At 39.5% G+C, this 288,358-nt stretch overlaps 1 protein-coding gene across 1 annotated transcript; it reads left to right on the plus strand.

Moving 5' to 3' along the window:
- The first annotated feature begins 22,517 nt into the window (after window positions 1–22,517).
- On the plus strand, window positions 22,518–145,025 carry GUCY2F (guanylate cyclase 2F, retinal). The gene is made up of 20 exons (XM_009198096.4): window positions 22,518–23,288; window positions 35,845–36,665; window positions 47,014–47,315; window positions 58,682–59,036; window positions 60,436–60,520; window positions 64,366–64,462; window positions 68,748–68,879; window positions 77,314–77,403; window positions 99,777–99,953; window positions 104,482–104,638; window positions 110,543–110,692; window positions 113,749–113,897; window positions 116,189–116,352; window positions 117,129–117,321; window positions 120,589–120,763; window positions 124,252–124,350; window positions 127,311–127,405; window positions 133,357–133,445; window positions 133,538–133,626; window positions 136,667–145,025. The coding sequence occupies exons 2-19, from the start codon at window positions 35,936–35,938 to the stop codon at window positions 133,623–133,625; spliced, it is 3,327 nt and encodes a 1,108-aa protein (XP_009196360.2). The 5' UTR covers window positions 22,518–23,288; window positions 35,845–35,935; the 3' UTR covers window position 133,626; window positions 136,667–145,025.
- The last annotated feature ends 143,333 nt before the right edge of the window (window positions 145,026–288,358 follow it).

Raw genomic sequence — 288,358 nt, forward strand, 5'->3', positions numbered from 1 at the left:
CTCTTTTTTCTTAGTCTGGGTAAGGTTTGTCAATTTTATTTAACTTTTCAAAAAAGATCTTTTTGTTTCATGTATCTTTTGTATTCTTTTTTCATTTCAATTTCACTGATTTCTACTTTGATTTTTATTATTTCTTTTCTTCTGCCAATTTTGGGTTTGCTTTGCTCTTGCTTTTCTACTTATTTAAGGTACATTGTTAGATTGTTTATTTAAAGTTTTCTCTCTTTTTTATGTAGGCACTTAAAGCTATAAACTTCCCTCTGAGTACTACTTTTGCTGTATTTCATGGGTTTTGGTGTGTTGTGTTTCCATTATCATTTGTTTCAGGAAGTTTTTCAATTTCCTTCTTAATTTCTTCATCGACTCCTGGTCATTCAGGAGCATATTGTTTAATTTACATGTATTTACATAGTTTCTAAAATTACTCTTGTTATCAATTTCCAGTTTTATTTTATTGTGATCTGAGAAGATGCTTGATATTATTTCAATGTTTTGAAATGTTCTAAGGCTTGTTTTGTGAGCTAGTATATCATCTATCCTTGAGAATGATCCATGTACTGAGGAAAGAATGTGTATTCTGTAGCTGGTGGCTGAAATGTTCTGTAAATACCTACTAGGTTCATTTGGTCTATAGTACAGATTAAATCCCATTTTTTTTGTTGATTTTCAGTCTGGAAGATCTGTCCAATGCCACTATGCCTGGGCTGATTTTTGTATTTTTAGTAAATATGGGAGTTTCACCATGTTGGCCAGGCTGATCTTGAACTCCTGGCCTCTAGTGATCCACCCGACTCAGCCTCCCAAAGTACTGGGATTACAGGCGTGAGACACCATGCCTGGCCAATATTTTTTTTTGGACAGCTAAAGAATTTTAGGTTTGTAAATTTATTTTTTTTCTTCTAGCAGTTTGATGGTGCCATACTGTTGTCTTCTGTCTACTGTCATTTCTCTAGAAAAGCTAAAAAAAAAAAAAAAAAAAAATCTATCATCGCTCCTTGGTAGGTAATGTTGGTTTTTTTTCCCCAGTCTAGCTACTTTTCAATTATTCTTTTCAATTTGAAAAGTTTGATTCTGGTGTATCTTGCAGTAGTTTTTTTTTTTTTTTTTATATTTATTTATTTATTTATTTTTTTTTTTTGAGACGGAGTCTCGCTCTGCCACCCAGGCTGGAGTGCAGTGGCCGGATCTCAGCTCACTGCAAGCTCCGCCTCCCGGGTTCACGCCATTCTCCTGCCTCAGCCTCCCGAGTAGCTGGGACTACAGGCGCCCGCCACCTCGCCCGGCTAGTTTTTTGTATTTTTTAGTAGAGACAGGGTTTCACCGTGTCAGCCAGGATGGTCTCGATCTCCTGACCTCGTGATCCGCCCGTCTCGGCCTCCCAAAGTGCTGGGATTACAGGCTTGAGCCACCGCGCCCGGCCTAGTAGTTTTATTTAGATTTATCTTATTTGGGTTTCATAATGTTTCTTGTCTGTGGTTTCATGTCTTTCCTCAGTTTTGGAAAGTTTTTGGCCAGTATTTCTTCATATATTGCTTCTACCCACTGTCATTCTTCTCGCCTCTGACCCTGATTGCACATATATAAAATATTTTTAACATCTCCAATGCCCTCTTTCTGTATTTTTCATTTTTTTCTCTCTATAGGATTCAATATAGATATTTTCTACTACAGATGACCCTTAAACAACACAGGTTTGAACTGCATGGGCCCATATATACATGGATTTTCTTCTGTCTCTGCCACCCCTGAGACCGCAAGATCCACCCTTCCTCATCCTCCTCCTCAGTCTACTTAATATGAAGACGATGGTGAGAATGACGATCTTTATGATGATCAAATTCCACTTAATAAATAGTGAATATATTTTCCTTATGGTTTTCTTAATAACATTTGCTTTTCTCTAGCTTACTTTATTGTAAGAATTAAATATATAATATATAAACATGCAAAATATGTGTTGATCGAAAGTTAATGTTACCAGTAAGGCTTCCAGTAAACAGTAGGCTATTAGCAGTTAAGTTTTGGGGGAGTCAAATTATACACATATTTTCAACTGCACGAGGAACTGGCACCCCATCCCTTGCATTGTTCAAGGTCAACTGTAATGTCTTTTAGTTCACTAATCTTCTGCTCGCTGTGCCTAATTTGTTGATAAGTCCATTTAGTTAATTTTAAATTACACTTCTAGAATTCTCATTATATCCTTTTTAAAAATTATGGCAAAAATGTAACAAAAATCTCCATCTTCCTGTAATCCCAGCCCTTTGGGAGGCCAAGGCGGTTGGATCACCTGAGGTCAGGAGTTCGAGACCAGCCTGACCAACATGGTAAAACCCCATCTCTACTAAAAATACAAAAATTAGCCAGGCGTGATGGCAGGCGCCTGTAATCCCAGCAACTTGGGAGGCAGAGGCAGGAGGCAGGAGAATCGCTTGAACCTGGGAGGCGGAGGTTGTGGTGAGCTGAGATCGCACCACTGCACTCCAATGTGGGTGACAGAGTGAGACCCTGTCTCAAAAAAAAAAAAATTAAAAAAAAATTTCCATCTTAACCATTTTGAGTGTATAGTATAGTAGTGTTAACTATTTACATTGTTGAGAAATGGGTGTCTAGATTTTTTTTTATCTTGCAAAACGTTATATTAATTGAATAACAACTCACCATTTCCATCTCCCCTCAGCGCCTGGCATCCACGATTGTATTGGAAAACAGAAATGCTTTCTGTTTCTAAGACTTTGACTATTTTGATACCACATACAAGTGGACTCATGAGGTATTTGTCCTTTTGTGACTGGCTTATTTCACTTGGAATAATGTCCTCAAGCTTCATCTACATTGTAGACTATGACAAGTTTTCCTTATTTTAAATTTTAAACTAATTTTATTTATTTTTTAAATTTCCATAGGTTTTTTGGGGGACAGGTGGTGTTTGGTTACACAAGTAAGTTCTTTAGTGGTGATTTGTGAGATTTTGTTGTGCCCATCACCCGAGCAGTATACACTGAACCCAATTTATAGCCTTTTATCCCTCACCCCCTCCCACCCTTTCCCTGAAGTCCCCAAAGTCCATTGTATCATTCTTATGCCTTTGCATCTTCATAGCTTAGCTTCCCACTTATGAGTGAGAACATATGGTGTTTAGTTTTCCATTCCTGAGTTATTTCAATTAGAATAATGGTCTCCAATTCCATCCAGGTTGCTGCAAATGCCATTATTTTTTCCCTTTCGATGGCTGAATAGTATTCCATGGTGCATATATATATATCTCACAATTTCTTTATCCACTCATTGATGGATGGGCATTTGGACTGGTTCCACATTTTTGCAATTGCGATTGTGCTACTATAAACATGCATGTGCAAGTATCTTTTTCGTATAATGACTTCTTTTCCTCTGTGTAGATACTCAGTAGTGGGATTGCCAGATCAAATGGTAGTTCTACTTTTATTTCCTTGTATGTATATACTGCATTTTCTTTATCCATTCATCTGCAGATAAACATTTAGGTTGCTTCTACCTCTTGGCCGTTGTAAATAATGCTAACATGAACATGGGTGTGCAAATATCTCTTTGGCATCCTGCTTTCAAATCTTTTGGATATGTAATCAGAAATGGGATTGCTGGGTCATGTGGTAATTCTACTATCAATTTTTTGGGAACCACTACACTGTTTTCCACAGCAACTACACCATTCTACATTCACACAAGCAGTGCACAAGGATTCCAATTTCTCCTCATCTCTGTCAACACTTCTTATTTTCTGGTTTTTAAATAATGGCCATCTTAATAGGTGTAGGACATCTCATTTTGCTTTTGATTTGCATTTCTGTAATGATTAATGCGATCGAGCATCTTTTCATTTGCTTTTTAGCCATTTGTTTATCTTCTTCGGATAAATGTCTATTCAAGTATTTTGTCCATTTTTAAATTGGATTTTTTGTTGTCGTTGCTAAGCTGTAGTTCTTTATATATTCTGGATATTAACTCCTTATCAGATATATGGTTTGCAAATATTTTCTCCAATTTTATGGATTGCCTTTCTCCGCGTTGGCTGTCTTTTCTGCTCTGTAGAAGTTTCTTAAGGTTGATGTATTCTCTTTTGTCTATTTTTGCTTTTGTTTCCTGTGCGTATGGTGTGCATATTGGAGAAATCATTGCTAATCCAATGTAATGAAGCTTTTCACCCATGTTTTCTTCTAGGAGTCTCATAGTTTCAGGTCTTATATTTATGTGTTTAATCCATTTTGAGTTAATTTTGTATATGGTTTAAGGTAAGTGTCCAGCTTTATTCTTTTGTATTTGTGATATCCAGCTGAAGAAACTATCCTCTCCCCATTTTGAAACCTTGGCACTTTTGTCAAAGATTCTTTGACCATATATGTGAAGATTTATTTCTGGGTTCTCTTTTCTGTTTCATTGGTCTATATGTCTGTCTTTATACTACTAAATACTGTTTTGATTACTGTAAACTTATAATATGTTTTGATGTCAGGAAGCGTGAGGCTGCCAGTTTTCTTTCTTTCTTTCTTTCTTTCTTTTTTTTTAGACTGCTTTGGCTGTTTATAGTTCTTTGAGATTCCATATGAATTTTAGGATTTTTATTCCATTTCTGAAGAAAAATGCCATTGGGATTTTGACAGGGATTGCATTCATCTGTAGATCACTTTGAATAATATGGACATCTTGACAATACTAAGTCTTCCAATCCATGAACATGGCATGTCTTCCCATTTATTTATGTTTTTAACATTTTTTACTTCAATATTTTGTACTTTTTGGTGTGCAAATCTTTTGCCTGTTTGGATGAGGTTATTTCTAAATAATTTATTCTTTTTGATGATACTGTAAATAACATTTTTTTCTTAATTTTCTTTTTGGATTGTTCATTTTTAATGTATAGAAATGGAACTGATTATGTGTTGATTTTGTATCCTGCAACTTTGCTGAATCTGTTTATTAGTTCTAACAATTGTTTTGTAAATGACATAGTTCCGGTTTCATACATACAAGGCCATGTCATCTGTGTACAAAGAAAATTTCACTTCCTCCTTTCCTGTTTGGATACCTTTTATTTCTTTTTATTGTCTGATTGTTGTGGTTAGGACTTCCAGTACTATATTGAATAGAAATAGCTAGAGTGGGCATCCTTGCATTGTTCCTCATCTTAGAAAAAAAAGCTTTCAGTTTTCCACCATTGAGTATGACATTAGCTGTGGGCTTTTCATATATGAGTTTTATTATGTTGAAGTAAGTTAGTTTCTTCTATTCCTAGTTTGTTAATTGTTTTTGTATTATAAAAGCGTATTCACTTTTGTCAAATACTTTATCTGAATCAATTGAGATAATCATGTAGTTTTTCCTTTATTCTGTTAATGTGGTGTGTTGCATTGATTTTTGTATGTTGAAGCATCCTTGCATTCCAGAAATAAATCCCACTTGTTCATTATGTATAATCCTTTTACTGTGCTGTTGGGTTTGGTTTGCTAGTATTTTTTGGTGAAGATTTTTGCATCAGTATTCATCAGGGATGTTGATCTGTAGTTTTTGTTTCCTATTGTATCTTTGATTTTGGTATCAGGATGATGCTGGCCTCATAGAATGAGTTTGGAAGTGTTCCCTCTTCAGTTTTTGGGAAGAATTTGAGAAGAATTGATGTGTATTGTTCGCTAAAGGTTGGTAGAATTCACCAGTGAATTCACCTCTGGGCAATTTTGTTGTTTTTGTTGGAAAGTTTTTGGTTATGATTCAATATTCTTATTAGCTATAGGTCTGTTCAGGTTTTTTATTTTTTAATTATTCAGTTTTGATAGGCTGTATATTTCTAGAAATTTATCAATTTCTTCCAGGTTACCCAATTTTGTGGTGTATAACAGTTCATCATAATCTCTTATGACCCTTTTTCATTTTGGTGACATCAGTTGTAATGTCCTTCTTTCATTTCTTGTTTTTGTTATTTGAGTCTTGTCAGTTTTTTATTAGTCTAGAGAATAGCTTATTGATTTTATTAATCTCTTCAAAAAATATCTCTTGTTTTTGATTCTTTTTTATTGGTTTTCTATTCTCTCTTTGGTTTATTTCTGCTCTAATTTTTATAAATTTCTTCTGCTAACTTTATGTTTAGTTTGTTCTTTGTTTTCTAGTGTCTTTTTTTTTTTTTTTTTTTTTTTTTTTTTTTTTTTTTTGTGAGACGGAGTCTCGCTCTGCCGCCCAGGCTGGAGTGCAGTGGCCGGATCTCAGCTCACTACAAGCTCCGCCTCCCGGGTTCACGCCATTCTCCAGCCTCAGCCTCCCGAGTAGCTGGGACTACAGGCGCCCGCCACCTCGCCCGGCTAGTTTTTTGTATTTTTTAGTAGAGACGGGGTTTCACCGTGCTAGCCAGGATGGTCTCGATCTCCTGACCTCGTGATCCGCCCGTCTCGGCCTCCCAAAGTGCTGGGATTACAGGCTTGAGCCACCGCGCCCGGCGTTTTCTAGTGTCTTAAGGTATAAAGTTATGTTGTTGATTTGAGATTTTTCTTCTGCTTTGTGTAGGTGTTTACTGCTATAAACTTTCCTCTTGGTACTGCTTTTACTGTATTCTACACGTTTTGATATATTGTGTTTCCATTTTCATTTGTCAAAAATATTTTCTAATTTCCCTTGTGATTGCTTCTTTCACCTATTGGTTGTTCAAGAGCGTATTGTTTAATTTCCACATATTTGGAATTTTCCAGTTTTCTTGTTGCTATTGGTTTCTAGTTTCATTCCATTGTGGTCACAAAGGATACTTAGTTTGATTTCAATCTTCTTACATTTGTTAAGACTTGTTTGTGACTAACATATGATCTTTCCAGGAGAATGTTGTGTGTGTGTTTGAAAAGAATATGTATTTTACTGTTGTTGAGGAGAATGTTTTGTATATGTCTATTAGGTATATTAGGTTTGTAGTGTTGTCCAAGTTCTCTATTTTCTTATTGATTTTCTGTCTAGTTAATCTATCCCTTATTGAAAGCGGGGTATTAAAATCTCCTACTATTATTATGTTACTATGTATTTCTCCCTTCAATTCTGCCAATGTTTTCTTCTTATATGTGGATGGACAGGTACATATATATTAAAATTGTTATATCTTCCTGGTGAATTGACCCTTCTGTCATTATATAATGTCCTTTTTTTTCTTGTGATGCTTTTTGAATTATAGTCTATTCTATCTGTTGTAAGTATGACCACCCCTGCTCTCTTTTGGTTACTATTTTTATGGAATACCTTTTTTTCATTCTTTCACATTCAGCCTGTGTATGTCCTTATAGTTAAAGTAAGTCTGTTGTAGAGAGAATATAGATGGATCTTTTATGTTTTTTATATTCACCCAGCCAATATATGTCTTTTGATTGGGAAGTTCAATTCCTTTACATTTAAAGTGATTACTGATAAGAAAGGACTTATTATTGCCATTTTTGTGAATTGTTTTCTGTGTGTCTTGTAGTTATATTGCCATTTTGTGAATTGTTTTTTGCGTTTCTTGTAGTTATTTTGCCTTGCATTTTCTCTCTTGCTCCATCCTTTGTGTTTTGTTGATTTTTTTATAGTGACATGCTTTGATTCCTTTCTCTTGTCTTTTCTTTGTGGTTGCCATGGGGATTGCATAAAACATAATTACGGCAATCTATTTTAAACTGATGACAACTTAATTTCAGTTCTATACAAAAAATCTATTCCTTTATATCCCCTCACACTTTATATTATCAAATTACATCTTTTTATGTTTTGTATCCATTAATATCATTTTATAGTTATTTTTATAATTTTATCTTTAAAACTTTATACCTCAATTAAAAGTGATTTATGTACCACCATTACAATATTGGGGAACTCTGTATTTGTCTATATATTTATTATACCTTTACTAGAGAGCTTCATATTTTTATATACGTTCATGTTGCTGTCTAGTGTTCTTTTGTTTCAACCTGAAAGGCTCTTTTTAGAAACTCTTGTAAGGCAGGTCTACTGGTGATGAACTCTCTTGGCCTTTTCCAAGATGAATATGTTTATCTGGGAAGGTTTTTATTTCTCCTTTATTTTTGAGGGACAGTTTCGCTGGATATAATGTTCTTGGTAGCTTTTATCTTTCAGCACTTTGAATATATCCTCCCATTCCCTTCTGCCTATAATATTTCTTCTGAAAATTTCTGAATAATCTCATGGGAGCTCCTTATACATAATGAGTTGATTTTCTCTTGCTGCTTTCAAGATTCTGTCTTTGTCTTTGAATTTTGACAGTTAGACTATAATGTGTGTTGGTGTGGGCACTCTTTTGTGTGTGTGTGTGTGTGTGTGTTTTCTGAGATGGGGTCTCACTCTGTTACCCAGGCTGGAGTGCAGTGGCATGATACTGGCTCACAGCAACCTCTGCCTCAGGCTCGAACAATCCTCCCAACCTCAGCCTCTTGAGTAGCTGGGACTACAGGTACACACCACTTTGACAGGCTAATTTTTAAATTTTTTGTAGAGATGGGGTTTTGCCATGTTGCCCAGACTGGTCTCAAACTCCTGAACTCCAGCAATCCACCCACCATGGCTTCCCAACGTGCTGGAATTACAGGCATGAGCCACCATGCCCAGCCTTGTGGGCACACTTTGGGTTCATGCTAGTTGAAGTCCATTTGATCTTTCTAATAGATTCCAGATGTCTGGTGAAAATTTCCACCTTTTTTTCTATTTTCTTGAATGTGTTAATCATATTATTTAAAAGTTTTTCTCAGCTAATTCTAAAATCTGAAATACATTTGGGTCTGTTTCTATGTTTTTCTTTTCTTTTCATATTTGGTTCTATTTTTTAGCATGATTTGTGATTATTGAATAGACAAATAGATATTGTGTATAAAAAGTTGTTGACATTTTAGAAATCTAGATGATATTGTTATTCTCCAAATAATGTTAAATTTTCTTCTGGAGGCAGATAGAATTACGAATGGATCACCAGCTGGTTTTAGGCTTTGTTGAGGTTGTTGTATTTCAGTTCTACTCTTACTTTTAGGCTTATAGCCCTTACTCCTAGAATGTGGCCTCTCTTTGTTTCAACAGAAGTCCAGGAGTGGTTATCATGTTTCCTTCTTCCACTCTGGCAAGACATGAATGTTTACTTCTTCCCACTGCTACAGAGCTGTGGAGATTAGCTTATCATTTTTGGCCTCTCAGTTGCTATTTTCTACTGGGAGGTCTTCTGGTAAGCCACCTCTTTAGGGCGGTAGAAAAAGCCATGACTTATGGTATTTGCTGATTTTCATGGTGTAAGTACTCCCATCATAAAGGATTTAAACATACCAATGTAACATCATTGAATGAGAAGTTGGGAAGAGATGTGCACAATCACCTTTAATGAGCTGTTGTGAGTTGGTTTTAAGATAGAACTGGTTTGTTGGAGTCTTGTGGACATGTGTAGCTTTGGAGTCTCCTAACAATATGAGAAAGATTTGTATGCAGATTTGGGATCAATTTCTCTGTGATTCCCTTCTTTCTATGACTTTGTCTCTCAGCCTTCAACCTTACCTCAATTCAGTAGCCTGAGATCTTACCTCTGTCTCCTCATCCCAGAAATACTCATGCTTTCTCAAATCGGAAAAATATCCTTCGGTGAATGCCTGGATGAATGTGAAACTCTCCTCATGTGCATTTCTCCTTTCAAGGAAAGTAACGTATCATGTCCTGCCTGTGTTGGTTGTTCTTCAGTATCTCCAAAGACTTTGTTTAAAAATGTATTTTGTATAATTTTTATAATTATTTTCAGAGGGAGACTTAGTCAGATAAATGCTACTCATTTGTAGTTAGAAGTAGAAGTCTTTTTTCCCGTCCAGTCTGTGACTTTAAATGAAGAGGTTAATCTATTGTATTCATTGTGGTTAGTGATATATTTGGATTTGTTTATACATTTAACATTCATATTTATCTTTTTCATTGTTGTTCTTTTGTTTTTTCTTTCTTCGCCTCATTTTTTGCTTCTTTTCAGACTGATATTTTTATGGATGTGTCTGTTTATCCCCAACTATTTTTTTCCTTTTCGACTTGAAAGTTATATGCTCTGTTTCCATTATTTTAGTTATATTCTCTTTTTCTATTTTAGAAATGTGCTGCATATTTAATAATGTTTCAATTAAATCACTATATTTGCCACCCTCCCAAACAATACAAGGACCATAGAACACTTTAATTCTGATCAGTCCACTCTGTCTTATATGTATTCATTGTCCAGCATTGTTTTACTATATTTTTGTTCCCATGAATTAGATATTGTTTCACACAGTCACTATTTTAGCTTACTCATGTATTCATCACATTATAAATGTTAGATCAAGGGGAAGAAATGTAAGATATATTGACAGAGTTTCACTCTCCCAAGATTCAGGATTGAATATGATAGTATTCAAGTACAGTCATGCTCTGCATCATGATGTTTTGTTCAATGAAGGACCGCATATATGGTGCTGGTTCTATAAGATTATAATGGAAACCAGGCATGGTGGCTCACACCTATAATCCAGCACTTTTGGAGGCTGAGGCAGGAGGATCACTTTAGCTCAGGAGTTCAAGACCAACCTGGGCAATATACTGGGACCCCATTCTCTACAAAAAGTTTTTAAAAAATTATCTAGTCATGGTGGTGTGTGTCTGTAGTCCCAGCTACTCAGAAGAATGAGGTGGAAGCATCAGTTGAGCCCAGGAGGTCGAGGCTTGAATGAGCTGTGATCACACAACCACACTCTAGCCTGGGTGATAGTGTGAGTGAGACCCTAAAATAAAATTAGCAAATGGAGAACAAAAAAAAGCAGGGGTTGCAATACTAGTCTCTGATAAAACAGACTTTGATGGTTTCATCAAAGATCAAAAGACAAAGAGCCGATACATAATGGTAGGGTGTTCAACAGGAAGAGCTAACTATCCTAAATATATATGCACCCAATACAGGAGCACCCAGATTCATAAAAGCAAGTCCTTAGAGACTTACAAAGAGCTTAGACTCCCATACAGCCAATATTAGGAGACTTCAACCTCCACTGTCAGCATTAGACAGATCAGCAGAGACAGAAAGTTAACAAGGATATCCAGGAATTGAACTCATCTCTGCAGCAAGCAGACCTAATGAACATCTATGGGGAGCACTCTCACCCCAAATCAGCAGAATATACATTCTTCTCAGCACCACATCGCACTTACTCCCAAAATTGACCACATAATTAGATAAAGCACTCCTCAGCAATCATTTAAGAATAGAAATTATAACAAACTGTCTCAGACCACAGTGCAATCAAACTAGAACTCAGGACTAAGAAACTCCAATCAAAACCACGCTCAACTACATGGAAACTGAACAACATGCTCCTGAATGACTACTGGGTACATATGCTGAAATGAGAGGCAGAAATAAGATGTTCTTTGAAACCAATGAGAACAAAGATACAACATACCAGAATCTCTGGGACACATTTAAAACGGTGTGTGAGGGAATTTATAGCACTAAATGCCCACAAGAGAAAGCGGAAGATCTAAAATTGACGCCTCTAACATCGCCCAATTAAAAGAACTAGAGAAGCAAAACAAACGTTCGAAAGCTAGCAGAAGGCAAAGAAATAACTAAGATCAGAGCAGAACTGAAGGAGATAGAAACACAAAAACCCTCAAAAATCAATGAATCCAGGAGTTGGTTTTGAAAAGATCAACTCAAGTGACAGACCGCTAGCAAGACTAATAAAGAAGAAAGAGAGAATCAAATTGATGCAATAAAGAATGATAAAAAGAGGATATCACCACGACCCACAGAAATACAAACTACCATCAGGAGAATACTATAAACACCTCTATGCAAATAAACTGGAAAATCTAGAAAGAAATGAATAGGCTGGACACTTACACTCTTCAGACTAAACAGGAAAAGTTGAATGCCCTGAATAGACCAATAGCAGGCTCTGAAATTGAGGCAATAATTAATAGCCTACCAACCAAAAAAAAGTCAGGACAGATGGATTCTGGCAATTCTACACCAGAGGTACAAGGAGGAGCTGGTACCATTCCCCTTCTGAAACTATTCCAATCAATGAAAAGAGAGTCCTCCCTAACTCATTTATGCAGAGGCCAACTTATCATCCTGATACCAAAGCCTGTAGAGACACAACAAAAGAGAATTTTTGAATAATGTCTGATGAACATCGTGCAAAAATCCTCAATAAAATACTGGCAAGCTGGATTCAGCAACACATCAAAAAGCTTATCCACACTATGATCAAAGTGGGCTTCATCCCTGGGATGCAAGGCTGGTTCAACATTCGCAAATCAATAAACATAATCCAGCATATAAACAGAACCAAAGACAAAAGAACCACATGATTATCTCAATAGATGCAGAAAAGGCTTTTGACAAATTCAACAGCCCTTCATGCTAAGCAGCTAATAAAATTTGAGTAGTGGCGGGCGTACCTCAAAATAATAAGAGCTGTTATGACAAACCCACAGCCAATATCATACTGAATGGGCAAAAAACTGGAAAAATTTCCTTTGAAAACTGGCACAAGACAGGGATGCCCTCTCACCACTCCTATTCAACATAGTGTTTGGGAAGTTCTGGCTAGAGACAATCAGGCAAGAAAGAAATCAAGAGAATTCAGTTAGGAAAGAAAGAATCAAATTGTCCCTCTTTGCAGATGACATGATTGTATATTTAGAAAATCCCATTGTCTCAGCCAAAATCTCCTTAAGCTGATAAGCAACTTCAATGAGATCTCAGGGATACAAATTAATGTGCAAAAAATCACAAACATTCTTATACACCAGTAACAGACAAAGAGAGCCAAATCAGAATGAACTTCGTCTAATTGCTTCAAAGGCAAAGCCACCTAGAGAATCCAACTTACAAGGGATGTAGCGGAGGACCTCTTCAAGGGAAAACTACAAACCACTGCTCAGTGAAATAAAGGACACAAACAATTGGAAGAACATACCATGCTCATGGATAGGAAGAAGAATCAATAATATCGTGAAAATGGCCATACTGCCCAAGGTTTGCCATAAGTTCAATGCCTCCATCCCATCAAGCTACCAATGAGTTTTCTTCTAGAATTGGAAAAAACTGCTTTAAAAGTTCATATGGAACCAAAAAAAGAGCCGCATCTCCAAAGACCATTCCTAAGTCAAAAGAACAAAGCTGGAGGCATCCACGCTACCTGACCAGAAAACTATACTACAAGGCTACAGTAACAAGCATGGTACTGGTACCAAAACAGAGATATAGAACCAATGGAACAGAACAGAGTCCTCAGAAATAATGCCACACATCTACAGCCATCTGATCTTTGACAAACCTGAGAGAAACAAGAAATGAGAGAGATTCCCTATTTAATAAATGGTGCTGAGAGAAATTGGCTAGCCATAAGTAGAAAGCTGAAACTGGATCCTTTCCTTACTCTCATATGCAATTAATTCAAGATGGATTAGAGACTTAAATGTTAGACCTAATACCATAAAAATCCTAGAGGAAAACCTAGGTAGTACCATTCAGGACATAGGCATGGGCAAAGACTTCATGTCTAAAACACAAAAGCAACGGCAGCAAAGCCAAAATTGACAAATGGAATCTAATTAAACTAAAGAACTTCTGCACAGCAAAAGAAACTACCATCAAGTGAACAGGCAACCTAGAATGGGAGAAAATTTTGCAATCTACTCATCTGACAAGGGATACAATATCCAGAACCACCACAAAGAACCAAACAAATTTACAAGAAAAAACAAACAACCCCATCAAAAGTGGGCAAGGATATGAACAGACATTTCTCAAAAGAAACATTCATACAGCCAACAGACATTTTATGAAAAATGCTCAGCATCACTGGCCATCAGAGAAATGCAAATCAAAACCACAATGAGATACCATCTCACACCAGTTAGAATGGCAATCATTCAAAGTCAGGAAACAACAGGTGCTGGAGAGGATGTGGAGAAATAAGGAACACTTTTACACCATTTGGTGGGATTGTAAACTAGTTCAGCCATTATGGGAAAACAGTATGGTGATTCCTCAAGGATCTAGAACTAGATGTACCATATCACTAGCCATCCCATTACTGGGTATATACCCCAAGGATTATAAATCATGCTGCTATAAAAGACACATACCGCGATATGTTTATTGCGGCACTATTCACAATAGCAAAAGACTTGGAATCAACTTAAATGTCCATCAGTGACAGACTGGATTAAGAAAATGTAGCACGTATACACCATGGAATGCTATGCAGCCATAAAAAGGATGAGTTTGTGTGTCCTTTTGTAGGGACATGGATGCAGCTGGAAACCATCATTCTTAGCAAACTATCACAAGAACAGAAAACCAAACACACGCTGTATTTCTCACTCATAGGTGGGAACTGAACAATGAGATCACTTGGACTGCGGGAAGGGAACATCACACACTGGGGCCTATCATGGGGGAGGGGAGGGGGAGGTTATTGGGAGTTATACCTGATGTAAATGTGAGTTGATGGGTGCTGGCGAGTTGATGGGTGCAGGAATACAACAACATGGCACAAGTATACATATGTAACAAACCTGCACGTTATGCATATTGCCCTAGAACTCAAAGTATAATAATAAAATAAAAATAAAAAAAAATTATAATGGAACCAAAAATTCCTACCACCTAGTGATGTTATAGCCATTGTAACATCATGATGTAGTTATCTTACTTATTTATTTATTTTTTTACACATTTAGTGTAGCCTAAGTGTACAGTGTTTATAAAATCTACAGTAGTATACAGTAATGTCTTAGGCTGTCACATTCACTCAACACTCACTCACTGACTCACCCAGAACAACTTCCTTTCCTGCAAACTCCATTCATGATAAGTGCCCTATACAGGTTTACCATATTTTATATTTTATATTGGACTTTTGCTGATCCTTTTCTAGGTTTAGATATGTTTTGGTACACAAATACTTACTATTATGTGTTACAGTTGACTATAGTAATCAGTACTGTAATATGCAGAACAAGCATGTAGCCTAAACAGTAGGCTGTCCCATATACCCTAGGTGTGTAGTAGGCTATACATCTAGGTTTAAATACGTGCACTCTATAATGCTTGCACAATGATGAAATTGCCTAATAATGCATTTCTCAGAACATATCCCTGTCATTATGTGATATATGACTGCAATTGGGATTGTCATTAGGGGTCCACTAGGATGACTAATCAAAGCTTAATCTCAGTATATCAATCATGGCCTAGTTAATAAAGCAAAAATATTTGAACATCCTGAATGCACTGTAGAAGGAGTCCATGATGTAGTGGAATTGGATTCTCTGATCACTTTGTGAATAATGGATTTTTGAAATTATAGAACACATATAGTAACACCTAACCATTAGAAATAAGGGAATACAATTATCACAGTAAGCCACAGTGGCATAATGGCAACTAGAGTATTTTGGAATGGAGAGAACTGTGGTAGCTAATTGGTAACAGAATCCCTCAAATGAAATATATGGGCAGCCTATTAAAATGCTGCTTGTTTGATACATGTGGAAAAATTTTAGGTCTATTGGACAAAAATCTAACTTGAGTCAAAACAGTGGCAATTGATAGCCTCTTACCTAGTTCTTAGACTTAAGCTTGTTAATAGACTTGGAGCTTCTCAAATGGAGAGGTGGTTGGATCCTTTTGAAGAAGCACTCTATTATATGGCCATACGTATATACTGTCAATCTTTCCCTAAACTTTTCCCAAAGTGGCCTTTAGCCATGTACTAAGGGGACTGTGCAGTGGGGAAAAAAAATACCAGAATTTTAAAATGATCTATCATACACTGGCTCTGATCCATTGGAACAAGAGATCCATTCAGTGGTTATTTCTATAGACATTGAACATATAATATGAACATATATACTTAGTAACTGGCAGAATCCCTACCTTGTTCCCACCTGAAGGATGAGGTATCTTATGGTAGGAGGTGGCCAAGTAAAAGCCCTTGGAAATTCCCTTCATCCCACTCAAAGACAATAAACCAAAAGCAATACCATATCTCTGGAGGAACTGCAGAGATAAGACTAGAGAGATGCAGGGGTGATAACTTCTACCTCATCCCCATTTAACTCATCTGATTAACTGGTACAAAAGTGAGATAGGTTGTGGATAATGACTGCAAATTGTTACAGACTTATTCTGGTGATGATGCCAGCCACAGCTCCAGTTCTGGATATGGTATTTTTACTAAGGCAAATCAACACAGATTCTGGTCCGTTGTATGCAGCTGTTGACTTGGAAAATGCTTCCTCTTCCCATTCCTCTCAGTAGTGAAAATCAGAAGTGGGGATGACTGTTATGTTTTTCCTTGTTCCCAGAGCTATTCTAATTTTCCTATTCTGTATCATAATATAGTTGAGAGGGATCTTGACCATCTTGATATCTCACACTTCATTATTGTTCTATTAAATTGACAATATTATGCTAATTAGATTTGATGATCAGGAAGTAGAAATAAAACTAGATACCTTAGTAAGATATGTTCATATATATATGGTGGGACATAGTTCAACATCCTGTCATGTAGATGAAGTTTCTAGTGGTCCCATTTGAAGCATCTTGAGATATCCTTCTAAAAGGAAAGTTGCTGCACTTTGCACTGCTCATCGTAAAGAAAAAGGCTTAACGTTTGGTGGGCCTTTTTGGATTTTGAAGGCAATGTACACTATATTTGAGCATGTTTAATTAGGTACTGAAGAAAGGCCCAGTGCAGAAAATGGTCCAGACTGTGGGGCAAGTTGTGCTGCCACTTCGGCCTCATGACTAGAAAATAATAATAAGGATGAGTCTACAGAAGACAAAGTTTCTGAAAGATGTCTCTGGAAATCTCCAATAAAAATATCACATTGCAGACCAAATGCTTGGAATAAGTTCCTGCTCTCCTTGACTGACAACAATTCTCTGTTTGAAAGTCATCTCTTAGCTTGCTATTAGACCCTGGCAGGAACTGAATTCCTGACTATGGGACATAAGGAAACTATATGACCTGAACTTCTCCTTATAAATTGGGTGTGTTAACTGATTAACTGAATCATGAAATGAATATATTCATCAGTATTCTGCTATAAAATTGAAGTGGTATATACAAGACTGGGCACAGGCAGGTCTGAAAGGCATCCACTTGAGCAGGTTATTTAACACTCCTATGGTTACTTGCTCCTGGTACTTTACCAATTTCTCCTGAAACATACTCCTATGGCCTCATGAAGATTTTCCTATAAAGAATTGCTGTGGTTTAAATGTTTTTGTCTCCTCCAAAACACATGTGTTGGAAACTTAATTCCTACTGTAACAATATTGAGAGGTAGGACCTAATAGAAGGTGTTTACCTTATGAGGGCTCTGACTTTGTGGATGAATTAATGCTGCTATAAAAAGGGTTGGTGGGACTGGGTTCTCTCTCCTGCTTTTCTGCTAGGTCAGGACATAATGTTCCTACCTTCCAGAGGATGCAGCATTTAAGTTGCTGTCTTGGAGGCAGATAGAACAGGCTCAATCCTGCTGGCACCTTGATCTTGGACTTCTCTGTGCCTAGAACTGTGAGTGATTAAATTTCTGCTCTTTATAAATTACCCAGTCTGTGGTATTCTGTTATAGCAGCACAAAACAGACTGAGACAGAAATTGGCACCAGGGAAGTAGAGTGTTGCTATAACAAATACCTAAAGATGTGAAAGTGGCTTTGGAACTGGGTAATGGGTAGAAGGTGAAACAGTTTTGAAGTGAATTCTGGGAAAAGTCTATATTGCTATGAAGGAAGCATTAAGGGTGACCCTGATGATGGCTCAGAAGAAGAAGAGAGCTATAGAGGGAAACTCAGTCTTAGAGATTATCTAAGTTGTTGTGAACTGAATATTGGTAGAAATATGGGCAGTAAAGGAAGGTCATTCTGATGAGGTCTTTGATAGAAATGAGGATTATTTTACTGGAAACTAGAGGAAGGGCCATTCTTATTATAAAGTGGCAAAAAATTTGGTTGAATTGTATCCATGTCTGAGGGCTTTGTGGAAAGCAGGATTTAAGAGTGATGAACTAGGATATCTGGCAAAAGAAATCTTTTAGCAGGAAAATGTTGAAGCGGCTGCATGGCTTCTTGTAATTGTTTATAGTAGGAAGTGAGTACAGAGAAACAATTTAAAGATGAAATTTTTAATTAAAATGGAAGCAGAACATAAAGATTTGAAAAGTTTTCAGCCTGACCTTGTAAACAATAAAAAAGTGTGTTTAGAAGAGAAAACCAAGAGTGTTGCCAAGCTACTGTTTGGTAAGGTTAGTATAGATAGAGGGAATCCAGATGATATTCATCAAGACAATGGGAGAATGACCCCAAAGGCATTTCAGAGACCTTGGAAGATGCCATGTCCATTACAGGCCTAGAATGCCAGGGCCTCGAGGGCATTTTACTAGGATTTCAACTATTATCTCTAAGCTAATTAACCCCTAATCAATAGCTCTAGCCTGGATTTCTCTTCTCAGCTTCAACTCTGCCTTTGCATCTCCCTACTATACCACCTAAAAGTTAACATTTCCCAAAATGAAATTTGTCCCTGTCTGCCCAAGACTGTGTACCTCTTACTGTGTTCCTAACTCAGTTCTAAGATATTTCAGGGATAAGGGTCCTCTTCTGATGAGTAAAAGTCAATTACACTCAGAGAAAAGATATTTTAAAACACCACTATCACTGTCATCCAGGTCTAAATCTCAAGATCATATTTGACTCGCAGTCCTCCTCCACTCCCACCTCCACTGTCATCAAACCAGTTACTGTTACTTCAATTCTACCTCTTAAATGATTCTCGAATCCACCCTTCTTGTTTTTATGGTTACTATACTATATAGTATGGTGATGAAGGGCATAGGTATTGGCCTTGGTTAGACCTGGGTTTCAATTCTATATCTGCCAGTTGGCTAAGTTCATTTTATCATTCAATGAATACTTATTGGGCATTAACAGCACCAGGTACTATTCTAGGCCCTAAGGATTCAGCAATAAACAACAATAAGTCTCTGTCTTCATGAAGCTTACATTCAAGTGGGGGAGATAGATTATAAATATGTTAACAAAATAATAAATAAGATATTTTTAGATTGTGCCCCAGTGAAAACAAAACAGAGTAGTGGGAAACTAAATGTCATGGGAGATGGAAACCTTAGACAAAGTCATGATGGAAGTGTGGCTAGAGAAGAAAAGAGGGTCCTGGACCAATTCCTGGAATATGCTAAGATTCAGAGGTTGGGAAAAATAATAGCAAATGTGTTATATGCCTTACTAAGTGCCAGGCACTGTCCTAAGTGCATGACATAGAGTAATTCATTGAATCCTTTACCAGAACCCTAGGAAGTATCATTTTGATCTTTACCACCATTATACTAATAAGGAAACTGAGGCACAAAGAGGTTAAGTAACTTCCCAAGGTTACATAGAAAGCGAGTGGTAAAACTGAGGCTTGGACAAAGGCAGTCTTGTTTTGGAATCCATGTTCTTAACTACCATGCAGAATGCTGCCCTCCCAACAGGAGGGGGAGGAAGAAGAGCCAGCAAAAGAGAGTAAGAAGTAATGTAATCTCTATGATTTTCAGTTTTCTCATCTGTAAAGTGGAAATAAAAAGTATGTGGTTCATAGGGTTCTTGTGAAGATAAAATTTTATAATGCTTGCAAAATACATATCACAGTGCTTGTCAAGTAGTAGCCACCCAACTAACGGTAACTACTACTGTTACTTCTTAGACTGTTGTAGTAGTTCCCTGAGTAATTTATGTGACCCTTCTCTCTGATCCCTTACCCCAAACCAAACAACTGGTTCACACATTCCAGTTTACCTCTATGCAGTGGTGCCATTGTAATATTACATACCACTCATCTAGTCAATTAATTTCCTTCAGTGGTTCCCAATTGCCTGCAGTAGAGGTTGGCAAACTTTTTACGTAAAAGTCTAGATAGTAAGTATTCTTAGGCTTTGTGGGCCATATGTTTTCTGTTGCAACTACTCAGTCCTGCCATTGTATAAGAAAATAATCTATGGACAATACATAATTAAATGAGTGTGAATGTGTTCCCACAAAACCTTACTTGCAAAAACAAGGATCAGGCTAGGTTTGCCCTGCAGACCATAGTGTGTCAACTCCTGGCCTACGGAATTCAGTTTGGCATTCAAGACCCTGTCTACCTCTTCCACTGGCCTCCCACTGCTCCCAATCATGCATTCAACATTCCAGCCAAACCACGTGATGCTCTATTCTCTTTGGTTACACCAGTTCCTCTCTCTGAGTTGCTCTCCTCTTTAAGCTCTGTTAAAATCCTATCTATCTGTATTGATCATGGTCCTTTGTTAGCAAGTAACAGAACTGACCTTGGCTGTGGTATGTAGACTGCAGATGCTCATACATAATAATATTCTCCTCTTTTGTTTGGACACCCATCTAGATTACATTTCCCTGTCTACCTTGCACCAAGGTATGGTCATCTATCTAAGTTCTGGGCAATGGAATGTGAGCAGAAGTGCTATGTGCCATTTTCCATAAAAATCTCCCACATTTTATCCTGCCAGTTGAATGCAGAGGACTTCTAAGACCTGGAAGAGAGGAGAGCCAAAGAATGGAAAGAGCCTGGGTCCCTGAGTAGACCCACTCTGGGTAGGACATGAATGGGAAATAGACTTTATATATATATATATATATATTTTTTTTTTTTTGAGACATAGTCTTGCTCTGTTGCCCAGGCTGGAGTGCAGTGGCCGGATCTCAGCTCACTGCAAGCTTCGCCTCCTGGGTTTACGCGATTCTCCTGCCTCAGCCTCCTGAGTAGCTGGGACTACAGGCGCCCACCACCTCGCCCGGCTAGTTTTTGTATTTTTTAGTAGAGACGGGGTTTCACCGCGTTAGCCAGGATGGTCTCGATCTCCTGACCTCGTGATCCGCCCGTCTCGGCCTCCCAAAGTGCTGGGATTACAGGCTTGAGCCACCGCGCCCGGCCTGAGACTTATATTTTAAAGCCACTGCAATTTGGCAGTTGATGTATTATTTACCCGAATTAATACACTGGCTAGTCAAGGAATTTATCTGGAAGACAATGAGTTAGCTTGCAGAAGGAATAATTAAACTAGCAGGTCTCAAAAAAGATGGAAATCATGACATCATCCAGGATCTATATGGAGGGACTTAATGAGCTACTTTTCCAGGTGCATTAGATCCTTATCACATTGCTAATGAAGACATGCCCAAGACTGGGTAATTTATTAAGAAAAGAGGTTAAATTAAGTCACAGTTCCACATGGCTGGGGAGGCCTCAGGTAACTTACAATCATGGCAGAAGCCACCTCTTCAGAGGGTGGCAGGAGAGAGAATGAGTGCCAGCAGGGGAAATACCAGATGCTTATAAAACCATCAGCTCTCATGAGACTCACTCAGTATTGTTGGAACCGAACTGTCGATTCCTTCCTGGGCAGGGGTCGCTGCGAAGGATCACCTGACACGAGATTCACAGCAGAGAGCTATTTATTACTAGCACGCTAGGGTCCCAAGCTCTAAGTTGGCCCTGGGACCCCGAGTGCTTGTTACAGGTTGTTTATATATGCAAACATAAGTTCAAACACAGCTTAGGCCGCGAAATTCAAACAAAGCTTTAGGCGCGTGATGATTGGGTCTAGCTATAGCCTGAGCAAGGTGTCTTGTTCTGATTGGTTGGGGCGGGACCTTAGGAGGTTCTTTCCTGGAATTGCTGATTCCGGGAATATTGAGTCAGGGTGGGACCCTATGAGGTTATCAGGGTGGGACCCCATGAGTCAGGGTTGGACCCCATGAGGTTATCAGGGTGAGACCTCATGAGGCTATTTCCCGGAATTTTTGTTTGAGTTCCGGGAACATCGGGGGGGGCTATTCATGGCCATCTGGGGTTATTAATTTAAGTTTCATGAGGCCGAGTTTTTTAAGTTTTATGAGGCCTAGGAATTATGAGGCCTAGTTTCAGTATCATGAGAACAGCATGGGGAAAACAACCCCCATGATCCAATTACTTCCACCTGGTCCTGCTCTTGACATGAAGAAATTATTACAATTCAAGGTTGGAATTTGGGTGGGGACACAGAGGCAAACCATATCACCAGGGCACCATTGGCACTATGAATCAGCTCTGTTTTTCATCTTTGCATTGCTTAGCTCAAGATTCAAATTCTTAGGCAAATCCAATTGACTTGGTTTGGACCTAGTGCCCACCACTTTCTTGGTCAGAGGAGGGCAGGGCATATTGATTGGCAGTCCCCGAATGCTACACACCATGGGAGAAGGGAGTCTTCCAGAGGGAATAACATAACTGGTACTCAGAATATCATACAAAGTAGTGGTGAACCTTAGACTTTATGTGGCCCACTATTGAATTATTAATTTCATTTATTGTATTTTTCATTTTCAGAATTTCCATTTGATTCTTTTTATAGATTCTAGTTTTCTGGTGAAATTCTCCACATTGTTTTTCATTTTCTTGAATATTTATAGTCCATGTCATATAACTGCAATAACTTGGTCATTAAGTCTGTTCCTGTTGCCTACTTTTTTTTTTTTTCTTCTTGGTGCTGTTTCTTGGTACATTAGTTAGGTTTTCACTGAGTGCCAGACTTTGTGCCTAAAAAAGTATATAGACTCTAGATGATCTTATGTGCTCCAGAGAGGATTCACCCTATATTTTGCCAGGCAGCGGAAGGGCAAATTATCTTAATCTTTTCAGCCACTGAGCTGACCTGAGGCTGGTTTGCAGTGTTTGCTAGACTCAACCTATTTCTAGTTTACTCCATTGCTAGGATGTAGCTCTCCAGGGATCCCAAATGAAAACCCGGGATAGATGTTTCCCAGGGACACTCCTCCTTGAGAAGTTCTGAACTTCAATTTTTGTATCTTCAGCTCTGTGAATCTTCCCGAAACTCCGCTCTACTTTTTAGCCGACTCTGCAGGGCTTACAATCTTTTGCCCTGCGCAACTTAATTGGCAATTTCCGGGAGTGGAAAAGTTGTGCTAAGTGTCAGGGTCACTTTCCTGTGCTGCTTCTCTCTGCAGTTTCATGGCCGTTCAAATCCTGGCTGGCCTTGGCAGACCTTAAACTTCAATTTTGTACTCCGTGTCCTGTGATATTATCTAAAGCTCTGTTGACTTCTCTGCCTCATAGGAGCCACCCTCTACCCAGTTTCTGGACCAAGAATTGAGAAATACCCTAAGGAAAAAACAACATGCAGAAAGTTGAGCTGATTTTGGTGAGCTTCCCTTCTTTCTCGGTTCTTACCTCTCAAGGCCTGGCTCTCTGGCGCTTTCAAAGAGGAACTTTTTGGGGAGTATTTCACCTGATTTTTTTCTAGTTGTTCTCAGCAACAGCATTAGTTTGCTACAAGTTGCTGTATCTTAAAACAGAAGTCCCTTGTGTGATAAAATATTTTAATAAGTATTGGGCCTCCAAGAATTTTCTTGTATATTTATTTTATTTATGAGATTCATAACTGGGATGAGAAACCAGCTGTTTGCATCACCTCAGATATATAATGTTTAATGGTGATAATGATGACAGTGTGTGTACCAGTCAGGGTTCAGGGCAGAAAACAGAAACCACTGTAAGTTTCTTAAGCAGAAAGGAATGTGCTTGCCTCTTTAATTACAAAAATGGAATCATACAGACCATTTCCTTAAATGTATCATGGCATACTTTCAGATCAATAAATGGACAATCTTTTCTTTTTAAAAAAATTTTTTAAATTTTTTAGTTTGATTTATAGTATTCTGCAGCATGGATGTTCTGTAATGAATGTAACCACTCCCTCGTTGGTGGGCATTCAGGGTTTCCTGAGGTTGTTCTCTGCCACTAAAATAACACTGCAATAAATATCTTTGTGACAATGCATGCTAATGCTTTTATTTCCGTGCAAGAGAATTTTCCAAGTACAATTGCTAGGTCAAAGTGTATATATATTTTTATATTGTAATATATACGGTTAGATCATGTTCCAAAAAGTTCCTAACAATTTACAGGAAGGAATTTAAAACAGGGTACTGAGTACTTATAAGATTGCTGGAAGGTCTACAGGTCTATTTCACAAGCGTAGTTCCAGAAAAATATGGAACTGAAACTTTAAGGGAATTACTACCTTTGATGTCACCCGTAGAGCTCTGCCAGAATCAAGAACCTGCTATTTTCTCGTTTGCAGCAGCTGCAGCTGTTTCCGAATACTTAGGGAGCTAGACGAAGAGCATCCAATAGCTGTGACCCCGTGATTAGAAACCAGATCAGGATGCTGCTATTGTTGACTTTGGTGGGGATAGCACATCACTTCCTCTTGATACCTAGGAAGGTGGAAAATGAACACTGCAGAAAACCTCATGTATACAGATAGTTTTTCAGCCCACTTTTAACTGCCGAACTTCATATAAGTGCATCTACTTGGTGACATCTAATACACATGCAAAATCTTAGGTACAGAAGATTCTGCGGTGGAATGGAAGTGAAGCAAGCCAATCCATAGTATTAGCACAGTTTATAAGCACTATATAGCATTATTAACTACCTGCTTCTGCATAAGACTGTGCAAAAACACTAATTTTGGGGGATCCTCTGTCTACCACTGGACCTTAGAAACAGGGAAAGAGACAAAGAGAAGATTCACAAAGCAGAAAATGTGTATGACTTATAAAATTATGAGAAAATAATTTTAAAATAACCCAATAGTAATAGAAAAATAGATGTTAATACCAAACATCTGTTTCTGGCCTATACAATTGACAAATATAAATTTGAGACAACCTGCAGCTGGTGACAGGGCAATAAAATGGACACTTTTATTTTATTGACCATTGGTGAGAGCATAAATTGGTCCAAATATTTTGGAAAGTAATTGGACAATACATGTTAAGCACCGTTACTGATATTCATACACTCTGACTCAGCAATTTTACTTCTGGGAATCTATCCTAAATTAATAATCCTAATACACTGAAAAGAGGTTTATATTTAACGATATGCATTGTAGCATCATTTATAAGAGGGAAAATTTGGAAACTACCTAAATATATAATACTAGAGGAATAATTGAGTACATTTTGGAACATATACAAAATTTAATATTCTGTAGCCATAAAATAATGCACAAGTGAAATGATAATAATGTTAACCAGATTCTTTTATTTTAATCCATTGAGCACTACAAGGACAATACCTAAGGCCTACGAACTTCCCAAGGATCTGCCAAAGGGGTTTGAAGCTTGACAAAAAGCTATTGGCTTCAAAATATGAAGATAACTGCAAAATCAAAGTCTATAAATGTTTAAGTAAATGTCAAAAAATGTAACTCATCATTTTTATAGATTATTACATTTTGTGTTCAGAACAATTTTGACACATTGGGAAAATGGTTGGTTAGATTGTATCAGTTTGTAAGAATTCTTTAGTATATATAATCTCTGCTAAGAAGCATAACATAATAAATTTCAAAGGCAAAATTTTAAAATCGTCTCAAATTTTTAGCAAAAAATATACTTATTTAACATAGGATACGGGGTGTGTACATGTCAAAGTATATGTGATAAAAATGTAGAGTGGAGCTTCTAAAAACAAGAGTGCCATGGGATTAGCATGGTCTAAAGAAATGCCATGTTTTGAGCACTCACTGTGTGCGACACTTAATATGCATCATTCTTTTTAATCCCCACAACAGTGCTGGGAAATAGTTCTGTTTATCATAATTTCTTTCATTTGAGGAAACCTAAGGCTTTAGGGAAATTAAGTAATTAACCTCAGGTCACACAGCTAGGGAATATGGAGCTGGGGTTTGAAGGCAAGTCAGTTTGACTCCAAATCCTGTGCCCTTAGTGAGAACATAGGTACGTTTTAATGTCAAATTAAAAAAAAAAGTTTACAAAATTGTATACCTGGTTTGAGTTTAACCTTGGAAAAATACAGGATTCAATACAAACAAAAAATTTTTTCTGGTTTTTACTGTTCCGAATTTTCTAACATATTTTTACAACAATCAGGCAACTTGTATTAATTTCTAAAAAAATTGATCTTAGAGGAGTTTGATAATAGTGGTAAAATATTGACATCTTGCGGCTTTATGGTGTCATTACAACCTTGGCTTTACTTTCAGTGTGGGAACTGACTACTAGAGGGCAGCACTGAGATCTATTCGGGTCACGTTTTCTGGGCTGAATGTGGCAGAAAGCTGGGTCACCTCTCCACTCAAAACTGAAGAAAAGCAAACTCATTTATAATGCCACAAACACACACACATATATGTAAACAAAATAACGTATACTGTAAATATGCAAGCGTAATACACTTCAATAACTTCTTTGCATCCTGAAGCAGTATAGCAGTTATTCAGCGTCAGGCCCTGGAACCATGCTACCTGAATTTGCATCATGGTTCCACCATTTATTAGCTGTGTGACTTTGGCCAAAGCACATAAACTTCCTGTGCTTTATTTATTTATTTTTTCCTCTATCTCTAAAGTGAGAATAAGAATTTTCCCTACCTCTTAGGGATGGTGTGAGAAATAAATGAAGTAATGCTAACAGTGCCAGTTGAAAGGAGACACTCAAAAACCGGAAATTATCATTTTGCTTGTTGCCCAAAGCTATTCTACTTTTATGAAACAATATATGTCTTGCTGAGTGCTATAAGTATTTGTTGAGTACTATAAGCAGACAGAGAATTTTGTTATTACTACTGAATTAGAAAAATAACTTTCTGTCAAGTAGGGTTAGGTGAAAAATCTAAAGGAAGGTCAAGAACCACATTTCAGAGCCCTCACTGGAATGAAGCAAAATGTGTAAGTTTGCCTAACATCCTTTCTTGTAGTTTCCCTCTCTAATTCTAATTTGTCTTCGTCCATCACCTCCCTTGTTCCCCAGGTTCTCACTTTCCCCAGGACAAGGAGCTACTTGTCCAAGCCTTATTCTGGATGATTAACTAGAAGCACACCATTCTGAATCATTTTTATACCTCATGCCCCAGCCCTGCATCTTAGTCTCCAAAGGAATACAAGGATCCTAGGCTAATATTATGTAAGGCCATTTCCCATGGTGTATGTAATTAGGAGTTCCCTGTAGTGTTTAGTAGTAATATATATTAAATGTAAAAGGGCTACATTTTTTTTTCCTTGCGGCTAATGTTAAGAGGAAAGCTAAAGTGATGTGACTGGCTTCATAGTTTTGTGGAGGGAGAGGGTGCTATTTTGGATTCTTTCATTCCATGGCACCTGAGGAAGTAAAGATCATCCAGAGAAGATGAAAATTTTGTAAATTGTTAGGCTTTGATATTGGAAACATAGAGAGGAACGGATATGAGTTCCAACAACATCTAGTAGAATCCATGAACATTCTGGTGCTGTGAGTCTGTGAGAACACTAAGGTCAATACTTAATCATACAGTGTGCTGATGTTTCTGATAGCAGTTCTAAAAGGTGTGTAGGAATAATTCTTAAGTTTGTACTCGCAAATGGATTTGAAGTATCTGTATAATTTTAGATTCATGAGGACCCCAAATGGTTTTAGATTTCTGTTCTAAAATCATCTTTAATTATACTGTAACTAAAACTTAGAGATCCAATGGGAATTTTTGAGTTTATGGATAAATCCAGTGAGCCCCATACTGTGATTAAGAGGCAGTGGTTAAGAGCTCTGACTCTAAAGTTAGATGACTTATTTTAACAGGTGGCTTCACCACAAACTAACTGTATGCCCTTGGGCAAGTTACTTAATCTCTTTGTGCCTCAGTTTTTCATCTACAAAATGTGGATGATGATAATACCTACCCCATAGGACAGTTGTGATGATCCATTGAGTCAGTATATGTAAAGCCCATAAAGCAACAAGTGTTTGTGGAACTCTTAATCAAAAGAAGCAAATTCACTTTAGAAATTTTATTTATGTACCAATTCCCAGCTATTTCTACCTATAAATTTAGAATCTTATGTCTATTCAGGATTTTGGAACATTCCTTGAATGATGGTCCCTTGAACATCCTAGTCCTCATCAGAACCTTCTCATAAAATCCATGCTGGAGTTGCTCATGGCACCATGCAGCAGTAGATACAGAATGCTAACTGGGGCCCTCACTTGCACCAGTATTCCCATCAGGTCACCTGAAATTCTACAATTAGGGATTGTTTCCTTTGGGTAGTCATGGTGTGTTTCTGGAGACCCTGTTAGAGTGCAAGCAGTCTTTGGAGGGATAGCACAAAGGTGCATTAGTGGAATACATCAAGGATAAACGTGAGCTTTCTTGGAGCCAAATAGTTTAAATTTTCTGGCTCTATTACCTACTAGAATTAGAGTGTCTGAGTTCAAATTCTGTCTTTACTGACCAGTGGCTGTGTGATTTTTGGTAAGTTACTTTAACCTCTCTGGGCATCTGGGAATTCAAATAGTATCTATCTCATGGGGTCACTGTGGAGATCCAAGGAGACAGGGCTTCCAAAAATGCCTGTCACATCATCGGCACTCAGTAAGTATGATTATTGCCTAATTTATCTCAGTCTTGGCATCCTCATTTATAAAATGGAAAGAATGGGTAATATCTACCTTCATGGTTGTTGTGAATATAATGTAAGATAATGTACATATAAAATACCTGTCATACTTAAATAAAAATATTGATGGATAATAACAAGTGTTGGTAAGAATGTAGGTAAAAAACCCTCATATATTGCTGGTTGGAATGAAAAATGGTGCATACACTTTGGAAAACAGTTTGCTAATTCAAAAAATGTTAAACATAGAGTTATTATATGACCCAGCAATTCCCTGGGTATATGCCAAAGAGAAATAAAAACAATATGTCCATATAAAAACTTTTACACAAAGGTAATAAAAGCAGTATTCACAATAGCCCAAGGTGAAAACAACCCAAATTTCCACCAACTGATAGTGTGGTATATCCAAAGAAGTAGAGTATTATTTGGCCACAAAAGAAGTGAAGTACTGATACATGCTAGAACATGCATGAACCTTGAAAACGGTATGCTAAGTGAAAGAAGCCACTCACAAAAGATCACATGTTGCATGATTCCATTTATATGAAATGTTCAGAGTAGGAAAATCCATAGAGAAAGTAAATTAGTGGCAGCCTGGGGCTAGGAGGAGGAGAGAAATGGGGAGTGACTTTTAAACAAGAATAGAATTTCTTTGTGGGGATAATGAAAATGTTGCACAAGTGTTTGAATATACTTAAAAGACCCCTACATTGTATACTTTTGTGGTAGATAAATTATATCTCAATACAACTATTATTAAAAAACATTACTCATTTAATAGAAGTCATTTTTGGCCCTTAACATCTCAGTTCGCACATTGGGAATCCAGAACAGGGCCCTGAGTGAATGGTGCCCAGGACAGAGAGGAACTTATTAAGGAAAAGGAATACATCTAAAGTATGGGAGAAACCATGTCTCTGTACAAAGGTGTAGAGGGAAGTAGGGAATCTCTCTTGGAAGGAAAGGCAGTGAAGGCACTTAAGGGGAATAGGAGAAGGAGACAAAATTCACCTGCTTTGAATTTTGCAGGGAGCCAGCCTGGATCACCTTTTATATGCTAGGCTGACTCACAGCTGATGAATGTTTTGGCATTTAGAACTGTCCTGGAGAAAGGGCGATTGGTGGTTATTAGACAGAATGGAAAAAGGAAGAACACAGAGGCAAAATCTGAGAGTTTGTGTCTGACTTTGAAAGGTAAAAGAAGGCAGTAGTCTGTGGAGGACGTATTTATCCAGAGGACTTTAATTGTTAATCTCTGGGTCATTGCATTTAGGTCAGCACTAACTCTGCTACAGGTGGGATCAATTTAAAGGATTAGAAGTGTCACTCTAAATCCTAATCCAAGTCTTGGTCTGCGGATGCTGAAGAGTGATTTTCAAAACGTTTACTAATGCCTTCAATTATTTACCCCATTAATGGAATTTATCAACAGACTGGAGTCCTTGACAGGATTGTGAATGCATAGAGGATGCAAAGAAATGGGCACACTGAGGTAGCTATGCCAGTGGTCTGCATGCGCAGGCAGTAAACTGAAGACATTTGAGTGGTGAATTACTTGGTGAGTAGTTGACAGTCCTTGTTTATAAGAAAGATTGTAATGGGGGAAATAAAACACAGCCCACCTGGGAGCTGAGACTCTGATCGAGATATATTAGTTTTACTGCAATATGTAGTTAAAAAAAAAAATTAAAGAGTGAAGGAAAGACGGGTTAAAGAGAGCCTTCGAGATACTTTAAGTCAAGATTTGAGCTCAAAGGCTCTCATCCAAGCTTTCGTTTAGTTTGTCTCATGATTCCTTTTTATTTCTTCCTGATGTTGTCTTATACAAGCTGTTAACTTGATTCAGGCTGTAACTAGAAAGACAAATCAATCTTTCATAGAAGTCCTCGGCTTGACAAGCTAGTATGAGGAACCATTTCCCTCAGAGCTATTTGTCATAGTCTTTCTTTGTACATGTTTAAAGAACAGTGGTTTTCTGTGTGAAGCCAGGCTTCCCACCAGATTGTGAAAACTACCTGAAATGAAATTACACATCCCTATGCTCTAGCCGCTTTCCATAGAAGCCTGATCCCATGCAGGTGTTCATACCTGAGTAACCTAGGCAATGGCCCCAGAACAACTGTGGGTCACTAGTATTCTATTTCCAAAATTTCATACCTTCAAACTTTGTTTTAGTTATATCCACATTTCCCATTAACCCCAGGAAAGCCTTTAGTGAGCTAGTTTTTTTCCTTAAACCGAAATCAGCAGGTGGAAGTTCAAGGCATCCTCCCCCTATCTTGCCCCTTTGTTTCCCTCCCTCCCTTCCTTCCCTCCCTCCCTCCCTCCATTCCTCCCTCCTCTTCTTTCCTTCCTTCTTTCTCTTCTTCCCTCCTTCCCTCTCCCTTCCTCCCCCTTCCTCTTTTCCTTCCTTCTCTCTCCCTCCTCCCTCCTCCCTCCCTCCCTCCCTCCCTCCCTTCCTTCCTTCCTTCCTTCCTTCCTTCCTTCCTTCCTTCCTTCCTTCCTTCCTTCCTTCCTTCCTTTTTTCTTTTTTAAAGAATAAGTTTCCTTCTGTGAAATCTTAAGTTGGGGGATCAAGACTAAATCCTATAGCAACATGGCTAAAACTTTCTGGTTGTCAAGGGAGTCCTAACAGAGCTAGAAATATCACCAAATACATCACACCGGTACCAGAAAAAATGTAAGGGCAGACCTTCAGCTTGGGGAATGTTTATCTTGCAGTTAACAAAGGGAAAAGAGCAACAACTGAGAGTGAATGTCAAGGGGCACTTTGTGGCATGTGGCCTGAGGAGGGACCCACGTCGTACGAATTTGAGAAATGGTATAAAAAAGCCAACTTTTCAGAATTTGGGGTGGGCATTGTGCTTAGGAGTGACCTGGATTATAACACAAAAATGCCAGCCTTAGACCTAGAATGGACAGTTAATCACTTTGATCTGAGGGGCACCAAAAGTTTCTTCAGTTTTTTACTCAAAAAGTAGTCCATCCTCCTCTGCCTACCTGCAACTGATGCTTGAAATAGACATTATATTATTAGAGATTAATTATTTCGGCATAAACTTCTCCCCACCCCTTATGAGAAAACAAACATCACTGGTTGGGGAGCAATAGAGGAAAGTGTCAAATATTATCATTCATTTACATATTAGTGCAAATCATTTAAAGAGTTTCTTTAGAGTTGTTTTTCTCTCCATTAACGAGAGGGCAGAGAGAGCTGTACTAGAATTTTGAAGACGAACTTTATCCCTTGATAGTTTTGCCAAAGGTGGGTCCTGATTAAGGCTTAAAATAGAGCATTTTAAATAACATGGTAACACAAAACATTTTATTTGTGCTCCATATCTCCTCTTCAGTATTAATTCAACAAATATTTTTGGGGTACCTACTATGTGTCAGGCACTGCGAAGGGCACTGGAGATTTAATGTTAAGCAAAAGCAAGCAGGGAACTTACTAACTTGGTTTTCTCCCTCCTGAGGTACGTGCTTGCTTTTCTTGTTTAGATTTCTTGGCCAGACCTTTATACTCTCCCCCCCCCTTTTTTTTTTTTAGTTAGTCTTAGCACGGACCAGCTTCTCAACATGTGTTTGTTATTAATGATAATAAGATAACCAGTGATTTTAGGAGCCCAGGTTTTCAGTGTAGCATAACTCCAGCATTGTGGGGGAGTGGGGTCTTCACATCACAGATGCTTGACAGAGGATTCTAGGCCAAAATTTAAAATGATCAGGAACTGGATCTACCAGATAGAAGCAAGAGCAAACTACTTTGGGGGAATCCAACTCCAGTGAGAAGCTAATTCGAGCAGCAAATGTTAGAAAATGTTGAATGAACTCAGCAGTTTCAAAGTGCAGAGGTTTAGAAAAGTAACTGCCTAGACAAAGTACACAATCCCAGGATGGATGGAGGTCAGAGAAGAAAGGGACTTGCTGATCTGCTAGTCCAGCTAAAGGGGAAAAAGGAGAGACCTAGAGTAGGCAACAATCTGTTCGGGTCACACAATGAGTCGGTGCAGAACTGGGTCCAGGACCCTGGCCTTCTGATTCCCAGTGGAGTCCTCTTTCCAAATAGCAAGGAAGAAGCAGTGTTTATTGAAAGACAACTGTGTGCTTAGTATTCTAACTTATTTAATTCTTTATCTCAAAATGATTAAATTTACCCCCATTTTGCAGATGAGGAAGTTGAAAATTGGGGCTAATATGCTGAAGGGTGTACCCTCAAGATTTCCATTCTCAAAGATTAGGATTAGCTTTATATAGAATGCAGTGGAACTGGTGTTCACCACCCCCAGCTGTGCAGCACTGTGCACTGAGTGAGGAGTAAGTGGGCAGTCCCAGGGCTAGGCTTGAACACTAGTAGCAAATTACTTCTGGTTGGATAATGAATTTCTGGTGGCTCCTCCCAATTTACTCTGCCCCTCCCCAACTCTACCTAATTTATTCTTTCATGGGTGACTGGGGGAACTTCTTTAAACTGTAAATGAGTGATTCAAACTCAGTTTGATTAATATAGCAGGTATAATAATGGTGGTCTCATTGACTTCATAGATGAGGGGCTATCTGCAGAACTTCTATCTAGTACAGTGCTCAATCAACTGGGGTGAAAATCTCCATTCTACCATGGTTTGCCCTTAGGCAAGTTACTTACCCTTTCTGAGCCTCAGTTTCATCATCTGTAAATAGTGATGATAATAACACATACTTCAAAGGACTGTGATGAGTTTTTTAAATTCAGTTTTTAAAATGAGACAATACATGGAAAGAGTGTAGCCCAGCGTTTGACACACAGCAAGAATTCGGTATGTATCTTAGACTTTGTTATTCTAAGTGCTAATTTCTGGATTAAATGCACAGATACTGGGAAAGAACCCAGGAAACTAGTGTGTTTGGGGAAGAAGACGCATTACGTCAGCCTTCTGGCCCTGTTGCCCTGAATAGGGCTGTTTCCCATATAGAGCTGTCCTCACTGTTGCCCATTCCTAGTGGTCAATAGAGTGAGGCCTATAAGGACAGAAATATCATGTAGTTCAAGATCCTTGTCACAATACAGACCAGAAATAGAGACCCTTCCTATATTACTCCAGATAATGAGTGGCTCCTACAGTGTCCTGGCTCCCAAATTTTGCCACGGCAGAGAAAAGAGGGAAGCCGAAAGAAGCTGGGAGGAGAAGCATGTGGCTCTTGACTAAAGCTCAGCCTGGGTTGGGAGCTCTTTGAAGCCTGAGTTAACACCTCAGACCTCTACCATCCTGTATCTCACTCTTATGCATTCAACACAGTGCAGAGAATAGATTTAAAGTTTTGGAAGCAGGTTAGACTAGATTATCTTTGAGGGCCTAGGAATAAATTTGAGGCTTTTATGCATATAATCAGCCCAGAATCATCTTTCCACTGTCCCCAAAGCAAAGTTAGAAGTCCTCCGCCATCCCACACACCCCTCAGCCATTGGCTTATGTTGTTTTGTGAACTGTTTGCTCCCCCAAGACTTTCTTGACTCTCGTTCAAATCAGCTTTCACCAATATATGAATGTTGGGGCATACTATTTGTGGTAGGTCTTTAAGATTCACTAGATATGCCTCAGATTGGTCTCTTCAGGAGTCAAGGTTTCTCATAAAATTAGGACTGAGAGTCAAGATAATAACCAACAGGGCTGGCACAGACAGAATTGTTGCTGCCCATAAACAACCAGTTTGACCTGACTGGTGCACACCAGCACTGATGATCAGCCCTGAAGAAAGCTATGCCATTATTTTGATCTTTGATTAGAATTAAGGATTTACTAAGGATTCTCCTTATTAACATCTCCCTGACCTATCTTTAAGTGTTGTGGGGTCTCGGGGTTTTGTCCTTTGTCTTCTTTCTTTACTCCACAAAAGGCATGTTTTAAATTACCCTCTGTCAATTGATTACACTCAAATTTATAACTCTTGTTCAGCTTTCTATTGAGAATTTATAACTCTTGTTCAGCTTTCTATTTTTTCCTAGGCCTTCCAGTATGTGATATTATCTACTGGATATTGCCACCTGTTGACCAATTCAAGATCTCTATCAAAATGCATCATCTCTCCCACCTCCTTCCTCCAATGTTTCCTATCTCAGAGACTTGTGCCATTTTCCAATCAGTTTCCTAGGTCTGAAAAGCTCAAAATCATCCTAGAGTCCTGCTTTCTTTTCACTTACCTTCTATATCTTGTCAGTCACCAAGTTCTTGTTATTTCTATTTTCTTAATCTCCTTGATATTTGTAATCTTGGAGGAAATGATCCCATTCCTCTAGGTCTTCACTACCACTCTCTTGGTCTGTCATATTTTCTCATATGGATTATTATGACGCACTCCAAACTGGTCTCTCTGCTCCAGTCTTGCTTTCTTCCAACTCATTCTCCACATTGTTGCTAGAGAAATCCTTTAAAATGCAAATCTGATAATACCATTTCTCTGCTTAAAGCCATTGGGTACACTATTAAATCATGGCATATCTAGGTGATCTGGCCCTTGCCTTGTCTGACATCACAGACTCAAGCAGAACAAATGCTTTAGAATTCTAAGATCCATATATATATAATGTCTCTTCTCTCTCTCTCTCTCTCTCTCTCTATCTTTACCTCTGGGTCTTTCTGCATGTTGTTCCTTCTGTTTGGAAGGCTCTTAGCATCTTAGCACCAAACTACTCCTGCAACCTCATTCACCTGGCTAACTTTTTTTCCGTACTCAATCCAGAGAGACTGTTCTTCCTCCCTCCTCTCCTCCCCTGAAATCTGGGTTTAGGTGATCCTCTCTGTCTCTCTGTTTGGGCTACCTCAATCAAAGCACTTTTTACTCTGCATTGTCATTATCTGTTTACATCTGTTTCTCTCCAAGAGAACTGTATGGGACAGAAAAATAGACATATTTAAAACTATAATAATGATACTATGTCTAATATAATGCCAATGACTTGCCAGGCTCTGTTATAAGCACTTGCTGTGTGTTAACTCATGTGCTTTTCACAACACTGTAAGGTGGGCAGCTATTACTGAAGTTGAGTAAACAGGAATTGGTGATAAATTGAATATGGGGGAAGAGAAGGAGTCTCAGTGATTTCCAGTTTTCTGAAAGAAGCAAGTGGGCAAACAGTGGATGGATGTGCCATGTACTGAGATAAGGGGTACAGGAAGAGGAGGAGTTTTGTCAGGATGGGGGAAAGAAACTTTTAGTTTGGGCACTACCATTTCTTCGCCATTCTTTCACAACCGATTGTTTCCAGAAGCTTCAGAAATAATGTGAGTAACAAACCTTTTCCTCTGATTGACAGGCATTTGGAAACACCACTGTCCGTGTCGGGAAAACAGAGTAACTCTCCAGTATCTCGTCATTAGCTTGCTGGAAGCAGCTAGAACAGGGCTATGTTCCTGGGACTCTGGCGTTTTTCTCGCCTTGTGCTCTGGTTTGCGGCTTTCAGGAAACTGCTGGGACACCATGGCCTTGCGTCCTCCAAGTTCCTGTGGTGCTTGTGCCTCCTGGTTGTCATGTACCTTCCGCAGCAGGTGTGGACACTCCCCTACAAGATAGGGGTGGTGGGCCCTTGGGCTTGTGATTCGCTGTTTTCAAAGGCCCTGCCTGAGGTTGCTGCGCGATTAGCCATTGAGCGAATCAACCGGGACCCATCTTTTGACCTGAGTTACTCTTTTGAATATGTGATTCTCAATGAAGATTGCCAGACTTCGAGGGCCCTCTCCAGTTTCATTTCCCACCACCAGATGGCCTCAGGATTTATTGGACCTACCAACCCTGGCTACTGCGAGGCAGCCTCGCTCCTGGGAAACAGCTGGGACAAAGGGATTTTCTCTTGGGCTTGTGTGAATTATGAATTAGACAATAAAAATAGCTACCCGACCTTTTCTCGGACACTCCCTTCTCCCATCCGGGTGCTTGTAACTGTCATGAAATATTTCCAGTGGGCTCATGCTGGAGTCATTTCCTCAGATGAAGACATTTGGGTGCATACAGCCAATCGAGTCGCAAGTGCTCTGCGGAGCCACGGCTTACCTGTAGGGGTCGTCCTGACCACAGGACAAGACAGCCAAAGCATTCGGAAAGCTCTCCAGAGGATTCACCAGGCAGACCGAATTCGCAGTGAGTGCTTTCTCCGGTTGAAATTTAAACGTGACTTCAGGGAAAGAGATTACAATCTCCAAAAGGTTTCCTACCCTCACACCCTAGGGTAGCACATCCCTTCCCATTTCTTCACACATTTGCCCTTTTTCACTCACACTCAGGTCCCAAGACTGCCCTGCTTCAACAGAGCCTATTTTATGAACTGAATAAAAGTACAAAGAACTCTGTGCTTCATATGCCTGTGGACGCTAGTGCCTGCTCTTAGCGCCTGAGTGAAGGATGGTGTCAAGAGCACTGTAGCCATACATCCTTTCTTTCTGCCCTTAGGACCCTGGTAGCTTCAAAAGTGCCAAAATGGTATGGGGAGGTGAGGGTTTTCTTATGGCTTCATTTTTGTTTGTTCTAGTCACTGAGGAGAGATTTACTTTTGACTCCTTTCTGGATACTTTCCTTCAAAGGTACCCAGTGTCCTTGTGGGACACTTACTTAGAATCTGTCTTCTCTGGACTCCAAAATGTCCATACCTTCTGCCTCTTCTCAAAGCAGGGCTTTTCTTTTTGCAGCACACAGCTAGTTGATATGGAGGGAACCTAGCTGATGAATGAAAGCATATTAAAATGAGAAGACTGTCTAAATTTTAACAGTTTCCCCTTCCAATGGAAGCTTAATGTTCAATCTTCTTGCAGAGACAATAGACCAAATGTGAAGCAAAGGACTTGACCCACTAAAGCTATCATTCTCAAAGTTTGTTGGGTGGATTTTGGCAAAAGGGGGCCCTTCCTGGTCCTCTTGAATCAGATCTCTTTTACTTACACTTATGGCAAGCCCTTGTGACGCCTGGTTTTGATTTTTTTCTATTCCAATTTTTTAACCTCCATTTTACCTTCCTCTGGAGATGGCTATGATTCATAGAAACACTGCTCATTCCCCCACTGCAGCCACTCCACCACTTTAGGACAGATACCTCAGAAACTATTTGACAAACTGATTCCTTCAAGGATTAGTCCTGGTCCCAGTAATTTCCTTAACAATGAGTTTGTTAGAGAATGGTGCAGCTTTGGCCTGGCCTATAACCAGAAGCCTGTTTTAAGTTTCAAGTGGCTTCAGTATTGGACCTTAATTATGATGATTACAAGAGGATGAGGGCAAGAGGAGTTTTTAGTTCCAGAACTACCGTAATCTGCCTCCAGCTCCAGTCGACCAGATTCCGTGATGTTTAGTAATCAGTGTGGCTCTGATTACTTCATAATAGAGCTTGATACTTTCAAAGCAGAGCATAGAATTATTTTGAAAGATATAAAATCATTTGCAGGGAGGAGCCATGCCAGAAACAGGCTAATATATTTAGTATCATAACTTTATAATATGTTACAAATCTTCTTGAAGCCCAATGTCTCCTGCAAGTTTATATTCCATGAATGTTTCACATCCCACCCATTTGTATACTTTGAAATGACATTTTGGCCTCTACCATAAAATGTTAAATAAATACAGGCCCTGAAGCTCTTTGGGCTGCCAGACTGAGAAGAATTAGGATTGAGTGCTAACCACCCACAACCCCTTTGAGGCAGGGAGGAAGCAAATGCACATATTATTGTCCTACCATTAGAGATTGCTTTAGGTCAAGGGTTCTCAGTCTGGCTGCACGCTAGAATTACCTGGACATCTTTTCAAGACTACTGGTGCCACAGTGCCACCTCTAGAAATTCTACTAGAATTGGTCTGTGGTGGCTCCCAGCAAAAGTACTTTAAATAGCTTCCCAGGCGCTTGTAATGTGCAGCCAGAGTTGAGAAACACTGCTTTAACTTAATAATAATGCAAATAAATATTTCTCACTTTAAGTTCCCATTGTTTTAATATGACTTCGCTTAGTCAGATTGTTTTCTTTATTACAGTACAGATCTGCTCACTTAGGGAATGGAAATTTTGAGGATGTGGAGAAAAAAACTAGAGAGGATGGTTATGGAGCAAAGGAAGACCTTGAATAGCAAGTACAGCAACAGGAAGTGGAGGAGGGATTCAGAAAGAGAGATAAAAGGGAGTGAAGACAAAAGCTCTGCACTGCAGGATTTTCCTTTGTTTTTTGACAAAACATAGGCAGATTCAGATGAGGCATGCTGGGACCTCAGTGACATGAGTCAGAATGTGGGTGGGGTGGGGGTAGGGGAACTGAGCCATAGGTTGGGCTGTGGCCTGAGTACAACCTCAGGCAGCTCATTGTGCTTTGTTCAAAGGAGTGTGTAATACCCATACCTGGTACAGGCACATGTCTGTATCTGAGGGCATGCCAACTGGTGGGTGAGGTGTAACAGAGGGAATGGTGGAAGGGGAGTGAGTGTTAAAGTAAGATAGACATTGCCCTTGTTGTCCACTTGATCATTTGTTGAAAACAATGCCCCAGCCCATGGAAACATGTAAAGCAGGATCCAGAGAATGAACAAAAATCGATTATCAGAGCTTTAATTAAGTGGCCTAAAGTTCAGGGCACATCTTTGGTCCCATTAGAAAACTGGAGATTTGGTGAGAAACTGCGCCAGAAGCCAATGAGTACAGATTGGGTCAACATAGCAGTGAGGAAGACTGCAACACACCATGCATGGCACATACTAGATCACAGCTTTAGCTAATTTTCCAGCTCTTCTCAACTGCTGGGACTGAGAAGAACTAAACAGACGATAAACTTTTTGTGTGACCTCATCTGAGAAGGGCTGAAGAAGGCAGAGCCTGACTTCTTCCCTATTTTGCTGGATATGAGGCTGCTTTTTAACACTGTGGACCCCCAAGCAAACCTTCAGAGAGGAGCTTTTGTGACGTGCAAAACACAGTGGAAAGGGACCCCTTCCTTTGGAGGGGCCTAGAAATATTTGGAAGTAGTAGAAATAATTGAAAGGTTTTTTTAATTTTTCATTTTTAAAAAACTTATTATTGTACTTTAAGTTCTAGGGTACATGTGCATAGCGTGCAGGTTTGTTACACATGTATACTTGTGCCATGTTGCTGTGCTGCACCCATCAACTCGTCAGCACCCATCAACTCGTCATTTACATCAGGTATAACTCCCAATGCAGTCCCTCCCCCCTCCCCCATCCCCATGATAGGCCCCGGTGTGTGATGTTCCCCTTCCCGAGTCCAGGTGATCTCATTGTTCAGTTCCCACCTATGAGTGAGAACATGCGGTGTTTGGTTTTCTGTTCTTGTGATAGTTTGCTAAGAATGATGGTTTCTAGCTGCATCCATGTCCCTACAAAGGACACAAACTCATCCTTTTTTATGGCTGCATAGTATTCCATGGTGTATATGTGCCACATTTTCTTAATCCAGTCTGTCACTGATGGACATTTGGGTTGATTCCAAGTCTTTGCTATTGTGAATAGTGCTGCAATAAACATACGTGTGCATGTGTCTTTATAGCAGCATGATTTATAATCCTTTGGGTATATACCCAGTAATGGGATGGCTGGGTGATATGGTACATCTAGTTCTAGATCCTTGAGGAATCGCCATACTGTTTTCCATAATGGTTGAACTAGTTATTTTTCATTTATTTATTTATTTTTCTGATCTGTTCGCAAAAGTAGTGATGGCATTGCCATGTGGCAGTGGCAGTGATGGTTGTAGTGATGGTGGTAGTGGTGTGGGAGGGGAGAGAAGAGCAGCCTATTACTGGCTGGTATGACACTTCTGATTCTTATAAATTAATATTTCCAATTAGGAACTCTCATTGGCACCTTACTGGAGTTAGAGGAAGTGTCTTTCTCAGAGACAGGTCTAAGTTACACTTACATAATATCAATGCAATGATATATTTAATAGTAGGTAATAATAGCAATAATAATAGCCATGGGCTCTTGGGTGGGGAAACAGCAGAGGTGTTACTATATGCTGCCATAGAGACATTAAGAGCAACCATACTATTACTTTACGTGTAAACAGCTCTCTACATTTTACAAGACATTTGCACATAGATCTCATTTAATTCTCAGGATTATCCAGGAGACAGGCATTTTCTTTCAAGTTTTACAATATCTGCGAGTCTCACAGTAATAAGTACATAGGTGTAAGCACTATCAACACCAAAGAAAGAATAAATAAATTCTCAGAATAGGGGGATTCAGTCTCTCCCAGATTCTCAACTCAACTCTCTTAAGCCTTGGGAGCAACTACCAATTTTCTTTGCTTCTGACAAAGTCAAATAGGAGAGATATTAATCAAAGACGAAGGCCTTAATTTATAGTCAGGGCTGCTGTATGTGGCTATGTAGGTTGTGCCCTGCACAAGGAAACCTAGCTGATTAGACTTGAGGGCCAAAATCCAGTCCACTCTCTGCTCCTCAAACCATGAGCCCTGTTGGAAGTTTTTGTCCAGTGGCACAAAAGGGCATTTACTCACCAAGCAGGGCACCTGTAGGGTTGCATTCATTCAGAAGGGGTTCCTCTTCTAATTCCTGCAAAGGTTAGCAGGAGGCCCTACCTGCAGCTCTTTAGAGAACTTTTCAAATGGCTATTCTAAGCCCTCTTTTCTCCTCATCTTCTTGCTGATCAGCCCTGTGCTTGGCTGATTGTGTAATCCTTTCAATTTGGGCTTACCAGGATGTTGGACCATTTGGGATTTCCTTTCAATCCTTCCAAATTGGGAATGCTTCATTACAACATGATGTTAAGTAAATATGACACCATTGGAATAGCTTTCTCTTGTTCTTCCAAAATTGGATACCTGATTGCTATCTTATTGTCTGGGACAGAATGGCTTCTTCTCATTTATTGAAGATTCTTGTGTATAAGAAAAAGATAGCAATAGAAATAATGATAACAGTTAATATTTATTGAGAGTTTACTATGTGCTAGTAATTTTTCAAGGGCTTTGTATGGACTATGTCATCCAATAATTGCATCACCCCTATTAAGTAAGGGCAATTATTGTTTACCTATTTTATGAATAAGACTTCTGAAGCTAAAAGCGGTTAAATAACTTACCCAATGTCACACAACTGGTGAATGAGAAAGCCAGGATATATATTCGGAGTAGTCTAAAGCAGTGGCTCTCAAATCTCAGTGGGCATCAGAATCCCCTGGAGGACTTATTAAAACACAGATTGTTGGGTTCCTCCTCCAGAGTTTCTGGTTCAGGAATGCTGGGTGGGGCCCCGGAATTTGCATTTCTAATACTGCACATTCTCAGGTGGCACTGATGCTGTTGGTCCACGGACCACACTGAGAACCACTGGTCTAATGCTAGACCAATACTATACTACCTCCCGTCCACTTGTGGTATGCTCCTGAAGCATATTCACTTGAGATCCTGTGTTCTATATGTGGCATATAATTCAGCCCTTCCACCTTTCTTTCGTAACGTTTGGACCCATAGATAAAATTCTTTCATGTGCCTCAATGTACAGGTGTCATCCCTGTTTTCCTATGCTAATAACAACAGTGATACTGATAATACTATGATTAGGAGTCTTTGCACCAATAGGGAATTTGGTATAGGATTTGCTATAATGTAACACCAAATGTAAGTAAATATAAATGGCAAGAGGACCACTTGCTTTCATGAATGGCAAATGAACACTAATGATCAAATTATTGAAGACTTGACACAAGAGGAAATCTCTAAACATCTAGACTTCTTGCATTTGAGAGGCCTTATGTATATAGCTGTTTAGGAAAAACAGGAGAAAACATATGTTTCAAGGTATGGAGAAATATAAAACCTTATCTCAAGCTGGACAGCAATGTTAAGGCAACAAATGCAATTGCAATACAAGTTTGAGTATGGAAAAAGCATAGTCTGATGTAGATGGAATAGTCTTTGAATGTTATATTTGTGTGCCATCATGCTGAGCTACTTGGACCAGTTCAACACCAGTGGTAGTTAAGTAAGTGGTAGCTTCAGGACTTATGGCCAAAAATGCGTGGGGTGTCCTTAGCTGATAGAGATACCCACACATCCCCTAGTGTAGTGTTCTAAAAGTCTACTTTGAGGGCCTCCTGCACTGAGTCACACTTGGGGATAGGGCCTGGGAAACATGCATGTTCCAGAGCCTCCCACCTTCTTCTTACACAGCCATTTATTAGGCTGGGTGGGAGAAAACTGAGAGGGAGAGGGTAGGAATGTATTCTTTCACAGTATAACCAGATAGGAAAGAATCCTGAGAGAAGATGAGACTTGGGATAAATCTGCATGCTGCCCTCCTCCTCTGGTCTGCCTCCCCTCCCCGCCCTCTTAGCAACTGTTAAAATGAATGACAGTGATAGGAAATATCACAAAGGGGTTACAATAAAGAGCAAAGACAGTACAATGGGGGGTGTCTCTGTGGTTTGTGAGCAATATCGATGGCTCACAAATATGAATATGGCTCCTAAGGACTTCTATAGCAGCAGCAAGTGGAATCATTTCTATCTTGCAAGGTGTGAAACTGGGCCCAGTTTCCTCCATAATCTGAGAGAAATAAAGTGACCTTTGCCTTTTCAGAAACACAGTTACTCTCTCTCAAGAAAATATTTGATAGAATATTTTAATTTAGGAAGAGAAATAGGAATTGAGTGACATGGAAATTGACTTCTCCCGGAGTTTCATGACATTTCCTGCTGCTAGTGAAAGAAAGGGTCCTAGACAGCCTGCTATGGTTGGTGCCACAATATGAAGACATAGACGCTAGACAGCTCAAGTAGCTCAGAGAAAGTGCTGATGTCATATCCTGGTGAGATGCGATCTCAGAAGGGTGTATTTCCTGGTCCTTGTTTTGACTATAAAGTAGCTTGACAGGATGGAAACTTACCAATTAGTATTATTCAATGACCACCTGTTGACCCAGGCCTTGTTTAGGATTTAAGGTTTCTGTACACTAATCCTTTCCTGACAACAACTTACAGGTCAAATCCCATTTTAATGAATGTAATTTTAACATAATAAAACTATTTAGTAAAATTATCTTGTAGAACAGATGTATCTACAAATCCCTGTTCACGAAGCACTCAATCTATTAAATTAAGATGCTTTTGTTTGAATTCAGTATTTATGCTTTCTACTTTAATCATGTTCAATGGCAAAATCTTGCTAGGCAAAAAATAGAGAAGCCTGTGATTATTCCCTCTTGAGTTTCCTATTTCTTCTTCTATAAAATGATGGGGACAGGTTGGTCTACTTGGTCTTAAAGGGTCTTTTCAGTCATAAAACTTTCGACCCTTTGAAATATGGTCAGTGTGGGTCAATGAAAGAAAAATAAAGCGGAGAGATTCAGGGTTGAGGGTAAGGTACTGGGCATAGTTAATGATAGTAGGCATGAACAACAGGTATGGCAGTATCTACCTGCCCAGCAAATATCACTTCCAATTGTTCCTCCATCCTAACAATCAATATATGCTCATATCTCATATCTCAAGGAACGCACAAAAAATACCCAAGTGTACAAGCTCTCCTCCTGAAGAGGCTGTTAGTTTACAAACATTCATCTAAACAACATTCATTGTGTGCATAATATGTACAAGGATATGGAAATAAATAAGACACAGTTCCTGACCTCAAGGAGCTCACAGTTTGGTAGTAGAAGCTGATATAGGTAAATAAGAGCAACAAATCTTGTAAGTGCCAGGGTCGAAATCATCTCAGGGTAAGGTGGGGGCTCTAATCCAGTGTCACAAGTCAGTTTCCCTGGAAAGCAGCCTGTTAGATGGAGCTTTGAGTGCAGGAAGCTTATTTAATGAGTATTTTCAAGGAGAACACCTGTGAGGAAGAGAAGACAGTAGGATTGGGCAGAGAGAATTGAACTGCGGTGCAGCCACAACAAAGGCCTCAGCCGGTCTTAGGGGGCGCTCTAGAATTGGTATGACCCTTCAGAGTTGTCCAGAATTGAGATGAGGAGTCTGGGCTCTTCTACCTCCATGTGGAATAGTCATTAGGTTCAGTTGCACCCACAGAAAGGGGCACAGTGTGTAATAATAATTGTTTAACAGTCAGATCTTCAGAGTGAAAAAAGTTCTGATTTGTAGTGTTTGCTGATTTCCATAGTGTAGTCACTCCCACAATGGTCAATTTCAAGCTAATAACATGATGTTAACTAGCTCACAAAATCTCTGGAAGTTGAACCAGCAAAAGTGAGCCCCAACACACTATTGAGATCATGTAACCTTGAGAGAGGTACTTTTCCTTAGCTGAGGCCAACTCTCAGAGAAAAATCACCTATCAGCTGCTAACACACCCAGCAGCTAGTGGAATGAGTGCTTCAGTGCTGAAGTGTGTATCTTGATGGCACATCATAATAGCACCTACTACATGTAATGTATGGTAAAGTATTTGCTGTATTGCAATCAGCATCAAACACTAGTTCTATTTAACATTTTCCAGGCAGTAAAGTCATTTAAATATCCCTTTAAGTAAATTAAATCAAATTGTATCACTGTTGAGTAACCTTGAACAAATCACTCAATCTCTGATTTGCAGAAGAAAGATGCTAATACTGATCTACTTGCTGAGGATACTGTTGGACAAACTGGCCAACTGAAGCCTCTGACTAAACTCCCTGTGACTACACTAATTTGACCAAACTAATTTATTTTTAATGGTTCAGCCAAATGGAGAGAGTGAGAAGTCTTCAGTTCTACTTTCTCTTTCTAAATCCAACTCTTGCATTGTCAAACATCTCTGGCACTCCATTTTCCCATTATACAATGTGTGATTATAAACAAGTAAGGCTGAATTCCTTGTGTGGCTCATGCACTAGCTCCAAAGATATCCTTTGAGAATTCTAAGGAAGGTCTGAGCATCAGAATACATGAAGAACCTCTTAGTGTAATTATTTTGAAGGAGTTAATGGTCATTTGAAAACTCATGTCATGCTGTGGTATGTGCATATGTGTGTGGTATGTTTAAATCAACTTCATAACTTATTAGTTACATTTTACAAAATAAAAGGTACCAGCTCTAGCTCAAAGGGAAACTTTCTAGGGGTGCTTAACAAGTGTAAAAAGGTGTTTGAAAATAGATGAAACAATATGTAAATGCCAAAGACAAGTCATTGAATGTAGTTAAGCACCCTTAGTTCTTGAGATTAAAGTTTCCGTGTAAACATGTATAATTAATATTTACCAGTAGCAATAGAGTCTTTGCCTTTCTTCAAGGAGCTCAGAATACTTGCCAGGCACTATCTAATTAAACTACTCAGTGTACCTGTAAAATGCATTGGAATCTGCGTTTTAAAGATGTGGGCACTGAAGCACAAGTGGGCTTAAACTAAACTTATTTAGCATGCCAAGGGCAAAATTGGATATAAGACTTTCAGTCTCATGATCTAGCTGTCATTTTTCAACCGTGGCCCCCTTGAATCCACTCTATTCTAGCATAACCTTGCCAAACAACATAGTTTCATAAGTCTAGGAAGAATTAAATTGAGTGCATAGTAATTCCAATTACAGGGAAGTTAGGTTTTAAAAAGTTGAACAGCTCACCCATAATATTATAGAGAGTACATCCTTAATCTGAGAATCTGAAATCCGAAATGCTCCAAAATTGAAAACTTTTGAGCACCAACATGATACTTAAAGGAAATACTCATTAAAGTATTTCAGATTTCAGATTTTTGGATTAGGGATGCTCAGCAGGTAAGTATAATGCAAATATTATACTTAATATCCTAAATCCAAAATATATCTGAAGTCTGAAGCACTTCTGGTCCTCGATAGTTTGTATAAGGAGTACTCAACCTGTGGTAACATTTATAGGTGAGGGAGTTAGTGCTTTTCATTGTCTATAATAACCTTGGTAAGGATGAGAACACTTGGTCAAAATGTATTAGAGTGCATGTTTGTAGGAGATGGACAATAAAAAGCAATAGTGGCTGTGGTAACATCTCCCATCCTCTCTTACTATTCTCTCTTCTAATTCTTATGTATACAGTAGCTACTATTTATTGGGTGCTATGTACTAAGTAAATGACTTGTCTCCTTTCTTCAATCATCACTACCACCCCGTAAGTACATATTGTTATCTCCATTTTATGGGCGAGACAGAGAGAGGTTAAGTAATTTTAAAAAGGGTACACAGTTAAAACTGGTGGTGTTGCGATGTAAAGCTGATTTTTCCAACCTTAAAGCCTCTTTTTTATGTTACTCCCCATTTATTATACTAGTTCTTGTTCCTGTCTAGGTATTAGGCTCTGCAGCCTGTAGGCATCTCTCTTGTCACTGTCCCCAATCCAGAGTCCATGAACATACCTCAGCCTCAGCTCAGGACAACATCTTGCTTATCTTGGAGGCATAAGAAACCACTTACAAATTGGTTAGAACACATTTATTTTTCCTCTCTGTAGTTTTTGGTACTGTGCTTTACTAGCAGATTGCTTCCATAACCTCCTTGCTTTGTTGGTTTCAGTAATCATCATGTGTATGCATTCAGCTTTGATTGGGGGAGAGACTCAGACGCATCTCTTGGAATGGGCTCATGATCTGAAAATGACTGATGGAACCTACGTCTTTGTTCCCTATGATGCCCTGCTCTACAGTTTACCTTATAAGCACACCCCCTACCAGGTCCTAAGGAACAACCCAAAGCTCCGGGAAGCCTATGATGCAGTGTTGACCATTACAGTGGAGTCCCAAGAAAAGACCTTCTATCAAGCCTTTACAGAGGCAGCAGCAAGAGGTGAAATTCCTGAGAAGCTGGAGTTTGATCAAGTAAGTAAACATTCATAAGTTATCATGAGCTGAGAACCTAAAACATCAGCATGGTAAATTATTTTCATACCAACAGTCTCAATTCCATAGGAGATCCAATCAATGGCAGGCAACCACAGACAAATTAAAAACATCTTTAGTTTGCTGAAAACATTTGTGAAACAAAGGCATATTATTTGAGATTTTTTTCTTTTATCTTTAAGCAGCCCATGATGACATTATATAGTCAGGAAAAATAAATATATTTAAGAACAGAGCAACAAAACTTTAATATATACTAGTGCTGTTTGAGGGAGCCTAATAAAAAGAACTCCTGTTTGTGGTGTAAGTTCTGAATTAATTTAACAATAAGGCAAAAGAGCTAGTATATAATAAACTATTACCTTTATTTTTGATAACTCTGGTATTGGAGGATATAGCTTATACCTGTAGGCATTTGAGCTTCCCAATACTGAACCCAAGGATTAAACAAACTTCTCCATCTGGTCAATGGCATTGCTGGACCACTGCAGTCCTGCCCCATGAGGGCAGGCCTTTTGTAAAATGTGTAGTCTGGAGAGGAACAGCAGAGCATTTGCTTCTTGTAGGTAGTCTGCTCCCAAGAGAAAGAAGACAGGAGGGGCTGAGCTACACATACTTAGTTCTCCTTCCAAACTAACCAGTCAGATTAATTCGTTTCTCCTTTGTGGGGAGGAACGAGTAAGTGGATGAAGACAGGCCACTTGGAATGGGGAAGAAGTCCTCCCTTCTGATATACAAGAAATAGTATTTATATATGTGTAGATAAATGTATGTATAGGCATATTTCAGATTCCAATCATAGCCACTGAAGGCTTAGAGAAAAAAAAAGGAGTGAGGAGGGGAAGAAAATAGAAAAAACAACGGAGAGCAAAGACAAAAACAAAGAGGACGAATACAAAGAAGACGAGGAATACAAGAGGAAGATGGGGAGACAAAAGAAGCCATTTAGATGGGAAAAAGTACAGAGGGACATTTCTGTACACTGGAGGCCAGATGTAGAAAGTAGGCATTTTCAAAAGTACTTAGAACAACATACATGTAAGTTTAACAGCGCTGGCATTTGCTAGAATACTGTATTAGTCATATTGCTTCCAGCTGTAAGTAATAGCTCAATACAAAATGGTTTAAGTAATAATTCTTTTTCGAAATTTGAAGATAGGAGGGCCCCAGGGTTGGTTAATTCAGCAGTCAATGATGTCATCAATGAAACATGTTCTTTTCATCTTTCCACTTTACAAGCCGTAGCATGCTAAACTTGCCCTCATGAGCTTGTTCCTCTTATGGTCCCAAGGTGGCTGCCACAGTTCCAGACATCACATACAGGCGGAAATGTCCAGAGGTGAAAGTGGAGGTTGTCTTTCCCTTGTGTCTCTTTTTAAGAGTGAGGAAATCTTTCCCAGAATCTCCCAAGCAGACTTTTTCCCATACCTTCTTTGTCACAATTGTGTCCTATGCCCATGCCTAAACCAATAATCTGGAAGGAGGAATGTGACAACTGTGATTGAAAAGTGTGAACAAAATATATAGCTGCTGGAAAAATGTGAACAAAATTGAGATTCTGTTAGCAAGAAAGAGGCTGTTAGGTAGGCAGCTGATTGTGTCTGATATTCATATTCTTTTTTATCTGTCCTTTATTTCATCATCCTGTGGGCTGCTTCTCTGTCTGAATAGTGATTCAAATGAAATTTAGGTTTATGTATGTCTTTCTGCTTGGAGGATTTATATCAAATATTTTTCTGATTCTTGTTCTAATAAACAAATTAATAACAGAGATATTAACAGTGCTGGATTTGGACTTTATTATTACTGATAAGTTTATAGTAAGTATTACTCTCTTTTAGGAGACACACACATGCGCACACACACATAGCTGAAAACAACTGGTCAGTTTAGTAAAGAATTGCAAAACTCCTCAAATTGCTAAGAATGGTTGGTCAAACCTGTTGTTTGATGTGTTTATAGGCAAGCAACTAGATGGTGAATTTTTGTACTTTTTAGCCAATGGTATGGCATCACATAGATAAAATTAAAGTCATCTTTCTATTTTAATCAAAGAATCAAAGGAAGGAGAGGGTGTATGTGTGTGTGTGTGCGCACATGTATGTGTATGTGTATTGTTCGTATATATATGAACAGGTATTTTGATATAAAAACTCAGACCTTCTCCTCTTGATATTTGCGTCAATCCTTTTGAGCTTGTGGAAAACATAAGGTAATTAAGGCAAAAAAAAGATGCCATTAGCTTGGTTGCTAGGCAGCCTGCACTCTGCTTTACACAAGGAAATAGAATAGCTACAACAAAGAATCCAGAGCTTATGAAAAAGCCTGTTTGGATGCATTTGTACCCCTCAGTTTGCAGGTGCCCAGTCTGGACCTTCATAACTGAAGAATGATAAAAGGGTGAGATAATTATCTTCATGTCTCTAATAAACAAAACCCCCACTTTCCCTAAATTATCTTGCTCAAAGGTGCTTTAGAAGGCAGCCAGTATAGCAGAAACTGCAAATGTTAAGGTTTTAGACAAACTTGGGTTTACATTCTAGCTCTCACTTTTACTAGCTGGGTGCCCTTGGGCAAGTTACTTAGACATTTGAGCCTCAGTTTCTCCATGTGTAAAATGGATTTGTGAGCTATATTTTCTAGGACTACTGTGAAAATTAAACAAAGTAACATGTAAAAAGTGACTATCAGAGTACCTGGCTCACAGCTACCTTTTTTTCCACTTTTTCTCCTTTGAGGCTAGGATGACCTTATTGATTGGTGGTGACCTAGCATCTAAGTTACAATCTGACTTTAGCTTCCTACTCTCTTGAAGTTTTCTGATTACTGGCAGAGAGTCTCTCAGTATTTCCAGCTTTCAAAATTATAAATGGCATATTCTCAGATCAAATTATGTAGTTTGATATTTGCCTATCCCTGGGCTTCTGTTTTTTGTTCCCTATTTGGTCAACAGGTCAACAACTATTTATGGAGCACCTGTGATGTGCTAGGCACTACGCTGAACCCTAGGTAGAACACTAAACAAGACAGACGGGTTTCTAGCAATGGTATATTAGAACCAGTCCAGAAAAGCTGATTTTGTGCATCTTTTCCCAGCTCTGCATTCAGTGACATCAATTGGTAGCTTGAAATCAGGCATGATAGTAGTAGTTACACCACAGAAACGGTCAAATGCTACAAATAAGAGATTTTTTCCCTCTCCATATGGCTGTTGTCAAACACTTATTAGCACATCACTCATTGCCACCCTTATAGACCTTAAATTTTAGTGAGAGAGACAGATAATAAATGGTTAGGCAAATGCATTAACAGGATCACTGTATTTCTCCCTTGCCCAATAACTTTCAATGAAATGGAGATTTCTATATACAAGGAGCATTGCCTACAGCAGTTGTCTGCAACATCTCTTAATTTATACCCTTGCTTCTTTAACAAGTAAAAAATGAAATGAAGAAAAAGCTATCAAAGTGATACATACACACAGTTTTAAAAGTCAAGAAATGCTAAAAGGTTTATATAAATAACAAAGCAGTCTATAAGGCCTTCTTTCTTCTCTTCATCAGAAGCAACCACTTTCATATTTTTTTAGCTCTTTATTCTGGTATTTACTTCTATGTTTCTAAATGCTATGCTGCTACTGGTGACTCTTGATTAATCAATTTTGAGCGTTATTTGTTGCATTACTATTATAGTTGAGGAGCACTCTTAGTTTTTTTGTAGTTCCTTACGCTCCTTTAAACCTTAAATATGGTTATGTCATGATTTATAGTTAAATCCACATTTAGTATTTTTAACATAGTACCTAGGTAAATATCATTTATTGCTGATCCACATGATATACTATGGTTATAATTCTTGTCACATGTAACTTTTCATTTTTACCAGGGTTAATAATTGCTTTATTTTTTAATTTGCTTACCTTAATTTGAATGTCTAAGTCTTTCCATACTTTCTGATAAGGCTGTAAAATCCTCTCAAAACAATTTTATACATAGTAAAGCCTATTAAATCTCTTATCAATTTCATTTGTTTTTGCTGGGGCTCTCTGTTTTCCTATTCCAATCTAAACATGTTGCTCCCTAAGGCTGCTGCACAACTATTAATATTATGCTAGTTTTCTATTTTCATAATTCTTAAATGTCTCTTTCTCTTCTCTGCAGGATCTACTGTTTTATGAATCTCATGTCCTATTTTCTTGGTTTAATCTGTCATTTTTGTGGAGCACACCCTGTGGTAGCTTTTTACAGGAGGTAAATTTTTGAGATTTTGCATGTCCGAAAAGTCATTATTTCATCTTCACTATAGATTAATAGTTTGAATGAGTATATAAATCTAGGATAGAAATCATTTTCCGTCAGTACTTTGAAGACACGTCACGTTGTCTTCCAATTTCCACTGTTGGTATTGAGAACACTGATGTTATTCTTATTCCTAATCTTTTGATACAACCTATTTTCATTCCTCTTTATCCCCTCAGAAACCTTTAAAATGTTCTCCTTATTTCTGATGCTATGAAATTTCATGATGACGTATGAGTCTTTGACACATAATATGCTGTATTGGTGGAGGCTTTCAATCTAGAAGCTGATCCCTTATGAGAAATTTTCTTCTCTTGTTTATTTGTTAATTTCTTGAAGAACATTGTCTTTCTTCTCTCTGGAAATACTATGAGATATGTAAGATATAAGATGTCCTTGGTTGATCTTTTAATTGTCTTATTATTTATCTTATATGGTCCATATTTTTGTTTTTAGTTTTCCTTCCTGGGAGAGTTTCTCATCTTTGTGTTCCAACACTTTTACTAATTCTTAAGAATGATTTAATTATGTTTTTAATTTCCAAGAGTTCATTCTTGTTGTTTGATTATTTTAATAGCATTCTGCTTTTGTTTTATCAATACAGTATTTTTCCTATTTCACTGAGGTACTCATTATAGTTCTTTTGACATTTTCTTCTGCTCTCTATTTTATCTGTTTTTTCCTCAGTTCCTATTTTTTCATGTTTTTATTTCATGTTGAAAGTTTTCCTTAGATGTCCGCAGATTTGAAGGTTTATGTGCATGATGGATATATTGACAAGTGGGCTTCAGTACAGGGCAATTGGCTAACCAGTTGCTTTTTGTTTGCTTCTTTTGGTCAATATCTGTATGCCTTGGCTTTTGAGGTAGTCTTTTTCTTCAGAGAAGAGTCTTCTAATCTTCTCGGGAGTCATAATCATAGCTGTCAGTATTCCAGAAGCAATGTTGGGAGGAGACTGGGATTCTCACCATTAAGAATGAAAACTTTGGCCGGGCACGGTGGCTCAAGCCTGTAATCCCAGCACTTTGGGAGGCCGAAACGGGCGGATCACGAGGTCAGGAGATTGAGACCATCCTGGCTAACACGGTGAAACCCCGTCTCTACTAAAAAATACAAAAAAAAAACCAAAAAAAACAAAAAAAAAAAAAAAACAAACAAAAAAAACCTAGCCGGGCGAGGTGGTGGGCCCTGTAGTTCCAGCTACTCGGGAGGCTGAGGCAGGAGAATCGCGTAAACCCAGGAGGCGGAGCTTGCAGTGAGCTGAGATCTGGGCACTGCACCCCAGCCTGGGCGACAGAGCCAGACTCTGTCTCAAAAAAAAAAAAAAAAAAACTTTAACTCCATCACTGTTTTTTTTGTGCTCCACCTCATTTCCAACTTCTTTTTTGTCTAGTGCCCCAGCTCTGGAGCTACTCTGAATCAATTTAATCTGTTTCCTGTAGACGTCTGCACCTCCCAGTAGAGGCGGGTATGGGGGATGTCTACATGTTTATTACACAGACATTCAAAGAGCTCTCCCTCTTTTAGTGTTTGGCCTCACCTTCACTTCTACAGTACTTGGTGGTTGTAATTACTAAGTCTTTCCAGGATTCTTACGGGGCAGATCTGCTTGTTGCTTATCAATAATTCCCCTCTGCAGGCACTTAGGTTTGACTGTTCTCCACTTTGCTAAATCAGTTGCCATGTTTGTAGCAAATTTTTATTTTCAGATTCTGTGGTACAGGGTTACAGATGTTTCCTGATACCATTAGATATGGAGATTTAGTGTTTCTGTTCCTTGTTCTCTTTGAGAGTGATGTTTGAGAGGAGAAAGAGAGTGAAGTAAAAAAAAAATCTTGATTTCATTACGTTTAATCAGGAAGAATGTGGAAAGTCATAAAGGAAAAAATAAGTCACAAAAGGGTGCATGTGATATTATTTTACTGTTGAGTTCACCAAAGCCTATTAATTAAGTTAGTAAGTATTTATTAAGCTCAGACTTAATATGAAGGTTAAGATCATGGGTTTTGAAGGCAGACTGCCTCAAGTTTATTTAAGCTCTCTCTGTCTTCTTTTCCTCATTTTAAAAATTGAAAACAACAATAGTACCTACCTAACAGGGTTCTTGTGATGATTAAATGAATGAACACACTACATAGTTTGCCTGGCACCTGATAACCCCTCAATTAATGTTAGCCATTATTATTATTATTAAAGTTATTATTATTATTATTATTGTGGGTCAGGCACTCTGCAGGGGATATAATAGAGATCAAAGTAGAAATGAGATCTTTCCCCCAATGAAGGAGAACAGTTTTTCCATTCAGGTGCTAAGGAAATTGGATCTAAAATTGGAACTCTAGTACTTCTTGGTCACCAGTTCAAAACTAGGACAAGGGACTTGAACACTATACTTCCAGGATGATGTTACCAGAGCCCTATGCTCCTCTTCTGAAATGCAAACAATAGCAGCTGTTGTATATTCAGTGTTTACTCTGTACCAGGTCATTTACATAAATGATCCAATGGAATCCTCAGATAATGCCTACAAATTAGATATATTAACATCTACATTTTGTGGTTGAGGAAACTAAGGCTCAAGGTAACTTGCTCAAGGTCATACGGCTGGCAAGTGGCAGAGCTGGGATTCCAACCCAAGGCTGCTACCAGATCCTGATCATTTAACCACACATTAGGCTTGTGTTTTATTCCACTGTGCTAATAATATCTAATGCCAATGCTTTACTCAGGCAAAGTAACATTGCTAAGTGACTAATACTTTGATTTGAATAGATTTATTGAATTGTTTTCCTGTAATGTAGGTGGTACTAGGACCTTATGAGGACCTGTGAAAAGAGAACAATAAATCAGAATAGAGAGATTTGAGGGGTGGGCACACCAGTGATGAACTTCCTAATTTGGTCTCAGGATGATTGGGCAAGGATTATAACTTTGTACCTTTAAATTTTGGCACAAATTAGACTTCTGAATTAGGGTTTGATGCTTGCATTCTTCCTTTTCATTGTATTCCCAATGCTTGTTTTCAGTTAAATTCTATTGGCCACAAATATATATGGCTGGAACACACATTTTGGATATTTTTTCAAATGTACAGTTATTTGATTAAGCAAAGGAAATCCTTAGGATTTCTTAGCAAACTTGGGGACCTTATGCTCGTTATTGCTATTGTTTTCCATTACCCTAAATATGGGTGCCTGGCAGGGGGATGCTAGGCTGCAGCAGATGTGTTTAGGACTGGAACATTCCAGAATGGGGCACACCAAACAAGGTTGTCAGAAAAGGTTGCCTGCAGCTCACAGTGGCTAAGATTGTCTTTCTACCCCATTCTATACAAAATAAGGGTTTTGTGTTGATGTGCATCACATCAAACACATTGGTCTTTTATCCATCTCTTGGCTATGCCCAAGGGTTGAGATCATGCATTATTGGAGGTACTGCCTTTAATAATAAGAATTCAATTATCATTTGGTTTCTTGATCTGTGCATGTGCCTGACTTTTTGTTCATAATTGATGTGCCATTTTGTCCTTCAAGTGATGGCTTTTCAAGCTAGGCATGTTTTAATGTACACTTCTGAGGACAAAATTCTTGGGAAGCCGGTTTTGTGTCTTCTCAGACACAGTAAATCTGAACTGATGGTAGTCAACTTAACAACAGCACAAACCATTATACTGAACAAATTCAGATATTACTGTTCCTGATCCAAACCTTATTCTCTTGGATAAAAACTTTAAAAGCCTAGGGTAGAGCTATCTAAAGTAACAGAATAAAAACCAGTGATACGTTTTAATTATCATTCATAATTAATTCTTTCAGGTTCAGGTCTATAGAGTAGGCAAAAACAATAGGCTTAGTCATCAGTGGTCTCACCATTTTGGACTGCGATGTCAACAAGATCATCTCTCTGACAGAAGTTCCCACTAATTCTGTCTTACTTTTTTGGAGCTTCAGTGAGAAGCTGGATAGAGGCCTGTAGAGAATGCTTCTTCTTCCCGTGTTCCACCTTTTACCTTTTCTCTTTCTCATTATTTGTGGCAAGTGCAACTAGAGACCTTTTGTGAATGATGCCAACAGAGTATGCCCTTGATGTATGGGAAGAGGCAATTCCCTTTGCTGAAGGGCACAATGGGTGAAACAGGAACTCAAACCAACTACAGCACAACTCCAAGGCCTCGAAGTGACAGTGGACCATTGTGACAGCCCCTCTTTTGCAAGTGAATGCTGTTACTATAGCTATGCTATAAGTCTCTCTACCATAGTGTTGTGGCTGTGAGTACATGTGTTGTCTAGGCTAGAGAATCCTGAAGAACAGGCTTCAGTTTCAGTCATCTTGGGGAGTTTCTGTCAGTCAGCTCCAATAGGTCAATCAGAGCACAAAAGCCAGCACAGCCTGGCCAGCTGAAAACCCAGTGTGTTGGAGAAACTCAGAGTTGGGAATGTTGTTTTTGAGTTTTAATCTTCACTTTTGGCTGTAGGTAGATGCAGTTTTCTTTCCCAGAAGGCTCTGTGCCTTTCAAAACAGAACACTAGCATTCTGTTTGCTTTCAGGAGCTTGCTGCCCTGTTTTTTTTTTTTTTTTTCACTTATTTGTTTTACTAGTATTGATTTTATACTCCACTTTCCATCCTTCACTTATTGTCATAACCTACCAAAGCCCCCAGAAAACAGTCAGGGTTTTGCAGAAATTCCAAAGACAATCAAATAGAGCATCCAAGAATGTCAGGAGGGGGAATTAGTGGAAACCTCTTAAGGGAGCTCAGCGTGTGCTAGGCAACTAAGTGTGGATACCTTGGTGGCAGCACATGCCATCCATTCATGATCTATTTCTACAGAGTACATCTTGAGACAGAGTGATGAAGGAAGATCATTGGAATAAAACCCTCTGGAGACTGAGGTATTGATTTCTGCTCTGCTGGTAGTTAGCTCTGTTATGTGCGGCAAGGTTTTGGCCTGAACAACTAGAAGAATGGAGTAGTTATTAACATAGATTGACAAGACTAGTTGTAGATGGATCAGGAGGATTTGGGGTGAATATCATGAGTTCAACATTGGGTGTGTTGATTTTTAACATCCAAGTGGAGATATAAAAGTAGGCAATTGAGTATATGAATCTGGAATTTAGGCTATAGGTCTGAATTGGAAGTATAAATCTGAGAGTTATGGCATAGATCTAGTACTTAAGGCCACGAGAACAAAAGAGATCACCAAGGAAGTTAGTGTGGACAGAGAAGAAGACCAAAGACTGAGTTTTGGGGCACTCCAACGTGAAGAGAGAGGTCAGCGAGATGAAGAAGAACCCTTAAACAGGCTATAAAAATGTCTACAAGCTAAATTTTGTCCCTGAACTATACCAAGTATTAGGAATTTTCACAGGAGTTCAGAGCCAGAAGGGACCACAGGGGACATATATTCCAATAAAGAATGCTAAACTGAGAAACAGGAGACCTGATTTTACTCCTTATTTTATGCTCAGGTATGTGACCTTGACAGATCATGTAACTTCTCTGTGTCTCCCTTTCTTACCTATAATGTAAGATAGTTAGACAAGATGACTTCTAAAGTTTAGACATTCATGATTCTGTGTTCTCTTTTCACAGAGGAAGAAACGGAAGCACAGAGAAAGCTGATAAATGACTTTCTCAAACATTCTGGCATTAGGCACTGATCACAGGACAGGGTATCATCTTCTATACTGATGTCTTAAAATCCTGCATGCATATTAGAATATTTGAGGAGCTTTCAATAATGCTGATTACTGGGGTATCAAACTAAAAGCATCTCTTTGGTTGGGTTTGGCACTGCTATTTTTGACGCTCTTCAGGTAATTCTAACGTGCAGCTGGTGTTGAAAACCCCCACTCTACATTAACAGGACATGGCAGTGTCTTGCTATCTGCTACACCTCTCTGCATCTTGACTTTTATTTCTAATAAAAAATGATTCACTCAATTTTAAGCCCTTTTTTTCCACATGAAGGTTGTTACAGGAGCTTAGCTTTCTAGACCTTGTGAAACCAAAGTAGCAAGTATCAGCTTTCCCTGATGCTCAGAAAAATGGCATGACCATAGCTTTCTTGAACTCCATCCTAGAAATGAAGTGACATGGAAAACCATGAAGCCATGGCCGCGTGTGTGAGGGGCCATGTGGGGGGAGGTACAGAGAAGGGAGGAATTGTTTTCTCATCCTCTACCTTTTTGGAAAAAAGATACAAGATTTTATACAAAAACAAACTTACAAGGTTAATGGGCAGTGCATCTGGGCATAGTATACAAAAACATTGTTGCTTTTACCATATTTATTTAGCAGGCATAGTTATGCTATCCACCCTAGCAGTCCTACTGTTTTAAGTCGAAGCTTTGCCACTTTGCACACCAATAGGTTTTCTGACTAAAATTCATATTCTCTATACTCTGCAAACTTTGGTTCTAGATAGCTGGGTGCGTATGTGTCAGGGTGGATGTTTGTGTGTGCATACATGTGAGTGTGTATGTGTAGGTATGTGTTTAAAACTGAATTCTAATGTTCACTTTCTCTGGGGAGCATGTGTCCAGAAAAATAGCCGTTTTGAACTAAGACAGGATACAGACATGGACTGTGGAGACACATTATTTACAGTCTTTCCACACACACCTACCACTCCAGTAGTGCCAGCAAAATGATTTTACCATGCACAGTGCACCAGTAATTAACCTGGCATATTTCCTTTGAATTCCCCTTGTCTATTCTATAGTTGTTTTTCTAAAGTGCCCTTTATAATTCTAAATCATTTTCTTAGTTTAGAAGCATAAAAATATATTGTGTATGACTTGGTTTGCTCATAAAATTGTCATATTTGATATATTTAAAGATGTGACGGCCTGGGGGAGAAAAACAGGAAAATTCAGGGGAGAAACTGAGCAAGTCCTTAGAAACAATTTTTTTCCTCTGGGTCTTCATAGCTCTACTTCACTCAGACGTGCAGACCATAATAATGAACACAGGCTTAGAATATACTCTGAGATCGCTCTAGGGTGACCAGGGCTCAAGATAATTGTAATTTTTAAAAATAGGTTTCACCGTTGTTTGGAACCATCTACAATTCAATTTACTTTATCGCACAAGCCATGAATAATGCTATGAAAGAAAATGGACAGGCTGGTGCTGCCAGCCTGGTTCAGCATTCCAGAAACATGCAGTTCTATGGATTCAACCAGTTAATAAGGACAGATTCAAATGGAAATGGAATTTCAGAATATGTAATCCTGGACACCAACTGGAAAGAATGGGAACTCCATAGCACCTACACTGTGGACATGGAAATGGAGCTGCTACGTTTCGGAGGGATCCCTATTCACTTCCCTGGTGGCAGGCCCCCTAGAGCAGATGCAAAATGCTGGTTTGCAGAAGGGAAGATCTGCCATGGAGGTAAGGAATGGAAAATCGCTAGTAGTCAATTTGGCTCAGCTTGGGTTACAAGGAAACCTCTTTAGGAGAAGGCGTATTTTAATATTGAAGCATGCATAAAATCAGTCATTTGCATTCGAGTGACGTACACCTCTTGGCACTCTATCTAGTTAATTTAAAATAATAAGAACAATGAGAGGTACTTTGCAGCCCTGAATAATCATCCACAATTTAAAAGCCTCCCCACCACTCTTTTTAAAAAGAATCCCACTCTTTCCCAAAGAGTTTACTCTAAAAAGAGGAAGACATTAGCCTTCTTCTTGCTCTTTTGTAGGCTATGACCTATGATTGTTTCTCCTGCTTTCAAGGTCCCCTATCCATCCCTTGATGTTTCCAAATCCTGCCAATCAGGTCCCACCACAGAAATACCATGTCTATACTCTCTCCTCTCTGAACTTCCATTGAAATAAAAGTTTGTGCCTCACAGCTTAGCACAAAATTGCTTTTCAATTGTTTCTTGTGTACTGATTTTGTCTCCACCCCCACTCCCAAATATATTGCTTTTTGAGGATAGGGACCATAGCTAATAATTTTTATGGTGTCCAACTGCCCAACACAGTAGGTATCCAGTAAATACTTGCAGTTTGATTGACTGGTGGAACTCCTCTAGCTTGTGGAAGAGGGGAAACTTGGTCAAATCTCTGAGAGCCAGAGGGGATCATTGGAAGGACCCATATTATTATGCAACTGTATACCATACTCTTAAAACCAAATGCATCTATTTGAAAGGGGCTTTGATTTCTACTTTGCTTTAGCATGATATACCCAGCTACATCTTCACTCACATCATATTTCCCTCAAAAATCTTACTAATCTATCCAAATATTTAGATATTATGGAGGCTAATTTACATTCTGATGAAAACACTAATTATCAAAACCAGACTTACCCTCACCCTTGAAGGAGAAGTTCTGTGTTTTTCATCTATAACTTGCAAGGTCTATGGGCTCAGGTGAGTTAAAAAGGCCTTTTATTTTATGAAGGCAAGGTAATACTTACCCTTCACAGGTGAGATAACATATTTATTCTCAAGAACTCTATTGCTGTCCAACTTAAATTAAGGTACTCAAAGTTTTCCATTCGTGGACTTTTTCCTCCAAAGAAACACTCTGGTAAGCCTTAATTCATGTGATTTGTTATTGTCAGAGTGGTGAGTGGTTTTGCTTCAGAACAGTGAAATTGCTTTCTGTGTCCATAAAGTCAACAAGACAGACTGTGCTGAGAAAAAATGGAATTAGGTTAGGTAGATGTGGCTTGATTTTAGAGTCACCAGAAAGCATGAGGAGTCACTCTGCGGTGCCCTTTATTTACTGCCTCTCTCTGATAATGCCATTCTTCCTCTTCCTCTCACTCTCTGCAGGCATCGATGCTGCCTTTGCCATGATGGTCTGCCTTACTTTGCTTATAGCCCTGCTGTTTATTAATGGATTTGCTTACTTTATAAGGTACATTTTTTGTTCTTTTTGTATATAAAAAAATACAAGCCCATAATAGCCTTGTTAATATTGATTTCCAGGAAGTCCTGTTTCATTACAATTGCCTCATTACATGACCCACTGATTTTCTTTTTTCCACAGTGGTTTACCATTCCTACAGGCCCCATTTAGAGTGAAGTGTTTTCATGATGCCAAGAATAACTTCCTCAGCTGTGTTGTCAGTGTTGTTGCCTGTGAATAGATCTGGCTCTCAACACAATGGTGAAATAAGAGAACTAGTACTTTAGGGCCTGTGTACTCCCTATCTTTGTTCTCCTTTCTCCTAGCAGAGTCTCCTGTAACCATCTCCTTGCCCAAATGATATGTGATGATAGGGAATGGAATTGAGATATTTTAATGAATTTCAAGAATTAGGCAGACTTTGCTAAAATCCAAGCTCTAGGAATAATGGTATGAACTCATAGGACTATAATGGGGATTAAGTAAACTAAAATAAGTAAAGCACCTAGAACAGTATGTGACTCATAGTAGGTGCTCAATAAATGGTAAAATCTCAACCCCTTCCCAAGAACGAGGAACTCTCTTGCTGATTGTTGGAAGCTCAGGATCTTCACTTTGATACTCATGCCTTTTGTCCAGGGTATCACATTCCAGATTTCTGCCATCTTGCTTCCTTGGGCAAAAGTTATCCTGTCTAACCATCAACATCTTTATTATCATCAAGTTTTGCCTTCCTCCCTCAGATCCCTTAGTACATGACCAAATAATCTAATGAGGTACTACAGAACCAGGGATAAGTGGCTGAAGATGGCCTAACATGACAGCTCTTTCTTAGAAACTTTGCATTTTAACACTTGGACCCTCTCTATACTAGAACAATTAGAGGAAAGTGAAAAATAAAATAAATTATAGCCATCTCATTTTTCCATTGCCACCCTGCAAACCACATCATTGTCACCTCTTAGTAAGGGTGGTCCTGACAACAATATGGCCTGGATTGGTAGGGAATAGAGTGAGGCTATTTTGTTGAGTTCTACGAAAAAATTTCTATAGTGTATTAAATAGCTGTGTGACCTTGGGCAAGCCACCTAACCTTTCTTGGCCAGAATTTTCTCATTTGCACAATGAAAAAATTGGATTAGATGATGTTTAAGAGCCTTCCCAGCTCTGATATTTTAACAAGTCTGTGAAATCCTGGATTGAAACCGTAACAGGTGTTACTCTTAGTGTTTAAAATGTTGGCATAGCTGTGAAAAACTTCTATTATCAAATTTCCCCAGTATTAGAAATTTGATAAAGTCACACAGAGTCGTAGGTAGCTTATGAATTGTTAAAACACACTTGATAAAGACACTAGTTCAAAGGAAGTTTTTCTTTTAATTTCTGTAACTGGGATATATTCCTGCTAAGAATAGAAATTCAATATCTTTAACTTAGCTGCTGCCGAAGAATAAAGTATTTAATTAACATCATTAGATACTTAGCAAAAATAAACTCTATCCAATCAAAAAGCTTCCCTGTCTAGAGAAATTTGAGGAGTAACAGACTCTGTCTACCTAATGCCAAAACATCCCATGGCAGTGTGGAAAATGTAGTCACTCAGCTGTTTATGTTACTTGTCAACCCCCCAACTGACAGTTCTCACTCATCTTTCCCACTGTATGGACTGGTTCTTTGGGCTTTGAGTGAGCCTAGTCTGCAATTCTTGGAAAAGGAAGGAAAAAAGAAAAAAAAAAAACAAAAACAGTGGGGAGGGGTTTGTTTGAATCTTGTGGGCTGAAGGGCAAAGATTGGAGAGGAAAATTATTGAAGAGGGACCTGATTAGAGAGGAAAATGATTGGAGAGGAAAATGAGTTTGAGACAATTGGTACTTCAAGTGGTCACAGAAAACTCAGAGATGGGAAAGAGGTACATCATTTCCCAGACTCACTTGGTCCTTGGTTCTTCAGCTAACAAAGCACAAAAGATGCCCCCTCTTTGCTGCCTTCCTCCCTCTCTCTGCCCACCACGGCTGCAATCAGAAGAGCTGAGCGGCTGATGAGATTCTGTAATAGACGGTGATTACTTGCAGGAGAGTAACTCTCTGTTCCTTCCTTTTCTGTATGTTTTGATTGTTTAAGTTTTTTTTCAGAAAGAAAGACATGCAAAGAACCCAACCACCCCAAAACAAAGGATTCTTTGAACTCCTCCTTTCTCCCTACTCCTCCGGAACCAGATTGCATCGCCTTTCTATAAAGCTCTCCCGTGCTTTGTTATACTAATGATGATAATGATAATAATGAGCCCTCATAGTTTCATAGTGCTTTATGCTTTTCAGAGCACTTTCACATACATTATCTGATTTGATTTTCAAAACAACTCTATAAAGCAGGTAATGCAAGGACTATTATCCTGCTAGATGAGGACGCTGAGCCATGCAGAGGTTAAATTATTTATCCAAGGTCACCTGGACCTGGCTAATTAATGACAGAATCTGCACCACATCCCAGATCTCTGGACTGGGAGTCCAGTTTGCTTTCTACTAGAGTGTACTCTGTAGCATGATTATTTTTACAGGTGTGCCTGTTTTAAGACAATTCACCACACATATGAAACAGATGAGTTAGGGAGTGATGCTTTACTTTGCCAAAAGATTCATGTGCTGTACCCAAGAATCCACTACAGGGCTCTTTTAATTTTCTCTGCAGGGCAGCAGCTCCCACAGTGATAAGGGACATGTTTGTTGGCAGACAATTAGAAACACATTAATTGTTTGTTTACAAACCAGTGGAATCACTGAGAAAAACTGAGTTGCTGATACTTAAAGCTACAGTGACATTGTAAGCTTCTTAAAGCAACTTGACAAAGCATTTTGATTCAGTGGTTGTTTTCTCCACGATGGCTCTTGGCTTTAACACATTCCACAGAGTAACCATTATGGGGTTATGGAAAAAGCAAAGCCAAATTGTAGCTGTCAGAGCCCCCAAGACAAAACAACAAAACGAGCATACCGACTAATCAAGATTCCCTCCAGGTCTTCAAGTTGCCCAGTCAGACCTACCTGACTGTGTGAGTACACATCATAAACTCCTGTGTGTCTAGTAATTGATTTGTAGAAAATAATTACATTCACTACAAATTAATGGGCATGTTTAGAGAGAATCAGGTTTAAACTGTGTCTGTAATGCTCAGACAAGAGACCAATTCAGTAAAAGAAGAAAACTCAGTCAGCCTACTTGTTTGGAATCATGTAGACAAAGCAACCAACTGATTGAATTTTTCCACTTTTCAACCTGTTGCTTTGGCAACTTTACAAGACAAGCGTCTTATGGGCAGAAATCTGGGCCCACAGCCAGGGAGCAAGGATTCAAGTTCCAGCTCTGCCTCAGGCTAGGGGATCTCATGCCAATTTGCTCAATTTTGTTTTGTTTCTCTAATGTGTTTTTGTCTATAAAATGGAGATTAATGATTCTTGGCCCTGGTATTATCAGGATAAATACTATGGCATATGAGAAAGAGTATTGAGTTCCTTAAATGTATTCAGATGTGTTGTTATGAATGTGCCCTTGATGTGGGATCACCATTTTATTAGCCTGAGATACCATTCCCATGTAGTGCCTTCGCACCTCTCTTTTGATGCATCTTCAAGAGCATTTTAATTTTTCTCTTTTGGTCTTTGTAACTGCAAGTTGTGCGGGCCGGGGTGGCTTCCTTCTTTTCCTGTGGGTACTATGGTAAAAATCCATGTGTGATTATCCTCCCAATTATTTTGTATACCTTGAATATTCTTTAACTGTTATCTTAGGGCAAATTAACCCTGGCTTTGCCAAAACACCCAGTCCCTTGTGACCCTCTGATTTCATGTTTGTTTTAGGCGTCGTATAAATAAAATCCAGTTGATCAAAGGACCCAATAGAATTCTACTGACTTTGGAGGATGTAACGTTTATCAACCCCCACTTTGGCAGTAAGGTAAGGCGTATCCTTTTCTTTTGCTGCCCTGTCCAATATGGTAGCCACAAGCCACAGATAATTATTGAGCACTTGACGTGTGGCTAGTCTGAATTGTGATATGCTATAAGAGTAAAATATTCAGTGGGTTTAGAAGACAGTACAAAAACATGTAAAATATCTTATTAAATTTAAAAAAATATTTAAACAATTACAAAAGTTAATTAAATGTCAAAATTAAATATTTTAGATATATTGGGTTAAAGTATATTATTAAAGTTAATTTTACCTGTTTCCTTTTATTAATTGTGACTACTAGAAAACTTAAAATTACATATATGGCTCATGTTACATTTTTATTAAATAGTGCAGCCTTAGAACATTGTTGTGCAAGTGAATGCACTGCTCTTTGAGCAGTAGTTTACCTTTGACTTAATGTAGTTCTTTGTATATATGGACTCAACATTTGATGGTTATTTCTTCAAGGGCAGCAATATATCTTTTAAAATGTTAGCCTAACATAATGCTTATAATATAGTAGGTGCTTGTAAAAGTTTGGTGAATTAATCAACTAGTGAAAGAGAGTTGCATTTCACCAAAAGGTCTTCACTGGTTGTGATTGTAATGTAATTGGTGATCTTCATTAAAGGCCTGCTACTATGTCCTACCCCTGGGGCTAGGCTTTGTGAAAGATGACATGTAGTCCCAGATTTCAAGAGGATTGCAGTTAAGTTAGAGAGACAAATCATACTACACAAGAGAGACGCCATGTTGTACAAAGAAACTAGAGTGTGGTAGAACTTCAGAGGAGGCAGATCAGTGGAGGGAGGCTTTTCAGAAACTCAGCACAAAAACTGAGTCTTAATGAAGGAAGGATAGGGTTTGTTTAGGTCACAAACTGGTAACCACCTTTGTTTCACCCTCACAGCTATTAAAAAAAGCCAGAATTTTGAAATTATGAAATTACATATAAAAATCTGGATTTCTGAGTTTTCTTTAAAAGTTGGAAGATCTGTCAACCTTGGATCTCATTCTGACAATTGGCTATAACTCAGTAGTAGTTGTGTTTTGTGGAAAAGGCATGTTCTTTGCAGTTTGATACAATTCCCACCACTCTATATTGTCTTATACTCAGCATATTTCACCTCTTTATATTACCTATCTGGCCCCATAGGTGAGGCATCCTAGGCAGAGGAAACAGCATAAATAGAAGCTTGGAGAAGAGAACATGTGGGGAAGAGTACTGTCAAAGCTAGCTAGTGTGTCTCCTTGTGCTAGTATATGTAGCCACAGTAAAGACACTAGTCTGTAATTTATAGTATGGTAGTGGATATAGGAAGAGTATACAAACACCTTATATTGTCTTCATGTGCCGTTTACTCTTGCTACACAACTGTGCCAGATTTGGTAATTAATTGTTATCTCAGTGACCAAACTGGTATTTTGCCTGAATGTGAAATTGAAGGGTATATTTAATTAGTTGGCTGGGTAAGAATGGATTTACATGGTACTACCCTGAGCAGTTGGAGTCAAATTAGTTGTTCAGCTGTTTGATTTAATTTTCAATTATAACCCTAATTCTTACTTGTTTAAATCATCAGATCTTTTCGTAAGGTTGATATTGTGTTCCTGGAAATGTATTGCTGAAAGCCAAAACTATCACTGTGGCTGAAGCCTACACTCCACCCTTGTGGCATAAAAATTTATTGATATTAGTCCCCATTTTTGGAGCCACCAAAGGACCCTAGGACTCATGGTAGTGGAATTTGTCTGGATTTGCCATACTCAGTATGCCTCGCATAAAATTTCCTGCTTTAAGTAGAAAGTATAGATGTTGAAATACAAGCTCTGAAGCAATACTAATATGTAACCCAATACTAAGAAAAAAGTATTCACTTTTGTGACAAGATGTTTTATCCAGAAATGGATGTTCAGTAGTAAAAGTAGATGATTAGAAGTTATTATCTAAATGTAGCAAAATATAGTAAAGTTTCAGTCAAAAGCAATAAACCTATTTGTAAAATCCCCACTTCTTTGGTGGTATCCATGTCAAAATGACAGTTCATATCAATTGCCTAGATGTTTTAGCTCTAACATATCAAAATGATACACAGAGCTCAATTTTGGACTGAATGAGGCTTTAATTTGTATAGGATTTGCAATAGTCCAGTGTAGTCTATAAGACCTCCACCTATTCCTCCTCTCATTTGTACTGAGACATAAACCATATTTGGGTGACTAAAGCATACCAGGCCTCACAAAGTCACCATAAATAGCTGAGCAGTGCTACCGTCAGGTAAACAAAGTACCTAGGGTTTTAAAATCTTGCTCATCCTGATAATTTTTTTTTCACTTGTGCATAAATTTTGAGATGAGAATAAAACATCATCACTTTTTACCACATGAGTGAGAAAAATGAATAGTAACGGGACTATTACTGTTACTAAGGGATTGGTATACTGTTATAAGGGATTGGTAGCCTTATAGTAGGGAATGTTCTTTTGTAAATTGAAAAAAAAATTGTTTTATTTTATTTTATGTTTTTACTATTTTGGCCCAGGTGGAAAAGGATGGCATTACCCTAGAAGAACATAGCTCTTGGCCTCCAGATCCCTTTTGGCATTTGGCTTGTATCAGAGGTTCTGATGGGAAGAGATAGGGGAAGCATACATTTTCCTTAATTGCTGTGTAGTCACAAACTTGCAGCTGGCTGTGCCTAATCAGTCAAGAAGCCAAGCCAAGAATTCCATCCAAATGGAGTGTCTGAAAGTGTAAACTCTTAGTGAATATAAAATTAATTCCGTCTAGAAAAATTGGCAGGTCAGGAGAAGTCAAGTTAGGAAAGGAAGTTTTTAGAAGAAAATGAAGCTGAAGTCAAAATGTGTGTGGATTTTGGCAATTCCCTTGCTTTCTCCTTTGCCCTTCATGGAGAGGTCTATATCTCAATATACAGATCTAGGTACTCCTGCTGAGATATGAAAATAAAGAATGAAAGGGAAGTAGATTCCTCCCTGACCTTGCTCTGTTGGGGAGTGTTCAGGTTGATGCTGGGGTTATGTGAAGAGTCAAGTTTTCCATCTTGTCTGAATTTTGAGCTGTTGAGATTTCAGCACATTGGGGGCTGGGTGGAGTTTACCATTGTCTTGGAACTTTGTGATAGTCTTCATAGAAGGAGCTTAACTCTGGGCTAACTCAGCTGTAATCTTTAGTTGATCAAAGACTATTAAGGGGTAGAGTGTTGGGAAGTAGTTAAGATTAATTTTTATTGGCAAGCAAAGTAAAATAAAGCATAATGTAGTTGTAGAGAGAGCACAGGATCAGATATAACACCAAGATTCTTGTCCCAGTCCCTATGTACCTCTCTAGGTCTTTGTTTCCTAATTATAAAACAGGGATGTTGGAGTTGAGGGTGGGGGCACTCCTAGACAATACCAAAATGTAACTACTAGCTCTGGATTGCTTTAATTCTAAGAAAGGCACATTTGGAGGTATGGAGAATATGAGGAACCTGTTGATTTATATGTCTTCATGTGAAATAAGTCTACTGGTTCAATTGAAGATACAGAGGTTCAATTTTAAAGGTTAACACAGATTGCAGGTAACTCTTCCTCTTGTCATTCAACTGTGCAGTTCCCAGCCCTTTCCTACCAGACTTATGTGTGCCACTTCAAAAATCAAGGAATAGAGAATTTGACCCATTTAAGCATCAGACTCATAAATTATACATAGGCATGTGATCTGCTCACTCTCTACTATTATTGCTTTCTGGGATCCCTCTGCCATTAATTTTACCTGCACAAAGAAGGATGCCATTCAGGATAGTATCACAAAAAGAGCCACTCCTGAGAGTCAGCAAGGTGGGATGCTGTCCTAGGTCTGCTATTGACTTTTTTTAATGTTAGATTTTTATAAACAATAATTCTTGTAACTAAACAATTGACTAGCTGTATGATATTAGGAAACTTATTTTATCTTTTTTTGGTCTTACTTTTTTGTCTATAAAGTGAGGGTCCCAGATTAAGTTATGACTGGCATTCTTTCTTGCCCCATCTATAATTTTAATCCTCTCTAGGAGATGGAAGCACCTTTATAATTTTTTGGTGCTACATGGTGGTTAAACAAGGTACCAACCCTGAACTAAAAAAGAAAAAAAGTTCAGAAGGATAGGGAAAATCAATCAACCTCATGTTTACAGGGTTCAACTCATACGGTTCTTTTCTTAGGAATAAAAAAGAAAATTCAGATAAGCTCTGTGCTATATCATGAGTATTTTGTTCATAACTTTTCTTTCCTAATCCTTTCACAGAGAGGAAGTCGTGCCAGTGTAAGCTTCCAGATTACCTCAGAGGTCCAAAGTGGGAGGTTCCCAAGACTCTCCTTTTCTTCAGGCAGTCTAACTCCAGCTACCTATGAAAACTCCAACATAGCGATTTATGAAGTAAGATATTTAACAGCTGTCTAATCTACTGCTTTCTTGGATTTTAAAATGAGGCAATGATTTAGTAATTAGTCTTTGGGTAAAAATACTGGGGCTTTTGGCAAGTCTTTCCAGTTGGGTGTCTGTGTTTGCTTATGGACTTGTTTAGTTGACATTCTTGGCAATTATTTTCCTCAGCAACAAATCTACTTATTTATAACTTCACTGGTCTTTCAACTCCATATATTTACTATGCATGTAGAAAAAAGTTCTTGAGACCCAAACATTTAAATGTGTCACTCACTCCAGAAGATATATAGATAATAATAGAAGAAATGACTCCCTGAGTCTATTGTTTGTAATGAGATGTCTAGAGACATGCGTGTGCACGGCAGAGTTTGGGGTACCCTTCTCTTCAAATTCTAGTTGTTCTTCCTGTACTTGTACTTCTGATATTGAGACTTTAAAAATTATTCAGTTATTTATTTTTCTTCACCTGTTCTGCCTCTTGGAGTAACAGGTTACTTTCTGCTGCTGAAAATAGAAATCCTTTTCATTCCACTGAGGTTTCTGTCTTTCAAGCTTTAAGAGGCCACCCTGTACCACCTGATCTAAGATACTAGAATTTGGCAACCAGAACAAATCTTGCATCAGAGAGATGAACTGTTTCTTCTCAGCATGAATGAGTTAAGCAGGGGGTAAAAGGGAAACTAGACTACCTTTCTGTTCCTTCTAAGTGAGGCCTTCTCAGTGTGGTTTCCTTGTTTTGTTTGAAGATACTCCCAAGAGCAGCAAACACTCTCAACTTCAACAGTAACTACAAAGAAAGTCCAAAACAGGACAGAATGAGTTTTTAGATTGTCAACCACATTGGATTTTTCAAATGAATACTCTTCTCCATTAGATAAATAATTGACAGGGACCTTACTATGGTTTGAATGTGTCCCTCTCAAAATTCAGGTGTTGAAACTTAATGGCCAATGTGATGGTATAAATAGATGGGGTCTTTAGAAGGTGATTAGGCCACGAAGGCTCCTCTCTCATCAATTGAATTAAAGCCCTTATAGAAGAGGCTTCATGCAGTGTTTGGCTAATTTGCCCTTCCATGTTCTGCTCTGGGAGGACACAGCATTCCTCCCTTCTGGAGGGTGCAGAAACAAGGCACCATCTTGGTAACAGAGAGCAGCCCTCACTAGACAGCCGAACCTGTTGGCGCCTTGATCTTGGACATCCCATCCTTCAGAACTGTAAAAAATAATTTTCTGGTCTTTATAAATTACCCAATATTAACAGGCTAAGACAGAAATTGGTACCAGAGCAGTGAGTTGTTACCAAAAAAATACCTAAAACTGTGGAAGTCGCTTTGGAACTGGGTAATGGGGAGAGGCTGGAACACTTTTGAAGGGAGTGCTGGAAAAAGTCTTGATTGCTGAGAATGGAGTGGTAAGGGAAATTCTGTTGAGGATTTGGAAGAAGAGATGAACTGTACGGAAAGCCTGATTCTTCTTAGAGATTACTTAAGTGGTCGTGAACAGATTGACCACATTGGTAAAAATATGTACGTTAAAGACCATTTTGAGGAAGTCTTAGATGGAAATGAGGAACGAAGTTGGAAAAGAAGCCATTCTTTTTATAAATTGGCAAAGAACTTGGCTGAATTATGTCCATATTCTAGGACCCTGTAGAAGGTAGAATTCGTGAGCAATGAATGAGGATTTTTGGTGGAAGAAATCTCTAGACATCTAAGCATTCAGGGTGCTGCATGGCTTTTCTTAACTGCTTATAGTAAGATGCAAAAAGCGATAAATGACTTAAAGACAGAATGCATTTTTTTTAAAAAAACAAGGGAAACAGAACATATAGAGTTGTAAAATTCTCAGTCTTGCCATGTGAAGAATGAAAAAGCGTGTTTAGGAGAGAAAACCAAGAGTGTGACAAAAAAAAAAAAAAAGTTTGCTAAGGAGATTGGTATGGATAGAAGGAAGCCAGATGCTATTCATCAAGATGACGGGAGAATGGGAGAATGACCCCAAAGACATTTTGGGATCTTCAAAGCTGTCATGCCCTTTACAGGCCCAGAGAGCCAGGGCCTTGAGCGTCGAACTGGTTTCAAAGTAGAGGCCCAGGACACTGATGCGGTCCAGGGCACCTGTGAGATCCCAGGGCTTGCCGCCTGGGGCTGACTCAAATCTCTGCTTCCCATGTTTCAGTGCAGGGCTCTTTGACCTTCCCAGTTCTGACTCAGGTGGTCCAAGATGTGGCTTGGCCTACTGCCCTGGAAGATGCAAGCCATAAATCTTGGTAGTACCCACGTGGTGCCAACTTTGCAGGCTCTCAGAGTGCAAGAGGTATGGAGGCATGGATACATCCATCTAGATTTCAAAGGATGTCTTGGACAGCTTCAGCACCCAGGCAGAGACTTGCCACAGGGGCAGGGCCACTGCAGAGAGTCCCCACTGGAACAATACCCAGTGGAACTGTGGGGTCTGGGCCACCACAAAGCGTCCTTACTAGGGCAGTACTCAGCAAAACTGTGGAGTCAGGGCCACCACAAAGATCCTCCAGTAGCATAGTGCTTAGTGGGGCTTTGGGGCACGGCCACCCTTGACACCCCAGACCTGTAAAGCCACCAGAATGCAACGCCAGTCTGGGAGAGCTGCAGTCATACTGACTCCAACCTGTGAGAGCTGTGGCATGGGTTGCACCCAGTTAAGCCATGAAGGTGGAATCCACTGGGGCCTTTGGGGCCCAACACCCACCCCAATGTGTCTGGGAATTGGAACATGGAGTCAAATATTATTCTCAAGACTTAAGACTTAATGTTGTTTGTTTTGTTGGATTTTGGACTTACTTTGGACCTGTTACATCTTTCTTCTTGCCTACTTCTGACTTTTGGAATAGAAATGTCTATCTTGTGCATATCCTACCATTGTATTTTGGAAGCACATGATTTGTTTGATTTCACAGATTGATGTGATGATATTAAGAGCTAATTAGGCCACAAGGGCTTCTCCTTTGTGAACGATATTAAGGCTCTTATAAAAGAGGCTTAATGCAGCCTTCAGCTAGCTTGCTGTTCTGTGTTCTGCCATGTGAAGACATAGTGTTCCTCCTCTTGGGAGGATGTAGCAACAAGGCATCATCCTGAAAGCAGAGAGCAGACCTCACCAGACCACCATACCTGCTGGTACCTTGATCTTGGACATCCCAGCCTCCAGAACTATGAGAAATATATTCCTCTCTTTATAAATTACCCAGTCATAGGAATTCTGTTATAGCAGCACAAATGGACTATAGGCCTTCAACACCAACATTAGCATGGTGTATGTTTGTTCAGCCTATGTGAGGGCTTTGACTTAAATTAGTGGCAGAAACCTCTGGATCTTGCTTTGGACTTAATTCAATCAAAGAGGAGAACCGCTTCAAATGTAAACTTGAGGTATTGGGGAATTGTCAGCTCTACTCTCTCAAAGACCTAAGATAGGGTAACCAGATGGCTCTTGAATGTCAAATGGAATGAACTGATGGCTTTAGAAATGTATTGACCCCTCTGGGATTCTGAAGTAAATCTCCATAACCTTGGTTTTTATCTGTAAAATGAAGGGTTGAACTAAATTCTCAACCTTGGTTGCTTACTGGAATCTCCTTGGGGAAATTTAAGAAATACCTGCTCCCAGGCCCCACCCTCAGCAATTCTGATTCAGCTGGCATGAGGTGGGGCCAGGTATTGGTATTTTTTAAAAGTTCTCTGATATGTGCAGCCTGGGTTGAGAATTGCTGGTCTAACAGACCTCTAAGGCCTTTTCTGGCTGAATATGCTATCATTCTCTGATTCTGTGGAATAATTTATGTGTTAAATTGTGGTGTGTTTTATTTGGTGGGGTTGGAAGGTTATAGTGTAGAATTGAGAAGGGGAAAAAAATTAACATCTGTATGTAACTGGCCTTTAACAGTCTGTCAGGTATTTTCTCATTTTGGAAGGAGGCAGAGAGCTAAGAATGACTATTGGTCAGTCAGATCATGAGTATTTTTAAATGGTGTAGGCCAAATGGGGACTTTATTTTTACAAAAGGAGGGTGTTATGAGAATAATACCTACACGGTGAAGTCAACATTAGGCTGATGGCACAGTGTGAAGGAAGGCAGCTGAGGCTAGAAAACTGCCCTGACTAAAGAGGACTGACTAAAGAGGTTAAAGAGGACTCAAAGAGGGGACATAAGCCAATAGAATTAACAGATGAAACAAAGACGTAGTGTGTCTTCTGAAACAGTACTCTATTAGGAATGTTTTAAAGAAGACTCATTGTCTAGTTTCTGTTTAAAATAAATCAGATTTTCATAAGAATTGTCATTGGAAGACCTGGAATTTCCAGATAAGGTGCCTGGAGTAGCAGATATCTAATAGCAAAAGACAGGTTTCCCTAGGACATGCTATCACATTGTACTACACTCACAAATTCATACTTTATTTTACACACAGATGCATAACCTTTGGAATTGTGTGGGAAAATCAGCCCTCATTTCACAGATAGCCTTTGAAATGTGAAAGGAAAGCCAGATGAGCTGACTTCCAGGCAGAAAGAGCTGTGAATGGCAGATGCAGTGGGGACATGTCATGATCTGCTCTAATAGTTACAGTCTGGGTGAGACGAGGTGTGGTGGGCAGCAGTGTAACCCTGACACATTCAGAGAGAACCCACTGAATTCATCTTCCCTCTTCATTTTCTGACTACTTTTTCCTCTTTGCTTCTCCCTGTGTTTTCCTCTTTGTCTCATCTTTCTCTCTCTCCATTCATCTCTCTTTCTCAGAGCATTTTTTCTGTCTTCTCACCTTCTATATCCCTTGTAACTCTCTCCCTGCCCCCTCCCTTCCGTCAACCATCTTTTCTTTCTTATCACAGAATCACAGATCATCAGAGCTAAAAAAAAATCATCTAGTAAGTCCAGAAATCATCTAGTAAGTCCAGCTTTGTCAGTGAGGAAACTGAGGCTCAGGCAGATTGAGTGGCTGTTCTAAGGCCACCCTTGAGTTTGAAGCAGAGCCAGGTCTAGGATCTAGTGCTCTTTCCCCTTATTAATACACCATGGCTTTAGTTCAAAACTGATGGACATTAAATTACTTCTAAAAAGTTAAGTGAATAGAGTTTGATGTTTCTTGCTCTTAATTAAAAAGCGAGTGATGAGTGAAGTATTTTATCATTCTCTCTTAGAAGAAAAAAACAAAACAAATAGTGCATGTGTGGTGAAGATAAAACTTGCCCATTTCCTCCCTTTTCCTCATTATTCATGAAGTAGAATGCACACAGACTCAAAAATTTGCTTACAAACTTTGTGAGAATTATTTAAATCTTAAAACAAACACACAAAAATCTCCCAAACCAAAGAAACCCCAACGAGAGGAAAGAGCAACAAAGTAGGAGATGGAAGACCTTGGGTCAACTGTGGCTCTGTTACTACCTAGTTTTCTGACCTTGGGATAATCACTTAATCTCTTAAGTTTTCAGTTTCTTTATCAAAATATGAAGGGATTGTGTTAGGGATACCTAGGACCCTTTCCAGCTCTCACATTTGTTGATTTGGCAGGAAAAAGCTCTGCTTAGCTGCTGGTGGCAGTTAATAAGCCAGACAGAAGGTTAGCCCATGTTTGCAATAGGGCTGGCTCTAGGAAGAAGGTATGGGGTACCAGGTGTGAGGCAGAGTCAGGACTGTGCGTACTGATGTTCAGGTTGTGCTCTGCAAAGGGGAACTACATCTAAGAGGGTAATATTCACATTGTAACATATGCCAACTTATGTGTGAGTGGTACCAAAGTGGGCACAGAGATTCTGGCTTCCCAGCCTAGTTCTGGAATGAGGTGGTAGAAGAGCCTTCTCACATCTACATCTATACTGGCACTCCCAGCTATGCACATACACAGTCACTGGTAAACTCATGTGTAGCTGGGTATGTACTATCTTGACTATTTTCCAGAAGTTTCTTGAGGTTGCTTTTCTCTCCTGCCTAATATTCTCAGAGGACCAATTTTGACTTCTCACCCCAACTCCTAATGCCTGACTGCAAAGCTGACAAAGAGGCCTCACTGGGCAGATAGAATTTGGTGATGTGCAGAGCATCCATGCTGCTAGTGGAATGTGCTCCCTGGTGTCTGGGGGATGTGTCCATAAATGAGAGTATGGTATGTGTATGTATACAGCCAGGGTGTGCTGCCTAACATCACAGGGCTGCCACAGGCTGTATGATAATATACTCACAAAGTTAAGATTTTTTAAATTTGAGAGAAAATACCCTTTCTAACTAGCACAAAAGTGCCATAGTGGCTAGCAGTGACCGTGGGCTCAGTAACATAACTGCAAAGGCGCCGGGAAGGCTTTTTTGTTCACTAGTCTTTCCCACACGTTGGTTGATTCCATGAATTTTCAGTTAGAGTTTTATTCTTTCAGCTTAATGTTTAGCCTTTGGTCCCTCTAAAGGGCAAAGTTCTCTGAAGGGTAAAACTTCAAGCTTGTGTCAGGCCCTCCTGACTTCTGTGAATGAGTTTTAGATCCCTGACTGAGAGCAGATTTTGATGAAAGAAACTTAGTAAGAGGTAAGTGAAGAGAGTATGAGTGAGGAGAGTTCCATAAATATGAGGAAAAGGCAAAGGCTGGGATGGTGGATCAAAAACTTTCACCTGTATTAGAGTCGCGTGGAGGACTTGTTAAAACACAGATTGCTGGACCTCACCCTACAATTTCTGATTTCGTTAAGTGTTGGGTGGGGCTTGAGAACTGGCCTTTCTAACCAGTTTACAGGTGATGCTAATGCAGCTGGTCCAGGGACCACACTTCGAGATTTAGTGGATCGAATGCTTTGACCATTCTGCTGCAGGCAGGCACTGATCCGGGACTACCCTTCTGAACTCTCTGGGAACTGAGCCTGGCCAGTGCATTTGTTGGGTTTTGTTTGTTTGTTTGTTCGTTTTTTCCAGCTGCTGAAGGTCTCGGAGGGCTATTTCTTAGTTAAAGGGCTTTGAGCTCCTTGGGTAGTAAATGATAATACAAAGTGCTGACAACTAACTCAGAAGCCTGCAGCTTCCATTAGCCTTTGCCTCTGGCAGGTTTCCAGATGCACTGCCATAGCCAGATATATTCCTTGATAAGAGAGTGGTTACACTGTTTTTTTTTTTTTTTTTAAAGACAGAGTCTTGCTCTGTTGCCCAGGCTGGAGTGCAGTGGCGCCATGTCCACTCACTGCAAGCTCTGCCTCCCAGGTTCATGCCACTCTCCTGCCTCAGCCTCCTGAGTAGCTGGGACTAAGGCGCCCGCCACCACGCCCAGATAATTTTTTGTATTTTTAGCAGAGATGGGGTTTCACTGTGTTAGCCAGGATGGTCTCGATCTCCTGACCTCGTGATGTGCCCGCCTTGGCCTCCCAAAGTGCTAGGATTACAGGCGTGCACCCGGCCTGGTTACACTCTTTTATTTTTGGAATTTGACTGCACAGAGCTCTCTGCTTTATTATCTCTACTTGATGACAAGTTGGTGCAGCCCGAAATGGAATCTCCAGGCTATAGGTAATGGATGTGAAATCACTTTGAAGAGTAGAGAGAATTGTGCAAATGTAAGGCATTATTACTATTATGGAGAAGAAAGAATCTATATTTGTATTTTTTAAAATTTGGGTTGGATGGAAACTAAATAGGGCTTTATGACTGATGAATCCTTGAGGCTATGCACATAGAAAAAAATTATCAGGCGCTGGTGTTGAAGTGAAAACAATAAAATAATTGTTGTTTTTAACTTGACAGAAGCCTTAAAATAGCAGTTTTTTACTTAATAAGTCAGAAACAGACTTTTGGAAGACTCTAGATTACTCACATTACTATGGTAGTACATTGAGCATTCAAATAAGAAATGTTTAATCTAGATTTAAGCCAATTGGATTATGACTAAAGCATAAGACAACCCCCCACCCCCCCCACACACAAATGGCCTGTCCCACAAGAGAAAAATGGATCAAGGTAAATGCAGGAAACATTTGCTACACTACATCTCCCACCCTACGTTTCCCTCCACAGATGCCTCAAGGCAGTGGGAATTGCAACCACTAACCATCACCATTAATCACGGGGAACCTGGTGCTACATCACTTAGCTATGAAAAAGTGAAAAATCCTAGCACTTCCTACAGTTAGTTAAGAAAGTCTTTGCAAAGAGTGGTATCATTCCTTTTCTGGAGTCTACATACCTGCAATTGTTTCCCTGTCTTGAGAAACTGTAATTTTTAAGTTTAACTTCTGTGCATGACTTCATTTCAGCTCAGAATACAGAATGTCTGTGAGGTGGAGGGTGGGAGAGAAGGAAAATGTCTATTTGGATTGCTGGTATAGCTATAAACCCTTTATGTGGAAGGGACATTTTTCTAAAACTGCTGGGAACTAAGTTTAACCACTATTCATTCTCCTCCTTTTCTTTCTAGGGTGATTGGGTGTGGCTGAAAAAGCTCCCCCATGGAGATTTTGGAGACGTTAAGTCCATCAAGTCAAGAGCAAGTGATGTGTTCGAAATGGTATGAGAAACCTTCATTTATGTAAATTCCCACTAAAATAAATCTGTTTTCCAAAGTAACTAACATCAGAGCTGTTTAGGAAGACCCCTTAACAAATCAGTTCAGGGAAACTGCAGGGTTGCTACTGGGTTGGTATGATCATATTATGCAATGGCAAAGGTATGTGCTCTGGAGTCAAAGAGACATGAAGCACTCAAATCTCAGCTCTACCATGTAAGAGCTGTATTAACTTGGGCAAGTCATCTAAACTCCCTAAGCCTTAGTTTCCTTATTTATAAAAGGGTTATATTAATGTCTACCCTTTAGGTTGGATGAGGATTTAAAGAGACAATACACGTAAAGCATCTTGTGCATTTCCTGGCGCATAGCTTCTTTATCAAGTGGTAACTATTAGGATTATTATCAAGTAAATATCCCATAATCATTCCAAATCTTCATTTTCCAGTCACTTGGTAATTTCTATTTGAAAAGTGGTTATTTCCCTAGTCCCACTAATTATGTTCAAGGAGACCTTGGATGGCTTGCTTAAGAAAGCAGCCTGTAGATAAGGTAAGGATACTGATGATCCTTCCTAAGCCATTTTAAAATCTTGGCTCCTCCTTGGACTGAGTCCATACAAGACTTGTGAATACTATCTTGGGTTCCTTCAGGTTCGTGAAAGTGGGATTTTAAAAGGCAATCACAGATTGCTGTACATTTATGAAGTGGGCCATTTCAAATCATTCCAACAAATCTGAATGAGGCAACTACTACTTCCAGAGCACTGAACAAGTGAGAAAACAAAGGAAATGGAAGATATGTGGCCTGTGGAAGATAGGACATGTCCTAGAGGTTAGGAAGAGATGTTATGATTTGGTATTTTTCTTTTTTTTTTTTTTGAGACGGAGTTTTGCTTCTGTTGCCCAGGCTGGAGTGCAATGGCACGATCTCAGCTCACTGCAACCTCTGCCTCCCAGGTTCAAGGCGATTCTCCTGAGTAGCTGGGATTCTCCTGAGTAGTTGAGTACTCAGACTCCTGAGTAGCTGGGATTACAGGCACCCACCACCACACCCGGCTAATATTTTATATTTTTAGTAGAGACAGGGTTTCACCATGTCGGTCAGGCTGGTCTGGAACTCCTGACCTCGGTGATCCTCCCGCCTCAGCCTCACAAAGTGCTTGGATTACAGGCGTGAGCCATCATGCCCGGCCAGTTTGGTATTTTTCTTACACGTGATTGTAATGCCCGGAGATGAAGGCAAGATAATGAGACATAAGTCCAAAAGGGGGATCAAGGTCAGAACTAAAATAGACAATTCTACACTGGTTTGATAATCCAGGATGCTAAACAGAAATCTAGGTCCAAATTATGGAGCCAAAACAGGCCAAACCTGGGACAGCTGATACACGAGAAGTATTGACTCAAGGTAGAGTGTGTCCATGACATCTTTTTTGGGGTAGCTTTTAATTTTGACATAATTTCAAATCTACAAAAAGCTTCAAGAATAATTCAAAGATTCAGCAATTATTTACATTTTGCCTAGTTGCTTTTTATTATCTATTTATATATTTATGTACATTATTTTTCTGAGCCATTTGAGAGTAAGTTTTAGACCCTATGCCCTTTTATCTCTAAACACTTCAGTGTGTACTTCCTAAAAACACTACAGTATAATGATCAAAATCAGAAAATTTAACATTGCTACAATACTATTATCTAAACTACTTCCCATATTCTAATTTTACTAATGGTCTTATACAATACAGCTAATATTCCCACAGATCAGTTTCTAATCCAGACTCACACATTTAGTTGGCTGTCATATCTTTTTAGTTGCTTTTAATCTGTAACAGTTTCTCAGATTTTCTTTGTTTTTCTTCATCTTTATATTTTTACTGAATTCAGATAAATTATTTCATGGACTGTCCCTCAATTTGAGTTTGCCTGGGTTCCTCAAGATTGATTTAAACTATGCATCTTCAGCCAGAATACTACAGAAGTTACGTGTCTTTTTCAGTGCACTTTATCAGGAGGCACTTTATGAGGATGATGTTGATCATCCCATTATTAGTGATGTTAACCTGATTACTTAATTTAGGTGCTGTCTGCCAAGTTCCTCCACTGGAGAGTAACTGCTTTTATCTTATTGTAATTAATATATAATATTGGGAGAGATACTTTATGTAAATATCCTGTTCTTCATCAAAGTTTTACCCAATAATTTTGACATCCATATTCCATCATTGTTTCTACATTTACTGGTTGACATTTTATTATAAGAAAGAAGCTTCTCTTCTTCCTCATTTATTTATTCATTCATTTATTTATATCAGTGTGCACATGTGGGTTTTTATTTTATTCAATTAGTATCTATAATATTCATATCAATAAATCTATCTAAAACCATAAATTCATACTAAACTCTCTAATTCTAATCCAGTGCCACAGGGTTAATTCTGTTTTATTTTATTTTATGTTTTACTTTTCCATATTTGTAATTTCCTTCTCCAACAGTGAAGAAATTGCCCTCCCATTATCCTCATGACATCTCTTTATGTGTTCCCTTCACTGACTTGTGTTGCCATGTCAGGTATAGAGTGTAACTCAAACTTAGAGAGAAAGCCAGGATTTTCTAGAATTTACCAATTTACCATGTAGGCGTGCTTTAATGCTTTTTAGTTGAATGCTTTTTTGAAGCTGGAGGTGGATCTGATCATACTGTCACTGTGAGTCCAGCACTGCCTTGACTATTTATACGTGTCTGATCATACTGTCACTGTGAGTCCAGCACTGCCTTGACTACTTATATGTATTCAAGACCTTTGTAACGTTAGGGCTGGGTACCAGGATCCAGATGGAAAGCAGATCTTTCTGAGCCAGATATAGAAAGGAGCAGTGCACAATGGGATGGATGTCCTTGAAAAACAAGCAGCTAGAGTCAGAAGGCCACAGAGCTGATACTTTTCAACATCTTTTAAGATCACAACTTCTGCAAAATTGTGTGCAGAAAAATTAGGCTGTATCTCTTAGTCTCATGTTCTTCCCCAGAATGTGGAACTGATTGGCATGTTCCCTGTACTCCTCTAAAGGCAAATGGAAAGTATCCTGGAGTTCTTTAAAGGAAATTCTCAGTTGTTAGAGATTATCTCTTTCTTTAAGAAATGTGAAGAGGAGTAAACTGCAGTTGCTGTGAAACAAAGTGTTTACTTTGTGAAAAAATATTTGGGGCCATTCTAGAGCCTCTATTGAGAATATTATCTTCCCCGTAGCCACTTCTTCTCCATGGTGGCTGTTATTATGCCTCAGTACCTCAGGATCATGATCATGTGGTGAAATTGTATCCCTTGATTACTGATGATGCTTCCCAAACGATGATTCTCTTGCCTTTGTTAAACACACTCACAAGCTTTTGAGGCTAATGCCACTCTCTGTTTTAGCATCTTCTACACCTCCTGTTACTTCCATCTACTCTCCATATTCACTACCCCTAATTTATTGAATATTTTGGGATATGGATCATGGTCCTCCTCTCTACTCCAAGACCTGCTGTTATGCTGGTGACATCAATTGGACATGGACTGTGGACAACTATATATCTTGACTATTTCATTCTTTGTCATATCGTCCTAATAATCTTCTCTTCCATTCTGCTTTGGTCAAACACTGCTACCATTATATTAATACCTTCTGCTTTTCCATCTTCTATAACTGCTACTGAAAATGCTTCACCTGGCCGGGCACAGTAGCTCACGCCTGTAATCCCAGGACTTTGGGAGGCCGAGGCGGGCGGATCACGAGGTCAGGAGATCAAGACCATCCTAGCTAACATGGTGAAACCCTGTCTCTACTAATAATATAAAAAAATTAGCTGGTTGTAGTGGTGGCTGCCTGTAGTCCCAGCTACTCAGGAGGCTGAGATAGAAGAATGGCGTGAACCCGGGAGGCAGAGCTTGCAGTGAGCCGAGATCACACCACTGCACTCCAGCCTGGGCGACAGAGCTAGACTCTGTCTCAAAAAAACAAAAAACAAAAAACAAACAAACAAAAAGCTTCACCTCCCAAATTATGAATTCATCACACTCTCTGATTATAACCTCCTTTTATCCCAACTGTTCCTATATTTGACTATATCAGGTCTTCCACTCTACTGACCTCTGCTTTCTCCAAACTCACAAGCCCTTGTTTTATTTACTTTATTGTCCAATTCAGATTCTATAATCCATCATTTGAACATGCTCTTATTAATATTTCTGTTTTTTTTGGTCAGACCCACTTGCAAAACTCTAGTTCTGTATGATCCCAACTCTTAACTTTATTTGTGCTTGCACTTAAACAGTCAAATATTATAGCAGAAAGTTATGCAACAAAGTATATTGTTTCCACTATAAATTCATGGTTTCTTATATTTAAATGTCCCTTACTACTACCTCATAATTCCATTATACTTTATTGGTTAATTCACTTCCTACAACCCATACATCAAAGCTTCTCCATTTTCCTTGAAGCTCCAATGTCCTTCTCTTTCTCCATTTTTACTCTGGTCCAAGCTGTCATCATCTCCCACTAGAGCTACTAAGATTGTCTTTTTTTCTTTTCATAGACTTAATTTGTTAAAAAAATTATTTCCATAGTTTTTTGGGGGGAACAGGTGGTAGTTGGTTACATGAATAAGTTCTTTAGTGGCAATTTGTGAGATTTTGGTGCACCCATCACCTAAGCAGTATACACTGAACTCAATTTGTAGTAATTTATCTCTCGCCCCCCTCCCACCCTTTCCCCCTAATCCCCAAAGTCCTTTGTATCATTCTTATGTCTTTGCATCCTCATAACTTAGCTCCCACTTATGAGTGAGAACATACGATGTTTGGTTTTCCATTCCTAAGCTACTTCACTTAGAATTAATAGTCTCTAGTTCCATCCAGGTTGCTGCAAATGCCATTAATTCATTCCTCTTTATGGCTGGGTAGTATTCCATCATATATATAAATATATGTATATATGATGTGATATATATACACATATATACCAATAGATATATACACATATATATCATACGCACACACACACACACACACACACACACACACACACAACAATTTCTTTTTTTTTTTTTTTTTTTTTTGAGACGGAGTCTCACGCTGTCGCCCAGGCTGGAGTGCAGTGGCACGATCTCGGCTCACTGCAAGCTCCGCCTCCTGGGTTCACGCCATTCTCCAGCCTCAGCCTCCTGAGTAGCTGGGACTACAGGCGCCCGCCACCGCGCCCGGCTAATTTTTTGTATTTTTAGTAGAGACAGGGTTTCACTGTGGTCTCGATCTCCTGACCTTGTGATCCGCCCGCCTCGGCCTCCCAAAGTGCTGGGATTACAGGCGTGAGCCACCGCGCCCGGCAACAATTTCTTTATCCACTCGTTGACTGACGGGCATTTGGGCTGGTTCCATATTTTTGCAATTGCAAATTGTGCTGCTATAAACATGCATGTACAAGTATCTTTTTCACATAATGACTTCTTTTCCTCTGGGTAGATATCCAGTAGTGGGATTGAAAACTGAATCAAATGGTAGTTCTACTCTTAGTTCTTTAAGAAATTTCCACACTGTTGGCCAGGTATGGTGGCTAACGGGAGGCCGAGGCGGGTGGATCACGAGGTCAGGAGATCGAGACCATCCTGGCTAACATGGTGAAACCCCGTCTTTACTGAAAACACAAAAACTTAGCCAGGCGTAGTGGTGGACACCTGTGGTCCTGGCTACTCAGGAGGCTGAGGCAGGAGAATGGCATGAACCTGGGAGGTGCAGTGAGCCGAGATCACGCCACTGCACTCCAGCCTGGGCGACAGAGTGAGACTCCATCTCTATGGGTTGGTCAGGCTGGTATAAAAAAAAAAAAATCTCCATACTGTTTTCCATAGTGGTTGTAGTAGTTTACATTCCCACTAGCAGTGTAGAAGTGTTCCTTGTTCGGCTGGGCATGGTGGCTCATGCCTGTAATCCCAGGACTTTGGGAGCCCGGGGCAGGTGGATCACCTGAGGTCAGGAGTTCGAGACCAGCCTGACCAACATGGTGAAACCCTGTCTCTACTAAAAATACAAAAATTAGCTGAGCGTGGTGGTGGGCGCCTGTAATCCCAGCTACTCTGGAGGCTGAGGCAGGAGAATTGCTTGAACCCGGGTGATAGAGGTTGCAGTGAGCCAAAATCATGCCATTGAACTCCAGCCTGGGTGACAAGACTGAAACTCCATCTCCAAAAAAAAAAAAAAAGTGTTCCCTGTTCACTGCATCCACTCCAACATCTAGATTTAATTTTTTGGAACTGTTTTGGGTTCACAGGAAATTGAGCAGAAAGCACAGAGAGTTCCCATCTATCTCCTGTCCCCACCCATGCACAGCCCCCCCAACTATTAACAGGGTGGCTGATTGATTATAATAATGAACTTACACTGACACATCATTATCACCCAAAGTCCATAGTTTACATTGGGGTAAACTCTTGGTGTTATATATCTTGCGAATTTTGACAAATGTATAATGGCATGTATTCACCATTATAGCAACATACAGAATAGTTTCAATCCCCTAAAAATCCTCTGTGCTCCACCTGTTCACACCTGTCTCCCCCTAACCCCTGGCACCTTGCAACTGTCTTTTAACTATTCTAATCACATCCACTCTCAAATCCATTCTTCACATTGCAAACTACTCTTTTCAAAATTGAGTCCGATTTTATCACTGCTTAAATCTCTTTAGTAGATTCCTATTGTTCTTTCCTTTGTGTGGAGATTTCAAATTATAGATTCAACTTCTTTAATAGATATTGGACTATTCAAACTTTCTATTTCTTCTTGTGCCAGTTTTGGTAAGTTATGGCTTTAAAGGAAGTTGTTCATTTCATATATGTTACCAAACTTATTGGCACAAAGTTGTATATATAATATGCTCAAGCTATCTTTTAGATATCCTTAGGATCTGTAACGATGTTCTCCGTTTCATTCCTGATACTGATAATTTATGTTTTTTTCTTAATCAGCATTGCTAGAGGATATTAATTCTATTCATATTTTCCAAATATCAACTTTGAACTTTGTTGATTGTTCTCTATTGTATGCCTGCTTCTGTCCCATTGATTTATATTCTTCTTATTTTTTTTATATTCTTATCTTTTTTTTTTCCTTCCTTCTACTTACTTTGTATTTAATTTGTTGCTCTTTTACTAGTTTTCTGAGTTGGAAGCTTTGATGGTTGATTTTAACCTTTCTTATTTTCTAATTTAGTCACCTACAGCTAGAAAATCTCCTCTAAGCACTGCTTCAGCTACAATCCAGAAATTTTTCTTTTTTTCTTTTTTGAAAAAAACCCACTTTTTGTAATCCCAGCACTTTGGGAGACTGAGGAAGGATGATAGCTTGAGCCTAGGAATTCAAGACCAGCTTGGGCAACATAAAGAGACCCCATTGCTACCAAAAAAAAAAAAAAAAAAAAAAAAAAAAAAAGGAAAGGAAGAAACACATGCAAAATAAACAAAATAGTATAACATTTATGTGTACAAAACTCACCTTCAACAATCATCATTATCCTATATTTTTTCATCTATACCTTCACCCATTTCTCACATCCCTAATTTTGTGGTAGTTATTATTAATTTTCAATTCTGTATTTCAAGGTGCAGTTACACACATTGAAATGCCCATATCATTTCTCTCTAATTTTGATAAAATGACATACCCATACAATCTAGACTTCTATCATGATATAAAGTAGGGATTAGCAAATTATGGCCCATAGCCTGTTTTTACAGTCTGGAAGCAAAGAATATTTTCTACATTTTAAAAAGGGTTATGAAAAAATAAAACAACAGAAACCATGTATTATCTGCGAAGCCCAAGTTATCTATTATCTGTAGTTTTATAGAAAAAGATTGCTGACCCCTGATATAAAACATTCCCTTCTCTCCAGAATTTCACTTGTGTCCCTTAGTAAATTTGTGTTCACCGAAAACCAGAGGCAACCACAGTTCTGTTTTTCTGTTTGTTTGTTTAACTTGCATTAATTTTGCTTGTTCTAAAACATCATATAAGTGGAAACAGACAACAGAAAGATTGTGATATTCATCCATGTATAAGTAGCTTGTTCCTTTTTATTGCTAAGTACTATTCCATTGCATAAATATAGCACAATTTAATTATCCATTTTACCGCTGATGGACATTTGGGTTGATTGCAATTTTGGCTATTGTCTATATAAATGCAATGGATATTCTTGAACCAGTCTTTTTATGGACACATATTTGAATTTCTCTCGAGAATTTCTCCTAGAAATACCAGGAAGGGAATTTCTAGGTTAAAGAGTAGTGTACACTTAACTCTATAACACCCTGTGAAATATTTTCTCATTTTACTTTCCTGCACACAAGTTATGAGAATTCCCTTTGATCTACATCATTGCCAATATTTGATGTTGTCAATTTAATTTTAGTCATTCTAGTGAGTTGATGAGGTTCTCTCATAGTGTTTTTTATTTTTAATTGTGCTAAAAAGGCATAAAATTTACCACCTTAAAGTGTACAGTTAAGTAGTGTTAAGTATATTCACATTGTTGTACAGCATATCTCTGGAACTTTTTCACCTTGAAAAACTGAAACTCTGTACTCATTAAACAACACTCCATTTCCTCCTTCCTGAAGTTCCTGGTAAACACCATTCTATTTTCTTTTCCTATGAATTTTCACTACTTTGTATATCCTGTATAAGTAGAATTATACAGTATTTGTCATTTTGTGACTCACTCATTTCACTTAGCATAATGTTTCATTGTGTTTATAAAATATGTTTTCTATTCAGGTATAATATAAAATAAAATGTACACATGCTAGATGTTCTGTTCAATGAATTTTGACAATTGCATGTATCTATGTAACCATTCTCCAAAAAAGTTACTAATATGTTCATTACACCAGAAAGTTCATTTGTCCTCCTTTTCAGTAATTTCTCCTATCCCATAGGCAATCACTATTCTGATGTCTATTAAAATAAATTAATATTTTTTTCCTGTTCTTTGATTTTATGTAAATGGAATGATACAGTATCTTGTGCCTGCCTTCTTTCTGTTAGCACAATGCTTTTTAAGATTAACTTATGATTTTGCATATACCTGTAGGTCACTTTTTAAATTGCCAGTAGTAGTTTGTTTTATGACTATATCACAATTTCTTTATCATTCTCCTGTTGAACATTTGGCTTGATTCTAATTTTTTTATTTTTTTATTTTTATTTTTTATTTTTTATTATTATTATACTTTAAGTTCTAGGGTACATGTGCATAACGTGCAGGTTTGTTACATATGTATACTTGTGCCATGTTGCTGTGCTGCACCCATCAACTCGTCAGCACCAGAAGAGTTTTTTTGACGATTTTATGAATGAGGCAACTATAAACATTTTTTGTTATGGTAAAAAAATCACATAACATAAAATTTACCATCTTAACCATTTTTAAGTATACAATTCAGTAGTGTTAAGCATATTCACATTGTTGTGAAACATATCTCCAGAACTTTTTCATCTTGCAAATCTTAAGCTTTTTCATCTTGCAAATCTGATCTTGAAAATATCCCCATTTCTATTTCCAACAGCCCCTGGTAACTACCACTCTTTCTGTTCCTATGAGTTTCACTACTTTAGATATCTCATGTAAGTATAATCATATAGTATTTATGTTTTTTGACTGTCTTATTTCACTTGGCATAATGTCCTCAAGGTTCATTCATGTTGTAGCATGTGACAGGATTTCCTTCTTTTTTAAGACTGAGTAATAGTCCATTGTATGTTATGCATTTGTTTATTGTTAAATGTTTGGGTTACACCCACCTCTTGGCTAACGTGAATAGTGCTGCTAGGAACATGGTTGTAGAAATACTTCTTTGAGACTGTGCTATCAATCCTTTTGTACATATATCTGGAAGTAAGATTGCTGGCTAATGTGAAGGTTCTATTTTTAATATTTTTAATAAACTTTCATACTGTTTTCCATAGCAGTTGCACCATTTTACAATCCCACCAACAGTGCACAAGTGTTCCAATTTCTCCACATCTTTGCCAACACTTATTTTCTGTAGCCATCATAATGGGGTTAAGGTGATATCTCCCAGAGGTTTTGATTTGCATTTCTCTATTAATTAGTGGTGGTGGCCATCTTTTCATAGAAAACTATAAAGATTTTTATATATGTCTTTTGTGAACATATATTTTCACTTCTCTTGAGTAGATACATAAGAATAGAACTGGGTCATAGAGTAGTTGTATGTGTAGCTTTATATGAAACATCCAAACTGTTCTCCAAATCGGTTTTGGCATTTTACGTTCCCATCGGAAAAGTTCCAGTTGCTCTAAATTCTTAATAACATTTGTCTTTTTGATATTTGCCTTTCTAGTATGAAATGGTATCTTATACTCTAATTTGCATTTTCTTGATGACTAAAATTGTTGAGCACCCTTTTAACGTGTTTACAATTCACTTGTATATCTTCTTGTGTGAAGAACCTTTTCAAGTTTTTGCCCATTCTTAAACATTGGGATTTTTTTGTATTTTTATTTTTAAATTACAGACATTCTTTATGTATCCTGAATAGCCTTTGCTGAACTATTTATTTTGTAATTATTTTTCTCAATTTGTGGCTTGTCTATGATGTCTTCTGTTGAGCAACATTTTTAGTTTTAAGAATTGTCCAATTTATCATTTTATTTTCCCCTCCAACTTCCCTCCCTTTCCCCCTTCTTCTCCCTTTGTCCTCCCCCTTTGTCCCTCCTACTTTCTTTCTCTTTGTCTTTGTCTTTCTTTCTTTCTTTCTTCTTTCTTTCTTTCTTTCTTTCTTTCTTTCTTTCTTTCTTTCTTTCTTTCTTTCATGTACAGCCTTCCTTCCTTCCTTCCTTCCTTCCTTCCTTCCCCTTCCTTCCTTCCTTCCTTCCTTCCTTCTTTCTTTCTTTCTTCTTTCTTTCTTTCTTTCTTTCTTTCTTTTCTTTCTTTCTTTCTTTCTTTCTTTCTTTCTTTCTTCCATCTTTCTCTTTCTCTTTCTCTTTCTCTCTCTCCTTCCTTCCCTCCTTCCTTCCTCCCTCCTCCTTTCTTTTCCTTTCTTTCTTTCTTTCTTTTCTTTCTTTCTTTCTTTCTTTCTTTCTTTCTTTCTTTCTTTCTTTCTTTCTTTCTTTCTTTCTTTCTTTTCTTTCTTTTCTTTCTTTCTTCCTTTCTTCCTTTCTTCCTTTCTTCCTTTCTTTCTTTCTTTCTTTCTCTCTCTCTCTCTCTCTTTCTTTCTTTCTTTTCTTCTCTCTCTCTCTGTCTCTCTCCCTCCCCCCAGTCCAAGATTCTGGGTTTAAGCCTATGATCCATTTTGAATTACTTTTTGTGTACAGACTGAGACAATGATTAAGGTTCAGTTTTTGCGTATAGATACCCAGGGTTCCAGTAACAATTGTTTTTAAAAAGCTTTCCATTGAATTAATGTTGTAACTTGGAGAAAAATTAACTGACTGTGTATGTGTGCATATATTTTTGGAGTCTCTGTTCTGTTTCCTTCACTCATTAGTGTAACCATAATGCCAATATCACACTCCCTTGGTTCTCATAACTATAGAGTACCTCCTAAAGTCAGGTGGTGTAAGCCTCTAACTTTTTTTTTTCAAGATTGTTTTGGACATTGTAAATTCTTTAAATTTAAAATAAATTTTGAAATCAGCCTGTCTATTACTTCCACAAGGCTTTCTGTAAGTTTTGATGGGGATTGCAATGAATTTATAGAGACATTTAGGCAAAATGGATGTCTTAACAATACTGAGTCTTTCAGTCCATTAATGGGGTATATGTCACCATTTATTTAAGTTTTCTTTACTTTTTTCTTATCAAAGTTTTGATACTATTATACAAGTTGAGTAGAAATGGTAACAGCAGACATCTTTGCCTTGTTCCTGGCCTTAGAGGAAAAAGAATCAATGTTTTATTTTTAGGTTTGATGTTACCTGAAAGTTTTCCACATTTCTGCATTTCTGTGATTCTTTTAATCATAAAGAGGTTTTATATTTATATTGCTACCTATTGCAATTATTCTATGGTTTTGCTCTTTCATTCTGTTAACGTGGTGAATTACATCATTTTTAAAAGAAATATTAAGCACATCTTAATATTCCCAGGATGAATTCCACTTGGTCACGATAGATTATCTTTTTAATATATTGGTAGATGATATTTGCTAATCTTTTAAAAGAATTTTTGCATCTATGTTTTTAAGAAGAATTAGTCTATACTTTTAATGTTTGTCAGCGTTATGTTTGGCTTCATAAAACAAGTTTGGACGTCTTTGTCTTTTTCTGAGAGTTTGTGTAAGACTGGTATTATTTATTATTAAATTTTTAAATAAATTTCATCAATAAAATCATTTGGTCCTTGGATTTTCTTTGTGGGGATGTTTTTGAAAACAAATTCAATTTCTTTGCTAAATATAGGGCTGTTAGGATTATTATTTCATATTGTGCCAAGTTTAATAAGTTGTGTTTTTCAAGAAATGTCAAATTCGTTATTGACTTTATTAGCATAAAATTGTTTATAAATTCCTTTATAACCTTACTGATATCTGTATGATCTGTAGTGATACCATATCTTTCATTCTAGATATTAATAATTTTTTCTTTTTCTTTTTTCTTGATCAGTCTTCTTAGAGATTTATTAAATTTATTACTTTTGTTTTAAAGAACAATGTTTCGATTTTGTTAATTTTCTCTACATTTTGATTGTTTTCTATTTTTATGATCTCTGCCCTTATGTTATTTCTTTCTGCTTATTTTTGGTTTATTCATTCTTATTTTTTGAACATTCTTTCTTTTTAATTTAAATGACATATTTACATTTAAGCTCCGCTGTAGCTGCATCCCACAAAATTTTATGTTACATTTTCATTGACCTTTCAGCTTGAAATAATTATAATTTCATTATTCTTTTTTGACCCATGTATTATTTTGAAATATATGCTTAATTACCAAATATTTGTAGCCCTTCTGGATACCATAATTAATAGATTTCTCATTTAATTCTGTTGTGGTCAAAGAATATTATCTGCAAATTTAATCTTGAAATGTATCAAAAACATTGGCTATAGCCAAGCATGTGGTCTATGTTGGTGAACATTCCACATACTTTGAAATTAATGCACATTGTACAGTTTTTTGGTGTAGAATCCTATCAATATCAATTAGGTCAAGATGGTTGATAGTGTGATTCAGATCTTCTATATCCTTACTGCATTTTTGTCAATATGTTTTATCAATTACCATAAAATTTTCCTATTTTCTAATTCTGTGAGTGTTTTCTTCAGGTGCATTGAAGTTCTATTATTAAGTACATCTAGTAAATGTTTAACAACAGGCTTTCTGAAAAAGATCCCTAATTTGGAGCATTTCCTGATTTCTGTGCTGTAAGTACCTCCATTGTAACTAATTTGGGACTACCCATGTGATGTCATTGAACACAGAGATGGTAAGAAATATGCAAAATATTCTTCTTATGATCCAGCACATCTTTGCACATATACATTTTATTATTATGTCTTGATTATTTTATCATTATGAAATGTCCCTCTTTATGTCTGATAATACTTATTTTCTTGATTTCTATTTTCTCCAATAATAACATAGCCAATTTAGCTTTCTGATTAGTTTTTGCGTGATTCACTTTTTCTGTACTTTTTCTTTCAATGCATTTGTGTCTTTGGATTACTGTTCATCTTATTTAGGGAGCAGGCATTTGGTTCTTTCTTTTTATCTCCCCATTCTGCAATCTGTCTTCTAATTGAAATGTTTAGGCTACTTACATTTAAGGCACTTATTGACACAGTTGGATTTCTCATCATCTATTTTGCTATATGTTCTCTATTTGACTCATCTATGTCTCTGTTTGTTCCTTTGTTTCCCTTTTCTTGCTTTCCTTTGGGCTAAAAGTGTTTTTCATATATTACATTTTGTTTCCTATATTGGCATTTTAGCAATACATTTTTGCACTTTTTAATGACTGTTCTAGGAATTGCTTAAATGCATCTTGAATTTATCACAAACTACTCAGAATTAATATTCCACTTCTTTACCTAAAACATAGGAAATTTGTAACAGCAGTGTCCCATTTACTAGCCTACTATTCTTTGCTCTATTATTATCATATATATACCTACATTTATTGTGAACCATATAATATAGTGTTAAAATTTATTTTAAGCATTCATATGCATTTCATACAAATTAAGAGAATGAAATAAAAATATATTCTGTTATATTTATCAACATATTTACTATTTCTGATAACTTTAATTATTTCCTAATAGAGCCAAGTTACCATTTAGCATCTTTTCTCTTCAACCTGAAGATCCTCCCCCTAGGCATTACTTGTATTGCAGGCCTGCTGATGACAAATTTTCTGTTTTCGTCTATTTGATAATGTCTTCAATTTTGAATGATACTTATGCTTGGTACAGAATTATGAGTTGATAGCTGCATTTATTTTCTTTTGGCATATTAAATATTTTGTTTCATTTTTTTTTTTGTATTTCTTTGTTTCTGATGAGAAGTCAGCCATTATTCATTCTTTGTATGTAATGTGTACTGTTTTTCTCTGACTACTTTCAAAAGTTTATTATCATAGTTCAGGGTTTTGACTGTTAAATGTCTAGATATTGCTTTCTTTGTATTTAATCTCTTTGGTGGGTCACTGAACTTCTTAGATTTTAAGCTCATCTTTGGATTGTAGGAGTTTGAATATGATGTATGTAGAATATGATGATGTATGATGTATTTTCTTTGTGTTTATTCTGTTTGGAGTTCAATGAGCTCCTTAGAATTTTAAGTTGATGTCTTTTACTAAATTCACAAAGGTTTTGACCACTATTTCTATAAAAATTGTTTTGCCCCATTTTCTTTATATCCTTCTAGAACTCAAGTTACTTATGTGTTAGTCTGTTTGATATTGTCCCACTTATCCTTTTTCCCTCTGTTTTTCAGATTAGGTATTTTTTTATTGATCTCTCCTCAAGTTCATTACTCTTATGTCATTTCCTAAGCCCACCTAGCAAATTTTTTTACTTCAGTTATTATATTTTCCAGCTATATAGTTTTCAATTGGTTCATATTTATGGTTTCTTTTTCTCTGCCATGTTCTATACCCATATATTCATTTTGCATATGTTGTCCTTTAAATCTTCCTATATATTTATAAAATCTGTGTTAAAGGCCTTTTCTGCTAATCACAACATTTGTGTCATTTTGAGATTAATTTCTATTGACCTTTTTTTAGCCTGAGTATGGGTCACATTTTTTCTATTTCTTTGTACATCTAAGGCTTTTTGGTTCATTACTGAATATTATGAATAATACATTTTAGAAACTCTGGATTCTGTGGTGTTGCTCTGAAGAACTGTTTTTTTTGTTCTTGGAGGTAAATCCAAATTTTACTCATTTTAGTTGTCTTTCAAATATAGTTCTACCTCCATTTCTGCTTTCAGTAACTCTCCACTGTCTCAGGTTTTTAGAATATTTGATTCATATTTTATAGGTTTCTTTGTCTACTGAGTATTTAAAGACATTGTTCAATTGTCTCCTGACTTTGTTCTGCATTCCCAAATATCTAATATTTTTTATTTTATGCTAGATATTTTATGTAAATAAACTGTAGAAGCTCCAGGTCATATGTTCTACCAGCAAGGATTTTTCTCTTTTCATTTATTAGGTGGATTGGGTAAGGAACTAATCACATTAATCGAATCAAAGATTGAGCTGGATTGAAGCTGTGTTGCAGTTTTAGTTAGACTCAGTCCACCACAAATTCTACTGTTTCTCAGGCATATCTTTCCAAGAGTTTACAAGTCTGTCTCCTCCACTTTGAAAGATTGGGATATTCAGACTGTACTTCATAACCTTTTTCCTTTACTCTCAATCCATGCTGCTTCCAAATTTGGCAAATTTCTTGAGGAAGACACCAACTGAATGTTTGCCGCAGGCCCTATTTCTTCAGTGAGACTTTGTCTCCTAAATATCGGAAAACTACAGAAGATCTCAAACAATTTTATAGAAGCTTTCTAGTCTCCTCTATAGCCCCCAGACTCAGAAAATATGCTGTGGGGAGAAAATTAGCTCACATTTAGGTCTCCTGAAATTTATTAATTGTGATACCAGTCTTCCACAATTGCCAAAAGCATTACCAGGTTTTGCATTTTCCCAGCAAATTCTTTCTGTTAAACTAAGCCCAATCTTTGGCTTGTGCTGGAAATCAGCAAATGTCCTCAGGGAAGAAAATGGCTGACAACAGCCTGGTTATCTTAGAAGGGCTCTTGCATCTTTGAATTTTAGATTAATTTTTTTGCACCTGCATATTCCCAGTGGTTTTTTAAAAATATATTTTTTCAATTTTTCTAGTTGTTAAAAGCTGTAGCATCAGGAATGGTGGTCTGCCATAACCTACTACACCCTACTTGGTATTCAATGTCCCTATAATCATTTTTAATATAAATAAATAGCAACTTAAAATGACCTATTACATTCTGTATAATCTGGCTCTTCCCTGTCTCTTCAGTCTTATATCACCATCATATTTCCTTCAACCACTCTGCTTAAGGCACACTGGCGTTTACTTAGTCTTTGGATTATGATATGCTCCCAGCACAAAGCCTTTACCTGTACTATTACAATCCCTCAAATACTTTTCCTTCCCTGCTTTGCATGGTTTAATCCACTCATCTTTTAACTCCCAGATCAATTCTCACTTCCCGTGAGCCCTGTCCCAACTTCTCTGATTGGTCAAAGCCCCAATTATACATACTCACATTATGTAACTCTCCTCCATAGGACTTGTCAGAGTCACAAATTTTGTATCATTGTGTAATCATCTGGTTAAAACAAGAGGTCAGAAACCATGTAACATTTTGTTCATCATTTGTCCCCAGTCTTTGTCTCAGGACCTGGAAAATAATAGGTACTAAAAAACTTTGTTAAATGAATAAAATATTGCTAGTGGGAAATATAGGATCAGAAGTCTTTCACTAGTACCTGGTTAATGTGTTCTAGATGACAATTGACTTCTGGGTGTTAGATAGTGGGTAGGTTGATCCAGGGATAGGAGGTCTTGAACAATAGCTCTTTACAACAAAATAAAAATAAAAATAAATGCAGGAAACAGACATGAATCACCAATTAACTCATGGAGGTAGAAAATTTTCTTGTTGAGGCCAGGCACACTGTCTGGTGCCTGTAATCCCAGCACTTTGGGAGGCCAAGGTGGGCGGCTCACCTGAGGTCAGGAGTTTGAGACCAGCCTGGCCAACATGGTGAAACCCTGTCTCTACTAAAAATACAAAAATTAGCTGAGCATGGTGGCACGCACCAGTAATCCCAGCTATTTGGGAGGCTGACGCACGAGAATCACTTGAACTGGGAGGTGGTTGTGGCAGTGAGCTGAGATCGTGCCATTGCACTCCAGCCTAGGTGACAGAGTGAGACTCTGTCTCAAACAACAACAACAACAACAACAACAACAACAACAACAACAACAAAGGAAAAAGAAAAAAAGAAAAAAAAAGAACATTTTCTTGTCAAAATAGTCAGCAATTGCTGATATAGTTGTGGGTGAGCACCTATGTGGAGAAGGACATTTTCATAAAGGTATACATACCCACCTCTAGGATGAAATTTCAGCTGCTGTGGAAGAGGGACACGGAGAGATTAATTCTGGTGTTATGACATCCTAGGAACTTTTTTCAAGTGGGTGAAGGAGTCTTTCAGATAATTTAGGTCAGTATTTGACTTAGGAACAGATGTCTCTGGTGGCTGTATGCTTAAAGGTGTCATGTCACACTTTGGGAGTCCAAGGCGAGTGGATCACTTGAGGTCAGGAGTTCGAGACCAGCCTGGCCAACATGGCGAAACCCCGTCTCTACCAAAAATATGAAAAATGAGCTGGGTGTAGTGGCATGCACCTGTAATCTCGGCTACTCAGGAGGCTGAGGCAGGACAATCGCTTGAACCCAGGAGGCAGAGGTTGTAGTGAACCAAGATCGTGCCACTGCACTCCAACTAGGTGACAGAATGAGACTCTGTCTCAAAAAAAAAAAAGAAAAAAAAAAAAGAAAAAAAAAGATGTCATGTCAAATATGAAGCTAACAAAATCCTTGAGAGACAGGACACATTCAACTCTTAAACATTTGATGGTAGCCAGCCAGATAGGTATTATGGAAGAGGTAAAGTACATGTCTACCCGGTAAATGTTCATCTTGCTAAAGCTGATGTTGCAAACTTTCTCTGCGTCCTGAGGTTGTCCAGAATCTTGGTAGGACATGACTGCATGTAGGCATCTACCTGCTCCTTATACGGGATCTTCTCTATTGGTTATAGCTGAGGATGGATGCATATAAAGATCTATCAAAGATCTAGACAGAATTTTTCCCATGCTAGTACCATTAGTGTAATGCTAGATGCTTTAACAAATAGACCTTCAAATACGTAATGTCTCAAACACAGCAGAAGTTTAATTTTCACCCAAATAACAGCACAAGGTGGATATTCTTGTACTGTTGGCAGGTGACTCTCTTCCAATATCATGACTCAGGGACCCAGGCTATAACCATCTCATGGCTCTGCTATGTCTTAGGGCCGTATCATCATCTGCATTCATCCATAGAAGTGGGAAAATAATATGGAAGAGGGTATAAAAGCCTTAGCCTAGAAATGGCACATATCACTTCCTCTCCCATTTAATTGCCTAGAGAAAGTGGCATATATTGGTTCCTCTTCTATTCCATTGCTTGGAATTCAGTCATATGGCTACACTTAGCTCCAAGAAAGACTGGAAAATATGGATTAGCTCTCTGCCCAAGAAGAAGAGAAAATAGATTTGTGTTGAACAGCTAGTAGTATTGAATATGACAACTTTTTACTTTTTCTTCCAACAGAGTTCCAGAACCCAGTAATTTTGGCTGCTTGCTTCATAAGAAAATAGAACTTTAGGAGCAGTGCCTATTTTGCTGTTTGTGGGCTGAGTTTCTGTCCACCTTAACTAGTTTAGGTTGCAGTGGATGAAGAGAATTGTCATGGGTGCCAGGCTCTTGTGCTTAGAAGGCAACCTTGGTGGTCAATAGCTGACATTCCCACCAGGGATAATTTAACATTTGCTTGTATCATATTCTAAGAGGCAAGCTCATATTCTAAGTCCTATAGTGTAATTCATCTCAGTAAATGGGCCACCATCAGTTCAATGTTCAAAATAGAATAATTCTTGATTTCATTATTTCCTCCCCTCCCCACACAAGTCACGTGATTTATGGCTCCAAAATACATCTCAGATCTGCCTTTTGCTGTTCATTTACACTGTTACCATTCTAAGCCTATCTCTCTATTTAGATAGATATGGATATACATATCTGTGTAAACATACTTGTAAGTTTCTATAATTAATAAATTTTAATGGTGAAATTCACCAGACACTTTTCTTCATCTTACCTGACCTCTCTGGTATTTATCACACTTTCCTGAAATTCTTTCTGGCAGGCATTTTTCTCACTTCCCTGAAACTAATCCTGTAGTTTTAACAATATTGTTTTAAATAGGCTTTTCCCTACTTCCTGGCCTTTCTTCTAAGTCTTATTGCAGGCTGTTCTTCCTTTTCCCACCCTTCAAATGTTGATGTTTCCATTTTCTCTTTTTCTTTATGCTTTCCTTGGGTAATCTCATCTATTCCCACTGTTTTTACCTAAAATTTAATTGCTTACAATTCCCACATGTATTTATACTGGTCAGAACTCATTCCTGAGCTTCCAACTCTGACTATACAACTGTCTTTGAAATAGTTCTACCTTGATGTTCTGTAGGTACCTCATTCTCAATATGTCTCCAACTGAATTTATCAGCCTTTCCACCACCAAATGTGCTTTTCCATCTGTCTTAGCTGAGATTACCCCAAATCTGAGCCTGAGATGGAAATTCTTGTTCAAATTTTTTATGGAGAAAATGCTTTCAAGTAAAGAGTGAGGCAAGTAGGATAGGACAGGGTAAAAGTTAAGCAAACATTTGATTTCAGCTGGAAACTAGCAATAGTATGATCTTATGGGGAAGTGCTGGAGTACAAGTTATACCATGAATCTTACCTTGAGGCTAGGAAGCTGGACTTTTGTACTGTCCTCAGTGAGTAAATTATTGCCTGAGGCCTGTGGGTGGGACCTAACCTCTCAGGTAAGGTGGCTCACCATTAATTTGTGCTCTAGGACAGTTTTTTTTTTTTTTTTTTTTTTTTTTTTTTTTTAAATGGAGCAACTATGAGTTATCAGTCAACAGTCACAGCAGTTGGGGGATGCATGGTTAAAGGCTTATGTGTAGGGCACCAACATATCCACTATTACCTCATCCCTGAATTCCCTATATTAATATGTAGCACCACTGTCTACCCAGGTATCCAAGTAAAAATCTGGGAGTGATCATGGAGTCTTTTTTCCCCTCTCTCATCCCTCATTTAAATAGCAATAATAATAAATGATAATTATTGAGTGCCCACAGTATAAATTTCAAATTCCATAGCATGGTTCGTAAAGTCCCATGGGATGTGGCTCCTGTCTGTTTCTCCAGTCTGGTATTTAATATTCTCTTCCTTACACTCCATTCTGACCACCTAAACCTGTTGTGGATTTCTCAACATAATGTGCTATCACTCTCAACCCCTCTCATCATGTTATCATCACCTGGTCAACTCTTACTTGTCCTTTGAGAGAGTCCACATATTACCTCCTTAGGGAAGCCTTCTCTGACTACCTTAGGGTGAATTAGATACTTAACATTTGAGCTCTCACAGCATCCCATGCCCCCATTTTTCAGAACACATTTCACAGTGAAATACAATTGTTGGATTACTTGCCTATCACCCTTCATTGAATGTAAGCTTTTTCAGGACAGTGATGTTACCTTGTTTGTCTCTTTTTCTCTAGCATGCATTCCAGTGTCTTGGATGTTGTGAGCATGCACTAAATGCTTCTCACATTAGTGAAATAAAATGAATGAATGCAAAGAGAAAGTGTGGCCAAAATTCTAAATGTTTCTTCTGAAAAAAATTGTATAAGCTCTGGCCTGATGTTTATATAGGGAAACTATTTTAATAGGTGCTAGGTAGATGAGTATTCATAGAAAGACAATCTATTCTACATTTTACTGTATCATCTTTCTTTAGTCCTCTTGAGCCACTGAGCTCCATTCCAGAAAGTCCCAAAGGAATCAAGGAGAAATCTGCAGCTTCAGTTTCACTTATAATTATGCTAAAAGAGATCCCTTTCTGAAATTTTCCCCTTTGGCCATTAAATTTGTTTTCTATTGCTGCTGTAACAAATTAGTGCAAACAGTGGCTTAAAACATCACTGATTTATTATCCCACAGTTCTGTAGATCAGCAGTCAATGCCGACTCAGCTGGGTGTTTTGCTTGGCATCTCAAAACTCCAAAGTCAAGGTGTCAGTTGCACTGTGCTCTTATCTGGAGACCAGTGGCAGGGGTCAGGGCTGGGGTGAGGAGGAACCACTTCTAGGTTCCTTCAGGTTGCCTGCAGAATTCAGTTCAGTGGGGTCACAGGATCGATATATTAGTCCATTATCATGCTGCTAATAAAGACATACCTGAGACTGGGTAATTTATAAAGGAAAGAAGTTTGATGAACTCACACTTCCACATGGCTGGAGAGGGCTCACAATCATAGCGGAGGGTGAAGGGGAAGCAAGACACATTTTACATGGTGGCAGGCAAGATGACGTGTGCAGGGGAACTCCCCTTTATAAAACCATCAGATCTTGTGAAACTTATTCACTATCATGAGAACAGCATGGGAAAGACCTGTCCCCATGATTCAATTACCTCCCAGTGGGTCCCTCTCACAGTATGTGGGAATTATGGGAACTACAGTTCAAGATGAGATTTGGGTGGGGACACAGCAAAACCATATTAATTGAGGTCCCCACTTTCTTGCTGGGTGTCAGCTGAGGGTGGTTACCAGCTTCTAGAGGCTGCCCACGTTCTTTGGCTTATAGCCTCCTTCCCCCCATCTTCAAAGCCAACAATGGCCTGTTGAGTCCTCATATTTTGAATCTCTCTGACTTATCTTCTGCAGTCTTCTTTTGAAGCTTTTATGGGCTCATGTGATTAGATTAGTCTCACCCTGATAATCTCCTTTTTGTTGTATAACAAAACACAATCACAGGAGTAACACTAGGGGTTGGAGATCATGGGAGTCAAAATTCTGTCAACCACACAACCAATCATAAGAAGGGTCAAGAGAAAGTTATGTGCCCTCAACTCTGGTCCCCAGTTGAGACAGGACAGCTGTGACTCTCATTTCTCTCTCTCATTTCCAGATGAAGGACTTGCGTCATGAGAATATTAACCCTTTATTGGGTTTCTTCTATGATTCGGGGATGTTTGCCATTGTGACAGAATTCTGTTCCCGAGGGAGCCTAGAAGACATACTGACAAACCAAGATGTGAAACTCGACTGGATGTTTAAATCATCACTCCTGCTGGATCTCATAAAGGTTAATGGGAAGACTGAGGAAATCTTGGATTTTCTCTGTAGATTAGAACTTTAATGTTTTGGGATATTTTATCTTCCTTAGATTGTTGTGATCATTTCACTTCTTTCTGTATTAGTCCATATTCATGCTGCTGATAAAGACATACCTGAGACTGGGAAGAAAAAGATGTTTAATTGGACTTACAGTTCCACATGGCTGGGGAGGCCTCAGAATCATGGCAGGAGGTGAAAGGCACTTCTTATATGGTGGTGGCAAGAGAAAATGAGGAAGAAGCAAAAGTGGAAACCCCTGCCAAACCCATCAGATTTCATGAGACTTATTCACTATCATGAGAATAACACAGAAAAGACCAGCCCTCACAATTCAATTACCTCCCCCTGGGTCTCTCTCACAACATGTGAGAATTCTGGGAGATACAATTCGAGTTGAGATTTGGGTGGGGACACAGCCAAACCACATCACTCCATCCCTGGCCCCTCCAAATCTCATGTCCTCACATTTCAAAACCAATCATGCCTTCCCGATAGTCCCCCAAAGTCTTAACTCATTTCAGCATTAACCCAAAAGTCCACAGTCCAAAGTCTCATCTGAGACAAGGCAAGTCCCTTCTGCCTATGAGCCTGCAAAATCAAAAGCAAGCTAGTTACTTCCTAGATACAATGGGGGTACAGGTATTAGGTAAATACAGCTGTTCTAAATGGGAAAAATTGGCCAATACCAAGGGGTTACAGGGCCCATGCAAGTCCGAAATCCAGTGGGGCAGTCAAATTTTAAAGCTCCAAAATGATCTCCTTTGACTTCAGGTCTCACATCCAGGTCACGCTGATGCAAGAGGTGGGTTTTCATGGTCTTGGGCAGCTCTGCCCCTGTGGCTTTGCAGGGTACAACCTCCCTTCTGGCTGCTTTCATGGGCTAGCATTGAGTGTCTGTGGCTTTTCCAGGTGTACAGTGCAAGCTGTCGGTGGATCTACCATTCTGGGGTCTGGAGGATGGTGGCCCTCTTCTCACAGCTCCACTAGGCAGTGCCCCAGTAGGAACTCTTTGTGGGGGCTCTGACCCCACATTTCCCTTCCACAGTGTCCTAGAAGAGGTTCTCCATGAGGGTCCTGCTCCTGCAGCAAACTTTTGCCTGGGCATCCAGGCATTCCTATATATCTTCTGAAATCTAGGCAGAGGTTCCCAAACCTCAGTTCCTGACTTCTGTGCACCTGCAGGCTCCACACCACATGGAAGTTGCCAAGGCTTGGGGCTTCTGCCCTCTGAAGCCACAGCCCAAGCTTTATGTTGGCCCCTTTCAGCCATGGCTGGAGCAGCTGGGACACAGGGAACCAAGTCCCTAGGCTGCACACAGCATGGGGACCCTGGGCCCAGCCCACGAAACCACTTTTTCCTCCTGGGCCTACAGGCCTGTGATGGGAGGGGCTGCCATGAAGGTCTCTGATGTGGCCTGGAGACATGTTCCCCATGGTCTTGTGGATTAACATTAGGTTCCTTGCTATTCATGCAGATTTCTGCAGCCAGCTTGAATTTCTCCTCAAAAAATAGGTTTTGCTTTTCTACTGCATTGTCAGGCTGCAAATTTTCTAAACTTTTATGCTGTGTTTCCCTTTTAAAACAATGCTTTTAATAGCACCCAAGTCACCTTTTGAATGCTTTGCTGCTTAGAAATTTCTTCTGCCAGATACCCTAAATCATCTCTCTCAAGTTCAAAGTTCCACAAATCTCTAGGGCAGGGGCAAAATGCCACCAGTGTCTTTGCTAAAACATAACAAGAGTCACCTTTGTTCCAGTTCCCAACGAATTACTCATCTCCATCTGAGACTACTTCAGCCTGGACCTTATTGTTCATCTCACTATCAGCATTTTTGTCAAAGCCATTCAACAGGTCTCTAGGAGGATCCAAACTTTCCCAAAATTTCCTGTCTTCTTCTGAGCCCTCCAAACTGTTCCAACCTCTGCCTGTTACCTAGTTCCAAAGTCGCTTCCACATTTTTGAGTATCTTTTCAGCAATGCCCCACTCCCAGTACCAACTTACTATATTAGTCCATTTTCATGCTGCTGATAAAGACATACCCAAGATTGGGAATAAAAAGAGGTTTAATTGGACTTACAGTTACACATGGCTGTGGAGGCCTCAGGTTCATGATGGGAGGCAAAAGGCACTTCTTACATGGCAGCAGGAAGAGAAAATGAGGAAGAAGCAAAAGTGGAAACCTTTGATAAACTCATCAGATCTCATGAGACTTATTCACTATCATGAGAATAGCATGGAAAAGACCAGCCCCCACGATTCAATTACATTCCCCTGGGTCCCTCCCACAATGCATGGGAATTCTGGAAAATACAATTCAAGTTGAGATATGGGTGGGGACCCAGTGAAACCATATCACTTTCCTTCCCAAGTTTTGCCCCCACCACCCTTCTCACAGTTCTTTTGTCTATATCTGTTATATGATACAGATACAGAAAAGGTTTGCCTGTCCTCTCCCCAATTTGAGGTCCAGATTTTTCTTTACTTCCTGTTGTCATTGAGCACTCTTCTGCCTTAAGCCGTCCTTTCTTTCATCCAATTTCTCTGCTTTGTGGATGTGAGAAAGTGCTCATTCCCAGATTATTTGGTGCTACTTAGCTCTACCTCCTAGTTTTCACCATTCTAAATGGTGGCTCAGTCTAGAACTAGGTGACAGGTCTTTACACACCATGGCTGTGTATGTGGAACTCAGTGCCACTGGAAAACCAAAAGACCAGTGGATCTATCAAGGATCACCTTTATTCTCTGAGCCAAAGACTCCTGACAGCCAAGGTAGGGTTCATAGATGAGTCCCATGGAGGAGTTTTTGGGGATCCCATGAATGCCACGGAATGATATGCAAATTGTGTATATGTGCATTTTTTACAGGGCTGATCTGCATAATCAATGACTTTTTGGGCTTCTTGCATATTGATCATAGTCTTGATCTTTTTCTGCTAGCCTAATCCTTTTTCAGGGGCCTTGAAAGGGAAAGACATTCTCTCATGCCAATTCCCTTTAAGATAGGTGTGATTAGCCTCCTTTTACAGAGACTCAGGGAGGCTAAATGAGGTACACGTTGTTATAGAGTGTCTGGCACATATAGTAGGTACTCAATAAATATTTCTCAGCCAACTATTAGGTGGTGGAGCTGATAATAAAATCCAAATCTCCTGATTCTTATTCTAGTACTTTTTCTGCTCACACTGTAAGCTAAGCCCAGTGAGTTAAGGGAGGAGCCTCTAAATGACAATCCTCTCAAGGCCATGATAAATGAAAAGCAACCGTTAGACAACATGGGGGGAATCTTGCCCACTGTAGACTCTACTCAGAAGTACTGAAGAGTGCAGACTATCCAAGAGCACAGGGTGAAAATAATTCCAAGTACAAAGGGGTGTCACACTGCAAAAGAGCCAGATACTTAAAAGGACTTTTAGCAAACAAAGTTCTGAAATGACTGGACTAGAATATAAATGTATGTATATGCAGAATGAATAAATCCATCTGAATGAGAGTCCTGGTCACATTTGAATACCTCGTAAAGGTTGCCAAGCAAGTGCAGAGATTAGTACTAGACAGCTTTCTTCTGTCTGGTTGCCTATTTTTAAATACAAAAATAATATATTAAATGTAAAACTCAAATGATATATATTAGAAAAATACATTTACTCAACCCTCTTTCTTCATACTCCCCCTCAAAGTTAACTACTGCTAACAATTTGGCAACCACCTTGTAATTAATTTCATGTGTATTTATGTGCATTATAGCATTATAGATGACTTTTTTGTTTGTTAAATATACATGCTCTCACATAGTTCTGCAATTACTATATTTCACTTACTTGATGGCTTAGAGTTGTTTCTATGTCAGCTACATACAGGTCTATCTTATTCTTTTTAAGTGCTGTAGAATATTCCCTAGTGTGAATGTATCACACTCTAGCCAGTCCCTTATTGATATTTAGTGCATTTCCAATTATATACTATTATAAAAGCAAAGCTACAACAAGCCGTCTTATCTTTGTCTCTTTGTGTATACATGCAAGCATTTCTCTGGAGGAGAGGTAGAACCCCTGGATCATAGGGTACATATAGTTTAAATTTTGATAATTTTGATAGCTATTGCCAAGCTGCCCATGCACAAGTTTGTCCCAGTTTCCATTCTTGCCAATAATGGGTGAGAGTGGGTTAGAACTTCTGGGGGGAAATTCTCCAAATTCCTGGCAATTATATGTATATGGATGTATTCTGTATCTGAAATGTTAATAAATCTCCTAGTAACACGTAATTCTCTGTACACACAAGATAACATTCTTCACCAAAACATAAAATTTTGGAGCTACAAGGGATCTGAAAACTTACTCATGTTGTCAAAGGTTTACTTTGCCTGCATAGAAGAGAAAACAGCTGAGTTCTGGATCATAATAACTCATGCCATTAACAATCTAAGCAATTGGTATTAAAAGCACAAAATAGTTAAATGAGTTGCTAAATAAATCCTGTTGTGTCATCTACAGGGCATGAAGTACTTACACCACAGAGAGTTTGTTCATGGGAGGCTAAAGTCTCGAAACTGTGTGGTAGATGGGCGTTTTGTACTAAAAGTGACAGATTATGGCTTTAACGACATCTTAGAAATGCTGAGACTCTCTGAAGGGGAATCTTGTGTGGAAGGTAAGCGATGAATTGTACCCTTCTGATGCACACGAGGTAACTCCAAAGTTCAAATGAAAATATGCACTGAATTAAAGCCTCAGGCTGATTTCAACTCTCCACTTTTGTTGAAAATCCAGACTCATTTCCAAGCCAAGGGACTTGAATGAAGTAGGCCCGCTGTAACTTCGGCCCAGCCTAGCTTTCTGAACAAAGCCAGTGTAATAATGTTCAGTTCCTGCTGTGGCAGGATTAGGCTGTATTGTTTGGAGACCCCAGCAGTCCCTGGAAAAACTTGCTGAGCACTAGGCACACAGTAGGTGCTCAATAAATACTTGTCAAGTTGAATGGAGGGTAATTTGGAAGCTGGACCCCCACAAAGTACATTTTTTTTTTTTTTTTGAGACTGAGTCTGGCTCTGTTGCCCAGGCTGGAGTGCAGTGGCCGGATCTCAGCTCACTGCAAGCTCCTCCTCCCGGGTTTACGCCATTCTCCTGCCTCAGCCTCCCGAGATGCTGGGACCACAGGCGCCCGCCACTTCGCCCGGCTAGTTTTTTGTATTTTTTAGTAGAGATGGGGTTTCACCGTGTTAGCCAGGATAGTCTCGATCTCCTGACCTCATGATCCGCCCGTCTCGGCCTCCCAAAGTGCTGGGATTACAGGCTTGAGCCACCGCGCCCGGCCCAAAGTACATTTTAGAATGGGATGTCACTAGAGCATACCAGTACTGTCTCTGTCAGAGAGGAAGAATTGAGGAGTGATCTCTCAGCAAATAAATGCTCTATGGGTTATGTGGGAAGGCTTCAGGCAGAACTGTGGCCTTCTAGCGAATAAGTAGCCATTGCCTGTCTCAAAGTCAAATAAAAATATAGAGACAAATCTTTAAATGAAACATTTTATTTGGGAAAACAGTATTTCAATTTGTGGCATGCACATAGACCAGGGTGGTCCTTGGTATGTCCAAAGAACACAGAAAAGTTGGGGGTTCTATTGGAAAGAGAAATGTTATATATGTTTTTAAAATAAAACTCATTGGCACTACCAAAGTTTTGGGGAGCAGGAAAGCTCCGATTGGTAAGTGATGGCCGTAGGTAAAACTAGTCTTAGAGTCATGGAAGTTTGTTTCATCAGCTACTAGGTAAAACTGGTATTAAGATTACAGAAGGTCATTTCGGCATCTGGCTTGCAAGATTATCCCTGGGCAGACACTTGTACCCCAAGTGCTTTTCTTTTTCTCCTGTGGTCTCTGGACTCCAATTTAATTGGATGTAATAAGATAACTCCAGTTCATATCATCAGTGTTCACACCAACAATGTCCATTTTGTGTTTTTGTCTTCTGTCTAGTGCACCAATGGTAGCACTAAACAATGCCTGTAGGAGTCATAACAGATCAAAGAAATAGGAGAAATCTGAGATGGGGGGTGGGTGGGTGAGAACCAGGGAGGAATGAGCAGCTAGATGAGAGAGAGAAAGAGGAAAAAAGAAAGAGAACAAACATGATGAAATACATATAGGAAATGTGGGCATTAAATGTTTTAACCAATATTGTAAGCATAAAGAAGAGAGATAGTGACACAAAAAGACAGAAAAGCAAACAGCCCAAAAAAGACAGAGAGAGAGAGATGCAAAACTACATCATATATCCATATTCTTAAAATTATCTTTGGCATAAGTTTTTAAACTGCTGACTTTACTACATAAAAGAAAAGAAGAATGAAAGACACATAGAGAGGGAGACACACATGCATAGACAGAGAATCCAGTCATTGGTGGTATCATCTTTGCTCTTTATAAGACTTGTGGGTTATTAAAATTAGGGAGTCGTCTAGTCCAATTCCCTCCTTTTACAGATGAGACAATTGAAACTCATGATTTCCTCCAAACCTGCAGTGACTTAGCAGCAGTTCTAGGACTTCAAATTCAGATTTTCTGAAGTCTGACCCCTATCCTGTAGACATGGCAAGTACTTAGCATTCTGTCAAAATCAATTCTCTATAAAACACAATACCTTGGGAGGCCGAGGCGGGCAGATCACGAGGTCAGGAGTTTGAGACCAGCCTGGCCAGCATGGTGAAACCCCATCTCTACTAAAAATACAAAAATTAGCCAGGCATGGTGGCACGCGTCTGTTATCCCAGCTACTTGGGAGGCTAAGGAAGGAGAATCGCTTGAGCCCGGGAGGTGGAGGTTGCAGTGAGCCAAGACTGTGCCACTGCACTCCAGCTGGGTGACAGAATGAGACTCTGTCTCGAAAACAAACAAACAAACAAACAATGCCTAGCTTCTCAGAGTTCCGTTTAATTTCCAGATTGGCAGCTTTGAAACTTAAGAAAATCTAGTCTTAAGGTGGGTAAAAGATAGCTGCAGGACTCTCTTTTCTGGTTTTGTGCTTCTAAGGGGACTACGTCTGTCTGTCTCTGTCTCTGTCTCTCCCTCTTATCATTTTACTCCATTCTCCAAACTGCAGTGGCAGTATGGATGGTCAGTCCATTCTTCACACACTGCAGCCAGAAGGAGCTTTCTAAACCACAAATCTGATCATGTTACAGCTGTGCCTAAATCTATTGAATGGCTTCCCATTGCTCTAAGGATAAAGTTCAAATTCCTTTACATGGTTTACGAGCTGAGCCCCGCATGGCCTGGAACTTGCTGACCTCCCATACTAACCACTCCCCCTCTGTCTTTATGCTCTGGCCATGCTGAACTCCTTCTAGTTGTTTATTTACCCCAGGCTGTCTCTTACTACCAAATCTCCACACAAGCTGTGTCCTCTGCCTGGGACACTCTTCTCTTCCCACTCTTTCATATACTCTTCTGGGTCTGGCTAAATTCTACTCCTTCTTCAGCATTCAGCTTAAGTACCACTGCCTCAAGAGGCTTTCCATGACCCCTATGCTGGGCTAGGTTACCCTCTTTATGATCCTTCAGGGCCCTGAACTTTGTTGTGAGACCATAGTCCATTAGCATTACTCATTCAATTAGCCTTCTTTCCCCCCACCCAAACTACAAGCTCTGTGGGGGCAGGAAACAGGTTTGCCTCTCTCAGTGCCTTTCATAGTTCCTGATAGAATATTTGTTGAATCAACAAAAGAACAAAATAAAATGAAATAAAGGAACTTGTCTCCCTACCTTAGATGATGAGGCTAAAAGAATCTTATAATTGAAAGGCCATTGGATGTCATCTGACTCAACTTCCATTTTATAGATAGGGAAGCCAAGGTTCAGAAAGGTAAGCTACTTAGTGGCCAACCTAAGATTTTGAACTCAGGTCTCTAGACTTCCAGTTCTGTGTTCTTTTATACTATACCGCAGTAGCTCTCCAAAGTCAATTCTATCGCCCTAGCAAAGCTCAGAGTTAATACTGGCTCCAGCAGATAAAAAACAAGCCAAAGTAATTTCTCTAGTTTTCTCGAGAGTTCAACTCTAATGGTAGTTAGTGGCTCTTACTTGGTTCTGGAGTAGAGATGAGGAAATGGGGGTGGGTTGTAAGTGTATTCATTACTGTCCACTTTCAATTATGTAAGTATAGTGCAGAAAAGCCTCATTATAGCCATTAACAACATACATGTAAGTGCTCTTTGGAAATACTATTTGGTAATGATTGTATTTAATCACCCAGCTTTTACCAGAGAGTTTTGCTCTCTTTTTCCATCTTGTGCTTTTAAATGTGCAGGGAGAAAGGATGTCAAAAAGAAGCAGCCACATGCCATTTTTCAAATATTCACCCTTGCACTCCTCTCCAAAACCATGGTGCCTAAAATCCCACAACCATAAATGTATTCCTTTGACATTCGGTCATTAAGCTATCATTCATTGTTTTCCGTTTGATTTGTAAATATAAATCTTCCTAGGTAGGGAGACATAGGGGCAAAAATCACTATAGTGAGTGTGTTGGAGACTTTCATGGGTGTAGGTGAGTAGTGGATGGTGGGTGGAAGCTCAGAAGGGCCTGGTTGGGGGACAAAGGCTGGGGACGCTTAAAGAGCAAAGAGAGAAGATGGGTGCATGATTGGTGGTGAAGCTGGAATTTCTTATTTCACCATTTTGATCAGGATTGGCTGAAAATAAGAATTTCCATGGTGGAGTTCTCTTTCCTGGGTTTTGCTAACAAACCAAAAATAATATCTCACCTTTTACCCTTCTTCCTATTTCATAGTACTTTGTTTCTTGGACTCTCTTCCCAATACCCAAAATTTAACAAGATGAAAAGTTAGCCATTACTTTCCCCCTGATACCCTCACTCTTAGCAGACGTTTGTCTCCAGCCTCACTATCTAGATGTCACCTTGTTGTTTACTCCAACTCCCTCTCATTCTCAAGGCACAGGGAGCCTATCCTTAGCCCTGTCACTGCTTTCTCCATTGTAGCCTTCCAATGTTTCTGGTTCCCTGTGTTGCTGCTGCTACTCCCACCCCCATTTAGGCTCCTCTCACCTCACTACCTGCTCTTACTGCAATGACTTCCTAGCTGGTCTCCCTGATTCCAGCCTCTCTCCTTCAATCCAGCTTGTGCATGTTGCCAGATTAATCTTCCCCAACAGGGCTTTCATCAAATCCCTCTCCAGCTCCAGCACCCCTACTGCCTTTTGTATTCACTCCAAATGCCTTCATTTGGCTCTCAGGCCCTCTCACCTTCTGCTGCCATTCTTCCAGCCACCCGCCCTCCCCCACTTCATCAACCCCACTTCTCATTTCTCATTATTCCTTAACAGAGCGCTTCTCTCAGCCAAGCTAATCTGCTTACCACCACCTCGCCCCCCCGCCACAATTTGCTCCTTTCTGCCTCTTGTTCTTTTGCACATGCTGTTCTTTCTCCCTGAAAAGCCCTTACCTTCTCAGCTCCAGAAAGTTGCATCCTTGACCTTCCTAACAAGCACATTTAAAATTTAACTTTTCCAGGAAGTCTTCCTGGGTTAATTTGCTCAGCTCAGTTTTTTTTATTAGTTTGAACCTGATGAAATTGCCGATATCTAACTGTTTTTGATTCACAGAAATGGTAACTTTATATAATTCAATCTAAAACACTCTTCTTCCAGCTTTTGAGTACCATATTTCTATTGTTAAATTACATTTCTTTATATATTGCTTACAGTGCCCCCCCAAGAAAAATTTCTGACATTCTCACTGCCATAAACTCTGAACGCAGAAATAGTCTTTTGTCCCTGATGGGGCCTGAAATGAAGCAGAGCACACGATGGGTGTTTGACTTTGACCTTTACTGGATTCATTTCCCTTTACTATATAGTGGCCCTCATCATTCCCTCTCTTTTATTGCAGTTAGGGGTGCATATGTCTGTGTTTCCTACTGGTCTGTGAACTCCTCAAGTTTGATTCATCTCTGGCACCACCTCTGCACCTAGCACAGTGTGTGGTACCTAGTAGACCGTCAATAAATATTTGCAGAACTGAGTTGAAGGAATTGTTGCACCTTTTTGCACTGCAAGGAACAGGAAGGTTGGTGTTCCTCTAATCCTTTTAGAGGAGACCTAGAGAAAGCAACTTGTGAATCTCTTAGCCCCAGCACAATCAAATTACCAGACACATATAGATCTCAGCAAACAACAAATCCATGGCAACCAGTGTGGTAGCACACTTGCCTTTCCCTGGAAACCTGCCAACTACTACTTGCAGGCTCAAGAAAGCAAACACCAGAGAATTTCTATACTTTTAGCTTCTGCGTCCTTTCCCACATTGCTGCTGTGTCTGCCTGCGTGGTTCTGGGGTGGAGAGAGTAGTATGTTTTCTCTGTTCATAATTCCTTAGAAGAATAGATTCAGACCTGGGGGGATGGGGGGCACTAGCATGGCAGTCTGTCTAATAAAAATATAAGGCAGTCAATAAAACAGTACCCTCTGAGCCCTTAAGGGCATTGCAGATGTCGTCAGTTAATCCTCCCTGCATTCATTACACAATGCTTTCGTTTTAGAGCTGCTGTGGACTGCTCCTGAACTGTTGAGAACCCCAAGAGGCGGCAGGTTAGGTTCTTTTGCAGGAGACGTCTACAGCTTTGCCATCATCATGCAAGAAGTGATGGTCCGGGGTACCCCATTCTGCATGATGGATCTGCCTGCTCAAGGTAAGCGGGAGGTGAGAAAAGGGCCCCAGGGGTCCACCATAGCCGAGATCATCAGACCAACTCAGGCTGTCATGATTTTCCAGAAGAGTGTTAGTGCTAACAGCCTGATAGTCTGCAAGCAGCTCAAGTTATGTACAGGTGGGACTTATAGCCAGACAGCTTTAGGCATCTGGAAGAAATTCCCCCACCCAAGAAGCTGGTCTTTTTTCAGACTGTGACATAAGCCAAGGGCCTACAGGACTGATGCCAATCCTTTTTTTTTTTTTTTTCTTTTTAATTTCACAGTCCCCTCTACTCCTTTGAGACACTCTGCCAAGTATTTTAGTATCCCTCATGATGCTTCTGGATGTCAAGGCCCTACCACTGTTTCCCTGTGACATGCCCCAGGCTTCCATCCTAATCTCCCACCAAGACACTTGGCTATTAGGCAATATCCATCAATAATGACAAAATCAGTAGACAAAACTTTGAGGGGAAACAGGATATCTGTATATTCTCAAAGTATGAACCCACAAGATACTTACAAATTGCAAATGGAAAAAATAGAGTTTACAAGTAGAGGATCCTGTAGACACCACCTTAAGCAAGCGATCAAGATTACCAATAATAAGCTATTACCAGTAATACAGCACACCCATGTCATATACCCATTGACATGATACACTAAGAAGGGCACAATGTCACCTTGGTGTTATTCTTGACAAAAAAAAATATACAACCTCAATCTAATAATGAGAAAACTTTATACAAACCCCAGCTGACATTCTACAAAATAAGTGGCTAGGACTAATCCAAAGTATCTAAGACAGGAAAGAATGGAAAGACAGGAAAAGAATGACGAACTATCACAGACCGAAAGAGACAAAGACAATAATTACATGCAATATGGGATCTTGAATTGGATTGTGGAACAGAAAAAGGACATTAAGGGAAAACTGATGAAATTCAAATAAGAACCTTAGTAATATTATTGTACAAATGTTAATTTCCTTTGTGCTATGGTTCTGTAAGTTATTAACAATAGGGGAAGCTGAGTGAAGGTGTACAGGAAATTGTACTATTTTTAAAACTTTTCTGGAAGTTTAATTTTTTTCAGAATAAAATCTTTTAAAAATGAAAAAGAAAGAAAAACTAAAACCACTTAGCTAGGCTGTGTCCCACTCAGGGTTCCACATCATTCCTCTACTTAAAGCCCTCCAACAGTTCCTCATCACTTGTTAAGTGAAGGTGAGACTCCTCCCATGACATACAAGGCCTTTCACAATCTGGCCCCTAGCTACCTCTCGAGGCTTATCTTCTGTCACCCTCTATATCCCAGCTAAACCACATGACTGGCAGGGCCCTGAAAGTATCATGGTCTCTCCCATCTCTGTGCCTTTTCACATACTAGGAGGTGGAATTTTCCCACCTCCTCCCAACTTTGCCTCATCCAACTCATGTCACCTTCTCTGGGAAACCTTCTTTAGTGTGGGTCAGGTGCCTTTTCTGTACTCACAAGTGCCTGTCTCAGCTAGAGCACTTATATTGTTTGCCACTGTTTATTGCAATTGGACTGTGAGATCCTCAAGTGCATGAATCATGCTGTGCCTAAGCAGAGAGGTGGCCCATTCAACTTGATGGTGTTCTGAGAAAGGGACAAAGACTCCATCTGCCAGAGAATGGATGAGGCAGTCAAGTTTCAGGGAGTACATTCTCATGGAATCTGTTGTACTGAGAGCACGATGCTGTAATGGAGGAACCATTACTGGTACAGTCTGACCTGGGTTAAAGGAACGGAATGTGTGATGTCACAAGGAACTGAGAAGTCAGAGGCAACAACTGGAATTCTTTTATGGAGGCAAGGGGCTCGTATCAGGGGTAAAGCGGCACTGTTGGAGTGTTATAGCCAATTCAGGAATGGGAAGGTCACACTGGTGGGGCAAGCAAAGCTTGGTTCCTGATGTGGCAGTTAGAAAGTTAGAATTGGAGGTGGTGGGGAGGGGACTAAAGATGAGAAATGAGCCTGAAGAGATAGGACAAGAGCCTGGATTTTACTCTGTGGGTGATGGGGAGTCATAAAAGGCTTTTGAGCAAGAAAGTGACATGACCAGATCTGGGTTTTAGGAAAGGTTTGGAGAAGGGTAGGTTGGAAGCAGAAAGATCAGTTTGAGGCCCAGTGTGGGTTGCTGGGGATATTGAGAGATAACGATTTTTTTCCCCTGCTGCCAGGGAGTTTTCTTTTTGTAAAAAGGTCAGTGTGACTGCTCCAGACCTTTTGTCACTAATGGCTGTTGGGTCTGAATAGGGAGTCTAAGAATTCCCAGTTGAAGTCTGAGACATTTGGAAGCAGGACAGTGTAACAGATTGAGATTGCCTGGGTTCAAATTTGAACTCTGTCACTCTCTAGCCATGTGACCTTGGGTAAGTTACTTACTCTCTTCATGTCTCAGTTTCCCTAGCTATAAAAATAAGAGTGCCTACCTCACCTGTTTGTATGTGAGAATCCAGTGAAATAATGCATGCAAAGTATTCAGCACATTACCGGTATATAGGAAATATTCTACTGGAAGTGGAGTTCATGGACCATCAACCAGGAGGATCTTGATGAGGCCTTGAACTGTTTACTGTAGTTCTTAATTCCCTTTGCCTAGACACAAGGTAGAGACCTGGACCTGGGCTGGGCCTGGGCTTGTAAGGAAAGTTAAGTGGGTCTATTGTGGGGATTGGATGGCTTAGATGATTGGGGATGGGTGAGGGGAGCCAGGTCACTGAAGTTAGAGCATTAGAGTTGACATCAGATAGGCAGTATCTAAAACCTAGCAGAAACAGAATAAAGTTGCGCCTAAATGATACCAAGAGTCCAACTGATTAATATCTCACTCCTCCCCCATTGCCTGATGCAGCTTTTGCTCAAATATAATCTATATTCAGGTCACCTAAGGAGAGAGCAAAGGAGATGGCCCTTCTGTGTTATCTGCTAACCTACCCCCATTCTTGGCTAAAAGTCAGTTATCTTTGCCAAATCTTGGTCCTTTTTTCCATGATTTGTAAACTTTTCTCTTCTTGCATCTGGACAGAAATCATAAACAGACTTAAGAAGCCTCCTCCTGTGTACAGACCAGTAGTTCCTCCTGAGCATGCCCCTCCAGAATGTCTCCAGCTGATGAAGCAGTGCTGGGCTGAGGCTGCAGAACAACGACCAACGTTTGATGAAATATTTAACCAGGTAAGGACTCTGAATCTTATCATTGCCCAGGAGCCTTCCTGAAGTCAACCTACACAAGGCTAACTCCTTGGTCCTTGTCATATTGTGGAAGGAACCTCTTGCAAGGGGGAAGGGCACTCCTCTCGGAGAGACAGCCTGGGAGTGGCTACTTTGAGGCTCTTGGTGCTGGAGTGTCATCAGCACATCCTCCAAGAGCCCAAAGATTGGTTCTAGTGTTCTTCTGTGTCTGAAGCTCTGTTCCTGACCATCCACAATCTGACCTAATCAACCTTTCAGAGATGGAATTGAACCATTAGGCATTTGTAAGGCAATGGCATTGAAACTATTAGATGATGGGTATCATGGAATAGATGGGGCTCCTCAAAGAGCCATGTTTACTTTGGGGATATCAGAGAACTCTGGTATTCAACTCTGGTATTCAACTCTGGTGTTCAAGATGGAAGAAAGAGAAAGTGCAAATGTGGCGTGCAAAAGCAGGAAATTCCTTAAGTTCCCAGGCAATGGGGTACATGAAAAGTGATAACCTTCCTCCTTAAGATACTGAATTTCTAAAGAGGGTGATTCTTTCCCTAGAGGTGGAGATTGAAAGGGGAGTGAAGGAAAGGACAGAGTGGGCCCTGCTGTGGAAACTAAGGTGCAATTCCAATGTTGGAGCATGCGGTTTAGGCTTTGTTGAAATTACAGGACACCAAAACTGAGGGTGCTCACCATGAGTGCTGTGTCAGCTCTGGCAGAGAGGCTTTTGTGCCTGGCTGGAGTACAGCACTGAGATGCTTTATGAGTGGCAGGTATCTGAGGCGGAAAGAAAGAAAGAGTTGAATTGAAAGCCTGAGGGGCCCTGCTTATGAAGTCATCCGTGTCCCCAGCTAACAATGCCTCCATTAGCCCGGCTAAGTTTCTTGAGGACACTCAAACAGGTGTTCAATAGTATGGAAAAGGCGAAGGACCATGAAGGTCAAATTTCTGAAACCTTACCATGAGGCAGGAGAAAGAGCATTTGCCCCTGTGTTGATGCTAGAGATGTTATTTCAGAAGGCAGCAGAGAAGCCAGTGATAGATAGGGGGGGTGTACATCATGAGACTTTCAAACAAGACATTGCTATAGCTGCCCTCACTAAAATGCTTCAGTGGAAGTTTAGGCTGTCTGATGACAAGGCTAGCCTCCTAACTTCCTGCAGTTAATAACACTTAAGTGGGAGGAGGAGGAGAGGGAGGTTCCCTGGGTTAGGCAATAGGGGGAGCCCAAAGGATCTAAACTGGCTACAAGGTTATCCCCAGGACTTTGATGAACCTGCGGATGTGAACCAGGCTCAGAAGGGAAACTCCTAGTGTTGGCCTTGGGGCATTGGGTGCTAGGTGGAGCATGTGTGGCCCAGCTATATATAAAAGGTTCACTGGGACAGAGCCCTAGATGTCTGCTTAGCAAAACCGCCTCCGATTTTTTGTTGTTGTGAACACAGTCATGTGCATGTTGACTATAACAGTATAGAGGGGCTACCCCTCATGATTCTAATACTATGCCTAGCTCCCTGTTACTGTAGATAGACAAGGTCCCAAAAAGGCATATTGAAAATTCGTGACATGCAGGCATCTCTAAGGCATTAGGGCATAGAATGGGGGCAAAATCAGTTGAATTTTACATCACTCTGACTGACCGAAGGACAGGTGCTAGAGGACACCCCTATTCTTGGACCTCCATGGTAAGAAATAGGGGTTGATTTTATCATGTGGATCTTGAGCCCTCTGTAAGAGGTCAAGGAGCCTCTCACTGTTCAAAAACTGGCAACACAGTGGCATTTGAGGATAAGAATGATTTAGTAGACTGATGATCCAGAAGAGTAAAACGGCACTTTCAGCCCTCTTTCCCCTTACCTCACACACAACTGGCCTGGGCTCAAGACCAAATCCTGTTGTCTTAGAAGTGGCTACTATGCATATAATAGCATCTCAGAACTGAAGGAGCCTGCTCAGAGCACTTTTGCTCAGGCTTGAAAGAACCAGAAGTGTAGGGGAAGAACTACTGGTGTGCGGGGATGGGGAGGGGGCAGAGGTGCACTGGAAGTGCTACTGGTGTGCGGGGATGGGGAGGGGGCAGAGGTGCACTGGAAGTGCCCTGTAAATGGGTCAGGGTGACAGTGAGGATGGGTGGTGACTTTTCCTATTTATATCTGGGTTCACCTTTCCTGCCCTGGCATTTTAGTGGAATGGATTTGTGATAAGGGGACCTGCTCCATCATCTCTGAGTTTGAGGAATAAGCATTTTCTGGTTCCCTTTTCTATTTTACTTCCAGTTTAAAACTTTTAATAAAGGGAAGAAGACGAATATCATTGATTCTATGCTTCGGATGTTGGAGCAATATTCTAGCAACTTGGAAGATTTGATTCGGGAGCGGACTGAAGAGCTGGAAATTGAAAAACAGAAAACGGAAAAGCTTCTAACACAGATGCTACCGCCGTATGTGAGAACACCTGAGGAGTGTGAATCTTTATAACAGTGTGTTCTGTTAAAAAAAAAAAAAAAGAAAAAATTACCTATCAACTAACTGCTCCCTCCCCTTGTCCTGCACCCTCTAGTGGACTTGAGTCACACCTTCAAATCAAAGTAAAATTGGAAATCAAGGAAGCAGAGCACACATCCTAATTTCCACTACCTGTAGATCATGCTGGTCATTTAAGTTTTTGTGCCTTGATTTTTCTGTATATCACTTCGTGACTTTCCTAGGAGGTTGACTGATTAAAAGAAAGCAGTTCTTTGAGCTCCTAGAGGAAAGTAGCAAGGTCGTTTTTCCAGGTCTTTCCTCTCTTAGCTGAAAACCTTATCTGTTGCTAAAATTTCCAAGTTTTCCAGGGCACCTTACTTATTATGTTGTAACGTGATCTTCTAGGAGATAATTAAGGAAACTAGCCTCATGAAAGGGCAGTCACCTGGGAGCATTCCCCAGGTGTCTGAGTTAGGCGTTTAGAGAGCTGAAAAACCTCCACATGAAGGCACAGACCAGGTTCATCCAGTGCTGTATTCCAGCACCTGGCATAGTTCCTGACCCATTGTAAGCACTTAAAACTTATATGTAGAATAAATGAACGAATTAATGTTTTCATCAATGTAACACTTTCTTCCTCATCATTTATTAGCAGTGATTTTTAGAGGTTTATTTGGTGTATTTTTAGCAGGTGGATGTGGCATGAAGGGAGACCAGTGTCATCTTAGGAATAGCTGTGTCTGCTTTTCAGATCAGTTGCTGAATCCCTCAAAAAGGGCTGCACAGTTGAACCTGAGGGCTTTGACTTGGTCACCTTGTACTTCAGCGACATTGTGGGCTTCACAACCATTTCAGCCATGAGTGAGCCCATTGAGGTGGTGGATCTTCTGAATGACCTATACACACTATTTGATGCAATAATTGGCAGTCATGATGTCTACAAGGTAGGTTAATTAGCAGGAAAATATATTCCGTAGTGAAATTTTTACATGAGGCCCATCCATGTGTATTCCAAAATTGAAGAATAAAATTTATGGAATATTGTTATTTAGGAATAAAAAATTAAATAGTACACCCCTTCCCTTGGTATGTCACTGGAAATGAAAGCCAGGTAGAATGCATGTAATTTCCCAATTTACAAAATAACAACTTTCAACCCAGCAAAAGATTGCCAGTCAGATTTCTTTTGAACTTTTTTTCTAGAATTGGGACTAAGAAGATGTTGGGACCAAGAGAGTTATTGCACATCAGTGGCTGAGTACTCATAGTGTAGGCAGTACTGTACTAGGCACTGAAGGGGATAAAGAGGAAGTATTGGTGTTTTGCCCATAGTTGGTGACTGCTACAGAGTTCTTGGTAAGGTTTGTGTAGATCTAATACATGCTATAAAAATTTGGTCTCCTCCTTCAGGTACTGTTTTATACGGGAGAGAACTTGGCATTACAGCAGAGAAATATTAGACTCGAGGCTCTTTGGGATTGCTACAGGGTAACTGAAAGGCTGCCTATTGGTCTGAGGTCTGGGGAAGTGATTAATTGCGGGGTGGCAAGCCCCTGTTCCCACCTTCTCTCACTCCTCCAGCCTGTGAATTGTCACTCTATTAGAGTTTGCAAAATGACTACATTGACTAATTTTGGTGCCATGCTTCCTTACCTTTGTTTACATATGTTGTCTTGTCTCTAGGCAAAACATGACTAAAAATCTCAAAGCTGTGCAGGGACATTTCTACGTTGTCTGCATCATGGATACTTGTCTTATTGAAGAAGAAAGATGCCCCAGGCATCCTAAACTTTAGACAGCTTCTCTATCCCAGGACCAAAGTAGAGCTGGAGAATGAGTAGCTCCATTCATTGGATTCTTCACAGTAGTCTGAAATGTTCTAGCTCTCAAATCACACACAAGAAAGTGTGTTTATCTCAGATTAGACAGGGCCTTTTCAGGTCAGATAGGGAGCCTCAGGGCTAGGCCAAGCCACCTAAATAGGGCTCAGAAATAAACATCATACCTGTCAATCAGCAGGAGCTACAAGCTAATCAAGAAGCACACATGGAAACCACGATGCAGGAAAAATCCATGGAATCAGAGTACCTGTCTTAACTTGTTGAACTCAAGCAGCCTGAAGAGAAAAACAAATCACTGAAAGCTAATTCAGTTGAAACTAAAATCAAAGATGATTCAGCGTGGGCTGTAACACAGCTACCAGTTTAATCAATCCAGCTGATTCTGTTCAGACAATTGTTGGGGGTCTTACCAATAGGCTATTAGATATTTTGGTACTTAATGGTTGCAGTAGGGAGTTAATGGGCTGTTCCCAGAACAGAGCAAGGCTATATAAATCCAAAAATGAAATTTATTTTTTTCAGCCCTGTTTATTAAAAATGACACAGTGCAAAGGAAATAAAAATTGAACCAGCAGCAAATGACCAAACTCATTTGTATTTTCATTTTCTTTACCTGTAAAATTTGAATCACGCCCCCTGGTACTTGATAATCTGAAATGGAATGGATAATCTGAAATGGAGGGCTACTATAGAATTATGAAGTTAGTGATTCCGTTTCAGTTCTCCTGCCACTATCTGCATCTCAATCGCACCCCTTTCTAAACCTCCTTTTCCCTCTCAGCATCCTTATGTTGACTGATAATTTCCACAGCAACCCACAATTTTCCACAGCAGTCTGCACACCAAGACCATGCATGCCCATGCTCCCTGCTCTTCTAATCTCCTCATCCATATCCTTGGGGCCTCCTGGGTGACTGACTCATCAAAGCTAAAGGGTCAACCACTAATCTCTGATAATGGCCAGCCACTGACTTTCCCCTTCCATATAGCATTTACATGGTAATCCTTCCCTCCTGTGTGCAGGTTGGCATGCCTACGTGAGGGCAGGTATCCATTCCTCAAATTGCACAAGGTAAGGGAGACCTTGGATGGAAACATTTTGAGGCAGAAAGTCCTATACATTGAAAGGATCATTGTTATTGGCTATAGAAATTCATGATGAAGAGCCTATTGCTGATTGCTAAACTTCTTTCTCTGGAGCTGAATCATACCCACAGTTCCAAGGCTAGTTTCGAGACATACCTATTTGATGATGATGATGATGATGATGATGATGATGATGATGATGGTGATAGCTTGAACTAAATATATATTATCTAATAGGCAGGTTTTAAATGCTTTGACATATATTAAATTATTTATTCCTTGGAAAACCCTATGAAGTTTTTACTATCATTAACACTATCGTACAGATAAGGATACTGAAGTACAGAGAGATTAAGTGATTTACCCATGGCCACACAGTTTGCAAGTGTTGAATCTTAAATGCTAACCAAGATGGTATAACTTCAGAGTTTCATGTTCTTAACTGTTGTATTCTGTGGGTGCAGTTCTCCAGGAATACATGGGTTTTAACTGGATTCAAACTTGTAGTAACACAGTCTGACTGGCACATTTCATAAAAAGTCCCTTCAGCTTAGTTATTTTCTGGATTTACCCGAAAAGTTTCAACTTACTGGTTATCTAAAACAGTGAGCACACTTCTGTGGGGAAGGTGAGGAGCATAGATTTCCCTTTTTTTCAAGTGTCCAGCCCTAACCATCCCCTGCAAAGCAGTTGAGGGCCAGTACTGCTGCTCCTCAGGGAGGTAGTAGTAGGAGAGGAGGAGGTAACTGGTGGGAAGAGACTAATTTCTTATACCCAATAGGCCAGCAAAACTAACTTCATCATACTAGCAAGGCAAAGCAGAGGGAACAGGCTTGTTCTTCCTTTCCCTTTCCCTATATTTTCCTTAAGGCTACCCTAGCTTATTTACCCCAACTAATCTATAGAAACGTTTGCTAGGAAGCATCATAGCCACCTTCTCCTAAGATGCTCCCCCATGGACACCCTAGGGACAGTCCTAGAAATCTCCCTTTTCTCTTCCCCACAAATGTCTCAGACCCTGGTATTTTTCTAAGGTCAATCAGGAGCCTGTGAGGTAGCTATACTCATTTCAGAATCTCTTGGTGTGGGGCCTAGACTTCAGTATTTTTAATAAAGCTCCTTAAGCAATTCTAACATGCAGCCAGACTTGTGGATCATTGACAGTCCCTCTCTGCCTTTCTCACTTTACAACAAAACCACCTGGCCTCCATTATACCCTTACAGCTCTGTGCTAAAAAAAGCACAAATAAGTTGTTTGCTAATTCTATTTTTCCTAATTCCCAGGTAGAGACCATTGGAGATGCCTACATGGTGGCTTCAGGCCTCCCGAAGAGGAATGGCAGTAGGCATGCAGCTGAGATTGCAAACATGTCCTTAGATATCCTGAGCTCCGTGGGCACTTTCAAGATGCGGCACATGCCAGAGGTGCCAGTCCGAATTCGAATTGGCCTGCACTCAGGTAATAACCAGTTAAAGTAAGGAAACATTCTCATGTGCCTCTAAGAAGACTAAAAAAGAAAGGGAAAAGGATAGCTCTCCACTGATCCCTGGCCACTGGATTATCTAGGTGTCCAGGGCTGCATAATTCCTTTATGCCTACCCAAGTTTACTCTCCTCCCAGTACCTGCACTAACACAGTGGGCAGCAGCTCCTTGTTCCAGGTACTAAACCCTTTTAATCTACCATTTTGGTTAGAGGCAATATTTCCATGTTTGACTATGCTATAAAATCAACAAGTGTATCTCGTAGTTAGGATAATTCATTTAACTAATTAAAATCCCAACTTCGGAACTATTTTCCTCCCATATTCATTACCTACTAGCTCCTCTTGCTTCTGTATCCACTCCCTACCTTTTTCTCTTTGCTCTGCTCTTCTAGGCTCCTTTCCTTCCCCCATCCTTTTTACCCCTTTCCTACCAAACTTCTTTAAAAAAATGAATGACATCCACTGTGCCATTTCTTCACTGTCCAGTCCCTCCTTAGCTCCTTTGCAATCTGACTTCAGTTCTCACCACTTTCCCCAATCCTTGTCTGCCTTTACCTCTGCGGCATCTGGAATTCATGACAAGCCTCCCTAAAACGCTTCTCAATTGGCTTTTATGACATGCTCCTCACTCTGTGAATGCTGCTTTTCACTTTATTTACTGGTTCTCTTGACTCTTCCTGTTCTCTAACATTTTCTGCAAAGCTCTCAGTCTTGTGATCTCTTTGCTGTCTGCATGTATCACCTCTAATTTATTACTCAACCCACAGCAACCTGACTTTCATTTTCTACCACAGTCTGTGTCTCTATTTGTCCCTTATATTGGTATTCTCCAGTGTTCTGTCATGATGCACTTTTTTTCTCCTCCTACATACTCTCATGGGTGATCTCATTCATACCTGTGGTTTAACTACCACTTGTACGCTAATGACTTCCAACTCCACAGCTTTAGTGCAGTCTTCTCACTTAAGCTTCAGCCTTCTATATCAAACTTCCTGCTGATATGCCCACCTGAATGTTCCACATGGACCTTAGACTCCACACATCTAAAACAGAATTATTTTTTACTCATACAAACTTCCTGCTCTTCTCATATTTATTCTCTATTTTAGTTGGTGGTACCACCATTGACCTAGTTTCTCCAGTTAGTCTTGGGAGTCATTCTCTTTGACTCCTCCCTTACTCTGACCTTTAACATTCAACTAACTACTAAGTCTTGAACGCTTTACCTTTTAAATATGTATTGATCTATCTTGTCTCTTCTTCACTCTCACAACCCAAGACACCAACATCTCTCGCCTGGATCACTGCAATAGCATCTTCTTGCTTCCACTCTTGCCCCTTACCATCCATCCTTCTCATAGTCATCAGCATAATCTGTGTTTCCTTGTCTGTCCTTCCATTAGGCTTTAAGCTCCTTGGTGGCAGGAAGCATATCTTACTCATGTTTGTATCCAGAGTTCTTAGCACATAGCAGGTGTTTGATTTTTTCTTTTAGAGAAAAGCCCTCATCTGTCATCTGTGCTTCAGTTTCACATTTCCAACCCCCCTCAGCCTACATTTTCTTGAAGCGTTCACCATTATTTCAAATTTAACATATTTAAAACTTCAAGTCACCTTTTTCCACAAATCAGCATAAACTCACAAGCCCATGGCAATTTTCTCATGGTTGTCAATCAGACAGCCAACAAGTCTGTTGATTCTTTTATGTCTCTCTTATTACTTCGTGGCCATCCACTTCTTATCATTGCCTCCTTTTAAGTACCTTGTGCTTGGATTACTGCAGCAGCCATCTAAAGGTTTTCCCTGGTTTTACTTTTTCCCCTTTCAGTGCATTTTATATACTGATCTGAGAAAGAAGATCATATAATTCCTTGCTCAAAATTCTCTAGTGGTTCAAGATCTTCCATCTTGTACAACCCACTTAATCCAACCTTGTCTCCAGTTTCTCCCGAGCCATGTGAACTAGGCAGACTGTTCTCTCTAAGAGCTTCCCAAATTACATGTTCAGTCCCAACCACAGGCCTTTGATTTATGTCTCTTTTCCACTGTTCAAATCTTACTTACCCATCAAGACCTAGATCAAATCCTACCTTCTCCACTGGACCCTTCTTGATTGAGTCAGGTCCTAATTAGCACCTCCCCCCATTTTCTGAACTATTATAGCACTTCTGTCTGTGCTTCTTGCCTCAGCCATATGTTGTCTTGGGTTACTGCTTAATTGCTTCCTCTTTGATAGTATCTTCTCTTCAATTAGACTATAAATTCCTGGAGAACTAAGACTATGTGTTACTTTTCTTTTTTATTCTCCTTGGTGCTGAGCCATAAAAACAGAGCAGAAAGCCAGGCATGGTGGCTCACACCTGTAATCCCAGTACTTTGGGAGGCCGAGGTGGGAGGATCGCTTGAGCTCAGGAGTTTGATACCAGCATGGGAAATATAGTGAGACCCCCATCTCTTTTTAGGAAAAAAAATCAGAGCAGAAACCAGAAAGGTGAAGGTGAAGAACTTTCTGGATACTCCCAAACTGACTTTTCAGTATGGCTGCTGAAGTTTTCTCAATTACCTTGAACACTTAACACAGCCATATTAAAATGTAAGAACAAAAAAATTCTAAATGCAAAATATTCTTTGATTATTTATACATACTGCTTTTCCATGCCCCAACACAGACAATTGAAAATGAACTCTATTTGTTTTTTTTTTTTTTTTTTTTTTTTTTTTTTTTTTTTTTTTTTTTTTTGAGACGGAGTCTCGCTCTGTCGCCCAGGCTGGAGTGCAGTGGCGCGATCTCGGCTCACTGCAAGCTCCGCCTCCCGGGTTCACGCCATTCTCCTGCCTCAGCCTCCCGAGTAGCTGGGACTACAGGCGCCCACAACCGCGCCCGGCTAATTTTTTGTATTTTTAGTAGAGACGGGGTTTCACCGTGGTCTCGATCTCCTGACCTTGTGATCCGCCCGCCTCGGCCTCCCAAAGTGCTGGGATTACAGGCGTGAGCCACCGCGCCCGGCCTCTATTTGTTTTTAGAATAATTCTCTTGATAGACACAGTTTGGGAGCCAGATAAACCCATGAAAGTCTTTCTTCCAACGCTAAGGCATGAGAAAAATTACATTTTTTTCCTTACAACAAACATGTTTGGACCCTGAGTCCCTGTCCAGGCCTTTCTGGTTTGGGTTTGATACTTATTTGTCCCTGTTGACAGATATAAGCATCTCGAGTGTAACTGTTACTTGGAACAAAGGTACAAATCAGAAGGGCAGTCATGTCTGCACTGTTATAAATTTGCTTTCTTGTAGGGCAAAGAGTTCATTACTCATTATGTCTTTCTTCAGATTCCCAGAGCTATATGATGGCAACTTTTATTCTTTTACAAAGATACATTCCTTCCTCTTTGTACCATTCCTCTATTAGCATTGGGTGCGTACCTGTTGACTGTAATTCCAACCCCCTGCTACTCTACAGGGCCGGTTGTTGCTGGAGTGGTGGGCCTCACCATGCCCAGATACTGCTTGTTTGGAGACACTGTGAACACAGCTTCTCGGATGGAATCAACAGGCTTACGTGAGTACCTAATAGAGGGATGGATAGGATGGCACCATCCTCCTATTGAGAAGGTAATTCTTCTTCACAGACATGAAAGAGAGCAGGGTACTTGATGTTTTAATGTTTTAAAGAAAAATAAAAGATAATTTGAGAAGATTGAGATTTATCACACATTTTCCTGGTCTCTAATGGCAAACCAGTAGGGGGTGATGTTGGACTGAACATGTACCTTTCTTGTTCTAGAAATGAAGCTGTAGCTAAGTGACACCAAAACAGCCACTCAATTTGATAAAAACAACTAAAATAGTATTTTGGGTAAAGAAAAAAATTGGCCGGGCTTGTGGGTTTGTGGGAGTCATGTTGAGAAAAGAACTACATGAGGGACTGACATTTTCCATTTTTCAACTAGTTTGTGGAGACACACTGAAGCCAGCTGCCTCCCAGTTGCCTACTGTTTGCTGTTGCAGTCCCCTTTTTGAACCAGTTAGGACCCCAGGAGTTCTGGCTTCATCAAATAGCCCTCTAGAACTTAGCTAGCAATAATCCCTCAATCCAAGTAGCTTGGAATTCTGAAATAATTTATTGCAACTTCCCTGTATGTAAAACCCTTAGCTTCTATCAAAACAGGCATAGTATCAAAGATACCATTTCTTCTCTGCTTCTTTGAAAAGAAAACTGTACAAACCATATGCCATTTGTCTGTTTGTAAGATGCTGGCTCAACTCTTACTTGGTTATTTACTGCCACTACAGAATCACAATGTGCCTTTTGCTTATATCATGGTTGAGCAAAGCATTTTTTATGCTATTATAGGAAGAGCATAGAGAATAACATTAAATTCGATATGCAGTTTTCATGGATTTTATACCAAAAAAGGGAAGAAATCACTTAAGCCCTTAGAAGCTCTAGCTCTGGCAAGAAAAGTTCTTCCCAAACTTCAGCAATATACTCAAACTAGTCCCTGATGTTATGGTGGCCTGTATAACAGTGGGTGGTGCCCTGTCTGACCCCACTTCCCATCACTCATGTGTAGAAACAGGCTTACACAATGGGTCCAGTCTTAGTCAATCTAGCCTGTGCAGCCATGATTAAGGAGGCAGTATGGAACTTAGAAGCTGTTGTCAGAATAAATTTTCTGACATCTGGGAAAGTCTTCAAACTCCTTAGATATGGCAGAGGCCATGGAAGTAGCCATCCAGGAACTGCTGCATGAATATGGCTTTGCATATGATTTTACTCTTAAAGTGCAACCCAAGATGAAGTGACATTTATCATGGAACTGCAATGCAGATTTGGCACAGTATTCTGGACTGATGTAAGCTTGTAGAAGGCTGAAGTCATATTCTGGTCTGAACCAGGGAAAACTCCACACATTTCACATTGGAAATACAAAGTTGAGACCAGAAATTGAATTTTGAGATTTAGACAGCTCCTTGCCCAGTGATCAGCTAGGAAGAAGAAAATGGAGTGAATCACTCACAGCAGGAGTTTATTAAGCACTGACTGTGCAAGGAAGTTATTGTGAAGCATACAAAGAAGTATACACACATGCTCTCTGCGCTAAAGGAGCTGGTTAATGTGCTTTTCTAAAAGCTAATGACTATGACCCAAATATGACATTAAGCTCCACAACTGAATGGAGATCTGTAGAGAGGTAGCCTCTCCTCACATTGGATATGAAATCAGGATATGTCACACATCTATTAATAAAAACATTCTTTCATCAATATCTCCTTTGTGCTTAGTTGAAACCACTGAGATTCTGGAATGGAAGTGACTCGTGACCCAGCCCTAGAGTGATTCTCCTTACCATACAAGTGGATGGTCGTTGGTATGAGCTATCTCTCTTTTAAGCTGTGTGTTCCCTACTATCAAGATTACTGAAAGGTTCTCTGAAGACCAGATGCTTGTGGGATGCACACATAGGACTGGCTAGGAATATACTGGCTGGGCATGTATATTTTAGGAATAGGACAACCTTTTTTGAATAAGGGCTTTGGGTGATCATGAGTTAATGAGGAAGACACAAACAAACAACAGTACTGAGCTATCAAGAGAAAGAACGTCATTGTGAGTATACGCAGCAGAAAATCCTTGCAGGTCTCTCAAGCCGTGCCTTCCTACTCAGGTTGTAATCAGCTTTTTTTTTTTTTTTAAATGATTTTCTCAAGCATGTGTGAAAACTAGCCTTGGACTTTTATTTAAGACTCAACCTCAACAAGGTCTCGCTTCATGGGGTGACAGTTTTTAGAAATGTCAAGGATCTTACCTGAGTGAACAAGTGATTATTCTTCATCAAATAATTACTCTTAGGTTCTAAATAAAATTTTAATGTGGCAGTTCTCCATGTAAATCTCTTATCCCAGATTGAGATCATTGGTTGGAAAATAGTACATTCATGTGTAGACACAGCTAGGTGCCCCCACCCAAAGGTCAGCTATAAATGTACAGTCTTCACAAAATATTTGTTGAAAGAGTTCTTGGCATATTTCTCATTGATGTTTTATTTTTTAGTATAGCAATGTTGAGAGATAATTGTAAGAATGCATATGAAAAAGACATCCTTTTGCCTCTTAAGATATGTAAAGCATGAGAGTTCAGCCATAGTAGCAGCCTGTGAAAGAAGCTGCTGAAGTCAAACTTTCTTCAAATGACGTCACGTTTCAGCCAAGAGCACAGTAGATGCTGGTTTCTCCATCTCGACCTTTGAGTTAAATTAACACCTTTCTATTGCATGGCCTTTCATTTGAGATAGTGTCTAGGAGGCTGATAGGTGCTACAACTAATGCCTTATTTGGACCTGGTGAGAAAGGCAATCACTCCCTCTCCACCTCTTGTGAAACCCTAAGTAAACCTCTCTCAGGACGTTGCTAATGGTCCAGTCCATTTACAAGTGAAGACATTTATTACATTGATATTTTCTCATTAATTTTACCAATGAGAAAGGAGCTCAAATCATGTCTCTCCTTCTTTTGCAGCTTATCGCATTCATGTCAGTCTCAGCACTGTTACAATTCTTCAAAATCTGAGTGAGGGCTATGAAATGGAGCTTCGAGGAAGAACAGAGCTCAAGGTATAATGTCTTTTTGTTTTTTGAGCCAGACTATTTGGATACACCTGCTTCTGGAGAGGTCATGGTCTCCTAAAAGAGTTTACCTGGGAGTCTGATACTCAGAGCTATAACTTGGGCAGAATCTTCAGCCCCATTTGGGGTTCCCAAAAGATTGCTCCATTTTGCCTCAATTTTCTTCTCTTTAAAATATGGCTACAGTGGGGAGGAGTATTGAGATTTTTTCTGCATTTTTCAGACTGTAAGTTGTATCTTTCTCTCTTAAAGAACTGCACAAAATTTGGCTTTCCAATGAGCTGCACTATTATTTACATTTTCTAACCTGCATTTGTTCACTGTTTGGCAGTGCCAGCCATTGTTAATAAGCCACAGTATTTGTTAGTTTGGATTTTCTATTCACTTTCTCAGCGGCCACCCTTCCTGGGTGAAAGGCACCCATTGGCACACTATTTGCAGAGAGACGTTTTCTTTCCCTAAGAAACCAGGAGGAACAAAGTCAGTTTCTATGAAAGACAAACATTTTGTAACTCCTTTTTCACTGTTAGAGTTATCGCTTGACCTGAGATATAGGATTAGAATAATTTTAGTTTTATTTTTTTTGCCATTTCCACTACATTCTATTTATCTATTTCTGAATGACCCAAAGACCACCGGTTGACCCAGTTGTAAGAGAGCTCAGTGATATAACAATCTAACTCCCTCATTTTCAGATGAAGAACCAAGGTCCAGAGAGGTGAAGTAGTTTGAGCAGGGTCACACCGTCAACTGATAGCAGAATCAGGTCAAGACTCAGGAAGCCTGACTTCCTTTTTAGCGACCTTTCCATGACATCATGCTCCATGAAGATGATTTTCTCAGTGATTAGTTTTGGATAAAGCAAGAGCAGGGCACTAAGTGATGCACAATTAGCTTCTGACTTTGGCATTCCTTTTCTAAATGGTGGCAAGTTACATGTAGCTAGATTTTAGACGTTAAAATTTGGAAGGTCTAATTCTCGTTGATAACTTCCTCCTATGGCGAGTCCTAGTTTTTTCCTTCCAATAGGTTATTAATATCTTCCAGTAGGTTGGATGAGTCACTTACAAGGGGACAGAGGCTCCTTTCCCACCTCTTGCAGAGAACTCAGACAGTGAAATGATGGGGACAGGGATATTACTTGGGCAGCAAATCTAACTGTCCAAAGCTTTTGTGATCCTTCTATACATTATGTCATATTTCAACAGAGGAGTAGAAATGCAGCTTGGTTTCCTGAAGACCTTTTCCTCTGCATTGCTGGGCAGAGATCCCTCATTTAAAAACCGACGAGTTGCCACTTTTGAAACTGAAAAACGAAAATGCATCCCTGTCCCCATGGTTTTTATTGTCCCACAAATTCAGTTCAGGAGCACTCACATCTTTGGGTATTTCAAGTACAAAATCAAGACTTAACTTCAAAAGGGCCCTTTGCAGTTTCGTGGTTTCCTCAACCCCAGGGAATCTGGGAACATTTTGTAGCAGGTTGGAAGAGGAGCCTTTCCCTGATGCCACATTGGGCCTGGGTTATTGTAGTGTCAGGGTCCTTATAAGGAGGAGAGATTAAGAGGGAAGAGAAGAGGGAGCCTCAGAGGAAAGGAAGGGGCAATGAGAACAAGGAAGAGGAGAGGAAGTAAGGCCCAAGGAAAGGTCAGGAGAGGCGGAGGGATCCTTTCTGTGTGTGTACCCTCTACCTCACCACCAGAAACAGGTGTTGTACATTGCATCATAGGGGCTGAGGGGCATGGGGTTTCTGGTCCACCAGGGACATGTAATATACCCCCAATAAGACCATGTCACCAGCACACTTCAGAAATTCTGATTCAACATTTTCACTCCTCGTCTACTCTGTGCTACTAGAAGCAAGAGTTGCTCTAGTACATGGGGCAGAAATATCACATTTGATGGTGAGCCTGGTGTGATTTCAAAGTTGATAGCTAGAAATGTCTTTTCCTTCCAACTGACTGATGTTTGAAATTCCTCCATTAAAGCCTTTTCTCTTGGGCTCAAGGCTTGTATCCAGTAAGAACATTCTTCCCCCCACCGCATCTCCTCCACTAGGTTGATGACACTTTATGTTGTTTCCCTCAGTGGAATCAAAAACATGGATTAATTGGGTGAGAGAGGAGAACATAGGGCAGTTGAGTAATTGGCTGGGTTGAGGTTACAAAGAAAGAGAACAAAGTGAGGAAGCTGAAGTAGCTTGGGGGAGGACTCATTTAGAGATGAGAAGCTCGGCCTCTTGTGCCCACTGCCCATTGCCCACTTCAACCCCCTCTTCTACTATACTGGCAACAAATTATCAATGCCTAGCTGGCCAGTTCTGCTTTTTCAATATTTCTCTCCTGATGGGCGAGTGATAAGTCACTGCATTACCTCTTCTCGTACATGAGTCCTGTTTCAGTCACTGTTTTTCTGACAAGTGTGGAGCTCCTTGCTGAGATTTTTGTATATATCTAGGCTTATCAGCTGTATTTACCAGAAGCTTTTAGGTAGAGCTACATTCTGGGGAGACTTTCTCAAATGATTGCTCTTCAGCCAGTTTATGTTGTTGTTGTCAGAGGTGGACACTTTATAAATACTTCGTAATTTTTTATTGTAAACTGACAATTAATAATTGTGTATTTTTATGGGGTACAAAGTGATGTTAGGATTTAGTAATACAATGTGGAATAATTCAATCAAACCAGTTAACATATCCATCACCTCAAATACTTAACATTTCTTTTGTGGTGGCAACATTTGAAATGCATTCGCTTAGTGATTTTGAAATGTACAACATTATTAACTATATTCACTATGATATGCAATAGAGCTGAAAAAAATCACACGTATTCCTCCTGTCTAACTGAACTGATTTTGTGTTCTTACACCATCATCTCTTAATTTCACCCACCTTTGGCTTCTGTAACCGCCATTCTACTCTCTACTTCTATTAGTTCAATTGTTTTAGATTCCACGTATAAATGAGAACATGCAGTATTTGCCTTTCTGTGCCTGGGTTATCTCACTTAGCAAACATTCTTCAATTCCATTCATGTTGTCACAAGTGATAGAATTTCTTTCTTTTTAAAGGATGAATAGTATTCCATTGTGTGTATATGCTACTTTTTTTATCCATTCGTCTGTTGATAAACGGGTTGATTCCATAACTTGGCTATTGTGCCTAGTGCTGCAATGAACATGGGAGTGCAGATATCTTTTTGACAAACTAATTCCAATATTTTGAGTAAATACCCTGAAGTGGAATTGCTAGATCATATGGTAATTTAACTTTTTGGAGAAATCTTCATGCTGTTTTCTATAATGGCTGTACTAATTTACATTCTACAGGTGGGCACTTTTTGAACTTGTCTTTGAATTCTGGGGTTAAACAGTATTTGGTTCTCAGGTTCCTAAGTATTAGTGTTTGTTTTATTTTCCCCAATCTTTTCTACTCATACCCCAACCCCTAGCGTACACACACAAGCAGTCAAGTGTGCATATAAGCACACACATGCACACACACCAGCAACTGAATTAAGAAATGGTGAGATTGTACTGACAGATCCATGAAGGTCAGAAAGTTTTGCCTCAAATTCTTGCCCCATAACTGACTTAATGTCTGACATCAGACAAGTAATTTCACCCTCTCTCCGTGCTTTCATTTGCCCACATGGAGGCCTCATCTGACTTGCGGTTATCAGGAAGCTCATTAATCTCACAAGCTTCAAATTTCCCAATAGTTGCTTTTTGGCCTCTAGATCTGCCTTTTGACTCCAGTGTGTTGGAGAAGTTTTGTGGTATGGAAGGAAGAGCCTTTAAAATTTGGTGTCTAGGAGTTGGGTTCAAGTCCCAGTTGTGCCTATTTATTGACAAGTCATTTAATCTCCAGGAACCTCAGTGTCCCCATTCGCAGAATGAGATTAATAATTAACCTATATTCTAGATTTTTGTGAGGATTAAGTAAGATCGGAGATACCAAAATGTCTCAGAAGCATCATGCCAAAGTAAGATGCTATTATTTGGGGGATCTCTAGGACTGCTTAGGGATTGATATTGGGTCAAAGAGTTTGCTTCAGGCTTTAGTTGTTGCCATACTTGTTTTCTCTCTTTTTCTCCCTTTAGCAAAATTGTGGAAGTCAGGTAGGTAAACAGAGAACTAGGATTCTAAGAATTCTTTTGGATGGGCTCCAAAACCTCAGAGGGCCCCTGGAGCTCCCCTGCATACTCTGATTTGGAAGCTTGCCTGAGTCCATAACACTTCCATCCTCTTTTGCAACCATTAGTTTTGGCATCCCAGTGTGTCCTAAGACCCACCCAAATCTTTGGACAATTCTGGCATCTACAAAGCTCCCTTGGAGATTGGCATGCTGTCCTGATAGCCTCTAGATCTCAAGACAAACAGTCAAATATGGCTGAGGGTGGGGGACTCTTGAGTTTGAACTTTAATAGTATGTTTTTCCAAAATAAGATCCAATCGCACCTTGAGTATTCCAAGTGCACAAGGGCTGAGAGTTTCAATTAATGAAACAGTCTGATTATTTACTGGGCAACTGTCTGTATAAGACACCACACTAGGTACCGTGTAAAAAGAAAAAGCTTTGGAAGCAGAAGAGTTGGGCTTAATGTGTTTAGGGCCTAAAACATGGCCTAGTGGTTGTGTTTAACCATACTGTGAGCTCCTTAAGGATGGAGCCATCTCTGTATTTCCAGCCCTAGTACAGGAGGAGTGGAATAAATGAAAGAATGAGTGAAGGAATATATTTTCAAGTTGTTTACCTCTTCTGAAAACAGAGTAGGCTCAAATAGTCCAATTATTTGAACTGTTTGAGACTTAGGGAGAGTCTGATGCCAGTTAATGGAGGTTGGACTATGTGGTATGCTCTTTCTACTTGCCTCATAGAAGGCTTGTTCAAGCCTTGAATCAAATATTTGCAAAATGCTTTGAGATTCTCCAATTAAATGTGCTAATTATTACGGTCATTGTCATTATTATTAAGGGATAAATATATGTGATGTAAAATAGGGAACAGTGGATTTGATATTTAAAGGGGGCAAATCTAATTGGAATTTCTAAGTTAAACAATTCAGAACTGCTCCAAATGAGAGCTGCTGAGAGTGAGACCATATTTCAGATTAATGAGTTGGAAACACATCCCATTACTTTCCTCAGTCTTGGTAAACACTTTTTTTTCTTATGGATTAGAGGAAATGAGAGAACAGATGAAAGAGAATTGAAAGGAGGAGAGAGAAGCACATTGAGAGGAAAGTTTACTGGAAAGAGAGGAAGGCAGAACAGAGGCAGAAAATTTGACTCCTCTGAGGTCGTCACTCAGGCCCTGGGGTGACTAGCTTGAGTGTACACTCCTTTTCTCTTCTTAGACCTGTGGTTCTTGACAACCAAGTAACTGAGCTATAAATGGAGGCCAACTTGGGGTCTTGCCCTACCTGTGAGAGTCCCTTGGCTGAAAGAAAAGAACACTGCACAAATGTAGACCTCTCAAAATAGCCAGGATAATTTAGGCTTAAAATTTAACAGCCTGTTTTCTATTTCTACTCTCTTTTTGGGTTTGGTGAGAGCCATTGAATGAGAGGGTAAAGAGGTAGGTAGAATCTGAATATATGTACCCTAGATACAGAAGACAATGGCTTGCCTAATGCCAAAAGATCAGGGCACAAATGATATACAAAATCTTCAACTGGGCATCCAGACATTTGGTTGCTGTGAAGCCAAACATCCACATATTCCCAATGATGAAGCTATATGGTGGCGGGAGACAAAGCATCTGGATGACAGCTTGATATGGTGTTCACTTTTCATCTGGCTGCTCTGGCTCAGCCCCGTAGGGAGGAAGACTCTAGGGAGTGGTGAGGCAATTTCTGAGCCAACCTGAATGCTTGTATCCTTTTGGAATATTGATTATAACATGCTTAAGATTTTTCATGTTTTCTATAATAAGGGCAAAGGCACAGAGGAGACCTTCTGGCTGATTGGGAAAAAAGGCTTCACGAAGCCCCTTCCTGTGCCCCCACCAGTGGACAAAGATGGGTACGTGGAGTTCACATTTAATTGGAGTCTTCCTATGCCATACTCTGCCACACTTTCTTCACTACCTATTTAATGTCTCCCCTGCCCTGCAGGCAAGTGGGCCATGGCCTACAACCAGTGGAAATTGCAGCCTTCCAAAGAAGAAAAGCAGAAAGGCAGTTGGTGAGAAACAAGCCATAAGGTAATATCCAGGAGGAAAACAGCACAGCAGCTTGCCAAATTTTCAAATCTGGAGCTTCCTTTGGCATGCGTGCCAGTGTCAGCCTACACTCTGTTGGCATAGTGTGATGGAGCTGGAGAATTTCCACGGTCTAATAAAATGGGTGAAAATCTTGTTGTGGGGAGGCCTGCTGCAGGGTGAACTGCACTTGAGGGAAGTTGTCTGCCCTGGCCCGAGAGAGACCCTTGCCTCTTGCCCTGACAACACATTTGAATGCTAACAAAGCTGGCCTTGCTATCCAGTTATCAGGTAGGTACACCTGTCTCTTTTATTGTTGAGCACCTGGGCCACATGGTGAGCCACATCAGATCTTTAGAGACTTACATCTGTCTAGGCAATAGTAATAGGCCTACCTGCTATTCCTGGGATCTGTTGGCAAGACCACCTTGGAGGGGATATTTATGTCATTTCCTCCGGAGGCACTGCCTGATCCCTTTCACGGTTGGCCTTGCCAAGCAAAATAAGACTGGCTACTCTTTAACTGCCTGGCTTGTATTCAGGACAATTTCTCCCATCCTTTCTCCCCTACTAGGATGGTACAATTCTGAAGCAGCAACAACCACCTAATTATCAGGAATTCTCTCCACATATTTATCCATATTTATCTCTGAGGAATCCATTTTGTTCTTTGTCTCTTCTCAGTATCTCTTATCTTCTTTATCGTGTTTGCTTTTTGTTTTTTTCTTTTTTAAAATCTTGCTTTCTTATTCTCTCTTCCATGGAAACTTTGACCCTGAAACACTTCGCTGCCTCCACATATCCTTGGAAATCACAAGATTCTAAGGTAAACATTAAGGCATATCCACATACTCCTGCTCCCTTGTTCTCTAACCTGTCCCAGAATAATCAAAATTCTAACAGCAACTACTAAAGGCATCCACATACTTTCATATTCTCCTACTGGCCTCTGATGACTTTGTTGATTCTTTGTGACTGTTTCTGTCCTAAGGAAACCCCAATGCATCTTCACTTCTGCAATAATAACAGGTACCCTGAACTAGTCGTAAACATTTATGCATTACAAAGGCTTCTGTATTGAGTGTGTGGCTTTTCTGCAGCCTCCTGCATCACCCTCTGACTCCCTGACACCTGGGGCCAGGATTTGTTCTACAGTCTTCCAATTTCCAGAACCATTCTTTCCTTTGAGTAGGGAAGCACAGGAACAAGCTCTGACACAGACAGACACACACACAGATCCAGACACATACTCTCTAGCCTCTCTCTCTCTCTCTCTCTCTCTCTCTCTCTCCCCCTCTCTCTCTCTCTCTCTCCCCCTCTCCCTCCCTCTCCCTCTCTCTCCCCTTCCCTCCCTCTCTCCCTCTCTCCCTCTCCCCCCTCCTCTCCTCTCTCTCTCTCTGTTTCTCTTCAGGAAAGTGTTTGGAAGCTCTCGAAGGATTTATCCCTTTGGAAGGGTAGTGTGGCATTGGAGGCACTGTACAAGAACCCATCCATTCCTAAGAATGTGTTGGAGTTTGCAGCACAAAATACTGCAACTCACCATCATTGGCTGTGTGCTTGGTAGTGCTTTCCTGACATACAGATGAATGTTGCTTAGGTCATTTGTAAATTCACTCATCTGGAACCCCTTGACAGAGGGCCAGCTTCTGTGTACTGTAGATGTATGGAACAGATCGAAGCCATTGGGTCAAGAGAGGATTCCACCTCTGGTCCTGGCCTCGTTAACACATGTACTTCAATCAGCCTGTTAACTGACCACATGGCCTTGCTGGCCTATACAAATCACAAAAGTCCCCAAGAAGTACACCCCTGACAAATTTCAGAAGGCTTGTCCTAAATCCAAGCACGCCTATGTTGCTGTTACTTGCTAACACCGCCTATTCCAGAATGTTTCCAACTTTCTGTGAATTTACAGGCTGACACTTACTGGGATAGACCCAACTTACAAAAGACCTAGGACACCTATGAATGCCACTGACTTGCTGCCACCATCGTAAGAGATGTTGAGGAAAAACTTGAAACCTTTAAGAGAGCCCTGTGAGGTTGGACGGGAAGGATGAAAAACTGCTATGAAAGGGGGCACAGCTTTGGTGAAGTGATTATAGGGGCTGCCTCAAGCAGGGCCCTACCTGATAACTCTTACCTTGTGTCCCCAAATATCCACTACTTCTCAAACCTGGTTTTTGTATCATCTGGTTACTTTCCATAACATTTCACCAACTGGGGTTAATTTTGGGCTGACAAGCCCCCTCTTTTAATCATAGATGTGCTTTTTTGAGGGTGAGAAGCAATTAATCACCCATATCATAATGAAGGTGAACTGAGCTAACTGTTCAGGAGGATTTGGTTATTTTGATTAGGACAAGGAGAAATGGCGAAGTTGGCAGTTTTGAAGAATAGAGGGTCACACTGGCAGACTTGGGATAACACAAAAGCAGTGGATCCCTGGGAAATAGGAAAGGGTGAAAGGAAGTATGAAGATGGAAAAGTTAGCTTACATTCCACCTCTTTTAAGCCTTTTGAGTCTTTATTGGACTCAATGAATGGAGAGAAAGCACATTTTCCTTCTGCTATCAGGACCCAAGACCCCCACGAGAGCTTTAATATAACTCTGCTCCATGTGAGTTAAATCAGCCTTTGTGGACTGGCTAGAAACCTGACCACCACACATATAGCACTGTTACTATGGGGGAAGCCATTCCAAGTTCCAAATCATTGACTTATAAATGTGTAGAACATACCTCATTAGTAAGTTGAGCCCACCTGTATATTAACATGCCCTCTTTTTTTGTTAAATTTGTAAAACCCCTGTAAATAGCAATGTCTAATCATGCAAATCTGACACATGTAATAATGTTTATTTGTTTAACAATCCAGGAAAGTTGAGCAATTTGCAAGCTGTTTATGGAATATAATAGTGGTGTGGGGCTTGGAATCATTCATACTGAAATCCTGTGAAAGGCTGAGGATATATAAGGTATGCTTACTGTTTTGGCCTAAGATATATAAGGTATGGTTACTGTTTTCTCTTTCTCTCGCCCAGGGGCAAAGGGCTGCAAGATTTGAATCTTCTCTTGGTGAGGCAATGGAAAAGCTCACTTCAGTTCAACAAATTGTTCTGCTTGGGCAAGAAATTAGTGAATGACTACACCTCTGAGGATGACCTAATTCCGGTGTGAGCAGGACACTGGGAAGTATTTTTAAAAGTTTCGCTCAGTACCCAGCTATCACTAGCAAGGCCGTATGAATGTAAACTGCAATAGATGTGAACCTTATTGAAGAGTAGAGAGCCACCTCCAAGTTTAGTCATTCCAAAGTAGCAGGCCCAACTTGGATGAAGATGAGAAGCTCTCTATTTTCACAGAAAAAAAGTAGGAGGCACTATGTTTTCTTTTTCATTTCGTTTTAATCTCTAGAAAGTATTTAATGAACATAATTTATAACTCAGATACTATAAGATTAGTGCCAGGAAAAAAAAAAAAAAAACAAAAACCTTCACAAACATACATCTGAATCCCAATTGGCTGGAATTCATAAGGAAGAAGGAGGGAGAAGAGTCTGGTTAATTGTGTTGTTTGGATAACTGAAGGCTAAGAAGTTTCTTTGTTTCCTTATTGCTCATTTTTCAAAATCTTTCCAAAACTGTCACGGTCTCTTTTCCTAAGTTGGGCAACATAATTGGATTGTCCTTGCTAGATGAGTATTTCATTGGGACTCAGGGTAGTATTCTAAACATGACAGAATAAATGTAAGATATGTTGTCAGGGTAAAATATATAAAAATCATGGATTGAACTGAGCGATTCCCTTAAAGTTTTGTACTTTCCCTCCCTTTTCCTGCCCACCCTGCCTTTCAACCCTCTACCCCTTCTCCTAAAATAAATCCCTTTGAACATTTGTTTTTACTTTATGCTTTTAGTTTTCCAGATTCCACTTTCAAGGGGTTATTGGCAGTGGCTTGCCGCAGTCACGTGGACCAAAGCAATAAGGCTTAAGTCTCAGGCATGTTTAAAATAGTTAAGCAAGCTTTTCCTCTCGTTTATTATATTAAAAAAATCTCCTTATTAAAACAGCTGAACCCAAACATATCAGCTAGTAAAGCAGTTAATTCTTTTTAGTACAACCCCTTTTAAAGAAATAAATGCCTAAGGTATAATTTGATACCTTTCTCACTATTATTTAATTTTTCCACTATCAACTCACCCTGAATCTGAGCTTAGAGTCAAAAGTTCTTCCCAGCAGTTTTCCTTCAACCTTTAGTCAAAGGCCCTTGGACTACTTATCTCTTAACAGAATCCAACTTCTGCCAGCCTCCGGTGGTCTATTTACTATGCCAAAGCTGTTCAAGAGGACGCAGAAAAGGCTTAAGTTACCTTTCAACTTCCTTGAGCTGAGTTTCTAACTCCTTTTTCCAGACATATCAGAGAAGGACACATAAAATATCATCCTCTATTTTTATCAAGGTCTTAGTCAAAAGCTGAGCTTTTAAGACCTAACTAGAAGTTTGGGCGACAAATGTAATGATGTTTATTTGTTTAACAATCCAGGAAAGTTGAGGAATTTGCAAGCTGTTTATGGAATATGGTGGTGGTGTGGGGCTTGGAATTATTCGTATTGAAATCCTGTGAAAGGTCTAGGATATACAAGGCATATGTTTTCTCTTTCTCTCACCCTAGGGCAAAGGGCTCCAAGATTTGAATCTTCTCTTGGCGAGGCAATAAAAAAGCTTTTCTTCTTCCAGAGATGGTAGCATTATCCTGCAGTATACATATGGAAGGATAATTGAGGGCAAGGGAGTGGGAGTGGGGCTGCAGCTCCAGATCCTCCATGAATTTGTATTCTCCCAAACACAGTTCAGTTATTTAGCCCTAGGACCTACAGCTCCAGCGTGGGCATGCAAAATGAACGTTGCTCAGCCAAAATCTTTTATTAAGCAACAAAACCCACTGAGAGTGATTCCTAACTTTGTATCTTATCCTATCCCCTATTTCCCTCCTTGGTATTTCTCTAGTCCAGCATGTCAACCAAGTTTATCTTGTCAAGCCTACTAATTCTGTCTTGTTCATGATCACATCTTCCTTTGCTTGATTTTATCATGAGGCCCTTTGTAAAACTATTCCATCCATTTTTAGATTCTTTTTCATTAAGGCCTTCTGCATTGACCAAAACTAAGTTTTCTTCAATTTTTCTTAGTGCTTTAATTATCTGATCAGAAGAAAAACCATTCCCTACTCTCATATACTATTTGATTTATTTAGTGAGGTACAGCATGATTCTCACATACAGCTGATTATTTCTCTATTTGTCTGTTGCTACTAGCACACTGGCTTGAGTTGGTCATTAAGAGGGAGTAAAAATTTCTTCCCAGTTGTTTTCCTAAGTACCCTTATATTCCTTGTATAAAATAAATTATTTAGAAAACAATTCAAATAAAGTTTTCAAACAAATTTAAATTTATCTTATCACATCCCTCATATCTGCTTGTTTTCTTGTGATTTATCTTTTAAAAATAAATTATTGGAAAAACAAAGCCAAATGTGAATGGACTGCAAGTTAGGTTTTGCTTATTTGAGGTTTTACTGTACTTTACAACATAACTTAATAAAGTGATCATCCCATGGGGAATTATATAAGTCCTTTTCTTTAGATTTTTTTTTTCCTTATGGACCTCAGCAGCAATATATGTTCATTGTAGAAAATTTAGAAAAACACAGAAAGGCACACAGGAAGTTAGGATTGTTCAAAATTCCTTTAGATCCTTTATTCTATCTTCCCTGTTTGGCTTCACTTCATAGATTATTGCATGTTATTATAGCATCTACCTAGCCAAAGAATACCTGAACTCAGCTGATTCTGAAATTACCCACTTTGCTTTTATTTTATTTTATTGTTGGCAATATTATTCATATTTTTGATGGTAGAGGTTGAATCTGTTTAGATTTTGGGAAGCTTTCAGTGATCCAGTCATTCTTTCTTGCACTTGGGATAGTGAAGCAGGAGGAGATAGCAGATGGCTATCTACTTCATCAGAGGGCCATAACTTGGTTTACTACATAAAGCAACTCTAACAAGAAGTATTGTTGCAAGGACTCTCGTTTTTCCTACCCTGTCTTAGACATAGTATAAACAACTTTATTACCAAACTACTCATATAATTACATTCTTGTCCTTAATCCAACTGGAATCAACTTCCAAGGAGTAGGAGGTGGCAAACAGCCAGACAGTAATACTTCATTCACTGGGTGGTCACATCTATGTGACATCAAATAATTGAACGTAACTTAAACACTCAATTGAATCAAGTAAGCATTAATTAGCAAAAAGTCCACAGAGGATTGACCATTTTACTTTAACCTCTTCTCCAGCCAAAGCTTGTGGACCTAATCAATGCATTTCCCATCTGACCGGTTGAATATAGCCCATTACAATAGTGGAGTCTGTGCAATAGAATTCTCTCTCACCCCTTCTGTGGTCCATGCCTTTTTCTTGGGTCAAGATAATTGGTGAGTAGACCATAGACATGGACACAAGTTACCTTTTATAAGACATTATATGTCTGTTATTTGTGTGGTGTTTGTGTTTCTCCTAGAGTAGTTTGTAAAACCCCTGCAATCTTACTTATTTTCTAGTTTGGATTTGCTGTAGGCCATGAATTGCTTTCAAAGAGAGAAGCCGAAGTGACCATTCATCTATATATTCACTTTGGCTCACTATAAATTAGAGTGGCTCCAGTTGCCACTAAAGATCTTTCAAAGGTGACTAATTCCAAGCAAATGAATATACACATAGAAGCATAGAGCTGGCAGGGCCTTTGGAAACTATCAACCCTGTTATAGTATGAAGGAGAATATGAAGATTCTGAGAGGAGAAGCGATCCTTTTAAAGTTACCATCTAGTTAGTAAATAAGAACTTGCTTTAACAAGTCAAAAACAGATCTGAATTGTCAAGGAAAACCTCTGACCCTTAGGAATACTTCTTGGAAATTCTGGGGGTAAGATCCCTAACCGTGTACGTACAAGCGTGGGCTTGGCAGGAATACTCTGGTTTGGGGTGTTTTGAGCTAGATGACTGCTGACATCACAATCCAGAAAGAAATAGAGTACAGAAGGAAGATAGCAGATTCCTTGATCACTAAATCAGCTTTACCATGCAGACAGGATCTAATCCATATACGTCCCTATCTAAGATGATCTGGCCCAAGTGAATGGAGAATAAACCTCTAATTCTGCCTGGCCCTATGGATTCATTTGTAGCTTTTAGCACAGGACCCAAGTCCTATAGAACTAAAGTCTCAGAAATACATGAGGAGATGCCTGACTTTGGAGAACACCAAGAATGTCTTCAATGTGTCCAATATCCAAATGGTAGCTCCTATATATAGTGAGAGGAGTCAGGGGAGAACCAAACCTGTGAACTTTAAAGCAAGATAAGAACTGAATCTGATTACTACTTGTCGACACCAACTTTCTCCTCCAGAGATAGGGAATTTCCTGAGTTGTGAGTACAATTTTGTATCCACTGGGTGTAGACTAGCCAAAGAAGGGCTTTACTTCAGGGGTGGTTGAGCTTATCATGGGGAATAGACACAGGTGAACTTCTCATGACCATGGCTTCCTGGAATGAGAGATCATAGGAAAAACAATTGTTCAAGCAGCACTGGTAATAAGAATGAGCTCTCTCAGGGACTAGCTGATGGAGCTAGTTTGGGTTTGCTGTAGGTCAAGCAATAATGAATCTCTTTCAAAGAGAGACTGGGGGGAGAGGTGACCATTAACCTATATACTCACTTTGGCTCACTATTAGTAGCAGTATTTTAATTTCATTGGGACATCTTTGATGTAGTTTAGAAATAAGTCCAACTTGTTTGGTGGGGCATCCCTTGGTCCAGGAGCAATCTAGGGTCAGATTAAGTTTTTTGGATGGTTGTGAGACTGTAGAACCTACCTCATTGGTCAGATTTGGGTTGACTTAGTCACTGACCCTACAGGGTAAACATTAATACAAAATATCCCCACTTATGCTTATAATTAGAAAGTACAACACTATTCTAATGGTTTTTAGTAACAGTATTCCAAACCATATCATAAGAAGGTTATGTTACTCCAGAGAAGTAACTTTTTTTCCTTCTGTATGTATATCTTTGCTGCATTTAAGTGTATTTTTCTGGGATCACAGTTCACCTCCTATAACTTTCCTGCTCCAGAAACTTCCATGTTCCTCTAGTTTTATAAATTTCTTAGTTGGTTTCCAACCTAGCTTTCTCTACCCTTCTTCTTGCAGTTTATTCTCTAGTCAAAATCTATTATTAGCTCTTTCCTTTGACATTTTCTGATTTCATGCCATTAATCATGCTGTTTATTCTACCTAAAATTCCTTCTCTGTCTCCTACCACCACATGTCCAAATTCTACCCATTCTTCAAAGTCTAGACAAATATCTCTTTTCACCAAAAGCCTTCCTTATTCACTATAATCACATGTCTCCATTTCTAAATTCCTAGCTATACTTCTTTAATGGTTATGTAACATTAACTTATTTTACAGTTGTTTACTTATCTTCTTGTCTCAACTATATTTGACCTAGATTTAAAAAAATTTTATAAGCTTCTTGAAGGCAGGAACTATGTTTAATTCATCTTTATACTCTGCACAGTGCCTGATGCATATGACAGGCACTTAATAAATATATGTTAAATAAATAAATGAATATTTCTATGTCTTTCTGCATATGTGTCTTTTTTCTGAGCACTTTTACCCCTTCTTTTGTTATTTAATGTTTTTCTTGTGTTCCCATCCATCTATTTACTATCACCCTCTCTCTCATCACCTGTGAAGATATACATATATATACTCACATATATATAATGTAACTTCATACCTATTATTTAAAAACAAAGTATATATTGTATTTCTTGTGTTTGTTAGATGTTAGATACCTCGCTCTTTATCTGAAAAGTGTTCGAGTGTTTTTATATTTCCTTCATAAAATACTAAAGAGTTAAATTAAGTCACATTTTTAGTATGTCATAGTTGGTTAACTTTTTTCTTGAGGACCATTAACCTTTGATAGTGAAAACATTCCTCATTTGTGCATTGAAAACAATCTAGTTATTGTTTACTATGGTTATAACTTGTGGCATTGAGGGTAGTTGGTTTTATGAATTGTTATACTTAGCCAAGAGAAATGGACACTAAGGGACAAAGGAAGGGCAAGATAGCTCTCTTAATAAATATGAAGGGATACCATGGAGAACAGGATTTCTTTTGGTTTTATGTTGCTTCAGAAGATAGAATCTGAATCAAATGATGGAAGCTGGGGACATAAAATCAACATAAGGCAGAACTTTCTAGTAGTCAGAGCTATCTGAAAATGAATGTTAGAGTCTGAGAGGTGGTGAGTTCTCTGTCATTAAGGATATTCAAACAGAAGTTAAATGATCATGTAATGGGAAGAGAGTAGATGATATTTTGTGCATTGTATAGGAGTTAGGATAAATGATATCTCAAGTTCTATTCCCACTCTGAGAGCTTTTGGTTCTACGATTCCTTGACACACCTTCTTAAAACAGACCTAAGTGGTTTTCAAGTGTTAAGAACACGTGAAAACAGGTCAGTTCAAACCCCAAACCAGAAAAAGTTATAAGAAACATAACTAGAAGCTTCAGACAGTCCCATGATAAATCACTGTATTTGCCCACTAAATCTCACTCTGAGTTTCTTGGTAGTTAAAGCAAAAAGGGAAGAAAAAACCAAAATTGAGTTGCATAGTTCTCTGTCAAGTAAAAAAAAAACAAAACAACAACAACAACAGCAACAACAACAACATGCCCGTGAGTTCATCTGCCTAGAGAGATTTCTTTTTCCTGCCACTTGTTTCCAGGAGGACTTTATCATGTGAATCCTGTATAATAGATATTGTTTATTATAATGGGCAATGTGGTTTTATAAAAGATATAGACACAATCTTCAAATGGAAATATCTTTTCTTCCTCTTCAAAAAGAAATAAAAGGCTGTAAAATGTCAAATCTTAAGCCATTAAGGATCTCCCCCACCCAGAAAGCTAAGGTATTATGGCTCCAGTAATTTGTTTTCTGTTGATCTGGCTTAATATAGGGACCTGGCACAGAAAACCTACAAGAATAGACAGTTAACATGACCCTTATAAGCTCTCAAGTGTCTTCTGTATCAAGTGATCCTCCTGGGTCATAGAACATTTATTGTCGAATTTCCTGAAGGTTGCCTCAAGGAGAATGTGTGGTCTCTGCCAATTACTTACTGGCTTTGGTGGTTAGCTATTGGGAAAAGCCAATTTGCCAGATCTGCTATGAAGTGTCATTGCATATCTATAGGGGCAAGGCACTCAACCTCACAGAGAGATGAATTTATGAAATTAGTAAAGCTTTTATGGAGTAAGGACCCTTCTCAATGAGTATCAGAGTAGTGCCTTGATCAAAGACATAGTCTAGCAACCAAAAGTAATTTTAAAACAGTTTAAATTCTTGCATTAAGCAAAAATCTTGGAGAACTCATTAAAATCTCCTTTCCTCTATTTATTTATTTATTTTTTTGCATCATATTCCAGGGGTTTCTAGTGCCTCTCTCTTCAATTCATCACCACCCTCCAACTTTTCCTGTACTTTCAGATTGAACAACTACTTTTCTCAATACTCCCCCTCTCTGAGGGCTTTATTATGCATATTGACTAAGATTGTAGCTTAAATCTTTTCTCCCTGCCTCTCATGTGTTCTTGTTTTCTCTTCTTGATTCTGAACCCAAGAGGTCAAGAATCAATTTTGCCAATAGTAGGAGAGAGTGGTTGGAATTGTGAGAATCTGAAAAAAGAAAAACCAACCTCTCCTTGATGCACTCGGGCAGGGAAAAGGCTGTGAACATAAACACATTCATAACTTTCACCCTGTCACACTGTTTCATAGAAGTTTACTCTATTCTTTGGACGGATGAATTATCCGAATCACTCAATTTCAAGCCTGTTTTGTTATTAACACAATTTCTTTTCCTTTTTACTCCATTTTATAAACTAGGCTTTCCCACAAGAATTAGAAATAAAGATATTTGGAAACAAATAGTTAATTATGGCAAAACCTTATGTTAAACATGGTTAGAAAAGATAGCAAGTCTGGTGGGAAGATTGGGACTTCTCTTAGACTGTTGGTATAAATCATTCTAAGAGTGCCATCTTCAGCATGCAGAAAGGAAGCAAGGAAGGGCTGGCTGGACTTCCCAATGCTTCCTAATCTGCCCTCTACAGTGCGGCTTTAATACAGTCATGTGCCACAGAAGAACGACTTGGTTAACGACTGTCCACGTATATGATGGTGGTCCCATACGATTATAATACCACATTTTTACTGTACCTTTTCTATGTTTAGATACACAAATGCATTGGAACCTGGAACAGCATGGGTTTGAACTGCATGGGTCTATTTATATGTGGATTTTTTCAATAAAAGTTACACTGAGTGTTCCTGCCTCTCCTGCCTCCCCTTCCACCTCCTCCACCTCGTCTGCCTCTGCCACATGTGAGACAGCAAGACCAACCCTTTCCTCTTCCTCCTCCTCCTCAGCCTGTTCAATGTGAAGACGAGGAGGATGAAGACCTCTATGATGATCCAAGGGCACTTAATAAATAGTAAATATATTTTCTCTTTCTTATGATTTTATTAATAACATTTCTTTTCTCTAGCTTACTTTATAGTAATAATAAAATATATAATACATATAACATACAAAATATGTGTTAATTGGCTGTTTTAATTTTTTTAATTTTTGTGGATACATAGTAGGTGTATATATGACCATTTATGTTTCAGTAAGGCTTCTGGTCAACAGATTATTAGTAGTTAATTTTCTGGCAAGTCAAAATTATTTGTGAATTTTTGACTGCATTGGAGGTCAGTGCCTCTAACCCCCACATTGTTCAAGAGTCAACTGCATTTACCATTGTTACATTTGACTACAGAATTCAGTACAGTAACATGCTGTACAGTTTTGTAGCCTAGGTGCAATAAGCTATACATTACAGCCTAGGTGTGTAGTAGGCTATACCATCAAAAATTGTGTAAGTACACTCCCTGATGTTTACATAATGATGAAATTGCCTAACGGTGCTTTTCTCATAATGTATTTCCATTGTTAGGTGATACATGGCTATCTCTGGTTTATGGTGTGAAGTCCTGAAGCATTGGGAGCACCTTTTCAAATAAAAATGCAACCCCAAATTATAAGGCCAAATGTAAACATTTCAGTAACTAATCACACCATTCTTCTCAATTGACAAGAATTCTGGCTAACAGACAGAAATTCTTGGTGGTTGATGACAACAGTATAGATCCTTAGTCATTTACCAAAATGTCCTGCTGATAGGCCTTCAAATATTTAGTTTTTGTACCTTGTGATTCCTTTTTACGGTCCCAATAAATAGAGCCATAGAATTTCAAAGCTAGAAAGGATTTCAAAGATCATTTGGTTCAACTTTCTTATTTCACAGACTGGGGAACTAATCCCAGAAAAGAAAGTACCCTTTCAAAGTTTGCACAGCTGGCTAGTGGCAGAGCTGGGACTAGAACTTCCTTTCTCCCTGTTTCAGGTGCGTAGTTGCTGTTAAATTCCAGCACTGGCTGTCAGCAGAGTATCCACTATTGAAAATGCACCAAGTGTCCTTAATAACTTCTGTATTTCAGTTCAGTATATTCCAAACCCTTTCCATTATGAAACTGATGAATCATTAGTGACTAATTAGGTCTTCATGTGGCAGTATCATTTGTAGCCTGCTCCTTGATCTTGCATTTTATCCCTTCCTCTTCGGCATCGATTGAAAAAGCCACACAGACTATGTTTTGGATGAGCTCAGTTGGTTAGTTATATCACATTAGTAGAAAGGAAAGACCTCAACTTTTGATTATTTGGTCTACGATCTGAAGAATTTCCTGACTTATATTTTTTAAATGGACTTAGTCTTTAGGCTTTACAAGTAAGTAAGCATATTATTCACTTATTTACGTGAGTAATATATTTATTCAGCTTTCTCCTCCCCCATGGGAGAAAGGTGTGAAATTGCCAATCTATGGATCAGTTTAGGATCACATATCGACCAACTAGTTTCCTTTTCCTCTGACCCAAATCTTTTGACTGTGAAAAGTTACAGTTAGTTCAAGTATCTACTAAGAACTGCCAGATCTGCTCAATAGCAGCTTTTCAGATTAACTTTTTAAACTAATGCTTTCATTGTATTAGGTTAACTGATTTTAAAATTCCATTTTGTATTTATATCAATGAGTGCTAATTCACTTAATTGTGACATTCACCAGAGTGGTGTCATCTATCTTGGGAAAGAGAAACCTGAATGTATTCAAAGTCAGCTGTAGGCAATGAAAACATTAACTTCAGTAGAACTTTAGTTCTGACCTGTTCTACCTGTTTCTCTCTCTGGTCAAGCTTAGGTTTCAGAAAGATGATTTAATATGTTGAATGCTAACCAGTGAGACAGACTACTAACCAGAGGCGTAATAGACCATCCACCTAACTGACTGCAATGAGATAATTTGGGATAGGCTATCTTCTAGATTCTGTCCTAGGTGTTATTCATTGGAGTAACTCATTGGCTAATCTGCATTCTGCCATGCTATATGAAGACCAGTTAGGTATTCATATAGCCTGGCAGTCCTTGGCATGTGCTTGGAAGTTTCTCCAGTCTTATTTTAAATCACAGTGTCAAACAGGTAGTGTAGATGGGCAAGACTTGGAGTTTCTTTTCTGCTTCTCTTCCAATTCCATGTCAGAACCAAGGAATCAAGACAAAGTTGACACATATGGCAAGGAGATCTGGCAAATACCTTCTTAATCAGATCCAGAGAAACAGCCAAACCAGGTAAATTGTCTCCAAAGTGAGTTTTTATTTGCAGTTTGGGTACTGAAATGATCTGGATTATCTATGAGAAATCAAATAACTGTGGAATTTCCAAATCTTTACTTCCTTTTAAGCTCATCATCCTTGTTGTATAGCTGTTAACTCCAGGCACCATTAATTTAAGAGCCAGTTAGCAACATGTCAGTTTCAAATCAGGAAATTGCTAATCTATTCCCTTTAGCAGAAAATCTCATCATGATTACAGCTATCACTATATTCCTACTATATGGCAAAAACTACATGTGTGATATCTTCTAATCTTCACAACAATCCAGGGAGTCATGTATTATTATCAACCCCAATCTACAAATGAAAAAACTAAGGCTCAGAGGAGTTAAGCAAATTGCTCAAGGCCACAGAGGTGATAAGTGACCAGCAAAATCGAACCCAGACCCATCTTGATTCCAAGGCCCATTCTCATTCTACTATACTCAAATGATGTGAAATTATCCAAAGAGACCAAGATAACATTTTTTGCTGCAGACTTTGCAAAGCATTGGACTATTTAGAATTCTGAATTTATTTCCCACTTGAGGGAACAGTTTCCTAGCTTTGAGGCTTGGTTCAACAGATACTTGATGGATGAGGCAGCTGCTGGAGAACGTCAAAGGGTGGGGGTGCGGCAAGCATATTCAGCAACCAGAGTCAGAACGTGTACTCTCTTGGCTTTGTCTGACCTGGTAGGTGGAAATAAGTTCTCTCAAATTTTAAAATGAAATAAACAAAACCAAACATTTTTGTTAACTAGAGTTTTAGCCTTTTAAAGAAGTTTTGTTTCAAAACATTTGACAGAAGGAAAACTATCTATTGAATCATTTTTAAATAAAAGTTTCACATCACTGATACCATCAGTGCTTCAAGAAGAGGAGTCTTCTGACTACAGAGGAGTCTCTGGTGGATATTGAATATTGACTGGAATTTGAATGGAACCCAACCAGGTACCAAACTATGGGAAGTAGCCACATTCTATTGCTAAACCCCAGATCAACCGAAGCCGAATATTCTTACTGAACTGTGACCTGAACCAATGTTTGCTATTGTTGTTTTTTTCTCAACATACAGTGAATTAATTCAAACAGGAACCAATGTTGTGTATTTTCTAAAGTGATTGAACCCAAACTAACAAAAAACTTCAAAATAATCTTAATAACAAATGTGAATGGAATTGATACACAGTCCAGTAAATTTCAGTCCTTGATTAATGATGCCACTGAGATTCCAGGGTTAAAGATTTGCTCTGTGTTTGGAGAGCCCAGCTCTGCCTTGACTAAACAACTCAGCCACACTGTCTTGAAGACCATGGGTCACATTACCCATAAACCCACCCGTGTTCTGAGAGAGCATGAGCAGCAGACTAAGGTGGAAGAGAGTTGTCTGCTTCCAAATACAATAGGATGCACATGATGACACTGAAAAATGTTCACTGGCTTCCTTTGCTATTCCTCAAACATACCACACATACTCCTGCCTCAGTCTTTGCATATGCCATTCCTTCTGTCTGAAATACTTTGCCTTCACTTAATTTGCTCACCCCTTCTTTAAGGTCTCTGCTGAAATGTCACCTTAATAGAGAATGATTTCTGTGATAACCTTATTAAAACAGAAACCGTTTTCACTAGTTTAACCCCATGTAACATCATGTTATCTTTTCACATTCTCAAACTAAGATAAACACCTGGGGACAAGAAGCAAATAAACTACCTGCCAATGGACCTAGCCAATCTCACTCCCTGGCAGAGTATGCCTAAAGGTCAAAAAGTCAGTCTAAATGAAGCCAGAATCTTAACTGATTCTCTTTGCCAAAACTTGTGCTGGTCCTGGAAATGAGCTACATATTTGAGGCAGGGACTCAGGCTAATGATTCATTGAGTTCAGCTACCTTATGAATCAAGCTAGAGGCCCCTTAGTCCTTCAAGATTTGGTCAATCAATCATCAGTCTCTCAAATGGCCTAGGGCCACGAGGCCCATGGAAGTAGTTGGCCTCTTTCCTAGAATCCTGTTCTACCCTCCTCTGGCCTGCCATGGATATATACTGAACAAGTAATCAGAAGTCACCAGATATCTCGGTGTCCTTGTGTGTATCCACCTGCCTCGAGCCCAAACCCAATACAGCTAAACAACAAGCTGCTGATAATGTATCTGAATTAAATTTATGTGAAAGGTGCTATGGTCTGTACATACAAATATTCTTATTCATTTTCCGTCCATCACCTGTGCATGCCTTTAGGGATCACAGGCTGGAATAGTTAGTTTTGAAATAGGAAATTTTCCTTGACTCTTTTGTGGGCCTTACGTCAGGGGTGCCTCATTTATTTGTCTGCAGCAACTCTCAACCCCTCATGGGACAGGGAGCACACAGGTGAGTGGGTGCAGGAGCCAGAGTGAACACTTTTTGGTACCGGTAGGAGCAAAACTCTGTGTGGCCCTGTAGCAGAATCTAGGGTGGTACCTGTGACCTCTGAAGATCCAGAGGGCATGTGTTACAGTGCGATGTTTTAGCTTTGCCATTTGTGGATGGCTGAAGTGCTAACAGCTCAGTGAACGGTCAGTGTGACAGCCTTTTGCACCTGCACCCAAGTCCTTGTCCAGTGTCCAGGAGAAATGAGGTTGCATGAACAAATTGAAGGGTGGTGAATGTGGAGGATTTTATTGCCAAAGAAAGTGACTCTCAGTGGGAAGGGGAACTGGAAGGGGGATGGAATGGGAAGGTGGTCTTCCCCTGGAAGTCCTGTTGTCATTCCATCCCTCTGAAGTCAAGCTACTTCTCTCTGACATATGGCTGCTGTCTCTCTTCTCTCCTTCTCTGCCCTCTGCCAGTTGGGTCAGGGGTTTTTATGGGTATAAGATGTGGGGCAGGGTGGGTCATGGGTGGTTTTAGAAAAGGTAACATTAGAACAGGAAAATGGGGATGTTCTCACTTTGGGCCGTGGTTCCAGGCTTGATGGCGGGGCTTCACCAGGGACCCCTCCCTTTTCTGTCTAGAATTTCTCTACCTCCTGTCCCTATCACTTTGATGAAATATAAAAACAAACTGGGGGGTGTAGGAGCAAAGATGGCTCTATCAGGAACAGCTCCAACCTCCAACTCCAGAAGGAGCCACACAGAAGACAGGTGATTTCTCTGCATTATCAACTGAGGGCAAAACACGTCAACGACTGCTGAATTGTTTAATTTAACATGATAAGGTACAAAGGTCATCCATCAAACTCTCAGAGCCTAAAATGAGTGAAATTATGTACCCAGCAAAGAAAACTGGGGTAATCCTAAAAAAGATGAAATGAACTGACAACTAGGAAACAATTAATGTGCAGAGAAATGCAACCAACTTACGAGATGAAACCAAGGACACTATAAACAAGTGACAATGCAATAAGCTTCCTCGTAGAACTCGAATTGATCAACTGGAAGAAAGAGTATCAGCCATTGAGGATCAAACATCCCAAATGAAGCGAGAAGAGAAATCTAAAAGAAAAAAAGAAGAAAAGAAATGAACAGCCTGCATGGTGCTTATGGGATTATGTAAAACACCAAATCTAATGCCTGATTTGAAAGTCAAGTGAGGGAAATGAACCAAGCTGGAAACACTCTTTCAGGGATATCATCCAGGAGGAAACTTCCCAACCTAGTAGGGGCAGGCCAACATTCAAACCAGGAAGCCAGAGAACGCCAAAGATACTCCTCGAAGAGCAACCTAAGACACATAATTGCCAGACCAAAAGCTGAACTGAAGGAAAAAATCTTAAGGGCAGCCAGAGAGAAAGTGGCCTGCTAAATCACAGCCCATCAGACTAACAGCAGACCTCTCAGCAGAAACTCCTGCCAGGTGAGGATCACAGAATTAGAATAACTTAGAGGAAATAAAAAATCCTTTACAGATAAGCAAATGCTTAGAGATTGGTCACCACTAGGCCTGCCTTTACAAGAGAGACCCCTGGCTGAAAGTACTAAACATGGTTGAACAACTGGTCCCAGCCATTGCAAAACATGCCAAAAATGTAGCACCATCGTGAGGCTAGGAAGAAAACTGCATCAACTAACGCTAAAATAACTGAAGCACCACAATGCAGACCAAGTTCACAACATAACAAATGACAGAGAAATAGAAAGATGGTTACCAGACGCTAGGAAGGGTAGTGGGGTGAGGTGAGGAATAGCCAATGGCAAAATAAAGTTCAGAAGGAGCAAGATCTAGTATTTGATAGCAACAGAAGTAATCACACAGTCCACAATTTTATTTTTTTTTAAAAAGTAAATCCAAAGAGTATAATTGAAATGAATGCAAAATACAAAGAGAAATGAGAGATACATCCCATTTAATTCTGAGATGTAATTATTATGCAAAAGTCATTGAAACATCTCTAAGTAAAATTCCTACAAATATATACACCTAACAAGTAAAAAATCTATTAAAAATTAAAACGCCTTTAAAAATATGAAGTGGCTGAACCTTAAAATGCGGGACTAAATGCTCCAATTAAAAAGACACACACTGCAAACTGGATAGAGTCATGCCCATCAGTCTGCTGTATTCAGGAGACCACTCCCCACATGCAGAGAATATTATAGCTCAAAATAAAGGATGGAGGAAGATCTGCTGCCAAATGGAGAACAAAAAAAAGCAGGAGTTGCAATACTAGTCTCTGATAAAACAGACTTTAAACCATCAAAGATCAAAAAGAGTATGCAGCGCCATTAGCATAATGGCTGGCGGGGATCTACCCATCAGGAAGAGCTAACTATCCTAAATATATAACCTAAATACAGGAGCACCTAGATTCAAAGCAACCTTATGAGACTTACAAAGAGACTTAGACTGCCACACAATGGAGACTTCAAATAATCTCCCACTGTCAACATTAGACAGATCAACCTAGACAGAAAGTGAACAAGGATATCCAGGAATTGAAACTCATCTCTCGCAGCAAGCAGACCTAATAGGACATCTATAGAACTCTCTCCACCCCAAATCAAAAGGTAATATACATTCTTCTCAGCACCACATCACACTTATTCCAAAAATTGACCACCATAATTGGAAGTAAAGCACTCCTCAGCAAAATGTACAAGAACAGAAATTATAACAAACGCCTCTCAGACCACAGCAATCAAAAACTAGAACTCAGAATCTTAAGAAACCTAAATCAAAACTGCTCACCATATGTTCGAATAACCTGCTCCTGAAATGACTACTGCACAATAAATCAAATGAAGGTAGAAACAAGATGCCTAAACCAATGAGAAACAAAGATACAACATAACAGGAACTTCTGTAATGATTTAAAGCAGTGTGTAGAGGAAATTCTATAGTACCTAAATGGCCTACAAGAGCTAAAGATCTAAAATTGACACTCTAACATCACAATTAAAAGAACTAGAGAAGCAAGAGCAAACACATTCAAAAAGCTAGCAGAAGGCAAGAAATAACTAAGATCAGAGCAGAACTGAAGGAGATAGAGACACAAAAAACTCCAAAAATCAGTGAATCCAGGAGTTGGTTTTTGAAAAGATCAACAAAATTGATAGACCGCTTAGCAAGACTAATAAAGAAGAAAAGAGAGAAGAACCAAACAGGACGAATAAAATGATAAAGGGGATATCACCACTGACCCCACAGAAATAGACACTACCATCAGAGAATACTATAAACACCTCTACGCAAATAAACTAGAAAAAATCTAGGAAGAAATGGATAATTTCCCTGGACACGTACACTCTCCCAAGACTAAAAAAACCAGGAAGAAGCTGAATCCCTGAATAGACCAATAGTAGGCTCTGAAATTACGAGGCAATAATTAATAGCCTACCAACCAAAAAAAAAAGTCCAGGACCAGATGGATCACAGCTGAATTTCTACCAGAGGTACAACAACCCCTGGTACCATTCCTTCTGAAACTATTCCAATCAATAGAAAAAGAGGGAATCCTCCCTAACTCATTTTATGAGGCCAACATCATCCTGATACCAAAGCTTGGCAGAGACACAACAAAAAAAAGAGAATTTTAGACCGAGGTCCGGATGAACATCACGCAAAAAATCCCTTAATAAAATACGGCAAACCGGATCCACATCAAAAAGCTATCCACCATGATCAAGGCCATCCCTGATGCAAGGCTGGTTCAACATATGCAACCAATAAAACATAATCCAGCATGGCAAAACAGAACCAAAGACAAAACCACATGATTATCTCAGTAGATGCAGAAAAGGCCTTTGACAAAAATTCAGCAGCCCTTCATAAAACCCCAATAAATTTGGTATTGATGGAATGTATTCAAAATCATTAAGAGCTACTGCGACAAACCCACAGCCAATATCATACCGAATGGGCAAAACTGGAAAAATTCCTTTGAAAACTGGCATTAAGACAGGGATGCCCTCTCACCAATTCTGTTCAAATATAGTACAGTTCTGCTAGGGCAATCAGGCAAGAGAAAGAAATAAAGGGTATTCCAGTTAGAAAAGAAGAAGTCAAACTGTCCCTCTTTTGCAGATGACATGATTGTATTTAGAAAAACTGCATTGTCTCAGCCCAAAATCTCCTTAAGCTGATAAGAAATCTCAAAGTCTCAGGATACAAAATTAAATGCAAAAAATCACAAGCATTCTTATACACCACAGTAACAGACAAACAGAGAGCCAAATCATGAAATGAACTTCCCCATTCACAATTGCTTCTAAAGAGAATAAAATACCTAGGTCCAACTTACAAGGGATGTGTAAAGGACCTCTTCAAGGAGAACTACAAACCACTGCTCAGTGAAATAAAAGAGACACAAACAAATGTAAAGAACATACCATGCTCATGGATAGGAAGAATCAATATCGTGAAATGGCCATACTGCCCAAGGTAACTGAGTAGATTCACCATCCCATCAAGCTACTCAATGAGTTTCTTCACAGAATTGGAAAACTGCTTTGAAGTTCATATGGAACCAAAAAAGTCCAGATCTCCAAGACAATCCTAAGTCAAAAGAACAAAGCTGGAGGCATCACGCTAATTGACTCCAAACTGTGTACTACAAGGCTACAGTAACTAAAACAGCAATGGTAATTGGTACCCAAAACAGATATAGATCAATGGAACAGAACAGAGTCCCTCAGAAATAATAAATGCCATCCAATGTCATCTGATCTTGATAAACCTGAGAAAACAAGAAATGTGAAAGTTGATTCTCATTTAATAAAATGGTGCTGGGAAATTAATAGCTGTCACAGAAAGCTGAAACTGGATCCTTTCCTTACTCCTTATAATGAAATTAATTCAAGATGGATTAGAGACTTAAATGTTAGACCCAACAAAAAACCTCAGAAGAAAACTCTAGGTAATACCATTCAGACATAGGCATGGGCAAGGACTTCATGTCTAAAAACACCAAAAGCAATGGTAACAAAAAGCCAAATTGACAAATGGGATCTAATTAAACTAAAGAGCTTCTGCACAGCAAAAAAGAAACTACCATCAGAGGAACAGCAATCCCACAGAATGGGAGAGAAAATTTCTTGCAATCTACTCATCAGACAAAGGGCTAATATCCAGGAACCTACAAAGAACTCAAACAATTTGCTGAAAACAAACAACCCCATCAAAAGGGCAGTTGATATGGAACTATTTCAAAAGAGGACATTCATACAGCCAACAGACACATGAAAAATGCTCATCATCACTGGCCATCAGAGAAATGCAAATCAAAAACTCACAATGAGATACCACCTCACCCCAGTTAGAATGGCAACTATTAAAAGTCAGGAAACAACCGGTGCTGAGAGGATATGATGAAATAGGAACACTTTTACACTGTTGGTGGGATTGTAAACTAGTTCAACCCATTATGGAAAACAGTATGGCGATTCCTCAAGGATTCAGAACTAGAAGCACTCATATGACCCAGCTTCATCCCATTACTGGGTATATGTCTGTTGATTATAAATCATGCTGCTATAAAGACACACATGCATGCCGGATGGCACTATTCACAATAGCACAGACTTGAATCAACCCCTAAATGTCCATCAGTGGCAGACTGATTAAGAAAATGTGGCATACATACACTATGGAATAATTAAGTGCAGCCATAAAAAAGGATGAGTTTGTGGTCCCTAGAAATTTGGATGAAGCAAGTCCATCATTCTCAGCAAACTAACAAAGAACAGAAAACCAAACACCACATGTTCTCACTCATAGGTCGGAACTGGAACAATGAGATCACCGGTTCTAAAAGGGGAAACATCACACACCTGGGCCTACCACCGGGGAGGAGGGAGGGGGAGGGATTGTGCTTGGGAGTTATACCCATGCAAATGACGAAGTTGATGGGTGCTTGACGAAAGGACGGGTGCAGCACCAACATGGCAACGAGATATATATGTAATAAACTCACGCGTGCACGTAAAATCTCTAAACTTAAAGTATAATAAAATAAAATAAAATAAAATAAAAACAAAAAACAAATCTGCTTTTCTCCAAAGTTTCAAATGAATTGACTTCACAGCCATTGGCTAATGCCCCCAGTGAGACTGAGTACTCCATGCTGCAAGAACGATCTTGAACTTTAAAGGTGGTGGGGTAGTGGTGGGTAGAGGCTGAGCCTGCTTTGTGAATAAAGAAGAGAGAAAAAGGCACATCTAAGGAGACCTCTGTTGCCTAAGGCCTGTGAGTCTAAAATAACTTAAGAGTGGGTTCCAAGATAGGGAAAAGGGGCAGAAAATAGACTTCCTCATCCTCTCTGCTCACAGCCCACCCCATTCCAACTCTGCCTTGACTACCTATCACTTTGATCTTTTGTTTCTAGGAGTGGGTGGTAATGGTGAAAGGAATCCATTAATGCCCCTAGGAGTAAAATGCTCTTCCTAGCCTTTGCCCAACCTTGGAGGAGGTCTCGTGGCTTTGCTTCATGCTGACCACACCAACCCCAGGCTCTGGGATGTAAGTGCTCTCATCTCCTCTCCCTGTCAGTTTCCTATGGCCTTAGCTTGCCCTCCCTCTTCAACCAGTTTAAGTTGGTACCAAATATACATTCACAGACATTACAAAAGACATGCATACTTATTGACAAATTTCATCTATCTATCTATCTATCTATCTATCTATCTATCTATCTATCTATCTTAAAACTTGAAAGATTCCCCAGTCTTCACCCCTGTGGTTATGGCTATATGCAGTTTGACATGTAGAGTTTCATTTAATTTTCTAGGTACTGTATGCTCAAGCAACTCATCCAGATTATTAAAAATTCCAGGGAATGTCAATTTTGAATCCTGGTAAAGCCAGATGCTGCAGACCATAGGACAATTAGGGTAAGTGAAAAAGCCTTGGGTGGCATGGCTTTTTGAGACTCCTGCTAGTGGGTGCCAATGCATGTTTGCTCCATCAAGGGGGTGCGTTGTGAGACATATGTGAGACACTATACCCCAGCAGGCTGTACTAAAGCAGCCTAGATACCAGGATGAACATTCTTAGCTTCTTTGGTGATCTCTGCATTGTGGCTGAAGCCAAATATCCATGCCCGGCTAACAGATAAGATGTCTTTGTGAAGGTAAAAGGCCAATGTCTTTGAGGAAATTTTGACTTTTTCTGGGTACCTTCCCACCCTACTGTCTGCTTTGCTCTGCCTCCCCTCCCAGAAACAAAAAGCCTTAGTCAAGTTTGTTAACTTAGTCAATCAAAAGCTCATAGTATAAGAGCCCTAGATGCAACCAAGAAAAATAGCACGCACACATGACAGATTCATGGCTTAGTGGTTAACCAAGGCAGTTTGTTTGGAAGGGACAAAGATCTGTAAGCCAAGGATTTATGGAATGTATAAGATCTTTACATTTATTCATTCATCCAGAGCACCCCCTAGCTTTGCATCATCAAGAACTTTTCCTTGCCGTTTCCTCACAAGTGTCATAACCTATGACGTAAGTTGTCCTCCTTGGGTTGCCAATGAAGAAGTACCGCAAGAGTGGAGGTCAGCTGTTTGGCCTGTGATAAAGACAATGGAAACCCCAGCAATAAGAAAAAGAACTGAAAGGCTAGTGAAAGCCAGGAGTTTCACTCCCTGTTTTCTGCTTCTCAGAACCGGGGTCAATAGAGTCAGATTTTTAGCATGCTTGCATGCATTTACTCATTCACTCCTCGTTTTATTTTACTAAGGACCCAAGGAAGTTAAGAATCTTAGCTTTTCCATTCTACTTTAAAATTGATACACAGTGGGAAATGTTTCTTGAGGGAATGTCACACTTTTTTTCCAAACTGGATAATCACCAACCAACCCACTAGTGTTATATTTAGGGTTTTTAGAACTCAGGAAGCTGTAAAACTCACTGGTTTAAGAAACATGCTGCTTTGTTCAGGGAGGACTTAGTCTAATCAGAAGGTTTAAAGATCCAAGATCACTATAATAGGCAGCCTATAAAGCATAAACCCACAGAATGGCAGAGCTGGAAGGGATCAAAAATCATATAGTAAACATATACCAGTATCTCATCAGACCATGGGCATATTACTCATTTTTTTCTGTGGATGCCACTGGGTTTTCAGAGATCAGTGGCTTTGGGTCATGGGAATGGTCTTTTTGCCTTGCAGCTTTCATGTTCCAGCTCTAAGGGTTTTGCATTTGTCTTGCTTTCCAGCTCTAACATGAAAAAAAATGATTTTTATATAAACTAGAATGTTAAGGTGAGAGCATGACAATGGTCATAAAAACCCTAATCAACTTTCTTTTAAAAATTTATTGAAATTGTATATATTTAACGTATATAGCATGATGTTTTGATATACTTGAGCACCTTTCTAACCTCCCCCACCCCCTGGCTTAGCACTGAAAAATTCCCTTGGGGTGTCCCCAGTGGAACAAATTATTTCTTTTAATAGTGCCAATGACTAGGTGGATGAGCCTGAGGGGTGTGTGTGTGTCACATAACGAGGCAATTAGTTTATTAATAATACTGTGACTGCCCCTAATTCCATTAACAAACATGCATGATGTATGTGCCTTCCCCTAGGCACTTCATTAAGCATTTGATAGAGCAGTGATTAGCATTATCCTCACTAACACCTGACACTGGCTGTGTGCCTTGCATTTACCTTTCAGGACAGGAAGCAAAGTTGAGAAAATAAGCAGCAAGTAGAGGTAATAAGGCCCAGAGAAGGGGCAGATATATTGTCCTCAGAGTTTAGAGTTTTGTAGAAGAGTAAAAAATCATGTAATTTGGGACTCATATAGGGTGACTGGCATCTATTTTGTGAAACAGACAAAAAAAAAAAAAAACCTGTACAAGTGAGAAGCTCTATCATTTCACTTAAAAATGACATTTTAACTCCAAAGATGTAGAAAGATCAGAATAATTTAGAGTAAATTTAATTCATAAAAAACTCACTGCTTTGTCCTAATTCCTGTGGAAACACAGTCACAAACTGGAATTGGTACACACATTGGTTTTTGGAAAGTTCTGGTCTACATGAGAGCTAACAATCTCAGCTTTATGGAGGCACCTACTGGCTGGTCTGGGGTGACATTGGTTAGTTTCCCAGAAGAATAATCAGATGTAAAGGCATAAGATAGGAAGCTTCTGGGACAAGAAAGCAAGAAGATGGAAGGATCATTCTTTCCACTATCATTGTGAGACAGGGGGATATGCTAAAAGTGCAAATGTCTTATGGACAGACACCGATGGTTTCCAGCAATAACTGGTATAGTTCTGGATAGAGCAAGGTAGCACCAGAAGACTTTCTTGTGGAAACTCTTCTCCACAGTGTGGTCCCTTCCCCACCTCTCCAAACACACACACACACACACACACACACACACACACACACACACACACACTTAGGACACCCTTTCTTTTTCTAATACTAGTTGCCTGCAATATGTATTGACAAGATGAAAAGCGCCTTCCACTTAGAGTCCAAATACTCAAGTTCCAGTCCTGATTCTGACACTAGCGTGATTTCTGGCAAGTTTTCTCCTTTCCCTGAACCTTGGTTTCCACACTTGTATAATGGGAGAATTGAACTAGGCTTATCTGCAGGCGCAAGTAGGTCTGATATCCTCTCCACTCCACCCCACCTCTGTCGCAAGCTGGCCTTAGTTAATTTCTTTAGTTCATTTGGGGCTGACAGAAGCATGATTCTTATCTGGTCTCTGTTGGATTGGTGGCAGAGTCCTCCTTACCTTGTTCTTCCTCTTCTCATGCACCATTGCAGGCTCAGCAAGGTCAGCTCAGGCCTGTTTCCCTTTCAACTGTGCATGATATCACTGAAAGAGTGCTTCATGCTGGAGTTTGTGGGCTGAGAACCCAAGGGCACTTCACTAATTTTCATGGTCTCCAGCTATATTCCATTTTTCTAATAGATTGATTTGTCCATTTAAGACAGACAAGATTGCTTTAGGCCCAGAAACGCTCTTTTAGTGGATGTTTCTATGGTGTGGAGGTGGCTTCTAAACTGAATTGCTGTCCTCCATTAGATATTGTTGGAGCTGCGCTCTTAAGACAAGGAGGAGTGGACAGAAGGGGAGTTCAAAAAGAGGAAGGAGCTAAAGTAGAAGAAGGGAAAAATGTAGTTGAAACAGAAGTGGCCACTCTTCCAAGCACTCCTTTCCCCTCACGCAATACCCCCATAGGGGCACTAGAGGCCATACAGATCTCAATCCATGCCCTGCACTGTTGCTTATTAGCTGTGCCATCTTGAGCAATTTTCTTGATGTTTCTGAGCTTCAGTTTTTCCATTTGCAAAGTTTGGAGAGTTTTGATGCAGATTAGACAAGAATATAATGTAATTAGCATATAGCAAACATTCAATAAATGGTAGCTATTGCAATTCTTTATAACAGTTCTATAGCTATATAATGAAGCTCTTACTGCCCTTCCGGGCAGAGCTGGATAGTCTCCCCAGCTAGGTGTAAGAAAAAACAGCCAGTTTCTACAGAAAAGTGAAATATATACACCCAAACTGACAGTGACAGTCAGGCAGCCATCTTCAGCCCTCATATCAGGGACTAGCTCCAGGCCTCACTGCATCTTGAGGAAGCCAGGTTCCTGAATGCTTCTGGAACCACCCTGTGACCATGAATCTTCATGGGGCAAAGTGAAGGCTTTTACTGTGGTGTCCCTTTTCTATCTGTGTCTGGCATGTGGTATTTCTAATGCTGACAACACTGCAAGTTAAGAATTACATCCTCATTTTACTGTTAAAGAAAGAGGCACAGATTAGTTTCACATGCTACTGTGGCCTTGGTGGTGCCATGCTCTACCTATTAATTAGTTTAGCTCAGGGATAATGTTCATGTTCATGTTCACGAATACTTTGTTACACCCATACTTCACTGTGTGTGGGCTGGGAGGTAACAAGCTTCCTCAAGGGACTGACACCAAGATGGAAAAGGAGGCACAGCACCACAGACATACACTCTGGAAGAGACAATGTTATGTGTTCGTCAAGTCTTGTTTTTTTCCTCTTTCTGCTTGCATAGAAAAGTTACATTTCCCACTCTTCCTTGCAATTATATGGGGGCCATGTGACTACATTCTTGCCAATGGGATTTGGAAGAAATGACATAAGCTACTTCCTAGCCTGGCCCTTAAAATATCTCACAGGAGTCTTTAACCCTCTCTCCCCCTACTATAGAGAACTTGGGGCATCATATTGAGATGCTGCCATCACATAATGGAAAGAGCCTGGAGCCTGGAATTGCCAAAATTGGAGGAGAACCCCCTGATGACACTCATCAGATTTTATGTGTATATGAAAGAAACTTTAGTTGTGCCTCATCACTGAGATTTAAGTCTATTTGTTATTGCAACATAGCATAACGTTATTCTGATTAATGCATATAACTGTCATATATAGTTAGAAACATATACATATGGTAGTCCCCCTTATACTCAGAGGATATGTTCCAAGAATCCCCAAAACCACAGATAGTACCAGGCCCTATAGAGGCATATCTCAAAGATATTGCAGCTTTGGTTCCAGACCATGTCAATAAAGTGAATATTGCAATAAAGCAAGTCACACACATTTTTTTGGTTTCCCAGTGCCTATAAAAGTTATGTTTACACTACACTGTAGTCTACTAAGTGTACAATAGCATTGTGTCTAAGACAACAATGTAGATACCTTAATTAAAAAACACTTTGTTGCTAAAAAAGGCTGACACAGAGACACAAAGTGAGCACATGCTGTTGGAAATATGGCACTGATGGACTTGTTCGACACAGGGTTGCTGCAAACCTTAAATTTTTGAAAAACATACTATTTGCAAAGCACAATAAAGTGAAAGGCAATGAAACAAGGTATGCCTGTGTATACTCTGTTTTTTGGATCTGATAATTGAGATGGCTACTAAGTGACTAATGCACAGGTAACATCTACAGCATGGATACGCTGGACGAAGGGATAATTCACATCTCAGGTGGGACAGAGGGGGATGGTGCAAGATTTCATCACTCTACTCAGAAGGGCATGAATTTAAAAATTTATGAATTGTATATTTTTTGGAGTTTTCCATTTAATATTTTCAGACTGAGGTTGATTGCACATAACTGAAACCATAGACAGGGAAACTGAGGATAAGCAGAAACTACTGCACCCTAAAGTGAGAGATGGCAGAGAGAATGATTTGGAAAGTCAGGGATGAGGGAATAAATGAATGATAAAATGGATAGAGGGAACATAGGCTTGGAAGCCAGCGCAGAGATTTTTGTGAAGTAATGATCAGAACAACCTGAAGATGCCTGATACTCTATGTTTCCAAAAAGAAACCTCATCTTTAGCTCTTGCTGAAGCTGCTCCCCCATGTAGAAGGACAAAGCAATGCTGGGAGAGAGCATTTTCAGTTTCTTAGGTCAGGCTCATGTATTAAGTGCACCCTGTTTGAGCAGGTGCTGATATTCAGCAACTCCTTGAGATGAAAGCAATTTTGTCAATCATTTCATGTATTATTCCTTTAGTCTCCTCAAGCAGAAAGGGATTTTTCTGTTTTCTATCCCAAGGATAGATAAACAGAAGTCTTTTCTGGCTGGGCATCATGGCCTGACCCATTCAAGGCCCCTTCTTGATCAGAAGTACCAAATGTTATGTTGGAGAATGGTCTTTGCATTCCACACAAGGTATAGATATCTAGCCCCCAAGCTGTCAAAGATCCACTCTGGAGCTGCTCTCCATGTCTTCCTTTAAGCCTAGGCCATTGCATGCCAGCAGCTCAGACTGTCTCTTAAAGTTTCTCTAAACCTGCATGCTGCAGTTTAAGGGTGCTTTCTCTTGCGCTGTTGTCAGTAGAAACGGAGAATGCAAATTACCCATCCTGACTAACTGCCTCCACCCAGCTTTGCTTCTTCCCTAGACTACTGAGCTAACTGCCGTCATTAACCTAGGAACTCTTCCCTTTTTGGAAAGCCTCCCTTGGTGAGTATTCCAGGCCTGACAGCAGCTGTATTCTTTCCAATCTTTAAGGTAGTCATTGAACATTTTCAGCTAGGTTGGGCCATCCACAGTCTCCCAGGGGACTGTACAGTGGCTTGAGAAAAACCTCATCCTGGCCTATTACAACAGTGCTGCCTTGCCAAAGTACACAAGGTCAGCCACTGCGCTCCGCTCTGAGCTGAGCCAGAGCAACGGAGGGCAGAGTGCAAGAACGGTAGGGCTTCCCTGACCTGACAAATCAGGTCTCGCCAGACCTCAAGGCCAGTCAGCTCTGTGCCATGCAGGAGTTGTTGCAGCCAAGTTAGCACACGTATTTCCACCCAGCCGTGCTGAGTGCAGCACAGACTTCCAGGAACCGGCTTCAATTTCTGGTCCTAAAAGAGGTGTTGACAAGAAATAAAGACAGAGAAAGTAAGAATGAAAGAAGGAAGGAAGGAGGGAGGAGGTTGGGAGGAAAGAAAGAAAGAAGGGAATACATAAAAGAAAGCAAACCTTGCATCTGAGTACTCCTGGGCCATGACAATGAGCTGTGTTGAGATAGTACTTGCACATAGCTAGACAACCAGAATGTGTGTGACTGATAAATTCAGAGCACTGTGATTATGGCAGGAACTTAAGAACCAGGAGGCCCTCCCTGTCCTAGTATGCCTCATTCTGCTATCTAAACATACCCAAAAGGACTTTAGGACAATTCCAAGAAAGCGGAGCAGATGTGAAGTGGTATAGTTTAAATAGATTTATAGAAGTGCTTACGTGATTTTCCTCATGCAGCTTAAATGCCCCAGCCTAGAGATGGAGCACTGGATTTCTTATATCCCACTGTGTTACCTATTGGCCAAAACTACTATCTGTCTCCACTTCCATGTCAGCAGTAGTCTTCTTGCAGCAGCTTGTAGAGATCTGATACCTCATTGTGATTTCATGTGAAAATCCAGACCCAGTATCCATTACACTTAATGCAGCAGTAGACATTAAGGCCAACATTCTGAGAAACTATGTTGGTTCTGTCATCACACAAACACAAAAAAAGCAGCAGATGCATCCTCAATGAACAGGGAGTAAACAAATACACTCTGAAGATTTGAGGGCAAGGGTGCTAGAACAGATTTTTTTTCAAGATTCCTTATTAGCCCCAAGATTCTGTAACTAGTACTGTCATTTTAAAACTATTTATTTAGAAAAGATTAAACTTGGCTCCTTTGATCGCTTATCCCTAATGATAAGGATATAGGTCTATCATTCAGCTTTCCTGTAATCTGTTTGGGAAGAGGGTGTGTATGTGTGTGTGTGTGTGTGTGTGTGTGTGTGTCTTTCTTTCCAAGCGAAAAGAGATACCTAAAGAGATATAGAGACTCATCCAAAGGAAGTTTCTCCATCCGTACTCTCAGCCCACCTCATCCTGCCCACCAAGATAGGCTCAAACTCCAGGAATTCCTGACACGTAGATACCCACCATCCCACACATATAATTACTTCTGTTGCCTTGCACCCCTAACTAGTACCAACATATTTCAACAAAGCTGTCAGGACTGAAACATGTGTCTAAAACAGGGAACAAAACATTCTAAGTGAAAGAGGAGGAGGTAATGAGGGTGGGCCACATGGCTCCTGGATGAAAATTGTTTTCCATCTGGGTCTCTAGAAGGGAGAACTTAGAGATGGTGAAATCCTAGGGCAAGAAGGAACTTTTAGAAACAGCTTAAATCACCCCAGATAGATGCCACAACACCCTCATTTAAAACATTTCTTGAGAAACTCCCTTAATTATTGTTTGTAAATGCTCCCTTTTGCCTGACTTTTAGTCAGTGTGCTGCTACAAGCTCTTACTTCTTGGTTTGCAAGTGATGCTGGTCGCAATGATTGGGCAGTCTTAAGTGAGGCACTATGGGGTATACAAGGGAGGAAAAAATAGATCTCACTTCCAAGATCTGGTGGTCTTTCTCTAATAATGCTTTATAGAGAACCTGAATGCAGTTTGTTTAGCTCAGAACTCCAGCCTGAGGGCATGACATGACACAGGTGGTTGTCCTAGACAGGTCAGGCTAAGAAATATTAGCAAGGAAACTCCGTGAGTTATGTGACATTTGCCCAAAAAATGTCCAGAACCATATTTGCCCTCATTGTTTCTGAGCAATCTCACAGAAATCCTTGTCAGAGCCCTTTCTAATTTCCGGGGTGCTTTAGAGATTCATGACACAACTAAAGCAAAACCAAACAGGGAACCAGCTTCTCTCTCCAGTTTATCTGTAGAGAAGTTATTTCCAGTTCTTGGCATCTACCTTGGGGTTCATTTTCTACCAATGCTCTGAATCTTTGAGAAAGAATTCATTCCTGTTTGATTAATAGGTCATGTGTTTCCACTTAGCATGTGACAGTTAACCTATTATACATATACCATATTATTGGCGGTGGGAGCTGTGTAGATTGGGATGTGTTAGTGACATTTTAGAGAAGAGGTGACAGAGGAATTTGTCTGTCTAGTAGCATCCAAGCTAGGACACAGGGTGAAAAATAGAGTGCAAATATATAGACACACACAGACATGCTTCCATAAGTTTCTTGGCTCTTCTAACCTCCCCTCCTGAGTCCATCTCCCCCGATACATAAACAACTACAGCAGCAATACTTCGACTCCTAGATGTACCCAAATATGAACTATAAGGCTGGGCAGGGTGCAGTGGCTCACCCCTGTAATCCCAGCACTTTGGAATGCCGAGGCGGGTGGATCACTTGAGGTCAGGAGTTCGATACCTGGCCTGGCCAACATGGTGAAACCTCATCTCTACTAAAAATACAAAAAGCATGTAGCTGGGCATGGTGGTGTGCACCTGTAATCCCAGCTACTCAGAAGACTGAGGCAGGATAATCGCTTGAACTCAGGAGGAAGAGTTTGCAGTGAGCCGAGATTGCACCACTGCACTCCAGCCTAGGTGACAAAGTCAGACTCCATCTCAAAAAAAAAAAAAAAAAAAAAAAAGAACTATAAGGCTCAAATCTGGAATTAGCAAACATCAGGACAGAAGAAGTTAGATTCTTCTTAACTCCTCCTTCTCCAACAGATATTCCTCCAGCAAGTTAACCAACCCTCGATAAAAATGGGGAGAGAAGTTACATTCCTCCTCTTAATGTCTTTCTGCCTGCCCTGTATCCAACTTGCCTGGCCTTACTGCCTAACCCTACTAAAGCACTCACCTATCCTCCACTGCCTTATCTCTGGTGGGGCTGGCCTTTCCTGTAGTTCACATGTCCAGCATAGCTGTGCAGATCAGAGTGGCAACCTGGATGGAAAAGGTCAGCAAAAGATGAGAGGACCATTTGTGCTTCTGTGCCTTGTCCAAACTCTTCTCTGTGGTCAGTCACCTGCAAGGCCTTAATTGAGTCAGGCACTATAGAATATGCAAAAAGGAAGAGAGAGATTCTGATCTCAAGAGTCTTGCAATATAGCTGAAAAGGAAGAAGGTAACACACCCACTGGAGACTAAAGAATTGGATATAATAGTGGAAAGATGTATTCAGTGGTGAGTAATCATGTTGTTGTTGTTGTTGTTGTTGTTTTTGAGACAGAGTCTCGCTCTGTTGCCCAGGCTGGACTGCAGTGGCATGATGTCAACTCACTGCAAGCTCCGCCTCCTGGGTTCACGACATTCTCCTGTCTCAGCCTCCCGAGTAGCTGGGATTACAGGCACCCACGGCCAAGCTTGGCTTATTTTTTGTATTTTTAGTAGAGACGGGCTTTCACCATGTTAGCCAGGATGGTCTCCATCTCCTAACCCGGTGATCCACCCGCCTCGGCCTCCCAAAGTGCTGGGATTACAGGCGTGGGCCACCGTGCCTGGTGAGTAATCATATTCTTGTTGAAAGAGCTGAGAGGCCATGAGGGTTTCCTGTGAGCTAGAGTAGTCTGGAAAGACTTTATATAGGAGGTAGGAGTTGATCTGGTGTCCAGTGGGTCTCACTATAGAACCCCATACTGGGATGGGCTTGCAATCAGCTCTTCCTGAGTTTGTTGAGGTCTGGAAATGGGACAGAGGTGAAGCTGGGGGAAGCTACGACCTAGTACTTTTTTGACCACAGTCCTCCTATGGTTCTATTCCCCAGTTTGGCTTTCTGTACTTCTACCTACCCCTCCACGCGTCATCTTGAGTTTTGAATTTTCACCAAGCAGCAGCTGGAAACCAGGCATTGGCTGCTGGAACAATATTGGCTGGATTTCAAGTTATTTCAGACGTTCACAAGGGGAAATTTGCTTTGCTCTTGCACATTATAATAAAGACCATGTGCTCTGGGCCCCATGGAAACATAGTTCTCTAATAGTTCATCTTGGGGATTCAATAACACATACAAACTCAAGTTGCTGTGAAAGGCATGCTGCTTGCTTGAACTCAAAAGCAATGCTCCTGAGTTCCCAAGGGGATTGCTTGCCCTCAAAAGAGAGAAGCTGTTGGGCCTCTAAATGAAATAGAATTCTGACATTTTTCTCATTCCTTCCTCCACTGAGAAACACAAGAGCTTCTTGTATCAAGAGGAAACTAGCATGGGAAGTGTGACTCGCTTTAAAAAGCCTTTGAAGCACGCATTTCTGCAAACCACTGCTGGCCTGGAGAGAGAAAAAAAAAAAAACAAAAAAAAAACCCACTGTGGTGGGAAGCCAGGGACCTGGGTTCTAGCTCCAGTAGGGCCATTAATTTCTTTTGTGATCTGGAAGCAGGCTGTTACTCTTCCTACTGCTTCCCTGGCACCCATCCTAGCCTTCAATTTTTAAAATGACAGTATGGTGTCTTCTTGACAGCTTTGGCAGCTCTGAAATTCTGTGGTTCAAAGTCTAGCTCTTAAAATGGAAGCCAACACTTGAGAGAAAGAAGCCTGTGGTAGAACTCACTCTAGGGATAATGTTATACACGGGAGTGGTAGATGTTGCCTCTCTTGGGTGATTTGGGCTACTCTGGCCTTGCCTTAAAGTATCTCTTCCCTGATGTGGCAAGATCTTCTGTTTTTCTGGTTTCCTTTTTTTCTCTTTTTTTGGATTAATCACAGCCCTGATGCCCTCTTCTAAAATGTATATGGTCTTTGTAACCTCTTAACATGAATGCACTAACTGGACACTGTTCTCCTTAACTGGGGAATAGGGAGATAAAGAGAAGGTGGTGATAGCAATTGAGGAGGCAGATATGAAAAAGTGGTTGCCAAAGACACATTCTTCCCTGCCTTCACAAGTTTGCTCAGGGACAGCCCTGACTCTCCTACAATATTGTTGTTTCCAGAGTGGGTAGAGAAGCAGAGAGTTCTTGTTTCATCCTTATAATCTATTTGGAAAGTCAGTTTTCGGAGGTGTTGGCCTATCCCCAGTTGGATTTGTCTGGAAGGAAGTACCAAGTCACAGGACATGTCTGCTGACATCAAGCAATGATATACTTGTGTCCTCTGTGAGGGATATAGTAAAACCTTTAGAGATGAAGAACCCATAGTCCTCTGCTCATCTATTTCCATTACTTAGGTTCCTTTGTCATCATAAAGTTTCCCTGTTAGCTGAGGTTTTTAATGCTGTGATTTGCAGAAGACATAGTGTTTAATCCTAGTTCACCCCTTACATAGTCTTGTGACCTTGTATAACAGTCATTTAATGCTTACACTAGGTTATTAACCACACAAGAAAACTGGTCTTCATGGCTCACAGTCATACTTGGAAGGGAAAAGAAGAGAGGGGAAGAAAGGGAAAAGTAGAGTGGGGAAAGGAATGAAGAAGAGAGGAAGTTTTTTTTTTTTTTAATTAAAGACTCTATCACTGAGCTTGATCACTCACCTTATTCTACAGACTTGGCTCCGAATGACTTTTGGTTGTTTGCTAAAATCAAATCTACCCTCAAAGGACAAAGATTTATCACCACTGTGGTTATTCAAAAGGATGTGCCGCTGGCTCTGAACTCAATTACTAGAGAGGAGTTCCAAAAAATGTTTTGAGCAATGGCAACATCATTCCAATAAATGTACAGGGATTTAGTCTGAAGGGGACACCACAGGGATTTAGTCCCAGGGTACTAGTCTGAAGGGGACACCACTCTTTCAGATGTGCACGTCCTAATATGATTGTGAAAAAGCAGCAGTCACATTACGTTATAGTCACTCTTCAGATTACTGCCCGTTTCGTCTCCTTTTGTTCTCACTTGGGATTGGCAACAGCTGGTTGCCAAGTTTTGTAGGGAGCAGCTGAAAGCCATGTTTAATTTTACCCTGGCTTGTTCTGTACCTATGGCTGTTAATATTCCTTCACTGTACATGCAATAAAACAGTATCATAGGAAATAGGCACTTGCATAATGCTTTATGTTTTTCCAGGCAGTTTCACAGATGGTAAGATTTCAAGACAGAATATACAAATGGTAATCTCCTGGAGGGAAGGAACCTCTTCTTATTTGTTTTTGAATACCCACACCCTGGAATAATGCCTTGCCCATAACACATAAATGTTCATGGAATGGGATAGCTGTCCTCTCCTTTTGTCCTGGAAACATTCTTGTAAAGAAGGCAGGCTACCTATTTTCAAGTAATTATTCCTATTGTACAAGGACCCAGAACACAAAGAATACAAAGTGTATGAGTGGAAGCAGTCCACTGTAATGCTTAGGCTAGTGGGTTTTGGAAACAGTTCTGGATTGTAATTTGGACTTTGCCACGAATTAGCCATTTACTTTGAGTCAATAACTAAACTTTAGTTTTCTCAGCTAGAAAACAGTATCCTCCTCAAACGAGGATAATAGTAGTCCCTACCTCCCAGGGTTGTGAGGATGAAATGTGAACATCTATGTAAGGCACTGAGCATTGGGCTGGCACAGTAAGTAAGCAGTCAATGGTGGCTACTTTTACTTAGTGAATTGTTTAGTTTAAACAACTAGCTGATGGCAGAGCCCAAGCTGAATTCCAGAGCTGTCTAACTTAGTGTCAAGTTCTTTGCATAAGACAGGGTAAAAATGAGTTTGAGATAAAGTGATGAAGACTCTATAGGCTTGCATAACAAATGAAGAATGGAAGATCCTGGATGTCCTTTGTGCTTCTTACACAAGGGATTTTCTGAAAAGGATGTTCAAGAACATATGATCTAATCCCTGTATCTTTCAGAAATATTATCCCAGGCTTGAGGGAGTCCTTCTGTGACTTAGTCATCCTATCCATGGAAGTCAGACCCTCTGTCAGCCCCTAATCTCCCTGAGAAGTGAGGTAGCTTAAATATATATGTGTGTGTGTGTGTGTGTGTGTATGTGTGTGTGTGTGTATATATATATATGTGAATATACATATATATGTATACACTGTACACACACACACTCATTTAAGTAGCTGAAACAAAAGCCAAAAAGAACAGAGTGGCCACTGACTACAAGATAAAAACTGAGGCAGCATCTCCTTGCATTCCAACTTCCAATACCGTAGAATGGAGCTAAACAGAGGCTTACATTGGCCTGTTTCCTGATTTCAGGAACATAAATCCAATCAACTGAAATGCCTTGTGTTTATACTGGCTACCCAAGGCCCCTCACGACTTTACACAGGAAATCATTAAAATTCCTTATATTCTCCCCAGGCAAAGGCATATATAGTCAAGCGTCTCCTTCTTTCTATCCAGAGGAGATCTAGGTATCTAGAAGCTTTCAGTCCAGGAAAGACACCGTCTTTCTGTTTGTAGACCTACAGATTATTCCATCTTGGAGTTTTGAGTGACAGTTTTAGTGAAATGCCCAAGGATTCTTGGTAGACTCAAAAGTGGTCACCTATTTCTGCCACTGTACCTGAGAAATCCCATATTCTTCCCTCACGGGGCCTACTTAACCTGATTACTCTTTTCTTCCCTCCTGTAATCACACCTGAAAAAACAGCATGCCTACTCAGGGTGAGAAATACAGCCCTAGAGGGTCACAAAGCCTTCAATCTTCAGTGTTTAGGAGACCAAAGGACCAGATCTCTACTTCCATTTGGCCCTTTGAAAGTAAAAGCCTGAAACATCCTGTTTTGCCACATTTGTTTCTTTACCATACAGCTGGAACTGCTCCAGTGGGCAGAAGGATCAGTTCAGAAATACCCATCTTAAACTTTACACGTGGCTTGTCATCAACCTACAAGGAGAACTGAAGCTAAAGCTTAGCATTCTTGTCATTCCTTCTTTTCTAATTAACAACATATGATCTTGACTTTCTTCCCTCAGTTTCCTCTCAAGAGCTCCCTGCTTTTCACAGTGCTGAAAGCCCAAAGATCCACTTGAAATTCAAGCCAGCACAAGCCCATGACTTACCCAGGTCTTATCTTCTTCCCTCAGTGGAATCCCAAATCACTTCTTTCTATGTGCCAGGCTGCTTCCTGCTCAACAACTATCCAGTTTCATCCTAAAGAGAAAGGCACTTGTGGTTCTGTACCTTCTTGGGTCTGACAGATGCTCCCTCACACTGAGTACAGAAAGCAATCTAGGAAGGAAGCAAGCTCTGAGCCAGCCCTTCCCAGAGTTGAGAGTTTTGACCTCATCAGCCCAAACTTCATTTTCTGGCTCTCTACTAAATCTCCTAGTGCTTCCACTTACTCTCTGCTTGTTCTAGTTGTATGTTTTTAAAGAGCATTTTCCCCAGTACCCTAAAAGAGAGAAAGTAATGACTTAATCCAAAATAATGGATCCTGATGGTATAATTCAATGGGGAGCTATTTGGGAATTTAAGGCTCTTCCTTATGACCCACAGAACACATGGCCAGGGTGACTAACTCCAAATTTGCTATATGAGACCAACGTTTCCTCAGGCTCCCATTTTATACTCCCAGAGTCTCCTAAACTCCAACTTGGTTAATAGTTTCTGTGCTCGGCTTAAGACCTCCCACAGAGTTAATGCCTGGTGAGGGGCTTAGGAACAGTATTCTTAGGTCATACTAAGATCTGTTCTTAACGGGTGCACAAATAAAAACATGGGCAGAAATATGACCTGAAGGGTCCCTGACTTCAAGACCACCCTTGGAGCTCACAGGAAGCCCCCTGCTTCTATATACACACATTTATGACAAAGAGCCTCCCCTATCACATAGAAGGCCCACATGGGAAATATCCTCCCTCCTCCTAAATGGGCCAACTGCCTCTATTAAGTGGGGTAGTATAACTAGGTTTTGTACCTTGTGACATATATCATGGTGTCCTAGGTTAAAAGGTGACATTCACAATGGTGTCACAGCTGCAGGGTGCTAGCGGCTAAAGAGACATGTACAACCAGTTTTAACCCCTATTAGTAGAGCAAAAAAATACAGCACAGAATGACACAGAAAAGGAAAGGAGAAAGCGTTTCAATGTATTCCACAGGGCCTAAACAGTCATGCCTAGAAACCGTGAGTGGAGGCCCATTTCTACACCATGTCTAAATGGCGTCTGCACTAAAGCCTTTATTTGTAATGCCTCATACTCTAACTGTCAATGGACTGCTAAAATTTTTGCTCATGGAAAACCATATCATTTATTTTTTCCTGGTGGTTATAGTCAACTATATTGATGGCATCTTTCTTCCAGGGGGATTGAGATGGGAATCATGTTGAGAACAGAGATTCTCATTGTGTTAAGGGGTAGATTTGAGAGAGGACTCCCCAGAGCTGAAGACCTCTCTCTTCCTCTTGTGCTGTCATTGGGAACACTGGTCCAGGGCCCTTACTCCCTAATGGTCACTTGAACCATGAAGTCTGCAGTTTGGTTCCTATAGCCAAACTCATTGTCCTATCAGTAAATGAACTTAACAATATGGTCATGGAGATCAATGCTAGCCCAAGCATCAAAGATGGAGGAATGGGTGTCACTGTTAAAGTCAAAGGAGATAACTTGGTCTTTAGTGTAGGCCAGGATGTCCTTTAAGGGACCTTCCAATGCCTGACTTGACACTTTATTGATGTCACTATACTTGTATACTTTCTCCAGGATGTAGGTCAGGTCCATGACAGACATGTTGGAGATAGAGAAAACCATGCCAATGAGCTTCCCATTCAGCATAGGAATGACCCTTCCCACAGCCTTGGTGGTGTCAGTGTTTGCAGCAATGATGATCTGGATAGCACCAACTGTGATATGACTAACATACCACAGTTTCCTATTAAGAAACCATCCGGACTTTTCAGGATGGAAGTGATGGTGTGAACTGTGATAATGAGTATCTCCATGATCCAAAGTTGTCATAGATGGGCAACCTTGATTAGGGGGGCCAGAGAGTTTGTGGTACAAGAGGAGAAGTGGTCATACTTCTCATGGTTCGCTTACATCACAAACGTTGAGCCATCTGCAGAATGGGAAGAGATAATGTGCCTCCATCTCTAATGTGAACTCTAGCCTTCTCCAAGAGAAGAAAGAGAGGAGTGGACTACATAACATATTAGACACTAGCATTATCTTACTTGATATTGGCAATATCTCACTCCTAGAAAGTGGAAATGGGTTTCCTAATATAGACAAGTTTCCCTTTCTTAGCCTCGACAATAATGTTGAACTTTTCATGTGAGGAATCATACAAGTAGACAACACAGTTGAGGTAGTCTTCAGTAGTGAAACACAATTGACTCATACCATTTTATAAAGATGGGATATGGTTCTGTGGCCCAGGCTGGAGTGCAGTGGTGTGATCATAGCTCACTGTAGCTTCAAACTCCTGGGCTCAAGCGATCCTCCCACCTCAGCCTCCCAAGTAGCTTGGACTACAGGCATGTGCCACCAGGACTAGCTAATTTAAATTTTAATTGTTTTAGAGAGGGCCTCACTATGTTGCCCAGTCTGGTCTTGAACTCCTGGGCTTAAGCAATCCTCTTGCTTCAGCATCCCAAATTGCTGGGATTACAGGCACAAGCCACCATGCCCGGCTAACTCATACCATTTTTAATGGCCAGATAGGTTGAGCTACGAGACTTCACTACTCCCCAGCAGTATTCAAATTGTATTCATTAAATGAAGTTGTATTTCAAGCTATTGTATCTCTACTTATGTGCCTGGCTGCTTGGCCTAGAAAAAGATAATCACACAACCACACTGGAGTTCTTACAAAAGCTTAGTTTTCGGCAAGCAGAACCACAATACTACCCAGAAATACCTGTATATTGCCTCAGTCAGTTACATTCCCCATTCTTTTAATGCTTATTCCAAAATTTATAACCTGTCTTTTTAGACTCCCTCTCCACCTCACCTACTCCTTACTCTTACAGCAGGTTGCTTTAATTTTTCTATCATCAGGTAAATAGAGGCCATATGGGAGGGGGCACCTCAAAATTTCTACCTGGACATGGTGAAAAATATACTTACACCTATACCTACCATTATCTTCTTCCCTTCTATTTGTTCTCTAGAACTCCCAACTTCATATATAGTTTGAGAGATCTTTCTTCACTAATTTTCCTTTTGCTCAACTCTGACTTTAATCTTTTCCAATATCCTAGTTGGGGTCCTCTCAGAATTTAAAAATCATCAAGTCTTATTCCAATAACAAGAAATAAACAACAACAACAACGAAAAACTCCTCAAGAAACAACTCCTCCAGCTATCATTCTACCCATTTCACTGTCTCACTGCAGTGGGAACTCACTCCTGTAACCTATTACAACCTGTTGCAATCTGGCTGAACATACTTTAAGATTATCTCTTAATAATTGTGAAATTGAATGTGCATATCTCAATTATTACCTAATTTTATTTTCTGCATCATTTGCTACTATTGGTCACTGGCTTCTACTTAAATTTTTTTTCTTTCTTGACTTCCATGGCAGTATTCTTTCCTATTCCCCCCCGCCCCCCCGCCGCACCCCCCGCCGTCTTTCAGATTGCACTTTTTCAGTCTTCTCTGCAGGCTCCTTTTCTTCTATCAAACCATTGAATGTCATTGTTTCCCTGGGTTCTATTCTCAGCACTCTTCTTTTATTTATTTATTTTTTAAATTTTTAATTCTTGTGGGTACACAGTAGTTGTATATATTTATGGGGTACATGAGATATTTTGATACAGGAACACAATGCATAATAATCACATCAATCACAAATGAGACATCCATTACCTCAAGCATTTATTATTTCTTTGTGTTGCAAACAATCCAATTACACACTTTTAGTTATATTTAAATGTACAATTAAATTGTTATTGACAATAGCCACCCTGCTGTGCTATCAAATACCAGATCTTATTCACTCTATTTTTTGTACCCAGTAACCATCTCCACTTCCCTTCCCAACTCCCAACCCTGCCGTTACCCTTCTCAGCCTCTTGTTACCATCCTATTCTCGATCTCTATGCCATCAACTGTTTTAATTTTTAGCTCTTACAAATTAGTGAAAACATGTAAAATTTGTCATTCTGTGCCTGGATTATTTAACTTAACATAACGATCTCCAGTTCCATCATCATTAATGTGAATGACAGAATCTCATTACTTTTGATGGCTGAATAGTACTCCATTGTGTGTATGTACCTCATTTTCTTTATCCATTCATCTGTTAATGGACACTTAGGTTACTTCCAAATCTTAGCTATTGTAAACAGTGCTGCAACACACTTTGGACTCCAGATATCTCTTCAATATATTGATTTATTTTATTTTGGGAATATACCCAGCAGTGGGATTTCTGGATCATCTGGTAGCTCAAGTTTAGGTTTTTTTGAGGAAGTTCCAAACTGTTCTCCATAGTGGTTGTAGTAATTTACATTCCCATCAATAGTGTATGAGGGTTCCCTTTTCTCCACATGCTCTCTAGCATTTGTTATTGCCTGTCTTTCGCATAAAAGCCATTTTAACTGGAGTGAGATAATCTCTCATTGTAGTTTTGATTTGCATATTTCTCTGACCATCAATGACATTGAGCGCTTTTTCAGCACCTCCCAGAGGGAGGGGCAGGCTGCCATCTTAGCTGTGTTGAAGCCTTAGCTGTTATTGCCTTCAGACTTTACAGAGTCTGTGGCAACTGGGGGATGGAGTGTACTCCCAGAATAGCACAACTGTTCTACAAAAAAGTGGCCCAACTGATTTTTTATGCAGTTCTCTGATCCTGTTCTTCCTCTTTGAGCAGGGCCTCCCAACCCGGGTCTCCAGAGTCCTCCTGCTGGTGTGTTCAGGCTGGCGACAGGTACTGGAAATTCTGAGGTGACTAGGGTCCGGAGCAGATGCCTGGCATACTGCAGCTTATAGAAAAGTGTCCAGAATCTTTGTAAAATGGGTGCCTGATCCTGTATCTCCTCACTGGATGAGTCGTCCTTGCTTGGGTCTCCAGCAATCCCCCACCAGCCACAAGTCAGGGCTATCAAGCTAGTAGCAGTTTTGTAACTTTCTGGAATAGAGCATGCAGTTGGAGAAGTGTGTTGCTATCTTTTCTGTCTTGCAGCCCTCACCCTTGAGGGCTCCACCCTGTGGAGAGTCCACAGGGACCAGGGCTGGTCCAGACTCCCCCAACAGAGCATCTACCTCATGGAAAAGTGGCCAGGTTGTTCTCCACACAGGTCCCAGTTCTCACTTCTTCTCACTGGGCAGGGTTGCCCGACCTGGGACTCCAGCACAACCACCCTGCCCCTGCCTGACCACTTCAATCAGAGGCAGTCCAGCATTTCTCCATGGATGAAAGCCCAGAGTCAACCTGTAACCTCTCTGTGATGGCAGTTGCAGTGGTACCACCATAACAGCCCTCAGGCTGGGGAGGGAACAAAGTGCCCCATCACTGTGATGGCACCTCCAGCACACTGTAGCCACCAAACAGAGAGGAGTCCAGCCCTTCTTCTCTGAGAATTCCCACCCCCCAATCCTCACCAGGCTAGGACACTGGCTTATGACCATAGAACAATCTCCTCCACCCACAGCTGAGCATACCCACTGGTAGTGGCCTGGAGTCTCGCTGGGGAGAGGCTCACGCTCACAGAGATAACTAACAGCCCCTCTGCCACTGCCACAGCAGTGATTCTCTTTCTGCTGTCCCTGGCTGGGGGAAGAAACAAAGAACCTGAGAGCTATACTCAAGCTTACAGCATGCCATAGTCACCATATAGAAAGGAGACCAATCTCTCCTCCCAGTGAGCCCTTCACTCCTTCCTCCCCAACAAGTGGAGCCCCCCAGCTCACACCAGCAGCTCAGCCACCCCATTCTACTGACTGAACACTCCCAGTAACATCAGCTCTGTGTTTCTTGGAGGTGGATGCCCCCAGGGGCAACTGAAAGCCCCTCTGCCACTGCCTCTGCAGTGGTACTATCTCTGCTATATTTGGGTTACCAAAGAAGCAAACCTCCTAAGTGCTTTATCCACACCTCCAACAAGTTGCAGTTGACTCAAGGAGAGGAGGCAAGTTTGTCTCCCATGGGTCCCACCCACCCCTCCATCACCAGGCAGGGAACCCCCCCAGCTTGGGCCCACAGCACAGTTTGCCCATCCCAGGCTGATTGCACTGAGTGGTTACTGGCCTGCATCCCTCTGGGGTCGACCCTCCAGGAAACAAGTAAAGGACCCTTGGCCACAACCACTGTGAAGGTCCCTTCCTCTGCTGCCTCCAAGTTGGGGGTGGAATATAAACTTTGAGATTACCCCAGAGCTGCAGTCAGGAGCCTGGTACTTCCAAGCTGTAATATAGAGGCAGCACTCAAGTAGGAGAGGAGCCCACACTTTCAGAGTTTTAAGAGGGAACACAGCTGCAAACATGAGGAAATATTTGCAAGTCACACAACTGAGCAAGAGCCTACTTATTGACCACTATACCTTGTGCCACCTGCTGGATCACACTCCAAAGCTTCAACAGCAAAAATATATTCCCCTGTGAAACCAAAGACAAGAAGTGAGCTACAAGTAAAGACCCTGTACAAAGCCTTGACTCTGTGAAAACATGCAGAAAAGAAGTCTGTTGATTGTACTCAATCTACACTGCTGTTAAAGGAGCACCTACACAGAGAGATGAGAAAGAACCAATGCAAGAACTCTGGCAACTCAAATGGCCAGAGAGACTTGTCTTCCAAATGATCACACTAGTTCTCCAACGAGGTTTCTTAACCCAACCGAGTTGACTGAAATGACACAGATAGAATTCAGAATATGGATAGAAATGAAAATCATCAAGATTCAGGAGAATGGCAAGACCCAATCCAAGGAAACTAAGAATCACAATAAAATGATACAAGAGCTGAAGGACAAAATGAGAAAAAAAAAAAGAACCTAATGGATCTGGCAGAGCTGAAAAACACCCTGAAAGAATTTCACAATGCAATTGCAAGTATTAACAGCAGAATAGACTAAGCTGAGGAAAGAATCTCAGAACTTGAAGACTAGATTTCTCAAATAAGACAGTCAGACAAAAATAAAAAGAATAAAAATGAGTGAAGAAAATCTGAGAAATATGAAATTATGTAAAAAGGCCAAATCCACCAATCATTGGCATCACTGAAGGAGATGGGGAGAAAAGAAACAACTTGGTAAACATATTTCAGTATATTGTCCATGAAAACATCTCCAACCTCGCTAGAGAGGCCAACAGTCAAATTTAGGAAGTACAGAGAACCCCTGAAAGATTCTATACAAGAAGATTATCCCCAAGGTACATAACCCTCAGATTCTCCAAGGTTGAAGTAAAAGAAAATATATTAAAGGCATCCAGAGTAAAAGGCCAGGTCAACTGTGAAGGGAAGCCTGTCAGAGTAACAGTGGACCTTTCAGCAGAAACCCTACAAGCTGGAAGAGATTGGTGGCCTATATTCAACATTCTTAAAGAAAAGAAATTTCAAATAAGGATTTCATATCCAGCCAAACTAAGCTTCATAAGCAAAGGAGAAATAAGATCCTTATCAGACAAACAAATGCTGAGGGAATTCGTTACCACCAGACCTACCTTACAAAAGTTTCTGAAGGAGGGATTAAATATGGAAAGGGAAGACCATTACCAGCCAAGACCAGTGACACTATAAAGCAACCACACAAACAAGTCTGTGTAACAGCTAGCTAATGTCATGATGGCAGGATTAAATAGACTCATATCAATACTGACTTCAAAGGTAAACAGGCTAAATGCCCCGATTAAAAGGCACAGAGTGGCAAGCTGGATAAAGAACCAAGACCTATTGGTATGCTGTCATCAAGAGACCCATCTCACATGCAATGACACCCATAGGCTCAAAACAATGAGAGGAAGAAAAATCTACCAACTAAATGGAAAACAGAAAAAAGCAGAGGTTGTAATCCTAATTTCAGGAAAAAAACATACTTTAAACCAACAAAGGTATAAAGAGACAATGAAAGGCATTACACAAAGGACTCAGCTCAACAAGAAGACCTAACTATGCTAAATATATATGCAGTCAACACTGGAGAGCCCAGATTTATTAAACAAGTTTTTAGAGACCTCCAAAAAGACTTAGACAGAAAAACAAGGGCTGCAATCCTAATTTCAGTCAAAACAGACTTTAAACCAACAAAGATTTAAAAAGACAAAGAAGGGCATTACATAATGTTAAAGGGTTCAACTAAACAAGACCTACCTATTCTAAATAAATATAAGCCCAACACAGGAACACCAAGATTTATAAAGAAAATTCTTAGAGACCTTCAAAGAGACTTAGATTCTCACACAATAATAGTGGGAGACTTCAATATCACACTGATAGTATCAGACAGATCATCAAGACAAAACATTAACAAAGATACTCAGGACCTCAACTCAGCACTGGATCAAATGGACCTGATATCTACAGAGCTCTTCACTCCAAAACAATAGAATAGATATTTTTTCTCATCACAGCATGGCATATACTTCAAAATTGACCACATAATTGGACATAAAACAATCCTCAGCAAATACAAAAGAACCGAAATAATACCAACCACTCTCTTGGACCACAGCACAATAAATTGTGAAATCCAGACCAAGAATATGACTCAAAACTATACAATATCATGAAAACTAAATAACCTGCTCCTGAATGACTTTTGGGTAAATAATGAAATTGAGGTAGAAATCAAGAAGTTCTTTGAAATTAATGAGAACAAAGATAAAACATACCATAATTTCTGGGACACACCTAAGGTAGTGTTAAGAGGGAAATTTATAGTACAAAATGCCCATATCAAAAAGTATGAAAGATCTCAATTTAAAAACCTAACATCACAACTAAAAGAACTATGGAACCAAAAGCAAGTTATCTCAACTAAAAGAACTAGAGAATGAAGAGAAAACCAACCCCAAAGCTAGCAGAAGACCAGAAATAACCAAAATCAAAATCAGAGCTGAATTGAAGGAGATTTCAGCTCAACCATTCAAGAGAAAAACCATTCAAAAATTAATAACTCAAGGAGTTGTTTTTTTGAAAAAAAATTAATAAAATATAGACCACTAGCTAGAATAATAAAGAAGAAAAGAGAGAAGATTCAAACAATCCAAATTAGCAGTGACAAAAGAGATGTTACTATCAACCCTATAGAAATACAAACAACCACTGGAGAATATTAAAACACTGCTTTGCACACAAACTAGGAAACCTAAAAAAATGGATAAATTCCTGTGCACATATACTGAACCAGAGATGATTTTGATCCCTGAACAGACTAATAATAATCTCCAAAATTGAATGTGTAACAAATAGCCTATCAAAAAAACAAAACAAAACAAAACAAAAGAGCCCAGGATCAGATTCACAGTCTAATGTTATCAGATATACAAAGAAGAGCTAGTACCATTCCTACTGAAATTATTCCAAAAAAATTGAGAAGGAAAGACTTCTCCCTAACTCATTATATGAGACCAGCATCATCCTGATACCAAAACCTGGCAGAGGCACAACAACAAAAAAAGAAACTTCAGGCCGGTATCCTTGATGCACATTTATGCAAAAATCCCCAACAAAACACTGGCAAACTAAACCCAGTGGCAAATAAAAAAGCTTATCCAGCACAAACAAGTAGGCTTCATCTCTGGGATGCAAAGTTGGTTCAACATATGCAAATCAATAAATGTGATTTATTACATAAGAAGAACTAAAGACAAAAACCACATGATTATCTCAATAGATGCAGAAAACACCTTCAATAAAATTCAACATCTTTTCATTTTAAAATTCTCAATAGTCTAGGTATTGAAGGAACATACCTCAAAATAGTAAGAGCCATCTATGAAAAATCCACAACCCACATCACACTGAATAGGAAAAAGCGGGAAACATTCCCTTTGAAAACCAGCACAAGAAAAGTATGTGCTCTCTACTATTCAGCATAGTATTGTAAGTCCTGGCCAGAGCAATTGGGCAAAAGAAAGAAATAAAGGGCATTCAAATAGGAAGGGAGGAAGTCAAACTATTGTTGCCTACAGATAATATGATTATATAGTGAAAAATTCCATGGTCTTAGCTCAAATGCTCCTTAAGCTGACAAACAACTTCAATGAAATCTCAGAATACAAAATCAATGTACAAAAATCACTAGCATTCCTATACACCAAAGTCAAGCTGAGAGCCAAATCAGGAATGCAGTTCCATCCACAATTGCCACAAAAAGGGTAAAATATATAGAAATATAGCTAACCAGGGAGGTGAAATATCTCTGCAATGAGAACTACAATACATTGTTCAAAGAAATCAGAGATGACAAAAACAAATGGAAAAACATTCCATGCTCATGGATAGAAAGACTCATTCTGCTTACAATGGCCATACTTCCCAAAGCAATTTATAGGTCTAATGCTATTCCTATGAAATTACCAATGACATTCTTCACACAAATAGAAAACATATTTAAAACTCATACGTAACCCCCATCAGTATTGTGTTGCCATCTATCTCATTTCTTAGGCCTAGTAGCAATTGTTTTATAAATCTGGAAGCCCCAGTGTTAGGTGTGTATGTATTTAGAACGGTGATATTTTCCTGTTGGACTAGTCCTTTTATCATTATATAATGTCCCTCTTTGTCTTTTTAAATTGCTGTGCTTTAAAGTTTTTTTTGTCTGATATAAGAATAGCTACTCCTGCTTGCTTTTGGTGTCCATTTGCATGGAATATCTTTTTCCATCCTTTAACCTTAAGTTTATGTGAGTCCTTATGTGTTAGGTGAGTCTCCTGAAGGCAGAAGAAACTTGATTGGTGAATTCTTCCCCTTTTTGCCATTCTATATCTTTTTTTTTTTTTTTCCTTTTTTTTGAGATAGAGTCTTGCACTTTTGCCCAGGCTGGAGTGCAGTGGTGCCATCTCGGCTCACTACAATCTCCACCTTCTGGGTTCACACCATTCTCCTCTTGAGTAGCTGGGACTGCAAGTGCCCACTACCACACCTGGCTAACTTTTTGTATTTTTAGTAGAGACAGGGTTTCTCCGTGTTAGCTAGGATGGTCTCGATCTCCTGACCTCATGATCTGCCTTCCTCGGCCTCCTAACGTGCTGGGATTACAGCCATTCTGTATCTTCTAAGTGGTGCATTTAGGCAATTTACATTCAATGTCAGTATTGAGATGTGAGCTACTATACTATTTATCATGCTATTTTTTGCCCGAATACTTTGGGTATTTTTCATTGTGTTACTGTCATATAGGCCCTGTGAGATTCATGCTTTAAGAAGCTTCTGTTTTGGTGTATATTGAGAATTTGTTTCAAGATTTAGAGTTCCATTTTAGCAGTTCTTGTAGTGCTGGCTTGGTAGTGGCAAATTCTCTTAACATTTGTTCATCTGGAAGAGACTGTGTCTTTTTTTGCTGGATTCAAAATTCTTGACTGATAATTGTTTTGTTTAAGGAGGCTAAAAATAGGACCCCAGATTCTTCTATCTTATAAGGATTCTGTTGAGAACTCTTCTGTTAATCTGATACGTTTTCCTGTATAGGTTACCTGATACTTTTGCCTCACAGCTGTTAAGATTCTTTCCTTCATCTTGACTTTAGATAACCTGATGACAGGGTGCCTAGGCAATGATCTTTTTGTAATGAATTTCTCAGGTGTTCTATGAGCTTCTTGTATTTGGATGTTTCAATCTCTAGCAAAGCCAGGGAAGTTTTCCTCAATTATTCCCTCAAATATGTTTTCCAAATGTTCTGATTTCTCTTCTTTCTTGGGAATACCAATTATTATTAGATTTGGACGTTTAACATAGTCCCAAACTTCTTAGGGGCTTTGTTTATTTATTTATTTATTTATTTATTTATTTATTTATTACTCTTTTTTCTTTGCCCTTGACAGGTTGGGTTAATTTGAAAGCCTTGTCTTGGGGCCCTGATTTTCTTTCTTCTGCTTGTTTGATTCTGTTGCTGAAACTTTCCAGTGCATTTTGCATTCTCTAAGTGTGTCCTTGATTTTCAGAAGTTGTGATTGCTTTTTATTTATGTTATCTATCTCACTGAACAATTTTCCTTTCATATCCTGTACCATATTTTTGATTTCCTTAAGTTTGACTTCACCTTTTTCTGGTGCCTTATTGATTAGCTTAATAGTTGACCCTCTGAATTCCTTTTCTGGCAGTTCAGAGATTTTGTCTTTGTTTGAATCAATTGCTGTTGAGCTGGTATGATCTTTTGGGGATGTTAAAGTGGTGCTAAAAGAAAGTTCATGGCATTAAATGCATACATTAAAAAGCCTGAAAGAGCACAAATAGAAAATCTAAGGTCACACCCCATGGAACTGGAGAAACAATAACAATGGAAACCCAAACCCAAACCCAGAAGAACAAAATAAATAATGAAAATCAGAGCAGAACTAAATGAAATTGAAACAACAATAATAACAAAATATTAATGACAAATAATGATAAATAACAAAAATACAAAAGATTAATAAAAGATTAATGATAAATAAAATTGACAGACCATTGGCAAGATTAACCAAGAAAAGAGAGAATATCCAAATAAGCTCAATCAGAAATGAAACAGGAGATATCACAACTCATACCAAAGAAATACAAAGGATTATTCAAGGCTACTATGAACAAGTTTATGCAGATAAAGTAGAAAACCTAGAGGAGATGGATAAATTCCTAGAAAGATACAACCCTCTTAGTTTAAACCAGGAAGATATAAAATCTCTGAACAGGCAGATTCACAGCTGAATTCTGTCAGAAATTCAAAGAAGAATTTGTACCAATCCTATTGGCACTATTCCACAGGATTGAGAAAGAGGGAATTCTCCCTAAATTCATTCTATGAAGCCAGTATCACCCTAATACCAAAACCAGGGAAGGACATAGCAAAAAAGGAAACTATAGGCCAATATCCCTGATGAACACAGATGCAAAAATCCTCAACGAAATACTAGGTAATTGAACCCAACAGCATATCAAAAAGATAATTCACCATGATCAAGTGGGTTTCGTACCAGAGATGAAGGGGTGGTTTAAAATGCATAAGTCAATAATTGTGATCCATCACATAAACAGAATTAAAAACAAAAATTATGTGATCATCTCAATAGACACAGAAAAAACATTTTTCAAAATTCAGCATCCTGTTATGATTAAAACCCTCAGCAAAATCAGCATAGAAGGGACATAACTTGAGGTAATAAAAGCCATCTATGACTAACACATAGCTAACATTATACTGAATGGGGAAGGTTAAAAGCATTCCCCCTGAGAACTGGAACAAGAGAAGGATGCCCACTTTCATCACTTCTATTCAAAATAGTATGGAAAGTCCTAGCCAGAGTAATCACACAAGAAAAGAAATCAAGGGCATCCAAATTGGTAAAGAGGAAGTTAAACTGTCACCATTTGCTGATGATATAATCGTATACATAGAATACCCTAAAGACTCATCCAAAAAGCTCATAAAACTGGTAAATGAATTCAACAAGTTTCAGGATACAAAATTAATACACACAAATCAGTAGCTCTGCTATACACCGACAATGACCTAGCTGAGAATCAAATCAAGAACTCAACTCCTTTTACAATAGCTGCAAAAATAACACACACAATAAAAACAAAAACAAAACAAAAAAAGTTAAGAACATACCTAATTAAGGAGGTGAAAGACTTCTACAAGGACAACTACAAAACACTACTGAAGGAAATCATAGATGACGGAAACAAATGGAAACACATCCCATACTCATGGATGGGTAGAATCAATATTGTGAAAATGGCCATACTGCCAAAACCAATCTACAAATTCAACACAATTACCATCAAAATACCACCATCATTATTCAAAGAATTAGAAAAAAATAATCCTAAAACTAATATGGAACCAAAAAAGTATCCACATAGTTAAAGCAAGACTAAGCAAAAAGAAAAAATCTGGAGGCATCACATTACCTGCTTCAAATTATACTATAAGGCCATAGTCACCCAAACAGAATGGTACTGGTATAAAAATAGACACATAGACCAATGGAACATAATAGAGAACCCAGAAATAAAGCCAAATATTTACAGCCAACTGTAAAAAGATTGTTTTCATCACTCTTCAACAAAGTAACAAAAACATAAAGTAGGGAAAGGACACCTTATTCAACAAATCGTGTTGGGATAATTGGCAAGCCACATGTAGAAGAATAAAACTGGATCCTCCTCTCTTACCTTATATGAAAAATCAACTCAAAATGAACCAAAGACTTAAATGTAAGACCTGAAACCATAAAGATTCTAGAAGATAACATCAAAAAAACCCTTCTAGACATACACCGAGGCAAAAACTTCATGACCAAGAACCCAAAAGCAAATGCAACAAAAGCAAAGATAAATAGATGGCACTTAATTAAACTGAAAAGCTTCTGCATGGCAAAAGAAGTAATCAGTAGAGTTAACAGATAATCCACAGAGTGGGAGAAAATCTTCACAAACTACATATCCAACAAAGGATATCCAGAATATACAAAGAACTTAAACAAATCAGTAAGAAAAAAACAATCCCATCAAAAGGACATGAATAGACAATTCTCAAAAAAAAAATGTACAAATGGCCAACAGGCATATGGAAAAATGCTCAACATCACTATCTGGGAAATGCAAATAAAAACCACAATGTGATACCACCTCACATTTTCAAGAATGACCATGATCAAATAATCAAAAAATAATAGATGTTGGTGTGGATGTGGTGAAAGGGGAACACTTTTACACTGTTGGCAGGAATGTAAACTAGTACAACCACTGTGGAAAACAGTGTGTAGTTTCCTAAAAGAACTAAAAGTAGGTCTACCATTTGATTCAGCAATCCCACTACTATGTATCTACCCAGAGGAAAATAAATCATTATATGAAAAAGATACTTGTTCACACATGTTTATAGCAGCACAATTTGCAATTGCTGAAATATGAAACAAGCCCAAATGCCCATCAATCAGTGAGTGGACAATATATATACCATAGAATACTACTCTGCCATAAAAAGGAATAAAATAATGACATTCACAGCAACCTGGATGGAATTGGAGACTATTATTCTAAGTGAAGTAACTCAGGAATAAAAAAACAAACATTGTATGGTCTCACTTATATTTGGGAGCTAAACTATGAGGATGCAAATGCATAAGAATGATGCACTGGACTTTGGGAACTCAGGAGAAAGGATTGGGGGTGAGGGATAAAAGACTGCACACTGGGTACAGTGTACATTGCTCGGGTAATGGGTGCATCAATAATCTCAGAGATCACCATTAAATAACTTATTAATGTAACTAAGCATCACCTGTCTCTCTAAAAGCCTATTAAAATAAAAAAAATAAAAAAAATTAATATGAAACCAAAACAGAGCCCCAGATAGCCAAGGCAATCCTAAGCAAAAAGATCAAAGCTGGAGGCATCACACTACCTGACTTCAAACTATACTATAGGGATACAGTAAACAAAACAGCATGGTACTGGTACAAAGGCAGGCACATAGACCAATGGGACAAAATACATAGCCCAGAAATAAGACCACACACCAACAACCATCTGATATTCAACAAAGGTGGCAAAAACAAACATTAGGAAACCTATTCAATAAATGGTGCTGGGATAACTGGCTAACCATGTGCAAAAGATTGAAACCAGAACCCATATACACCACATACAAAGATCAGCTCAAGATGGATTAAAGACTTAATTGTAAAACCAAAACTATGAAAACCCGGAAGACAATCTAGATAATATCATTCTTGACATAGGAATGGGCAAAGTTTCATGACAAAGAAGATAAAAGCAATTGCAACAAAAGCAAAAATTGACAAATGGGCTCTAATTAAACTAAAGAGCTTCTGCACAGCAAAATAAATTACCAACAGAGTAAACAGATAACCTACGGGATGGGAGAAAACTTATGCAAACTATTCATTCAGCAAAGGTCTAATATCCAACATCTATAAGGAACTTAAACAAATTTACAGGAAAAAAAACCCATTGGAAAGTGGGCAAAGACATGAACAGACACCTTTCAAAAGAAGACCTACATGCAGCCAACAATCATATGAAAAAAAAGCTCAACATCACTGATCATTAGAAAAATGCAAATCTAAAACACAATGAGATACCATCTCACATCAATCAGAATGGCTACTACTAAAAAGTCAAAAATAACAGATGCTGGTGAGGTTGCAGAGAAAAGGAAATGCTTATACACTGGTGGTGGTAGCATAAATTAGTTCAGTGATTATGGAAAGCAGTGTGGTGTTTCCTCAAAAAACTAAAAACAGAACTACCATTTGACAAAGGAACCCCATCACTAGGTATATACTTAAAGGAATATAAATCATTCTGTCATAAAAACACATGCATGTGTATCTTTATTGCATCACTGTTCATAATAGCAAAGACATGAAATCAACCTAAATGGCATTGATGGCTAGACTGGATAAAAAAAATATGGTATATATACACCATGGGGTACTATGCAGTCATAGAAACAATGATATCATATCCTTTGTAGAAACACGGATGGAGCTGGAGGCCACTATCCTTCACCAACTAATACAGGAACAGAAAAGCATATTCTGCATGTGGTCTCTTAGAAGTGGGAGCTACATAATGAAAACACATGAACACAAAGAGAAGAACAACAGACACTGGGGTCTCCTGAGGGTGGGGATAGGAGGAGAGAGAGGATTAGAAAAATAACTATTGGGGACTAGGCTTAATGCCTGGGTGACAAAATATTCTGTACAACAAACCCCTGTGACATGAGTTTACCTATATGACAAACCTGCACATGTACCACTGAACTTAAAAATATTTTAAAATCCAACTTTTTGTTTTATGGATCCTTTGTATTGTTTTCTTCATTTCAGTTTTATTTATTTATTTATTTTTGCTCTGGTCTTTATAATTTATTTTCTTCTACTGATTTTGGTTTGGGTTTGCTTTTGCTTTTCTAGTTCTTTAACATGGACTATTAGGTTATTTACTCGAAGTCTTTATCTTTTTTGCTGTAGGTGCTTATAGCTATAGACTTTCCTCTTAGTACTGCTTTCACTGTATCCCATAGGTTTTGGTATGTTGTGTTTCCATTGTCATTTGTTTCCAGCAATTTTTGAATTTTCTCATTGATTCACTGGTCAATCAGGAGCATAGTGTTTAATTTACATGTGTTTGCATAGTTTCTAAAATTCTTTTAGTTACTGATTTCTAGTTATATTTCATTGTGGTAACAAAAAGCAGAATGTCATTTCACTGTTTTTGAAATTTTTAAGACTTGTTTTATGGTATAACATATCATCTATCCTTGAGAATCATCTATGTGCTGAGGAGAAAAATGTGTATTCCGCAGTCATTGAATGAAATGTTCTATAAATACCAAGGTGGTCTATTTGGACAATAGTGCAGAGTAAGTCTGATGTTTCTTTGTTGATTTTCTGTCTGGAAGATCTGTCCAATGCTGAAAGTGGGGTATTGAAGTCTCCAGCTATTATTATATTGAGACTCATCTCTCTCTTCAGCTCTAATAATATTTGCTTTGTATATCTGGGTGCTACAGCGTCGGGTGCATATATATATTTACAACTGTTATATCCTCTTGCTGAATTGACTCCTTTATCATTATATGACCTTCTTTTTCACTTTTTAAAGTTTTTGTCTTGAGACCTATTTTGTCTGATATAGGTATAGCTACTCCTGCTTTTCTTTGGTCTCCATTGGCATGGAATATCTTTGTTCATCCCTTTATTTTCAATCTATGTGTGTTTTTAGTGCATTTCTTGTAGGCAACAGATTGTTGCATCTTGTTTTTTATCCATTCAGCCACTCTGTGTCTTTTGATTGGAGAGTTTAGTTCATTTATATTCAATTTTATTGGTAAGTAAAGTCTTTCTCCTGCCATCAAAAAAATTTGCTTTCTGGCTGTTTTGTGGTCTTCTCTTCCTTTTTTCTTGTCTTCCTTTTAGTGTATGTGATTTTCTTCAATGATGTTTTAACTTCTTGTTTCCTATTTTTTGTGCATCTGTTGTAAGTTGTTTTTTTAAAAAAAATTGGGGTTGCCATGAGGCTTGCAAATAATATCTTATAACTTATTACTTTAAATTGATGAAACCCTAACACCAATTGCATGAAGACACAAACTAACAAGCTAAAAGAAGGCTAATAAAACTCCACACTTTAACTTCATCCCCCTGCTTTTCAGCTTTTTATTATTTCTGTTTATATCATCTTATAGTGTCTTTGTCTTGAGAAGCTGTTGTAGTTATGTATGTATGTATGTCTGTATGTATTTATTTATTTATTTAGGGATAGAGTCTTGCTCTTTCACCCAGGCTGGAGTGCAGTGGCACGATCTCAGCTCACTGCCACCACTGCCTCCCGGGGTTCAAGCAATTTTTCCTGCCTGAGCCTCCTGAGTAGCTGGGACTACAGGCGCATGCCACCACCCCTGGCTACTTTTTGTATTTTTAGTACAGACGGGGTTTTGCCATGCTGGCCAGGCTTGTTGTGAACTCCTGACCTCAGGTGATCCACCCACCTCAGCCTCCCAAAGTGCTGAGATTACAGGTGTGAGCCATTGTGCCCGGTCATAGTTATTATTTTTGATAGGGTCATATTTTGGTCATTATACTCAAGATATGGGTAGTTTGCACAACACAATTACAGTGTTATAATATTTTGTGTTTTCCTGTTTGCTATTACCAGTTAGTTTTGTATCTTCAGATTATTTCTTATTGCTAATTAATATCTTTTTCTTTTTGATTGAAGAATTCCTTTTAGCTTTTCTTGTAGAACATGTCTGGTGTTGATGAAACCCCTCAGGTTAGTTTGTTTCTCCTTCATGTGTGAAGGATATTTTCTCTGGATATACTATTCTAGCATAATTTTTTTTTTTCACTTCAGCACTTTAAATATGCCATGCCGCTTTCTTCTGGCCTATGTTTTTCCACCGAGAAGTTTGTTGCCAGATGTATTGGAGATGCATCGTATATTATTTGTTTCTTTTCTCTTGCTGCTTTTAGGATCCTTTCTTTATCCTTGACTTTTGGATGCTTTATTATTAAGTGTCTTGAGTTAGTCTTATTTGGGTTAAATCTTCTTGGTGTTCTATAACCTTCTTGTACTTGAATATTGATATTTTTCTCTGAGTTTCAGACATTCTCTGGTCTTATTCTTTTGAATAAACATTCTACCCCTCTCTCTCTCTTTGTGTTTTAAGGCCAATAATCTTGGATTTATCCTTTTGAGGCTGTTTTCTAGATCTTGTAGCCATGCTTTCTCATTTTCAATTTTTTTCTTTTATCTCCTCTGACTGTGTGTTTTCAAATAATCTGTCTTCAAGCTTCCTAACTATTTCTTTTGATTGATGAATTCTGCTGTTAAGAGTCTACAAAGCATACTACAAAGTACGCTAATTGCTATTTTCAACTCCAGAATTTCTGCTTTATTCTTCTCAATCATTTCAATCTCTTTGTTAAATTTATCTAATAAGATTCTAAATTCCTTCTCTGTGTTATCTTGAATTTCCCCAAAACAGCTATTTTGAATTCTATTTTTGAAAAGTCACTTATCTCTGTCTCTCTTAGATTCATCCCTGGTGCTTAGTTTGTTTGGTGAGGTCAAACTTTCCTCCATGGTCTTGATGCTTGTGGATGTTTGTTAGTGTCTTGGCATTGAAGGGTTAGATATTCATTGTAGTCTTTGCAGTCTGGACTTATTTGTACCCATCCTTCTTAAGAAGGCTTTCCAGGTATTTGAAGAGACTTGAGTGTTTTGATTTAAGTTTTCTGTTGCTGCTGCCGTATCTGAACTAGGGGACACCCCAAGCCCAGTAACGCTGTGGCTCTTGCAGATTTGTAAAGGTACCACATTGATGGTCTTGGATAAGATCCAGAAGAACTCTCTGGATTACCAGCCAGAGACACTTGTTCTTTTCCCTTACTTTTTTCCCAAACAAATACAGTTTCTCTCTGTGCTGAGCTGCCTGGAGCTAGGGGAAGGTTAACATCAGGATCCCTGTGGCCACCACCATTGGGACTGTACTGGGTCAGACCTGAAGCCAGCACAGCCCTGAGTCTTGCCCAAAGACCACAGAAATCACTGACTGGCTTCCATCTGTGTTCAAGCAAGCCCATAGAGATCTACGATCATCAAATGGAGAAGCCGGCCTAGCTTGAGTTCTTCTTTTCAGGGTGGCAAGTTTCCCCCAGCTCCAGTCAGGTCCAGAGATGCTGCTCAGGAGCCCAGGGCTGGAATTTGAAATCTTAGGAATCTACCAGGTGTTCTATTGAAGCTGTTGCTCAAGTTGCAAGGCAAAGTCCTTCCCACACTTCCCTCCGCTTTTTATAAGCAGAAAAGTCTCTCCATGTCCACCACTGCCATATGCCTATGGGCAGTATTGCCAAACTACCACCAATGTTCACTCAAGGCCCAAGGTCTCTTCAGTCAGCTTGTGGTGAATGCTGCCAGGCCTGGACTCATCCTGCAGGGCAGTGGATTCCCCTCTGGCCCAAGACAGGTTCATAAATACTGCCCAAGAGCCAAGGCCTGGAATTAGTGACCCCAAGAGCCTGGTTGGTGCTCTACACCACTGTGGGTAAGCTAGTACCTAAGCTGCAAGACAAAGCCCATTTACTCTTCCTTCTCATTTTCTCAAGCCGAAAGGGTATATCCTTATAGCCACCACAGCTGGAAATGTGCTGGGTCACACCTGAAGTTAGCATGTCTCAGAGTGTCACCCAAGACCAATCGCATGTACTACCTGGGTACTGCTGCTGATTATTCAGGGCCCAAGGGCTCTTTCGCCAGGTGATAAATCCTGCCAGAATTGGGTTCTTCATTTCAAGGAAGTGGGTTCCCTACTGTCATCCGGGAGTCAGGACCTGGAATGGGTGCCTCAGGACTCTACCTGATGCCCTATTCTACTGCAGCTGAGCTGGTATTCAAGTACCAAGACAAAGTCCTCTTTACTCTTCCCACTCCTCTCCTCAAGCAGAAAGAAGGAGTCTCTTGGAGTTATTAGCTGTGCTTTCCTTGGTTTGGGGAGCTGTGGCACAAACACTCCCTTGGCCACCTTGACTGGTGTCTCATTAGGTTGCATGACCCCCCCCAAGTCCACTGGTTCTGAGTTTAGCACAGCACTTTGACTTGCCTAGGAGTTGCAGTCTTTGTGGCCTAGGCTGCCTTTGAAGTTTATTTAGAACCCCAGAACCCTTTATCTTGCAGTGGCATGGCTTGCAGTAACTCAAGTTCTGACTGCTTGGAAAGACAATTCCCCTTTGGCTAGGGCTTTGCAAGTACTCCCTTCATGGGCATTGGCTGAGTTCTTCCCATTGTTGCTTTCTGCTGTGATGTGGAAGCACTGAGTTCCAATGCAAAGTCCTGCTATTACTGCACCCTCCCTTCCGCAAGTGTAAAGATTCGCTGTGCCACATTGCTGCCACCAGGGGATGAGGGAGAAATGGCGTCAGTAATTCAAGACTGTTTTCCTACCCTCTTAAGTGCATCTTTCAGTAATATGAAGTCAAAATCAGGTACTGCGATTACTAACCTAATATTTTGTTCTTATGAAGGTGTTTTTTTTGTGTAGATGGTTGTTACATTTGGTGTTCCTGCAGGGAGGACGACTGGTGAAGACTTCTATTTGGCCATTTTCTGCCTCCCCAGCCCTCTTCTTTTTTATCACTCTGCTCACTTTCCTTGGGGTAACTTATGCATGCCCCGGCTTTGACTACCAACATAATTACAATTTCAAAAGCTAGATCAACAACTTGTATTATCTTTCTTGTGCTAGAGGAGCATATTTACTATGGCCTACTTGACCTGTACATTAGAAATCTGTATCCAACTCAAAGTCAACATGTCCAAAAACTTGCAGTATCTTTCCTTTTCCTTCCCCAATTCAGGTAATCCTTTGAACACTTTTGTGTTATTCACTAAATGCCCAAGCCAGAAACCTGGCTTATGTTTTCAATAACTTTCTTTCATTCTGTACATCCATTCATTTACTGAGCCATGCCAACTCTTCTTCTTAAATAATTCTCACATCCATCCCTCCTGTTCATAGGATAAGCTCTTGTTATTTCAGTCCTGAGTTATTACTCCTAACTGGTCTGTCTGCCTGTCTTACCTTTTCCAGTGCCTTTCCCAATAGTAGATAAAGTGATCTTTCTAAAACACAAATTTGATTATACTTTCTCCTTATTGCAAACACTTCATTGACTCATAATTTCCATTGCTTTTCAAACTTTCCAATTGACATATCGCCAGGAGTTTGAGATGTAGTTAGAAGTGGCAGTGCATGTAAAAATTTTCTCTTATTTTCTTGTGAAAATTCAGGGTCATTTAGAATTCTACTCCATATTTTATCTCCTTATTTAAATATAAAATAATATATTTCTATACTTTCATTAATTTAAAAAATGAATATAATTAAAGCTTAAAAATTAGCCATATGTGTCTTAAGAAATTATGTATCCTTTTGCACACCATCTTCTACTGCAGTTTGAGAATCTCAGGCCCTACAGGTGTAAGTCTAACCTTATTAGAAGAGCATAAAAGGTCATCCTTGATTAAGCCTCAGTGGTTCTCAACCAAAGGGGGTACTCATTTAGAAGTGTTTTAAAATGTGTGAGTATGTGTGGTGGGATGTTTTTTATTACTGTGATGACTGGGACATCTTCTGGCATTCAGTGGGGAGGAGACAGGGATGCCAAATATTCTGCAAACAAAGCAATCTCACATAATAAAAAAATGTCCAGCTAATAGTTTCTGTTGACCTCTGCATCCTCATTTCTCCCTGTGTGCACTGTTCACATCTTATATCCAGCATATTAAACAACACACAATTTTTCTTAAAGGTCATGGAATTTCATATCTCCAAACCTTGAAAGACATTGTTCCCTCTGCCTAGAATATTGTGTCCCATGTTTCACACAACTTTTACTTAGTTTTTCCTGAGATCAAACCTCTACTTCCTCTGGGCAGAACTACTTATCCCCTAGCACAATGACGCACACATAGTAGACACTCTGTAGATCTTACCTGTTTGTTGAATATGTAAATAAAGTAATTATCAGTTAGTAGCATCTACTGATTAATTCACACATAGGTTGATTCCAAAGTGAGAATTAGCTGGACTCTGCCCTCATTTGGAATCACTGTGCTAAGAGAAAGAGAGAAAGTAAACAGTCGAAACTAAAAGTTGTCACAAGAAAAGAACCATAAGTGGGAGTGCATTTAGAAGTGCTTAACTGAGAAATTCATGAAGCATATACAAGTATCAATAGCTGAATCGATCAAGTGAAGAAAGGATATCACAGATTGAAGATCAACTTAATGAAATAAAGCATGAAGACAAGATTAGAGAAAAAAGAATGAAAAGGAATGAACGAAGCCTCCAAGAAATATGGGAGTATGTGAAAAGACCAAACCTACATTTGATTGGTGTACCTGAAAGTGACGGGGAGAATGGAACCAACTTGGAAAACACTCTTCAGGATATTATCCAGGAGAACTTCCCCAACCTAACAAGACAGGCCAACATTCAAATTCAGGAAATACAGAGAACACCACAAAGATAATCCTCAAGAAGACCAATCTCAAGACACATAATCGTCAGATTCACCAAGGTTGAAATGAAGCAAAAAATGTTAAGGGCAGCAAGAGAGAAAGGTCGGGTTTCCCACAAAGGGAAGCCCATCAGACTAACAGTGGATATCTTGTCAGAAACCCTACAAGCCAGAAGAGAGTGGGCGCCGATATTCAACATTCTTAAATAACAGAATTTGCAACCCAGAATTTCATATTCAGCGAAACTAAGCTTCATAAGTGAAGGAGAAATAAAATCCTTCACAGACAGGCCAATGCTGAGATTTTGTCACCACCAGGCCTGCCTTACAAGAGCTCCTGAAGGAAGCATGAAACATGGAAAGGAACAAATGGTACCAGCCCCTGTAAAATCATACCAAATTGTAAAGACCATCAAAACTATGAAGAGACTGAATCAACTAATGGGCAAATTAACCAGCTAGCATCATACTGAAAGGATAAAATTCACACATAACAATATTAACCTTAAATGTAAATGGGCTAAATGCCCCAATTAACAGACACAGACTGGCAAACTGGATAAAGAGTCAAGACCCATCAGTATGCTGTATTCAGGAGAGCCATCTCACGTGCACAAACACACATAGTCTCAAAATAAAGGGATGGAGGAAGATCTACCAAGCAAATGGAAAGCAAAAAAACACAAAAAAATGAAACAAAACAAAAAAACAGGGGTTGCAAGCCTAGTCTCTGATAAAACAGACTTTAAAGCAACAAAGATCAAAAGAGACAAAGAAGTGCATTACATATTGATAAAGGGATCAATGCAACAAGAAGAGCTAACTATCCTAAATATATATGAACTTAATAAAGGAGCACCCAGATTCATTAAGCAAGTTCTTAGAGACCTACAAAGAGACTTAGGCTCCCACAGAATAATAGTGGGAGACTTTAACACTCCATTGTAAATATTAGACAGATCAATGAGACAGAAAATTAACAAGAATATTTAGGACTTGAACTCAGCTCTGGGCCAAGCAGACCTAATAGACATCTACAGAACTCTGTACCACAAATCAACAGAATACACATTTTTCTCAGCATCACATCATACTTATTCTAAAATTGACCATATAATTGGAAGTGAAACACTCCTCAGCAAATGCAAAAGAACAAAATCATAACAAACAGTCTCTCAGACCACAGTGCAATCAAATTAGAACTCAGGATTAAGAAACTCACTCAAAACTGCACAACTACATGGAAACTGAACAATCTGCTCCTTAATGACTACTGGGTAAATAACAAAATTAAGGCAGAAATAAATAAGTTATTTGAAATCAGTGAGAACAGACACAACATACCAGGATCTCCGGGACGGAGCTAAAGTAGTGTTTAGAGAGAAATTTATAGCACTAAATGCCCACAAGAGAAAGCAGGAAAGATCTAAAATCAACACCCTAACATCACAATTAAAAGAACTAGAGAAGCAAGAGCAAACAAATTCAAAGTTAGGAGAAGACAAGAAATAACTAAGATCAGAGCAGAACTGAAGGAGATAGAGATATGAAAAATCCTTAAAAAAATCAATGAATCCAGGAGCTGGTTTTTCGAAAAGATCAACAAAATAGATAGATCACTAGCCAGACTAACAGAGAAGAAAAGAGAGAAGAATCAATTAGATGCAATAAAAAAATGACAAAGAAGATATCACCACTGATCCCACAGAAATACAAACTACCATCAGAGAATACTATAAACACCTCTACGCAAATAAACTAGAGAATCTAGAAGAAATAAACACATTCCTAGACACATACATCCTTCCAATTCTAAACCAGGAATAAGTCGATTCCCTGAATAGACCAGTAACAAGTTCTGAAATTGAGGCAGTAATTAATAGCCTACGAACCAAAAAAAGTCCAGAACCAGATGAATTCACAGCCGAATTCTATCAGAGGTACAAAGAGGACTTGGTACCATTCCTTCTGAAACTATTCCAAACAATAGAAAAAGAGGGAATCCTCCCTGACTTATTTTATGAGACCAGCATCATCCTGATGCCAAAACCTGGCAGAGACACATCAATAACAAAAAAGAAAACTTCAGGCCAATATCCCTGATGAACATCGATGCAAAAATCCTCAATAAAATATTCAAAAATCCTCAATAAAATACTGGCAAACCGAATCCAGCAGTATATCAAAAAGTTTATCCACTACCATCAAGTTGGGTTCATCCCTCGGTTGCAAAATTGGTTCAACATATGCAAATCAATAAATGTAATCCATCACATAAACAGAACCAATGACATAAGCTACATGATTATCTCAATAGATGCAGAAATGGCCTTTGACAAAATTCAACACCCCTTCAGGCTACAAATACTCAATAAACTAGGTATTGATGGAATGTGTCTCAAAATAATAAGAATTATTTATGACAAACCCACAGCCATTATCATACTGAACTGGCAAAAACTGGAAGCATTCCCTTTGAAAATCAGCACAAGACAAGGATGCCCTCTCTCACTACTCCTGTTCAACATTGTATTGGAAGTTCTGGCCAGGGCAATCAGGCAAGAGAAAGAAATAAAGTGTATTCAAATAGGAAGAGAGGAAGTCAAATTGTCTCTGTTTGCAGATGACAGGATTGTATCTTTAGAAGGTCCCATCAACTCAGCCCCAAATCTCCTTAAGCTGATAAGCAACTTCAGCAAAGTCTCAGGATACAAAATCAATGTGCAAAAATCACAAACATTCCTATACAGCAATAATAGACAGAGAGCAAAATCATGAGTGAACTCCCATTCACAATTACTACAAAGAGAATAAAATGTCTAGGAATACAAGTTACAAGAGATGTGAAGGAACTCTTCAAGGAGAACTACAAACCACTGCTCAAGGAGATAAGAGAGGACACAAACAAATGGAAAAACATTCCATGCTCATGGATAGGAAGAATCAATATCATGAAAATGGCCATACTCCCCAAAGTAATTTAGAGGTTCAATGCTATCCCCATCAAGCTACCATTGACTTTCTTCACAGAATTGGAAAAAACAACTTTAAATTTCCTATGGAACCAAAAAAGAGCTCATATAGCCAAGACAATCCAAAGCAAAAAGAGCAAAGCTGGAGGCATCATGCTACCTGACTTCAAACTATACTACAAGGCTACAGTAACCAAGCAGCATGGTAATGGTACCAAAACAGATATATAGATCAATGGAACATAACAGAGGCCTCAGAAATAACTCCACACATCTACAACCATCTGATCTTTGACAAACCTGACAAAAACAAGCAATGGGGGAAAGGATTCCCTATTTAAAAAACGGTGTTGGGAAAAATGACTAGCCATATGCAGAAAACTGAAACTGAACCCATTCCTTACACTTTATACAAAAATTAACTGAAGATGGATTAAAGACTTAAACGTAAGACCTAAAGCCCTAAAAACCCTAGAAGAAAACTTAGGCAATCTCATTCAGGACATAGGCTTGGGCAAAGACTTCATGACTGAAACACCAAAAGTAATGGCAACAAAAGCCAAAATAGACAAACGGAATCTAATTAAACTAAAGAGCTTCTGCACAGCAAAAGAAGGTATCATTAGAGTGAACAGGCAACCTACAGAATGGGAAAAAATTTTTGCAATCTATCCTTCTGACAAATGGCTAATATCCAGAATCTACAAAGAACTTCAACAAATTTACAAGAAAAAAACAACCCCATCAAAAAGTGGGTGAAGGATATGAACAGACACTTCTCAAAACAAGACATTTATGTGACCAACAAACATATGAAAAAAAGCTTATCATCACTGTCATTAGAGAAATGCAAATCCAAACATAATGAGATACCATCTTATGCCAGTTAGAATGGCAATCATTAAAATTCAGGAAACAACAGATGCTGGAGAGGATGTGGAGAAACAGGAATGCTTTTCCACTGCTGGTGGGAGTGTAAATTAGTTCAACCATTGTGGAAGACAGTGTGGTGATTCCTCAGGGATCTAGAATCAGAAATAACATTTGACCCAGCAATCCCATTATTGGGTATATACCCAAAGGATTATAAATCACTCTACTATAAAGACACATGCACACATATGTTTATTGCATCACTGTTCACAATAGCAAATACTTGGAACCAACCCAAATGCCCATCAATGATAGACTGGATAAAGAAAATGTGGCACATATACACCATGGAATACTATGCAGGCACAAAAAAGGATGATTTCTTGTCCTTTGCAGGGACATGGATGAAGCTGGAAACCATCATTCTCAGAAAACTAACACAAGAACACAAAACCAAATATCGCATGCTCTCACTCATAAATGAGAGTCGAACAATGAGAACACATGGACACAGGGAGGAGAGCATCACACACCTGGGCCTGTCAGGGGATGGGGGGCTAGGGAAGGGATAGCCTTAGGAGAAATACCTGATGTAGATGATGGGTTGATGGGTGCAGCAAACAACCATTGGCACGTGTAAACCTGTGTAACAAATCTGCACATTCTGTACATGTATCCCAGAACTTAAACTATAATAAAATAAACATTTAAAAAAAGAAGTGCTGAATCATAAGGCATGAGGGGCAATGGGTATTCAACAGAAAGAAGAGATTAGAAATAGGAGATAAGAAAAGCTAAAGGGAAAAGTGTGCTATCCTTATAACCTGTCTGTAGCTAGTAGTTTTGGATGGATTTTTCTCCTACATCCCTTTCTCTTACAACCATTCCAGTGGGCCTGAATTAGAGGTACTTCTACATTACCTTCTATGTTATTATTAACTAGTTTTTAAAATTAAAAAAGCAATAAAATATAGGTTATGATTTTAAAAATCAACTAAAAATGAGACTGTAAAAAGAACAAAAGGTCAAAGAACTTCCCAATCCATACTCCAAATCTCAGGCCCTCACTCCCAGAGGTGACTGCTATTAATATTTCCTTCTGTCTATGTATGTATTTGCCTCTTGTTCTATAAAAATAAAATCATACCTTACATATTGTGACAGTTAATTTTCTGTGTCAACTTGAATGGCCACTGGATGCCCAGATATTTGGTCAAGCATTATTCTGGGTTTATCTGTAAGGGTGTTTTGGAGGAGATTAACCTTTGAATTGGTAGGCTGAGTAAAGTGGATTGCTCTCCCTAATGTGATAGCCTTCATCCAGTGAGTTGAAGGCCCAGAAACAACAAAAAGACTGACCCTTTTCTGTGGTTTGAATGCTTGTGCCCCCTTCAAAATTTATGTTGATACTTAATTAATTCCCAATTCAATAAAGGCAGAGCATTAAGAGGTGGAGACTTCAGGAGGTGATTAGTCCATGAGGTCTCTGCCCTTATAAATGGATTAACATCTTATAAAATAACTTGAAGTGGCAAGTTGACCCCTTCCACTTTTTCTGCCATGTGAGGACAGAGCATTCAAACCCTCCAGACGATGCAGCAATAAGGTGCCATCTTGAAAGCAGAGAGTAACTCTCACCAGACACCAAACCTGCTGACACCTTGATCTTGGGCTTCAGAGCCTCCAGAACTGTGAGAAATAAATTTCTGACCTTATAAATTACCCAGTATTAGGCATTTTGTTATAGTAGCACAAATGAACTAAAATATCCTCCCATGAGAAAGAGGGAACTCTTCTTGCCTAACTGTGAATTAGAACATCAGTCTTTTTCTGCCTTTGAACTAAAAAGGAAATATCAGTTCCTCTTGGATGTTTTTAGTTTGTTTCAAACTTTTACCTTTAGAATTATTCTAGATCCTTTCAAAACAGATCTCTCGTCATTGTTTTCTAATACAGAAAGTGAAATTCATCTAAAATTTCCCATTTATAACATATTCTGCCAAAGCAATAATAAACTGCAGCAGTGAAAGAATAAGACATGAATATGAATTTTCACAGGTCATCCAAAGTAATAGAAAATGATTATTTGAATAAAAGTTTATTATTTTTCAAAAATGATAATCTTATTTCTTCCATTTATTTCATAAAGAGAAGCCACATGAGAATTAATTAATAATAAGTTTCACCATATGTAAAATCATAAGCACCATTAACATATTAGTACCTGTTATATCTTACTCATTTTTTCCAGTTTTATTGAGGTATGGGAGACAAATTATATTGTATATGTTAAAGGTTTACAGAATTGTGATTTGATATACATAAACATTGTGAAATGATTACCACAATCAACTTAGTTGATAGATCAATCACCTCACAGTATTACCTTATATTTACAGTGGGAGCACTTAAGATCAAATCTCTTAGCAAATTTGAAGTATAAAATACAGTATTACTAGCGATAGTCACTAGCTGTGCATTAGATCTTCAGAACTTATTCATCTTATAATTGAAACTTTGTACTCTTTGACCAACATGTACCCATTTTCCCCATGTCCTAGAACCTGGCAACTCCTCTTCTCTTATCTGTCTCTATGAGTTTGACTTTTTAATATTCCACGTAAAAGTGAGATCATACAGTATTTCTCTTTTTCTCAGTCACTTATTTCACTTAGCATAAAGAAGTCCAGATTCATCCACATTGCCACAAATGGCAGACACTTTTCAAAAGAAGTGGCTTTTTATGGCTGAATACTATTACTATTCTATTGTACACAAATACCACATTTTCTTTATCCATTCATCCATCAATGGTTATTCAGAAGTTTTGCCTATTATGAATAATGCTGCAATAAACATGGGAGTGCAGATCTTTTTGAACTGCTAATTTTGTTAACTTTGGGTGTATAGTCAGAAGTGGAATTAGTGAATCATCTGGCAGCTCTATTTATAATTTTTTGAGGAATCTCTATACTATTTTCCGCAATGGCCACACCAATTTAAATTCCCACCAACATGGCACAAGAGTTCCCTTTTCTCCATATCCTCACCAAAACTTGCTCTTTTTTGGCATTTTGATAATATCCATCTTAACAGGTATGAGATAATATCACAATGTAGTTTTGATTTGCATTTCTTTCATGATTAGTGATGTTGAATCCATTTTCTTTCTTTTTAAATGTCTTCTACTAAAAAAAAAAACAAAAACAAAACAGGATACATGGACAGAGTGTGCAGGTTTGTTACATGGGTATAAGTATACCATGCTGGTTTGCTGCACGTATTAACCCATGCTCTAAGTTCCTTCCCCTCATTCCCCACCCACCAAGAGGCCCTGGTGTGTGTTGTTCCCCTTTCTGTGTCCATGTGTTCTCATTGTTCAACTTCCACTTATGAGTGAGAACATATGGTATTTGGTTTTCTGTTCCTGTGTTAGTTTGCTGAGGATGATGGCTTCCAGTTTCATTCTTGTCCCTGCAAAGGACATAATCTCATTCCTTTTTATGGCTGCATAGTATTCCATGGTGTATATGTGCCACATTTTCTTTATCCAGTCTATCATTGATGGGCATTTGGGTTGGTTCCATGTATTTGCTATTGTAAATAGTGCTGCAACAAACACACGTGTGCATGAGTCTTTATACTCGAATGATTTAAATTCCTTTGGGTATGTATCCAGTAATGGGATTGCTGGGTCAAATGGTATTTCTGGTTCTAGACCCTTGAGGAATCACCATACTGTCTTCCACAATGATTGAACTAATTTACATTCCCACCAACAGTCTAAAAGTGTTCCTATTTCTCAATAGCCTCACCAGCATTGACTGTGTCCTTACTTTTTAATAATCACCATTCTGATTTGCATGAGATGGTATCCCATTGTGGTTTTGATTTGCATTTCTCTAATGACCAGTGATGATGAGCTTTCTTTCATGTTTGTTGGCTGTATAAATGTCTTCTTTTGAGAAGTGTCTGTTCATATTCTTTGCCCACTTTTTAATGGGGTTGTTTGATATTTCCTTCTAAATATGTTTAAGTTCCTTGTAGATTCTGGATATTAGAATCCAGACCTTTGTCAGATAGGTGGATTGCAAAAATTCTCTCCCATTTTGTAGGTTGCTTGTTTGCTCTGATGATAGTTTCTTTTGCTGTGCAGAAGCTCTTTAGTTTAATTAGATCCCATTTGTCAATTTTAGCCTTTGTTGCCATTTCTTTTGGTGTTTTAGTTATGAAGTCTTTGCTCATGCCTATGTCCTGAATGGTATTGCCTAAGTTTTCTTCTTGGGTTTTTTATGGTTTTGGGTTTTACATTTAAGTCTTTAATCCATCTTCAGTTAATTTTTGTATAAGGCATAAGGAAGGGACCCAGTTTCAGTTTTCTGCATATGGCTAGACAGTTTTCCCAACACCATTTATTAAATCCTTTCCCCATTGCTTGTTTTTTTCAGGTTTGTCAAAGATCAGATGGATGTAGATGTGTCATGTGATTTCTAAGGTCTCTGTTCTGTTCCATTGATTTATATATCTGTTTTGGTACCAGTACCATGCTGTTGGTTACTGTAGCCTTGTAGTATAGTTTCTTGTCTATTGTTGGTGTAATGGAATGCTTGTGAATTTTGCACATTGATTTTGTATCCTGAGACTTTGCTGAAGGGGCTTATCAATTTAAGGAGTTTTGGGGCTGAGATGATGGGGTTTTCTAAATATACAATGATGTCATCTGCAAACAGAGACAATTTGACTCCTCTCTTCTTATTTAAATATCCTTTATTTCTTTCTCTTTCCTGATTTTCCTGGCCAGAACTTCCAATGCTATGTTGAATAGGAGTAATGAGAGAGGGCATCCTTGTCTTGTGCCTGTTTTCAAAGGAAATGCTTCCAGCTTTTGCCCATTCAATATGATATTGACTGTGGGTTTGTCATAAATAACTCTTATTATATTGAGATACATTCCATCAATGCCTAGTTTTTTTTAGATGTTTTAGCATGAAGGGGTGTTGAATTTTATCGAAGGTCTTCTCTGCTTCTATTGAGATAATCATGTTGTTTTTGTCTTTGGCTCTGTTTATGTGATGGATTACATTTATTTATTTGTGTATGTTGAACGAGTCTTGCATCCCAGAGATGAAGCTGATTTGTTTGTACTGGATAAGATTTTGATGTGCTGCTGGATTCGGTTTGCCAGTATTTTATTGAGGATTTTCACACTGATGTTCATTAGGGATATTGGCCTGAAGTTTTCTTTTTTTGTTGTCTGTCTTCCTGTTTTGGGTGTCAGAATGATGCTGGTTTCATAAAATGAGTTAGGGAGGAGTTCCTCCTTTTCAGTTATTTGGAAATGTTTCAGAAAGATTGGCGTCAGCTACTCTTTGTATTTCTGGTACAATTCAGCTGTGAATCCATCTGGTCCTGGACTTTTTTTGGTTGTTAGTCTATTAATTACAGCCTCAATTTCAGAACTTGTTGGTCTATTCAGGGATTCAGCTTCTTCCTGGTTTAGTCTTGGGAGGGTGTATGTGGCCAGGAATTTATCCATTTCTTCTAGATTTCCTAGTTTATTTGCCTTGAGTTGTTTATATTATTCTCTGATGGTAGTTTGTATTTCTGTGGAGTCAGTGGTAATATCCCCTTCATCACTTTTATTGTGTCTATTTAATTCTCTCTTTTCTTCTTTATTGGTCTTTCTAGTGGTCTATGTGTTTGCTTAACCTTTTCAAAAAACCAACTTCTGAATTTTTTGGGTTTTTTTTGGAGGGTTTTTTGTGTATCTATCTCGTTCAGTTCTTCTCTGATCTTAGTTATTCCTTGTCTTTTGTTAGCGTTTGGATTAGTTTTTTCCTGCCTCTCTAGCTCTTTTAATTGTGATGTTAGGCTGTCAGTTTGAGAACTTTCAAGCTTCTCAATGTGGGCATTTAGTGCTATAAATTTCCATCTTAACACTGCTTTAGCTGTGTCCCAGAGATTCTGGTACATTGTCTCTTTATTCTCATTGGTTTCGAAGAACTTCTTGACTTCTGCCTTAATTTCATTATTTACCCAGGATTCATTCAGGAGCAGGTTGTTCAATTTCTATGTAATTTTGTGGTTTTGAGTGAGTTTCTTAATCTTGAATTCTAGTTTGATTGCACTGTGGCCTGAGAATACTTGCTATGATTTCTGTTCTTTTGCATTGGCTAAAGAGTGTTTTTACTTCCAATTATGTGGTCAATTTTAGAAGTGCCATGTGGCTCTGAGAAGAATGTATATTCTGTTGATTTAGGGTAGAAAGTTCTGTAGGCGTTCACTAGGTTCACTTGATCCAGAGCTGAGTTCAAGTTCTGAATATTCTTGTTAATTTTCTGTCTCATTGATTTGTCCGGTACTGACACTTGGGTGTTATAGTCTCCCATTATTATTGTTTGGGAGTCTAAAACTCTTTGTAGGTCTCTAAGAACTTGTTTTATGAATCTGAGTGCTCCTATATTGGGTGAATATATACTTAGAATAGTTAGCTCTTCTTGTTGTATGGTTCCTTTTACCATTATGTAATGTCCTTCTTTGTCTTTTTTGATCTTTGTTGGTTTAAAATCTGTTTTGTCAGTGACAAGGCTTGCAGGCCCTGCTTTTTTTTTTTTTTTTGCTTTCCCTTTTTTTTTTTAAAATTTCTCCATTTTTTTTTTTTTTTTTTTTTTTTTTTTTTTTGAGCCTATGTGTGTCTGCATGTGAAACTGGTCTCCTGAATACAGCACACTGGTGGGTCTTGACTCTTTATCCAATTTGTCTGTGTCTATTAATTGGGGCCTTTAGCCCATTTACATTTAAGGTTAGTATTGTTATGTGTGAATTTGATCCTGTCATCAAGCTGCTATTTGGTTATTTTGCACACTAGTTGATGTAGTTTTTAATAGTGTCATTAGTCTTTATATTTTGGTGTGTTTTCACAGTGGCTGGTACTGGCTTTCCCTTTCCATATTTAGTGATTCTTTCAGGAGCTGTTGCAGGGCAGGCCTGGTGGGAATGAAATCCCTCAGCATTTACTTGTCTGGAAAGGATTTTCTTTCTCCTTTGCTTATGAAGCTTAGGTCAGCTAAATATGGAAATTCTGAATTGAAAATTTTTTCTTTAAGAATGTTGAATATTGGCCACCAGTTTCTTCTGGCAGGTAGAGTTTCTGCTGAGAGGTCCACTGTTAGTCTGATAGGCTTCCCTTTGTAGGTGACATGGCCTTTCTCTCTGGCTGCCTGTAACAGTTTTTCCTTCATTTCAACTTTGGAGAATCTGATGATTATGTGCCTTGGAGTTGATCATCTCATGGAGTATCTTAATGATGTTCTCTGTATTTCCTGAAATTGCATGTTGGCCTGTCTTGCTAGGTTGGGGAAGTTCTTCTGCATAGTATCTCAAAGTGTGTTTTCCACCTTGTTTCCATTCTCCCCATCTCCTTCTGGTACTCCAGTCAATCATAGGTTCAGTCTCTTCATGAACTCCAATATTTCTTGGAGGCTTTGTTCATGCCTTTTCATTCTTTTTTTTCTAGTCTTGCCTGCATGCCTTATTTCAGCAAGGTGGTCTTCAAACTCTGATATTCTTTCTTCCACTTGGTTGATTTGGCTATTGATACTTGTGTGTGCTTCACGAAGTTCCCATGCTGTGTTTTTCAGCTCTATTAGGTTTATGTTCCTCTCTAAACTGGTTATTCTAGTTAGCAATTCCTCTAACCTTTTATAAAGGTTCTTAACTTCTTTGCATTGGGTTAGAACATGCTCCTTTAGCTCCATGTAGCTTTTTATTATCCATCTTCTGAAGCCTACTTCTGTCAATTCATCCATCTGATTCTCCATCCAGTTCTGTGCCCTTGATAGAGAGATGTTGTGAGCATTTGGAAGGGAGGAGTCACTCTGACCTTTTGGGTTTTCAGCATTTTTGTTGTTGTTGTTGATTATTTCTCATCTTCACGAGTTGGTTTAGTTTCAGTCTTTGAGAATGCTGATGCTTGGATGGGGTTTTTGTGGGAACTTTTTGGTGTTGTTGTTGATGCTGTTGTTGTTGCTTTCTGTTTGTTTGTTTTTCTTTCAGTGGTCAGGTCCCTCTTCTGTAGGGCTGCTGCACTTTCCTGGGGATTCACTTCAGGCCCTATTCATCTGATTCACTCCATGCACCTGGAAATGTCACTCAAGGAGGCTGGAGAACAGCAAAGATGGGTGCCTGCTTCCTCTTCTTGGACCTGTGACCTCGAGGGGCACAAACCTGATGTCAATAGGATTGCTCCTGCGTAGAGTGTCTGACAACCCCTGTCAGAGGGTCTCACTCAGTTGGTTGGTACAAGGAACAGGACCGGTTTAACAAAGAACTTTGTCCCTTGGTGGAGGGGGTGTGCCTCGCTAGGGTGAAACCCACTCATGTGGGCTGCCCAGATTCCTCAGAACTACCAGCAGGAAAGGCTAAGTCTGCTGGTCCACAGAGACAGTGACCACCCCTCCCCTTAGGTGCTCGGGCCCAGGGGGATCCAGGTTCTGTCCCTGAGCCTCTGCCTCTGCCTGGAGTTACTGGAGTTCCTGCAGGAAAACCCTGCCCAATGAGGAAGAATGGGTCAGGGTCAAGCCTGAAGAGGCACTCTGGTCACAGACTGCTACAGCTGGTATGTCAGGCTGTGGAGACAAGTCTGGCTACAGCAGGGGAAAAGCACAGCCTAGGGCTATAGATATGGGTGCCACCCGTTCACTGCCCAGGGAGCTTAGCGTGTTATGCAGTTGTGAGTCCCAGTGCTGGTTGCTGCCCCTCGTCCAAAGAGCTCAAATGGCTTAGACAGCAGGCAGCTGCAACCACGGTGCTGGTCACTCCTCCCCTGGGGAGTTCGGTAGGCTTAAGCCGATTCCAGTTTAGAGGCTGTTAAGAGTCTTCGTGTTTTGGGGTTGGGACGCTAGTCACTGGTGGCATGGGTTCGCAGGTGGGATCTTCCGATCTGCAGGTTGTACAGTTCGGTGAAAAAGTACGGTTTCCCTGGCTGTGTAGCATGCTCACTCGCCGCCTACCTTGGCTGGTGGGAGGGGGCTCTTCTGCCCTGTGTGGCTGTCAGGTGAGTCACCATACCACACTGTTATTCCTTCCCTCCATGGGTCATGCCAGCCTCCTAGTCAGTGCTGATGAGAGAACCTAGATCCTTGGTTGCTGGTGAAGGATTCACACGCTTATTATTGTTTTTATCGATGGGAGCCTCCGAGCATCACTGTTTCTAGTTGACCAGATGGGCCTTGCCCATCTGAATGCGTTTTCATGTACTTGTTGCATTTTTTTTTTTTGAAAAGTGTCTTTTCAGGTGTTTTGTCCATTTAAAGATCAGATTGTGTTTTTGCTATTGAGTTGTATGTGTTCCTGATATGTTTTGTATATTAATACCCTATCAGATATATGCTTTGCACATGTATTCTCCTATTCTGTAGTTGCCTTTTCATTTTGTTGATTGTTTCCTTTGCTGTGAAGAGGCTTTTTAGTTTGATGAAATCCCATTTATTTTTTTTGCTTTTGTTGCCGGTGCTTTTGGTGTCATATCAAAAAATCCATTGTCAAAACCAATGTTAAATAATTTTTTAAATGTTTTTTTTCCTACAAATTTTATGTCTTGGGTCTTATTTTTAAGTCTTTAATCCATTTAGAGTAAGTTTTTGTGAGTGATGTAAGGGTCCAGTTTAATTCTTTTGCATGTGGATATATAGTTTCTCCAACCATTTATTGAAGAGACTATCCTTTCCCCATCGTGTATTTTAGCATCCTTGTCACATATTAGTTCACTGTATATCAATGGGTTTATTTCTGGGCTCTCTATTCTGTTCCATTAGTCAATGTGTCTTTTTTTATTATTAAAAGATGACTGTTTTTAATGAAAATCAAGAAAACAATATTGCCTTTTTAGTTTAACATTCAATAATTTAAGCTTAAAGACTCCTTTAAAAAATAACATTTTAAAAGAATACATTAATTCATTTTTCTTGCCATGTTTTAATACTGTTGACTTCATCTCTGATAGGCTCTGTGATCATTGGTCTCTCCCAGAATAAGGCATATTAGGGTCATAGGAGTCCAAGGTTATCTTTTAGTTGCCTTTGTCATGATAGTCCAACCTTTTTTTTTTTTTTTTTTTATACTTTAAGTTCTAGGGTACATGTGCACAACATGCAGGTTTGTTACATATGTACACATGTGCCATGTTGCTGTGCTTCACCCATTAACTCATCATTTACATTAAGTATTCCTCCTCATGCTATCCCTCCCCCTCCCCCGACCCCATGACAGGCCCTGGTGTGTGATGTTCCCCTGCTGTGTCCAAGTGTTCTCATTGTTCAACTCCCACCTATGAGTGAGAACATGCGGTGTTTGGTTTTCTGTCCTTGCGATAATTTGCTCAGATTGATGGTTTCCAGCTTCATCCATGTCCCTACAAAGAACATGAACATGTCTTTTTTTTTCTTACCTAATTGCTCTGGCTAAAACTGCCAGTACTAGGTTGTCTTTGTCTGTTTGTGTTGTTATAAAAAATACCTGAGGCTGGGTAATTTATAAAGAAAAAACGGTTTATTTGTCTCATAATTCTGATGTCTAGAAATACTCAATATTCAAGATAGGGCATCTGTATCTGGTGAGGACCACAGGCTTCTACCACTCATGGCAGAAGGTAAAGGGGAGCTGACATGTGCAGAGATCACATAGTGAGAAAGGAAGCAAATGAGGCAGAGGAGGGACCAGGTTTGAGTTTTTCTTTTTTTCTTTCTTTCTTTCCTTCTTTCTTTCTTTCTTTCTTTCTTTCTTTCTTTCTTTCTTTCTTTCTTTCTTTCTTTCTTTCTTTCTTTCTTTCTTTCTTTTTCTTTCTTTTTCTTTCTTTCTTTCTCTTTCTTTCTTTCTTTCTTTCTTTCTTCCTTTCTTTCTTTCTTTCTTTCTCTCTCTCTCTCTCTCTCTCTTTCTTTCTTTCTTCCTTTCTTTCCTTTTTCTTCTACCAGCTCTTACAGAACCCAATAGAGTGAGAACTCACCCTCCACTTGGGAGGACATTAATCTATTCTTGAGGGCTCCACCCCTGATGCAAACCACTCCTGTTAGGTCCCACATCCAACATTGGGGTTCAAGTTTCACCATGAGATTTGTAGGGGACAAACATCGAAACTATAGCATATGATAAATAGGAGTAGCAAGAATAAACATTGTTGTCTTATTCTGGATCTTAGAGAAAATGATTTCATCTTTTCACAATTCAATATAATGCTTGGTCTGGGATTGTTATACATGGGCTTCCTTATGTTGAGGTATATTCCTTCTAATATCCAATTTGTTAAGAATTTTTATTTTGAAAGCACATTGAATTTTCTCAAATGCCTTTTCTACATCTAATTAAATGATCATATAATTTTTGTCCTTCATTCTCTTAATGTGGAATATCACATTTATTAATTTGCCTATGTTGAACTATCCTTGCATCCGAGCTATAAATTTTACTTGGCCATGGTGCATGATCCTTTCAAAGTGTTGCTGAACTTTGTTAGCATTTTGTTGAAGGTTTTTCATCTATGTTCAATAGAGATATTGATCAGCAATTTTTTTTTCTCATCGTGTCCTTGTCTGGCCTTGGTATCAGAGTAATTCTGGCCTCATAAAATTAGTTTAGAAGTATTCCTTTCTCTTCAATTATTTAGAAGAGTTGGAGAAGAAATGTCATTAATTCTTTTAAAAATATTTCAGTGTATTTACCCATGAAGCTCTCTGGGCCTGAGTTTTTCTTTGTTGGGAGGTTTTTGCTCACTAATTCAAATTGCCTTACTTATTATTGTTATGTTAAGGTCTACTTCTTCATGATTCATTCTTGGTAGAGTATAGGTTTCTAAGATTATATCATTTTTTTCTAGACTGTCCAATTTGTTACTGTATAGTTGTTCATACTAGTCTCTTATGATCCTTTGTATTTCTGTGGTATCAGTTACAATATCTCTTCTTTCATTTATAATTGTACTTATTTGAGTCCTCTCTTTTTGGTTAGTCTGACTAAAGGTTTACCAATTTTAAAAATTTGTTCTAAAAAACAATACTGTATTTCATTGATTTTTAAATTGCTTTTCTAATCTATATTTCATTTATTTCTGGTTTGGTCTCTTCTATTTCCTTCATTACACTAACTTTGGGCTTAGTTTGTTCTTTGTTTCCTAATTACTTAAGGTGTAACATTAGGTTTTTTTGACAACTGTTTTCTTAATTTATGCATTTGTAGCTATAAACTTTCCTGTTAGGTCTGCTTTTGCTGCTTTTCACAAATTTTGGTATGTTGTATTTTCATGTTTGTTTGCCTCAAGATTTGGATTTACTCTTTGACCCACTGGTTGTTCAGTAGTGTGTTGTTTAGTTTCTACCTATTTGTAAATTTTTCAGTATTTCAATCAATTCAGTGTTGTTGATTTCTATCTTCATACTCTTGTGGTTGGAAAAGAAACTTAATATGACATTTTAGATTTGAGATGGAGTCTCTCTCTGTCACCCAGGCTGTAGTGCAATGGCACGTTCTCAGCTCACTGCAATCTCTGTCTCCCAGGCTCACGTGATTCTCCTGCCTCAGATTCCAAAGTAGGTGGGATTACAGGCTCACGCCACCATGCCCAACTAGTTTTGTATTTTTTTAGTAGAGACGGGGTTTTGCCATGCTGGACAGGCTGGTCTCAAACTCCTGATCTCAGGTGATCTCCTGCCTCAGCCTCCTAAAATGCTGTGACAACAGGCATTTAATATGATTTTTAATCTTCATGAATTTGTTAAGACTTACTTTGTGGCCTAACACATGATCTATCCCAGAGAATGCTCCATGTGCACCAGAAAATAATGTGTTAGATAGAATATTCTGTATATGTCCGTTAGGTCCATTTAGTCTATAGTATTGTTCAAGCCTCTTGTTTCCTTATTGATTTTCTGTCTGAACGATCTATCCATTGTGGAAAGTGGGATATTAATCTCCCCTACTATTATTTTATTGCTGTCTATCTTCCCTTTGTTCTCTGTTAACATCTGCTTTATATATTATATTTAGGTGCTTGCATATTTTGTGTATAAATATTTATAATTTTTATATTTTATTTATATAAAAATTGACTCCTTTATCACTACACAATGACCTCTTGTTCTCTTATGACAGCTTTTGAGTAAAATCTATTTTTTTCAATATAATATAGCCATCCCTGCTCTCTTCTGGTTGCCATTTGCATGGAATACTATTTTACATCCCTTTACTTTCAGCCCACTTGTGTTCTTTAAGCTAAAGCGAGTCTCTTGTAAGTAGCATAGGGTTTGGTTGTTTTATCTATTCAACCACTTTATGTCTTTTGATTGGAATATTCAATCCATTTACATTTAAAGTAATTGTTGATAGGTTAAAAACTTGCAATTGTCATTTTGTCCATTATTTTCTGACTTTTGTAGTCCTTTTGTTTCCTTTCTTCTACTCTTGCTGTCTTCCTTTGCGATTTGAGGGCTTTTTGTGGTAGTATGCTTGAATTTTTTTCCCCTAATTTTTTGTGTGTCTATCTACTACCCATTATTCTTTTATGGTTACCATGAGCCTTACATAAAACTTCTTAAAGTCATAAAATCATATTCTATGCTGATAACAACTTAACTCAGATGATATTAATAAAAACACTTGTATTTCTCTCCCCTAACATTTTAGGTTATTGATGTTACAACTTACACCTTTTTCATATCGTTTATCCGTTGAAATTATTGTAGTTTTAGTTAACTTTTATGTTTTATTTCAAACTGTTATTGCTAGGTTTGAAAGTGATTTATACACCACTATTACAATATTGGATAATTCTGAATTTGAGTATATATTTATATTTACCAGTGAGTTTTATATATTCATATATTTTTAAGTTGCTTATTAGTATCCTTTCCTTTCCGCTTGAAAAACTCCCTTTAACATTTCCTACAATGTCAGTCTTGTGGTGAGGAATTCTGTCAGCTTTTGTTTGTTTGGGAAAGTCTTTACCTCTCTTTCATTTCTGAAGGGCAGTTTTGCTGAGTATAGTATTCTTATTTGGCAGGTTTTTTTTCCCCTTCAATATTTTGACTATATCATCCCATTTTGTCCTGACTGGCAAGATTTCTGCTGAGAAATATGCTTATAATCTTATGGAGACTATGCCATATGTGATGAGTCTGTTCTCTTGCTGCCTTCAGAATTCTCTCTTTGTCTGTAACATTTGACAGTTTAATTATAATGGTCTTGGTGTAGGCCTCCTCAGGTTCAACATATTTTGGGATCTTGGAATTCATGAATATGAAGGAGCATTTTTCTCCTATGGCTTGAGAAATTTTAACTTATTATTTCTTTAAGTAGAATTTCTTCCCCCCTTCTCCTTTTAGAACTTACATAATTTATATATTGTTTTGCTTGATACTATCCCATAAATCCCATATGCTTTCTTCACTCTTTCCCATTCTTTTTCTTTTTGCACCACCGACTGGATAATTTCAAATGAATTGTCTTTGAATTCACAGATTCTTTCTTCTGCTTGAACAAGTCTGTTGTTTAAGGTCTTTATTGACTTTTTAGCTCAGTCATTGTATTCTTCATTTCCAGGATTTTAAAAAATGGTTGTATTTCTTTGTTGAACTTCTAAATTTGATCTTCTATTGTCTTTCTAATTTTGTTTAGTTGTGTATCTGTATTTTTGTAGTTTACCACACTTTTTTAAGAGGCTTATTCTGAATTATTTGTCAGTGATTTTATAGATCTCTATTTCTTTAGAGTCAGATATTGGAGCTTTTTAAGCTTTGATGGTGTCATGTGTCCCTGATTCTTTAATCCTATGTCCTTGTGTTGATGTCTGCACATTTGAGGAAATGGTCACCTTTTCCAGCCTTTACAGGTCTGCTTTGGCTAGAAAAACTTTCACCAGTTAGCACATTCTGGGGTTATGAATAGGCCAGCTGGCAGGTAAGCCTTGCTACAAGGGTCTTTGGTCAGGCAGGGCCATTGCTCATGCTCTGAATTTGGGTGGGTCTACTGGCTAAGCTCTGTGGTTGGGTAGGTCTCTTGGATTGCTGGGTGGGCTGTCTGGTTGGTGAGGCCCCCAGCAGAGATGAGATGCCACCAGCAAAATCTACACACGAATCACTTTAAACCCTGCCTATCTTTATTTTCCTATATGACCCCAGGTGTCTAGTCTTGACAATTTATCCAATGGTCCTTGTGAAGCTAGACAGAAATGGGACTCACATGAAGTTCCCCGGATTAATAGGGAAGCTAAATGTTTGCTTCAAACTCTCTTTTTCCCACTGAAGAAACTGTAGGCCCACATGATCCATTTGGGGGTGTGGAACTGTGTGGTCTAGAGGAAAGGAGATGCAGTCAAGTTGGTACCACTTCTCCTAAGCTTCTAATGCATCTTTTCTCAGTTTTTATGCTCCATAAGGTTCATTAGCCTCACTGGTAGGTTCTAGGATTTTCACAAAGACCTTCCGGTCTGTGAATAGTTGCTAATTACTAATTCTGTGAAGGGGACTAGAGATTGGGACCTCCCGTTCTTCTGTCCTGCTGCCATCACCTTTTTCCTCTTGGTTCTTAAAGCTGCCAGTTTTCAGACTTATATCAGTAAGTCTCCTGGTTCTCAGGCTTCTGGACTTGAACTGGAACTCCACCACCATTTCTCTTGGATCTCTATTTCACTGACTGTGGATCATAACAATAGATCTTGGGCATGTTTCAAAAGAGTACACACAGATTTATCCTATTATTTGTAACAGCATCATGGCATTCTGTATTACAGATATACCATTGCTTATCCAACTAGTTGATAGAAACTAAGTTGTTTCCAGGTTTTTGGAAATAAATTAATAATGCCACAGCAAATATAGTTGTACCTATACCTTTGCCAGAAAGTACACATATATCTGTAGTCAAAGTAGCAGAAGAGGAGTTACTGAATCAAATGGCACATGCACTTACAATTTTTACTTACATTGCCAAATTATTCTCTAAAAGGAATGCATGCTCCCATCAGTGGTGTAGGAGGTGCTTATTACACCACACATTTACCACCACTGCTTCTATCAATCTTTTAAATTTTTGCCAATATAATAGGTTAAATATGACATCACATTGTCAGCAATTTGCTATCTGTAATATCTGCATTAATTTACTTATATTCTTCTTAAATGATCCGAAATCTCTGAAACCATGTCAAAATTTTCTCGGGAAAATCCTAATTTGATCCCATTCAAGATGAACATGCCTGTTGGCAGGCAACACAAAACTATGGCGTTCTTTTGGTCCACTAGTTAAGTTATGGTGGGCCCTTTACCAAGCTCTTTCTCAAGACATCCTTCAAGGAAATAATTCCAGTGTTTAAGAAAAACACTGTATTATGTTTTAAAAAAAGTTGGCATAATTTCAAAAGCAAAAATCAGAAAAGGAAATCATGTTACTAAATTAGGTGGTTCATCCAAGAATTAGATGCCTTTGAGAACAAAGCAGACCAGCCAGAAAGATTTGTCCTTCCAAATAGCAACCTACCACATGTTCCAATAGTCATGCTCATTTCATTTACTGTAACCTTTTTGGGAAAACATGGGTAAGAATACTTTGAGCAACTAAAATGTCCAAATTAACATTCAATGCTGTGTTGACTGATACCTACCTAATACGTTATCAATGTCTAATGAAATAGAGCCAGACAGAACAGGTCCAGCATTATATACATATCATAAGTTGTATAAGAGCACGACCAGGTCAAAATGCATAATTTATCTCATATTGAGAAAATGACGTGGCTGCAAAAACATTATTGTATTTTGAAGGTCACCATGAGCAAGGTTGTGATAAATCAGACCTAACTGCCCCACAACAAATGAATGATTACTGAACAGGCTTAACTTTCAAACAAATAAAGAAATGGATGGAAGAGAAGTCATTAAATGCACCTCTATCAGAGGCTAACACTGGAGAAGGTGGTAGTAACTTGAAAAGATAAGCGACCTCTAGCGGCTTTTTTGCTTTAGGTCTGACAAAGGTGGCAGTGCTTAAGGTAAAGGAAAAATTATTTTGCCAGGCCCAGTATTAGAAACGTTAACATCTGCCTTACACCCATAGCCTATCAGTTACCTAATCTGTTCTTTCAAAGCATCTTTTGCATCTGTCCCTTCAACTCCATAGCCTCTTCTATCAGCTTTGTCTAAATTTTACATTATTCATAATTAATAGTTCTATTTGAGATTCCCAAGTAATCTCAGACATTCTGCCCTGAATAGGTAGGTATAGACTGCATTCTGTTTTAAAAATAAGATGTTGGAAAGCTCATTTTATTTTTCTCACAGACATGTGGCTCTACTTTCCCCAGAAAAAGAGAAAGTCAACTGTCTCTGAAGTGACCCATGCATGTAACAGATCACTTGGTTTCCTGTGGTACAAACTGAAGCAGAGAGATTACCACATGGCGATTCAGTGTCTGACCAGGAAGCCACCCTTGTCGATAGGGTCAGTCATTCCCCTTATTCCTAGGACTCCAGCTATCAGAGGGCACATCACTAACTGAATTAGTCAACAAAGGACTTTGAAACAGTTTCTGCAGCATCGTGTCTTCTGTCCAGGCTTGCCTATATTAGAGTGCCTAAATTTAAACAACATGCAAATATTTGTAGAGTACCCAGGGACAAAGCAGTATGCTAGGTACAATAGAGAGGTACAAACACTGCATAAGACATAGTTTCCATCCTGAAACAGCTAATAGTCTATTGAGGAGGCAGAGCTTATATGAGGCTGGTTTAGCAGATTTCATAGAATTGTGAGGATTTGGCATAAAAAGGAGTTAGATAGGTGAAGGCAAAGGCATTTAGGTCAGTTCAAAATTTTATTGCTTTTCGTCTGAGGCCTTCATAAGACTTAAAGAACAAAGTGGAAATAATATGCTCTTAAAAATAAACTATGAAGATTGAAACAGAAGTTAGAAGGTTTTTTTAAGTTTAGAAAAAATTTTCCAATGGTTTTCATAAAAGAAATTGTCAGACTAATAATGTGGTTGGACTAACAATAGTGTCTAAATAACTTTTGCTCTGATTTTTTACTGATTGGCAGAAATAGAGTCTAGAGGTTATGAACCTGCCTGTATCAAAACTAAGCCATTTTACATCTTCTAGCATTGTTCTGCAGTCAACACTAGTTTAAAATGATCGCCCAACTCCCATCAAAATTACTAGTGTGCTTGCTGGCAACTACAAGGTGTATGCTCAAAGAAGGGATGAAAAATTGTTTAGCTCAGAAGCAGGTGCACTAGACTAAAGGAGCAGAATGAAATTTTTCATCTTTCATGGCAATGGGTATAATTTGGGAGTAGGATGTCACAAAGGTGTGCTGATGCCCACGAAAGGCAAGATTGACCCATATAACGAGTTTATACTCTCCATCTTGATATCTACCTGGCCTTCTCCCTTACTCCACTAAGGCCTCAGTTTAGATGCCACTTCCTTAGAGAGGCTATCCTTAACTCTCTCTGTAGAAAGTCACGCTCTCCATCACTGTTCTCCCATCTCACTTTATACTTATTTAAATATATGCTTAGTATTGATAGAGGCAGAAGGCAGGGAAATTCTAGGCAGACATGGGTGGGTCCCGGGCAAAACTTCACCTTTGAGCCTAGAAACCTGAAACCCACAGCTGAAAGTGAGAACATCTATCCCTGTTTGCCTGATCTCTCCTGATTGGTTCTTTCTGAATAACCTCTTTTTACCCATTGAATATTGCCTTTTCCAAAACTACCTATGGACTACCCCATCCCCCATCCTGTTCCTATAAAGACCACAAACTCAGTCAATAGAGGGTGAGAAACAGCTTGACTGGAGAGAGGTGACTTGACTTCAGAGAGATGGCTGGACTTTGGAGGAGAGATGTCTTAACTTCGAAGAAGAGATGTCCAGAGACGGCTGAACTTCAAGGAAGATTATCTGCCTGTCCCAGCCCCTCTCTGGCTCCCTTCTCCACTGTGAGCCATTTCAATTGCTAAATAACATTCTCCACCTCCACCATCCATCAAATGTCTGTGTGACCTCATTCTTCTTGGACACCAGACAAGAGCTTGGGACCCACCGAGTGTGGGTACCCTAAAAAGGCTGTCACACTGGCCCTTTGCCCTCACTGGTGGAGGGCAGCCATCTCATGTGACGAGGCAAGGGGTTCATTGAGCTGATAACACACCACTCTTCATGAATGGCAGAGCTAAGAGAACATTGTAACACATCATCTGAGGCTTCAGAGATCACTGGCACCTCCGCCTGGGCACCACCATGCCGTCCACCTGGAGCCAGCTTCTGCTGGCACCCGAAGCAGCCAGCCATATCCCTCACTTGTTTGAATAGGCCTGGTCTGGCCACAGGGCCTGCATGGAGCCTACTCCTGGAGGTGCCAAAAGCGGTCGGTTGGCTGGATCCCACACACACTTATTCAAGTGCTCCCTCCCACAAGAGGTTGAGGACAGCAGGCTGAGTAAACAGGGAACCCCCATTGCAAGTCCGATGACCGAGTCGAGAAAACTCCTGCATTATCTGAGGACTTATCTGGGATTCGTCGGAAGGGTCAGTAAATGTGAATCTGTCTCTTCACTTTGTTTCCCAAGACTTCTTGTCCTCAGACTTTCCTCCAAAGGCAGATGATGCACCAAACCTCTGAGCGTCCAGTTAAAGGGAAATAGCAGTGCTACAGAGGACAGAATGTGACTCTGCCACTTCTCTTTTTTTTGAGTGAAAGGAATGTTAGCTTTGTTTCCCTTCACGGAGGTCTAGCCATTGGGTCGGACTGGGATAATGTCCGGGGGGACTGAAGGTATCTCACTGAGACCACTCCTCAGTGTTTCTGGAATGCCCCTAAACTGGTTCCATCCATGACTGCCTGTAAGTGTGTTGGCCAAGACCCCCAGACTTTTCTATGGTTTCTTTTCTTCCTTCTCTCCTGGTTTGAAATGGCTCTTATCTCTTCTTTTATCGTGTTAAGGGTGTTGCTGCAAACTGCAGAAATATTACTAGGTAAAATGAACATTTGGTCCAGCCATCAGATACGCAATTTAGAACAATGCAATTTCTGTCTGTTCTTAAAGATACCACCCTCGCCCCAACAGCTCCAGGTGTGTGCAGTGGACGGACATGCATACGGCGTCTCCCCCTAACCCTGACTGGGGCACATGGCCATGTCCACTGCATGCACACGCTGCACCCAACAATCACGCAGGGCACAGATGAGCTGTGGCTGCCACCCAGGCCCCAGGGTGGTCTTGGGGGACAAGTCTTTCACCTGTTAAAGGAATTCATTTGCATAGAGCAAGAGTTTTCTCTCCAGGCACCTCTTTCTCTCCTGCACTTAAGTTGCTTTTTTCCTTTTCTACACCATGTCAGGATGTCATAGCCCTGTAAATACAGCGACCTTTTCTATTTGACTGGGTTTCTTTCTTCCTACCTTAACACCCTGCTTATGATAGGGAAGCAATGAGTGGCCTCACTGGTGGCTGACTGCAAGTTTGATGAAGACCATCTGGGGCCTAATCTAAATGAATCCATGCATCCCTCTGAGACACCTTTTGTCCCAAACTCAATTCCAAGCTTTGGGTTGAAGCCCTAGAAATAAAAATTAGATCTGAGGGATCCAAAAGCATGCAAAAATAGAAAGTAGTGGTACAGTGTAGGTGGGCCAATTAAGTCCCTGTTTCATGGATAGAGGTCATGCTAGTATCCATGGCATAAATTAAGCCCAGGGAACTCAAAGATTACCAACAGTGGGGGTGATAGCCTGTGTAGTTAAATATGAATAACTCCTGCCTTTTAGGCCCCACTGCTTCATGGGTGCAGGTTGCACTGGCACACATGGATGGTGTCCGACCTAGGCCACTGGGACTCAGGGATGAAAAGATGGAAGAAAAAAGGAGATACCTTTTTCTCCCTCACACACCCTGAGTTTTCACTGAAAGAGAGAAAGGAATTCAGGGACACCATTTCTCTCTCTTTTTCAAATGGCCAACCAATCATCTTCAGTCTATACTCCTCTGGAGTGTATCCTGAACCACTGGGACTACTTTGACCCTCAGACTCTGGAGAAAAAATGCCTCATAGTCTTTTACACAAAGGTTTGGCCAAATTATGATTTGCAGGAAGGACTGGATGACCTCAAGAAGGAACCATTCATTTCTATACCATCCTTCAGCTGGATCTTTTCTGTAAACATGAGGGCAGATGGTCTGAGGCCCCATATGTGCAGGCTTTCTTTACCTTGCAGGTAATCCAGATCTTTGCTGACAGTGTAGGATTGATCCAGCCCTCCTCTTTGCCATCTCAGGAGATGCTGCAAGGGGAAATCTCAGGCAACTAGAGAAACAAACCCAAGAGGCACCTCCTTCAGGGGAGCCAGCTTCCTCTGGCCCTGCTTCTCCAGGTCCACCCCACCCTCCCCATCAAATTTATCTCTCTCACTTGCCCCCTCCTAGAAATCCTCACTCTAGACAGGCCCCAGGAGTGGTACAGATCCCACTCCTGCCCCTACAGCAGATGCCTAGTGAATATGGCCCCAGTAAGGTCCAGGTCCCCCTTCTCTCTACAGGACTTAAGGCAAATTAAGGGGGAGCTTAGCAAGTTTTCAGACGACCCTGACAGGTATATAGAGGCCTTCTACAACTTAACACAAGTATTTGAACTCTCCTGGAAAGATGTTATGTTACTTTTGAATCAAACCCTGACTAACATTGAGAAGCGGGCCACTCTGCATGTGGCAGAGAGATTTGGGGATAAGCTTTGTATTTCATATAGTATCAGGGAAGAGGATGAGCCTTATTCAATTGGAAGAGAAGCAGTACCATTGGATGACCCTAAATGGGATCCAAGTGATGAACTGGGAGAATGGAAGAGAAAACACTTTCAGGTGTGCATACTGGAGGGCTTATGTAGGACTAGAACTAAGTCTCTCAACTATTCCAAACTACCCATGATAGACCGGGGATTTGAAGAGAATCCTGCTGCCTTCTTGGAAAGGCTTATAGGGACCTTGGTAAGCACACTTCGCTATCTCCTGATTCAGTCGAGGGACAACTTATCCTAAAGGATAAATTTTTTACTCGGGCAGCTCCTGATACCAGGAGGAAGCTGCAGAAACAGGCCATGGGACCAGACAGTAGAGAGGACCTCCTGAAACTGGCCATCTCGGTCTTTTACAATAGGGATAGGGAGGAGGCCTGGGACAGAGGAAAAAGACACAAGAAAAAGGCAGAGGCTTTAATGGCCACCTCTTAGGCCAAAAACTCCAGAATCCCTGGGATGCATCCGCTAACTGCTACAAATGTGGCAAGTCGGGGCATTTAAAGGAGGACTGTCCCAACAGCATGAGGAAGCCACCATGACCCTGTCCAATCTACAATGGGGAACCCTGGAGGGCAGATTGTCCCCAGAGACGCAGCTCACCAGGTCCAGAGCCAATCTCCAAAATGGTCCATCAAGACTGATGGTTCCTGGGGCCCCTCTCCAGTTCCAGTGGTCCAAACCATTACCACACAGGAGGCCCAGGTATTTCTGGAAACTGAAGGGAGGAAAGTGGAACTCCTTCTGGACACTGGGGTGGGTCTCTTAGTTATCCTCTCCAATCTGGCCGCTCCCTCCTCTCTTACCACAATCATGAGGGGCATCTCAGGAAGGTCTTTAACCCAATATTTTCCCCAACCCCTTAGTTGTAGTTGGGGAGACCTCTTCTTCACCTATGCCTTTCTAATTATGTCCGAAAAGTCAATTCCTCTGTTGGGTAGGGATATTCTGACAGGGACCACCATCTTGATGGCCCCAGGACAAACTCTTTGTCTACCCTGAGTGGAGATCAATATTAACCAAGAAATTTGGGCAATTCAAGGGAAAATTGGCTGAGCCATAATCACTATACCAGTCTGGATCCACCTTAAGGATCTCACCTCCTTTCCTAACCAGAGACAATATCCTCAGAACCCAGAATTTAGGAAAGGACTAGAAGCCATCATTGATCATTTGAAGATGCAGGGGCTCTTCGAACCCTGCAACAGCCCTTTTAATACCCCAATATTGGGGGTACAAAACCCAACAGGGAATGGAGACTAGTTCACAACCTCCACCTCATTAATGAAGCTGTGGTTCCAATACACCCAGTGGGTTCCAATCTCTATGCCCTGCTAGCTCCAATACCTGAGGAAACTAAGTGGTTCACAGTCCTGGACCTAAAGGATGCCTTTTTTCTGCATACCATTATACCCCAACTCCTAGTATTTGTTTGCATTTGAGAATTCCTCTAACCAAGCCACCCAGCTAACCCGGATGGTGTTACCTCAGGGATTCTGGGACAGAATCCTGTTTGGGCAGGCATTGTCCAAATACCTCTTTGAACTCCTTTATCCTAAGGTTAAAGTTTTACAATATGTAGATGACATTCTCCTCTGTGCCCCAACTGAGGGAATCTCTCAGAAGGGCAGTAAGGTTCTTAATTTTCTGCCTAACAGAGGATATAAGGTTTCAAAATCTGAAGCTCAGCTCTGTCAGACTTCAGTGAAGTACCCAGGTTTGGTCTTGTCAGATGGGGCCAGGGCACTGGGCAAAGAAGGATTAAGCTCATCTCCTTCTTTGCCCTCCCCAAAATCCTCAAGCAACTGAGGGTACTCTTGGTCATTACAGGATCCTGCACACTATGGATACCTGGGAATTGTGAAACAGCTCATTCCTTATATCACCTAATGAAGGAGACTCTGATAGCTAAAATTTACTCCCTAATTTGAGAACCAGAGGCTAAAAGGGCTTTTGACTAACTAAAACAAGCCTTACTTAAGGAAAAAGCCCTTAGTCTTCCCATAGGGAAGATGCTTAATCTTTACATGTCAGAAAGGAAGGGAATGGCCCTGGGGGTTTCAATCCAGGCCCACAGTCCAGCTCAGCAGCCTGTAGGCTACCTAAGTAAGGAGCTTGATTTAGTGGTTAAAGGATGGTTGACCTGCCTCCGAGTAGCCTTGCTGGTGGCGGAAGCTACTAAGCTAACCATGGGGAATAACTTAACTGCCCATATCCCACATAATGTGGCAGAGTTGCTGTCTTTTAAGGGGAGTCTCTGGCTAACTGGCAACTGCCTCCTCAGATATCGAGATCTGCTACTAGAGGGATTTTCAGTCCAATTAAGAACCTGTCCTTCTCTAAATCCAGCCACCTTCCTCCTGGAGGAAGCTGGGGAGCTTGAACATGACTGCAAACAGATAGTTGCACAAACAAATGCGGCCAGGGAGGGCCTCAAGGAAATCCCCTTGGAGAATCCAGACTGGATTCTCTTTACAGACAGAAGTTCTTTTGTAGAAGAAGGGATCCATAAAGCAGGGTATGCAATAGTTAACCTGAATGATATTATTGAGAGCACATCTCTTTCCTCAGGCTCAAGTACTCAACTAGTCAAGCTAATTGCCCTAATGAGAGTCCTTGAATTAAGCAAAGGGGAAGCAGTTAACATTTATACTGATTCTAAGTATGCTTCCCTAGTACTCCATGCCCATGCCACTATCTGGAAAGAGAGGAACCTCCTTACAGCTAACGGGTCCCTCATTAAATACCATCAGGAAGTTAATAGACTATAATCCTCAGTTTTCCTCCCATGGGATGTGCCAGTAATACATTGTAAAGGTCACCAGAAGGGGATTGATGAGATAGCTGAGGGAAATAGATTGGCAGACCAAGCAGCTAAATCAGCAGTGAGACGACCCCAGATTTCTGGTCCACTGGAAGCCTCTCTGATCTGGGAAGGCTCCATAAGAGAAAAAAATCTCAGTATTCACTTGCAGAAATAGAATGGGCCACTTCTTGGAGATACATCTTTCAGTCCTCAGGATGGCTACAATTGGAGGATGGCAAGCTTCACCTACCAATGGCCAACCAATGGAAAGTTCTTGAAATCATTTTCCAAGCCTTCCATCTAGGTAAGGATAAAACTTACCAATTGGCCCAGAGATTGTTCTCAGGTAAAAATCTGATGCAAACGGTCAAAAAGGTCATTAATGTTTGTGAGACTTGCCTTAAAAATAATGCCCTCAATCAATGGCTTCTTCCTCCAGGAACCCAAAAGATGAGAGGCTACCTGGAGGAAGACTGGCAAATGGGTTTCACCCATATGCAAAAGACAAGGGGCATCCTGTACCTCCTAGTAAGGGTGATACCTTCACTAACTGGGTAGAATCATTTCAATATTAGACAGGGAAAGCCTCTGAGGTAATAAAAGTACTAATTAATGAGATAATTTATTGCTTTGGACTCCCAAAATGCCTCCAGAATGATAAAGGCCCCTTGTTCAAGCAGCTGTCACCCAGGGGTTCTCAAAGTTACTAGGCATTCAGTGCCATCTTCATTGTGCTTGGAGACCACAATCTTTGGGAAATGTAGAAAAGACAAATGTTATTATCAAAAGGCACCTCAGGAAACTGTCTCAGGAGACTCCTCTCCCCTGGGCTACCCTTCTTCTCATAGCCCCACTGTGTGTTAGAAACACCCCTTCAAAGCTAGGTTTGAGTCTCTTTGAAATGATGTATGGATGGCCTTTTCTCATCAATGATTTCTTGCTATACCAAGAAACCTCTGATTTGATTAAATATATAACTTCTTTGACCCATTTCCAACAGGAACTGAAACAACTTGGAAGCCAATCTTGTGAATGAAGGTCACCTCTATTCAACACAGGGGACCCAGTACTGGTAAAAGTACTTCCTTCCCTTTCTCCCTCTACAAGCACAGATTGGGAGGGACCTTGCATTGTACTTATTTCTACTCCTACAGCAGTAAAGGTCACTGGAATAGATTCTTGAATTCATTATAATTCAAAGCTGAGGGAGTTACCTCTGTTCACCCAGTGGAGCATCCAAAGTACAAATGTGAAGAAATCAGGGACCTCAAGCTAAAAATTACAAAAGTTAAGTGTTAATAATTGACTTTCCATGGATATCCTCTGTATAGTGTTGCTTATGCTTGCTGTTCTTACCTTCGTTCTGTTCTATACCATGGGGCACATTTACTAAAGACCCCTTAATCCTGAATGCCCATGGAAAGATATACTCCCCTAAACAGTTATCCTTTCCTAAACTTTAACTACTCCCAAACCAGGTTTAATTTCTTTCACCAGGGTGAAACAGCTCAGGGCACAATATTGTTTTCAGAGTGATTAGTATATTTCACTTCTTATTTCTGTAATCTTTGGCATTAGATTCATTTCTTTTAACTTCTGTCTGTGTAATACACATATTTGACCCATGCACACTTAACATGGTAAAATTTGCTTCTTCTCACCTAGAGGCTATCAAACTCCAAATGATCATCCAACTGGAGCCTCAGATAATGGCTCCCTTTTACTGAGAACTGTTAGGTAGACCTTTGAGGGAAATCTGACTGCTGTTTTCCCCAAAACCATGTCCCCTGTCAGCACAAAGTTGCTAAGGTCAGACATCATCTGTATTCTAACAGCAGTTAGATGTGCCTCTTTAGAGGGGGAAATGATAAAGGCAGGAGGCAGAGAAATTCTAGGCAGATAGCGGCAGGTCCCTGGCAACACCCCATAGTCAAGCTGAAAAGCCTGAAACCATGACCCAAAGTAAGAACAAACATCCCTGTTTGCCTGCTCTCCCGATTGATTCTTTCTGAATAATGTCTTTTTACCAATCAAATGTTGCCTTATCCAAAACCACCTATGGCCCACTCCACTCCTCAACCTGTTCCCATAAATACCCCAGACTCAGTTGGTAGAGGGGGAGAAGTGGTTTGATTGGAGAGAGGTGACTTGACTTCAGAGAGATGGCTGGACTTTGGAGGAGAGACAGCTTAACTTTGAAGAACAGACAGCTGAACTTCAGGGAAGATTATCTGCCTATTCCTACACCTCTGCAGGTCCCTTCTCCCCTGAAAGCCATTTCCATTGCTAAGTGAAATTCTCCCCCTCCACCATCCTTCAAGTGTCTGTGTGATCTCATTCTTCTTAGATGCCAGACAAGAGCTTGAACCCACTGAGTGCAGGTACCCCAAAAAGGCTGTCACACTGGCCCTTTGCCCTCACTGGTGGAGGATAGCTATCCCACATGATGAGGCAAAGGGCCCACTGAGCTAATAACACACTGCTGTCTACAGACAGCAGAGCTAAGAGAGTAGTGTCACACACCCTATGGGGCTTCAGAAGTCACAGGCACTCCCACCTGGGCATCACCGTAGGGCCCACACAGAGCTTGATTCTGCTGGTGCCCAAAGTGTCCAGCTGGATCCCACTTGCTTACTCAAGTGCTCCCTCCTGCAAGAGGTTGAGCATGGCAGACTGAGTAAATGGGGCATCCCTGTCACAAGTCCAATGAAGGGGTCGAGAAAACTCCTACATCAGTATCCTTTCCCCCAGTTAGAATGGATTTTCCTTGAAGGCAGGGACTTTCTTACCTTGTTTACAGGCATATCTGCAGTTCCTAGGACAATACCTGGCATATAGTAGGGGCTCAATCAATATTTGTTGAATGGATGGATGTCATAACAATTGAAAAAACTATATAAATTCCAAATAGGTGATTGGACACCATATTTTGAACTAATGATCTCATATAGATTATTACTTACTTTAGAAATGACTTGTGATTTGGGAAGGCACCTCCTTCTGCCCAGTCTCATTATACCTATTCCATAAAGCTTTTCTTCTCAGATAACTCTGTTTCTTCATTGAACTCCAATTGCATGCAGTTTAATGAGTAACTGCTCTTGTACCACTTGCTTAACATTTGTTTTTATGTTCTCTGAAACTGAGGATAATATCCCTCCTTTTCCATCCTCTTTTTTCTATCATGCCCAGCACACCATAGGGCACATGGTAGGTGCTCAAAATATTGTACCATTTGTTGATTAATTCCAGGTGGGGAAATTGGCAAGCATACAGTGTTGGAAGTGGGATTTTTTTCTAAGACAACCCAGTAATCAACTGGTGTTAAAGAATTTACTCATAAATCCTAACAAATCACTTTAACTATAAAGATAAATTTGATCCAGCAATGTCCCTTAGGCACACTTCACACTCACTGATGAATAACTTAGGGGGCTAGAAAAAAATGAATTAAGTTTTCCATCTGTCTTTGCCCTGGGCTATGTAAGGTCAGGTGGGGTGGTCAACCTGCAAAGATTTCTTTATGCCTTCCCCTTTCCAGATTTCTTCTTCTAAGATGTGGATGTTGCATTCTTCCTGGAACATGAAGACATTAAAATTCAAAGTTATTTCTGGAGGCATCAAATTCTCCAGACTGAGCCTTGCTTCAAAAACGCAATCGTTTACCCCTTCCTCCACCAATTTCAACAGCTTCTGGGAGTCTCAAACACCAGCCGGAGACTGCTGAATCCCAGAGTATTCTAATGCAATCCAGGAAATGAGGTACTTCCTAAACTCTTCTGAGATGACTGTTGGCTTCCGAGGTACCTAGAATTGAACTCTCATATCCTACCCAGAATGTCTGCCTTTATACCTTGGGATGTAGAGGATTGTCTGCTACTACAGGGATATCCAGGGATGGTGCCTTGTTGGTGGCATTGGTCAGCCATGTGGCTCTTCAGTGCTACAACTGACCTAAAGTAGAATACAGGCTAATTGACATGCTATTTAGAATGGTCTTTGCTTGCTCCTCATTTTATTTCAAAATGCACCCAAATCAATGATCCTCTTGTTTTGTCTACAATATTCCCTGATGACTGAGTTGAGATATGGACATACTCTAAAGTCATCTGTCTCTAATTGTAACATTCCTTACAGCTGATTATAAAGAATGGACTCTGAATCCCTTCCAGAGTGCTATCCATCTTCAGTGGCAGTAACTCCTAATATTTTTGAATTGTGAAAGTTTATTTGATTTTGCAACCTTTGCTCCCTTGATTTCCTCTTAGGAAGAGAGAACTTTTGACAGACAATTTTAATGACAATGGAAGAAACAGTGGAAATTAAGAAGAGTACTAGATGAGAAGGCAGTGGACCTGAGGTCTAATTCTGGGGCTTAAGTATAATTCTTCAACTGAGTCATTGTGATCTGGGCAAGTCACTTGTCGCAGTTTGGGACTCAGCTCCATGTGTGAAATGAAGGGGTTGGACTAGATCAGTGTTCCTAAGCCTGGCTGCACCTCGTAACCGTTAGGCAGAGGAAGCAGCAAAAATTAACAATACTAATTCTGGGGCCTTACTGAAGACCTACTGAATCAGAATGAATCATTGTGGTCATCTGTAATTTTTAAAGCATCAGTGGTAATTCTGATACACAAACATGGTTAAGACTAAATCAAGGTTTTTCAACATTTAATGTGTATAAAAATCACCTATTGTTGTTGTTAAACTGTCTCTCCTTTACAAATCAGTAGGTCTGGGTTGGGGCTTGAGAATCTGCTCTTCGATCAAGTTCCAAAGTGATGCCCATGTTGAACTTTGAGTAGCAAGGGGCTAGATCAATTATTCTTAACTGGAGTCAATTTTGCCTCGCAGCTAAGGTTCACACATAAAATATACTTGCTAAATCTGTCAATACTATCCCAGAGGACGTTGGTAATGTCTAGAGAAAACTGATGTGGGTGCACCTGGCATCTAGTGAGCAAAAAAACCCAGCGATACTGCCAAACATCGTACAATGCACAGAACAGCCCCCCAGCAACAAGGAATAATCTGGCCCAAAATATCAATAGTGCCAAGTTTGAGAAGTTCTGTACCAGATGATCTAATTTAAAGTCTCTTCAACTTGTTACACTGCTTTATATTATTCTGGAATATAATTATAATAAAATCGTATATTTTGAGCAATGATCAATAGTCACTAAATTAGAATTTTCTTTCCCAGCCAAAATTATTTGACAAAACAGGAACTTTTCTAACAAACCTTTCAAGATTTTATTATATTTTATTTCTCCATAAATAACAATTGAGTACTGAGTATAAAAGAAATATTGAGTGTCAGAGCTGAAAGGGCCTCCAGTAATCCATGTAATCCAACTCTTTCAACCCACAGATACAGAAATTGAGGCCTACAAAGGGGCAGTTTCCAGCCCAAGCTGTTTCAAGGAAATTTTCCATATATGTGAGGCTTTTAGGGTAACTCATTGTTTATAAAATGTCAATAGTACTATCTGCTTCTAACTGGCATGCATTCTCAAAGTAAACTGGATATGGAGAATCATTCTTCCCTCATTTGAAAATCACCCCAGCTGGACTTTGTTTCTATCCACATATTCAGGGTAATTTTCCAAAAATCTAAAGTTATTCACTGAATATACTCATTCTGATAGGATAAGCTTTAGAAGAATTTTACTTTGACTTATAGTAATGATAACTGGTATTTATTAAGGATTTACAATGTGTCAGACATTGTTATAAATGCTTTACATGGGCTAAGTAATCCTCTCAACCCTATTTCAAAGATGAGGAGCAGAAAGGTTAAGCCACCTGTCTGAGGTCACACAACCAGCAAGTGGTGGAATCAGGACGTTAGCCCAGAGGTTTGATTCTAGGCCCAGTCTATTAACCACCAATCCAGACTGCCTCTAGGAGCTTGCTTATAGTTATGCTAAGAACTGGGAACTCTTCAAGGGTAGGGGAAGGGGCTATGACATTTGCCTTTGTAGCCCCAGAGCCTAGCACACTAACTGACACATAGTTGGAGTCATTATTTGTAGGCTACATGAGTGAACTAATGAATGCTAGGATTTGGTACTCTCGGCAAAGGCAATGACAGACAGGCAAAATGTTTTCCTGCCTACTTCCCTTTCCATAAACATTACAATTTGTTTGCACAAGGCCTGACTGTCCACTCTGTAGTGTGAATAATTAGAATATTTTTTCTTTCTGAGGCAAATGGTGTTCATGTTGGAGAGGTATATTGAGAACAGCCACGTCTCTGAGGAACTATTCATGTGGCTTATGTAAAGGGTCAGCATACGCGAATTCTCCAAAGCAAGGCCTTGAGTTCAGCCTGAATTCTGCGCCTGCAAGGCTGCTGCCTCTGACTCTCACTGCCTTTGTTTCTCTTTCTAGGCTGGCAAACTTTCTTTTGGCAGCTGCCAAACTCAGATTGAGCAGATGAACTTATAAACATGGCTAGGGAGAGGCCCTTCTTCAAGGAAGGGATGTAAGAAGAGGCCAGTCAGAATTCAGCTCAGGTGTCCCTCCCTCCCTTTATGGAGACAGGCTGGTCTTGTAGAAAGAGTATGAATTTTGAAATAGAATTAGAAATCCGACAGACCTGATGACTCATTCTAGTTGTGCTACTTCCTACCTGAATAACTTAATTTCTATGAGGCTCAATTTCCCTGTAGTGCATGGAATTTTGGGGAAGATTCAAAGTTAACTTCCCTGTCACATAAAAGGCCTTCAAGAAATGTTAGTTCTCTCTCACCCAGCAGATTTAGATCTCCCGTTTGCCCTGTGCCTTGTGGAAATACAATGATTCCCCAGGCTGTAGGCCATCTATAGCTTGTCAGCTCAAAGCAGTCTATTATCCTTTATTCCCTTTCCCCTTCCCTCCCAGCAGTAGAACTACAAAGTGATATCATAAGTTGGCCCTGTGATGTCCTCAAGATTCAAGGAAAGTCCTCAAGATTCAAGGAAGCCCAAGGAAGGCTTGGTCAGTCACCTGCTGAATCGTATCATATTGACTTTGTATAAAAAATGTGAGGGAAAGGGTTACAGTAAAAGGTTTACAGTGAGCCTAAATACCCTTAGAAGAACTTTCTGCGGACAGGCTGGTATTCTGTACAAAGGGATTTGCTGCCTCAAGGTGACTATATAGCACGGCAACTGGAAAATGGTTGAAGAGCAAAGAGAAAGTCCTCAGTAATAGAGTTCTGCAACTCAGAGATAAAATCCATTCTATGTACTCAGTCATTTTTGAGCCTGTATTGTTTCAGAGATCAGAACAAGTCCCACCAGGAGGTAAATGCTTGTTGATTACAAACACAGTAAAGGCACCCCAGCCATGATTTACTCCCTGTACATGATAGAATTTTGCCTGGTTCACACACGCTCTTGTGTCAAGTATTTGTTATCAATAATTCTTAAAAGCCAAGATTTCTGGACTGTATGTGAATTAAATTTGTGAATACTTCTGGGATCTGGAAGAAGAGTTGTAGATTTTGGGCTGCAGTGTGAAAGTTAGGACCAGTAACTAGAAGATCAGGGCCTTCTCAACTTCACAAGGACATACCCCATCTCTACGTGGATATTTACAAGAGAAACTCTTAAGGAATATTTGACTTGTGCTTCACAGTAACGTATCAGTCCTGAGCTTTTGGCCCATATCTGCCATGAATCAGCTTTGAGACTTCAGAGAATTCACTTCTCTGGGTCTCAGTTTCCAAAGTTGTTAACAAAGGGGACTGAACTAGACGATAATCTTCTAGTGCTCAGATTTGGCAATTCTACGATAGTACCACAGAGAGAACTGGATCCTGACCTTATTCTAGGAGGGCAAGCTGGGGCCTTGCCTTCTACTTTGGAATCTAACATAGGCAAAGTACCAACAGATACCTTTCTCTTGTTACAGTACTATCAAGATGTGATCAACCACCTTTATGGGAAGCAGTGTGGAAGAGAGAGAGGCAAAGAGCAAAGCCTATGCTCCAAGACCACACTATGTGTTTTGTATTTTCTTAGATTTACATGTGGCCTAAAGCCTGTTTGTTTTATGCCTGTATTGTTTCAACTTCCATCCCTTTCACTGGTTCTATAAGTTGGCTTTAACCCAATCCTCTCTGTTTAGTCATTAAAGTTCAAATTGGTTCCTGGCTTTGTGTACAATCCCCTTCTTTCTTTGATAATGAAAGAAATCTCACTCCCTGAAATGATGATCAAAACCTTGAAAGCAGGCTAATTCTGCTCCTTTCATTGAATTCAGTTTCTTCCAATTTATCTTTTTCTGGATTTGCTCTTTAGAGCAATGTCTAGCATCTTGGGCCTCAAATTCTTCTTTGATGGGGTGAGACCTCTTAGGTGTGGGAAGGCTGGGTAATCTAGTGTCCTTTGCAGATATGTTGTTAGCACTGTCACAGCCAACAACCCTGAAGTGAAAAATTGAACCAAAACCGTCCAGTCCCAATTCAGTGAAGCTCTTCAGCTAGTTAAAAGCTCTCAATGTTTGCCAAGGACCAAACGGTTCTCACCTCACCTAACCATATGAGGGAGCTGTACATGACACAATGGCAGTTTTTTTGGCCAGGGATGTGCTGGTAAATGTTCAACAACTAGCTCTTTGATGTGGGGAGGGAAGCCTTGATTTGAAACATTTGCCAATTTCCATAGTTAAAATATCTCTACCGTAATTAACTTCAAGCTAGTAGCATGTCACTAAATATGGAGTTAGAAAGAGATGAACACAATCAGCCCCTAGGAGCTGATGCAAGTGAACACCAACACAGCACCCATTTCATCTATACTACAGCTTATATAGCTCACAGCTTTGTGACCTGAGGCCTCTGGGGCTAGAAAGGACTGGGGAGGAGAGAAAGAGTAATGCTTGCATACTGTCCTGCCTCTCCAACCTGATCCTTGGGAACGAGGTAACAGGCAGTAGTATAAAAGCGATAGCAGGGGCCACTGCAGGGATTTTTAAGTGCCCCACCTCAACTGCATCCCTGTAGGCTTGTCAGATGTTCATCTGGTGATGTGGAACAACAGCAGAGTTCATATCCTGCCTGAATGACAGAGAAAGCTCTTTTAGAGCCTGTATGGCTCTCTTCACATGGAACGAAGAAAGGAACATTAAATCCGTGTTTGTTCTTCAGCCAACTGTTCTTTGCCTACAAAATGTACAAGGTACAATCCTTCTCCACTTTGGGCACAATTTCCTGGACAATTCACCTTGTAAACACTGTTTCTGGCTGCCCTTTCTTTTGCCTTGGACAATACAGAGAAAGGCATTTATGGCAGGTAGAGTGCTATTGATTGGAGAATGCAGATATTTGGCATTACTGTTGGTATCTAAATGGCAAGTTCAAGAAACTAATGTTAAGGGTGCAGGAACTTTTGATTGAAACAATAGGTTATGGTTGTAGCATTAGAATTGAGTGTAAAATGCCACATACTTATTAATCCCCAGGAGGAAAACTAAACCATGTCATGTTCTTCTTGGCATGTTTTATTTTTTTTCTCTACAATTTAGCTCAGGATAAGTTTCATTCCTGGGTCATCAAAAACCCTTTAAGGAGGCCCTCCTCCTGTTTAATTATTTAGAAAGAAACTTGCAACACACTCTGATAAATATTAATACTCTTTTCTTGGTATCTAAAGAGCTCAGAAACCTGTGCTTTAACAGAACTGCTGAAAATGTAATTGTATTACAGGGACTAACTACCAAATTTATGGTTACACAATTAACATGACTCCCTTCTTTGGTTATCCCAAATGTGAGTTGATCATTAATGGATATTTTGAGATTTATGCAGCTGTGTGTCTATCCAACTGATTGTTTAGTGAAGGACCCACAATTGGTGTTAGAAATTGTTTTATGTAACAGGTAACAGTTATTGTATGTTTGCTATGTGCCAAGATTTGCTCTAAGAGTTCTATATGTAATATCACATATAATCCTTCCAGAAACAATCTAAAAGAAGTACTATTATGATTCTATTTTATGAATGAAGAAACTGAGGCACAGAGAAGTGAAGGTTGTTGCCTAAAGTCATGCAGCTGGTAAGTGGTATAGCCAGGATTCAAACTTTAACAGTCAACTTCAAGAGTCCTTGCATTTAGCCACTACACTAAAGGAATCTTACCATAGGCACAAAGTTCAATTAAAAACAAAACAAACAAAAAACCCTCCGAGGCTTGAAATCAAGAAAGCTTAGTCTGATTCTGGCTCTGCCATTGTCTTGCGAAACTTAGGGAAATTCCCTCTGTTTCTTCATGACTATATTATACAAATGTCAATAGAATATAATTTTAAAATGTGAAAGAGCAATGGGCTTTTCAAAAGAAAGGTATTATAGGGATCTGAGGTGTTATTGTTTCTCACTGTCTTTCAAAGATCCCACAGAAAAGACTGGCTTTTGCTGGCTGTGTGTTTTGCAGTTTGACCCCCATTGTTCTCCTTTCAGTCTCTTCAGGAGAAAAATCCTTAGAAGTTAGAGTTGAAAAATGTCCAGCGGAGCAGTCAACCTCTTGCTTGCTCAGGCAGGATTGCTCCCCATGACACACCCCATGTGTTTTTGTTTAGTGTTTCCAATCTTCAGAGTATGTGCCTTCCCCTGAATATTTTGTTGGAAATTTTCTGCAAAAGTTTTCTTTCTTCTGTACGATCTATATGTTACACTGAGTTGTAATCTTCTAATTCCTAGCCAGATAAAATTGTGAAACACTAAGAAATTGTTTTTTGAATGCTCTACCCATGTTTGTTCTGCAGCATCATCACCATTACTACAGAGTGCTAAAATTTGTATGTACCACAAAGAAGAGAAAAGTCTTAGTTTCCAGGAAGCACTATAATTTTGGTTGTGCCAGAGGAAGGTGGAAAACCCCTAGTAACTGGAACTGTATGTGGTTATGATTGTACAAACTAGGGGGCCACGACAGGAAATCCACACTCTGGCAAAAAGATCAATGCTAATAGGAGTCTTGGTCCAGGAAGAAAGTCATCATTATCCATCTCCTTATTTCTCTTCCCCACCTTGTCTCCTTCTCTGCTGGGAAGATTCAAGACTCCATGAATGATCTGACGTAGGGTGACCAGGTAAGTTATGACCCAAATTAGGACACTCTTTAAGGTACTCTTAACAACTAAATCAAGACAATAGGAGTAAGCTGGACTGTCTCAGGCAAACCAAGGGGGCTGAGTTCCCATTTTAGAGATAGCTGCAGTTTTCCAATACTTGAGAGTGTAAATTCACATTAGAGGATTATACTCTAGGCCCACGTTTGACATCACCAAAGTGCCCCAGAGTTGCCCAGGATAGCACTGTGAAATGACAGCTTTCTGAGCACTGCAATCCACTAGAGTATCAGCTGTGGTTTTTGTGTGAATATCTGTGCAGCATCTTTTTGAATGATCGCAAAAAAAGAAGAACAATTAGCACGTTAATTAATTAGAGCCTTGTTTTAAATTCTGGTGTGAAGCGTAATCTTTTGTTAACTTGAATGAGATCCTAAGCTTACCCTAAGCTTTAATTATAGTGTTATTATTTTAAAATATTGGCTGACCCTGCTCCAAGATACAAGAGTGTTTAAATTTAAATACTCTAGAGATAATTTAAACACATTTTAATTTAACAGTGGGTACTAATCACTCAACAGAATTCTAGATTGTTTAGTTCAAACAAATGATTAAGATGACAACAGATCCTCAATTATGTTAATCGCATTTTAAAATTCTCTTGGTTAAGGAGCATGAGTACCTATAAATAGGTATGCATCTGTTTATGGATGTTTCTAAACTGTCATGTCTTTGAACTGTCATGAGGGTCTACAACATACAGATACTAGAGAGTTGCAGCTTTTCAGGGAGACTGGCTTGGTTTTGGACTCCTGCTCTGCTATAAGCCATATTAACTTCATGTCTCTTCACAACTTACTATCTTCTCTAAGTTTTAGTTTCCCATTTTTAAAATGAGATTAATAATATCTCCTGCAGAGCAAAATTTTTGAGAATTAACAAGCCAGGATATGTGAAGTGCTGGACACACAGTAGACCCCTGATAAATAGTAGCTAATTTCATTTACATAGCCATCTTGTTTATGGCTAACAAGATGTTTATGTTATTACATCTTGTTTATGTAATAACATCTTACATAGCCAATTGTGTTTTCTTGTGTGTACCACCATGTTTATATTTTCCAGGCATCCATATTTGACTTTGTGTACATATACCTATATAGGTATATACATACATGCATGTTTTGGTATTTGGCAATGTGTACCGTTGTGTGTGCCTGTGTGAGTGCAGAAGTCATGGTATGCAACTACATCCATGCATATATTGAGTGAGGGTGCATATGAGGAAGAAGTACGTTACATCTGCATAAATGTATTTCACTGCACTTTCTGCACTTCATGATCTCAAACTGTGCTGTGAAGACCACCTTAAGCATGACTCCTCCATTTCTAATAATACCTTAAATTTTTTGGCCTTGATTTCATCCTTAGGTGGCCTAGGTAGTAGAGACGGTTTCTTTCTTTTATGAATTTGTGTGTATGTATGTTTTGGAACCAACAGGTCGCAATTAGCTACTTCCTTTCTCCTCCTTCCTTTTTTCCCCTTGTCCTCAAGTAACTTCTCCTCCCTCCCCTTCCCTTCATTATCTACAATCTTACTGACTTTTCACCCTAGTAACAGTGAGGGGAAGAACATCTGAAAGGGTTGGACAGCAATCCTTGTTACTGAAACAAATTGTAACCCCATTCAATGTGAACTCAAATTGGTGCCTCTGTGTTAGACAAGCAGATTTGCATATAAGAGGAAGAACATACAGGTTAGAAAATCACCACAGCCCAATGTAGAGGTAGATCCTCACCTTTGTGATATGATTTTAGAATAACTAGGAAGGCTTCTTCAACTGAGGATTGTTATGCAGGCCTGCTGTGGCACCTGAAAGTCCACCATTAGGTCCTTTGTATGGCAGAGACTATTCCCTGTGATGCAGACACAGACGCAGTGGCCAGCTTTGGGGTACCCTTATTACATTAAAAGTGCCAAGGCTCTGTTCCATTAATTAAACCCACATTTTCAACTACTGAAGAGTCATGGGAACCTCTAGGAATATTCTGCTGAGGCTTGAATTTTCACTTAAGAGAGGGAAGCAGTAGGGACAAATAATTTGGTTGGGACAAACCCCACAGATTCCTTAATTTCCCCTTTCTGCTTTTCCCTGATCTATGACGCATGAACCACATGAAGATCCTAGGTTGCTGATGGGGTTCAGGCACAAAAATGCCCTCTCTTTCCTCCTTCTTCCTCTCCACCTTGTTACACCAGGCCCTCCTCATTCCTGCTAGGAGTAAACCAGATCAGATAGACCAATGTGAAACAATTTTGGATAACCTTTCCCAGAAGTGTTAGCACTTTAAAAGAAGGGCTGGGGACAGCTTTGTGCAATCCTCCCCATGCTTAAGCAGTGCTTCCACATTCTCAAATTAACCTTATCTCTGTCCCTTACTCAAATCAGTCTCTCATTTCTTCTACAGTGAAACTCATCTATTTGTTAGAGAGGAAGAATTCTGATTAAATTAACTTGACTTAAGGTGTGGATGGCAACTGGCTTAATATATTTATTTTCCAAAATAACTGCATTTTGAAGGGAAACGTGTTAAAAAAATAATGGTAATAAAACCCTAGTGGGAGGATCCACAGTATGATGGCAGAATAGAAGCCTCCACCAATCATTGCCACTTAAAGGACACCAATTTAACAACTATCTACACAGAAAAAGCACCTTCATAAGAGCAAAAAATCAGTTGAGCCCTCCTAGTACCTGGCTTTAACATATCACTGAAAAAGGCACTGAAGAGATAGAAAATACAGTATTAAATTGCTGACGGTACCCTCTCCTACCCCTGGAAATGGTCTTGTGGTATGGAGAGCACCTCTCTGGGAGGGAGAGCAATGTAATTTTGAAGCAGTTAACTCAGTGCTGTCCTGTTAGAGCAGAAAGGAAAACTGAACTAAACTCAGCTAATGCTCACCCACAGAAGGATAATTTAAACAAGACCAAGCCAGAGGGTAATCGCTGATCCCAGAGTCAGAAATTGGGTTCCTGCAAACCTCACCACTGTGGGCTAAAGTGCTCTGTGCTCTAAATAAACTCGAAAGACATACTAAGCCATAAAGACTGTGACTCATAGGTGAGTACTAGTGCTGAACTGGGCCCAGAGGCAGTGGACGGCAGGACACAAGATCTACTGAGAAAAAAGCTGGAGCAGCCAAGGGAGTACTGGCACCACTCCTCCCCTAAGCCCAGGCTTCACAGCTTATGGTGACAAAAGAGACCCCTTTTTCCACTTGAAGAGAGGAGAGAGGGAAGAGTAGGGAGGACTTTGTCTTACATCTTGAATACCAGCTCAGCCACAGCAGAATAGGGCACTGGTCAGAGCCATGAGACTCCCTGTTCCAGGCCCTAGCTCATGAATGACATTTCTAGACACACCCTGGGCTAGAAGGAAATCTGCCGCCTTGAAGGGAAGGACCAAGTCCTGGCAGCATTGATGACCTGTTAACTGACGAGCCCTTGGGCCTCAGTGAATAATCAGCAGCAATACCCAGGAACTACATCAAGAGACTTGGGTGATCCTCTTAAACTTGCTGGCTTTAGGTGAGACTCAGCACATTACTAGCTGTTGTGACTATGGGGTGCACCTCCTTCTGCTTGAGAAAAGCAAAAGGAAAAGTAAAGGAACTTTCTTTTGCACCTTAGGTAGCAAAACAGCCACAGGAGGGTAGAACACCTAGTGGGCTCTTGGGGCTCCTGATTCCAGGACTTGACTCTTGGATGAGAGCTATGGACCTGCTCTGGGCCAGAAGGAAGCCCACTGTCCTGAAGAGTGAATCCCAGGTCAGGCAGCATTCACCAAAAGCTGAAATAAGAGCCCTTGGGCCTTCAGGGAACATCAGCAGTAGTCTGGAAGTCCTTATTGTGGCCTGTGGTGGTGGTGGCTACAGGGTGAGGCTCTTCTGCCATTGGAGAGGGGAAGAAAGAGTGGCAAGGACTGTGTCTTATGGTGTGAATGACAGCTCAGTCACACTACAACAGAACACCAGGTAGACTTCTAAGGTTTTTGACTCTAGTCCTTGTCTCCCACATGGCACCTCTGGACCTACCCAGGGCATGAGAGACCTCACTGACCTGAAGGGAAGGACACAGGTCTGGCAGGCTTTGACACCTGGTGATTATAAAGCCCCAGGGCCTTGAATGAACATAGGCAGTAGTCAGGGAGTGGTTACGGAAGACCCTGGGTGAGACCCAGTGCTGTGTTGGCTTCAGATCTGCCCCAGCTCGGTCATAGCAGTGGGGGCAACAGGGGAGCTTGTGTCACTCTACTCCAGCTTTAGGGGTTCAGAACAGAGAGAGATACCCCGTATGTTTGGGAGAAAATAAAGAAAGAGAACAAGAGTCTCTGCTTGGTAATCCAGAGAATTCTCCTGGATCTTATCCAAGATCATCAACATGGTTTATGAGTCTGCAAAAACCAGTGTTACTGGGCTTATGGTTCTTCCCAAAGCAGATACAGCTTAGGTCACAACACCCAAGACCTTTTAAATATCTGGAAAGCCCTCCCTAGAAGAACAGGTACAAACATGACCAGACAGTGAAGAATATAATAAATATCTAACTCTTCAATGCCCAGACACTGAAGAACACCTAATAGCATCAACACCATCCAGGAGAGCATGACCTCACCAAACGAACTAAATAAGGCACCAGGGGCTAATCCTGGAGAAACTGAGATATGTGACGTTTTAGAGAATTCAGAAAAGCTATGTTGAGGAAACTCAAATTCAAAATAACACAGAGACGGAAATTAGATTTCTACCCAATAAATTTAACAAAGAGATTGAAATAATTAAAAAGAACCAAGCAGAAATTCTGGGGCAGAAAAATTAATTGGCATAGTGAAGAATGCATCAGAGTCCTTTAATGACATAATTGATCAAGCAAAAGAAATTATTAGTGAGCATGACCACGGGCTATTGTGGTCTTATGACCACAATACGCAGTCATAAGAGACAACAGAAAAAATAATTTAAAAAATAGAAATAATTTAAAAAAGAATTTAAAAAGTGAAATATGCTTACAGGATCTAAAAATAGCCTCAAAAGAGAAATTATGAGTTATTGACCTTAAAGAGGAGATAGAAAAAGAAATATGGGTAGAAAGTTTATTCAAATGGATAATAACAGAGAACTTCCCAAACCTAGAGAAAGATATGAATATCCAAGTGCAAGAAGATTACAGAAACAAGTAGATTTACACACAGAACATTGCCTCAAGACATTGAATAATGAAACTCACAAAGGTCAAGAATAAACAAAGGATCCTAAAAGCAGCAAGAAAATAGAAACAAATAACATATGATGGAGCTCCAATATGTCTGGCAACAGAGTTTTCAGTGGAAATTTTACAGGCCAGGAGAGAGTGACATGACATGTTTAAAATGTTGAAAGAAATAAATTCTTTTATCCTAGAATAGTAAATCAGGCAAAATATCCTTCAAACATGAAGAAGACATAAAGATTTTCCCACACCAACAAAAGCTGAAACATTCCATCAACACTAGACCTGTCCTACAAGAAATGTGAAAGGGAGTACTTCATTCAGAAAGAAAAGGAAATTCTTGAGCAATAAGTAATCACCTGAAGATGCAAAACTCACTGGTAATAATAAATACGCAGAAAAACACAGAATAAGATAACACTGTAACTGTGGTGTGTAAACTATTCTTATCCTAAGTAGAAAGACTAAATGATGAACCAATCAAAAATAATAATAACAACAACAACAACTTTTCAAGACATAGAGAGTACAATAAGATGTAAATAGAAACAACAAAAAGTTAACAAAAGGGGGATGAAGGCAAGGTGTAGAGTCTTTATTAGTTTTCTCTTTGTTTGTTTAGTGTTGTTATAAGTGTAAAATAATGAGTTATAAGGTATAACTGCAAGCCTCATGGTCACCTCAAACCGAAAACACATAGAATGGATATACAAAATATAAAAATCAAGCATCTAAATTGTAACACCACAGAAAATCACCTTTATTGAAGGAAGATAGGAAGGAAAGAAAGGAGGAGAAGACCACAATACAACCAAAAAACCAATATCAAAATGGCATGAGTAAGTCCTTACTTATCATCAACAGTAATATTGAATGTAAATGGACTAAACTCTCTAATCAAAAGCCAGAGAGTGGCTGAATGGATTGAAAAAACAAGACCCAATGAGTTGTTGTCTACAAGAAATACACTTAACATATAAAGACACACACGGACTGAATATTAAGGGATGGAAAAAGATATTCCATGCCAATGGAAACCAAAAAAGAGCAGGAGTAGCTATACTTATGTGAGACAAAATAGATTTTGAGGCAAAAACTTTAAGAAGAGACAAAGAAGGTCACTATATATAAAGGGGTCGATCCAGAAAGAGAATATAACAATTTAAAGTATACTTAAAGGTATATAAAGCAAATATTATTAGAGCTAAAGAGAGAGATAGGCCCCAATACAATAATAGATGGAGACATTAACACTCCACCGTAAGCATTGGACAGATTGTCCAGAGAGAAAATCAACAAAGAAACATTGGACTTAATCTGCACTATAGAACAAAGGAATCTAATAGATATTTACAGAACATTTCATCCAAAAGCTAGAGAACACACATTCTTTTCCTCAGCACATGCATCATTCTCAAGGATAGACCATAAGTTAGCTAACAAAGTAAGTCTTAAAGCATTCAAAAAATTGAAATAATATCAAGCATCTTCTCTGACCACAAGGGAATAAAACTAGAAATTAATAAGAAGAGGAATTTTGTAAACTATATAAATGCATAGAAATTAAACAATATGTTCCTGAATGGCCAGTGGGTCAGTGAAGAAATTAAGAAGGAAATTGAAAAATTGAAACTAATGATAATGGAAACACAACATACCAAAACCTAGTATAGCAAAAACAATACTAAGAGGGAAGTTTATAGCTGTAAGTACCTAGATCAAAAAAAAAAAAAAAGAGAAAAAACTTCAAGTAAATTATTTAATGATGGACCTTGAAGAACTAGAAAAGCAAGAGCAAGTCAAGCCCAAAATTAGTAGAAGAAAAGAAATAATAAAGATCAGAGTAGCAATAAATGAAGTTGAAATGAAGAAACAATACAAAAGATCAATGAAAAAACAGTTGGTTTTTCTTTAAGTTAAACAAAATTGAAAAACCTTTAGCCAGACTAAGAAGAGAGAAGCTACAAATACGTAAAATCAGAAATGAAAAAGGAGACATTACAACTGACCACAGAATTTAAAGGGATTATTAGAGACCACTATGAGCAACTACATATCAATAAATTGCAAAACATAGAATAAATGGACAAATTCCTAGACACATACAAGTTACCAAGATTGAACCATGAAGAAATCCAAAACCTGAGCAGACCAATACCAACCAATAAAATTGGAACTGTAATAAAAGTTGTCCTGCAAAGAATAGCCCAGGACTCTATGGCTTCACTGCTGAATTCTACAAAACATTTTAAAAAGAATTAATACCTTTGTCAGATGAGTAGACTGCAAAAATTTTCTCCCATTCTGTAGGTTGCCTGTTCACTCTGATGGTAGTTTCTTTTGCTGTGCAGAAGTTCTTTAGTTTAATTAGATCCCATTTGTCTATTTTGGCTTTTGTTGCTGTTGCTTTTGGTGTTTTAGACATGAAGTCCTTGCCCATGCCTATGTTCTGAATGGTATTACCTAGGTTTTCTTCTAGGGTTTTTATGGTTTTAGGTCTAACATTTAAGTCTCTAATCCATCTTGAATTAATTTTCGTATAAGGAGTAAGGAAAGGATCCAGTTTCAGCTTTCTACATATGGCGAGCCAATTTTCCTAACACCATTTATTAAATAGGGAATCCTTTCCCCATTTCTTGTTTTTGTCAGGTTTGTCAAAGATCACATGGCTGTAAATGTGTGGTATTATTTCTGAGGACTCTGTTCTGTTCCATTGGTCTATATCTCTGTTTTGGTAATCTGACAAAGGGCTAATATCCAGAGCCTATAAAAAACTCAATGAAATTTACAAGAAAAAAACAAACAACCCCATCAAAAAGTGAGCAAAGGATATGAACAGACACTTCTCAAAAGAAGACATTCATACAGGCAACAGACACATGAAAAAATGCTCATCATCACTGGCCATCAGAGAAATGCAAATCAAAACCACAATGAGATACCATTTCACACCAGTTAGAATGGCAATCATTAAAAAATCAGGAAACAACAGGTGCTGGAGAGGATGTGGAGAAATAGGAACACTTTTACACTGTTGGTGGGACTGTAAACTAGTTCAACCATTGTGGAAAACAGTGTGGTGATTCCTCAAGGATCTAGAACTAGAAATACCATTTGACCCAGCCATCCCATTACTGGATATCTACCCAAAGGATTATAAGTCACGCTGCTATAAAGACACATGCACACGTATGTTTATTGCGGCACTATTCACAATAGCAAAGATTTGGAATCAACCCAAATGTCCATCAGTGACAGACTGGATTAAGAAAATGTGGCACATATACACCATGGAATACTATGAAGCCATAAAAAAGGATGAGTTCATGTCCTTTGTAGGGACATGGATGCAGCTAGAAACCATCATTCTCAGCAAACTATCACAAGAACAGAAAACCAAATACCACATGTTCTCACTCATAGGTGGGAATTGAACAATGAGATCACTTGGACACAGGAAGGGGATCATCACACACTGGATCCTATTGTGGGGAGTGGGGAGGGAGGGATAGCATTAGGAGATATACCTAATGTAAATGATGAGTTAAGGGGTGTAGCACACCAACATGGCACAAGTATACATATGTAACAAACCTGCATGTTGTGCACATGTACCCTAGAACTTAAAGTATAATAAAAAAAGAATTAATACCAATTATACTCAAACTCCTTCAAAAAATAGAGGAGGAGAGAATACTTCCAAACTCATTCTATGAGGCCGGTATTAACCTGATAACAAAACCAGACAAAGACACGTTAAAAAAAGAAAATTACAAGCCAATATCTCTGGTCAACATTGATGCCAAAAATTTCAAAAAAATACTAACAGATCAAATTTAACAACACATCATAAAGATCACTCACCATGAGCAAATGGGATTTACCCCTGGGATTCAAGGATGGTTCAATGTATGCAAATCAATCAATGTGATATATCATGTCAACAGAATTAAATATAAAAACTATATGATTGTTTCAATGGATGCTGAAAAAGCATTTGATAAAATTCAACATCCCTTTATGATAAAAACATTCAAAATCCTGAATATACAAGGAACATTCCTAAATGAAATAAAAACATATATGACAGACCCACAGTTGATATCATACTGAATGCAGAAATACTGAAAGCCTTTCCTCTAAGATATGGAACATAACAAGGATGCCACTTTCATTGCTGTTATTAAACATAATACTGGAAGTCTTAGGCAGAGCAACCAGATAAGAGAAAAAGTATAAAGGACATTCAAATGAAAATGAAAGGAGGTATATTATCCCTGTTTGCACATGATATGATCTTATATTTTGAAAAACCTGAAGACTCCACTAAAATAATATTAGAACTGATAAATTATGTATAGTTGCAGGATACAAAATAAGTATACAAAAACCAGGAGCATGTACATATGCTAACAGTGAACAATGTGAAAAAGAAATTTTAAAAGTAATCCAATTTATAATAGCAACACATAGAATTAAATACCTAGGAATTAATTTAACCAAAGAAAGGAAAGATCTCTGTAATGAAAACTGTAAAACACTGATGAAAGAAATTGAAGAGGACACCAATAAATGAAAAGGGATTCCATGTTCATGGATTGGAAGAATAAATATTGTTAAAATGTTTGTACTACCCAAAGCAACCTACATATTCAATGAAATCTCTACCACAACACCAATGATATTCTTCACAGAAATAGAAAAAAAATTCTAAAATTTTTATGAACCATAAAAGACCCAGAATAGCCAAAGCTACCCTAAGTAAAAATAACAAAACTGGAGAAATCATATTATCTGACTTCAAGTTACACTACAGAGCTATAGTAACCAAAACAGCATGGTGCTGGCATAAAAACAGACACACACTCTAATGGAACAGAATAGAGAACCTAGAAACAAATTCACACACAGTGAACTCGCTTTTGGCAAAGGTGCTGAGAAGAGTCTTTTCAGTAAATCATGGCAGGAAAACCGGATATCCATATGCAGAAGAATGAACCTATAACCCTATCTCTCACCATATACAAAAATAAAATCAAAATGGATTAAAGACTTAAATCTAAGGCCACAAACTAGAAAATGACTACAAGAAAACATTGGGGCAAATCTCTAGGACATTGGTCTGGGCAAAAGTTTCTTGAGTAATGCCCCTCAAGTGCAGGTGACCAAAGCAAAAATAGACAAATGGGATCACATCCAGTTAAAAAGCCTCTGCATAGTGAAAGAAACAATCAGCAAAGTGAAGTGACAATCCATAGTGTGGTAGAAAATATTTGCAAACTACCCATCTGGCAAAGGATTAGTAATCAGATTGTATAAGGAGGTCAAATATCTCTATAGGAAAAAAATATTAATCTAATTTTAAACTGGGCAAAATATTTGAATAGACATTTCTCAAAAGAAGACATGCAAATGGCTGACAAGCATATGAAAATGTGTTCAATATCACTGATCATCAGAGAAATGAAAATCAAAACTACAATGAGATATTATCTCATCCCAGTTAAAATGGCTTATAACCAGAAGATAGGCAATAACAAATGCTGGTGAGGATGTGGAGAAAAGGGAACTCTCATATACTGTAGGTGGGAATGTAAATTATTGTAGCCACTATGGAGAACAGTTTTGACTTTCCTCAAAAATACTGAAAACAGAGCTACCATATGATCCAGCAATCCCTCTGCTGGGTATATACTCAAAAGAAGGGAAATCAGTTTATCAAAGAGATATCTACACTCTTATTTTTGTTGCAGTGGTGTTCCCAATAGCTAAGATTTTGAAACAACCCAAAGGTACAAACGGAGTACTATTCAGCCATAAAAAGAATGAGATCCTGTCATTTGCAAGAACGTGGAAGGAACTGGAGATTGTTTTGTGAAGTGAAATATGCCAGGCACAGAAAGAAAAACATCCCATATTCTCACTTATTTGTGGGTTCTAAAAATCAAAACAATTGAACTCAAGGACATAGAGAGTAGAATGATGGTTACCAGAGGCTGGGAAAGGTAGCAAAGTGATGTCTAGGATGTGGAGATGGTTAATGGGTAAAAAAACACTAGTTACAAAGAATGAATAAGACCTGCTATTCAATAGCACAACAGGGTGACTATAGTCAATCATAACTTATTTGCACATTTTAAAATAACTAAAAGAGTGTAATTGGATTATTTGTAATACAAAGGATAAATGCTTGAGGGGATAGACACCCCATTCTCCATGATGTGATAATTTCACATTGCATGCCTAATCAAAATATCTCATATACCCCATAATATATATATATATGTGTGTGTGTGTGTGTGTGTGTGTATATATATATACACATATATATGCACACTATGTACCCACCAAAATTAAAAATAAAATTTTAAAAATAAATAACCCTCAAATGATAAAATTTTAGCAGAAACTTGAGGCCCATAGGGCCTTTTAGGTCTCTCAAGGTACAGCATATAGGTAAGTGATGTTTTCTTCTAAATGATCATAATGCTAAAATTCACCCAATTCTTCTGGTGTGCCCTTTGTTTTTCAGCAAGCCTCATTGCCATAGTTAATGGTGCAAGATGGCATAGGCTTTCCCTGAACAGAAAGATCTTCTAAGTTCCATAGAAGTGTATGGATCACACTGGAGGCATGTTTGAGTGGGATGGCAGGAAATCACCCCCATTCTATCCACAGCAATCAAGCTGAACTCTGAAACTGCCATAACAGAATTCTAACTTAAGCCCCACAGACCCCCATGTGATCGTTGAAGCCATTTCCACAAATGATAAGAACTTCTGCCCCTTCTCTTTCTTCCTCTTTTCCTCCTACTTCTACTTCAGAAAGGTGCTAAGGAACTATTTCCATATGGTGATCTACAATGACAGCCATATCACCACAGGATATGGCTTCTGAGAAATGACTCTAAGGTGGAAAACTCTGAGGAGCATGTATTCATATGAATGAATTATGTACCTGGGTGAATACACTGATCCAAAATGTGAGAGGTTATTCTTAGTACATCATAGTATACAATACTAATAGTAGTTAGCATTTAATGAGCACTTGCTATGTGCTTGGCACTGTATTATATGCTTTGCAGGCACTATACTTTCCACTCTTTGGAAGTATTGCTGGATTATGATTAAAAAATAAAGAGCCTAGATTCACATTCTAGTGCTACCACTTACAAACTGTTTGACTTTGGGTAAGTTACTTAACATCTTTTCGCTTAGGGAGTCCTATAAGCTGAATATAATAATAGTACCTATCCCATAGGTTGGTGGAGACAATTATATGAGCTAATCCATTTAAAGGGCTACAACAATGTCTGAATCCAAGTAATTAGTTAATAAATGTTATCTGTTGTTCAGGATTCTGTCACTACTCTGTGAGGTAGATACTGTTACTACCTTCATTTTGAAGATTATGAAACTGAGTTTCAGAGAAGTTAATTGATTTGACCAAGATCAAACAGATAGTAAGTGGTAGAACTAATGCTCAATCTCGGGTCCATGTGACTCCAGTACTCTCATTGAACTAATTTGCTACTCTCTATTTAAAGTATATGACAGAGAAAAGAAACAGTAATTAATACATGAACCCTAGCCACACTTGTTACTGTTAGGTGTAACACCACTTGTTATTGTCAGGTTTAATGTCTTAGTAATTTTTACCACACTATTCTACCTTCATTGAGGTCATTAGTAAATATCAGTAAATGTTACTACACTCTAATTTATACATATGCATTTAATTTTGCCTTTGTATTTCATAATAGAGGTGTAAGGTTTGCCAACTTTTATACCCTAATACCTGTAACTGAAAGCTAGGATTTTTCTTATGCTACTAAATTAATATATCATACAATAACATTATGTCTACAATTCTGAGTCTTGGGTTTACAAACTATTCCTTTAGCAGCAGACATTATTCTCTGCTTAATTTGTGATGGAAACAAATTATATCTGCCAATGTAAAAAAAGGGTAAATGTACTTTAGTAGGGTTTAGGTAGTGAGGACTAAATACATGATCAGGAAGCAAAGAATAGCTGTAGGTGTTCTATGTCCAGGCTGAGGCAAAAATAATGTGTCAGTTGGCCAATCAATCTTAGAATGCTGGAGGATTGATAGAATTTTAGAAGCTGTTTAAATGATGGGAAAGACCATTTGGCTGCCTGAAGAAAAAGCATTCCAGGCAGAATATGCTGTTTTGGAAAAAGTTCAGAAGTTGAAGTGTGATGTGCCTGCAAGGAATCTAAAGCAGGTGTGTCTTCACGTATGAGGTGTAACCATAAAGTGATTAATATGACTTCTTTTGATATAAACGTATCAGAACTTAGAAACAGACTTAGATTCCTAATATTCACCTTTGAAATGTAGCTTTGAAAATTCTCTCTGGCCTAGCCTTCAGACACAAATGTGCAAACTATGTGCATTAATTTAAGACAGAAAGTATAAAGAACTAGCTGGGATGTAGGAGAGGCCTGAAGCCTGGAATAAGACTCACAGCTTCTTTGCTGTCACCTCTGAGGATTGCCCGGGAAGCTACAGAGGTTCTTTCTATAACAATAAGGTAAATGAAGCCATCTTACTTGTTTAAAAGTGGTGAGACTTACAGGGCCCTGGGATCTCCCAGGTCTAACTCCCTCTTTTCCATGTTTAACTCGAGTTGTTGGTGAACCATCCTGCCAGAGTTAGTTTGCATATGGAGAAATAAATGGAGTTAGCTAAAAAGGATTTACGCTTTCTACCATTAATGAAATGGACTCCATATGACCAGATGAATTCAATCTAGGTCTTAATGGATACATAGAAAAAGCAAGAGACCTGTCAGAGGGGGTATGATACAAAACTGAATAGATAGATGTTCTTGGGTGGTCCAATATGTCTGAGGCAAATTGGTCAGAACCGCTATCTTGGAAGGCCTTTCAAATAGCTTGGTAAGGTATATGGGGTCTGTTCTATCAGAAGTCTCAGAGAGATTAACAGGTATAAAAATACACAACTGTAATTCAGATTTAACAATAAAAAAGTATATGGGAAAATTACGCATAGTCTGGGATGGATCATGGGTAAGGGATTGGGGGTACTCAAATGACGTAGGACAGAATCCAGGATGCTGGGGCTTGTGAATTTATACTTTGTGAGCATAAACAATGTTGCTACAGGAACTTAAAAGGATAAAAAAAGATGAGTTAAGGGTGCCAATGACTCAGATGTTAATGTTAGTTAAAAATTAAGGAGGAAGAATGACATATATTCATTAAGGACTCTTAATAAATATGCTAAGTTCTTCAAATACGTTGCTTCAAAACAAGCCTATGAGTTAGAGGTTATTGTATCCATTTTAATGATGGAGAAACCAAAGATCAGAGGGGTAAAGTCAATTGCCCAAAGATACAGAGTGGTAATTGGCAAACCCAGGTTTGAAGATAGAATTCACTGACTCCAAAGTTCATGCTCTTCTTTAGTATATTTAGTGACTCTTTAAGGATGAGTGCATTTGGGTGTGCACACAGAGAAGAAAGAGCTAGAAGAAAATGGTGTTTAAAACGTTAACACTCTGAATAATTAAGACTTAAGAATGTGAGCAGCAATGAGATCCCAGGTTGGTGCTGCTAATGACAGGGAACATAGAGGGAAGAATTAAGTAATATTTTGAACAGTGATTGTAAACTTGTGACAGGTTGGTCAGATCCAGCTGGCACACATTTTGTTTGGCCTGTACAGTATTTTTTAAAATATCAAGTTAATTGCTAGTATTTAAAAAGAGAATTTTTCACATAAAAAGTCTGGTTTCAGTTTCTCCTCCTACCAAAATACAATATGGTAACATGGGACCTGCAATCTTGTATGGCAAATTCAGCTGAAGCCAAGTTGCTCCATACATTGGGTATTGGCTTTCCAGTTTCCCAGAGTCTCCAGTGCATCCTACACTTGGGCAGCTTCACTCATCAGGTTACCTGACTAGCCCCTGTAAACATTGTCATTTATGACTGATAGTTTAGATGATTACAGTGAATGACTTTTTGTTTTCTTTGAAGAAGATGCTATCTTCCTGGGGAGATGGCAGAGAAAATAAGGAAAGACATTTTTCATAAGATAACTCAAAGTGCTGAAATGCCTAGTGGTTCATTTCAGTGATATTTGAAAGGAATTGGAGCCATTGTGATGTCAGCCATGAGCCTAGTTGAAGGTTGGTGTGTTCTTTGATTGTTCAGTCATTTGGGTACTGGAGTGGGGGGTACTGTATTTTTTTTCTTGTTTGTTCATAATTGAGGGTTAAATTGTAGCCAGCTTTTAGTTACTAAGTAGAGAAGACAGTGAAGACATCCAGTGTCTCAAGTAAGGTAGACCTCAAGGTACCAACAGTAGGGCCTGTCATCCACTGCAAAGAATCTGTTGTAGCTAGAGGTGTTACTGTGTCCTCAAAGGGAGTAAGTAGCCTAGCAGTAATAAAAGTATTAGGAGGAAGGTTGCAAAACTATGTTAGGTGTTGGGAGGTAATGTGGAAAATAAAGCAGTGATACAGCAGGAAGCTTGTTTTTTTTTTTTTTTAAAGTGAATTTACTGAGGAACCTGTATCTAGAACTATTGCAACTCAATAATAGAAAGAAAAATAACCCAATTTTAAAATGGGTCAATAATTTGAATAGACATTTCTCCAAAGAAGATACTCAAATGGCTAATAAACACATAGAAAGACACTCAACATTGTCAGTCATCAGGGAAATGCTAACCAAAACCAGAATGAGATACCACTTCACACTCAAAACCATAGGATGGCTATAATAAAAAAGAATATCCAGTGTTGCGGAGGATATGGAGAAATTGGAATTTTCATTCATTGCTGATGGGAATGTATAATGATGTAGCAGCTTGGAGAACAGTCTGCCAGTTTCTCAAAAAATTTCAGTTTCTCAAAAAAATACAACTACTATATGACCCAGCAATTCCATTCCTAGGTATACTTAAGAAAAATGAAAACACATGTCCATATAAAAATGCATACCTGAATATTTATAGCAGCATTATTCATACTAGCTAAACAGTGAAAACGATGCCAGTGTCCATCAACAGACAAACAGATAAACAAAATGTGGTATATCCATACAATGGAATATCATTCAGCCATAAAAAGGAATGAAGTACTGATACATGCTACAACACAGATGATCCTTGAAAATTTTATTCTAGGTAAAAGAAGCCAGACAAAAACATGCTGTATGGATTTATGTATATGAAATGCCCAGAATAGGCAAATCTGTAGTGACAGAAAGTACATTAGTGGTTGCCCAAGGATTAGGTGAAGGGTTTGGAGGGAATTGAATGATTATGATGTCAGCCATCAGCCTAGCTGAAAGTTGGCATGTTCTTTGATTGTTCGGTCATTTGCGTACTGGAGTGGGGGTTATTGTATTTTTTTCTTGTTTGTTTGTAATTTAGGGTTAAATTGTAAACAACTTTTAGTTACTGGGAATGGGGAGTGACTATTAATAGATATGGGATTTCATTTGGATGTGATTAGAATATTCTAAAATTAAATAGGTTGATGATTGCACATCTCTGTGAATATATGAAAAGCCATTGAAATCTACATGTTAAATGAGTGAATTGCATAGTATGTAAATTATATCTCCAAAAAGCTATTAAAATAAATTTATAAAAGATATAACTGCCTGCATTGTGTTGTTGGTCAAACTTGAAAAATGAGAGAAAAATTCAAGAGATTTCTGTTTTTTGTTGGATTTTCCACTCTTTCTTAACTCCCATAAAGGCGCTTAGGTCACTGTCCCACAGAAATTTAGTTTAAGTCTTTAAGTTAATGGAGAAGACTGAAGATAATTCCTCAGCATGAAGATTCTATTGAAATTGTGGGTGTTTGAATATTTCTCTGGCTTCAGTGTTCATTTGCATATTTGTATATTTACCTACTATAGTTCATTCTCCTCAATGTATCTGGTTTCTTTCTGAGTGTGGTCGAAGAATAACATCATTGAATATGAAAATAAATAAGCAAGCTAACTAACTGACTAACTAAAAAACCCAAAACACCACATAGAATTCTAAAACTCTACATTGGAAAAAACTTTCTAATGGAGGCATATATTCTACACAGATTCAGACAGGTAGTATCTACAATGAAAGCAATTTCATGATTTCTTGTGATATGTTGTCCAGGCAATCTCCTTAGCCATCTGGCAGTTTCTTCTATTATGAAACCTAAATACAGTACTGGGAAAACTCAGAGAGTATCTGAAAGAAGAACTCTGGGCCTTTAGGACAAGACTTGAATCAAAAAAGGAAGTGGGATAGAAAAAAGCATGGCTATCTTTTGGGAGTGGGAGGGATTATTTATTACTGTAGACATTATAAACAGCTCTAAGCAAGCAAACAGCATTTCAACTCTAAGAACACAAATAAATTACTCTTGCTATGATAAAAAGTTGTTCTATTGATGTGGAAAAAGTTACTTTAAAGTGGAAACTCCCAGGCAATTCTTGTTTTTATCTAAGACTTCCTTTTCTCAATTTAAAACTCAATGATTTCCTTCTGTGGTTTTATCAATGGGCTAGAGGTTTGATAAGATTGTTTCCTTCCCGCACTTGGAACTCTGCCATCTCACTTGGAAGAAGTAATAGACTTGCCTTTCTAGCCTGGCTCAGAGCTCAGTGGAACAAAAGGCACATGAGATGTGAGAACACAGAATGCAGAGGCAGGCCAATGTAACTAGCCCATGGTGTGCTGCAGTAGACTTTGACTGGAGTCCTTTATCTCTATGTGAATGTTTATCATCTTGCAAATCACGTTGCTTTGCCCAGTTAGACTGTAAGTTGAAGAAGGAGCATAATTTGAGTTTTAGTATATTTGTGCTTCTATAGTAAAATACTGTAGACTGGGTAATTTATAAAGAACAGGCATTTATTTCTCACACTTTTGGAGGCTGGGAGTCCAAGATCAATGTGGCAGATTTGGTGTCTGTTGAGAGTGTGCTCTCTGCTTCCAAGATGAAAAATTGTTGTTAGATTATCTGAAGAGTAGTAATGTTGTGCTGTCATACAGTGGAAGGTATGGGTGGGAATAATAGGGGCAAACTCCCTTTGTCAAGCTCTCTTTTAAGGGTACCTACTCCCATTCATGAAGGTGGACCCCTCATGACTCGATCACCTCCTAAAGGCCACACCTCTTAGTACTGCCACAGTGGGGATTAACTTTCAACATATGAATTTTGGAGGACATTCAAAGTCTAGTTTTCTGCACCTGGCCCCCAAAATCCATGTCCTTCTCACATACAAAACACATTCATTCCATCATAACAGCCCCCAAAATCATAACTTGCTCCAGCATCAATTAAAAATCTAAAGTCCAAAGTCTCATATGAATCAGATATAGGTGAGGCTCAAAGGTGAGTTACATCACCTTTGAGAAAGTCCAAGTTAAATTTCCCCTCCAGCTGTGTGCCTGTGAATTCAAACAAATTATGTGCTTCCAAATTAAAATGGTGGGACAGGCATAGGACAGACATTCCCATTCCAAAAGGGAGAAATAACCAAGAAGTGGGTAACAAGTACCACGTAACTAAAAAACCCAACAAGGCAAACAAAGTTAAATTGAGATGCTTGAGGATAGTCTTCGACTACATGCCCTGCCTTCTAGATACACCAGGGAAGGGTTTGGGTTATAAAGCCTCAAGAGGGCTTCATCTTCACAGCTTTGCTGAGCACAACTCACACAGCAGTTCTCACAGCATACTCCAACTCATGTTGGAGTCCAGTGCTTGCAGCTCTCCCAGGCTTGAGTTGCATGTCAGTACCTCTACAATTCTGGGGTCTCTGGGATGTCCCCACCACCATAGATTCACTAAGAATAGCCCTAGTAGGGGTTCTCTGCAATGGCCTTCCCTCTATGTTTCCACTAGGCATTGTCCTAGTGATAACTCTCTGGTGGCCTCCACCCCATGGCTCTGCTGGGCATTTCCCTAGTGGGGGTTCTCTGTGACATCCTTTGAAATCTAGGTGGAAGCAGCCATCCCTCCACAGCTCATGCACTCTGTGTGTCTGCGGAGTTAGCACCATGTGGACTCTATTAATGCTTACTGCTTGTGTCCTCCAGAGCAGTGGCTCAAACCCAAGTGGTGGGCCTACTTGAGCCACAGTTGGGATAACCAAGGAGTACTGTATCAGAATTCAGGGAGCAGAGACTTGAGGTGACCCTGGGGAGCAGAGACTTAAGGCAGTCTTGAGCAGAGAGACTTGAGGTTCCATGGACTTTTCAGATCTCTTCCTTGAAACCATTCTGCCCTCAAGGCCCTAGCATTCTGGGCTTGTAATGAGAGTAGCAACCCCAAAGATCTCCAAAATGTCTTTGGGGTCATTCTTCCATTATCTAGATGAATAGCTTCTGTCTTCCTTCTATCCATACTTATCTCATTACCAAAAGGTTGCTTGGTGGTGACTCCTTTGGTTTTCTCTCCTAAGCATGCTTTTTAGTTCTTTATACAGCAAGTGTGAGAATTTTCCAAATCTTTATAATCTGTTCCCATTTGAATTACAAATTCTATCTTTAAATCATATCTCTCTTCTTGCATTTAACTATAATCAGTTAAGAGAAGTTATGTAGCACCCTTAACACTTTGGCGCTTGGAGATTTCTTTTGACAAATATCCTAGCTCATCACGCCACACTGTTTGACCTTTCAAATGTTCTAGGGTATAGAATGCAATTCAAACAAGTCCACTGTCACTTTAAAACAGAGATAGCCTTTTCTCCACTTTTCAATACCTTGTTCCTCATTTCCATCTGATAACTCAACAGAATGTCCTTTACTGTGTATATATCTACCAAAATTCTGTTCATGACTATTTAGACAGACTTTCTCTACAGTTGTCCTCTTCTTTTGAGCCTTCACTAGAATTGCCCTTTGTGTTCTGTCCAAAGGAATTGAGACCTTTTCTAGCCTGTGTTTCAAGACTGTTACAGTCTCTACCCATTACCCAGTTCCAAAGCTGCTTCCACATTTTCAGGTACTTGTTATAGCAACACTTCCAATTCTCTGCTACCATTTTCTGTCTTAGCCTATTTGTGCTGCTATAATATTAATAAAATGTTTGAAACTAGATAATTTCTAAGCAACAGAAATGTATTTCTCACTTTTAGAGATTGGAAAGTCCAAGATCAATGCACTGGCAGGTTTGGTTTCTGGTGAGGGCCCAGTCTTCACTTCTAAGATGGTGCCTTGTTGCTATATTCTCCAGAGGGGAGGAATGCTGTGTTCTCACACAGTAAAAAGCAGAAGGGCAAAAAAAATTAATTCTCTCTGTCAAGCTTTTTATTAAGAATACCTCATCCCATTCACGAGGGCAGAGTGCTCATGATTCAATCACCTCCCAACGGTCTCACCTCTCAACACTATTACATTGGGGATTAAATTTCAACACAAATTCTGGAGGGGACAAAAACATTTAAACCATAGCACCCATGTTTCTCCAATGTTAATGTGCACTGGAATTACCCATGGACCTTTATAAAATGCAGAGAATGCTATGTCCTCACATGGCAGAAGAGCAAGAGGACCTACGTTAGTTTCTTTCAGCCCTTTTAATAGGCACTAACCCATTAATGAGGGCTCTGCCCTCATGACTTTATCACTTCCCAAAAGGCCTATCTCTTACTATCACGACAATGAGGATTAAGTTTCAACACATGAATTTTGGGGGACAACTTAGACCATGGCAGTTTGGAAGTAACAATGGGTTACTGTCTTTTCTGTTGTTGGCATCTTCATTACTATACCTCCAGAAAAGTTATTTAACTAAGCAAATGTCATGGCATGAGATTGCCATTGTATGGAGATTTTGAAGGAAAAGGCTCTTGAGAATTTGAACAATTGGGTGTGAAAGTACAACTTGCTTCCAGTGGCTCTGCTTTCCCCTTTTGCCAATCAACTTAAGAAAATTACAGGGCAACCTTTCAGTTTTGGCAAATACGCCTGGTGACCTGATGATGCTATTGAGAGGTGAAGCCAGCTGAGCTTCTGGTTCAGATGGGGACTTGGAGAATTTTGTGTCTAGCTAAAGGATTGTAAATGCACCCATTAGCACTCTGTAAAATGGACCAATCAGCACCGTGTAAAGTAGACCAATCAGCCCTCTGTAAAATGGACCAATCAGCAGGATGTGGGCAAAACCAAATAAGGGAATAAAAGCTGGCCACCCAAGCCAGCAGTGGCAACCCTCTTGGGTCCCCTTCCATGCTGTGGAAGCTTTGTTCTTTCGCTCTTCACAATAAATCTTGCTGCTGCTCACTCTTTGGGTCCACACTACCTTTATGAGCTGTAACACTCACCGTGAGGGTCTGTGGCTTCATTCCTGAATTCAGCGAGACCACAAACCCACCGGGAGGAACAAACAACTCCAGACGCACCACCTTTAAAAGCTGTAACACTCCCCGTGAAGGTCTGCAGCTTCAATCCTGAAGTCAGTGAGACCACGAACCTACCAGAAGGAAGAAACTCCAGACACACCTGAACATCTGAAGGAACAAACTCCAGACATACCATCTTTAAGAGCTGTAACACTCACTGCAAGAGTCTGTGACTTCATTCTTGAAGTCAGCGAGACCAAGTACCCACCAGAAGGAATAAATTCTGGACAGATTTTGGCGACCACAAAGGGACTATTGCCTATTGCCAAGAAGTGAGTACCACTGGAGCCCTTTCACTTGCTATTCTGTTCTATTTTTCCTTAGAATTCAGGGTCTAAATACCACACACCTGTTGGCCAGTTAAAAGCGACTAGTGCGGCCTCCGTACTAAAGACACAGGTGTCAGGCTTTCTGGGAAAGGGCTCTCTAACAACCCCCAACTCTTCGGAGTTGGGAGTGTTGGTTTGCCTGGAACCAGCTTCCACTTCTCTTGTACTTCTGGGATGAGCCGAGGGTCGACAGAAAGGAAAGCCATTCAGCTCCAGGGTCCTGATCACAAATTGGTTGACCCTGCGGCCATGAGTGGAACTCTCAAAGTCATGTCACCCAAGCGAGACTCACCCATCTATCCTATATATCCTGACCCTTATCTCCTGGGTCCTAATGATTGTCAGACAAACTTCCTCCCGCCTCTCTTCTCTGAGGCTAGTCCTGCTTCTAAAAATCACTCCCTGTCTCTGGTGCTTTTCCAGTTTCTCCTATAAGAATGATTTCTAGTATAAACTCCAGGACTTTGTTACCTTCTTTAGGCACTCAGTCTCACCAATCAGAAAGATGTAATTTTTGCCCAAAGCCCCACTGGGGCAGGGGACTATCTGGAATTTTAGGATCCCTCCTCAGACAAGCAGGCTTAATGAAAGCTATTCCTGAAGCTAGGATATGGGGAGCTTCAGAAATGGTATCTTTCCTATTCATATAAGTGAAGACAAAAGGCATCAGTCTTCCAACTCTGGAGATTCCTTCCCTCCCTAAGAGTATGGCCCTCCACTTCATTTTTGGGGCATGACATCTTTATAGGACAGTGGTAAGGTCCCAATACTAACAGGAGAATGCTTAGGACTCTAACAGGTTTTCCAAAATGCATCAGTAAGGATCAGTAAATCCGATTTTTCTCAGTCCTCTTTGTGGTCTAGGAAGACAGGCAAGGGTGCAGATTTTCGAGAATGCATCGGTAAGGGCCACTAAATCCAACATGCCTCAGTCCTCCTTGTGGTCTAGGAGGAAAACTAGTGTTTCTGCTACTGTGTCAGTGAGCGCAACTATTCCGATCAGCAGGGTCCAGGGACCATTGCAGGTTCTTGGGCAGGGGGAGACACAAACAAACCAAAACCATGGGTGATTTTGTCTGTCAGATGGGAAGCACTCAGGCGTCAACAGGCTCACCCTTGAAATGCATCCTAAGCCATTGGGACCAATTTGACCTGCAAAACCAGAAAAAGAGGTGGCTCATTTTTTTCTGCACTATGGCTTGGCCCCAATATTTTCTCTCTGATGGAGAAAAATGGCCACCCAAGGGAAGTATAAATTACGATACTATCCTGCAGCTTGACCTTTTCTATAAGAGGGAAGGCAAATAGAGTGAAATACCTTATGTCCAAGCTTTCTTTTCATTGAAGGAGAATACACAACTATGCAAAGCTTGCAATTTACATCCCACAGGAGGACCTTTAGGCTTACCCCCATATCCTAGCCTCCCTATAGCTCCCCTTCCTATTAATGATAAACCTCTTCTAATCTCCCCCTCCCAGAAGGAAATAAGCAAATAAATCTCCAAAGGACCACAAAAACCTCCAGGCTATCAGTTATGTCCCCTTCAAGCTGTAGGGGGAGGGGAATTTGGCCCAGTCTAGGCACATGTCCCGTTCTCCCTCTCTGATTTAAAGCAGATCAAGGCAGACTTGGAGAAACTTTCAGTTGATCCTGATAAGTACATAGATGTCCTACAGGGTCTAGGGCAAACCTTCAATCTCACTGAGAGAGAGGTCATGCTATTGTTAGATTAAACCCTGGCCTTTAATGAAAAGAATGTGTCTTTAGCTGCAGCCTGAGAGTTTGGAGATACCTGGTATCTTAGTCAAGTAAATGATAGAATGACAGCTGAAGAAAAGGACAAGTTCCCTACTAGTCAGCAAGCCATCCCCAGTATGGATACCCAAGGGGACCTCGACTCAGATCATGGGGACTGGAGCCACAAACATCTGTTGACCTGTGTTCCAGAAGGACTAAGGAGAATTATGAAAAAGCCCATGAATTATTCAATGATGTCCACCATAACTCAGGGAAAGGAAGAAAATCCTTCTGCTTTCCTCGAGCAGCTATGGGAGGCCTTAAGAAAATATACTCCCCTATCACCTGACTCACTCAAAGGTCAATTGGTCCTAAAAGATAAGTTTATATCCCAATCATCTGCAGATATTAGGAGAAAGCTCCAAAAGCTAGCTCTCAGCCCCGAACAAAATCTGGAGGCATTATTAAACCTGGCAACCTCAGTATTCTATAATAGGGACCAAGAGGAACAAGCCCAAAAGAAAAAGCAAGATCAGAGAAAGGCTGCAGCCTTAGTCATGGCTCTCAGACAAACAAACTTTGGTGGTTCAGAGAGGACAGAAAATGGAGCAGGCCAATTACCCAGTAGGGCTTGTTATCAGTGTGTTTTACAAAGATACTTTAAAAAAGATTGTCCAATGAGAAACAAGCCGCCCCTTCATCCGTGTCCACTATGCTGAGGCAATCACTGGAAGGCACACTGCCCCTGAGGGCAAAGGTTCTATGGGTCAGAAGCCCCCAACCAGATGATCTAACAACAGGACTGAGGGTGCCTGGGGCAAGCGATGGCTCATGTTATCACCCTCACTGAGCCCCAGGTACGTATAACCATTGAGGGCCAGGAAAGTTGACTTCCTCCTGGACACTGGTGTGGCTTTCTCAGTGTTAATCTTCTGTGTTGTACAGCTGTCCTCAAGGTCCATTACCATCTGAGGAATCCTAGGACAGCCTGAGGAGGTGGTATTTCTCCCACCTCCTCAGTTGTAATTGGGAGACTTTGCTCTTTTCACATGCCTTTCTTGTTATGCCTGAAAGTCCCACACCCTTATTAGGGAGGGATATATTAGCCAAAGCTGGAGCTATTATCTACATGAATATGGGGAACAAGTTACCTATTTGTTGTCCCCTACTTGAGGAGGGAATCAACCCTGAAGTCTGGGCATTGGAAGGAACAAACTCAAGCTCCATCCTTAAGCCTTCCCACAGGACAAAACTTCTCTTTATACGTCACAGAGAGAGCAGGGATAGCTCTTCGAGTCCTTGCTCAGACGCATGGGACAACCCCACAACCAGTGACATACCTAAGTAAGGAAACTGATATAGTAGCAAAAGGCTGGCCTCATTGTTTATGGGTAGTTGCGGCAGTGGCTGTCTTAGTGTCAGAGGCTATAAAAATAATAGAAGGAAACGATCTCACTGTCTGGACTACTCATGATGTAAATGGCATACTAGGTGCCAAAGGAAGTTTATGGCTATCAGACAATCGCCTACTTAGATACCAGGCACTACTCCTTGAGGGACTGGTGTTTCAAATATGACATGCATAGCCCTCAATCCTGCCACTTTTCTCTCAGAGAATGGGGAACCAATCGAGCATGACTGCCAGCAAATTATAATCCAGACTTATGCTGCCCGAGATGATCTCTTAGAAGTCCCCTTAGCTAATCCTGACCTTAACCTATATACTGATGGAAGTTCATTTGTGGAGAGTGGGATACAAAGGGCAGGTTATGCCATAGTTAGTGATGTAACCGTACTTAAAAGTAAGCCTCTTCCCCCAGGGACCAGTGCCTAGTTAGCAGGACTAGTGGTACTTACCCAAGCCCTAAAACTGGGAAAGGGAAAAAGAATAAATGTATATACAGATAGCAAGTATGCTTTTCTAATCCTACATGCCTATGCTGCAATATGGAAAGAAAGGGAGTTCCTAACCTCTGGGGGAACCCCCATTAAATATCACAAGGAAACCATGGAGTTATTGCATGCAGTGTAAAAACCCAAGGAGGTGGCAACAGTAGCATAAGTGGCTGGCAGAGACAGAAGATCAGAGAGAGAGAGGAAGAGATAGAGACAAAGAAGGAATCAAAGAGAGAGGAAGAGAGAAAAAGAGACATCAAGCCAGAGAGACAGAGAGAGAGAGGAAAAGACAGAGAGACAGAAAGTCAGAGAAAGAGAGGGGAAAGACAGAAAGAGACAAAGAAGAAGAGAAAGAAAGAGAGATGGAAGTAGTAAAGAAAAAACAGTGTACCCTATTCCTTTAAAAGCCAGGGTAAATTCAAAACCTATAATTGATAATTGAAGGTCTTCTCCATGACCCTATAACACTCCAATACCACCTTGTTGTCAGTGGAAACAAGGGTGTAGCCCAAAAGCACTGAGGCCACTGACAACCCATATCCCTCCTATCAAAAATCCTTAACCCAACAGGTTTCCTAACAGGGGACTTAATCTTAATGAATTACCATTCAAAGGTCCGACCAGACCTAGGAGGAACTCCCTTCAGGACAGGATGATAGATGGTTCCTCCCAGGCAATTAAGGGAAAAAGACACAATGGGTATTCAGTAAGTGATAGGAAACTCTTGTAGAAGCAGAGTTAGGAAAATTGCCTAATAATTGGTCTGCTCAAACATGCCAGTTGTTTGCACTCAGCCAAACCTTAAAGTACTTACACTATCAGGAAGGAGCCATCTATCCCAATTCTAAGTTAATATGGACTGGATGAGGTCTTATTAATAGCAAAGAATAATTGAAATCCCAAACTTACAAGGTTTTCAACAAAAGTAAAATTTGTGAAAAGTTAACAGTGTTAACATGTGTTATCCTATTGCCACACACTCTCAAAGGATTTCTCAGGGAGTTTGCAAGAAATAACAAAATCTATTTTTTTTTTCCTACAATCCCAAATAGACTCTTTGGCAGCAGTGACTCTCTAGAACTGCTGAGGCCTAGACCTCCTCACTGCTGAGAAAGGAGGACTCTGCACCTTCTTAGGTGAAGAGTGTTGTTTTTACACTAACCAGTCAGGGATAGCACAAGATGCCACCCAGCATTTACAGGAAAAGGCTTCTGAAATCAGACAATGCCTTTCAAACTCTTATACCAACCTCTGGAGTTGAGTGACATGGTTTCTCCCTTTTCTAGGTCCCGTGCAGCCGTCTTGCTATTACTCGCCTTCAGGCCCTGTATTTTTAAACTCCTTGTCAAATTTGTTTCCTCTAGGATCGAGGTCATCAAGCTACTGATGGTCTTACAAATAGAACTCCAAATGAGCTCAACTAAAAGCTTCTACCAAGGACCCCTGGACTGACCCATTGGCCCTTTTACTGGCCTAAAGAGTTCCCCTCTGGAGGACACTACAACTGCAGGGCCCCTTCTTTGCCCTTATCCAGCAGGAAGTAGTGTCATCACCAAATTCCCAACAGCAGTTGGGGTATCCTGTTTAGAGGGGGGATTGAGAGGTGAAGCCAGCTGAGCTTCTGGGTCAGATGGGGACTTGGAGAACTTTTGTGTCAGCTAAAGGATTGTAAACGCACCAATCAGCACTCTGTGTCTAGCTAAAGGATTGTAAATGCACCAATTGGTGCTCTGTAAAATGGACCAATCAGCACTCTGTAAAATGGACCAATCAGCACTCTGTAAAATAGACCAATCAGCACTCTGTAAAATGGACCGATCAGCAGGATGTGGGTGAAGCCAAATAAGGGAATAAAAGCTGGTCACCCGAGACAGCAGTGGCAACCCACTCGGGTCCCCTTCCACACTGTGGAAGCTTTTTTCTTTCGTTCTTCACAATAAATCTTGCTACTGCTCACTCTTTGGGTCTGCACTACCTTTATGAGCTGTAACACTCACTGTGAGGATCTGTGGCTTCATTCCTGAAGTCAGCGAGACCACGAACCCACCGGGAGGAACAAACTCTGGACGTGCCACCTTTAAGAGCTGTCACACTCACTGCGAAGGTCTGCGGCTTCACTCCTGAAGTCAGTGAGACCACAAACCCACTGAAAGGAGGAAACTGTGGACACATCTAAGCATCTGAAGGAACAAACTCCAGAAACACCATCTTTAAGAGCTATAACACTCATTGCGAGGGTCCATGGTTTAATTCTTGAAGTCAGCGAGACCAAGAACCCAGCGGAAGGAATAAATTCCAGACACACTGTGCATATCCCAAAGATTAGCCTTCACCGGAAGCAGAATAAGCAGGTCTACTGTCCCAAAACTTATTTTATTTGCAGTCATGTTTGTTGTTCTATCATCTGAGGACTATTCCTCTGGGTTAACCTCTGTGAAAATGCAACAATGGTCGAATAAAAAAGTAGCACATTGTATTAGTCAGGGTTCTCTAGAGGAACAGAACTAACAGGCAATATGCATATATGAAAGGGAGTTTACTGAGGAGAATTGACTCACAGAATCACAAGGTGAAGTCCCATGATAGGCCTTCTGCAAGATGAGGAGCAAGGAAGCCAGTAGTGGCTCAATCCGAGTCCCAAAGCCTCAAAAGTAGGGAAGACAACAGTGCAGCCTTCAGTTTGTGGCCAAAGACCTCAGAGTCGCTGGCAAACCACTGGCGTAAGTCAAAGCATCCAAAGGCCAAAAAACCTGGAGTCTGATGTTCAAGGGCAGGAAGCGTGCAGCATGGGAGATAGATGAAGGCTGGAAGACTCAGCTAGTCAGCTTCTTCCACCTTCTTCTGCCTGCTTTTTCTAGCCATGCTGGCAGTTGATTGGATAGTGCCCACCCACATTGTGTTAGTCCTCTCAGTCCACTGACTCAAATGTTAATCTCTTTTGGCAACACTCAGAAACACCCAGATACACCCAGAAACAATACTTTTGCATCCTTCAATCCAATCAAGATGACACTTAATTTATTAACCACCACACACATTAAGCTACCAACTATATTTATTACCTTTGGGAGAGTTTATTTGCTGTATAGCAGAAGGAAAAGCAGGTCCTTGAGGAACTAAGATAATAGAACATGGTAGAGAAATCTTGGGCAGGAGGCTTGCCAGATGGAATTAAGATCATAGAAGATGATGGTGCTAAAAGGAGAGGTAGAAGGATGCCAAAGACAGTCATCTCTGCTGTAGTAGTACTTGAGCTCAAAGGAGAATCTTTAAAAAGGAACAGTTCTTCCCTCTTAGTTCACCCAATAAAGTTGAGTGACATTGACTACAAAGAACAGCATGGCAGCAAGAGATATACTTGCAACAAGCCATCTTTGTCATCCACTATACAATAGGTGACAGTTTTTAACCACAGAGAGATTTGACATGTCTTGTTGTTTGTGGATATGTGAGCTTGATTACTCTGACATTGGGTATGGGGAAAGAGTAGGGCTGAGGGAACAAGAATAAAGATACAGTGAGTGTGAGTGAGGAGTGGGGATTGGAGGGAATGGCAAGTTCCATGACATATAAAGCCTTTGTTTCAAGCCCTCTGAGAAATGCTTTCCTTGTTTCCTCTCTTCCTTTGTTCTTTCCTTCTTTCCTCTGCCCCATCTTTCCCTCTTTTCTTGTTCCTGTTATCCTAGGACTTCTTGCCTCTTACCGACTTCTTCTCCACCTGGGTTTTGAGGATGCCAGTGGTCCTCTTTAATCTGGCTTTGGTTCTGGTCCCATCCTAGTCCCAGCTGGTGTTCCTTGGGACCCAAAAGATTGTTGGCAGATATTGTTTTTACTAATCGAGTCACATATCAGGTCCAAAGTCTACATACACAGTGTTATCAGCTCATCAATTAATGGTAAGTAGCTATATGCTTTGTATGTGTTTCCAGAGCTGCTCAGGGAGTCCTGGTAGCTGATCAGTGGTTTGGGCTCTGGTGCTGGTGGAGTTGGAAGGAAAAATTTGTATGGCTCTAAATTATCTGTTAGAATTTCCGTGCTTCTCCTTGGTGTCCAGACTATTTTCTGTAACTCCCTCTGGTAGTTTATAAAGACTTTTCCATCATAGGATGCAGCTTTGACAGCAACCCCACGAAAAAGGATGGAAGCATACAAAAAATCTCACTTTACCCAGCAGTCCCTTCCAACTTCTTAGCATTAATCTTTTCCTCCCATTCTCTATAATACTAGATCAAGAGAATGTAAGCACCCAAGACCTGTCTTAGGGAATTCAGACCTCAGGCCCTTATGTGGAGTGAACTGAAATAAGAAGTCATACTAGGGCCTCAACATTCTCAATCTACTTTTTTATTATATATGTGTGAGAAGGTTAGGAGTGGCTGTGACTTGAGGGAGAAAGGAGAGAGAACAGATTTTGTCCCAATTGCATGTGCTGGCTGGTGTCCAGTAATGATGGAGTGGTGTTTTTGCACCAGAAGTCACCTCTTTGTGAATTATAGGAGATTAGGGGAGCTATGTTGTCCTTTGTACCTGAAGGACCATTGGAAAAGAGACGTGGAGAGCAGGACTCTCTGTCTCTAGTCTCTTCTTTTCTCTCCTAGAGTTTGGAGTAACAGGCAGAAAACACTTTTCCATAGATTTTTAAGTCAGACATTTCCCTGACACTCAAATATACTCTGGGTCTTCTAGTCTCAGTTGGCTTCTTTCACCCAAGAATTCCGCTGCTGCTGAAACTCACATCTGGCATGACCAGCAGGAAAGGGCCAATGAGTCTGTCGGACCTTGTGAATAAAGCAGAGTGCTAATGGTTGGAGGAGTGAGAAAGGTGGTGGAAGTCAGTGCATGAAATTAAAGAGTAAGAGACCCTTGTGCAAGTTCTTCAGGAAGTTCAGTGGTCTCCAAATTCTACATGTGCTAGTTTAGTTTCCTGTAAGATAGCACAAAGAGTAAGTACCCAAGATATGCTTACTGAATTGAAAGGGAGAAGGAAGTTACACTCTCTGAGAACCATTGTCTAGTTTCCACTCACCCCATACAGATTTCTTAGAGAGGAGGCTAAAAAATAGATCTGTATTGATCTTCAGAATTTCCAAAACATCATTGTATCTGGGCTACGGCCTTCATATATGTAGAGAGAAAATTCCATTTCAACAAAGCAGCACCATCTGTAATATCCATAAAACCCTAAATGATCAATGGTGTGTTTGAGATCTAGAGAGGTGAAGTGACTTTTTGAGCTTCTATAGTGGGAAGAGGAGGGTGAGAACATAATTCAAGTATTCTGGCTCCTGTTTCTCCATGAGAATAACTTTTATTCTTCTGGCAATAATGATGAGAATGGAAATTCCACTTGTTTGACAGCTTTGGATATTACTAATCTACAGGTGGTCAGTTCACAGTAAGCAGGAATAAGGAAAAGTAGCATTAGGCTTGCTCATCACATGCAAAATTCTCCCCTGTGCCCACAAATGAGGAATTTCATATAGAATTGTAACAATGTTAGTTATAATAATACTCTGCATATGTTTATGATTAAGATTCTGCAGCATCTCATCCCTCATAGGTTTCCAAGGCACATTTCTTTTTCAATACAAATATATTTTTCACCTTATGAATGTTAAGTACTACAATGGTTTCTTTTGCACATTTCTTTTCTTGAAAATAATTTTTTAAAAGCTTGTATTCATTAAGTTATAGAAGCATGCTTTACTTTTAATGACATTGTATCCAAGATATTGCTAACCAAGCCTTAACTGTGTTCCTTGTTTCTGTCCCTCCTCCCACTTTTTCCTGTCTTGTAATTATAAACAGTGAAATGTTAAACTAGACTGGCTTGCATTTAGGACTTTCCCCAAAGGCCCCAGCAGAGGACCTGGGGATGAGCCAGTATTTCACAAATTTGGTCTAGACATGTACACTAGAGGATTCCCAAGTCTCCATTCCGCCAAGTTGGCCTAGAAAACTCCCAAGAATCACTTGTCATGCTGTGTTCTGCCTTGTGGACTTCCAGAGGATCTATTCAATTGGGCCCTTGTGTTCTAAGAGGCCCAGGTATGCTGATATCTGAGGCATAACTAAAAAAACCCAGTAGCGGATGGGGAGCTGCCTGGTTTACCACCATAAGAAGAGTTGTTCCCCTCATCCATCTCTCATCACAGTTCCAAGAAAACATTAAGCACCTGGTTGCAGAGAAGACACATTGCCTGGACTCCTGTGGCTTCTGTTCTATAAGAGCCAGGGACACACGCAACTAACAGACACACTGACACCAACAAATGACTTGAAAATGCCAAAATGGACAGCATTAACTGGTGGTGGTGATGGTGGTTGTGTGTGTGTGTGTGTTTTAAAGCTATATAAATTGAGATTTTCTTTTTAGGCCTTCTAGTTTTTTCTAGAAGAATTAGGGCAGGGATAGACATAACTTCAAATTGACTCTTAGCCAGTACCCTTCTAGGCCCATGTCTTTATGCTTCCTCCTCCCTTATCTCTTTTTTAAAAAGGAAAAGAAAGTCCTGTAGGAAAGCCATGTGCTGCTGTATTTTTACAATTTTATTTAGTAGAGGCAAAGATGTAAGCATTTTACATATGCTATCCCTTCTCTCCTGCCACTCTTCTGTTTCTTCCTCCTGCTGGTGTCCTTTTCAGCCCTTTTATTCCTAATTTATCTCTGTTTCAACCTGTTCTCTATATTTGTTTCCTCACCCCTAAAAACATCTCTTTCTGGAGATGATAGCTGGGTGGTGGATGCTAGAGGAAGACAGAGGGAGAAAGAAAGAGAGAGAAAGAGACATGGGTCAAAGATGGGTGGAGCCTATGGAAAGGCAGGCATTCCTCTCTGTCGTAGCATGCATCTTCTCTGACTTTCCTTCATCTTCAGAGAAATACTAATAGGTACCATACAGTGAATACTTAATATGTGCAAGTGGTTTCAATATACCATCTGATTTAGTTTTTATAATGACTCTGCAAGCTGATAACATTGCTCCCATTTTACAGATGAGAAAACTACAAAGGTTCGGCAAGGTGAATCAAATGGAGTTGAACCACTAAGATTTGAATCCTGGCTCTGCTATCTACCAGCTAAATGAGCTTGGACATGTTGCTTTTCTCTCTGTGTCCCAGTTGTCACAACTACTCTACTCTAGAAAGGTACATAGCATGTGTCATCCTTGCTAGGAACTCATACATTGTTCATCTGTTAAACTCCTATGTACCATCCTGTGGATAGAAGGGAACCATCCCAGATGTACTTCAGGACCCTTCTTCTCTTCCCACATGGTTTGTGCATGTGGACAAAGATGTTTGGAAGACTTGGTTGGTGGGCATTTCAGGCCACTCATTCATTGCACAATTAAACCAAAAAACAACTACTTGTGAATCATGCAAAATACTGAGAAGACAGTAGTGAATGACAATACATGGTCCTTGTTCTTATGGAACTTTCATTCTAATGATGGAGGTAGACAATAATCACATTACCACACAAATAAATACAAAATTTTAATTGCAGCAAGTGCTACAATGGATCCAATGGGCAGGAAAATAGCAAAAAGCTGAGGGAAATATGGAAAACTTCCTTTAAAAAGTGATGATGTAGGTAACTTCTGGAGAAAGAGAGGTAGTTGATTCTTAAGGAGAGAGAAAGAGCTTGCCAGAAAAGAAAATAGATTGCACCGTGTAGTAAGAGGGAGTGTAGCAGATATAAACTGAAGACAGGTGAGTATGGCCAGAGTTCAAGGAATGAGCAGTATGTGGTAGGGTACTTTCAATATGTCAGGCTAGCAGGTATCTCTTTGAGGACTCAGGTATGTGTGGCACTCTTCCATCATACTATATAAGCATGGAGATGGTACATCAAAAATTTTCTAGAAGAGTCATGAATTCCAATTCCATAGTGTTGTTGCCATAAGCACATTCATAATATCAGTTTGTGTGTTCTAGTTTAGAGCTGAGAAAATAGAGTGGCTGTATGCATTCTCAGCTCCCTGGGGATGTCTATTTTGTGGAACCAATGGGTGGGCCACAAGAAGTTTCAAAATAGTGAAGGGGTACTAAGACTCAGTATACCAGGGAAGAGGCAGTTACACTAGGTGGTAGCACTGGCTAGGCATCTTTCTCATTGATTCCTCATCACTTTCTGACTCCCTTCTCTATTTCCCCAAAGCCCCACCTCCTTGAAGACTGGAGTGTTGGTCAGGTGGGCCAGCATCAGGGTAGGATTTCCATGAGTGGGAGCTTAAATTAGTCAGGGTAATGAGTTAGAACTTTAAAGAGCAAGAAGAGCCAGGGGATGATGGCAAGTCTGTTCTTAGAAAGCACTAAGGGTCAAAAGCTGAGTGTGGCAAGCCTAAGGGGTGAAAGCAGGGTCACAAACAAACAGGAGACAGTTCCAAGAAGGATCGGAGTCAGGTGTGCAAAGGAACAGAGAAGGAAGTGAAGAGCAAGAGTAGGAGTGAAGTGAGAGAGTTCAGGGCAATTACCTCAAATGAGGCCCTGAAGGCTGGAACTCATTTTCTTTGGCTGTCTGCCATGTAGTGTGTGGGTGAGTTGGCCCAGTATAATGGCATGGGTCTGGGACTTCCCCGGTTTGCTCAGGGAGAAGTTAAGACTTGCCTGGAAGCATTCTTGAGGTAGAAGGCTGGTTCTCACCAGTACTTTGCTAATTCACAATGTTTCTCTTACACCAGCTCCTGAAACTGGCCAATGTGGAACTGAAAGTTTCAGCACCTGCTCTTCCCCCAGCCTCTGGTTGGCATGGGGCCATGAGGAAGGATATGAGTAGGCTCGGCTTAACCAAAATACTGGAAGCCACCTACCTCCTGTGTGGGAAGGATTAGTATAAAAGAGAAGGCAAAGAGTTTCACAATTTCTTGAACTGTAAAGAGGCTCAGTAAAGTCTTCAAGTACTTAGTAGGGTGGATGTAAGTTGGGAGGCAAAAGTATTCAGTGATTAAAAGTGTTAATCTTAAAAGCATACAATCTGAATTCGGATACCAGCTCTGCCACATGATGGCTGTGTGATCTTAGGTGAGTCACTCAACCTTTCTGTGTCTCATTTTTTCTACAATTGGAAAATGAGGATAATAATACTTGTCACCTAAGATTGTTGGACAGTTTTAGTGAAGGAATGCATGTAAACTGCTTAGCACTGTGTCTGGCATATAGTAAATGTTTAATAAGTAGTAATGGTTATTTTTACTGGGAAGAAAGCTGGATAGAATCTCCAGTCTCAATGATCTCTCCAAGTGCTTGGAATCTACAGGGGTTTGGATGGTGTTTAGTAATTCAGAAAAATGGCAAGGATGGAAAATGTTATTCCAATTGTTGGGTTAAATGTGCATTCTAGATGTAGGAAACTCCTGAATGGGAACTCAGCAGACATAAACCAGGGAAAGCAGTCATGTTGTTGCATAACATGTACTAGCAGAGGTTTAGTCTGATGACCCTTGGCAGTAGCCCAGGGTTGGCTCATTGATAGGTAGGTCTGGGACTTGGCTGGGCAGGGGATAGCTGGAACAGCCAAGAACAGGCAGAACCAGAGGAGGAATGCAAAACTTTGCATGAGAAGCACTGAAGAAGCAAATGAGAAGACTTGAGATGATCATGTCTGGGATAGCACTGTGAGGACAGACACAGGATGCATAGCCAAGGTCAGAAGGCAGGTACCTACAGGGACCAATCCAGAGGGAATGAGGAGCTAGAGCAGCAGCAATTTGAGTAGGTTCACTGTGACTGCCATAAAAGGGGCCCTAGGGCTGGTATTTGGCTTTATTGGCTGCCAACTCAGTAGTGTGTGGGTGGGGTGGCTTGGGCTGGTTGGTATGGACTGTGGCAGACAGTAATAATATTACTGCCAGGTGGATATAGTTTCTGTTTTACAGTGGAGAAAACTTAGAATTAAAGGCATCAAACAATTTGTCTTACATAGCACAATTAATCATTAGCAAAGGTGGGAATGTGGGAATAATCCCTAAGAGAACATCTGAGGTAAAATGAACAGTAAAGCAAAGTTTCCCCATGGTGGCAGGGGTGGCATGGGGGCAGGAGCCATGAGTACAAGGGAATGTAGGCAGTTGTTACTCTCTCTGAGACTGTGTATATTAGAATTGCTACATTATAAAGAATGCAGTATGATTTAGTAGTTAAGGAGTGCTTTCTGGAGCCATATTGCTTAGACCCCAAATCTGGCTCCTGCATTTACCAGTTGTATGACCAACTGTATGAGCAAGTTACTTAATCTCTCAGAGCCACAGCTTTCATCTGTAATGTGAACAAATGGTAGTACCTACCTCTTATGATTTTTATGTGATCTAATTAATAAAGCACTTAGAAAAGTACCTGGCTCATAATGGGCACTATCTAAATTTTACCAATTAATAAAATGATAATAATTAGAGCAATAACAAGGACTAGTTTAGATAATGCATATAAAATATTTACCACAATACCTGCACATGGTAAGTGCTCAACAGATGAATTATTATTACTATTACTATAAATACTGTACAGCAATAACAATTAGGTAAGCATTGGCCTCAGGAGGAGTTAACTAGCCTCACAAACCCATGGTAGACAACCTTTATTCTAGAAATCTGAGAAAGACCCATTCTTCTACAAATACAGCTCCTTCTTTCTATATTTCTAAAACTGCAAAATAAATGAATTGTCCTAGGAGGCCTAGTGCTCCCATCATAGCAGGCACTAAAGCACAAGTTGGCTAACTGCTAGGCAGAGTTGCTGTATAGGATACTGACAGACAATAATAACAATGATAGCTAACAGTAATATAGGTACTCCTAGTATCCCCATTTTATGGGTAAGGAAACTGAGGCACAGAGCACTCAAGTCCTTTGCCTGAGATCACATAGCCACTAAGTAGCAAAAGTCCCTTTCAACCCCCTGACATCCTCTTGTGAAACATAGTAGATTCAGTCCCCAAGACTGTAATATGAAAAAGATTATTGGCTTCCCTTTTCTTCTTGTCAGGATGAAAGGAAGTGATGGTGAGTACTGGGTTAGAGGTGTAAGATTTAAAAGAGGAAAAATATAAAAGAAGACAGTAGGGCCAGTGGCACTTTGACAGACAAACTTTATCAACTCACATTTTTTTGGGGGTAGCCTCAGTATATTGAACCTAACCACATGAGATCTGAACTGCCTGAGCTCTCTCTTCCAGGAGTCCTCAGGGGATTTCGAGATTAGAGCTGGCCCAGAATTGCCAATTAGAGACACAAGTGCCCACACAAAATTGTTCTGCCTGTTCCAGGTCTGTAGGGAGCTGACTCACATTTTGCTTGCTACAATGGGCTCTATTTCAGTATCAGTTTGATCTCTTGCCAGAGATGTGTTCATGGAGGAGAGGGAAGAGAGGAGAGGGGATTCCTGGCCTGTGGAATGGTTCAGAAATGGGAGTAAGCAAGTCATATTTTCTCACTCAGGAAATAAAGTAGCTGGAACAAAGAGTTCATGTCAGACAGTAGCAAAAGCTGAGGGAAGACACTAGCGAGAACTGAAGGAAGTTCAGTAAGGAGTTGTTAGCTAGAGAGGACTTTGGCACATAACTTTGGATCTTCTATTTCTGCACCCATTCTCTTACATCAACTGGGTGTCCTACGATTCAATTCAATTTGAACACTAACTACCTTGAGTATCTGAGCAGTGGAATGACATCCAAATACTCCAGGAAGATTCTGACTGACCTATGCACACTGCAGTACAGTGATCTGAGACAGCAGTTCAAGGAGATTTGAAGATAGAAAGGTCTCTGAGAGGCTGTGCAATAGCCCAATCTAAAGGGAACTAGATGGTAAGGGGATGGAAGCCACAGGAAAATAACTGGAAAGAAGGGATAAGAAAAGAAGTGGTTGACACCATGGAAAACTGCTTGTTCAGTTACATCTTTATTCAAGATAAGTCCTCTGTCTAGAACCCACTTCTTACGTTCCTTCACTTGACTAACACTCATCCTTCTAAACTTAATCCATTCTCTGTGAAAGTTTCTGTGGTCTCCCAGATTGTATGAAAGTGACTTGTTTATGTATATATTTTGTCTACAATATTTAGAGTTTCTTAAGGGTAATTTCTCTTTCTCTTTCTTCCTTTCTCTTTCTTTCTTTCTTTCTTTCTTTCTTTCTTTCTTTCTTTCTTTCTTTTTCTTTCTTTCTTTTCACCAAATATTTCTTGAATACTTGCTGCAGTGCAAGGAAATTAAGAAAGAACTTGGGACAGATATTCCACCTGATTCTGGTGACACAGGGTTTGGAAATTGATTGGATGTCTTGTGTGAAGCTATCTTAGTGACTTCCAGGGAAAATAAAATCTTTTGGTGTCACTAGCATAGAGGGTGTAGTAAAATAAAAAATATATTTGGGCTTGGAATTTCCCAAGTGATAGGACTGTCTTTGTTACAATAATGAGGTGACTCACAGGGAGTAGAACTAGGCAGCTTCAGGATGATGGTTGGTTGCCAAAAAATCAGCTGTATTATTAGAAAATTGGGACTGAACGACGGAGATATTCAAGGAGGCTACAAATTGAGTTCAATCATGTGGTCAATGATTTAATCAATCATGCCTACTAATGAAACCTCATATAAAAATCCTGAAACCATGAGGCTTAGAGACCTTCAAGGTTGGTGAATACATCAATGTGCTCGGAAGGATGACATGCCTGGATTCCACAAGGAAAGGACATGAAAGCTTTGCACCACTCCCCTCCCCAAGATCTTGCCCTATGTATTTCTTCATTTGGCTATACATCTGTATTATTTATAATAAAATCATAGTCATAAGTATACCACTTCCTAGCAAGTTATTTAGCCCAGAAGGAGATCATGGGAACCCATGTATTTGTAGCTGGCCAGGCAGTAGTGTGAGTAGCTTGTGGAAACTGACATTTGTGGCTGGTATCTGAAGTGGGGACAGTCTTTTGGGACAGAGCCCTTAACTTGTGAGCATCTACTCTAACTCTAGATTGTTGGTGTCAGAATTGAAAGACTTTGCCCTTAATCTGTGGAATCTGTACTAATCACAGGTGGTTATTGTCAGAATTGGATAGAATTTGGGGACGTCCAGTAGATGTTAAAGAGTCGGTGCAGGAATACTGAGCAGTTGAAATCATGCATTATTGAGTAACCTCACAAGAGTGTAGAGGTAAAGGGTCCAGAAAGGAGCCTTAACTGGGTAGTGATGGTACAGTGATAAAGAGAAATATATACTATTCATGAAGGACCTTGATGTCACTCTTCAGTGTATTGGTCGTCATTCAAGAGCAGCTTCAGTTGGACTTTATGGTAAGCAAAATAATGGCCTCCTGAAGTGTTTTTCATCCTAATCCTCAGAACCTGTGAATACATTACTTTATATGGAAAAGGAAAATTACAATAATATATGGAATTAAGGTTAACCTGAAAGTGGGGATATTATCTTGAAGTATCTAGTTGGGTCCAGTGTAATTTCAAGGGTCCTTAAATGTGGAGGAGGGAGGCAGGCAAAATGAGTCAGAATGATGTGTCATGAGAATGACTCAACTGGCCATTGCTGCCATTAAAGATAACATAAAGGAGTCCATGAGCCAAGAAACGTAGGTGGCACTTAGAAGTTAGAAAAGGAACACAGCTCTGATGACACCTTGATGTTAGTTCAGTGAACCCCATTTCTGAATTGTGATCTCCAGAATTGTAAGCAATAAATTTGTATTATTTTAAGCCACTATATTTGTGGTATGATCATGTACCATACTAATGACATTTCAGTCATTGAAGGACCACATAGATGACAGTGCTCTCATAAGATTGTGATGGAGCAAAAAAACTTTTATCACCTAGTGATAGTGCAGCAATCATGATGTTGTAGGCATTGTGAGATCATAGCCATCATAACATCATAGAACAACACATTATTCGTATGTTTGTAATGACGCTAGTGTGAACAAACCTACTGTGTTGCCAGTCATATAAAAGTATAGCACATACAGTTATGCATATTAAATAATACTTCATAATGATAATAAATGACTATGTTGCTAGTTGATGTATTTATTATACTATACCATGCTTTTTATTGTTATTTTAGAGTGTATTCCTTCTACTATAAAAATAACTGAAGAAATCTCAGGAAAGTCTTTCAGGAGGTATTCCAGAAGAAGGTATTGTTATTATAGGAAATGACAGTTCCATGCATGTTATTGCCCCTGAATACCTTCTAGTATGACAAGATATGGAGGTGGAAAACAGTGATATTGATGATGCTGGCCCTGTGTGTGCCTAGGCAAATATGTGTGTTTATGTCTTCCTTTTAAACATAAAAGTTTAAAAGTTAAAAAAATTAGACAAACTTGGGTTGGAGCAAGATGATCAAGATGGTGGAATAGAAGGCTCTACTTATCAGCCCCCTACAAGGACAGCAATTTAACAACTATCTACACATAAAAAAGCACCTTCACAAGAACCAAAAATCAGGCAAGCCCTCAACATACCTGGTTTTAACTTCATACCACTTGAAGAGGCAATGAAGAGATAGGAAAAACAGCCTTGAATCACCAATGCCATCCTGCCCCCAACCTCCAGCAGGGGTGGGGTGGTGTAGTGAGTGTTTCCGTGTTCTAGGGAGTGTGAGGGCATAGCAGTTGGGAAGGACTGAACTCAGGGCTGACCTCTTATAATAGAAAACAAAACCGAACCAAACTCAACTGATGCCCAACCATGGGGGGAGCATTTAAAGCAGTCCTAGCCAGAAGGGCCATTGCCCATCCCAGCAGTCCGAACTTGAGTTCTGACAAGACTCACCACCATGGACTAAAGTGTTCTGGGGCTCTGAATAAACTTGAAATGCAGTCTAGGCCACAAAGACTGCAATTCCTATTCAAGTTCTGGTACTGACTGGGCCCAAAGACAGTGGACTGGTGGGACCCGAGACCTACTGAGAAACCAGTGGGAATTGTTAAAGGAATACTGACATCACCCCTCCCCTAACCCAAGGCTGCACAGCTCATAGTTCCAAAAGAAACCCCTTCTTTTTGCATGAAAAGAGAACAGGGAAGAGTCGGGATAACTTTTCTTGTATCTTGGATACCACCTCAGCCACAGCAGGAAAAGCCACCAGCCAGAGTCATGAGGCCCCCTTTCCAGGCCTTAGTTCTTGGTTGACATTTCTAGACACACCCAGTGCCAGAAGGGAACACACTGCCTCAAAGGGAAGAACCCAGTCCCGGCAGGATTCATCACCAGCTAACTGAAGAGCTTGTTATTACCAGCAGTAATATCCAGGAACTACACAGAGAACCTTGTGTGAGCCTCTTGAGACTTGCTGACTTAAAGAGAGACTCAAAACATAATCAACTGTGGTGGCTATGGGGCAAAATTCCTTTTGCTTGAGAAACCTGGAGGGAAAAGTAAAGGACATTTTGTCTTGCAAAGTCAGGTATCAGCTTGGCCACAGGGGAGTAGGGTACAAAGCATGCTCTTGTGGTCCCCAATTCCAGGACTAGGCCCTTGAACAGTATTTTTGGACTTGCCCTGGGCCAGAATAGAGCCTGCTACCCTGAAGTGTGAGTCCCAGGCTATGCAGCATTTACCAAAACCTGACTGAAGAGCCCTGGGACATTAACAGAACATCAGTGGTAGTCTGGCAGCACTCTCCATGGCCCTGAGGTGGTGGTGGTCATGGGGTAAGGCTGCTCTGCCTTTGAAAAAAGGAAGAAAGAGTGAGAAGGACTGTGTTTTGTGGTTTGAGTGCCAGCTCAGCCACAGTGCAATAAAACTCCAGGTAAACAACTATGGTTTTTGACTCTGGTCCCTGACTTCTAGATGGCACCCTTGGACCAACCCAGGGCCTGGGAAACTCACTGTCCTGAAGGGAACATCACAGGTCTGACTGTATTTGCCATCTGTTGATATTAGAGACCCAGGGCCTTGAGCTAACATAGGCAATAGTCAGGGAATGGTTACAGCACATCTTGGGGAAGACCCCATGCTGCACTGACTTAAGGTCTGACTCAGCACAGCACTAGTGGTGGTGGCCACAGTGTTGCTAGTGTCACTCCACCTTCAGTTCCAGGTGGCTCCAAATGGAGAGAGAAACTACATTTGTTTGAGAGAAAGTAAGGGAAGAGAACAAGTGTCTCTGCCTGGTTATACAGAGAATTATCCTGGGTCTTGTCCAAGGCCATCAAGGTGGTACCGCTATGAGTCTGTAAGAACTACAGCATTATTTGGCTTGGGGTGCCCTCCAAAGTAGATAAAGCTTAAATCATAACATCCAAGTCATTTTGAATATCTGGAAAGTGTTCCCAAGAAGAATGAATACAAATAAACCCAGGCTGAGTGGAAGACAATAAATACCTAACTCTCCAATCCCTAGATACAGACAAACATTTGCAAGTATCAGAATCATCCAGGAAAATATGGCCTCCCAAATGAATGAAGTGAACCACCAGGGACCAATTCTGGAGAAACAGAGATATGTGACCTTTCAGACAGAATTCACAATAGCTGTTTTGAAGAAAATCAAAGAAATTCAATATAACACAGAAGGAATTCAGAATTCTAACAGACAAATTTAACAAGGAGATCAAAATAACTAAAAATAATCAATCAGAAATTCTGGAGCTGAAAAATGCAACTGGCATACTGAAGAATGCATCAGAGACTTTAAATAGCAGAATGGATCGGGGAGAAAAAAAAGAATTAATGAGCTTGAAGATAGGCTATTTGACAGTCAGAGGAGACAACAGAAAAAAAAAAAAGAACAAAAAACAATGAAGCATGTCTATAGGATCTAGAAAAATAGCCTGAAAAGGGCCAATCTAAGAGTTATTGGTCTTAAAGAGAAGATAGAGAAAGAGATAGGGGAAGAAAGATTATTCAACAGGATATAACTGAGAACATCCCAAATTTAGATACAGATATCAATATTCAAGTAGAAGAAGGTTCTAAAACACCAAGCTCATTTAACCTAAAGAAGACTACTTCAAGGCATTTAATAATCAAACTCCCAAATATCAAGGATAAAGAAAAAGCCCTAAAAGCAGTAAGAGAAAAGAAACAAATAACATACAATGGAGTTCCAATACATCTGGCAGGAGACTTTTCAATGGTAACCTTACAAGTCAGGAGAAAGTGGCATGACATATTTAAAGTGCTGAAGGAAAAATATCTTTCACCCTAGAATAATATATTCCAAACAAATACCCTTCATTCATGCAGGAGAAATAAAGACTTTCCCCAACAAAGAAAAGCTGAAACATTTAATCAACACTACATGTGTCATACAAGAAATGCCAAAGAGAGTACTTCAATCAGGATGAAAAAGACATTGATGAACAATAAGAAATCATCTCAAGGTACAAAATTCACTAGTAATACTAAGTACACAGGAAACACAGGATATTACTAAAATGTAGCTGTGGTCTGTAAGTTCACTTTATCTTAAGCAGAAAGACTAAATGTGAATGAGTCAAAAATAATATAATAACTACAAAAACTTTTCAAGACCTACAAAGTACAATAAGATAAAAATAGAAGAAAATAGAAACAAGATGTTGAAAAGCAGGAAGATGAACACGAGGCTTAGAGACTTTATTACTTTTTTCCTGTTTGTTTGTTTGCTTGTTTATGCAGTGTTAAGTTGTTATTGGTGTAAAGTCATGGGTTATAAGATAATATTTGCATGCCTCATGGTCACCTCAAACCAAAAACACATACAATGGATACACAAAATATAAAAATCAAGAAACTAAATCATAACACCACAGAAAATCACCTGCATTGAAGGAACACAGGAAGGAAAGAAAAACCACAAAACAACAAGGAAACCAATAACAAAATGGCAGGAGTAAGTCTTTACTTGTCAACAATAATATTGAATGTAAATGAACCAAACTAATCAAAAGCCAGAGAGTGGCTGAATGGATTAAAAAAACAAGACCCAATGAGTTGCTGCCTACAAGAAATACACTTAACGTATAAAGACACACACACAGACTGAAAATTAAGGGATGGAAAAAGATATTCCGTGTCAATGGAAACCAAAGAAGAACAGCACACTTATATCAGACAAAATAGATTTTGAGAAAAAACTTTAAGAAGAGACAAAGAAGGTCACTATATAATGATAAAGGGGTCTATTTAGAAAGAGAATATAACAACTTTAAGTATATTTGCACCCAACCATGAAGCACCCAGATGTATAAAGCAAATATCATTAGAGCTAAAAAGACAGGCTCCAATACAATAATAGATGGAGACTTCAACACTCAACTTTCAGCATTGGACAGATCATCCAGACAGAAAATCAACAAAGAAACATTGGACTAAGTCTGCACTATAGAACAAATGGATCTAATAGACATTTACAGAACATTTCATCCAAGAGCTAAAGAAACTAAACATTCTTTTCCTCGACACATGGATAGGTAACAAAGCAAGTCTTAAAACATTCAAAAAATTGAAATAATATCAAGCACCTTTTCTGACCACAAGGGAATAAAACTAGAAATTAATATAAGAAGATGTTGTAAACTATACAAATACATGGAAATTAAACAATATGCTCCTGAATGACCAGTGGGTCAGTGCAGATATTAAGAAGAAAATTGAAAAATTTCCTGAAAGAAATGATAATGGAAACACAACATACCAAAACCTAGTACAACAAAAGCAGTACTAAGAGGGAAGTTTATAGCTGTAAGTGTCTACATCAAAAAAAGAGAAAAAAAACTTCAAATAAACATTCTAATGATGGATCTTGAAGAACTAGAAAAGCAAGAGCAAATCAAACCCAAAATTAGTAGAAAAGAAATGAAGATCAGAGCAGAAATAAATAAAATTAAAATGAAGGAAACAATACAAAAGATCAATGAAACAAAAGTTTTTTTTTGAAAAGTTAAACAAAATTGACATACTTTTAGCCAGACTAAGAAAAAATGAGAGAATATACAAATAAATAAAATTAGAAATGAAAAAAGAGACATTCCAGCTAATACTGAAAAAATTTGAAGGATCATTAGTGGCTCCTATGAGCAACTATATACCAGTAAATTGGAAAATCTAGAAGAAATTAACAAATTCCTAGACGCTTGCAACATACCAGTATTGAATTATGAAGAAATCAAATATCTGAACAGTGCAATAACAAGTAAGGAAATGGAAGTTGTAATAAAACATGTCCCAGTAAAGAAAAGCCTGGTACCTAATGGCTTTACTGCTGAATTCTACCAAACATTTAAGAAAGAATTAATGTCAATCCTTCAACTATTCTGAAAAGTTGATGAGAATTGAATACTTCCAAACTCATTTTACAAGACCAGTATTACCTTGACAGCAAAACCAGACAAATATACATCAAAAAAAGAAAATTACAGGCCAATATCCCTGATGAATATTGAGGCAAAGTTCCTCAAAAATACTAGCAAACCAAATGCAATAATACATTAAAAAGATCATTCATCATAACCATGTGGGATTTATCCCTGAGATGCAAGGATGCCCCAACATAGGCAAATCAATGAATTTGATACATAACGTCAATTGAATGAAGGTCAAAAACCATATAATCATTTCAATTGATGGTGAGAAAGCATTTGATAAAATTTAACATACCTCATGATAAAAACGTTGAAAACACTGAGTATAGAAAGAACATACCTCAAGGTAATAAAAATCATATATGACAGATCCACAGCTAGTATTATACTGAATGAGAGAAAACTGAAAACATTTTCTCTAACATCTGGAACATGACAAGGATGCCCACTTTCTCCACTGTTATTCTCATAGTACTGAAAATCCTAGCTAGAGCAATCAGATAATATAGGGGAATAAAGGACATCCAAATTAGACTGTAAGAAACCAAATTATCCTTGTTTGCATATGATATGATCTTATATTTTCAGAAACATAAAGACTCACAATAGAACTATTAGAACTGATAAACAAATTCAGTAAAACTGCAGGATACAAAATCAACATACAAAAGTTGGTAGCATTTAAATATGTCAACGGTGAACAACCTGAAAAAGAAATAATAAAAGTAATCCCATTTACAATATTCATAAGTAAAATTAAATAATCAGGATTTAACTTAACCAAGGAAGTGAAAGGTCTCATTAATGAAAACTATAAAACAATTTGAAAAGAATTTAAGAGGACACCAAAAATGGAAAAACATTCCATGTTCACAGATTGGAAGGATCAATGTTTTTATAATGTCTGCACTACACAAAGCAATCTACAGATTCAAAGCAATCTTTATCAAAATACCAATGATGTTCTTCACGGTAATAGAAGAAACAATCCTAAAATGTATGTGGAGCCTCAAAAAATCCAGAGTAGTCAAAACTATTCTAAGCAAAAAGAACAAAACTGGAAGAATTGTTGTGGGAAGTCAGGAACCCCAAACGGAGGGTCCGGCTGAAGCCACGGCAGAAGAACAAAAATTGTGAAGATTTCATGGACATTTATTAGTTCCCCAAATTAACACTTGTATAATTTCTTATGCCTGTCTTTACTGCAATCTCTGAACATAAATTGTGAAGATTTCATGGACACTTATCACTTCCCCAATCAATACCCTTTTGATTTCCTATGCCTGTCTTTACTTTAATCTCTTAATCCCGTCATCTTCGTAAGCTGAGGAGGATGAATGTCTCCTCAGGACCCTGTGATGATTGTGTCAACTGCACAAATTGTTTGTAGAGCATGTGTGTTTGAACAATATGAAATCTGGACATCTTGAAAAAAGAACAGGATAACAGCAATGTTCAGGGAACAAGGGAGGTAACTTTGAACTGGCATCTGGTGAGCCGTATGGAACAGAGCTATATTTCTCCTCTTTCAAAAGCAAATAGGAGAAATATCACTGAATTCTTTTTCTCAGCAAGGAACATCCCTGAGAAAGAGAATGTGCCCTGAGGGTAGGCCTATAAAGGGCCCCCTTAGAAGCATGCTGTCTTTTATGGTCAAAGCCAAAGTGATGAAATAAGAACTATTCTCCTGTAGTGCTCTCAGGCTTATTAGGATGAGGAAAATTCCCACCTAATACATTTTGGTCGGACAGGTTGCCTGCTCTCAAACCCTGTTTCCTGATAAGATGTTATCAGTGACAATGCATGCCCGAAACTTCATTAAAAATTTTAATTTCGCCCCATCCCGTGGTCCTGTGATCTTGCCCTGCCTCCATTTGCTTTGTGATATTTTATTACCTTGTGAAGTATGTGATCTCTGTGACCCACACCCTATTCGTGCACTCCCTCCCCTTTTGAAAATTGCTAATAAAAACTTGATGGTTTTTTGGCTCGGGGAACATCACGGATCCTGCCAACATGTGATGTCTTCCCCGGACACCCAGCTTTAAATTTCTCTCACTTGTGCTCTTTCCCTTTATTTCTTAAACCAGTCAAGACACTTAGGAAATAGAAAGAACCCACGTTAAACATTGGGAGTGGGTTTTCCCGATAAAGAGTCACATTACCTGACTTCAAATTATACTACAGAACTTTAGTAACCAATACTGTATGTTACTGGCATAAAAACAGACATATACACCAATGAAACAGAATAGAGAACCCAGAAAAAAATCCACACACCGACAGTGAACTCATTTCTAACAATGATGCCAAGAACATACACTGGGAAAAGACAATGTCTTAAATAAATGGTGCTGGGAAAAAATAGGATATTCATATGTACAAGAATGAACTGGAGCCCAATGTCTTGCCATATACAAAAGTCAAATCAATATGGGTTAAAGACGTAAGACCTCAAACTATGAAACTACTAAAAGAAAACTTTGGGAAATCTCTCTAGGATATTGGTCTGGGCAAACCTTTTCTGAGTAATATCCCACAAGCACGGATAACCAAACCAAAAATGGACAAATGGGGTCATATCAAGTTAAAAAGCTTCTGCATAGCAAATGATACAATAAACAAATTGAAGAGATAACTCACAGAATGGGAGAAAATATTTGCAAACTACCCATCTAACAAGAGATGAATAACCAGAATATATAAGGAGCTCAAACAACTCTATAGGAAAAATCTAAGAATCTGATCAAGAGATGAGCAAAATATTTGAAAAGGCATTTTACTCAAAAGAAGACATATACAAATGTCAAGCAGGCACATGAAAAGGTGGGCAACATTATTGATCATCAGAGAAATGGAAATCAAAACTACAATGAGCTATCATCTCACCTCAGTTAAAATGGCTTATATCCAAAAGACAGGCAATAACAAATGCTGGTGAGAATGCAGAGATAAGGGAACCCTTGTATGCTGTTTATGGAGAACAGTTCAGAGGTTCTTCAAAAAAACTAAAAGTAGAACTACCATGTGATCTAGCAATCCTACTACTGATTATATACCTAAAAGAAAAGAAATCAGTGTAATGAAGACATATCGTTATTCCCATGTTTGTTAAAGCCAAAATTCACAATAGCCAAAATTTGGTAGTAACTTAAGTGTCTATCAATAGATGAATGGATAAAGAAAATGTACTTATTCACAAAGGAGTACTAGTCAGCTACAAGAAAGAATGGGACCCTGTCATTTGCAACAACATGGATGGAACTGGAGATCATTATGTTAAGTGAAATAAGCCAGGAAGAGTAAGACAAACTTCACATATTCTCATTTATTTGTGGGGCCTAAAAATCAAAACAATTGAACTTATAGACATAAAGAGTAGAAGGCTGGCTATCAGAGGATGGTACGGGGAGTGGGAGGACATAGGGGAAGTAGGGATGATTAATGGGTTAAAAAAATTAGAAAGAAAAAATAAGACTTACTATTTGACAGCACAACAGGATGACTATAATCAATACTAATTTAATTGTATATTTTTAAATAACTAAATATAATTTGATTATTTATATCACAAAAGATAAATGCTTGAGGGGATGGATACACCATTCTTTATGATGGGATTATTACACATTGCATGCCTGTATGAAGATATCTCATGTATACCATGAATGTATACACCTATTTACCCACAAAAGTCAATAATTTAAAAAAATTTTTAAGGAAGAATCAGGGAAACATGACATCAGCAATATTACACTGCCAAAAGAATAAAATAAAGCACCAGAAACCATCCCCAAGAAGTAGAGATTTATGAACTCCTTGGTAAAATATTCAAAGTAATTGTTTTATGGAAGCACAGTGAACTTCAATAAAAGGCAGATAAACAACTTAATGAAATCAGTAAAATAATAAATTACCACAATGAGAGATTAACAGAGATTTTTTTTTTTTTTTGTAATGGACTACAAGTGTTGACAGGAGTGTGGAGGAACTGGAATTCATATATTCCTGGTGGGAATATAAAATACTCCATCCACTTTGGAAAACAATGTGGCAATTTCTTAAAAAAGTTAAGTCTACACATACCTTATGATGCAGTCATTCTCTTCCTTAGCATTTACCCATAAGAAATGAAAGCCTATGTCCATGCAAAGACTTATATATGAATATGTTTACAGCAGCATCATTGGTAATAGCCAAAAACCCAGAAATATTTCAAGTGTTATGAGCAGGTGAATGAAAAAAGAAAATCTGGTATATCTATACAATGGAATACCACATAACAATAAAAATGAATAAATGATTGACACCTGATACAACATGTTTATTTGTTTTAGCCTCAAAATAATTATAGTGCATTAAAGAAGCCAGACCCAAAAGCATGCATACTATATGTACAAATCCATTTTATGTTGCTATAAAAGAATATGCTCTGTGTAAATTGTAAGGAAAAATTTTATTTCTTACAGTTCTGGAGGTTAGGAAGTTCAAGGTCAAGGGGCACTCATCTGGTGATGGCCTTATTGCTATGTCATCTCATGGCAGAATGTGGAAGGGTAAGAGGGTGAGAATGAGCCAGATAAGGAAAGAGAGAAGGGGGTAAGCTCATACTTTAATCATGAATCTTCTTCTGAGATAACAAACCCACTCCTAAGATAACAATATTAATACATTCATGAGAGCAGAGCCCTCATGGTCTAATCATCTTTTAACAGTCCCACTTCTTAATGCTGTCACAATGGCAATTAAATTTTCAACATGGGTTTTTGAAAAGGCATTCAAACCATAGCAGTGTGTGATTCAATTTATATAAAACTCTAGAAAATTACAACTAATATGTTGTGAGTGAAAGAAGATAAATGGCTGTCTGTGGGGGAGGAGCAAGAATGAGTAATTACAAAGGGGCAAGAAGAACATCTGGGGATGAATGAGAGATATGTTTACTATCCTCACTGTTGTAATGCTTTTATGAATATTATACATATTTATGTTTATATATTTAAATATGTGTACTTTATTTTATATCAGTTATATCTGAAAAAATTATTGAAAAGATAAAACAGAAATTTAAAGTAACATCAAAAGAAAGTAGTTAAATTGTTGATATATAGTTGGAATCTGTACAAAGTCCATAGTCTGATTGAAGCACTTACCCATACAGTTTAAGCATTAGTTAGCAAGCAATCTTTTAAAAGTCTTAAACCACTGCTGCTCTTTCCCTCTGGGAACACATAACAAGTAAAGGTTATGACTCAGTCATGTTTTCCATGGCTGGACACAACCACAAACACTTTCCCCATCACTACTCCCCTGCCCAGTTTTATACAACCTTAGCTTTTGTTGGTATGGAAATATTTACTAAGCATCTACAATATATCAGGCACCGTATTAGGGAGGGGTGAAGGCCAAGGTGTCAGATGCGAAAGTGAATAAGACATGGTCCCAGCCCTTAAAACACTACAGTGGTAAATAGGACAAAACACCACCCAAGTGTAAAGAGCAGGTTGTTTTCCATGCTCCAGTGTCTTTCTGCTCTCTACCTTATTCTTCCTCTTAGAAAAAAGGTTGATCAGATTCAGGTTTGCAATCCATTGGTGTCAATAAATCTCTGGAAGGACTATAACAGTGCCTGCCTACATGATCCCTGGAGTTGCTGGGAGCCAAAATGTCTGGGAAACTGGAGCCTTTCCTGTCTCTCTGGCTGTTGCCTGAATTCACAAGCTTTATCAGAGCTCTGGCTCTCAATCTGCCTGAAAACATGAATGAAGTCCCTGAGAATCCAGAGTCTATTAAAAACTCCATCTGGGTTTTTACCTCCACAGCTATCCAGCTCCTCTTATCTCCATTTATGAACCACACATCCCCGCCCCTCAACAAATCCAACTGAACAATTTGGCCTACAATTTGTGCCTCTAGGGGTCCTTTGGATGCCCAGGGCTGGTCTGTGAGAAGAAATGAACTCCAGAGTGTCATTGGATTGGGAAGCCCAGGGTTATGTGATAACATGAAAAATAGGTTTGAAGTTGTTGGGAACAAGCCCCCCAAAATCTGGCCATAAACTGGCCCCAAAACTGGCCATAAACAAAATCTCTGCAGCACTGTGACATGTTCATGATGGCCATAACGCCCACGCTGGAAAGTTGTGGGTTTACAGGAATGAAGGCAACGAACACCTGGCCCACCCAGAGCGGAAAACGCTTAAAGGCATTCTTAAGCCACAAATAACAGCATGAGCGATCTGTGCCTTAAGGACATGCTACTGCTGCAGTTAACTAGCCCAACCTATTCCTTTAATTTGGCCCATCCCTTTGTTTCCCATAAGGGATACTTTTAGTTAATTTAATATCTATAGAAACAATGCTAATGACTGGCTTGCTGTTAAAAAATACGTGGGTAAATCTCTGTTTGGGGCTATCAGCTCTGAAGGCTGTGAGACCCCTGATTTCCCATTTCACACCTCTATATTTCTGTGTGTATGTCTTTAATTCCTCTAGTGCTGCTGGGTTAGGGTCTCTCCGACCTAGCTGGTCTCAGCAGGAAGTGCCAGGTGCTTCAACCTAGAGTCTTTGGACAAAAATTAAAAATAAGCATTTCATCTAGCTATGTGTCAAAGATTGAGGAATTAGTCATTTACATTGACTTCCCAATGTAGCCAACCATTAACCGAAAAGCACAGTTATTTCTATGCAAATTATCCAATGTGCATCAGAAAAATTTAGTTATAAGCTGCATTTGATCACAACGTCAAATTCTGTTCATAAATACTCAAGCTCCAAAGTGGTTTCTTCTCTGCAACCACTTTAGAACATGTTTCTTCATGACTCAGGGATGTGATGTCACACCCTGTTGATGCTGAAGCAAGAAACTCCTGTCAGTTTCCCATACTGTGATGTGCCAAGTTGTAACATTTTCTAGAATTATCCAAGACCAATGAATTCCATACCTGGTTAATTCATGCCTCGTATATTTAAAGTTGTCCAGAGAATGAGCATCACATTCTACTTTAGAAGACTGATTCTTTACTGTATCTAACTTCACTGCAATATAGTGTTAAGATGAACATTGACTTAGAGTTAAACTCCCCAAACCTCATTTTCCTAATCTGTAAATCAATAAGGCAGAACTACATCTCTAAAACCACAATCTCTAAAGTTCCTTTTACTTCTGGCATTCAGTGATTTTTTTCAATTCATTTTCATATTCAATCAGTAGTCAAATATTTCGTGAGCATGTGCTATGTGCCAGAAACTACATTAAGTAGGGAAGTGGTGGGGGCATCAGATGCAGGAATGAGTAAGACATGGTCCCAGCACTTAAAAGTCTCTAGTGGGCTTTATTTCCATGGTATCTTAAAGTCCTTAAACCTTTTCTTCAGGGGATGAGAGTCGTTGTTGTGTGTATTTATATTTTGAAGGAGGAGTAAAATCTTACCTACATTTAGAAAGCCAGATCAATTCAGTGGAAATGAGTGAAGAGGCTGCTGCAGTGGTGCTTGGCAGAAGTGAGGAGGGCTTGAGCTAAAGAGACTGGAGATGAAGGGGCCCATGAACAGTTATTCGACAATGTTAAATCAGTAAAATGTCTGGGCCTCTTAAATGCTTTGCATTGTTACCACTGTGGGGCATGTAAAATAGTATGAGGGCCTGCCTATGTCTTCACAGTTACAGAAGACAGTACATCCTCTCTTGGAAAAAGTCATGAGAAACAAACATTTTGCTGTGGAACAATGAGTCTGGAAAAACTAATTTGTAATATGGAAAGTTGTTTCAAGCTAGTTGTGATAATTAATTCTCCTTCCATAGTAGATGCTAAATACCATGGGGGATAAAAGAGGAAAGAAATACGCACCAACTGGAGCACTAAAGTCAAACTTCATAGAGAAAGGAGTTGGGATATCTCTGGTAAAAGGAGAAATATGCAAAGACAGCAAGGCATAGGTTGGGAGTGCCATGTGGTTTGTTGGTGGAATAGAATGTGGTGGGTGAGAGTAGTGTGGGATAGACAATTAAGCTATATTGAAGATAAAGTTGAATTAGACAGGTTGAAGTCAAATCTAAGAATGTGCCTAAAGCTGTGCTAGATAGTTGTGACTCCCAGTAAGATGGCAGAATAGGAGTTTTCTACCTTCGTCCCCTAATTGTGCACCAAATTTGATAACCAGCCATGGACTGGAGTACCTTTGTGTAAGTCCAGAGTTCCAGTGGAGAAGTTCCAGCATACCACTGGAACAAAAAAATTAGAGGATAGACAGATTAAAAAGGTAAAAAGAACATTTTCACTTTATCCATGTAACACCGCCTCCAACGCACTATAACTCAGTGCTAAGAGAAACCCCCATCAACCCATGATTCATACAGTGGGGAAAAGTGAGTGTATTTTAAGTGAGTACCCAGAACTTCCAGTTGTGTAGAATGCTGCCTATGAGTCACATTTTTTCTTGCCCTACACAGAATACTAAGGGGATCAGCACAGTTGAGTGACTGGGAGATGCCTAAAAGTAGGGGAGAGGGGAAAGGTGTAGTGTTTTCTAATGTGATTAAAATTAAATTGCTTTCAGTTTAAAATAGGCTGTTAAAACTATAAAATGTTTTGTTTAAGGATCATAGCAACTACAAAGCAAAATCTATAGATGATACACAAAAGAGAAAGAGAAAGGAATCAAATCATACCACTACAGAAAACTATCAAATCACATAGGGAGACAGGATGAGATGAATAAATGAACAAATGAACTATAAAACAGACAGAAAATAATAAACAAAATAACAACCATAAATCTTTATCTATCAATAATTACTTCAAATGGAAGTGAACTAAACTTTTTAATCAAGAATGGCTAAATGCTTTTTTTAAAGACCCAACTGTATGCTGCTTACAAGAGACTCACTTTACCATTAAGGACATATAGAATGAAAGTGAGAGGATGCAGAAACATGTTACACAAATGAAAATCAAAAGAGAGCTTGGGAGCTATATTTATATCAGACAAAATAGACTGAACATCAAAAACTGTGGCAAGAGACCAAGAAGTTGACTGATTAAAAGAATATA

This window comes from Papio anubis, chromosome X (assembly GCF_008728515.1).
Source record: "Papio anubis isolate 15944 chromosome X, Panubis1.0, whole genome shotgun sequence".
Classification (NCBI taxonomy): Eukaryota; Metazoa; Chordata; class Mammalia; order Primates; family Cercopithecidae; genus Papio; species Papio anubis.

What these genes read in the sequence shown, in the direction of transcription:
- GUCY2F (XM_009198096.4), top strand. Translation starts at nt 35,936, where the DNA reads ATGTTCCTGGGACTCTGGCGTTTTTCTCGCCTTGTGCTCTGGTTTGCG. An exon ending in CCAACATAGCGATTTATGAA is followed by an intron (nt 68,880 to 77,313) that starts GTAAGATATTTA and finishes TTTTCTTTCTAG; the next exon opens with GGTGATTGGGTGTGGCTGAA. An exon ending in GATGGATCTGCCTGCTCAAG is followed by an intron (nt 110,693 to 113,748) that starts GTAAGCGGGAGG and finishes GCATCTGGACAG; the next exon opens with AAATCATAAACAGACTTAAG.